Raw genomic sequence first — 288,358 nt, 5'->3', positions numbered from 1 at the left:
GCACCCCCCCCAATAATTCCACAAGAATATAAAAGATTTTTCTCATCCTGTTAAGATGTGAGCCCATTTAACCTGTGCAGTCTCACTTCTGGGTGGATTTTCTTTTGTTAATTAGCATAAATGAGAATTTCTCCGCTCAAATGTAATGACAGGAAGTAAATGAGCAGCAGGCAGAAACAGTGAGTGACTTCAGAGCTCCGGAGCAGCTGCTGCACGATGGGGAATTACCTCCACGACCTCTGACCTTCTCCCAAATATGGCTGCGGTCTGTTAGACATTTCTACACGGTGTCTGGTATCTGAGTGATAATCACACACACACACACGTCTGTATTGCATGGCATGAGGGTACAGTTGGATGACCTTCAGACCCATAATGCTTTGCCCTCATTGTTCTGTGTGTGTGTATGATATTATCATTATAAGATGACCCCACACACACTGCTCAGTAAAAGCTTTTTATTCTGGTAGCTGATTCTTGCTCCTGTTTATATATTTATATTTTTTTTCCCTTAGAGGTTAATTTTTAGGGAAAATAATGCAGAGGTCTGTAGATGAGACAAAACATTGTGTATGTGCTACTTTGGGAAACTGTGATGTGGCTTCTCACTCTATAAACTTACGTGTCAGAGACAAAAACATCTATAAAGAGACACAGAAGGTCCACAGACAGACCCAAACAACCACAGACACATATAAATACATGAAGAGGTGTTTTCCCCAAACATCAGCCTGTAACATGGAGCCTGCAGTTCCTCTAAAGTTCGCTCCAAAGGTGAGTCGATCCCATCAGACCCCAGGAATAAACATGTTTACAGCCTGCTGCAAACACTGCTTTGGTCTCTGTTCCCCCTTCACATCAACAGAATGTTCTTTTAACTCACCTGTTTAAATAAAGTTTTCATTATTAGGGGCGTGGCCTCTCTGACTGACAGGTGGATGGTGACACAGGTGGCTGTAGCTGCTAGCTGTCTGCTAGGTTTTGCCTCAGTAACTGGACCTCTGCAGACGTCCTGGGTGCTTTTAAAAGAAGTAAAATAAAGTCATTGTTACAAATGAACCCTGAAGAGTTTCCAGAGAATCACGTCGGGATATTTCACCTGGGATTTATTTTCTTTCTTTGTAACTCGTCTGTATGTAACAGTTTGTGAAGGAGATTCACCAGTAATGAATGTAACTTGGGTTTGATAAAATCTTAACTGGAGCTGTTTGTTGCTTTCAGCTGTTGGTAGAAGTCTTTTCGGAGTTTATTAAAGCAAAAGGATTGAAAGAGAGACAAAAAGATAATTGAGAAACACAAAATCCACACAAAGAGAAATACTATGGTGTTTGAAAGGAGAAACAAGATGAGTTACAAGCACATGCTCATTTCCAGCTTCATATTTTTACTCACATAGAGCAGCTTTGTGTGATTCACAGTCCAAAATCATCCTTCTTTGGCTGCACCAAGGAGCAGATTATCAGTTTTAGCTCCTCCCCCTTTAAGCCACCTTTATTTTGATTGCCTGCCCCTCATTAAAAAGAAGTTTTGAAAGGAAGTTGGGCGGGGCTTCTATGCCTGAGATGACCATATTAAGGACATTCCCTCTCTAGAGTAGAAAGCTGTGATGAACTGAGTATTTCAGCGGCCTGAGGTTGCAGGGATTACCTCTACATGCACCAACGTCAACATTAATCATGTTTGATACGAACATCGACCAGTGGCAGAGAAGTTATATGAAATCAGGAAAAGCAGTGCAGCGTTTAACGTCAGAACTTTTAGTTTGACACATTTCTGACGCTCCTCTTTGAGCTGATTTAATTGAAAAAAGGCTTCAGGTCGTTTTTCTTCTGCAAAGATGATGCAGGGCAGCTTACAGAGCTCTGATCTGATGATTCATCCGAGTGGGAGGTTTATTAAGACGAGGTCTGCCAGGACAGAGAGCCTGAGGTCTGTTTCTGCTGTCTGCTGGACAGAGAGGGAGGATGTGATGGTTATGATGAAGATGAGATCAGGGTCGCACACAGATGAGCCCAAAGGGAGGTTCAGAGAGTTTCTGACTGTATGTTTTATATTTTTACACATTTATTCTGCTCGCTGATGTTGCATCTCCAACTTTTTGTATTTTGGCATCACTCAGTCTCTGCAGACTCTGCCCGTCTCTCTCCTCTTCCTCCTCCCTGCCTGATTCTCCGCCCCTCACTCTTACTTTGGGAGAGAGGGGCGCTTCTTTTAAAGCACACAGCAGCACAGACTCGCGGCGACGTCTGCTGGCGTGGCACAGAGCCTAAAAATGCACTGTCACTTTGAGTTTCATGTATTCAGTCAGACTGGTGGGTGATCAGGATAGTCATGTTTCTTATTGATTATTTTACATCATAACAGTTTTATTATTAAGGTCATTTTCATTTTGTTTTAGTGTAATTAGGATTTAAATGTGCTGAATCATAACCCACACGAGTGCCGCTGTAATATGAGACAAACAGGCCTGAATGGAAGAAATTCACTAATTAATTGTCTTAGAAACTGGAATAGTTACATAGTGACTGATCTGTAACATAAGATGTGCATCTGAGTCCAGTTCACTCTTAGAAGGCTATACTCTAAATTCTCATTTAAGACCATTATGGACCCGTTTTAGAAACTTCTAATAAAATGTTCTACGACAACACGAGGCGCACAGCTTCCATCAAAAACAATAATTACATTTAAATTATGGCATTAAATTTCTGACAATTTGATGAGGATGATTCAATTTTAGTTTCTGAAAATAGAAACTGTTTCAAAAGCCAGAAAATCATTAAAAACATTTTTCCCAAAGATGCTAAAACTCGTCTAACCACAGAGACAAAAGAAGATCTTAATGATGGGACAGATTTATGACTGAGTTTAAAGATTATGGCTCGTTTTCCACATCTGAAAATGTTAGCGGCACACAAATAAATATTTTATTAGTTATCTCAGGCAAAATGTTTTTGTGTTGAAAAAGTTGAGAGCAGGAGTGTTAGCTGGATGTTTATTGTTGGTTACTTTTAGAAAAATGACCGTTAGCTTTGTGACTGAGATTTATTAATAGGGGATTGTTCATTAAATTGGATAAGATATTGGGTTTTTATAATTGTATTTAATATCTTTTAATGTTTGAATCCATCAATCGCCCATCCACCCTCCTCTGCTTATCCAATATCTCAAATAGAAATAGAATCAAAATAGAAAGTAGAATGGGATGTATAATAATTAAACTATGAGGTGATAAATATCTTACTTAAAATAAATGGCAAAAACGTAAAAATATAATTATGTAATTGACCAAAGCAGAATGAAGAGCTTAGTAAATACAGGTGGCGGACATCTTTAAGTTGGTTACTGCAGTAATATTTCTTAAACTGTTGCAGACGAGGTCACTAACGCATCATAATCATGTACAATCAGCTGTGTAAGTTGGGTCGGCGCAGCGCGGGCGGTGCCTCCGGGTGTGAGAACCGAGCGCACCGGGCGCTGCAGTCCGGGCCGGGCTGGAGCAGAGCGGAGCGCAGGGCGGGGGGAGGAAGAGGAGGAGGAGGATTGGTGGATTTCAGGACTCTCGGCTCCTGCGTTGTTTTCGCTCCGAGCTCTCAGCGGTCCGTCCGTCCGTCCGTCCTTCACTCCGAGCGGGACTCCACTGCGCTTCTGTCGGCCTCCAGGTGAGTGTGCGCCCGCTCCGCGCTCTTTGGTGTCTGCACGGATTTCCTTCGCTGTATGCGTGACGGCCGCGGCGGGGATGTGTGCGCCTTCTCTCCCGGGCTTCAGGCTGAATTTCTCGGGTTAATTGTTCCAGCCTTCATTTAGAGCAGCTGTGTGACGGCCGCGGGTTGTTGGTGCAAAAACAAGTCCTCTCCCGCTGCGCCCCCCCAATCGTGTTGAACTTGTGTTTGATGCGCCAGAGCTGCTGCTGCTGCTGGTGGTGGTTGTTGTTGTTGTGGTGAAAGTCTGCAGCTCTCACTGTTTAATCTGAACTGATGGAGGGTTTGTTTTCCTCCCTGTCCCCCCTCTCCTGATGGATGGAGGTGGTGGTGGTGGTTCAGGCGTGGTCGACCTCAGAGCAAATCCCAGAATATTCCCAGAATGTCAGGAGTGACCTTCTCTGTACTTTACTCCGTATTTGAGCTCACTGTATATCACGCCAGCCCCCCTGCTCTCGTCTCAGAGCTCATTTTTGCTTCTTAATAATTCATTTCTGCAGATATTTGTGGTTTTAGAATCTTAAATTAATCTAGAACGAGTGTGGACTCTTTCTGTGGATGTGAACGTGGATAACTGGGATCTGTGTCCTTGCAGGAGTTGGTTTTTAATGTTCCTGTGATGATCTCGCAGGTTTTTAATGAACTTCAGGGTGACTGAATGTGTTCTGTGGCTAAAAAATCAGAAGAATCGCTCCTGTGCTGCTGCGTTTTTTCCTGTATGCGGTCTGAAATCCTGTGAAGCAATTATGTAATCAGATACAGCCTGGACTGCTGCTTTCTCTCCTCCTTTTCTTAATCTTTTCTCTCCCTGATCGGCCATCACTGCTTCCTCTTTTCTCCTCCTCCTCAGCTTCTCTTCTCCCCCATCACTTATCTTGTTCCTCCCCCACCCTTCTCCTCATTTCTCTGATGCAGCAATTGGGAAACATTTGGCAACTTGTTGACTGGAGCCTTTAAAATATCACAGTAAGGTGTGGAGTTGTTCTCAGGCTCCTGCTGCTTTAACAGCAGGCTGCAGTAAAACCAAAGATCCCAGCGTGAAGGTGATCCTGCTCCGTGTAAATCTGCTTTTTCAGGGATAAAATTTGTTGGGTTTTATACTTTGTTCCCACCTGAAGGCTCAAGGGCACTGTGGTGATGGCAGTAAAAAAAATTAATCCTCCAACACTAAAATTTTTCTAAAAGATGGAAGCTTGAATTAAAAAAAAAAAAAAAAAAAAAACTAAATCATGCAGTGAAAGCTCAAAAATCATGTAAATAAGATTGAACTCTCACAGTTAACTGACACACAGGGAAACATGATTTCCAGTTCCAGTTAATTCTAGTTCCAACATTTTCCAGATCCCTTCCTCAGCTGGAAAACCTTCCTCTGGAACGCCCTGCGTAGCCTGTGACCCGGCTCTGGATAAGCAAAGAAAACTGACAGATGTTTGGATGACTTCCACTGAGGATGACTGGTTTACTTTACTTCCTTTAAAAGAGCATACACATACTGTGTTCAGTATTTAAACTTTAAACCACTTAAAATAACTTGAAATCTGACATTTTAATAATAAATTTTATTCCCTGACCTATAAGAAGTCATATTCACCCACTTACTATATATATATTCTTTTCTTAATAGTGTGAATTATTATATCTTTATTTATATTTATAATAACTGCGGCTGCTGTTACACCCAAATTTCCCCTCTGTGGGACAATAAAGGCTGTTTCTTCTTCTTCTTCTTCTTCTTCTTCTTTTGTCTGCTGTACTGAAGCATTTCTACCCAAGTACAGTACCAGTCCAAGGTTTGGACACACTCACCCATTCATAGGAGGAAGCATTTTTAGCACCCTTACTTTTCCCTTTAAGCAGACTCTCCTCTGATTGGCTGCCTCTTGATTTGAAAAGCAGGTGGGTGGGGTTTCTGTATGTCAAAGAACCATATTAGGGAGATCCTCTCTTTATGACATCACACAGATCCATGAGAAGAAAAAAAACTGCAACTGAGCGTTCAGAGCTGTAAATACACTGAGCTCATTATTAGAAACTCTAATATGAGCAGGAGATGACAGTAGGTACACCTTTGAATTATAAATTCTTGCTTGATGAGATGAGAACAATTCAATTTTATTTATATAGCGCCAAATAACAACAAACAGTCACCTCAGGGTGCTTTGTATTGTGGGTAAAGACCCTACAATAATACAGAGAAAACCCAACAGTCAGAACGACCCCCTATGAGCAGCACTTGGTGACAGTGGAAAGGAAAAACTCCCTTTTAACAGGAAGAAACCTCCAGCAGAACCAGGCTGAGGGAGGGGGGGGGGGGGTCATCTGCTGAGGGGGGAGAGACAGAGATTAATAATAATTAATGATTAAATACAGAGTGGAGTATAAACAAAGTAAATAAGGGGAATGAAAAGAAACAGTGCATTATGGGAACCCCCCAGCAGCCTAGGCCTATAGCAGCATAACTAAGGGAGGGTTCAGGGTCACCTGATCCAGCCCTAACTATAAGCTTGATCATAAAGGAAAGTTTTAAGCCTAATCTTAAAAATAGAGAGGGTGTCTGTCTCCTGAATCCAAGCTGGGAGCTGGTTCCACAGAAGAGGGGCCTGAAAGCTGAAGGCTCTGCCTCCCATTCTACTCTTAAGTATCCGAGGAACCACAAGTAAGCCAGCAGTCTGAGAGCGAAGTGCTCTGTTGGGGTGATATGGGACTATAAGGGTCCAGTTAAATATTGCAAACATCATCTTTTGGCTGGATTTCTCGTGGTGACGCTGACATCAGTGGTTCCGGCTTTGGGCTGGAAGCAGCTCAGTGTCTCATTGTGATGGTGGAAAAGTGCTGCTCGAGGTCTTAAAGGGCTGACGTGTTCAGGCATCGAGGATGGTTTGACAAACAAATGTGATGGAAGTAAAGAAAGTGGTCATGAAGGCAGGTTCTGACTCCTCCTTGTGCTCAGGTGGCTGTTTGTGCTTTATAGGAACTTTTAAGATTAAATGAAGCCAGTGAGGAATGAGGGGAAGGACCAGGAAGGAGTTGTGTTTATGAGAAACAGCATGTGCAGCATCTTTTAAAAGGTTTCTGTCAAGGTGTTTTCTTGGACTCCTGATGAGCTTTATTTCTTGCTTTGGTCTGTTTCCATCAGCAGGTTTGGATGTTTTGCTCGTAAACGCTCTCCAGGGACATTTTCAGTGGGTTGCTGCTCCTGCTGGAGACGGGGAACGGTGCTTCTGGGCGCATTTTGGCTCAAAGTGAGTTCCTCCTCTGAGGCGGCGTAGGCGGCGGTGATGATGCAGGTTTGGCTCGGCCCACTTGGCGTCATGCAGGGGGGGGGGGGGTCTGAGCTGTAAATCATCATCTCTGCTGCAGCATCTGAGCCTCCAGCTTCATCACTGTAATAGCAGGCTAATATTAAACAGGGCGCCTGTGTTGTGTGTCTCTTGCTCCCTGCATTACAGGAGGATGATTACATAACGAGTGAAGTGAAAACGCTACAAGATGCAGTCAGAAAACTTCCTTAAAATGTTTCGTTCAGTCCTGTCAGTGGTTTGAAGGGAACAGTGCTGAGTTCAGGTGGTGGGGGTGAAATCTGATGATATCTGAAGTGACACCTTCAGGATTGTGTTGCTCAGTCTTGGAACATCAGTTCCTGCTTGTTTTTGGCGTTGTATGGGACGCACACACAGACCGACATACAGGTATGGAAGCATCACTGGTCCACATATAGTTATGGCAGCAAGCCTGTGTGACCTCACCTAACAGGTCAGTGCATCTTCCTCTTATTTCTGACCATTAAACAAAATCCTGTTTTCATGGCTGAGGAAACTCGGTTGGAGGAAAAAACAGTAAAGTTAGAAATATTTTTATTACAGTCCTGCAGATTTTAGTTGGATAACCGATGCTCAAATTTTTTGTATTTAGGGAAAAACTTTTTTTTTTTTTTTTTTGCATCCTCAATGTGCTGACTTTTCATCATCTTAGTTTTTTTTAAACCTGTACATGAAGACCAAGGACAGCTGAAATTAATTATACACATTTATGTCATTTAAATTTAAACTTTATAAACATTAATCGTCAGATTAAGTTTTGTGTTTCGTGCTGCTGTGAGACTAAAGAGCCCGTCTGTTAGTTTCTTTCAACACTAATTTTGATCAAAGTTTACAAAGTAAACATCGTGTTGGCTTCACTGAGACCGGAAACTAAAGATTGAGGCCATAAACTCAGGAAGCCGTTTATGGAGCTCACAGATCAGGTGAGCAGCACGCTCATTTTCTCAGACCCCTGCTGGACATCAGAGAGAATGCAGCTTTAAGATGCATTAGCTTCACTTTTCTTAGACTCTTACGGCTGTTTGCAGTGTGGATTTAGCGCATGATGCCTGACCTTTGACCCCGTCGTGCTGCTTTAACCGGCAGAGCTCGTTTGTGTTTGTTTTTGACTGTAGTTCTTTTTAACTTTGCACATTTCTTCTTTGCTCAGCAGCAGCTAATCTTAGCGACCGCTTCATGAAACAGTTTATCTGCCTGCCGTCTGATCAGCTGTGTTGTTCAGTTTTAGTTGTGTAACTGTGGCTGGTAAACAGTTTGTAGCCCTCGAGGTGACTGTTGTTGTGATTTGGTGACATATAAATGAAACTGAATTGGATCGGATATTACTGCCACCTTCTGGGACCAGTAAAAACTTTTTCTTTTTTTTTTTTTAAGAAGAGGAATAATTGCATGAAGTATTTTTTTAATTGACTTTTGAATGCTGGAAAATTGTGCCCGTCCTTTCTCCAAGTTTAGTGAAGATTGTTTTGATTAAATGTGGAGTCCATGAGTTGAAAAACAGTTTTAATATTTGCTGTTTTTGTTTCCACAAAATGATTTCTCTGTGATCTGCTGCTGAATCCGTCCTCGTTGGCGTGTTTTGTCTCTTCACTCTTTCTTCATCTTGTTTTCTTTCCTCTCAGGCTTTCTGTTCCTTCTCTGCCCTCCGAGCTCGTTCCTCTGCTCCCGTAAACAGATCCGAGTGTGTTTCTGTCTTAATTAGTACTGCACAGCGTTGACAGAGTGTCTCAGACGTCGGGTTGTTTGCAGAGCGAGGACGGGGGGGACGGTGATCTGATTTCATTGTTGGGACATGGAGGAGGAGGAGGAGGAGGAGGAGGAGGTTATGTGACCTGAAAATGAAGAATACATGCAGGAGAATGAGATCTTGGATCCACCACTTTGAGATTTATGTTCACAAGCAGCAACATGTTTCAGTCCTGAGGAGCATTTTATTTTATTACAGACTTATTATCAGTGATTAATCAAGAATATTGATATTTGAATATTTGTTTCCTCCCAGAGAAATTTGACTTGCGTGTCCTGAAAGTCCGACTGATTGGATTCTGGATGTAGTCCTTTCTGAGAGCAGTGTGGGGGACAAATGAAATCTGGGTGATTGGGAACAGGAAAAAACAAAATCTGCCTCCTGATTCATCCTCCATGTTTACACGAAGATTTTGACTGAAGTCAAACATTTGAATCTCGCAGCCTTTTGAAATGAAGCATCACAGTCTGTGTCATTTCAAAGACAGTAAAATCATCAGGTGGGAGCTGCGTTTATGGGACCTGTGGAAACGCAGCATCTTTTAAAAGGCTTCTGTCAGTGTTTCCTTGGGCTCCTCGTTAGCTTTATTTCTCTTTGGTCCGTTTCCATCAGCGTGTTTCAATGATTCGATGTGTGTTAGTCAGGATAATGACACTAATGCTAACCTGCTGATGCCTCCAGTAACAGGTGCATACAAAGAAATCAGTACATAAGCTGAACCAGGACAACCTCCTATATCAGCAGTGAAAGTGTTTAAGCTTTCTGCGCCGGTTTCTGGTTAGTGTGGCTAATAGCATCAGAAGCTTTAACTAACAGGTGATCCGTTGGACGTTCGGTGCAGCGGGCAGGATGAGATGTATCGATGAAACTCGGATATGATTAATTGTCCCTTTAAGAGCTTTATTTTTGGAAACGAGGCCAGCCATCCTTCCTCTCCTCTTCCTCTCACACCTTCACCACACACATTACCTGTATTCATTACAAGCTGCACCTTTCCACGTTAAGTGAACCAACGCAGTGTTTGAGATGAATGAGTCTGACTCCAGGGGTTACACTTGAAGCTGTAAGGATTTTAAATAGGTGCAGAGAGAACTTAAGGAGCAACGTGAACACTTGGAGGGAGGAGGTCCTGAGGGAGGAGAAAAGTGGGTGGAAACAGGGGAAAACAGGAGGTGGTGAAGAGAGAGGTCTAAAACACTACTGACCACGTTTCTGCTCCTAATTAAGAAGAAGAAGAAACAGCCTTTATTGTCCCACAGAGGGGAAATTTGGGTGTAACAGCAGCCGCAGTTATTATAAATATAAATAAAGATATAATAATTCACACTATTAAGAAAAGAATATATATAAAATCAACAAACAATATTAACCTTAATACTACTAATAATAATAACACTATATACAATGTGCATGATGTGCCGGACTATTTACAGTATATTATATATTATCCTACATTGTGTAGGTTATTGTGGTTTTTGTTGGGAGCAGTGATGGTTATAAAGTCTTACAGCTGCTGGGAGGAAGGATCTACGATAACGCTCCTTTGTGCATTTAGGATGCAGCAGTCTGTCACTGAAGGAGCTCTCCAGCTCAGCAACAGTTTCATGCATGGGATGGGAGACCTTGTCCATCAGTGATGTTATTTTGGTCAGAGTCCTTCTGTCTCCCACCACCTGCACTGAGTCGAGAGGACATCCTAGGACAGAGCTGGCTTTCCTGATGAGCTTGTCTATCTTAAAGATATTGCTGTATGACCGTCGCAGGATAAAAGACAAAAATAAGTAATCGGATTACTAAAATAAACTGGACTAAGTTAAAATTAAGGGTCCTGATTAGCAGTGGGGAAAGGAGGATGGGAGCAGGTATGATGGATGAAGGGAGGAGGTTTAGGAGGTGAAGGTGAACAGAGAAAGAGGAGCGAGGAGGACAGGAATTAAACATACCAGCTGTAAAAACTAAAAGGAGGAGATGGAGGAATGTTCTGGAAAATGTCCAGCAGATAGGAAGTGGAACAGAGAGAGGAGGAGGACGAGGGTTTGTTTCCCAGCGGTGAAGCTTCAACTAAATATAGAGAAGTCTATAAGAGCAGTCCTCACCTTCACCAAAACTGCAGATTTTAAAGCTTCAGCTCGTTAAGTCGGGTTTAATTTAGTTTGGTTGGTTTTGTTGAGTTTTAACTGTGTTCAGCAGTCTTTCTGCTGCAGATGGACATAGTTGGACATACTCTGCAGAGTTTCCCATGGATTTAGTTTATGGTTGTGCAGAAGGTGGAGGTGTATGTATGTGTGTGTGCACATGTACAAGTGCTGCAAAACAGAAGTGAAATAAAGTGTACAAATTATTGTAAAGTGAAGCTGTCTGCACAAAAACTTTTTTTTAAAGGTTTAATTACAGCTTTTAAAGTAAAGACTAAGCGGATAAAAAATTTTTTAAGGTAAAGTCTCAGTAATGCAAACTTGGTGCTCATGTGAGGCCTTTAGTATTAGAAAGCTTTTATTCAATGTAAAATTCAGAACATAAAGACTTTAAATATGCTATTAAAAACTTTGAGTTGCTGTAAAGTACGGCTTGTAAAGACTGGAAAATTAGTTTTTAAAACAAATTTCTGTAAGATTGAGTATTAAAGTTTTTATAAGTATTTTAAATGTCTTTAAAAACTTTTCTTGGGTACAAGCTGTGTGGAGTGTAACCATTTTGAAATAAAAGCTTTGGCATAAAGCATTGAAAACAAAATGTTTGTGTAAAGATTTTGAAGTATTTAAAATCTTTCAGTCAATGTAAAGTACAGCTTTCAAAATAAAACCCAAGTGTAGTTAAGGTTATAAAATTAAATCCATACTGTGTGAGGTAAAACTTCTTAAAATGCAGATTTTTTTTTTTATAATTTTCAACAAAGTATTGTGAAAGGTTTTAAAGTTTAAAGTTTTTTTTTTTACTGAATGCAAAGTATAATTTAAAAAAATTTAAAGATTTTATGTAAAGTTGTACTTGAAAGCTTTTTAGTGAACATTAAGTATGGCTAAAAAATAGTCTGTAAAGTTTTAGAATTTACGTAACGCTTTAAAAGCCAAGAATTGTAAAAGATTTACTCAACATAAAGTTTAGTTTTTAAAGGTTATGTGTAGATAAAAGTTTTAAAAAAAACTACTGAATTTAAAATGCAACTTAAAAATAAAATCTCATTAAACTAAGCTTGAAGCATTTATGTAAAACTTTTACTGAGTTGCAAAAGTTTTTTTTTTTTAAAGTATAGAGTAAATTTAAAGCTCTGGAAATTATGTTTATGTAAAACTTTAAAATCTGGAACCCTTCAGTGAAGTAAAGATTGTAAATAAAGACTTTTTAAAATAAAATCTTTTATAAAGTGCATTGTTAGCATTCATGTAAGCATTGAGAATAATTTTTAAATAGTATGTGTAGATAAAATTTTCAAAGTCAAAGCTCTTATGTAAAGTAAATCTTTTAAAGTATTTCATAGCTTTTAGTTGTAAAGTACATCTTTTTAAAGTGTGCATTTTGAAAGTGAAGTATTTTGAATTTGAAGTACAGTAAAATCTGCGTAGAGAAGTTTTTAAAGTAAACAGTCAGCGTTTATGTGACTCCTCTGAAAGCAGCATGAACAGGAAGTCCTCACAATAACCAGATTCTCATCACGCAGGACGAGCTGCAAACAGACACACCCCTCTGGGTACTGGATCTAAAAACATTTCTAAAAGACAGATTTAGAGTTTAACTGCAAGGTTGTGTACGGATTCTAATCTCATGCATTAAAGCTGCATTTCTGTATTTATACATATTTTAATCGTTGTCTGAATGTCATATTTTTTCCTGTGTGGGATCCCAAACCACAGAAAGCTGCACAGATTTATCAGTGAGGTGTGTGTGTGTCTGTGTGTGTGTTTACATAGCTGGGTTATATCGAGGTGAGCAGTCTGACCCGAGCAGGGGTCGAACTCACATGCAGCCACTTCATTTTTCACATGTTGGAGAGCTCGTATATGAAACTCGGTGTGTTGAACGTTGTCCATGTTTGGACTGAACATCCTGAACACTTTTTCCTTCTCTTAATCCGAGATGCCGATGCTAATTTACTTCCTCCCTGAGGCTCGGGGATTTAATGGGATCTTTAATGAAGTTTTAAAAAGGTGACAAGAAGCCAAACTGATCACGAAAGCTGCTCGGCTCATAAGTGTTGATGTAAATTTTCATCCAAGATTAAAAAAGAAAAATATCTAAGCTGCAGTAACGTTGTGATATCTCATGAATAAAATATGTGAAGGGAGCATTTATGAAGACTGTGCTGATGTGCAGGAGGAAGCGTTTTCCATTTGTATTTCCAAAAAAGGCTCCGATTTGTTGGTTTATTTCCCGATAGACGAGGTGATGGAAAAATAAATATGTGTAAATGCAAAACATCTGATTTTTGAAGGATGCAGTGTTTGACTTTCTCCTGATCTCTCAATGATTCCTTCAGTCCAATCTGAACATGCTGCCTGATTAGTTTCACAGACGTCTGACGAGGCAGCAAAAGCTCTTAGGCAGAGATGGAGAGTTAGCAGCAGTTTGAGGTTGGAGGACTGATGATAGCTGCACTTTGCAGAGAGTAATGAAGAAGAAAGTGTCAATAGAGTCTTCATCCTCCTTCGTAGACTTGCACAGCTTGACAGGTGAGCTGGAGGGGGAACTTAAAAAGCAATGAAATTGAGACTTCCTCATTACTGCTGGAATATTTATTGTCATCCAATCAGAGCACTACTGAGATTAGTCTCATCAGTAATCTTTACCATATCTGTATCAGCAGTTAACATTTTTCTTTCTTTTTTTTTTTTTTGCCCTGGCTCAAAATGGGTATTCGGGGTGACTGCAGACTAAGGTGCTCGTAAACTGAGCAGCTTTGGGACGAACTCTAACCGATCAGGTTTTAACGGTAACCTAACCAAAGGGTTTGAATCTCTCATGTGAGGGATTCAAACTCTGACCTCTCATGAGCTAAAAACCCATCCCTCCAAATGTGGATTTTTCTTTTCCCCCAAGTGGAAAATGTAAATTTTGTGTAAATGGAAAATATAAAATGGTGTTCAGGGAAATAAAAATGAGGGAAATCGTCTCCAAGAACAGAAAAAACTGAGACTTGTAACCAGAAACGTGAATTAATTGATTAAATGCTGTGAGATGATGATGGTGGCCTCAGCATCAGTGGAGCTGCAGCTGTTTTGTCCCTATAGTCTCAGTCTGGAGACCTTTTGCTGTTAGAGGCTGCTAGCAAAGTTTAGCCTTTCTTGGGCATTTTGTTAGTTGTTAGTTCTTATTCCTCTGCTGTCTTTGAAATTAAATGGAGGATCTTCCAGTTTATTCCCCTTAAATGTACCTCAGAGACAAAGAGGAGCAGCTCAGTGTGGAGAAACACAACCCTCATCTTCTTCTCTCAGGAGCTAAAACGTGAGGAAGAGCTGCACGAAGAAAAGAAGGTTGGGTTTCTGTGTGGAGCTCTGACACATCTGCCCATTTTTAAAGATTAGGACACTTCTGATAGTTTCCATATCAAACCCTGAAATGTGTTTGCGGTGTTCTGAACCTTCAGGGCCACCGTACCAGACATCATAGATTCAGCTCTTTAAAGCTCAGTGTACAATAAGTCAGTCTGTAAGAGGCTGTGATTAACATCACGTCCATTCACTTAACACACTGCAGCGTGTTTGTGTGTGTCTGTGTGTGTGTGAGGGTAATGTGACGTATTTCCTTTAAACTGTCACATGGAAAACACACACACACACACACACACACACACACACACACACACACACACTGCGCTGACCTTCAGCAGGACTCCATTTAATTTGATTTCCATGTAGCCAAAGGCGTTCCTCTTTGTAACACACACACACACACACACACACACACACACACACACACACACACACACACACACACACACACATTCCTGTTAAATGAAATGTTCACTCTAAGGCCTCCAGATGTTTTCAGGCTGCACACTAACCTAACATCTGTAGAGTGCGTGTCTCTTTCAGATTTGGTGAGCTTGTGTTGAAGTTGCTGGTTCAAATCCCAGTAAGAGTTTAGGAGCGGGTTGAGTCAGACTTGCTCTGCATCATGGGAAATCAGTGTGGGTGGTGTGTAAATCCATTTCATTGTGTGTGTATAAATATAAATGCTGTAAATGTATCGTGTGCACACCCAGAGGCATCGCAGCGGGGGCGGGGTCAGCCTGCAGACGCCAACGGGAAATGAGTGATTAGCCGAAAGTGGAACGCCGCCTGCCTCTGGGCCGGAGAGCCGCGAGGCTGCGTTCACACTGCACAATAAAACTTTCTCTCACTTTGTCCTTTATTTCCACCCTGAGACCAAACAGCACAACCAGATTTCGGTGTGCAGTTTGTGGGAATTCATCTCGAACTGGGGATCTTTCTCGTGCTAGGCGAACACCATGGAGCCACCCCAGCACTAATAACATGAATTATTTAGTTAAAACATCTATTAAACTGCAGTTGGTTAATTTACTCATAAGTGGAAGAAGATGGAGGGATGGATGGATGTTGGCTTCTTCCTTGTGTCTGCACAGGGCTAAAATAAAGCAGCACTTTGTACCTTCCTGTTTCTCGTAGTTGGGCATTGGTTTCTGTATTATCGTCCCGGAGGAGCTTTCTGTAGCCTCAGTTATTGTGATAGCACGAGATGCTCCACAATCCTTAAAGGCTGGGTTAATTTACCCATTTAAAACATTTTAAAATGGTCTCGGCCTTGCCGAGCGGCTTCATTAATGCCTCCTCACACCCTTTTCAAAATAAAAGCTCATCTCACAGATAAGAAAATGTTTCTATAATTCAAATTCCACCTCTTTCATCCTAATTATTAACCATAAAAGCTATTTTTGTACATCAAGTAATGTGTAGCTATTACAGACACACATTCATGCGCGTGCGTGCGTGCATAATGTAATACATGATATCATCAGGACTTGTGTTACAGCTCCACCCTGGAGATGAGAGGGGTGGAGGTCAGAGATGTAAGCCTTTTTAGTGTCATAGCAACATCGGAGGGGGAGAAGAGGCGAGCGAGTAGATTTGATCTCAGTTTCCAGGAACTGTCCCTGCTGATGAATTGTCCTGCTCCCTGCAGTGTGTGAGGTACCCTCCCAGAGTCTGGAGAAACTAACGACAATGACGACATCTGTGTGACTTCGGGCCACGCCAAGGCCAGAACATGTGACGACATTCATTCTGTGGAAAAACCACAGGCACCTCCACGCGTCACGCTTCAGGAACGATGAAACTCAGACAAAAACAAACTAAACATAAACTGAAACAAAATGGCCGGGCAACAGCAGCCTGTTATAGACACAGCTGCACAGCTGGTGCTCCAAATTTTTATAGTTTTTTACAGGAATCGACTCATTGATGATGATGAGAGTTGTGCTGAATATATGTATGTTTGATAAGCTTTGATTTTTATTGTGAATTCTTGGTAACTATTACAGTTACAAAGCTACAGTTTTCAGATGTTTCAGTAATCTAAATATTTTGTGTTTCTGGACAAACTATTTAAAATATTACATCTACAAATGATGTTTACATTTTGTTCTAATGCTATTATGTCACCATCCACCTGTCAGTCAAAGAGGCCACGCCCCTAATAATGCAAACTTTAAGCCTTCATCCAATTTAGCAGCAGTTATGAAGGAGGAAATTAGCACCACAGAACAAAGCAGTTTCTGTGCCAGGCTGTAAAGTTTTAACACGGGAGTCTATGAGGACTGACTCACTGCTGCCTCTGCTGGACGACAGAGCATCTGCAGCTTTTCAGGCTTATGGTACTTCAATTTTTCAGCCCTTGAGGGTTTATTTTTAAAAATTTATTTATTTTTAAAATTTTATTTTATAATCAATATTAACAGGAAAATGGTTTTGAATTGTAAGCAGTGTGTTTTTAGTTTTGAGCTGTCCTCAGTGAGCTCTCTGCTTCAACACACAGCTGCTGGTTGGGCCCGCTCAGATATTAAGGAGCTTTACACCAGCGTATTCCTCACCCGCAAATACCAGCTGACACACTTGGCATCATGGGAAATGATCTTGATGACATCAGACAGCGAGGGGGGAGGGTTTAAGGGTCGTTGACTGAATGCGCATTCTTGAGGATCTTCATGCAAATGGTGCAGCTCTCATTATTTCCTTTGAATAATGACTGCATTTCTCTCTTTGCTTCCTCCGTGTTGTTGCATGGAGCTTTCTTCGAGGTACGCAGTCAGGCAGACAGGTGAGTCACAGCGACAGGTGGGCGGTCAGTGCTGACCTGCAGTGTTGAGGAATGTGTTTGATCCCGCTTCGAACAGTCAGATCATCAGGATGCGCACACACAGTCATGATTTCATCCCTTCAGAGGACTTTCTTACATTTATTTCCTTAAACTAACCTTCCCCTTAAACCAGGGCTTCACCCTGGAGTTTAATGACTTATGTCATCAGGACTGGCGTTTTGTTTACAAAAGGAAGTCGAGTCCCCACATTGTACCTCTGGAAATTCGTGTCCCCACAACATGAGTAATACAAGTGTGCGCACACACACACACACACACACACATCATCCTGTGGAGTAAGATTAGGTCTGACATCCCACAATGCACTGCAACATGTGCTGGGCAGGACTGTGGGTTGGAACACGAGAGAGAAGAGAGAGAAAGCGTCTGGCAGCCGGCCAGGGTGATATGATGGGATGGATCGCCATGACGACACAGCCGACCCTCCAATCTGGGCCGCGAAGAGCCGAGTGTTTGCGTGCAGTGTTGGCGTTCGTGTGTGTTTCTGTGCGAAGGTTTCTGCAGTCGGTGATATTTTTGGACTGAAGCTGCTGAAGTGTTGATGCAGAAATTATTTTCTGGGTGTTCAGTTTTTGGCCACAAAAGCAGCTTTTTCCCAGCCTGCATTGCTCCAGGACAGTAACTGCTGAAGCTGCTGACCCTCTGGCTTTGTCTTAGTGTTTGAAGGTGTAATTATTAGCTGTGGGCTTAGTGATGGAGCTTTAAATGTACCTTGATGACATGTGCTTTTTAGGATTCTGGTAGTTTGAGTCTATATTTGAGACATATTTGCCTTTTTATCTTTGATAAATTAGATTAAATTCTGCCAGGTTTGATTTAATTAAACATTTTTGCAGCTGTTTTTTAAAATAAAGTCAACATCTGGCTCTGGCTGGCCACAAATGAGTCTGTTAGGGTAAAAAACACATTTTCTTTGCCTCACCTGTCTCTGTGTGGGTGGAGCTCCCGGTGAAAGTCCCAATCAGTCTCATTGTTTAAAAGCAGGAATTAAACTCTTGGCTAATGGCCTGTCAATCATGAGCATTATCCAATGAGCATATCCTGGACAATCTTCCTTTTCTGACTTTTAGAATGACCCAGATTTTAAAAATGGGCCTAATGTTTTATTCAGTGTGACCTGAAATGAGCAGCCGAGTCTCTAAACTCATCAGGAAACTGTGTACAGAGCCAAGGGCAGCTTTCCCATAGACTTCTATATGCCCCCCCCCCCCCCCCCCCCCCCCCCGTAGCTGTTTGAATCTCTATCCATGGATTTCAGAGTGACGTTTGATAAGATGAAAACAATCCTGCAAGGCAGAAAATCAGTTCTGTCTGCCTGCAGTTTGAGCTAACATCTGCAGACAGTCATCTGAAGGGTGTGTGAGTGTTTGGAGCGTGTAAAACACATCTGGATGTGTGGGTCATGTGGTTTGCAGAGTGGGTGTGAGCTCTGGGCGTCACTGCAAATGATGTCTGAAGACTGCAGGGTGGAGAGAAGGGGGGGGTTCAGGCTTTCTTCTCCACAGTTCGGTCTTTTTCCTGCACTTCGCCCTTGTTCTCGTCTTTCTCCCCTCCCTGGCGCTCTCCCAGAGGCTCCGCCCTCCTCCTCTGTGATCCGTCTTGCTTCTATCAGGGAGTTTGGGAACAAGCAGTTCTCCATAGATCCAGTCTCCACAGACTAACCCCCCCCAACCAGCACATTTTACTCCTCTGTAGAGCAGCAGTGGCCTCCGTCTGCTTTTCTCACTGCTGAACGTGAGCCCGACCGATCGGATCAAAGAGCTTTAATGGAGAAAATATGCTTTAAGTCCTGTTTTATTTCTGACTATTTTTAGAGCGCCAGGGATTTTTCAGTAAGGATCAAGTTTATTTTCCCCATTCCAGAAAGTTTTAAAGTGATGGCATGAAGAATTTTCTTGGACATACTGTCAAGGTCCTTAAGTAGACTAATTTTAGGGTTATTTATTTTATTTTTCATCCTTTTGAGAGAACACCACCATCCGCAGTCAGTCCCTGCTAACAAGCTCCTCCCCTCCCGTCCTGGGGCCTCTCATGTGGGGATGTACCAATCCGATATTTAGCTTGGACATCTGTCCAGTCCCGACTTTAAAAAGATAACTCAGATATCGGCGTCAGCAGGCTGATCTGTTAAATTCAGTTCCACAATGTTCTGTGTTTTAAATGGCAAAAAAGGGTTTTTTTCCTGTCTGAAATCTACCTCCCTAAAAATGCACCTACACATCACACTGATGCAGACCCAAAGGCCGCCGATGGTGCCGACTTTTCCTTCTTTGGCTTCAGTTTTTCAAATGGACTGAGCCATTCACACCCAGTCAGTGGAAGGAGAAATCCCAGCATCAGCGTTTTGGAGTTGCTCCCAGCCACACGTTTATGCTATATCACTTAAAAGCAGAGGTATGAATTATAGAGTTTACAGCAGAGTCCAGGATTACATTAAAACCATTTTTCCTAATTAAAACTTTCTTGAATTTAAAGTATAGTATGTGGTGTTAATTTTGGGAGAAAAAAAAGCTTAAAATTTTATGCATATTTAATTTTGAAGTAAACATAATGTACAGAGGCACTATAAGAAATGCATAAGAAAATGATTCCTTTAATAGTGGCTGCAGTCAAACGTGCAGGAAGCGTGCACAGTTCTGCACACAGAACAAACCAGGTCTCCGAGCTTCAGACTTTACTGCATTTAGCGTAGCATGGAGGAAGCTAACAGCTCCAGCAGTTTGGAGCCATTTCAAACTGCTTTGCTAATCAACTTAGGGGTCCTGAGGGGGGCGGGAACATACCCCACCCGTCACTGGTCGAGAGGCGGGGTCACAAAAACTGATTTCAGACGTCGTATTTAAAGTCAGCTGATTTCTCAGTCACGACCTGCTGCAGCTTTCAGGAGACGTATTAAAATCATTTTCATGTTGCAGTTTTCACTCAGGTGGAGATGGTTGAGTTTCTTTGAGGTTCAGTTGGTGTGTTACCTGCAGCAGGTGGCAGCAGGCCACGCCCTCAAGTGGACACAGACTAAAGCCATGTACTGCTGAGAGAGTCAGTGTGGGTTTAAGGGGATGGTGTGTGTAGAAAGTGAAGCCAGCCTCCATTGACAGAAACCAGGATTTGGTCATTACCTTACAGTATAAAGCACCTCGAGGTGACTGTTTGTTGTGATTTGGCGCTTTATAAATAAAACTGAATTAAATTGATTTGACTTCACAGAACTCAGGAGCTAATAAACAGAGAGGCTCTGCAGTTTATTTTTGTAAACTGTAAACCTGACCCCCTCAGGACCAGGATGAAAGTGTCTTTAATGAGATAAAATCCTCTTTCTGCAGCAGAAATCACAGCAGTAAATGCTCCTCCTCTTCCTCAAAGATGGACAGAACTGAAGGACTTCTGAAGACTCCTCTTAACCCCGGCTGTTTATCTCGAGTGCTTCATTCCTCCCCTCTGATCCCTCCTTTCTTTCCTTCCTCCTGACATTCCTTCCCTCATGTGTTCCCTCTCTAACATGCTTCATGTTCTTCCTCCTGAGGTTCCATCTTATTTTCTGTCCTTGAAATCATTTTATTCAACTTTTGGTGCTTAATGTGAGGCGTCCTGGTTGATTCGTGGACATTAGAGGGGCAAACTGGTGTGAAGCTGTCTGAAAACGACCTGCACTGGTCACGGCTGGACTCTCGATGTCCTGATTTGCGCTGCTCAGCGTCACTTCGCTGTGACACTCAGATAGTGTTCTCCCCCCGATGATAACCTCCTTTTCACTCTGCTTATCTGCTCCCAGTGGAGCTACCATTAAACCCACCCTCCATCCTCTTCATCCCCCTCTTCCTCCTCGCTGTTTCCCTGCAACAAAATGTCCATCTCCTCGTGTATTTGTGGAGATGTGTTCAGAGCCGCCGCCCACAAACACCCACTGACTGATTCTTCTGACTGGTTTCCAGCAGATATTAACGAGCAGAAATCCTGCTGGGATGATAATTCCTGACTTCATCTGTTACTATGAGCATGTTTCCTCATATCCTGATTTCCTCACCCGTATTTCTCCATGTGAATCGAGTTATTTATATTCAGAATCAGTGGATAAAATTGGCTATTATGATTTTTATTATAAATATTTTTATTATCGCTCAAACTCTTCTGCCTAAAACTCTGTTGTTCTGTCACAAGTCTGTTAATCCTTTAACTCCGGGTGATCGCCGCTGAAGCGCCGGTTAGCTGCCTGTATTAGCCACAAACAGCTGGTGAAGACGTAGGTATCAGCGCAGAGTCAGCTGACCAAAGGAACAAGGGGAAAATGTGAGATATATATTTTTTTGTAATAAGCTCGAGCCTAACGTTAGCTGGCATAATGTTAGCTTATAATCAGCTCCTCTTGGTTAGCCGGCTCTTGTCAGCCGTCTGTAAACGGGAGGTCTGATCTGCTGAAAATCAGTCACAATATCAGGAATAAATAAGCATGAATTGTTAATACGCTCATCTTTAGTTGCTGGATAATTTTGTTCTCATGAATCTTATGAGAAGATGATTGTTTGATCAGCTTTATTTCTGAGGAATATTGTGTTGCATTGAGTTTTAGCAGTGAAACAGTAACAGAGCTACAGGTGATATGTAGGAGATGCTGATCAATTGATGTTATTTTTTTAACTCAATTTTCATTTTTTTTTTTTTGTTTTTTTTGTCACATAAATCATTTGATCCAGAAATATCTATTTCATATATGCAAATGAACCGAACTGTGGCTTCTGTCCTGCAATATGAACCGAACCGTGAGGTTTTGTACCGTTACACCCCCACTGTGAAAAAGACTGATGTTATGTAGTGAAGTGAAACTGGGCGTTAAACAGTGAAAACTGTCCACTGCAGTGTGTCGGTGTCTTGTTGCTATTTGATTAATTTTTTTTGTGTTTCTTCCTCTTCGGGGTGAACTCTCTGGTGCTCTCCTGCTCGAGGAAACTTTTCAACTAGTCAGGATTCTTCCTGCACACAGCATCAGGACCACTGAGTCAAACACTGTTGGCTTTTTGGAGAGCTGCATGCAAACATCTCAGTGTCCATCTTTCTATCCCGAGATCCTTGATGTCGTCCATCAAGGATCAGCAACTTATTTCCAGCCCGGAGTGGGCAATCCACCGTTTTCCACCTGAGAACCATGGCCTCAGACTTTGAGTCCAGAAACTACAATATGGATCCAAAAACTGGGAACTGCATATCCAAATATTGGAACATTTGGATATAGTTCTTGCTTTTGTCTCAAAATGGACGCGTAGAGATTTTATTGACAGAATATTGTCCTTTTACTGTGAGTTATTGTCAGTTTCCTCTAAATTATTTCAAGTTTTACTTTTCAGTGTTGCCAATTTGGCAACAATGTCACCAGATTTGGCGACTTTTCTGACCCAAATAGGTCCCCAATGCATCTCTTTGCACGCTTCGGCATCGAGTGACGACGGCCAACAGTGAGTTTTCTTACAGAAAAGTTGGCAACTGTCAGAACAGCGAGAATACCAGAACTGTGACCTGTATCCTGGATTTTCCTGGTCCATCTGGTTCGTGGAAAGTTCAGGTCTTCCCGTTAATTTGTCCCTTTCTGTCTGAAGGTCATAGATCCACAGTGGAAAAATCACAATAATGAGAGAGAGAACAAGCCTCTTTCTTCCTTCCTCCTCTGTCTGGTACTCTGCTCGGCCAAATTAGAGCTCAACTTCATTAAAATGACTCAGTGCCATTGCATGAGAGCCCGACCCTTACTCCCTCAATGTGTTGCTGTCACCATCCCATGTTCCCAGGCGTCTGGATCGACAATCGGGCCGTCTGTCTGCCCCCACAGACACAGCGCTCATTCAGAAATGGATATGAGGGAATAATTGTGCTGTTTATCTGAGGATATCACATTTATCCTGGAGCCATTTGGCTGCTCGAGCGTCGGTCTTTACAGTATGTGTGGAAGGGTCTGTTTGACAAAGCTCACGTCCTCACTTTCTGTCTCTGAAACTCTGAAAAAATATTAAACTGCACTCTGAATTTAGGGTTTAGGGTGAACATTTATCCGCCTCCCATCTGTGATTTCAAAGGTTTGACGTGTGCATTTGCCGGCGTTTCTGCTGCCTAACGACACAAAAGCTCTGCAGACTGTTTATGTCACCAGTTAGCCATCTAGCTAGCAGGACCATGCAGTTAAATTTGGCTTCCATCAGTGAATAAAATGACTAATAACTAATAATCATTGTGTCACATTTTGCCTTCCAGCCACACATTTTCTTTCCAAATTCTCTCCCTGCCAGGCTGTGGCACGTTTAGTTCATATATATTTATTTTCCCATTGAATTCTAGTTTTAAGTACACAGTTCTGTTAAAAGGACTTTTTTTAGTTCAGTTAATCCAGTCTTCCAAAGTCATTTCAATATTCACCAGAATAACTGAGTTCAATGGAAGGGTTCCCAAAATTGAGACGCTCCTGCAACAGTTAGAAAAAAGCACTATTTTATTTTCCGTGTTGTCTGGTAGATGTGACACCCGAACTCCTGTGATTTCATAACGGAAGCTCTGATTCATCCCAAGTTGGGCATGGTAGTGGCAGAAGGTTCCTCCACATGCCTGAAAACACAGAATATGAATATCTTGATGCCATGAGGAGATGCAGCTCTACTAACACGACAGTACAAGAGGTGGAACTTTCAAAATGAGAGTATGTGATGAATGGATTTGTATACTTTTCACCAGTGTTTGCTGGTCCCAGAAACACCAGTGTGGAGTCGCAGCACTTTGTGCTAATTGTGCTAGCTAACTTTCTTATAGTTTCTGCATCTGCGAGCATGCTGACTGAAGCATGGGACTGTGAGGGCTCCATCGAATTGGTAGGAATCCCTTTTCAAATCAGCTGATCCTCTCTCGATTTGAATGATGCGGTTCAGCCAAGTGTTTCCATAATGAACGTTCAGCCAAGTAAAGCGAGGATCTCTGCGCTGTTTTCACCTGCTGTTCAAATCGAGGGGCGAGCGATCAGACAAAAGATGGCTTAAAGGGGGGAGGAGGTGTTTTTCCCAAAGCTGGCACACACTTCCAGACTTGGTAAAGACATTAATATCTTTGTTTAGGTCTTATATTTTATTTTTAAAGTGTACATTAACCCTAATCCATTAACTTTAAAGCTAACAGCTCACACAGTAATTGATAAAAGAGCTGCAGCTGGACTGCAGTGAGTTTGTGCATCAGTGTCAAAATGAGTTCAGAGAAATCTATTTTTTCCACTTCATGCAAGTACCATTAGTGTAATAACCAGTCAGAAAGCTTTACACTGAAAAACATTAGCTTATATTAAAGTTTGATTCCTGCTTAATAAATAAATCATACTAAAATCCATTATTGTAAATAAGCAGTCATGCATTAGAAGCCGTACAGGAGGAGATCCATTCACTGATGCTGATCACAATTAATGAATAAATATGGCTGCGTTTCACCGCCCTCACATGCTCTTACAACCCAAACACGCTGAACCCTGCACGACCTTTTGTCCTTTCAAAACTACGATTCTTCCTAGACGTGTGTGTGTGTGTGTGTGTGTGTGTGTGTGTGTGTGTGTGTGTGTGTGTGTGTGTGTGTGTGTGTGTGTGTGTGTGTGCGCGCGCACAGACTTTGTTAAAACAAACAGAATGTTTCTAAATTCTGATCTCCTGGATCCACGTAAAACCTTCAGAGTTTGTTCATCTGCATTTCCTGCACATGTAACGCCCAGCGGGACCCTGACAGCGACGACAGGGTCTCTCTCTCTCATTCGTCTGCGTCCTCCACCCGTCTGCCGGAGCAGAGGGAGGATGAGAGGCTGTTTGTTTGAGCAGGAGCAGGAGGAGGAGGGCGGCTGGGCGGGGAGGCTGTTTTTGGCTGCAGGCTTCAGTTGCATAATGGCAGGAAAGCGGTGGGAGAGTTTGGACTGGGAACCAGAGGGGTGGAGAGGAGGAGGAGGAGGAGGAGGCCAGTTTTTAAGTTAAAACTCTGTGATGTGTATGGACAGTTTTTCCTGTCACGTCTGGATTTGATCCAGGATTTGGGACAATAAATCCCTGATGATTCGGGAACATTAACATGGAGTTCAGTCTGAAGGCATCATTAGCTGCTCCTGTTTCTGGTCTAATACGTCTCTGTGTTATCAGCCGTCTTATCAGTGCATTTAGATTGAAACCAAATACTCTGGATTCTTTCCCACAGATTTTCAGTAGATGCATTGAAGTGAAACGGCAGCTTTATTTACATGAAAGTTAACGTTTACACTGAACTCTTATTTCCTGCATTCAGCAGCTGGAGCTGTGAGGTTCAGCAGCACACGCTCGTGAGAGGTGAAGATGAGGAGGTCAGGTTTTAAAGGGTTAATGATGCTTAATTACACTGTGCTCTAAAAAAAGCAGAGTGTAAATAAAGATGATTCTTTATTCGTTAAGCCCATAAACATGAGCAAGAGCTGCATATTCGGGCTGCAGAAGGTAGGCAGGTAAAAAAAATGTTAAGAAAAAGGAGGAAAAAAATCAATTCTGGGGCTTAAAGTTGCAAATGTAAGAAAAAAATATGCAAATATATGATAGAAAAATGGGCAGATGTGACAAAAAGAAATGGGAAATATACAAAGGGGAAGAATGGAAATGTACAAGGGAAAAAAGAAATGTATGGGGGAAAAAACCTCAACAATTTAAAATAAGGGTAAATTATGAGAAATTGGTGGCACAACAAAACAAAATAAAATGATCTAACTATATACGCGGTTATCGATATTCAAACAGCTCGTACATCTTTACTGTTGGATCAAAGCAGAGTTAAAGGGTCCCCAAACATTTTTTTTTTTCTTTCAGTGCATCTATGAAATGTAGATTAAAATTTTTATTTATTAACTCAGAACTGGAACGATCTGCTGATCAGGTCACGCGTGCGCCCTTCTGTGCTGATTTTTGACCCTGTGTCCTCCGTTTGTGGGCAGCAGCCTGACGTCAGAGCGAAGGATTGTCTGTAAAATGTCAGAAACATGAAATAATCAGCTGTTGTTTCACATCGATGGACCCTCGCACTCCCTCGCCTCCTCACACCGTCCGTCTCCAGGGTCGTTCTCAGTCACAGACGCCTCCTCTCTGTGTTGATGTTGATATGCGAGGCTTTAAACACTCACACACTCTTCACTGACAGCCATGCAGCAGACTTGCATCAGCCTGCGCTGCTTTGCTCCTTCATACTATAAAGATTTTCCAGTTAAAGGTCCTCAGAATTGTTTCCATCTTCAGTGGGAAGACGTTTCGCGTATATTTTGCAAAGTATTTCACTTTGCTGGACGTCTGATTGTAGTCAGATTACTTCCACGGTGCTCAAACAGCTCCCTTCGGAGGCACCATGTTAGAGGCTGATGCTGCTCTCGCTCTCAGACATGCCTGGCTTTGTGTCATTGTTGTGCAACGTAAATTCATGTCCTTGTGATATCACCGGCATTAATGACATAAACTTATAGTGATGTTATTGTGGATGGTGTGATGGGGCACAGCTGTTGTGTAAAACTGATTTGTTGGCAGTTTTTCAGCCCTGAAAGTTTCATGTGAAACTCTCCTGTACTAAATTATTAAAGTTTAAAAACGCTGGAGAAATAATGCAGATGAAAAGTTTGGACCTGCTCCTCTGCCTGTAACTCAGACAATATTCATAGTGTGAAGGTAAAATTATTCATGGCTTCATTAAACATACTAACGGTGTACAGGAAGCTATGAGAGAGCTGCTGCTGCAAAACTAAATCTGTTACACAACATTTGCCACTTTCTCTCATCCCTTATCCTTTTTCTGCCGCCCGTCTCCCCGTCCTCAATCCCTCCTGTCTCTCTCTCTGTCTGTCTCTCTCTCTCTCGTGTTACTACAGACCCGTCTGTCTCTGTGTCTGTGGCCTTGTTTCTCATCAAAAGGCTGCAGTGTTGTGAGTGGAGTGAAAGTCATCACTGGATTTTATGAGCTGCCATAAGCTAACACACTGTGTGTGTGTGTGTGTGTGTGTGTATGTGTGTGTGTGTGTGTGTGTGTGTGTGTGTGTGTGTGTGTGTGTGAGAATCTATCTCTGTGAGGAACAAACTGAGTTTTAACCTTGGCAGTGAGGACCTGTGTGGAGGGATTTTGGGTCTGTGGTGTCACATACTGTATTTTGAAGCCTCTCAGTCAGAGTTTTAGCTGCGGCTGTATGGGTGCATCACAGAGGCCACACCCCTAATGATGTAAACTTCAAGCCTTAAAACAGTTTAATCAGCTGAGTTATAAAGAAATTCTCCCCCCGTGCAGCTGTTATGAAGGGGAAAATGACGTTTATTTCTTTCTCTGTTAAAATTTATTTTGGGAGCATTTTTGCTGTTGACAGAGCAGCAGTGAAAACCCAAAACGCTTATTTCTGCTCTAACACAGGAGTCTATGGGGACTGACTCACTGCTGGAGCCTCTGGTGGACGTTAGAAGAACTGCAGGTTCTGAAACCTCATATTTTGCCCCTGGAGGTCGATGCTCAGTATTACCACAACCTTCTAGCAGTACGGCTGCATTACATATTGCCACAAACATGGGGGAATTATCCACTATAATTAATTTAATGAGTATTTAAAAAACATGACTGTACTCAGGTTGGTGCATTAAGTCAGTGCGTGATAGAAATATCACCATCTCCACGTCCTGGTTGAACAGAGGATGCAGTGTGTCCTCAGGTGTTATTGATGGACACTCACACAGCACTCAGGATGCTCATTGATAATTAATAGATGCTCTGGTAGCTGCATAGTTAAGAGCACATGGTGTGTGTGTTCATAAGTGCTAACTAAATGCCTCCTGACTGCTGGATCGGATATTGACCGTGTGTGTAAAGCAGTAAATGGCGGACTTAGATAATAGGACGCTCTGTGTGTGTGTGTGTGGATGCAGCGCACACACACACATGAGCAGATGACTAATTCATTGTGAAGTTATCAAATATAGATTTGAAACATACTGCGTGCAGCCCTGCACAGCTCTCCTGTTATCAGCAGTAAAGAACTCAAATCCAGCTCCTTTTACAAACCTGCACATGTGCAGTGAGAACATCTCCTCCTTGACTGATGAGGAAACATGAAAGCTTAGTCAATTTTAATTATTTACAAAACGTGGAAAAAACCACGGCATCTTCACGTTCCATCGTGTGATGGAAAGGAAAACCATCAGCCCACAGAGGCTGAATCAAAGACCCTGAAAATCAAAGTGAAAAATGATGGAACATTTTTATGAAATTTCACTGCAGCAACTCAAAGTGATATTCAGTAGTCTGCATGCCTGACAGCGTCGGGGCTCCTAATGAGACGATGGATGGTGACCTGGAGGATCTCCTTCCCGCTCTGGATCGGGGCATTCATTGAGCTCCTGGACAGTCTGAGGTGTAACCTGTTGGTGTCAGATGGACCAAAACACAGTGTCCCAGAGGTGTCCTATTGGATTTAGGGCAGGTGAGCGTGGGGGCCAGCCAGTGGTATCAGTTCCTTCATCCTCCAGGAACTGCCTGCATATCTCACCACAGGAGGCTGAGTATTGTTGTGCACCAGGAGGAACCCAGGACCCACTGCAGCAGTGTAGGGTCTGACAGGTCCAAGGGTTTCATCCTGATACCTGATGGCAGTCAGGGTGCTGTAGCCCAGCCTGTAGAGGTCTGTGTGTCCCTCCATGGATATGCCTCCCAGACCATCACTGACCCACCAAACCGGTCACACTGAACAATGTTACAGGCAGCATCACGTTCTCCACGGCTTCTCCAGACCCTTTCAGGTCTGTCACATGATCAGGGTGAACCTGCTGTCATCTGTGGAAAGGCACCAGTGGATTGGCTAATTCTGGTATTCTATGGCAAATACTCCAGGCTCCACAGTGCCGGGCAGTGAGCACAGGGCCCACTAGAGGATGTCGGGCCCTCAGGCCACCCTCATCAAATCTGTTTCTGATTGTTTGGTCTGAGACGTTCACACCAGTGGCTGCTGGAGGTCATGTTGTAGCTCTGCAGTGCTCATCCTGTTCCTCCTTACACAAAGGAGCAGATCCCGGTCCTGCTGATGGGTTAAGGACCTTCTCCAGCCCTGTCCAGCTCTCCTAGAGTTCCTGTCTGTCTCCTGGAGTCTCCTCCATGCTCTGAGACTGTGCTGGGAGACACAGCAAACCTTCTGCCAATGGCACGTATTGATGTGCCATCCTGGAGGAGTTGGACTACCTGTGCAGCCTCTGTAGGGTCCAGGTATGACCTCATGCTGCCAGCAGTGACTCTGACCCTAGCCAAAAGCAGAACTAGTGAAAACCAGTCAGAAAAGATGAGGAGGGAAAACTGTGAGTGTCCTCCACCTGTAAATCATTCCTGTTTGGGGGGTGTCTCATTGTTGCCCCTCTAGTGCACCTGTTGGTAATTTGATGAACACCAAAGCAGCTGAAACGGATTAACACCCCCCCCCCCCCCTCTCTGATACTTACTGACCACATCAATATCACAGAGGTTTACTGACTGATGCTGAACTGATTTTAAAAAGGCTGCTTTCATTTTTGGGCCGTGTAAACTGGGGACTGTAGTTGGATAAAAGATGAACGGGTCTCGGATGGGATGTTGAGCCGGGTCAGAGTGTGTGACGGAGTGTGTGGTGAACTGGGCGGGTCGTTGGCTGTGCAGAGTCCAGAGTGTGGAGAACTAATGTGAGCAAATAAAGAGGGAAATCCAGAGCAGAGCAGCTGAATCAGACGGGTTTCCGGCTGGAGGAGCAGAGCTGAGGAGGCAGGGGGCTGCAGACTGAGGCAGACAGGCGTGGGTGGTGGATGAGGAGCTGGAGGTCCAGTGAAGATGAGCAGATGTGGAAGGTGCTTTATTGTTAGTTTTTATGTTTAAGAAAACGAGTCTTTAGAAGCCTGTTTACTTCAGTACTGAGCACTTTCCTGACCCTAGGGTGACGCCTAGTGTTAGCTTTGGGTACTGCACGTCATCCACGTTTCTCTGAAGCCGTTCAGTTCGTCGGTCTGAGTGCAGCGCGGTGGCTTCTCTCTGAGCCTTGGGGCACACACGTCTGTAAGTGCTGTAGCAACAGTTTGTCATATGATACAACGTATGTGAGCTGTTTCCTTTGATTTAATGAGCCGAGTTAAGTTTTACTGAAGCACCTCTGTGTTAGCTTTTCGCGACTAGCATGTGGTGCTAGCAGGGATGTCTGTGGTTGATCATCGCTTTAATGTGAAAATACATATTTTGATCAGAAACGTTTAAACACATGTCAGAGTGTCACTTAGTGACATGTTGTGTTTATGGTAGTTTTGTGACCCGAGCATGAGGTGAGTGAAGCATGTACAGCAGTTAAAGCTTCATGAAGCAAAGCCGCCTCATTTTACTCTGTTAGCTATCTGTCGGTGCTTTGTATGGACACAATACAATAATTAATGTATTATTATTATATATGTATAATTATCGTAAAATCTACGTCTAGAAGTGATTCTTTTCTATAGTGATCTTCTCCTGCAATAATTCAGTGATTCGGATGCGCTGTTTATTATGTATATTTTGACTATATGACCTATAATGAAATAATCAATATCATCTGTACAACAAAAAAAAAAAAACCCTGAATCTTAGCTACCTATGTAGTCAAATATTAGTTATAATTAGAAAAATTAGCGGGAAATTAGCCGTTTAATGACGTCTTTGCTGTTGCTGAAGGATGGGGTCAAAATGGCTCCCCCTGGTGGTTCTGCTGAGAACAGAGGGGACAAATCTTTTTTACTAATCAGAGTTAATGATTTTTTTTAGATTGCACAGTACTGATGTGATGCTCATCCTCAGTCACAGTTCCAGTTTCTTTTAGCCTTTTTCATGTTTTGTCTGTCAGGAGCTGCTAAAAAAGTGATTTTTATTATTATTACTTTAATTAAACTCTATCAGTGTGGCTCTTCTCTGCGCTCTCCTTTCAGGATTGTACTGAAGTCGGACTGATTTTCTTAAATTCCTGCTCTCTTTGTCTCACTTGAATCTCTGCTCTGAACAAAACAACTCGCCCGAGTGAGCAAATGTGACCACATGACTTATTGATGGCGAGCGGCCGCTGTCGTCTGGCTGGCTGCTGAGAGGAGCTCGGTTTGGTTTGGTTTTTACCGCTCGGGGTTCTGATCAGACGTTGTGTTTAGCCGAGGTCGGTGCGAAGCTGCAAACAAGTCGTTCTCACGGAGAACAAACGGGCGGAGACGACTGAAAAGCTTCCAGGGAAAATCAAAGTGACAGAAACACAAAGGAGTAACACAAACAGCATCAGCTGGGAGGAAGCCGGCGTGGCTCACACACACACACACAAATGTTCCAGCCTGCTCATCCGAGTGACTGAGAGCTAACCTGCAATCTGATCATCACTTAATCTGCTGCTCCTCAGCTCAAAGATTAGAGACACTGAAGACAGCACGAAGTCAGTCAGTGGTTATCAAACATGAAGCATGAGGGGAAAAAGTTAAAATGGCTGTACTCTGTGCTTGGTGCTGATTGGTCACACGTCAGGAGTAAAAGCCTATCGGATGAGAGGAAAAATAACGATGCCGAACATCGGAAAAATGCTGAATGTCGGTGCCGAGCTCAGCTCAAAGGGTTGCTTTCGTAGCGTGGTTCACAAACGACCTGCTGCTAACACATGATCTGTACCTGGTAATGTGGGTGATTGTATTTACAGCTGGTATAAATTAGCTTAAATTCTGCACATATTATGATCTCAGGAGTGTATCCAGCTGCTCCGATGACTTTTCCTGATGCAGATAAAGATCCAGATGCAGATCGGGATCTTAAAAACAGGTGGAAAAGGGTCCGCGGCTCAGTTTTTTCTTTTCTTTATCTCTCTCTCTCTCTCTGCTCCATTCACTCATGTGCTCGCTCGCCCCCTCTTGTTCTCCCACCCAGCTCTGGGAGCGTGATCTCATCCCCTCTGACTGCTGACACATTCCTGTGCTTTCAGCCCTTTATTCCCTTTTGTCACTGTGTGTGTGTGTGTGTGTGTGTGTGTGTGTGTGTGTGTTCGTTCTCACATGATGGAGCAGAGAGGCCCCTGAAACTGACTGAAGGGTTTTCAGGTCGGTGTACAGTCAGGCTGTTTTGCTGCTTCAGTTTTTATTCGTCTCACCAGTTTCAAAGACTTTCATTTTCCAACAAAGAGACAAACGTATGCAAAGAGTCGATATTCCCAGTGTTCACCCTTCTTCATGTATCCTGCCGGGGGGGGGTCATTCCTGCCTTATCAGAGCTCAGTTTGTGGGTTTCTGCTTTTGAGGCCCGGGGGCTCCAAAACACAGAAAACTAAATGATGATTAAAGTTGTTGAAAATCGACTTTAAAAAGACCCATTTTAAATGCACAGTTCATTAACTTAACAAACAAGTTTACGTTTCCCAACCAAAATAATCCTCATCGGGATTTTTGAACCTGGAGTCCACCTGAAGGATGCCTGCAGAGATGGTTCTGGAGGGCACAGGAAGTTTGTGTCTCACATTTGATGTTGTTGCATCATCATTTTGTTAAAGCTTTTATTTTGAAAGAGGAGCTTCTAGTTTTGTAAGCCTCAGTGTGATTCTGGGGCAAACTTTAGTGTCCGAGTCATTATCGAACCCTGCTGATTGATTTGTGTGTGTGTGTGTGTGTGTGTGTGTGTGTGTGTGTGTGTGTGATGAGACAGCTGCTGTGGATTGTGTTTCCAGGCTCTGCATTGGTGTTTGTCCTCTGATGGGAGGACGGAGCTTAGTCACCGTTGCTGCTTGGAGGACTGCAGGGCTTCAGCCTGCTGCAGATACCTGAAACACGCAGCTGCACTGCTTTAGAATTAAATCAGGTGTCAAAGGTGAAATGAGATGAGGAGGGGGCTCAGTTAGGAAGTGTTTTTTGTAGCTCTTGCCCTCTGCCGACCTCCTTAAAGGTGCCCTATTCTGCTCATTTGCAGCTTCATGTTTTCATTCCTGCAGTAGTTTTCAGGATTCACGGTTCAACATGATCCTCCTTTATCAATACTTAAGCTAGTGATCGAGATCCTCCCTAAATCCACTGCTCAGACTTATTTGATGCTGAAATGTTGCTGCAGGGTTCAGGCTAAAATCTCACTCTGATTGGTCCTGCAGGATCATCAACTGTTGGCCAGTCAGAATGTTCTGGATAATCTACAGAAGAGGACCTAATGTTTAAGTCAGTGTCTATGAGTCCATAAAATCTTTAAGAATATGAGTGCAGAGGTCGGGGCAGAGGGTCATTTTCTCATAGACTGCTATAGGACCAGAAGGCTTTTTGCAACCTCAAGTGTCACCCCCTGGTGGCCATTTAAAAGAATGCAGGTTTCAGGCACTTGGATATTTTGGGAGATGCTGCAGTTCATTTTGAAGTTAACTTTGAGATGTTGGATTGATATAAGGTCCTGAGATCTGGAGCAGTTATGATGAAAAATGTTTAGAAATAACTGCATGCTGTTCTCAGAGATAAAATCAGAGCTGGACAGAGAAGCTGCAGGTGGATCTCTCTAACACGCTCTGCAGCCCTGATGAGTCGGCCTGCACGAATCAGCTCGTTGTGGACGTTGGTTTTAATGTCCAACCAGAACCCTGACCAACCACGAAAAGCAGATGGGCGGTGTTTTCTCTGTCACGTCGACACTGGACTGCTGTGGTGCACTGTATACTGGAGCGAGTCAGTCGTCTCCTGCCTGTTTACAGTTAGTTTGAAATGCTGCAGCCAGATTACTGAGTGGGTCAAAACTGCTCCAGAGTTTGCAGTGTCTCTGGAGCTTCACCTGAAGCGCTGCTGCAGTTATCAGAGGTTTATCACAGAGTCGGCTCATTTAGAGAACATATGAGGGGTAAATCCAAATACTTCTTTACAGCAGTTCAAATAAAACACACGTTCCCTGGTTTTTGAGTCAGTCGTTGTGAAAAGTTGATCAGGGCTTTGTGTGCCTGTTTTTGGCCCGTTGATTGATCATCGTAACCATGGGAAGCACTAACTGCATTAGCAGGTAACCTTCTGAGACAACCTGATGAAAGGAGATGCTGACTGTCCTGCAGACTCAGAGATCCTCTGTGGTGAACAGCTGTGCGGTGGAGCGTTCGCGGGCGGACTCGGGCGGGAATCCGCCGCTCCGTGTCGGGTCACAGTGACACAGGAAGAGCCGGGACTCTGCGGCCTCGCTGCTGTCTTTGTGTTTCGCCCACAGACGCTGTTCATGTGTCAGTTTGCTTTCCTCGTAACGAAGCTGACGCAGGAAGATAATCACACGTTAGTCTGCGCCCGGCCTTTCCAACAATCCCTGTCGGAGCGCAGAGGGTACCTGCCACTCCAGCAGAGGTCCGAATGCTCGGATCAAAGGTCAAAAGGTCAAAAAGCTGTCGGCATTCCAGATTTAAGGGTGCTATTCACTCTTCTGAGAGCCTCTCTGCATTAAAGCAATAAAATAAAATAATCCTAAGAAGATGGAGCCGACTCGCTCCCTTTAACCTTTCCTGTGACCTTCAGTGCAGCAGGCTCCATTTAAACCCTTACAGCCTCAGTTATGTGTGATCTCAGCCTCACTTAACTGAGGGGTCGACTCCTGTACAAAGACGTGTGACTGTATGGAAGTCTATGAGAAAATTCACTTTCTCCCTTGACCTCTGACCTCAGTAAACACTTGGTGAGTTTATGGTCACAGTTGTTAGTTTCTTTTCTTTTTAAATAAAACACAGTGTTCATTTAATGAATTATGGTCCCTAAAATGGAGCAGATGTAACAAATGCATAAAAATTCTGGCTGTTTTTTAAGTTTTCCCAAAGCAGGGATGATCCAATCGAACGAGTGCTTATGTATCAATAACAGAAAAAATAAGCTTGTAATAGAGCTTTGTTCTGGCTGGAATTTAGAAAAGATTGGGATTAATGTGACTGTAACTATTTATGCTTTCTGTGCAGTCCTAGTGTGGACAGAGTTGATCCGACTCTGTAATCAAGTCATTCTGTGGGACGGGTTGACGAAGGTCTGGTGGCTGCAGAACGTAATCATTTCGGGTACTTTTTAAACTCTGAGCTGGAGCCAAAATGTCCGTCGCTGAACCAGAGCTTCCTGTGTGTCCTGCAGCCCCCCCGCTCAGACCCGTGCTGAGACTGCCGGTGGCGGCGGCGTTCGGAGCTCCGGCCCGCTGACGCTGAGCCTCTGCGCCTGATGGTGTCGGGTCAGATAGCTGCTGCCGCCGCCCTACATGGCTCCGTGTGGCCTACATAAGACTGCAGAGCGGAGAGTTGATGGATGACTTCCTCATGCATGTCCTAGATAGACTCACACACCTGTCGCTGTGTGCGTGTTCACTGCAGTGAAGGCTGACCTTGTCCACAACTGTGCGGGTTTGAGTTTGTAAGTGAGCTACATGATGATAAACTCGGGGGCACGTCATTGTTTTTGCTTTGCACTCGGATCTTTTTGAGTTTCCTTGTTCTCAGTTTGATTTGAATCTTTTCTGGTGGCTCTGAAAATCTCTGGTGTTACGAAATATTTTCATTGTTGCATATTTATTCCTGAATTTGTGACAGAAGCACTGACTGAAAAGGGGCCGGCAGGTGCAGCGAGCGTAGGTGTGCGTCTGTTAATGGAGACCTCGGGCCGCAGAGCGCCGCGGCTGCAGAGCGCCGTGCAGGCAGCTTGTCCTGCGTGGGAGTTTGAACGCCGCGTGAGATTCTGCCCGTTTGGGTTGCCATGGTGAACAATTGATACTTGAATTATAAAATTGTCAGAGCTGCTAAAAATACAGAGATATGAGATCCGTCTGTTTTTCCATCTGACAGAAGAAAATGTGCTGCAGAGCTCCTCATTTCATCTTCTTCTCCACACTGTAGAGAGCGGCGTAAGCAGGGTCATAGGTCGCACAGCAGGTTCATGAACTACAAGTGCTCAACAAGAACCTGGAACAAGCAGACATTTGACCTTTATTTACCTGAAAGGATTCATTGATAATCAAATCAGCTGATGAGTTTTCTTTGTAGTGATGGAGGAGGGGTTTCTGTAAAACGATTTCTTTGTAACGATGCTTCTCGCTAATAAATCCGATCCTGCTGGAAAGCCTGTTTATTTCCCCTTTAATGGTTTTCTGCACACGATCAGCCCCGGGACAGTGAGGGCAGTGACTGTATGTTACCATACTTACAGAAACTGTTTGATTCTTGACTAAATAAAACCCTAATTTAAAAATAAATTTAAAAAATGATCAAAAAAGTTTAACTGAAAGTAAAGTTGTGTTAGAATACCAGTTATGGGGCTGAATGTGACCTGCTGATTGGGTCTCAGCAGCATCCAATAAAATCCCAGAAGTTCACTCAGCAAACTGCAGACAGCTGGGCCTGTCAGAGAGGCCACGCCCCTAATAATGCAATATATAAAAAGGTGAGTTATAGAAGCATCCTCCCCCCATACAGCTGTTATGAAGGGGGAGATTATCCACAGAGACCAAAGCAGTTTCTGTATCAGCTGTTTATTTCTGCTGGAAGGTTTTAACACAGGGTCTATGGGGACTGGCTCACTGTGGCGCCCCTGCTGGACACCAGAGGAACTGCAGCTTTATTGCAGCTCTCAGGGCCTGGAGCTCAGAGCTGGAAAGTGGAGCAGTTTGGTCCTTTGGCAAAAGTCAGCACACATCTGTCTCTCCAAAAACATCAGCACGGATTTTTATCTGATTTCTCTTTGTGTCCACTCCAGATTTTGGTTTCCCTGGAGCAAAGAAAGCAGCAGGAGAAACCAAAGAACCTTTGACCTCTGTAGGCCTTCAGTCAGTTTCATTGCTTCTCTTTGACTCTCTGGTCTTCCTTCATCGACGCCGTCTCTGCAGCTCTGCAGTGGAAGCTGTCGCTGTGATTTAGTTCCACTCTCAGTAAAGTTTGTGAAGCTCCAGCCGAGAGTCTTTGTGCCGCCGTCGCCAGCTTGACGAGTGGGCTCGCGCACAATGCGTGCTGGGACGGCGGTAACCATGGCAACGTGTGCTTTTAACTTGATAATGCCCGTCTTTGAGCGCAGCCTCGGAGAGGAAGGAAAGAAAAGATGCAGCATTATCTGCTGCAGATGAAGGCGATCGTCCTCGGGCGCCCGCAGGACTGTTTTTATGGAGGAGTTCAAGTTTGATGAGGTTACGCTTTTATTTTGAAAGAAAATGATGTGGTTTGAACACCAGCTTTAATCAGCCATGTGGGCTTTTAATCTGACAGTCTAAACACTTGGAGTGCAAATTCGTAATGAGCTGAACGTGGTTTGAAAGCAGCTCTGAAGTCAGTTTTCATCTGCAGGTGGAATCCCTCAGTGCAGATCAGGGTTACTGTGGGTCAGTCTGAAAATCAAGGACATTAAGGTCATGTTTCCTGGAAGTTTGCTGCCCTTATTAAATCTGCAGGTGGTGTTTTATTTGAACAGGAGCACGATGGGCCGCTCCTCCTCCTCCCTCCACACAGACTCGTTATCATTGTGGTCCAGCAGCAGCTTCACGGCAGCATCCAGCAGTCCCGAGCGCCGGCTCAGACTCCAGGATGTTTGTAAGGAGTTTCTTTCTCACTTCCAGCACGAAGCAGCAGATTCAGCAACAGTAGATGTTTGATCTTAACTTGGCTTCAGGTTCACGTTTTATGCTGGTTTCTGAGTCAGCTCCACGCTGCCTGTATGGGCTCTGACTGCAGATACGTGCTTTTGAGTGTTATTTATCAGCAGTTTAATATCATGCATCCAACTCTACGTTTATCACAAAATTAAGAAAACATTATTATAATGAGGAGTTGTTTAATGATGAGTTAAAGCTGCTCGTCTGAGGCCATGCTCCTCAGCTGGATAAGGATGGCGTGCTCGCTGCGTGAGGGAGGAGCTGCTGCCCGAAGTCGAGGAGTTTAAGTTTCCTCAGGGTCTTGTTCTTGAGTGAGGGGAGGGTGGGGTGGCGTTGGCTGTAATATGGTTGCTGTGGTGAACAGAGCTGAGTATCTATGTTCCCACCCTCACCTGTGACCTCTAGGTAGTGAGCAAAAGAATGAGATCATGGATGCAAGCGGCGGGGATGAGCTTCGTCCAAAGGGTGTCTGGGTTCAACCGTAGAGAGCGGGTGAGGAGCTCGAGTGTTCAGAGTAGAGCTGCTGCGCCTCCACATCAAAAGGAGCAGTTTGAGGTGGTTTGGGCATCTCACCAGGATGCCTCCTGGATGAGGTGTTTCAGGCGTGCCCAAATGGGAGGAGGCCCGGCGGTAGAACCATAACACGGTGGAAAGATTTCTGGGTTTTAAAGTGTTCGTTTTGATTGTTTTAAGTCCTGCACATGTTTCCTCCTCTTTGTGAGTCCCTGTAAGGACATTTTGTCCTGAAAGTTTTGTTGACTGTGTTGCATTTTTTTTTCCTGTGTGTGTGTTCAGAAGATGCTGGTTCAGGCTCTTCCACTCAGAGTTAGAACTAGTTTCAAGATTTTCTTGTTGGTTTTTAATTTAAGGCGAACTTTTTCCTTAAACCAGGTAAAACAGACCTCTCCCGTACAGACATACATGCAGATCTGTGGCAGTGTGACGGAAGCAGAGAGGAAAACGAAGTGGCTGCTCCTGACAGCTTTCATCAGAAAGAAAGCCGGGGGAGAGCGAGCGTTAACAGGCGGTAATTGTAGTGGAGGATGCTGGGAGGTGAGAGAGGTGGGAGGAGGATGTGGGCGAGAGATGGAGAGGAGAGAGAAAAGGAAAGATTCATCTGATGGTGGAAAGATGCTCAGAAATGAAAATGAAGCAAAACCAAATGTGCTGTGAAGCTGAAACCAGATCAGTTCTGAGCTCCAGCATTCACGTGAAGCTCAGGTGCATCGTGGGAAATGGAGGCTCCAGTAGGGGTTTAAGTGTTGACCTGAGCTCAGTTATTTCTTTAAACAAACACCTCAGAGGGCTGCACTAATGACTGTTTTCACATTATGAGTAAGGAAGTGTTTTAAGTAACACTTTAAAATCAGTTAATAATCATATTTAATGAAGAAAAGCTTCACATTGTTTTTTTTCTAAAATATAAAATTGTCTCCAATAGCCGGGGATCTGTCCGCCAGGGCCTCTGCTCATCACCAGCAGGTGGTGGGCCTACAGGAGGGAAGGCCCATGTCGTCTCTTCGGGCTGCGCCTGGCCGGGCACCGCAGGCTAATTCCCGGCCGCCAGATGCTCTCCCTTGAGCTCCCTCCCCAGGCCTGGCTCCATGGTGGTGCCCCGGTAACCCTATCCCAGGCAGGGTAAACGGTTCCCTTGTTGGCATTTTCATGGGAGTCTTCTGAACCGCTTCTTGTCTGGCCCCTCACCCAGGACCAATTTGCCTTGGGAGAACCTACCAGGGGGACAAGCCCCTGGAAAACATAGCTCCTGGGATCACTGGGGCACACAAACCCCTCCACCACGATAACGTGGCGATTCACGGAGGAGTGCGGCCATTCGGGAAGGGCTCAGAGTAGAGCCGCTGCTCCTCCACATTGACAGGAGCCAGTTGGGGTGGTTCGGGCATTTGACTAGGATGCCTCCTGGGCCCCACCTGGGTGAGGTGTTCCAGGCATGTCCTACCCCAGGGGAGACCCAGGACACGCTAGAGAGATTATCTCTCTGCTGGCCTGGGAATGCCTCGGTGTTCCCCCGGATGAGCTGGTGGAGGTGGCTGTGGAGAGGGAGGTGTGGGCTTCAGTGCTTAGGCTGCTTGCCCCCATGACCCGGCCCCGGATAAGAGGAAGAAAATGGATGGATGGATGAATAAAATTGTCTCTGCTCTTAAAGCATTCTTTTACAAGTGTAAAAAGTCCTGAATTTTTCCTCTTTGATTGTCCGTCTATCATCCCATTATCTCTATTTCTGGACTTCCTGTTCCCAGCCAGTGTCATTACTCTCATCGCTGCTCTCCCTGCTATAAATATCCTCCTGGGAAGGTTCAGCTCCTCCTCTCAGTGCTTTCTTTCTCCTCCTTGCAGTCATGGTAGCAGGTTTCAGCAGACTGGTTCATGGCTTCAGTTTACCTTCAGTGGCCTGATTCCCGGCACACATCCTCACCTTTTCTTAGCTCTGCTCTGGATTTTTATCTGCAGCTCGTTAGCCCTTATTTCTGATTTCCTAAAATTCTGGTGATGCCTCCAGGACTGACTCGGACCTTCGGTTCAGCATCCATGGCACACTTCCAGGTTATCACTAAAGACACACATCTCTGTCTTATCCTCCTGCTCAGAGTAAAGCAGGAGGATGTTGGTGTGTCTGTCTGTGAGGTTTTTACCTTTCCGGTCTATAGAGCCCAAAACCAGAAGGAGTGCAGCCATGAAATATGAGATATTCATGTCTCCATCCGTCTGTCCTTAGCCTAATCATGTGATCATACTGTGCTGTATGATTGGCTATACCTACTTGAGCATTATTAACTGAAACGGAGAAAGTGGGGATTCCCCATATCTATCAGCTGACATCGGTCCCTGAACAGCAGGCAGTACCTGACAAACTTCAGGTAAAGAGCCAGTCTGTTTATAGGAACATCAGTTTTAGGCTGCAGCCTGATTGGTTAGCCTGTGATACCAACTTCTGATTGGCTGAGCATCGTCTAACACAGGGGTGGGCAAACTTTTTGGCTCTGGGGCCACATTGGCAGACGGGCTGGGCCAGCACCAGATGCATACATATCAGACATAAACATAAAAAAGGCATTACAGTGTTGATACTTACATTTAGTTTTAGTGGGAACAGTGTTGCTTTTGCTTTTGTTGTAGCAGTTCTCAGAATCCTCTATATCAGTCGTAATTATGATATGGTTTGATTTGGGCAATTCTGTACCAATCTTTGGTGGGCCAGATTAAAAAGACCAATGGGCCAGGTGAGGCCCACGGTCCGTAGTTTGCCCACCCCTGCTCTAACATGTTGGTCAGGGATGACTCAGGGTCATAAGTATTACAGACTATGACTCATCATTGAGCGATATTAAAGCCATACCTACTGCTCAGCTGTGTTGCTCAAATGGAAACAACATGGTTGCCTTATGATTATAGTGATGTCATACATAATGCTTTGATACCAGCAGGTTATGTAGTAATATTCCTGTACACACGAGTATAATGTGAATATTTTGGAAGTATGCATTATATCTGGGTTAGTGTTATAGATTTTATAAACAGACGTTATGTAGTACACACCTGTGTACAGAGTGCAGTACTTTCTCTGATGTGTTTACATGGCAGTGTTTGTGTCTGTTCTGGGACGGTTACTAAAAGGTATTTATAGAAATGTTAAAGATAATCACAGGATATCTCTGACGGTGTGATTACAGTCGCTTTGATTTAATGAGTTTTGTTAATATTAAAAAACATATTTTGCTGGAATCTGTATGAAATCTTTACTAGGCTGAAATTTTTCACAGTTCTTCAGATTTAATGATCATAGAATTACTGCTGGTGATAATTGATACCAGATTATGAAACCAGCAGAAAACTGTAATCCTGCAGTTACTGAACGTCTCACCTTCCCGCTCAGTTTGCTGTCCTGCAGTGACACACTTTCTAAAAACTCTGTCATGACTCCATGGCTGCTGTGTGTGTGTGTGTGTGTGTGTGTGTGTGTGTGTGTGTGTGTGTAGGTGTGTAGGTGTGTGTGTGTGTGTGTGTGTGTGTGAGAGAGAGAGTGAAGCTAACACAATGTGCACTCAGGCAGAAGCAATACACACACACACACACACACACACACACACACACACACACAGGGTCCCAGTGGCAGCATATTTTTAGCTTAGCAACACAAGCAGCTCCAGCCTGACTGGTTTGTGAGCTGCAAGTGGGTGGTAGTACACACACACACAGTATCAGTGTGTATCTGTGTAGGGAAACAGATTTTGCTTAGCAGACTCTACTCAGAATAATTTCATTGGTCGAGTTGGCCGCCAGTGGGCGGAGCCTGAGAGAACCCTGTGGTATGATGCAGAATGGAGACGGTTTGAATTCACCGCAGTGTGAGGAGGACGGGACGGACGGGAGAGCGGCCAATCAGAATGTGAGGCTGCGTCAAACTAGACGTTTTTACTTAAACTCACCAATAACTAATTTTAATTCAGATGTGGAAAAAATAAAACTAAAATTGTAAAACTTAAAAATATAAATATATTAAGTTTGTGTTCAGAAAACCTGCAAAGTCATTTAAACGTCATTTTTATCACTAGTTTCGTGTTCATATTATTCTGAACTATCTGCTGCTCCACACCTAAACGGACCCCCCGACAGGCTCAAGATTTCTAATGCTGTAAATCAGCATCCGGTGTGACATTGTTACCCGGGGCAGTAGATGGTTTATTCTGGTGCTCTGTGCTCAGAGCGTGTCTGAAGCGTTCAGTGCGCGGCAGGCTGGTCAGAGACTGCACCTCTGGATGCAGACTGCAGCTGGATGAGCTGCTTTGAGGCCAGATTTGAAGAATTCAGATCATTGCGTGTATTTGAATGTTGGTGCCAGCTGAGGTTTGAAGAGCACAGACGGTCTGAGGCCGTTTTCCTCAGCGTGTTAAACGCTGTGTCTGAGCTGCTGTGGGGTTTTTGTCGAGTCATGCTGCTGACTACAGGATCCAAATCGACTTGTCATGCTGAGTCGCTCCTCTCCTCTCAAATAGTTCACATACTGCATTAAAACACACACTTCTAAAGCTTTCCATCCTGAGCTCGCAGTGCAGATTTTTTCCCCATTTTCTTACATTTTACTGACTAAAGAAGTCACCTGTTTTTTTTTTAATATCATTTCCAGATATACTGCAGCCCTAAAACTAAAATCTACTATAAACATAATAATTGCTCTGAACTGAGCATCTAAGTTTTGATTAGGTCCTTAAACGCCTCACAGCCCTGATGCATTCAGTGTGTATCCTGAAAAAAGTGTTTCTCTCATATGTTGTAGTAGCATTTTGTGGCCAGAAGGAGGCACCGCTCCCTTAGTTTAGAGATAAAACCTGGCAACTCAAAGAGAGCCTAGATGGTCTGCATCCAATCACAGAGCAGAAGTCAGTCACATGACAGCCTCCCCTCAGTGGCTCAGAAGAGCAGAGTGGTGTTTGCACTGCTGCAGCATATTTAAACAGATTCCATCAGACTTTAATGAAATGTGCTGTGTAAATAAAGTTTAATGCAGTTTGAAATGTGTCACTGATGTGAAGGTTGTAGATATGAATTTGCAGACTAATGCACAGCAACGTACAATTAAAACACCAAAGTTCATTAAAGATGAATCGGCATCATTTTTGTAAATGCACAGTGCAAACTGACACTTTGATTATGAAGGTGAAAGTTTAGAGACAGGTGGAGGAGGTTCAGGTGTGTGTGTGTGTGTGTGTGTGTTGAAGGTGGTGCTGCTTTATGTTTTTGCACAGCTTAGTCAGACCCTGCCTGCAGGCGATTAGTTTAAGTCTGCCTGACTCTTCTTCACCTTCTAAAGCTGAGAAGTAGCTCGTTCTGTATTCATGTTCTGGGCATGCACATCGGTACTGGAGATCTTTTAGGGGTGGATGTCCCACCTGAACCCACTGCAGTCTGAGCAGTTAATGAGAGGAAACCACAGAAAGTCTGTAAACATGTTTGTTTCTGCTGTAAAGCTGGAACATGAGAGTCTGTGGGGACGGGCTCACTGTGGAGCCTCTGCAGGATGCTCTGCTCAGAGTATCTGTAACTAAGAAATTCAGTAATACAAGTATTTGTTAGCCGAGCTCGCACAGACTTCATGAATCTTGTGTTTCTTGGAGAGTTTATCCTCGATGCTGCCAAAAGGTTTCATTTTCTCCTCTTTTCGTCTCTCTGTCTTCGTTTTAACTCCTGCAGGTTTTGTAAAGCGTTCTCGGCCTGCCAGCCAGAGCCGGTCTGAGAGTGTGAGCGTCCCGCGGCGATCAGCGGCAGGCAGCAGGCGAACGGACTCGAAGGCAGCAGGGGAGGTGGAGGTGGAGTCACGGCGAGGTCAAGATGACGTCGGTAGCGGCGGAGTACGACCACATGGAGATCCAGCAGCAGTACAACGATGGCGTCAACAACCGCTGGGACGCCGACGACTGGGACAACGAGAACAGCTCGGCGCGCCTGTTCGAGCGCTCGAGAATCAAAGCCCTCGCAGGTAAGACGAGCTCAGTGACGCTGAGTTTGAGCTAAAACGTATTAAACAGGGTGTTATCCTGGCTTCAGGTTAACATGATCCGGTTACTGATGATGATTTCACACACACCACGTCTTTAAAGCCAGGAGCAGGAAAACGGTAACAGCAAACTCGGGAAAGGTCAGAGGCGTTTCTCGCGCTGATGGTTTCATATGTCAGCGCAGTATTTCTAGACAGTATCAAAACCTTCTCCCACTTTTCCACTTCCTGTTAATCCTGGTGAACCTGCTGCAGCTCAGCTGGAGGCGCAGCAGAGGTGGAGATGACTAAAATCAGTTTTTTAATCTGCACATATCTCTATGAATGCTAACAAACAGCCTTTATTTAACCCGGATCACCTTATCCAGCTAACTTGATATAATTCTGGATTAGCTGAACCTCGTTTGGAGAACTCGACCCAGAACCTGCTGCGATCTGTGAGACTTTGTGTGTTCTTGTGCGTTCGCTCTGAGAGTCCGAGCGGTTGCGTCAGCTCAGAGAACGGTGCAGCCGCTCGAAACATCGAGTTTCAGCATGAAAATCAGCGTTTTCCCCCTCGGGGCAGGATCAGCCACCTGATGGAGAACAGAGATGGAAACCCTGCTTTGGATTTTCCTGATGCTCCATGTTTGTGGCTCGTGCTCTCTGGGGTGGAGCAGTTTATAATCCTAGTTTCCTGCTTTGAGTCATATCAGCGACTTCGTGTTTGCGCCAAATCCGGTTCAGATAATAAACTCGCTCAGTGAACGCCGGCCGTCCGGGCGGAGCGGGAGTCGTAGGTCATGGACGTCATGGTAACCAAATATCACAGCAAACACGTTTTTGTTTTTTTCTTTTTTTCAGAAATCAGAGCTGAAAGATTCACGAGTAATTCTCTGAAAAATGTGACGTTTATGGGAAACAATAAAAGCATATGAAGCTGAACCGAGGCAGCGCCGTCCCTGCAGTGTTTCCTTTAGTTTGTTCTTTGTCAAATGTGATGTGATATTTGGATGCAAACTATAATGTGAAACTTGGAGTTCCCACATACCATCGTTAACATGACCTCTGACCTCTGACCTACAAAGTTTTATCAGATTCTTTCCAAACTTCAGACACGCACACGCTTCCAAACACGAGCTGCTCGGTGGAGAAGCTGAAGGACCGACACTGTGTGGCTCTCAGCTTTCTTTGTCCACGTTTGACCCGCGGTGAGTCTGGTTACCTCAGCTCAGCCGCGGCTCCGCCTTCAAAACTCCAAATACACAAAACAGTTTCCAAAGGGATCCAGAAGTGTGATGAGAAGTTTCTGATTCAGCCCATTAAAACTGTCAGCCTGGTTTTCAGTGACTCAGTATTAATGCCGCTGTCTTCAGGGGGAGATGCAATAATCTAATTTTAGAGTCCGCATGACTGATTCAGAATTTTTAAGACAAATATATAATTTTATTTTAAACTTTCAGACACACAAAACAAACACATCTCTAACATTTAATCATTCATTTATTTGTTTCCAGTCTGCCCGCCTCTGCTCGGATCAGCTGCCTGTCGGCTGGTTTGGATGGTGCGCATAAATAAGAAGTTGAAGTCGTATTTTCTGAGTCCTCTGAGATTAAATGTGCGTTTCGTGGCATCGGGTGTGGTTAAAGCGGTGTGTGTGGGTGTGTGTGTGTGTGTGTGTGTGGTCACAGATGGCGGTGGCTGACTGTAAACGTGCTTTACAGTAACTGAATCTGTCGCTGCTGTTTTACTCTGATGGCCGACTGCTGCAGGAGTGTCCGCTTCACTAAATAATGCACAGCGGTGTTAAATATCCATGAGAGGGTGTGTGTGTGTGTGTGTGTGTGTGTGTGTGTGTGTGTGTGTGTGTGTGTGTGTTAAAGGTACGGGGGTGGAACTTGTGTGTCTTTGGCTCCAGCGAAAGAAACGAGGGTTTAAATAGTCAAAAAAATATCCACCATGTTTATGCCTTAAAGTGGGAGGAGCTAAAACTGCTTTTTTTGGGGGGGCTGTGTATCCACACTGTAGTGAACTCTGCAGACTTATTTAAACATTTTTTGTCTTTTAACATTCGGTTAAGTTTTGCTGGCAGCCAGACTCTGTTTGAAACCTCTGAGTGATGAAGATGATCTCGTGTGATCTGTTGGCAGAGGAAGATGATGGTCTGTCACATGCACTCAGCTTCGTCCAGTGTACTCGATTCTTCTTCCTCTGCAGCCTCTTCCTGTTCACGCTGAGCTCAGCAGGCTGCTGGATGTCGGGGGTGGTGACACCGAGTGGTATTTGAGTGTGTGTGTGTGTGTGTGTGTGTGTTGTTAAGGAGCTGAATGTGTGATTAGCTGGCAGCAGCTGTAGTTTCAGTAACTTAAAGCGAGAGTTTCAGCAGTTATGCTGGAGTATCTTATAATAACAGCACTGAGAGACGACAGCAGTTCAGATCTGCACTCATGTTCATGCTGCTCTGAATTATCATTAATAAAGGAAGGACAGACGGAAAGGAAGGATTATAGAGAAAGGAACGATGTGAAGAAGGAAGAGTGAGGGAAAGAGAAGGAAGACGGCGAAGGAAGGAAGCTGAAGGAATCAAGGAAGGAAGGAAGGAAAGAAAGTAAAGAATGAGGAGTGAAGGGAAGGAGGAAATTAAGGGCAGGAAAGTGATGAAGAGACAATGTAAAGAAAAGGCATGAATGAACAAATAAAAGTGAAGCAGGGAAAGAAGTAAAGGATTGTGGGAAGGAATAACATTCGTCACAGATACTGGAAAGTGTGTTACTGCAGCACGACGTTAAAATGTGAACAAACTCAGATTCAGAATGACCACATCTTATCTCCAACCTTAAACTCTGCTAACATTAGCCTGCTTCTTAAACCAGGCAAAGACCCCACACTCCCATCCAGCTACAGGCCAATCTCTCTCATTAATGTAGATCTTAAAATAATTTGCAAAGCCCTTGCCAAAAGATTAGAAAGTATTACTCCATTTATTGTACATCCAGATCAAACAGGCTTTATCAAGGGTCGGCACTCAGCCAATAATACACGTCGACTGATAAATATAATAGACTATTGTTCTATTAACAAATTAGAGACGACAATCGTGTCTTTAGATGCAGAGAAAGCATTTGATCGGGTAAATTGGAAATTCTTACTAGCAGTTCTGCAAAAATTTGGATTCGGTTCATCCTTTATAAACTGGATCAGAACACTACACAGCTCTCCGAATGCGCGAGTTAGGACAAATGATCTCATTTCACAAAGTTTCAGTCTGCAGAGGGGCACTAGGCAGGGCTGCCCACTCTCTCCCTCTCTTTTTGTAATTTTCATTGAGCCGCTAGCAGCAGCAATCCGTCAAAATGCAAATATTAAAGGGATTCAAACTGAAAATATGGACCATAAACTTAGCCTTTATGCTGATGATGTATTACTTTTCCTTGGGAATTCACAAGGCTCTCTTTTGAAGACTATCACACTGATAGATAAGTTCTCATCTATATCTGATTACTCTATCAATTGGAGTAAATCAACAGTTTTGCCTCTGAATTGTAATTTCCAGAGAACCTCTAGGACCCCACTAAAGTCAGGAAATATTAGATATTTAGGCATAAATTTTTCCGCCAGGCTCTCAGACTTGGTACGATTAAATCATATCCCCTTATTAAAAACAATAGAGGATGATCTCACACGTTGGAACAGTTTACCTATATCACTTATGGGGAGAGTTGCTGCCATTAAAATGATGGTTTTACCAAAAATTAATTATCTATTTTCATTGATCCCTAATAAACCTTCTATTCCTTGGTTCAAGTCACTAGATTCAAACATCTCAAAATTTTTATGGAAAAACAAACCGTCAAGAATAAGCTTAAAAACTTTACAAAAGCCAAAACACAGTGGAGGTCTAGAATTACCAAACTTTTATTACTATTTCTTAAGCAGTAGATTGCAGTATATTTCAAAGTGGATCAAATCCAACTCATTAGACAACCCATGGCTGGATCTAGAACAGGCGTTTTGTGGAAAAATAAAAATCTCAGATTTACCTTTCATTAGTTCCAGTATTAAACATCATAACTGCTATAAAGTCCTTAGTATAAATACCTCTCTGACAGCCTGGTGGGAATTTTTAAAAATAACTAAGTCTTCACTCATCCCCTGTAAACTAACACCCATTTGGAACAATCCAGATATTTGTCAGAAAAAGAAAATGCTGAATTTTCCGTTATGGCGTGATAAGGGTATAAATAACTTAGAACATATTATCCAAGATGGAAATTTTATCACGTTCCAAGAACTTATATCAAAATATAGAATTGACAACGGTAGATTTCTGGAATATCAACAAGTTAAGTCCGTCCTACAGGGAAGATTTAACCTTAATCAATTGAATCTAGAAATGCCTACTTGGGTAACAGAATTTCTTAACCTCTGTACCCCAAAATTGTTATCAAAATTATATAAATTATTAATAAAAACTGATGATTCAGTTTCCCTCCCAATTACAAAATGGGAGCGTGATCTTTCTGTCAACCTGGATCAAAATTTATGGACAGAAATATGTTTAAATATCTTCAAAATGACTAAAAGACCCCAAATACAACTTGTACAATATAAGATTCTCCATAGAACATACTACACTGGACAAAGGATGTTCCAAATGGGCCTTACACACTCAAACATATGCACCCACTGTACAAGCAATTCAGAGGATAATCATCTACACGCTCTGTGGTCTTGTGTACCAGTTCAGAGATTTTGGCAGAGGATTTGTGAAGATCTATCCACATGGTTTAGCTGTCATATCCCAACTTCCCCCAGACTATGCATCTTAGGTGATGTCAGTGAATTAATTATGGAGTTAAATATATCACACATAGTTCTTACTGCCTTGTGCATCGCTAAGAAGATGATCCTCATGAACTGGAAGACAAAAAATAAACTATGTATTACTCAGTACAGAAATTTATTAGTAGATCATGTTAGTTTAGAGAGAATGTCTGCTTCTTCTAAAAACAAATTGGAGGAATTTGACTCTCTTTGGTTCCCACTGCTCAGCTCCATTACTTAGTGGGGGTGGTGGGCTGCGGGCTCTGCTCCTGATGTGCTTTGTGGGGGGGTGGGGGGGGACTCCGGGGGCCTGGGTAGCTGGTAGCCTCCTGGGGCTGGGGTCCTGGGGCGACCTTCTGGTGATGTCTGTGTGCCTGTCCTGGTTGATGGTGGTGGGGGCTTGGATGGTGCTGCCTTCAGTCCTGGGGTGTGGGCGGGGTGCTTGGGGGGGTGGTGCCGGCCCTCGGTCGGTTGGCTGGTCTTCCCTGTATGGCTTGGGGGCTGGGGTCTGGGGCCCCGGCACTGGGGCCGCGCCGGCTCCCGGTGGGCCCCCCCTGGCGCGGGGGGGGCCTCTGCTGTCCCGGCCGCGCCGCCGGGTGGGGTGGGTTGGCCTGACGTCGGGATGTCCGGTCTACGCTTTTGGGGCCCTGGGGTGCCTGCATTGCGGGGGGGTGGGGTGGGGGATGGGGCCGCGGTGGGGTGGTTGGGGGGGACTGGGCACTGCATTTCCATGCCCAGGCCAGTATGTCCTGTCGCCTGTTTGTGTCTATTGTTGAGTGAATGGGCATCTAGGAGGAGCGGGCCGCCCTCTGCGGTGGGGGCGAGGGCGCCAACCTCGGGTGCTGCAGTGCTCCGGGATGCTGTCACCGCGGCCCCGGGCTCACCTCCCCCTGCCCTGTGCTGGGGTGTGGGAGGTCGGGGTGCCTATTGAGCCAGCGGCCAGCTGGCTCTCTTCTTCCAGGATTTTTCCTGGTCATATGCCCCCCCCCCCCTCCCCCTCCCCATACACAAACACACACACACACACACACAGAATACACATCACTCACAGATGTAGGATGGAGAGGCCACGTGGAGAGCTGCACCACCACTTGCCTCTCCGTTTTAATTGCACTTTAGTCATTATAACTCACAACACATACACACTTACACCCTGATACACATAGGACCTTTGGGGCAGGCATGTTACTCAGAGGTTGATGAGATGGGCCGCTGAGGTGGCCCCACTCGGATCCTCGTCACTGTCTGTCTCCAAATTTTATTTGCACTTTAGACATGGAGGGTTTTGGGGGGGCAGTGTGGGCAAGCGCTGACGACCAACAGTTGGCGCTTGTGGCATAACTGTCCCCTCAATTTTAACTGCACCCTATACACCTCATTCACTCACAAACATTAACACATAGACCTACAAGTTGGGGAGGAGGAGGGGTGGATGGGCCATCTTACACCCCGATTTCTTGCGTCTCGCCCGGGGTAGGGGTCGGGTGGTTCCTTGGGGACCGGGCTGGTGGCGTCCTGGGGTCGCTGTTGGCCCTGGGGTGGTTTCCACTTGCCCCGCCTTCAGAGGGTGGGTAGCTATGGATGAATGTGTGTCTTTGTGTATTTGTCACCGTCTCCGTGAGTATGGGTGGGTGAGTGAATGTGTATGTATGGCATATCTGTGTGTGGGTAAGTATGTATGGGCATGTATGAGTATCTGTGTATAAATGTGTACACGGGTGTCTGGGTGTGTTTGTATGTATGGCTGGACCTGGGTCTGGGCCTTGTGCCTTGCCTCCTGGCCGCTCCTTGCTGGTTGCCTCCTCCCCCCTACCCCCCTGGGATGGGGGTGCCTCGGGGTTCCTGGGTGGGGCTGGGTGTTCTGGCGTGGGTACTGGCCTGCCCCCCTTGGGGGTGCGGTGCGGGGCTGCGTTGGCTTCTTCGGCGTGGGGGGGGGCTCTGTGGAGGGTCGGGCGGTCCTTGGGTGCCGTGGGCCCGGGAGCCCTGCCGCCGGCCAGTGCAGGGGGCTGGCCGCTGGGGGGGGGCTGGCTTCTCATCGCCTTGGGTTCCCTGGAGCCCTCGCTCCTCGACTGGGGGGGCTCCGTCTGAGACCACCCTCTCCCGTCTGCTGGGGTAGGTGTGCGGTTGTCTTTGGACTGAGTGGCCGGGGGTCTTCCTGGCCCTTGGTGGGCTGCTGGTGGCCTGGGGTTCTGGGGGCTTTCCGTACCTGCCTCTGGCTTCTGATGGGTGGAGCTGCAGCGTTTTGCCCTCATTGGTAAGTACGTTCCATGACACAGACACAAACATGACACAGACACAAACGCCCACTCAATCACAACTCAACAAAATTGTTGGTGTGCGTAACATGCTTTGTTAGTTTTGTTTTTCACACACAAATTTATTTTTGCAAGTATTGATAGTATTTTTTTTTTATATGTTAAAGTGATGAAGTATCTGATTAATAGACTTGTGCTCTTTCCCCTTTTTTTTTTTTTTTGCTCCCTTTCTCTCTCCCTTTTTCTTCTCTTTATTTTCCTCTTCTTCAGCCTGTCAGCTCTGGCTGTTACATAGTATGTGGAAAAATAACTCAGATAAATAAAATAAAGGGTTAAAACAACAACAAGAAGAGCCTATTGAGAACCTATAGAGCTCATCTTGAAATAGCAAATATGTTTGGCACAACAACGCATTCAGATCACAGTTCTGCTTGCAAGATCTACCAGACATGACAGGCTAAAAAAAAAAAAAAAAAAAAAAAAAAAAAAAAAAATGTGAACAAAGGAAATAAAATGACTCAAACGCAGCAGAAGCTCAATTAAATGAGCTGAAACAACAAAATCAAATGACATAAAATAGCTCTCTGTGTGTGTGTGTGTGTGTGTGTGTGTGTGTGTGTGTGTGTGTGTGTGTGTGTGTGTGTGTGTGTGTGTGTGTGAAGCCAAGTGTGTTACAGCTCCGTATGATATCCTGGGAAACACAAAACCGGCAGTCACCATGGAAACGCAGGCAGATCTACTTACAGTGAAGGCAGAAACAAGTGTGTGTGTGTGTGTGTTCAGTGTGTGCAGCTTTCTTGGTCACAGAGAGTGTTTTGGGCTTTTTCTCAGCGGTGAAGCTGCAGCAGACCATCGATGGCGTCTGCACGTGCTCAGTCTTTAGGCTCAGCTGCATCAGTTTAGCAGGAAGAGGACGGTGTTGATAATCTTATGATTTCTGAATATCCTGATTTACCATGTCATCATCATGTTTGGCTGAGTGGATGCTGATGAAGTCCCTCGATCTATAGTCCAGCAAAGACACTGACTGCTTACTTCCTAACAGCCCCCCTGTAAAAAATTAAAAGCTACACGTTCCCCGTGTGAGCTGTGACCTTTAAGGTTCTGATGGCTGAGACACGTGGATCGACATTTTCCTGCATCCAGCAACCGATTCAGCAGCTCTCCTGCAGTCACTAGGATACTAGCTAGGATACAAACTCATCCATCCATCCTCTTCCACTTACCCTGTTCAGGGTCGCATGGGGTGGAGCCTATCCCAGCTGTCACAGGGCGAGAAGTGGGGTACACAGGGCCACCACACTCACTAACCCCAGTAAGTGCATGTCTTTGGACTGTGGGAGGAAACCCACACAGATACGAGGAGAACATGCAAACTCCACACAGAGAGGCCCGGGCCAAGGTGGAATCGAACCCACGCCTTCTAGCTGTGAGGCAGCAGTGCTAACCACCACACCACCGTGCTGCCTAGAATACAAACTTTAAGCCTTAATGCAGTTTAAACAGGGGAGTCATATTTAAAAGAAAAAGATAACCCCCCGTACAGTTGTTATGAAGGGGACCTTCTTCTTTCAGCTGCTCCCTTAGGGGGCGCCACTGCGGATCATCAGCCTCCATCTCACCCAGTCCCAGCATCCTCCTCCGTCACACCAACCCTCTCTACATCCATGAACCCGTTACACAAACCTACCTGTTGCTCACCTCTGATTTAAAGCCTGTGCAGGTTTATATGAGGGATTAATAGCCACAGAAATTAACCGATAATTGTGAACAACTCGTTCTTGGATAGAAACAGAGGAGCTGTTTTAAAGTGAGGCCTGAAGCTTTGAAGGCTCGGAGACTCACTCAGCCGCTCAATAATTAGAACCAGGAGCAGTCCGGGTTCCCCACAGAGACGCACACTGTGGGTCTGTGTGTGTCACTTCCTGTTTGGAGGGCCAGATGGAGGAATGCTGGGAATGTTGGTGTGCCTGTTGTTTTAAATGTGTGTGGTTTTAAAGTGAAAGTAAAGTTCTCTTCTCGTTTCTTTGTGTTCTTTATTCTTTAAGATGATCTGTGTCATTCTGCAGGAATCATCCTAAACTCACCTGAAATTAAACCAAAATGTTTCTTTTCTTTGTTTAAAATGAGCAAATCAAACAGGAGTTCCTGGCTTTGGGCCACATCTGGCACTGACTCAGTGAGTGTCCTCACCTCAGCCAAAGGTCCACCTTTATGGAAGCCGAGCTTCAGACTTTGGGCCACGTCTGGCTTCCAGACTTTAGCCAGAGCTGTAATCAGGCCATAAGGGCCATACTGTAAGTACCCCGGATTGGGCCCAGATGTGTCTAAATGAGAGAACTGGTGTGTTTGGGTCATTCAAACATGGGGGAAAAAAACTGTTGGCATTGTTTTCAGTGACTGAACACACAATTCAAGTGAGCCTGAAGCTGTTTTCTCACGTTTGCTCTCACCGTTAATAATTTACTGTAACTCTCGTTAAATATTGTAAAAATCTTCTTTCTTCGTGGTAATAGTTGTAATCAAAGAGGAGCCATGGCTCATGTGCTTCAGGGTCTCCATCAGCTGTAACACAGAGCACAGCGAGTCTTTTTGGGCTTACATGGACCATGACAGCAGACGTGTGACACGTCTTTCACTCTAATGCAGGCGTCTTCAAATCCAGGCCTCGAGGGCCGGTGTCCTGCAGGTTTTAGATGTGTCCCTGATCCAACACACCTGAATCAAATGGCTGAATGACCTCCTCAGTATGCAGTCAAGTTCTCCAGAGTCCTGCTAATGACTTCTATATTTGACTCAGGTGTGTTGAAGCAGAGACACATCTAAAACCTGCAGGACACCGGCCCTCGAGGCCTGGAGTTTGAATAGTCCTGGTTTAGATTAAGAAAATGTGAGTAAAATCTCTGAATCCAAAGACGTTTGCAGCAGAGGTTTGAGGGTGATTCAGTCAGAGGGCATGTTTTCATTTCATACTTTCAGATCTGAAAGTATGAAATGTTGCTGCTGCTGATGTTCTGACCTCACAGGAATGTCTTTGTGCGGTCAGGAGGCTGAGGCGGCGTGCCGGTGTGAAATTTGCCGTGACAGCGACACGAGTTTAAACTATGAACCAGCGTTCAGTCTGTGGAGGCAGCTCATCGCTGAAGAGCAGGGAGACATTTCAGCGGCAGCTCTTCCTCAGTAAAAAATTCCCGGCGTGACCCTGCATGAATGGGGCGTTTGGTTCGACGGCCGGGTCGCCCCGAGGGCCCCGGCCACGAGGAAGCCGGATGACTGAGCGAAACGCAGCGTGACGCTCGGCTTGCGGGAAGGACAGAGCGCGCTGTTATCTACAGATTATCAACAGAACATAAAGAGCAGCTCGCTCTCCTGCTGTCAGCTGCAGAAATGTTTGGTCCAACTGTTGTCTGTTTGCTCCAACCTGACCTCTGACCTCCGCACTGACGGCTGCTTTGTGAGAGCCGAAACGGTTTCTAGTTTGTTTTAAATAAATCAGGGTGTGTGATGGTAGATGGGGACTGATGGTGAAGCCTCACACCATCGCTGGACAAAAGTGTGAATCTGTTTTAAGACGTTTGGTGTCCGTTATACACGAGAAGTCAGCAGTTTGATGCAATTTAATCTTCATTTGGTCTGCACTGAAAAAAACTGCCGCTCGGCCTCTCAAACTAAAGCCCGTTAAAGATGGGCGGAGCCACCGAGACACTTTTAAAGCCTCAGCATTAGTGTTTGTGCTGCTGCCATGTTGCTTTTTTTTGGAGGTGACCATATTTGGGCATGAGGATGGAGTGCTAAGTTATCAGCTAATGCTAATTATTACTCAGTAACTAAAATCCCAGAATTTCACCCAAGCTGGAGCTCCGCCTTCTTGGATGGTCTGTTAGTCCAAAGAAGCCACAGCAGCCATATTATTGTTCCAACAGCACAAACACGGTCCAGAGGTCCAGTCCAGGGACTCCAGTTAGCTAAAGGGAAGCCTAGCAGACAGCTAGCAGCTACAGCCGCCTGTGTCCCCATCCACCTGTCAGAGAGGCCACGCCCCCAATAATGCAAACTTTATTTAACCAGGGGAGTTCTAGAAACATCCCCCCCGTACAGCTGTTATGAAGGAGGAGATTAGCTCCAGAGACCAAAGCAGTTTCTGTATCAGGCTGTAAACATGTTGACTCACTGTGGCGCCCCTGCTGGACTGCAGAGGAACTGCAGGGTTTGGAACATTAGTGCTGGCTTCATTGTTTTCTCCCTGAAGTTTAGTATCAGTATGTATGAGTTTAATATTTATACCACAGTGCAAACACAGGGTGACTTTTAGCTCCTTCAATAAACGTTCCAGGTACTTTTTTATTTAAAAGCTGCTGCTGAGATTTCCTCCTTTCAGCCGCTGTCACGCAGCTGTGGACTCTCAGGAACTCGCCTTTCTTTTGTGTTGTGTCACTGGATCCTTCCTGTCCTCCAGGTCCCAGTGCCCTTTGATGGTAAAGGAAACTGTACAGACACCTCAGGTTTCCCTGCAGTTTCTTTAACCCTCTGAGGTCTGGATCCTCATCACGGATCGGTAAAACTAGGCTATCAGAATTTATGATTTCCAGCTTTTCCTACCTTCAGAACATGTAGACTTCAGGGCTGTTTTCTAGCATCTGTAAGGACTTGGACCCGCGCATTAAGATTGTGATTGTCTGTCCAGCCAGGCTTCGAAATGAGCCGGTTACAGTAAAGGTGGCAGCAGTGCAAACACCCCCTCTTTTGCACATGTACTGAACAAGCTGCGCATAAACTATCCAGCCTCTGTAACGTGAGCTGCTTGTAAAGGTTTACTGTGTGAATGCCAGAGAAGGATGTGGTGATTTTTATCTGATGGAATCTGTTTTCTCGTCCGCCTCATTAGTAAACATCAGCCAGCAGCTTCTCCGACCTCAGGTGAATTCAGTCGTTGATGGTTCAGGTCCTGTTGTGCTCGTTTTGGAGCTTTTTTTTTGGTCACAGTCAGTGCTGAGAGCAGCAGAGCATGGGCGAAGCTGTTATGTGGTATTCGTCTAAGTGTTGGGTCGATTCTCCTGAGATTGTTTGTGAGGTTAAAGAAGCATCAGTGTGTAACTGTAACTGATCAGCATCACCGACGTGTGAATGTGAGAGTGAGATCAGACTCTGAGGGCTGTTCAGTTGTGTCTAAAATCTATTCATTTGTCAATAATCTCAACTTTTTGGTAACTTCACTTGGATCTGTTGTGCTCATTTTCAGCTCCTAGAGCAGCTTTGCATGATTCACAGTTCAAAATAATCCTCCTTTGTCTTGTACGGGGCCAGCCCCTCAGCCAAACCAGCAGTTTTAACTTCTCCTTAAAGATAACTTTCTTCTGATTGGCTACCCCTTGATTTGAACAGCATGTGGGTGGAGCTTCTGTGTCTGTGATGACCATATTAGGGACATCCCCTCTCTAAGACGTCACAAACATCCAAGTGGGGGAAAAAACTTTGATAAACTGAGTGTTTGGAGGAGTGGATTACCGAACATACGCCAAGCTCGTTATTAGAAACGTTGCTCACTGCGGTGTCTAATATGAACATCATAATTCAAAGAAAACAAATACATCAATAAATGAAGGAGAGCGAGGTGGAGTTGATGGGTGTTTTGAACTATAACGGCCTTGTGAGACAGAGGACCAGTTACTGATCCTTCCACAGCTTCAGCTACAGAAACTTTGGGTTTCTCCTTCCTCCACACTGACCAAAGGCTCTGTGAGTTTTAAACCATGAGGCAGTTTCAGTTTTAGGGAGAAAACGCTCCTCCTGTAAAGTAAAGAGGCGCCCGTGGTTAATAAGACCTTTTGTACTAAGAAGTTTAAGTCCAAAATCTGATTAATCGCCCGGCCCTGATGTAATATAATTATAGTCCTCAGTACTGAGATATGAATGTGCTCATTTTGAAAATGTTGATAGTGTTTATAGGGTGTATAAAATGGGGTTGGGCGATCTTCCCTAAAGTCTGATTGGACTGTTGTCACCTTGTTAGATCACCTGTGCGTGATACCTGCTGGGGTGGAGACAGCTGATTAAATGTTTACTGGAAAACAGGTTCATGCTGCCTTTCCTGGCCATCCCTGAGGTCACGACCCCGCTGCAACAGAGTCATTCACAGCATCCTTTTTCTTAAATGCTCGTTTTATTTGTGTTTAATTCTCTTACCAACTTTTCCTGCTGCTTTCAGCTGGAACTCGTGGCCTTCTTCACGGACAGACCGTGCAGGCTGCAAGAGGAGCTTACTGACGAAATCATCACCCCAAATAATCAATATTCTGTCACAATAAAGTATAATAAAGAAAATCAGTAAATCATTTTGAAACTGAGATCAAATAACGATCAACAAGATCTGAGCAGAAATCTGAGCAATCGAGTCCTCGCAGAGGGCGTCGGCTTAAAGCTGAACTTTGTGACCCCTGCTGTGGCTTAATCTGTGATGAAGGTGTGTGCATATACCTGTCCGTGGGTGCGGCTTTAATCAGAGGCCAAAGGCCGGGCTTGCAGAGACAGCTGGCTGCAGTCCAGCTGCAAATTTTGCCGCTGTGTCATTGTTAATAGATGTCGTTAAATTTGAGTTCAGGCTCGTTTTCTTCCTTCTGATCGAGGCGTCCTGGCAGCAGCTCTGACCTGCTTTCTGGTCTCTGGAGCACTCGCAGTTATTTCAGGGTCACATGAATATTTGTTCCATGTATTGTCTCAGTGTGGTGACCTTTGACCTTTCATCTCCTTGTTGCTGTTGCTTGTGTGTCAGGTCAATAATGCAGGAAGTGAAGCTCTGCAAGGCGTCTCCACCTTTTTCCCAACTTGCAGTGTTTTCCTCCACTGTGTGTGTGTGTGTGTGTGTGTGTGTGTGTGCGTGCGTGTGCTGATGGACACTGCAGTCAAACAGGAAGTGCCGACTGGACTTGGACAGGAAGAACATCTCCACAACACTCTCTAATATTAGCGCTGAGATTTTCTCAGGATGTTTGAATGTCTGCTCGGACAGACACACACACTCTCCACCCCGTTTCCTTCTTCTCTGTGTGAATCTTCCCCTCCAAACACACACACACACACACACACACACACACACTTTTCAGCATGAAGAAGCTGCTGTGGCATTTTTGGGTCATTCGGATAAAAATATTTCACTTCTGAGCCGAGTGAAGTCTTTGAGAAAAGTCCTTCATTTGTTTAGAAACGTCTAGAAATTTGCTGAGATTAAAGCCTCAAATTTATGAGAGAAAATAACTTTAAGGACTTTTATTTTTTCTTTTTACGTCAAATTAAATGGTTCCAGGTGGGTTGTATAAGTCCAGATTATATTTTCTTGCAGACACACGTGTCTAATAGATGCTGTTGCACCTTTCAAAGTCCACCTGAAGGATGCGTGTGTGCTCGGCTCACTGTAACAAACTGCACCGAGCTGCTCGTTATCTGTCGATCTGCATCTAAGATAAGATAAGCTGTACTTTATTTAACGTTGGGAGATAAAGATGAAAGTTGAAATTCTTGCATTGCAGGCTGCAAAACATCAAACATGAACTGTAACAAAATGAAAGCAAAATAAAGTATTTATTTATTTAATGACGGTGATTTAATCAGGAAGTCCCGCTGAGATCAGGGCCGAGGCAGCAGCTGTGAAATGTATTTAAAATGCAACAAACAATAGAAGATCTGTGATATGCAAGAAGAAAACCTCAGAAATAAGTAAAAAAGTAGCCCAAAAAGTACAAATCAAACTAAAATACATTTATTTTTTTCTGTTTTGTGAACGTGAGGCTGCGGCTGAACATTAGGAAACGTAAACTCGGCACGTTTCTGTGGGATTTCTGACATTTTGTTACCAACAAAATGATCTGCAGCCACAGACGAAGCGAATCAGCAAACAAAACAGTTAAATCCACTGTTTTCCTCTCTGATTCTTATGTTATGATTTTATTCTTTAATTAGTGTTCAGGCCGATGCTGAAGAGTCGGTCACAGGAGAGAAAATTCAAAATTAAAATGTCTGAAAAACACAAATCTTGAGTTTTGTCAGAGCCACAGGGCGCGATCTGCAGATCACACAAAGATCTGCAGTTTCTCGACTCCACAAACGTGTGCACCTCTGAGTTACTCAGCATCACCATGGAAACACAGTTAATACGCTGCTAAATAACCGAGAAGCGCTCCTAAAGGAGGAACACGCTTAAGAAAAGGCGGGTTCATCCTGTGTGACGATGCAGAGTTCTGCAGAAACGGCTGTTTATTAAACATTAATACACCTGATCAGTTATAATGTTTGAACTTTCATGCAGTTTGCTGTGGGTAGATTACAGTGAGCAACATGGAGAATAACCTGCTCTCCTCCCTTCGTCCTCTCAGCTCCACACTTTCCTGCCACTGAAATATAAAACACGACTTTTCTGACTCTGTGAGATCCAGATGTCCCACATCGTCCATCAGCATCAGTCAGATTTTAGTCTTCCTGCTTCATTTCGCTCAGACAGCGTGTGACAGTTGATCTACTTTGAGGCAGGTGAAGATCTTCGTTCCCTCTAACGTGAACTCTGAACAGGATGTGATGTGCCGCCCTTTCCTAAACCGCCCTCTGTCGTCATCATCATCATCATGAATCCTGCTTTAAGGAAACTTCTCAGCTTCTCTTCACATTGGATTCAGAATCAGAGACTGATTCTGCAAACTGCTGGCTTTCACTTTGCTCATCATTCATCCCAAATTCACAAACCTGGAGTCTCCAAAATGCTCGATTTATTTGTGATGATTTAGAGAATAAAACTTGATCATTTGAGCAAAGGCTGATTGATCAGCTGGCAGGCTCTGAAGAAGCTAGTTTAACAGGTTTATCTGAAAGTCTGAGATGAAGCCTGAGCTTTCCTTTGCTTCTGTCAGGAGGACGTTTTTGCAGATCGCGACTGTTTTCAGGACCAAAGGTTTTAGTGCTGCATCTGCTCTTCCTGAGCTGAGAGCCGGTTACTCCACACCGGGCTGCAGTGAGACAGAGAGAGTGGTTCTTTTAAATATTTACTCCAATAACAAGTTTGAAACTTATCAGTTTTCCCTTTTTTGAATCTGCAGGAAACCCCAGCGATGCATTTAATATGAATGAATTAAGCTCAAAGGAAGGCAGAGGGGAATAGATGCCTTACTGCCTCTGAGAAAGCATTTTGTGCAGCACTGATCTGAGACTGATCCTTAAATCTCTTTTCTCTCATCATGTGATAGAAGTGGAAACGTTTCTGGTAGTGAAACTCAGAGGAAACGTAATCTGTTTCCTCCTTAATCTTCGGCACAGATCAGCCTTCAGCTCTCTGTTTGTCTTCCTCTCTCGTCCTCCTCCCGCTCTGCCTCTTATGCCAATGAGTGGATGACATCATCGCTAAGCTCGAGGGCCGTGATTGGCCGCTGGAAGGAGTAGCCGCTCCCTCTGGTGGCCCCTCCCCCCTGCACTCTCCTTGCCTTGTCTGCTGAAAGGTGTTTTCAGTGTCTGAGAGCTGCCGCTGCACACCGCAGGACAAACCGTTCATTCTCTGCCTCCCTCCACCCCTTCGTCACCTCCTCCTTTCTCTGGCTGCTCCACCTTTTCATCGAGCGGGGTCTGAGCGTGCGTTTGAACAGAGGATGGGTGGAACTGAGGGGATGGTGTGATTCCTGGGGGCTCTGGCAGATGGCTGGATGGATGGAGGGAAAACGAGCATGATGCTGTCAGTGCTGCAGCCGCCGTGCGTCTGCTGAGCCAGCGATCTGTGCTTCCACGCTGGTGAAACGCTCTGCAGTTCCTGTGTCCTCCTCCTGAAGAGAAGAACAGGGAATTTTCTCCTCTGTGTTGGAGCTGAAACTGGGATTACTTCTTTAAACTCAGGTTTATGTCATTTCAGACTATTGTATTCTCCTAAGGATTCATTTATTCACCTGGAAACTGCTGCAGGGAAGTTTGAGCCTCTGCTGCTGAAGTTTATCTTCTTGGAAACTCTTCAGGATTGTTTGATTCAGATTTCTCTGGAGTTTCTTCTTGATGCCTCTGTGGACTAGTTTCCTCTAAGTTTTCTGTGGAGTTGAATCATGGAGCTTCAGAGCGCCACCACTGGCCTCCCCGGCCCTCTCACGCCCAGTCCCCTGTCCCCAGCCTCAGACTATGGCGGTCCCCTGTCCCCGGGGTCCGGGATGCCCGGCCCGTCTCGCATCGCCAGCCCCGGACGAGGCCCGAGCCCCAACCTGAGCCCCGTCAGGGGGTCCAGCCCTGGCCCCGGATTCTCGGGCCAGGCTGCCTTCAACTATAACCAGCTGGAGGGGAGGTTCAAACAGCTTCAAGGTAAGAGAAACCTCAATTTATAGAAGAGGGAGCACACGAGTAGGGAAGGCTGTGTGAGCTTTGGTTTAGGGTTTCCTTTAATGTAGTGGCCGGCAGTTTGTTTGCATTTGCACACTTGGAAGGGGGTGAAACAGTAGAAGGAGCTTCAGGAGGTCCAGGGTGAGAGCCACGGCGACCTCAGTAAACAAACTTCCAGAGAAAGTAAAATGATCTCCGAGTAAATCTGCTCGTGCACGTAGGTGTGAGAGCAGCTGTGATAAACCTGAAGCCTTCAGGCTTCGTGTCATTGACTTTATTAATCATGTTATAATGAAATCAGAGCTCGGTGCAGATGAGTCAGCAGCTCTAACCTTATCTCTGCAAACTTATCAGAAATACGCCGTGCCTCACATTCACATGCTGATAATGAGTGATCGGGTGCACTGTGGCCTGCTGCCTGGCTGAAAAGCAGCAGGAGGGGAGGTAGGGGAGTCGCTCCCACACCCAAATTTTCTCAAGTAGCTGTGAACTAATGAGGCTGTTCAGCAGGGTGCTGGTCTGCAGACACGTCCTGTTAGTCTTGTTCCTGACTTATAAACTTATGGAGTAACGATGCTTCGCTGAGAACCATCTCAGTGTTTGTGTCCATGAACTAAACTCAGCTTAACTGCTAAATGAAAAGTTGCTCATTTCCAGCAGCTTTGCATGATTCACAGCTCAAAATAATCCTCCTTCATCTCATTCTGAGCACCTCAGCTCAGCCTCTGTCCTCATCTGTTAACCAGAAACCAAACGATATTTTCTGTGTCTCACTTTGATTGATTTTTACACTCGTGTGAGCCGTTTTACACATGAACAGTGCAGATTCTCTTCCCCGCAGTCTGTTTGCTCAGCAACCTTCAGCTTGGAGCAGAAACACATCTAACGTCTCATCGATGGGCGTTCGTATCGATACAAGGTGCTAAAAGCAAATCGTTCTTTCATGTAGAGACACTTTAGTCAGAAATTAGCAGCAGGCTGAATTTAGCTGAAGGCTAATGGAGCCGGTTTTCAGCCTAATCGACCCGCTGACGTCCAGAAACCTTCAGATGTCTGAAAGTAGCTTCCTGGCTGTTTCTTGTGGGGCTGTAATTGAAGAGCTTTGGTCACTTTGAGTCTTTGAGATGTTTTTGTTGTGTGAAAATAAATTTAGCTGCATGAAAACCTGTCACAGCTTTGTGAATGAATCTGAAAGTACAGCACTCTGCTTTGGAAAATAAAGCATCTGCTCCACAATCCCAAAGGTGTCTTAACAGTCCTTATTAATAGATTTTTGCCCCTAAAACAAGTAAAATATATTTTAATGGCAGCTCCTGAGCCATGTTCAGGAGGTTATGGTGCTGGCTCATGTTGGTACGTGATGCTGAGTGGGTCTGACTTTGGTTTATGACCTGTTTGTATATAAAATACCAAACTTTGTGCTGTTTTAATAAAAGAATAAATGCTTTATGACATTTTACTCCTGTCAATATGCTTAATGTGCTGTAACACAACAAGTCCCCCTTCTTTGACTCTGACCTGCTGTTTCAGTGATGGTCTGAATGGTTGCTTATGTGTCTTAAAGAAACATTTGAATCAAAGCAGCGAATCAGAAAGATTGTGTTAAATGACCTGATGGCTCAGAGGTGACTCTCAGTAACAGGTAACAGGTCGTGTGTCTGAACTGCAGCTGCACAAACCTGCAGAGTCGCACGTTGTCGTTCACGGTGTCGTTTTGATAAAGTTGGCGAACTTCACGTCTGCAGCTCTCAGTTTAAGTCAGACTTGCTAAATGTTGAAGATCTTGAAGACTTTGAGCTTCTAGATGAACTCTTTCATGAACGTATCAGATGTCTTTTACTTTTTAGGATCTGATTTTGCCACCTTCAGATTGTGAAGGTGGTCTGGGGGGGGGGGGGTCAAGACTTTGTAAACCATTTTCATCAAACAAGCATGACTATCAGACATGTCCATAAAGACGTAGAAGCCCTTGTTACTTATGCAGCCCTGAGACTGTTGAACAGGTCTGGACGTTGTGTTTATGAAGGTGTTTGTGGTGTGTTGAGAGGCTCTAAATTCTTGTGCTGCCCCATGTGTGGCTCAGGTGGTTCAGAGCAGACCCTCGCATCCTGACAGACCTTTGAATCAATTCCCGGCGGGGTTATGAATGTGGAAGCAGTCAGTGATCGTGTGCAAAGAGAAGAGACGTCCACAGTCAGAAATTAAGCAATTATGGAGGGAAACGAGCTGAACCGACTCATGGGAAATATTCATACAGAGGCCTATTAGATGCTGACTCGTTAAGACAAATGGCTCCAGAGGGCCGACGTGGAGGTTTTTAAGATTTCATTTAACAAAAGTGACCTATCATAATGAGGCTCTTCATCCAGGCCTGCAGATATGGAATAGCCTCTCTGTAATCCAGCAGGTGTCCTGACATTTAAAGATTAAATTTAGTGATCAGAGTCTGGACTCCATCTGCTCGATGGATCAATAAATACATGAATATATAACTACACTGAAGGCTGAATCAATAACTGAAGGTAGATGGACGGCAAAGACATGATGATGAGTAAACACGCGCTGGACAGATGGGATAAGAAGATGCAGATGTGAATGGATAAATAAATGCCTATGGTGAATGATTTTGTGTTTATAATACCAGTACTTTGGTCCTCTTTGACTAGAAGTCAAAGTCTGTTGGGACCCCCCCCCAGTAAGGTCCGCCATTCAGAGAAAAGAGGAAACTGTTCATGCCTCTGGTTTCATCTGTCAGGATCATTTGGCTAATGCTAATCATGGTGCAGAGGACACCAAACACCAATCTGACAGAACCAGTTTCAGAAGACCGCTGGGTCTGAAACACGGCCAGTAAGAGCACTGGGTGGAAGTGTCCGATGAGGTGATGGAGGTACAGGATGGTGGAGCACAGAAACAGTGGAGGCCATCTTCATCCATGTTAGAGCCGTCCAGGAGTGAAATTTCTGCTTACTCTTCGGCCCATTTAGAAACTGCTGGGTGGGAATAACACGGACACATGGATGAATGCGTGGATCTGCTAGTCAGAGATGTTTCCAGGTCTGGATGAGTTTCTCTGTTGGGAACTGAAGGAGAATTTTGACCAGGAAATGAATAGGAATGGTTGAATTGAGTGATCTGTGTGTAGATGAATAAATGGGTAGAGCAAAGAGACTGAAGCTTTAGTCCAACATTAAATAAAGAACACTGTATTGTTAATAGAAGCCTCCAGTCTTTTGTTCTGAAATCCAAGGTGGGTGGAGCCACACACTTTGGTTTACATTGTTTCCTTAATATGAATTCATGTAACCATAAAAAGACGCATACATGATTACTGTAATGGCTGTAAAAACCATCCCAGCCTCCTGAAACATCGAGTCCTCGGACACGCTCCGCTCCCAAAAACAAAACCATCATCCCTCTGTGCTCCCATCACCCCCCTCCCCTCCTCTGTGGGCCTGAGCCAGCCAATCAGCAGATGTCTTGGTGGTTTGGGATTCCTTGAGCTCCGTGTGGTGGTGGTGGGGATTAGCGGAGGGAGGGGGCTGTGTCTAACGTGATCTGCAGAAATATCCGAACCACACTGTCATCCCTGCCTCTGTGTGTGTCTGCGTCTTTAAAAAGAAAGAAAACACCTCGGCCGCCTCATCAATGTTTCATGAGCTTCTGCAGGGCGTCTGTGGTTGCCCCCGCCCCCCTCCCACCTTCACCCTCTTAGTGAAATTAAAGGAAGCTTCGGTCGTCTCGTTCTGATCGAATTCACACAAAGACGGGATGAGAAGCCGCCTCGCTCATCCTCATCTTCATCCTCATCCTCCATCGCCTATATTGATTTCTCTTCAGGGGGGACTCTGAGCATAAACACAAAAACACATACAAAAACCCACATGTGTGTGTGTGTGTGTGTGTGTGTGTGTGTGTGTGTGTGTGTGTGTGTGTGTGTGTGTGTGTGTGTGTGTGTGTTTATCCTTTCTAACAGCAGTTTATCACTTTCAAACCCACCTCATTATGTCATAAACACTTATGAAGGTTTTAACAGCCTTTTCCGGCTCAGGGGGCCTTTGGGGGCCTTTCCTGTGTTTGATGAACAAAAATGTGTTTTTATAGTTGAGGAAATAAAACCGATCGATTGGTTAGAAATCATTTTTGTGGTAATTTTCCTTTTTGTTGGGCAGCAACATTTTAATAGGAACAAATCTGATGAAGCTCTGACTGACTGAACCAGACATTTGTGTGTGTGTGTGTGCTGTTAAATATGCTTACATATAAATCTGTCAGTCTGCTTCCCTACAGCCTTTGGTAGTTGTGTGTTGAGGAAAATGGAAAGTTGTGTGAATTATACAGTATACATGTTTGTTTGTTTTATTATAGGGTTCGTTTGTGCTGATATTTTCCTCCTGTAGTCGCTGTGTTGCTGCAGTGAGCCGCGGCTAACAGAGCTGCAGGTACTTCAGTAAAATGAAACATGTCTGAGTTCATGGAGGAGTTGAACGTCTTTTTAACACTGATTTAAGATTTAATCCAGTGCCTGTGTGACTGATAAGTCGTGTCAGACTGAACTGACTCAAAGTCCTCATAAAGCAGCTGAAGGAGCATCAAATGAAGCCCTTCCTTTAATTCTATGAAGCTGGAAACTAAATGAAAAGATTCATAAAAACCACTGTGGACTCATCATGCTACCACCTCTAAGGATCCCATAGAGACAGACAGACACACACACACACACACACACACACACACACACACTGTACTGGTCGCTGCTGGATAAATGTTAGTGTTAGGCCTCTGATAGGCTGGCGACCTGTCCAGGTGTGCTCCACCTTCTGCTGGGATAAGCTCCACCCCTAAACTAGATGAGAAAATGAATGGATGGCCACCTATCAGGAAACTGTTGCACTGATCAGGAGCTTCAGTTACCCGGCTGTAACACTGTTAAAGTGTCCCAGCAGAGCCCCATGAGTTACATCCCTTCACCATTAAATTATTGATTTGGAGCGGATAGTGTGAAGATTTTTTTCCTCTTATTTAGAAGAAAATATTTTCTTCTGTCTCATATTGTCTTGATTTTGATAACTGGAACCATTTCTGGATTTATTGCCAGTGTGGAAGCGAGCGAGGAGCCTTTGGCTGACCTGGAGTCAGCCGTATGAGTGGCAGGAGTTACTGTCGGGTGTCTGAAGGTGACCTGAGGAAGTGTCTGAGGACAGAGCTGCGAACGGGAGAACATACTCGGAGTGCGTACCACGCACAGATCTGCAGGATGAAAGGGCCCTTTGATAGAAGCGCTACACTGAGCATGCTCACAGTGGCGGAGAGGGGGCGGGGCCTATCTGAGTCCAGAGAGAGTGAGAGAAACATAAAAAGCTAAAAATAAACAGATGAAGTGTTTGTTTGTGTCTGCAGCTGCACACAGCTGTTAAAATAAAGCCACTGAGATCACATCTCTGCATTACTGCAGCTCCGATGATGATAATCGGGTTCTGACGTCTTCACTGAACCACCAAAAAGTCACGTGACTGACACAACAACACTGCTGAGGACCTGAAGTGTTCTCGCTGCCTTCATGACTTTAAATTCAAAAATAATATACAAAAAGAATCACGTTAAAGGAGTGATATAAGGAACACAAATGGTCCAAAGTTTCTGTAATGAAATGGAGATTTTATAGATTTATTGACTCCTGCTCCCCCAGGTGTTCTCAGGACTCGGGGGGGCAGTAAGCAGACCTGTCTCAGACCACTTCAGAGGTCTGGACGGGTCATAACGGAGCAGCAGTGGAAATAAAACACTCGGTCCTTCATGAATCCCTCCTGACTAACAGGAAACCAGAGGCAGCTGATCTGGAAACTGCTCGTGGTGATGATTTAAGTGTAATGCTTTTTATAAATCACAGTATTATTCATTCATCGGAGCCAAACGGAGCAGCAGATCTGCACACACCACCGGCTAATTCTTTCTTTGTTGTTCACTGGTACAAATACCTTTTATAATCTCGGCTTTCTATGATAACATGAATAATCAGTCATTACAGCAGCGTCATGCTCACACCCCCCCTTCGAGTTTCTCTCTTTAGTTATGTGTTTTTGTCCGTGCAGCAGCATTTATAGCCAGTAAGTAAAACCTGCACAGGTACCAGTGGAGAACAGGCTTTAGTTGCTTAGTTGGTTTCTGCTGTAAAATTTAATGATGTGTTTTATGCTGTAGACGTTAATGTGAGAATTTCTAAGGCTCAGAGTTCATTTCGAGCATCTCACCAGAAAAACATGAAGTTTGAGACAGTTGAGTTCACAGAATGCTCATTTCTAGATTTTAGGTCTCATTCCTGAGGTTTTCCCGTCACGTGACCGCTAACCATGTGACATCAGATTGTTTGCCATTTTGGATGGGTCAAAGGAATAAGGCCCCGGTCACACAGGCCCAGAGACCAGTCTGTGACCACCTGGTAATCACTGGTCACTAAGGAAATTTGAGTATTGTATTGTAATTTGGTTGTTAGCGGGAAGGAAGATGCCAACTTGTCTGCAAATACTCGCCAACTACTCTCCCAGCGGTGGTGAAGCTGAAACCTGCAACTCAACCCGGAAACATACTGCTCTCCTTCAAAGTAAAAGCTGTACCCCATCGCTCTCAGCCAACATGTTTCAAAAGGCGCAGCTTTTACTTTGAAGGCGAGTGGTCTGTTTCCGGGTTGCGTTGCACGTTTCAGTTTCACTGCTGCTCAGCGGTTGGTTAGTGAGTGCAGACAAGTTAGTGTCTTCCACACAAACTGCATGACGTTACTGACCGAAGCAGACACACACAGGTTTCTCCTGCAGCCGCTGATTTCATCCAGCAACCAGTCAGGGAGTCCATGTTTCCCCACTGAGCGGAGGTTGCATCACGCTTAATAACTCTCGAGCAGCATGTGCGTGTTGTCACATGACCTCTGTAGAACAGATCCAACATTAAACTTAATTTAAATACAATCAGAAGCTCGTTTATTATTAATAATCAGTGATTGATCCTGACATGAAGCTCTGGATGATGAATAAAGTTGTGGGATAGTGATGTGCGCCTGTTTCATTAGTGTCACAGCGACACACACACACACCCAGAGCGTTGGTTTCCTCATCAGTGAGGAATTCGAGCCGGGACGCGGACGCTGCGGCGAAGTTAACACGGCCTCTGTAATGAAGTCAAAGTTGATTTATAGCGACGGCGTGGATTTCCTGGCCCGTGACAGCGGAGAGAAAAACGCTGAGCAGTTTTTGTCTCTGGCTGACACTGATGCTGAAAAGCTTCTGTGTCCTGATGTGTTTAGAAAAACGGGAAAGAAAGAGGAAGGAGGAAGGCATGGTGTCTTTATTCAGCTGTCAGAGTGTGACGGGAACAGCAGGCCAAGGACACACACACACACACACACACACAAACCATGAATCTTGCTTTTTTGGAGGGGGGGGTTACCCCTTAAATAATGATCAGATTCTGCCTAAGCAGGTGAGAGAATCAGATTTGTGTGATTTGTAAAGTATGTGTGTGTCAGTGAGCGATCTTATCTCTGGTGTTGTGTAACGACCTGCAGCAGGAATGTGAGTCTTAAAAGGGCTCGGCTGCTCTATCAGAGTCTGTGTGCTCTTGAAGGTCATATTAATGTGTAATGCATGAATGTGTCTTTACTCAAGGACTCTGTTATGTGGTGACCTCAGTGTGAGAAGCTACAAACTGACAGACTTTTATCAGACTTTGCACCTCTGTTAGGTCCATCCTGTCCTGGTTTGCTTCAGTTTATTGAACTTCATGCAGAGCTTAAAGCCTGAGTCGCAGCATTTCAGCCACAAGTTTGTGCGCTCTCAGTCAAATCTGAACACACACGGGGTTTTTGGATTTGGCGTGACTCAGACTTCCAGAGGATGTCATTGTGAAGCAATGGTCATCAATCTCCTCAGAAACAACAGGAAATGGCTGCAAGAAGGATCACATCCAGCAGTCATAAAAAATATACACACAAGCCAAAACAGGGCAAGCGCTCATGGCTTACTAACCAAATTTGTGGTACTGTACACACACACACACACACACACACACACACACGCACACACACACCCCTCAGGGCCTCAGACAGCCCTGAGAAGCAACACATGACAATAAAACTTAAAATGCAACATTTTACAAAACACGGCACCATCTCAGAACGCCCGGTATCTGACTCCATCCATCCACCCACCCATGAACCCACCCACGCACCAAAAATCAGCTCTTCAGAGAATCCTGCAGCATTTAGGAGACGTTTCAGAGAAAGCAAACATTTCCAGCCTCACATCCGCGGTGACCTGATGGTTGTTATAAGAAGTTAACCACAAACCTGGTGTCAGCAGAGTTTGAAGCATGACTGATCAGGTGTGTTGGTGAAATGTCAGCAGTGTTTCTTTTTTTAACCTTCTTATTTAAGCAGCAAAATGCAGAAGAATGAATGAATGAATGAACTGCCTTTTATAACGACCTTAAATTCAGTCTAAGGTTTGACTTTTGCTGATTGCTCACAGAGGGATTCACAGACGTCCTGTTTCCAGGTTCACTATGACCTTTAGGGGCAGATGGAGGAAATAAGTCTCAGGATTAAAGAGAATAACTTTCCAGACTTTATTGACTGATGTAAGTTAGACCGAGATTACCTTTGTCAATAAGAGAACAGGTGAAGGAGAGAGCAGAGCCTCCGACCCCAGCGTGTAGTGATGAGTGGGAGCTTCAGAGGTCTGTGAGGAGCCTCAGTGATCGGCGATCGACTGCAACACGTGTCCTCACCTCAAAGGAGGGGCAGTCTTCATCCAGTTTCAGCTTAAAATCAGAGGTGAATAATGTGCTGGTGAGAGAAAGAGGATGCAGGTGGTGATAAACCTGAGCTCAGAAACAAGCTGCAGCTTGTTGGAGTTCAGCGCAGTGACATGAAGCCATCTTCCCGCATGAGCACAGACTGAAAAACCAACTAACGGAATCCTCAAACATTAACATTCCTGGGAAAACCAAACAGGATCAATTAGAAGAAGCTGAAATAACATGAAGTCAACACAAAGTTTTCTGTGCGTCGCCTTTGCCGTCAGCCAGCTTGACTGGAGACGGACTCAACTGAGCATGCTCGGTAGGCTGCAGTGGGCCCGACAGCACCGTTCAGAAAAGACAAAGTGCGACATGTTTTGTTCTTTGGGAATGGGTAACAATGTTTCAGAAAAATCTACATTTGCAAAAATGTGACCTTTCAGTTTACAGCAGAGGAAGTGACAACATCTCTTGATTGTGATTGGACAGAACCTCATTTAATAGTCCATGTTTCCTGTTTCTAACAGCTGAATTTGAAGGAAAGTCATGGAGCTCATGGAGGGATACGTCAGCATCCCTACAGTGGGATTCTTCAACTTCTTTCAGTATAGGTTGACCTTAAAATGTTGCCTGAAGACTGAAGATTAATTGTGAAGCAACCAAAAACCTCAATAACAGCACGACATGTTTCCAAACTGCTTCCATGTGCAGGAACATGGTGGAGTTCAGGTTCCTGTAGTGCAGTGTGGGCCATGAAGTTACTGATGCTGGTCCTCACCATAAATGGATGCTTTTTAGCTTTGCAGCTAAATGTGAAACAGTCACTAAGAAGAAAGGAGTTCAGGTGGAGACGTAACTGAATGAGTGAAAGCGTCCGTGTCAGTCTGGTGTGTCGGTGGAAGCCGTGGTTAAAGGTTTGAGTGGGCCGCAGAAGACTTCTCAGATTTCAGAAGTCTGGGCAACTTTGATTGGAATAAACGGGTTGGAGTATTCCCGGTGCACAACCTGCAGGTTTGAGAGCTGACTCGGAGCACCGGAGCGGACCGGGCATAGCTGTGAGCCCTCCTGGCTGGAGGCAGCGCTGAGTCAGCAGCACATATGGCTTCAGTCAGTTTAACAGTCTGATAATCAGCCTGTGTCCTCGCCTCTCAATGCTCCTCTGTCCCCGAATCTGGCTCCCTTTCTCCTCCTCATGGGAGGACACTGCCGCTCTGTGTGTCACATCCATTCATTTAGACTCTCACATTTCAGGCGGAAGCAGAGGTCGCTGTGATTGGATGACAGAGCCCAGCATTGTGCCCTGTGATTGGCTGCCGGTCTCCTGCTGTCTTGAGTTTCTGTGAGCGCAGCACCAACGTGAGAGGGTTCAGGCTTTATCTGTGGATGTTTCCTCAGGTGCACTCCGACACCCCGTCTCTCCACACGTTACACAAAATGGGATTAAACACCTGAAGATTTTATTCTCAGGAAGCATCAAAGCAAACATGCAGGCTATATTTTTATGAAGTGACTTCATCCTATCACTCAGACGTGGTTCACTTTCACCTGAACGTCCCTCACAGCTGCAGTCAGACATTAATGCACCTGTCAGGTACCTGCACGCAGACCAGTGAATCAGATTTTAATTTCAGGTCATTCAGTTTGACTTAAAAAGCACCAAACAGCCGCCTCACGGTGCTTTATACCTGTAACATCAAGTAACTACGCTGACCCAGGATCAGGTTTGGGGGGGTGAGAGGACAGAGGAGATCCAGGCCCAATCATAAGCTTCATCAGACAGGAAGGTAGAGGGGTGTGTTTCCAAACTGGGAGCCGGTTCACTGAGAATCCCTGAGAGGGTTGCATCACGGAGGGCGTCCGCCATAAAAATCTGCAGAATCACACATGCAGATCCGTCTGCTGAGGCGACCCTTCGAGAGTTAGAGAGCGGCTGAGAGGAGCTTCGTTTAACAGTTTCTAAAATCAGTCAAATAAGCTGCAGTCAGCTGCTGCAGAAAGCCGTGAAATCTCAGACTAAAGCCAATGATGGCGGCTGGTTTTCAGCTGGTTTTTGCTGCTGCGCGAGTGTTTCAGCCCGCAGACTCGCTCGTGGTGATCCTCTGCGGCCTCCTTCCTGTGGGAGATCAGGAATGCTGGAATCCTGGAATTGCTGAACTGGAAGTGTGTGTTTTGACAGGGTTATACGATCGTGTGTGTTTGGGAATGTCATGCGATCCATCAGGAATGGCCCAGAACTGGAAGCATAGACACGAACGGAGGCCTGTGTGTGTGTCGGAGAGCCTCTCTGTCTCTCTCTGTTAGTGGAAACAGATGTGTGATGTGTTCGGCCTCAGCACACACCCCCTCCTCCACCACCTCCACCTCCTCCTCCTCCCCCTCACCTCCTCCACCTCCTCCTCCTCCTCCCCCTCACCTCCTCCACCTCCTCCTCCACCTCCTCCTCCTCCTCCCCCTCACCTCCTCCTCTGTGGTAGACGGGACATTTCCATGTTAAAGGCTGGGATCCATTCTGGCTCCTTGTTGGTGAAACGTGTGACGCTGATGAATCTCTTCCGTAATTTTCTATTCTTAATATTTTTAATTAACCAGAGAGAAAACTCATCACTGGATTTGAGCTTCAGTGCGTCTGTCAGCAGCCAGAAAATAAGATTTAAGAAGCTGAGTTAAAGATTCCTGTGAAATAAGTCATCAGGCCTCAGACTAAAAAATCCCCTCCACCTCGCCCACATGATGACAAAAGATTCATTCCTGCCTTAAATCACATGGACACACACTCTGTGTGGACTGTGTGTGTGTGTGTGTGTGTGTGTGTGTGTGTGTGTGTGTGTGTGTGTGTGTGTGTGTGTGTGTGTGTGTGAGCACAGCTGTGGCTGGTGCATTTGATAAAATGTCTTTTCTTTTTTTTTCCTGGTTGTTTCTCCGTCAGAAAATAAAAAGATGTTCCAGCCAAATGTGACCATAGCTGCAGTTTTATTGTGAAAATCCAGAGATTGAGACCTTTGTTCAGCTTTGGTGTGACGGTGACCTTCGGTCCTCGTTGTTCGGGTTGAACCTTTCCGCCGATGGCCGAACTGATTCCTGGAATAATCTGATTGGAGCAGGTCGGGTGTCTGAAGCTTCGGTTCAGGGAGTGTTTGTGAAAGAGCTCCTCGTCTCACTTAAGTTCCCTTCCTCTTTCCTCGTCTGCATCCTTTCTTTTCCTTTTCTTCTGCTCTTCCCGTCTTTTCCATAGGTTTTATTTTTCCTTGCTTGTTTCCTTTCTCCTCTGACTTTTCTCTTCCTCTCTTCATTCCTTTCCTCCCTTTCTCCCTTGCTTTAGGTTTGACTTCCCTTTCTCTCCTTACTCCCTCACCTTTTACTCCTTTCCTCTCATCTCTTGGCTTTCAGTTTTTATTTCTTTTAATTCTGAATGTTTTTTACCTTTTAATTTCGTTTTCTCTTCACTTTTCTTTTAGTTCCTCATTTTCATTCCTCAGCTGACCTTTCTTTCCTTTCCTTGCCTTGCTTCCTCTTTGCTCTGATCCTTTCCTTCCTTGCAGCCTTTGCTCTTCATGCTTTTTCTCCATATTCCCTCTATTTACTTATGTCCTTTCCTTCCTTTTCTTCCTGCCACCTTCCCTATTTTCCTTCCTGTCCTTTCCTACATTGTTCCCTTCCCTCTCCTGTTCGTTCCCTTTCTCTCCCCCTCCGTCCCTTTTCTGGAAACAGAGATGTTTGTTTGTTTTGGATAAAACATTTTAAAATCTATAACGAGCTCCACAAACTCCTTCATGAATTTTTGTTGATCTCGACTTCCTGACTTCGTGATGCATCGTGATCATGTTTATGAGAGTGCCGCATTCACACGATGATACGAGCAGTGATGCGCCTCACATGATGCTCATGCTCTACATTCCTCCCTGTGTGTGTGTGTGTGTGTGTGTGTGTGTGTGTGTGTGTGTGTGTGTGTGTGTGTGTGTACACCACACCCCTGTCTGGTTTGTGTGTACTTCCTCAGGCTCAGGTTAAGGTCATCCTCTAATTGTGTGTGTGTGTGTTATTGACCCACACAGACGCCCCATCAATACATCACTGTCTCGTGTGGCTCTAATGAAACACACACAGCTGCTTTTGTGCGTTCAGCAGTATCTGTGAGGTAACTGAAGCCTCTGACATTGGTTTCTGCTTCGCTGTGAGTGCCTGTCAGGGTGAGCTCGTGTAGTTTTGCATTAGCAGATCAAACCACTATATTTACCTCAGGGCCACCGCTCACCTGAAATCACTTCACCTAAAAAAAGAATCGCAGACAGAAAAATGAGTGAAACTTTTTTCCTGAAGCTAACATAAAACTATACCTGCTACAAACTGATCCAATCTTAAAATTACAAGTAAAAATAACAATAATTACAAAACGGCCCCCTATGAGCAGCACTTGGTGACAGTGGGAAGGAAAAAAACTCCCTTTAACAGGAAGAAACCTCCATCAGAACCAGGCTCAGGGAGGGGGGGTCATCTGCTGCAAAAAAATGAAAAAATTCATGATGCAGCACAACACCCAAAATCTCTGAGCTGCCTCACAGCAAGCTTCCTGAAGCTAGCCAATCAGAGGAGAGAGAGCCTTAAAGGGACGGGAGGTAAAATGGTTTGTTTCAGAAAGAACAGAGAGGTAAAGATTTGAACTATGATGCATGCAAAGCTGCTCCAGCAGGAACCAAGGAGTGCAAATATGAAGCTGCAGAATGGCTCTCTGAAGAATTTTTGGCTAGTTAGGTGCTGTTTCCTGGTAAGAAAACGCTGCAGGCAGGCCCTGCTGGTTTCACCAGACAGATGAGCTCAGAGATTAGACAGAAAACCAGACGTTTACAGGAACTCAGCGCCGCTCTCTGCTGTTGGTCTTGGCAACAATGTTCAAGTATTTCTCATAACTGGAGGTGAGATGTATTAAAGACAAACATGAGAAATAACACAAGGAGAAACTAAAAGTGTGTGTGTGTGTGTGTGTGTGTATGTATGTTGGGGCTTCCCCTTCCTGTGCTGAAAAAGCAGCAGATGCTCATCCCAGCAGGAAAATGTGTTCTCACACACACACACACGCTCTGCTGCGTGTAGGAAGCATGAAGATGGAGATTAGATGCTCTGCTTATCGCAGCAGCTCCTGAATCCACTCAGGAATCGGTCCGTCTCAACGAGCTGCCGTCAGTAACGTTCAGCACATCTGCGGATCGTTTACATTTTAATGATTCTCACTATAAAAACCAGCGACTCGTGCAGCAAACAAATGTTACTGAGGCCAAAAAATGTAAAGCATTCGCTCCTCTGAGGTGGAGGGAAAGCCGTGCAGGCAGCGTGGGACTTCACTCACCTTCCCCTGCAAACACTCGAGACCTCTGAATACGGTCAAATTAATGAGATTTTATTAATGATCACAGATTTTCTGAAGCCTGCACCATCTGTCTTTATTTTACTTTATTTTTTTTATCGGGTTTATTATTGAACTGTTTCTTGAGTTATAAATATTTTAGTTTTAACAGTCTGTCAGGATCCAAATGTGGATCCAACATTTGTGAAAAGAGGCTGGAAGTTTCTCATCTGGACCTCACAAATGCTCATCAGTCTGAAATGAGACTGGGAGGCGGCGTCTGAATGTTCTCCTGAATAATCGGAGCGAGTGGAGGGAATTTCCAGCCCTTCAACTGCTCGTGCTGATACACTTCCAGGAGTTTGTGTCTCGTAGCTTTCAGCAGAAGCCTGTTTGGTATTTTCGGTGCTGATGTTCTCCTGGCGAGGACGGTGTTGAAGCCTTCAGCAGCATCATCACTCCAGCTGTTTCCATTTAAAGGGAGTTATTTTCTGGGCAAACAAATGTTTTTATAGGATGAAATCTTTCATATCTGATTGTTAAAGCTAGAAAGCGTCACGTTGCATTGGTTTATGACCGTTCGTGCCTTTACTCATTCAGACCTCCTCACAGTCGTCCTCGCTGCTTCTTCCTGCTGATATCTGAGCAGTTGTAGACCTCGTGGCGTCTTCCAGCAGCTCCGGTTTGATATCACAATGTCTCCACGGTGTGTTTGTGCTGCTGAAGGCCATTCAACACTGAAGCCATTGTCCTGCTGCAGAATAGCACACACACACACGCACACACACACACACACACACTGTGAAGGTCGTGGATTTGTATCAATGTTTGTTTGCATGCATAAATCTTATCGGTCCAGTTTCCCTCCAGAGGTCACGCAGAGTTTATTCCAGTCTGACTTTCTGCACCAAGATCACCATCTGTCTGACTTTTAATGTGAAAGAAGAGCTTCCTGTTGTTAGTTTAAGTGGCGAGAGCAGAGAGGACTTTGCTGGAAGCGTCCTCTGTGAGGACACTGATGCCGACACCAGGAACACTGAATCATTTCAGAATCAGATTTTTGTTTTGTTTCCAGTAGAGACCATATTTGGGTCAGAGGGTGGAGTGCTAGGCTATTAGCTAATGCTAGCTAGCTTGGTTATCAGTCTGCATCCACATACCAATACCTGCAGATCACATCCAATTAAAATCCTCAAATTTCACTCAGCAAACTGGAGCTCCGCCTTCTTCTTGTTAGTCCAATGAAGCCAAAGCAGCCATATGATTGGTCAGATAATGTCATTAACATGCTCCAACAGTACAAACACGCTCCAGAGGTCCAGTTCAGGGACTCCTGTCAGCTGAGGGGAAGCCTAGCAGACAGCTCCACCTGTCAGTCAGAGAGGCCACGCCCCTAGTAATGCAAACTTTATTTAAACAGGTGAAATTAAACAGGAAATTATCCATAGAGACCAGAAATGTTGAAGTCTGCTGCAGTTGAAATCTGACAGGTTGGAGTATCAGCCCACCACGACCTTTGACCTCTGTCTTCACTGCCGGCTGCTTGAAATCCTCACAGAAGTGAGAGTTCAGAAATCAGTGGAGTGTGAAAGCACACCCTGAGCAGCTGTGGGTGTGGGTGTGGTGCCAGGTTGCGAAACTTCCTCCCGTGACCTGAAGTTCACTCGGTGTTCTGCACTGCAGCCACACTTGTTCGAGGGACGTAAATCTTTGGGGAACACCGTGTGGGAAGGATTGAATATCTAGAGTGAAGACTTTAGAGCAAACACAGCATCTGTGGACTCTTAAAAGTCCTCAGTGTCTTTGCTGGGCTGACAGTAACCTTCAAATGTTCTTCAGAAAGGTCTTAAAGCTGCTGCAACATCCAGATTCCTCTGTTTCTAGAAAGTGTTTCTCATGAAGCTTTTCCAGGCAGCACGCCCAAACTGCAGCCATCAGAGCTTTTTTATTTTTAGTGTTCACAACACATCAGTGACTCCAGCAGGATAACATCAGGTAGCTGCTGGGAGCAGACAGGATGGACTGAGGGGCTGCACCAAGGCCCAGGATAACAGAGGGGATTATTTTGAACTGTGAATCACCCAAAACTACTCTGGGACAGTCTGAGAATAAAAATCAGGAGGTGTAAATGAGCAGAATAGAGCCGCCTTAAGGATTGTGGGTGTTTTTATTGGATGGCTTTCAGTGTAAATGTGTTTTCTGTTTCTGTGAATGTGAGGCTTTAAATTTCATTAAGGTAATCTAACAGAGGTCTATAAAAGTCTGCAGAGACCTGAAAGCTGCAGATGCCCCGATGAAGGTAAGGCTGGGGTCTGACTTCAGGTTCTTGTGCAGGTGGAGCTGTTTCTTCATGTCATCCCAGTTTGATGCTGTCAGAATAGTTTCAGTCTGTCTTGGTTTGATTTACGGGCTCCCTTAACCTCGACCACAGATCTCTGTGGTTTCTTTACGCTTGCTTCCAGTCATCTTAAAGACCGATTTCAGGCTTTCTGTTTCTGACCCCTCCTTTGGTTTAACTGTGATAAATAAATCTGTACAAACGGTCATCAGTTCTAAATGATATAAATATGAACTTTGACCGACTCCAGCGAATGGAAACAGAGGTCTGGCTGCAGATATCAGATCAGCAGAGCAGCCAATGGATGCTCATCGAGGTTGACCCTCTAGCAAATGAATGTGGGTCAGTATTGGGTAATATCCTCGGCAGTGATAGAAACGCGTGTGTGTGTGTGTGTGTGTGTGTGTGTGTGTGTGTGTGTGTGTGTGTGTGTGTGTGTGTGTGTGTGTGTGTGAGATAACAATAACCATCAGGCTCGTGGGAAATAAACGGAGTTGCAGGTGTCAGCCATCAGGCGACACCTCCTCTGCTGCGTGATTGTGTGAATATTTTCAGCCGTGATTTAGGTTTAGTCTGCTTTGTCAGACACAGGAAACCTCACACACACACACACACACACACACACAAACTCCGCCCATCCAGGAACAATGCGGGATGCTGAAAACACGTCCACATCCACACACACCTGCAGAGGCCAGCAGGACGCTCAGAAACTGTCCCGACTCAGCGTCAGCCTCTCGCTGTTGCTGCCTCAGTTCTGATGGGGATCATGGCGACTCTAACGCTGTCTCTCTCTCTCTGTCTCTGTCTCCCATCCAGATGAGCGTGAAGCAGTACAGAAGAAGACCTTCACTAAGTGGGTGAACTCCCACCTGTCCAGAGTTTCCTGTCGAATCACCGACCTCTACATGGACCTAAGGGACGGACGCATGCTCATCAAGCTGCTGGAGGTCCTGTCAGGAGAGAGACTGGTGCGTTACATCACTGTCACGGCTTTTATTTTGAAAGAACCCTGATATCTGGGTTTTGGTTATGGCTGCTTTCTGGTTTTGCAGCCATTGTTCTGCTGACCGATCACAGATCATCAAGTATCACTGTAACTTTTTGTGCACTTAAAAACAAAAAGTCTTAGATTTGTAAACAGGAAGCTGCAGATGGAAAAATAAAATTCCTCAGTGTTCATTAATGAAAAGCTCAGCGCTCTTCACCCTCAGCTGCACCCCAGCAGCTGCCGGGCGTCTCCGCTCCCCCACTCGGTCTTATCTAAACTGTTCGTTCTCTGGAGATGAAATGAGGCATTTATGGCTCCAGCAATCATTAACCTCATAACACAATCCTTGGTCTGCCTCGCCTCACTGAGAAAAGATCCACTATAAACCAGATCAGCTTCTGATTCGGTCGTTTTCCTCCTGGGTGAGCTTAATTAAATACAGACGTGCGTAACCCAGGAGTCTGTTTACGCTTTACACATCCAAAAAATATAAGAACAGCAGTTCAACAACTGACTTTAAATCATCAGAGCAACAGGAAATCTGTAGGGAAAGACTCTCAGTCATTAATCGGTCGGCTTCATTGCTGCTGTCTGTAAATTTATGTCAGGCAGGGGGCCAATAATCAATGATGAGGTGGTCAATGATGATCAGCAGCTGAGTGCAGCCCGTGAAGAGAGGACACCATAAAACAGGAAACATGTTTCACCACTTTAAACAACTTTAAACCAAACAAACTGAAACCAGCATCAGTAATTAATAACTTATAATTAATGGACACGTGTCTGAGGAGACGTTAACCGTGTTTTAAATTTAAATTTTAGGGACACTGTAAAAAATAAATAAAATGAGGCTTAGCATGGCTGATTGGCTTTATTTTAATGTGATGAACTCAAATATTTTCAGTATTAAAGTATTTTGATTGCTTGTCGTGCTACACGTCGATACATTAATCAGATTTTATTTATTTACCTTTTTGTGCACCTGTTACAGCAGCTTGTTTTTATTCTTTGACTCGCCTACAGCAGCTTTGCATAATTCACAGTTCAAAATAATCCTCCTTTATCTCATACTGGGCCTCAGTTCATCCTCTGTCTGAAATTAGCTGTTTTAGGTCCTCCCCCTTTAAGACAGCTTTTTTCTAATTGGCTGCAGCAGGTGGGTGGGGCCTCTGTGTGTGAGATGACCATACAAGGAAATCCACTCTTACTGACATCACACAGACCAAGTGTAGAAAAAAGCCAATAAAGTGAGTGTTTAGAGCAGCAGGGATTACTGAGCTCATTATGAGAAACGCTGGTTTCATATGAAAATCTGGAACAGGAGATTTCAAAGGTCCATTTTAACAAGCTTAAAAGAGTATTAGCAATAAAAAAATAAATATATGGAGGTGGAAAATCTGTTTGATTTCTACAGTAACTTTAGTATTTGTAATTAAGCCATACAAACTTTGGATATCTTTAGAGGCATTTGAAGTACGCAGGGGTATTTCCAAATGTTTCCACATGAAACTTTCAGGGCTAAATTTCTACTGTTAGACCCGTTCACCTCAGGGAGGATGCACCGCAGCCTGAACGACCTGCAGCATCTCTCAGAGCAGCAGGAACCAGCCTGGATGTTTGATCTGTTTCTGATCGTTCACTGCAGGAAAAAGTGCATTCTGGGTAAACTTCCAGGGCTCGTGTGTGGGATATGAAAGGTTTATTTTTACCTACTTTTTAAATGTATTTTTTCAGATTTCTCTGCTGTTATATTGAATCACTGATATGTTGAACTCGGTAAACATGATTTAAGTCTGAAAATATAAAGGTGTATAAACTTCCTGCTTTAAAATGAAGGCATTTCTGATGGTTTGGTGCTGCTTTCTAAACTAAATCCAAACAGTCTGGTGCTTCAGCTGTGAGATTCTTGCTTATTTAACAGCTTTTTTTCTAGTTTTTGGATTTTAAATTCGGAGTAGAGAGTTCGTTGGTGTCCGTCTGTCTTCCTGCTGTATTTTCCTTACGCTCACATGATGCTAATTCACTCAGTTTTCTAGATTCCCCCCTCAGACTGTGACTTCCGAAGCTCCAAGCCAAACTCTCCTCCGCCTCTTCTTCCTCTTCTTCTTCTCTTTTCTTTTTCTTCTTCTTCTGTCTGTTGAACCTCCTCGACTCTGGCCTCCTCTCTCTGCTATGCTGTCATCCGGCTTTTTCTCAGCCTGTCAAACACGCGCAGAGAGAGAAAACGCAGCCTGCCGGGAATCCGGCTTTCCTCGGTTTTCTCCTGACTTTCTGTCCGTGTTTCACCTTTTGTTTGGACAGCGTTGGAGGAGGATGTTAAAAACAGAGTGATAGTGAAGTGTGAAGCAGGCTGGATGGAGGGGAAATGGTGGTAGATGGAGTGTGTGGGGGGGTGTTTGAGTTGTGAAAGGAGTCATTGAGTAACTTTGAGGGTTTACATGGCGCCGAACGCCTCCAGAAGCAGCAGAAGAATCTGAGAGCGAGCGGCTGTTTCCACCCTGCAGGGGCGCATTTAAAGGACGAGTCCAACCAACACAGCGAGGACAGACTGCTGAATCTTTAAATAGCTTCAAAACTTCAGCATAAACTCAGCTACAGTTTCAGATTATTACAGCCCACTGTAACGGTACAGTTGTACACGCAGTGTTTCGTGGTTTCAGTTGGTCAAACCATCTCATCTGTAGCTGAAGCAGGACATGGAAGCATGTTTCCCCAGGCATTAGATGTTAAATGGAAGCTGGGACACAGTTCAGGCCTCACAGCAACAGTTTTTCCTCATGAAGAAAAGCAAACATGGATCTGAGATTCAGTGACATAAGTCTGATGACCTCTGGTGACCCTTGCAGTGATGGGGAGTCTCTAAACTTTAAAAACTGCTCTTTGCAGATGAACTGAGGTCGGTGAGTCGAGCCCGTCACCAACAGTAACAGTGTAACTCGTGTTTACTGAGTAGTTTTTAGTGCATACGCCTAACCAGGTATCCAGGTATGTAACAGGGAGATGCAGTCGGCATCTGGTGTTGGGATATCCTATTAGGCGCATCGCCACCCACCTGCTGGTCAAACCTTCAGATTATTGGGGTCAACCAATCAGAAAAAGGTTGCTTTAAAGGGGGAGGAGCTAAAACAGCTTGTTTCAGAGAGATGATGACCTGAGGCGCAGCACCAGGACCCAGTATAAGGCAAAGAAGGATTGTTTTGAACTGTGAATCATGCAGAGCTGGGAGTGGGTCAGCTTCAATCTAATCTAATCTGCTGCAGGGCGACGTGGCCTCAAAGGAAGATGTATCAGAGAAATCTGAAGTCTTCTGGTCAGATAAAATCTCAGAAATGATTTAAATTTGGTAGCATTTGTTAAAGAAGTGACTCAGAGGGCTTAAATGGCAGTTTTTAAATGGAAGGAATTTGTTGGGAGCTGTTTCCTGCAGCCGAGGGTGCATGTGGGACTGAGCTGAAAAAAACAACCAGATAATGAATGATAATGAGGGAACATGTCAGCAAGTCCCACAGTGTGGATTTCTGATGCTTTCTGGCCAATAGTGAAACACAGCATTTGTTAGTACGATGCATTTTTGTTGGAGTATTGTATTATAAAACCATATCCATCACTGTCCTCCCCGATCCAGGATTTATCCTAAGGGGCTGTTTAGGTCGATCCAAAAACCAAGCCTGGAGGTTTGGATGAGGTCCCGTTCGGGTAAAGGTTTCAAATAAATCTCACCACAATCACTCACAACACAAACAGGCCACCCCTGTTTCATGACACAGCATGATGTTTGAGTCTAAAAGTAGCTCCAACCTTCTGCTGGTGGAAATTCCCTCTCCGGATCAGCCGGGTGCTGATCCGAAATGAGAGCCGCTGCTGATGGAGGTGAAACGAATAGTTTCAGTGTCTGAAGGTGCTGATGGGTGTATGAAGCAACCCACACTGAGCCTCTGTGCGGTTTGTTGGATTTGTGCCACCAGCACACAAACTGGTCCGAGTCCTGAATCACAGCTGGGCGGTGTTTGTGTCCATGTGAAGAAAGGTCTGCGTGTTATTGTTGGACTCCATCCTGGTTGTAGTTTTCTGGATGAAAGGTGTGTGTGTGTGTGTGTGTGTGTGTGTGTGTGTGTGTGTGTGTGTGTGTGTGTGTGTTTGCTGCTCTGCAGGCTCAGACTTTTATTTTATTGCTGTTATTTATTCGTTCTGTGTTTAGTTTATATTTCAGGAGTTCTTCCAGATTTAATCTTCCTGCACATGTCAGAGCGATCGGAGGGACTTTCAGCACGTCATTAAACATACAACAACATGCGAGTTTAAACGTGTGAAAACAGGAAGCTGCAGTAGAAATACAGACGGGCCTGCAGCCTCACCTGAGTCCATTAGTTCTCTGCCGTTTACCTGGAGCTCCTCCAGGGGCCTCCCGACCTCCATGATGTCACCTGGTTTGGGGAGGTTTAGCGTTAGCCTCGGTATTAGCGCTTTGATGACTGCAGTGTTTTTCTGAAGTTCTCGTATTTGGGCGAGAGCATTGTTAGATAGTGCTTCGTCCATACCTCGTGTTTTTTTTTTTTTTTACACTTTATTATTTTTTATTTTTTTAATTTCTATTTTTATATATTTTGTTTTAAGCTTTCACCTTTTTATTTTTATTTTTTTACTAGCTACATAAATATTTTAATTTAATTTATTCATTTACAGTTTTACCCTTTTTGTCTTTTAATTTACTGCTATTATATATTTTATTATTTTACACTTTAATCTTTTAGTTTTTACTTTTATCACAAAAATTTAATTTTTTAAATTTTATTCGTTTTTCCTGGTTTTTACTTTTTGTTACTGTTATTTGGAATTTTTACCTTATTTTTTTCAGTCTTCACTGCTGTTGTAATTATTTTATTTTCTGTCTGGCCTCTGCACGTGTTGTTTTCTGTGAGCCGTTTGTGCTGTTTCAGCTTTGACCTGTTGCACCTTTTGTCCCTTTGGCTCCACCTTTAAGTGAAATATGATCGATATAAAGGTGTAACACAGCCGTCTTTAATCATGGCAGTTGTCCCTGAGAGCAGCCCACTGTCCTGCTCGTTTCTGGCTGTGTGTCACATTCAGCTCCAGCTGAGTTGCGGCCGTTTGTTGTGCAACACAAAGCTGAGCTGTCACACATCTGGCTGATGGTTCAGGGCTGGATTGTTACAGTAAAGTAGGTTATCGCAGCGTTAAATCATCCCGTAAATCCCTCGGCCATAATCGCAGCCGGGTCCTCTCCATTCATCATGTTCTGCTCACCGACGCTCAGAGGGTCACGACGCCTTCTCCGGGACAGCAATGAGCTCACCTGCACGGCCTGATTTTATTTGTTGCAAAGGGAGGAAGTTTTTACACGTTTCATCATCACAGCTGAAAAGCTTCAGTCCTCAGATTTAATCGTTTCTCTCATCGTTTTCTCATCGTTGCAGCTTTGCACCAAAGTGTGAATAAAAATGGACACAGTTGCACAAAAGTGACTAAAATATTTAGGAGTAAGGGGAGGTGGCCTTGTTCTCTGGCTGAACCCACCTTGCAGCGCCCCCTGGTGTGTGATGTGATGTTTCATGTGACGTGAAACAAGCTGATCATCAACCAAAACTAAAGCAAATTAATACCAATTTATTAGGTAGAAATATTTAGAATGATGAAGTTAAAAGTGCTGCTGCTGTTTTGTTCCTGAGTGCAGCATGTGTATATTTAAACCTTTTTTAATGCTTTATTTAATGTCCTGAATTTTTATGCAGTTAAATAGATTAGTGTATATAGCACCTAATTACCACTTTAAGGGTCACAGACATTTGAAGCCACAAATGGCAGATCTGTGATGTTTCCATGAGGAACAAATGCAGGGATCTGAAATCAGGAGACCCAAAGCAGCTGCAGCAAGAAGAAGTAAATAAATGATCGAACTCTTGACTCAGTCGATAATACAGAACGTTTGAGAGCGTTCAGCTGTGTCTGCAGCTGTTTGCTGCTGCTTCGTGTTTACGCGTGGACGCTTGAAGCGCTTCACGGTTTCTGATTTCTGAAAAAATAAAAACACTTCTGTGTTTGTCATTTCAGCCGAAACCCACGAAGGGTCGTATGAGGATCCACTGCTTGGAAAATGTGGACAAGGCTCTGCAGTTCCTGAAGGAACAGAGGGTTCACCTGGAGAACATGGGCTCCCACGACATCGTCGACGGAAACCACCGCCTCACTTTAGGCCTCATCTGGACCATCATCCTGCGCTTCCAGGTAACGGGCAACCGAGCAAGGTTGCATCCCATGATGAGAGGATATCATGTCAGGTGGAGGGCAGCACGATGGCGCCGTGGTTAGCACCGTTGCTTCACAGCAAGAATGTCCTGAGTTTGAATCCCCCATCTGTGGTCTCTCTGTGTGGAGTTTGCATGCTCTCCCCGTGTCTGCGTGGGTTCTCTCCCGGTTCTCCGGTTTCCTCCCACAGTCCAAAGACATGCAGTCAGTGGGGTTAGGTTAATTGGTGATTCTAAATTGCCCATAGGTGTGAATGGTTGTCTGTTTCTGTGTGTTGGCTCTGCAACAGACTGGTGACCTGTCCAGGTGTACCCCGCCTCTCGCCCTATGACAGCTGGGATAGGCTCCACCCCCCCAGAATGAGAGGCGTGAGTGTGGTGGGTGGTGGTCGTTCAGGCACCTCACCCTCACGCTGCTGCCTAAGGATGGGAATGATCGTCGGGGTTTTTGAGGCGCGCAGCGGCTAAGGAAGGCTGTACACGCCCGGGGGCTCGATCAGCTGCTTTCCTCACACAGATGCTGGACGGCATCCTTCTGACCTCCTGTTGGTCAGATGGTAATGTCAGCTGATCTGTGTCGCTCCTTGTGTTCGCTCTGCCGGGGAGGGGTTACCGTTTACGGGCACGCTGACCGTCCTGTTGTGGTCACTGATGGTCTGTACCCCTTCACACACACTGTGGGGGTTAGTGTTTGGCTCTAATGCCCTGCTTCAGGTTACCCTGGCTACACTGTAAGCTGCAGTCGCCACGCCTAAAAGCAGTGTCTCACATTTTTAATAAGCGCTGGAGCAGCAGCTGGTTTCTGGTTGGGGAAAAACTGAAATACTTTGGCTGCAGAAACTAATATATTTTTAACTCCAGAGATCCCATAAACAGCACAGACAGCATTATTTCCATCCCTGATTCTGCAGCCCCAAAACTGACGTTCTTGGGATTACCATGTTCCCTTTGTATTAAGGTGTCCTGGTGCCATTCTGCATCCCTAAAATAATACAGCATATATTAAAATTGACATTTGAGCTGGAAACCTTGATACTGTTTTCATCCCAAAGGATTACATGTACCGTTTAAATACTCATACCTACTTTATTCAGAGTTCACAGTGAGCTTTTTGTGAGCAGGGCTCATCTGAGCGTCCACGCTGTGCACGTACTTTGAGTCAGTTATTCACACGGGATGCGAAACGGTTATCTGCAGCCCTTTTATTAAATTATATAGTTGAAATTAAAACACTGAGTGGCAGAATTTTAATAAATGAGAAACTAAATTATATGTATTATTTTTCAATTAGAAGTCATTTAAAGGTATGTAGCTATGAAAACATTGTTGTACTAATAAATGGTAAATTGTGAGCTTCCTGCTCATGGATTCAATGATGAAATCAAATGAGAGGAATCGCAGTCAGAAACCCGACTCGTCCTGTGACGTGGGTTTTACTGTATGTCGACAAGGTCGATGTCATCAGTGGGACAGTGAACAGTTGGGGGGGAAATGGGTGAAAAGGATTTAGCTTTTATAAGCTGTGAGGATTAAAAACTCTGATGGTTCAGACCCTGCAGGAACGAGGGTGAAATAGAGCCGAGTGCGGACCGATAGCAGGACCGTTTGTTTCGTGTGTGTGTGTCAAGTTTGATTCAAGCTGTCGGACTCAAACTGATGGACGTGCATCAATGAAGGTGAGACGTTTATATCTATGTGTTTGTGGATCTTTGGAAGGACCTGCTGGAGTTGGAGACAGGAGTTTTTTTTTTTTTAGGAAATTTAGAGATGTTTTGGGGAATAAGGCTGTTTTCTGTTTGGATGCAGAAATATTGTGAAGACATTTTGTGTTCTTAGTGTGGTCGTCTTCAGCCACGCTGAGGTTTAGGGAATCACAGTAATGAATGTACTCTGATGTACAGAGGTAAAATACACTGTACTGCTAAAAGTATTCACTCGTCTGCCTTCACACACACATGAACCTGAGTAACATCCATTCATAATCCAGAGGCTTTAATATGCTGTGGGCCCACCCTTTGTGTCAACTCAATAACCACATCACTGACGATAGGGTACACTCTTTATTCGTTGCCATCAACAAAACCTACAAAACTCCCAGCACCCCCTGCGCACTCCTCACTCCACCCTCCGACACATGCGCAGTAGGATAATACAACTTAACAATCTCCCCTCTTTCTTTAAAGAATACAGAACAAATTAAAACAACATTTTAACTTTACTTATTTGAACTTAATCTTTAAATTGCCACTCCCCCTCACTAAGGGCTCTCAGCAGTCCAAGTGCAGATGCTCCCACTTTTGTTAAGCAGTTAGCAAGCTGCTCTTTGGTAGATGTCCATATGATTTTTTGAATTGTCCCTGATTCCATAAGTTCTTTGATGCCGCTGATCTCAAGTCGAAGTCTCTTTTCAGTTACAGATTTTGTAGACTTTACAGCATCAAGAAGGGAATGGTTGTCTGTTACACAGATAATGGGCAGAATGTTGTGTGTGCCATCACCAACCATGAGCTCTGAATAGAGTGTAGCTAGAAAGACAGCACTATCAATTCCATCTGCAAGTGCTAAAGTCTCTCCAGCTAACGTGCTTCGTACCACTCTCTTGATCCGTTTTGACTGCCAGCATATAGGTGAAAATTTTCCATCTTCTCCCATCAGCATGATGAAGTGTCCACCTTGTGTTCCTCCATCCGCGAGGTTTCCCATAGAGGAATCACTGAACACCAGTAACTTGTGGTTTTTGTTGTCTCCCAGATATTGGAACTTCAGGGTAACTTCTTCGGATTTAAGTTTTCTGACCAGTTTGTTTGCACAGTGCAATGTCTGGATGGTAGCATGTTTTGTATTTGACGCCAAGATGGATATGTCACACATGATGTCAGGTCTGCTCTGTCTTGCTACCCACAGAATCTGTCCAATCTTGGATTTTAACATATCCATCTCTGTGTTTGTTAAAGGAGCCTCCCGCTGTGGTGCTCTGGTGGGATTTATAAGAACGGGCTGTAGGTTTTTTATTTATGCACGCTGTTGTACTTTTATTTCATTCTGCAGAGAATGAACCTCCATCCCAATGTAGTTGAAGCTGTTATGTTCTTCTCGTCCAACTTGAAAAGCAGCTTTCAGTTTGGGAATAACAGCTGAAGAGAACATGTCTGACCCACCCCATACAAAGTCATCCACATGGCATGCAAGGACTCCTGTCACCTTACAGAAGTCATCTTGCCAGTAGAAGACAGCTGGATCGACTTTTGACACAGTGCCTCCCAGTTTCTGCATGGTTTCTCTCACCTTGTTGTACCAGAACAAGGAAGCATATGCCAAGCCATACACACATTTGTTTAGCTTCCATACAAATCCTTCACTTTCTGCCTCTTGAGGTGGACGGATATACACATCCCGGGTTAAATCTTTACCTTGCAAGAAGGCTGCTTTGATGTCCATGGAGTTCATTTTCCATTTATTCTGACATATGACGGCTATGACCATCTTCAGGGATTCGGAGGAACAAGTGGGTGAATCTTTAGGAAGTTCTTGAGTGCTTATTTCTTCAAAGCCTCTTGCAACCAGTCTAGCTTTGGGTACAATGCCCACTTGTGTTTTCTTGAGTGTGCACACCCATCTCGTTGATATGCATTTCTGACCTTCATCTTTTTCCTCTGTAAATACATTGTTCGTTTTCCAGTTGTCAAGTTCAGTTTGTTTGGCATGTGAGAAAATATCCTCATTCACCATTAATATTTCATCTCTGTTGCTGTCGGTGTTTGACTTGACATTTTCAACTATTTCAAGGTTGTTTACCTGTCCCATATCAACTGATCCTGTGGATCCAGCTTTTTCCTCTGGCTCACTGTATTCCAAATTGTACCAGTTTCTGTGTTTCCCACTGGCCTTTCCTGCCCGGCTGGTTATTCTTCCAGAATATTTTTGTCCTGTTTCTTTGTCTGTATATTTAACTACTTGTCCAGCTTTCAGTTTCAGTTCTTCACTGACGGTTGTTGAGTGTGCCAGTGGGAGATCACCCTCTCCAGGCTGTACTGATTCACAGGAGGATTCGTTGTTTTCTGTAGTGCGATGTGGTCCATCCCTTGTCGATGTCACCTCTTCATGTTCGCTTTCAAAATCAAGTCCTGCTGCTGGTGTTTCAAAAGTTTTTTCTTCCGTTTTGGTCAGATTTTCCTTCTTAGTTTCTTCCTGTTTTTCTTGTGTTGCATTCACTTTTCTTAGCTTAGACTGGTGTACTCTGACATATGTTCCACCATGCCTGACAAATATTACTACGCCATCTTGGCCAATAACCACGCCTGGACCTTTCCACTCTTGACAGTCTGTACGTTTATAATAGACTTTGTCTCTTGTTTCATATTTTTCATCCGTGGGCCGCAGCTGTTTTCGAAGGGCTCTTCGTATCCTCTCAGAACATTCAGCCTCAGCAAAAGCCTTTCTCATGCAATGCAGTGTTGCAGTCTGATGACCCATCCATGTGTTGACATTAGTTTCCAATGCTGGAGGTCTATCAGTTAGGACTGAAAGTAGGTTTGGGTTTTGTCCAAAGACAAGTTGATAGGGGCTGTAGCCGTGTACATTGTGCATGCAGTTTTTTGCCATCAAAGCCCAGTCCAGAGCCATTTTCCAGTCACATTTGTTGTCTCTCTTTACCTTAAGTAACATTTCAGTGAGGATCTGATTGTGTCTTTCCAGGAGGCCGTTGCTCCATGGACTGTATCCTGCTGTGGTTTTAACTTCAATGTTAAAATGTTCAGCCATGTCTCTTATTTCTTCGTTGTTAAATTCACCTCCATTGTCACTGAATAGTCTGCGTGGTGGACCATGAATGCTTATCCAGCAGTGAATAAAGTGCTTCACTATCTCTTTGGGTCTTTTCGTGGTGATAATACTTCCTGCACTGAACCTTGTAAAATGATCAATGGCATGTAGATACCACAGTCCTGGCTCAAGCTCATGCAGGTCCACAGCTACGGTTTCATTATATGTTGCAGCCATGGGTAAACCCACTGCAGGTTTGTGTTTTGGTTTACTGTATCGAATGCATATTTCACAGTTTTCTACAATTTCCTTCAGGATTGTAATGCTTTCCTCATCAATGTTGCCTGAGCAGGACAGGAGTTTTTGCAATCTGTCAACTGAGGCATGTCCAAATTGTTTATGCAGCTTTAGCAGTACTGCTTTTTTTTCCTTTGTTGTCATGTTTTCTGTCACGATGAGAATTTCATCTTCATCATTTGATGTCTCGTTTTTTTCAATCTGACTTTCATTGTTGTTCCTTTCCTTTCTTAAGTTTACACAATAATGTCCAGAAGATGTCAGTTCGAGTTTTACAGGTTGGTCAAACATTGTTGCCTTGTCTTGAGCAATGTCCAAAACGGCACTTGCTCTCTTCAATGATGTTTTGCTCAAAAGCATCGGTATATCTGCTGGAACCACTTCTGTCTCTATTTTGCATCTAGTTTCTCCAATTTTTGCTGGAATGGTCACTTTTCTTATGGATTGCACAATTTTTCCATCCCCAAACCGGAAGGGTTTTGTACTCTTTTCATCTTTAATTTTTAATAATTCTCTCTGGGGTAGTCCACTTACATAATCTGCAAGCCATTTTTCACCACACACAGTTCTTGTACAGGCAGTGTCAATCACAGCAGATCCTAAAGCTTCTACCATGAAAATGTGTGCATCAGAAAAGGATTCGTTTGAAAACAGAGTAATGTTACATTCTTCCACATCATCTTTTGATCCCTCAACATTTGTTAGTTTTACATGTTCTCTTTTGTTGGGGCAGTCTTTTGCCCAGTGGTAAGTGCTTTGGCATATTGCACATTTAGTTCTTCTCCCGTATTTGTCAAGTGGATTAGTTCCTGCAGCTATTCTTGGGCTTTGCTCTGAGTTAGAACTCCGTTCACGTTTGCCTGTGTATTTGGTGAAGAAGGCGGCGTCGCCCTCTAGTGGCGAACAGCCGTTATCGCCAAAAATTCTTTTCAAGGCCGACTTCATGTTTGTAAAAGTAATGGTGGAACAGGCGGTTAGAGCTAGCTGTTTGTCTTTAACGTTTAGCCCTGCGGTGTCTAGGAGCTTGAATGCTAACACTGCATCTGGCAGTTCCATTTTGAACTTACGTAACTTGTTGTATCGTCGTTCAAATTCGATAATGTAATCCATCATGGATGTGTCGCCCTGTCTGTTGATCCGATCAAACTCGGTGTAAGCCTCGTACTGTCGATCCTTTTCTTCTTTTAAAAACACTGAGTCCAGCTTGGTCAAAAGAACAGTCATTCCCGTATCGGCGTTAAGGTCTTGCGCCGCGATTTCCAGCGCGCTTTCCCTCGCTCTTCCTGATAGCGACAGGGTAACCGCTAGAGCCTGCTTCTTTTTCTCCAAGTCTGTAACGAGTCTCCAGATTTCAATCTCATTTTTCCAACTTTCGTAAGACGTCTTCTCATCGAACGATGGAGGAACTTTGTAATTCCCAGCAGCAACCATCCTCTGCTACCAATGTCAACTCAATAACCACATCACTGACGATAGGGTACACTCTTTATTCGTTGCCATCAACAAAACCTACAAAACTCCCAGCACCCCCTGCGCACTCCTCACTCCACCCTCCGACACATGCGCAGTAGGATAATACAACTTAACACTTTGCAGCTATAACAGCTTCAGCTCTTCTGGGAAGTCTTTCCACAGGTTTAGGAGTGTTTGTGGGAATTTCTGACCATTCTTCCAGAAGCACATCTGTGAGGTCAGACACTGATGTTGGAGAGAAGGCCTGGCTCAGTCTCCACTCTAATCCATCCCAAAGGTGTTCTATCAGGCTGAGGTCAGGACTCTGTGCAGGCCAGTCAAGTTCTTCCACACCAAACTGGCTCATCCATGTCTTTATGGAGCTGCTTTGTGCACTGGTGTGCAGTCATGTTGGAACAGGAAGGGGCCATCCCCAAACTGTTCCCACAAAGTTGGGAGCATCAAATTGTCCCAAATGTCTTGGTCTGCTGAAGCATTAAGAGTTCCTTTGACTGGAACTAAGGGGCCGAGCAGGACCTAGGCAAGCAGTCTGCATGCCTGGGTGCTTGGTTTATACACCTGTGTCCATCAAAGTGACTGGAACACCTGAATTCAGTGATCTGGATGGGTGAATACTTTGGGCAGTATATGTCGTCCTTTGCTGTATGTTGATGTTTGTGAAGTCCAGGAGTAAAGATGAGATTATTCACGTTTGGCCGAAGATCGCGCTAAGTTGGACGTCCCTGGTGGATTTGATTGTCTTGAACAGAAGTATTTCTCCACGTTCACTCAGACCTACATTAAAAACTTTTATCCATGTAGAAAAACAGAAAACATTACGAGTTCAGGAAGTTTGCTTCTATTTCAGTTTATTCCAGCTCCTGTTCACAACAGCAGTCACAAAGGCCTCACAATGTCAGAGAGAACCACAGCAATTAGAGGGTCTCCTGTGAGCAGCACAGAGACCTCCAGCAGGTCCAGGATCAGGGAGGAGCAGCTATCTGCTGTGAGGGGAAAGAGAGAGAACAGAGACAACAAATGGGACAAAACACAAACTTATTGAGAGGAACACTCAGTGCACCATGGGAACCCCTCAGCAACCTGAGCCTATAGCAGCGTAGGTAAGGGAGGGTTTTAGGACAGCCTGATAGTAATGAGTTAGAATAGTTCAGTCGTTTCACACTTTTCATTTGTTAAAGGATGTTTGAAGGACGTATTCTCTACTCTTTATAAGTGGGTCACTCCACACTAAAGTGTACACAATTATAACCACACTCATTAAAAACTAGACACATTAGGAACAGTTAGAAAATGAGTTAGAACAGACTTCAGTATATTGGCTGCTCTATAAAATGTCAGCTGGAGCAGCTGGATGTAATTTTGGGGATGCCAAATAGCAGTGCGTGCACACCTGAGCTGCCTGATTCAGACGTTCGATGATGTAAAATACGTTGAGAATAATTCTGGGAATTCCCGAAACAATGTTTCTACCATTCTGGACAAACTGGTCCAGGATGCTCTTTGTGAAGTTTCTCAAACTCGTACTAAGCTCAGTCCTAAAATGAATGAAGACTTCCACTGAAGAAAGTACGTGACGTAGAGCTAGTCTGGGAAACTGGGATGGATCCAGCATTTCCTGTTGTGTTTTCATTTTGTACATCATGTCGATTATATCCCTGCATCCTTACATATCCCTACACTGTGTCTTGTGGTTTTCTAACCTGTTGTGTGGGTGTGTTAAATATCATTTGAAGCCTTAAAGTTCACCGTGTCTGTAACCTGTGTGTCTCAGATCCAGGACATCAGCGTGGAGACTGAGGACAACAAGGAGAAGAAGTCGGCCAAAGATGCTCTGCTGCTCTGGTGTCAGATGAAGACCGCAGGGTGAGTTCACCTGCTGAGAAATCCTCATACCATTTCCTGTCTGTCGCTTCATCTTCCTCGCCCTGAAGCGGGTGAACATGCAGGACTTTTTCAGTGCAGGCTGTTTAAATCCTTCATGTTTCATGCTCAGCGCTTATAAACCTCTACGTGCACTATGATTGGCTTCAGGTCCAGGGAGGAGGAGCTAAACATAACTTTATCTTCACATCCCTGTGGTGGTCACAGCTTCCTGGATCCCACCCAACAAACTGATTTCATTACACTGACATTGTTGGATGAATGTGTTGTGATTTCCTCATTCCAGATATCCAAATGTCAACATCCACAACTTCACCACCAGCTGGAGAGACGGGATGGCCTTCAACGCCCTCATCCACAAACACAGGTAGGAGCTCAGCCTGCGTGTTACCAGCCGAAGGGCAGAAAGCACTGCAAAGCTGCAGAGTTGGATAGAGAAAGATGTTCGCTTTAAGACGAGGGAAGAAGGGAAATGAGCCGAACTGCCTCGGACTGTGAAAGTGGAGAGCAGGTGTGAAACCTGCAGCCAGGCGCAGTGACGGGAAGCGTGCAGGAGACCGGGCGAGACGAAGGCGCTGACAGAGAAGCTCTGCACACACTTTCTCCAACATTTAACTCGACATCAACAACCTGAGTGCAGAATCTCACGTGTTTGGATGCAAAACCGGCTTCTGGTTAATAATATAAGGAACTCATCACGGCCGGAGCGCTCGTGGGTGTTTTCACCGCGGCTGCCGTCAAACCTCATTAAGATTTAAAGCTTTATGGTTTTTATTAGGTGTGATGTACGCAGGCGTCTATAAAACTTTCTGTTCTCAGCCAAATTTAATCCATTCTTAGATGGAGTTTTAAAAACGGATCTTACTTTTATCGTGATGTGGGAAGGAGGAAAAAATAAACGTTAATGTTAAATTAGTCACAATACAGAAGGAAAAAGAGAGGAGGAAAACATCCTAATAAAAAGAAAGCAGCGTCTTTTTTTTAAAGGTCCGACTAGATTCAAAAATACGTCCATGTGTGTCTGAAGTTCAGAGCAGCTAAAAAAACGTAGAAATAAATTTACACTGAGGAAATCTGAGAGACTCGATGGAGCCGCAGTCCCACCGCAACAGTCTTTGAGTCACAAACCTTCATTCCTGATTACAGCAGTTCATTAGTTTACCGTGAAAACACAACTTTAATCGTTCTGTTCGTGGTTCTTCAGGCCGGACCTGATCGACTTCGATAAGCTGAAGAAATCAAACGCTCACTACAACCTGCAGAACGCCTTCAACCTGGCCGAGCAGCACCTGGGCCTCACCAAGCTGCTGGACCCTGAGGGTGAGCCACCGCATGCACACACACGCACACACACACACACACACACCCCTACCTGAGTTAATCTGTGCTCTGTATGTGTGCAGACATTAGTGTGGACCACCCTGATGAGAAGTCCATCATCACCTACGTGGTCACCTACTACCACTATTTCTCCAAGATGAAGGCCCTGAAGGTGGAGGGCAAGAGAATCGGAAAGGTGACGACTGATTCAGAACAAAAACCTCCCAGCCGGAGTTTCTCCTTTCCAAAAATAACTCCTTTCATATTAACCCCCCCCCAGGTTCTGGATAACGCCATTGAGACGGAGAAGATGATCGAGAAGTACGAGTCTCTGGCGTCCGACCTGCTGGAGTGGATTGAACAGACCATCATCATCCTCAACAACAGGAAGTTCGCCAACTCTCTGGTGGGAGTCCAGCAGCAGCTGCAGGCCTTCAACACCTACCGCACCGTGGAGAAGCCTCCGAAGTCAGTAAACGCCTCACTCGGGTTTTAAAACGATATGAAAGCATTGGGTTCACGCTGGTCTTCACACAGTGGGACGTGAACAAACTGTTCTGTTGGGATGTTAGATGTTAGATTCACCTCATTGTCATTGTGCGCACAAGGCACACAACGAAATGATCGTTCCAGATCACTCATCCAGAGATGAGCATCTGCGGTCATGCAGCCAGAGACCGGCGCTACCAGGGACAGGAGCTCAACCCTGCAACCTTCCAGCTGCAAGGCGAGCGCCTACCCACTGCGCCACTGCCACGATAGGGAAGGTCTTAATGTATGACATCACCACAGAGGGAAATAAGAAATGAACAAAAATCCCAAAAAGGCCACAGCGAAACAGGAAGTAGTACCACAACAAGAGCGAGCAGTGTTTTAATTCAGTCACCTGAGGCGTCGCATCTTTGACTTGTTCAGCCTCTGATCGCACAAAACACCAGCACAGCACACACACCTGGAAAAGGTCTGCAGTGGGAAACACTGGTCCCGTCCAAGGTGGCGACCGCTGAGGGGGAGACGTCTGCAGGATGGATGGATGGATGGGTGGGTGGGTGGGTGGTTGGTTGGATGGATGGATGGATGGATGGATGGGTGGGAGGGTGGATGGATGGATGGATGGATGGATGGATGGATGGATGGATGGATGGATGGATGGATGGATGGATGGATGGATGGATGGGTGGTTGGTTGGTTGGTTAGTTGGACGGATGGGTGGTTGGATGGATGGATGGATGGATGGATGGATGGATGGATGGATGGATGGGTGGATGGGTGGTTGGTTGGATGGATGGGTGGATGGATGGATGGATGGATGGATGGGTGGATGGATGGATGGATGGGAGACATTCATAGATGGAGAGAGATGGAGATGCATTGAAAGACTGAGAGAGATGGATGGATCAGAGAGATGAAGCGAGAGTAATGATGTGATTAGAAAACCAGACCTGGAGATGGACACATTTAGTGCAGCGCAGACATTTGCACAGGTTCAGCGGCTCCGGGCTGTGCATCCATGATAAATAACAAACAGGAGCTGATTTAAACAGAGCCAAAATAAATGTGCTTCCAATAAATGAACATAGGAATAACGAAGAAGCCTCTTAAATGAGGTTTATCCGGTGTGAGCGCTCTCACAGACACGTGTTGGTGAACAGACTTCAGTTCCAGCCTTTCTAACCTGCTCTCAGTCTTAATGCTCAGCTGGGACGACCTCATCCTGACTCAGCCTGAAGTCTTTGAAATTACACATTAATATCGTGACCCTCCCGGGCGGCTCTCACTGTAAAGCAGATATTTCACGGTTTGTTAGTCGTGGTCGTGGATCAGCGTGTTCCTTCCACACAGTTTTCAGGGAGTTTGAGACCTTTTTTAGTTCAGTGTGCTTCATTACCTGAAGATTTACCATCGCAATAAAAAGAGTTTTAAAAGGTAGTGAACCAAACGATGTGCTGGGCTCAAAATGAGCCGACTGCTCACGCTGCGGGTCTGCGGTTACAGTTGTGTTTTGGTTTGTGTGTGCAGGTTCACAGAGAAGGGAAACCTGGAGGTTCTTCTCTTCACCATCCAGAGTAAGATGAGGGCAAACAACCAGAAGGTTTACACCCCCCGAGAGGGCAAGCTCATCTCTGACATCAACAAGGTAACAGCACCGCTTTTCCTCCACCTCATTCTTTGCTGCAGCTTCAAACTTTTCCTGAGTGCGTTTATTTTTGCATTGATCATCTCTGAGATTTCTTGGTCACACTCAGAGGTGAAGTGAACTGAGTTTAGAGAGACGCACACCTGATGTCACAAACCACACACACACACACCTGTCGGGTCACAGAACAGCCATTTTGGTGAGAGCATTAAAGGACTCCCACAGGGACATCCTGATGGACGTTTTGGGACCTTCAGACTGCATTTTTTTTGTTTGCAAATACTCCAAACTTGACAATGATCTGGAGCACGAGCCTCCGACTGTGGCCGAGTCCAGACTTACAGCACCACAGAAAATCTGTGCAGAGAGCCGAGGGGTTCACTGTGAAGTGAGATTAATGGGTTAGTGAGATACGTGGTATCATAATGATGGTTTTTTTTAATGCTCTTTGTTGCTGTTTGTCACCTGCTCCTCTGTTAATGTCTCTGAGTGGAGCAGGCGGCACTCAGTGGATCCATTCTGTGCAGAGAGAGTCAGATGGTGCACCAGCGCCCCCTTTTTCTATCTCTCACTGGGGTTTTAGGTTTTGTTGAGCCAGTTAAAGCAGAGAAAACCTGGTTGTGTTGAACTTTGTAGAAAAACCTTCTAAAGATGGAAGCTCAGATCTGCAGGGAGAGAGAGAGAAACTGAAAACCAGATGTTCAGAGCCTGTAGAGATGCTCTCAGATCTGCAATCATAGCATCACAATGGCTAAGGTTGTCTGTTGTGTGCGTTTGTTTTAGGCGTGGGAGCGTTTGGAGAAGGCGGAGCACGAACGGGAGCTGGCTCTGAGGACGGAGCTGATTCGTCAGGAGAAACTGGAGCAACTCGCCCGACGCTTCGACCGCAAGGCCGCCATGAGGGAGACGTGGCTGAGCGAGAACCAGAGGCTGGTCTCACAGGTTCGTTTGGCTCCATCATCGTCAGCTTCTTTAATAAACTCTGTTTTTTATATAAATAACTGATCATCACAGTCCCCTCGCTTCTCCCTGGTTTCATCGCCTCCTTGTTTCCTTCCCTCCTCTCCTTCTGTCCTGCCTTCTCTCCTCTTTCCTCTCCTCTTATTTCTTCTATCCTCCTTGTTTCCTTCCCTCCTCTCCCTCAGGATAACTTTGGATTCGACCTCCAGGCCGTGGAAGCAGCTACTAAGAAACATGAAGCCATAGAAACGGACATCGCTGCCTACGAGGAGCGAGTTCAGGTGAGCCTGCTCGTCTCTTCTGTTCAATGATTCAGTCATCTTATTGATTACATTTAGGCACAGATCAAACAGCATCGAACCCTGATTAGGATTCGCTCACTGAACCTTAACAAACCCTCAGCTTAGAAACTTCTAGAAAGTCCTTCTTCTCTTCCCTCTCACCGGCGCAGGCGGTGGTTGCCGTGGCAAAGGAGCTGGAGGCAGAGAGTTACCATGACATCAAACGCATCACGGCCAGGAAGGACAACGTGATCCGGCTGTGGGAGTATCTGCTGGAGCTGCTGAAGGCCCGCAGGCAGAGGCTGGAGATGAACCTGGGCCTGCAGAGAGTCTTCCAGGAGATGCTCTACATCATGGACTGGATGGACGAGATGAAGGTACGGGCACACGGCAGCCAATCAGGAGGGGGCGCGACCTCAGAATCAACTGCAAACTCTAGTCAGTAGCTTTGTCTTACTTATTGATCCTTATTAGAAAGAAATTATTTTAGGTTATGCTCACCTGTTACCTGAATCAGCCCTTCTGTGCTTGGTCTGTTATAGATTTAAAAAAGCTGAGGTCATTTTGGAGGTAAAGGTGGAGCAGACATCTTAAACTCTAGCTCAGTGTCTGGATAAGCTGTCCCCTCTAAAGCTGAGAAAGCCTCTTTAAATAATGAAGCTTTATTGGTGTCTGCTGCACCTTGATTCCCATCTTCTCTGCCTACAGATGCTGCTGCTGTCTCAGGATTATGGGAAACACCTGCTGGGCGTGGAGGACCTGCTGCAGAAACACGCCCTGGTGGAGGCAGACATCAGCATCCAGGCCGACCGAGTGCGAAACGTCAACAGCAACGCTCAGAAGTTTGCCAGCGACACCGAGGGTGGGACACGGACTTTACTGGTTTGGTTCCAGCTGTCCATCCAATAAAACCTCCCCCTGACTCCCGCGTTCCTCTCCTCCTCCTCCTCAGGTTATAAACCGTGTGACCCTCAGATCATCAAGGACCGCATCGCTCACCTCGAGTTCTGCTACCAGGAACTGAATCAGCTGGCAGCTGAGCGGCGAGATCGCCTCGAGGAGTCCCGCCGCCTCTGGAAGTTCTTCTGGGAAATGGCTGAAGAGGTGAGCACTTTTTATTCAGCCCTTTTTGGAGCCAGTGGGAATGAGGGGAGCTTCAGCTTTTGGCTTCAGCTGCCAACTGATGCTCGGGTGTGTTTGTGGTTTGTGCTTGCGTCCGTAGGAGGGCTGGATCAGGGAGAAGGAGCAGATCCTGTCCTCCGAGGATTACGGGAAGGATCTCACAGGCTCGCTGCGACTGCTGAGTCAGCACAAGGCCTTCGAAGACGAGATGAGCGGGCGAGCCGGCCACCTGCAGCAGACCATCAAACAGGGCGAGGACCTGGTGGCCGACAACCACTTCGGAGCCGACAAGATTAAAGAGCGAATCCAGGACAGCCAGGTACGCCGCACCTGCCCCACGGTCATAAACGAAGCAAATGAATCCTGTATGTTCATAACGCCTTCCCTCCATCCTCCTGCAGGAGCAGTGGGCGGCTCTGGAGCGTCTTTCCGCCGTCCGTAAGGCCCGACTGCAGGAGGCCTGCAACCAGCATCAGTTCCAGGTGAGAACAGTCGCCCAGAAACCGTTGATTGAAATCAAGTTACAGCACTGAACTGCCTGAAGAGGAAGCTAAACGTCTGTGCTGTGTTTAATTGAATGAGATTAATTCTGTTGTTCTGTCTGCAGGCTGACGCAGACGACATCGACACGTGGATGCTGGACGTGCTGCGGATCGTCTCCAGCGTCGACGTCGGCCACGATGAGTTCTCCACTCAGGCTCTGGTGAAGAAGCACAAGGACGTGGCCGAGGAGATCGGCAGCTACCGGCCCGTCATTGAGGCTCTGCACGAACAATCGCGGACGCTGCCGCCCGAGAAGGCCAACTCCGAGGAGGTGACGGGCGCAACAAACGCCGTCCCAAACTAGATTTAAGCATCAAAATGATGGATGAGATTCTCCTGACGGCTGTTTGTGCGCTCGCAGGTTCAGAGCCGGCTGGCGGGCATCGAGGAGCGCTACAAGGAGGTGGCTGAGCTGACGCGGCTTAGGAAGCAGGCGCTGCAGGACGCCCTGGCGCTCTACAAGATGATGAGCGAAGCCGACGCCTGCGAGCTGTGGATCGACGAGAAGGAGCAGTGGCTCAACAGCATGGAGATCCCCGAGAAACTGGAGGACCTGGAGGTGGTCCAGCACCGGTAAGGACCGGGCCGCGCTCGGATCTGTGGAAGAATGACGTAAAATAACAGGTTTTTCATGGCATGCATGCAAACAACCCTCACTGCTTTACAAGACATCTACAGTCATCAAACATCTCATTAATGGCAGAATTACAGGGTGTTTTACAGCACGAGTGAAATATTCTGACTTTCCTCCAAACAGGCCAATTAAGATCTTCAAAAAACGAAATAATGTTCCAGCAGTGAGACTTTAAACCCAGCTGGTGCTGCTTGTTCCTGTGAAACTGTGGGAACCAGAGCAGTAAACTGCTGTTTACACCAGACGCAGGTTCTTCTGTTTAAGACTGTGTGTGTGTGTGTGTGTGTGTGTGTGTGTGTGTGTGTGTGTGTGTGTGTGTGTGTGTGTGTGTGGGTGGTTACACGGTTTGTTCACAGCAGCCTTTAACTCTGGTTTTCAGCTGCTTGTCTCCATATTGTTTGACCACAAAACATCTCATGGATCTTTTCCCAGATGCTGTTAACGTTGTGTGTGTGTGTGTGTGTGTGTGTGTGTGTGTGTGTGTGTGTGTGTGTGTGTGTGTGTGTGTGTGTGTGTGTGTGTGTGTGTGTGTGTGTGTGTGTGTGTGGGCGGATGCTGCTCCGTATTTGTGAGGAAACCAGAAGCATCTCACTCTGTAAACACTCTCAGACTCCGACCGAGAGGCTCCCTGCAGCCTGAAATGTCGGTCGACTCTGTTGGTGTTGAAGGATTTGATTTTAAGTTTTATTCATTAATTCAGGGTCATCAGGGTCATTGGGGTCATCGGGGTGGAGCGGGGGCCCTTATTAGTTATTCAGTTATTTGGTCAACTTGTTGGTTAAATCACAGCAGGCCTCCCGCTCACACCTGATCCCTTCGATTTAGAAAACACAAACATCCTAATTCCTAAAGGTTGTCATGCTTTTGTCCGTCACATGTGTGATATTGGATCATTTCTCTCAATAATTAAATTGCGGTATTTTATATTACTAATATTTTTGCTTCCTTTTGCATCATCTCATCTGGGTTTTCCTGATCTTCTTTTAGGACCAAATAAGATGGTTTTGAGTTTGTTTCAGCAGGAATGCAAAGAAAAGATGATCCTCCAGAGTGTGAACTGCAGAAATATGGAGACAGAAATTTCACAGGGTTTAGGCTCTTGTTTTTTTTTTGTTTTTTTTTTTTGAACCATCACCATCATGCTGATGCTCTTCGTGATGCCCGACTCGCCGTCTCTGTTCAGGTTCGAGAGTTTGGAGCCGGAGATGAACAGCCAGGCGTCCCGGGTCGCCGTGGTAAACCAGGTTGCCAGGCAGCTGATCCACAGCGGACATCCCGGCGAGAAGGAGATCAAAGCCCAGCAGGACAAACTCAACACCAGGTAATCAAACTGGGATTATCATCAAACCGGGATTAAGGAGGAACTCTGTTTCAGACTGAGTTCTTCTAGCTGAGATTAAACTGATGGTTTAGGATCTGAAGTTTATTAGCAGCTCATTGGAGACAAAGCAGGAAATATCTGAGAGTGAAGTTTGAATTTAAAGTCTTAATGTCGATGTCCGACTTTGCTCCATCTCACTGGTTTAAAAAAAAAAAAATCCTTCCAAAACTAAAAAATTACTTAATTTTATTTTATTTTTTTATTTTATTATCTGATTATTTTCTTAGTGTTGTTAAAATTGTTGATCTACTCTTACTGTATTTATAGGCTGGTTACAATTTAATTTATTTATGTGATGTGTCTTTTTAATTTATTTGAAGTTGCTTAGTGCTGATTGGTTGGTTGATGAGTTGTGCTAAGCCCCGCCTCCCGTAGAACTGAATCTGGTGAGCAGGTGAAGTGTTAACATCCAGACATTTAAAAAAATGCTCTGAACTGGAAACTCAAATACCCACCTCACAAATATCCTGATAGTTGAATATTTGGGTTCAGTACCAAACATGGATCTGATGATGTTAAAAACTGAGACTAAATATAATAAAACTTTAAATTACATGTAGATAAAATTGATAAGCACCCTGCAGGTTTGATCGGGTCACTGAACGTTGATCATTATTGCTCCTGAATAAACACCTTGAACAGTTCCTGAGCCGGTACATCATGTGTGCAGTAAATGTGCCCAGACTGTGGGGAGCTCACAGTGCTTCTGTCTGTCCAGGTGGAGTCAGTTCAGAGATCTGGTGGACCAGAAGAAGGAAAGCCTGAACTCAGCTCTGGGAGTGCAGAACTACCACCTGGAGTGCAACGAGACCAAGTCCTGGATCAAGGAGAAGACCAAGGTACCGGCAGACCCTCGGGGTGCAGACTCGTGACAAAAATCAACAAATGATAAGAGATTTTGGAAGGAACCACTTTGTGGCGCCTCATCAATATTTTTACCCCCCTTATGTGCAGGTGATCGAGTCCACCCAGGAGCTGGGGAACGACCTGGCCGGCGTCATGGCTCTGCAGAGGAAGCTGACGGGGATGGAGCGCGACCTCGTGGCCATCAAGGACAAGCTGGGCGACCTGGGAAAGGAGGCGGAGCGTTTGGGCTCCGAACACCCGGAGCAGTCCGAGGCCATCAAAGGTCGTCTGGCTGAGATCACAGGCGTCTGGGACGAGATGAAAGTAGGATTTTGTCCTCATATCAGAACGTAATTGCCAAACTGAGAAACAGATGCCACTAACTGTCAACTGGCTGTTTTCAGGACACCCTGAAGAACCGGGAGGAGTCTCTGGGCGAAGCCAGCAAGCTGCAGCAGTTCCTGCGCGACCTGGACGACTTCCAGTCGTGGCTGTCGCGGACGCAGACGGTCATCGCCTCCGAGGACATGCCCAACACATTGGCCGAGGCCGAGAAGCTGCTGGCCCAGCACGAGGGTATCAAAAACGAGATCCGCAACTACGAGGAGGACTACCAGAAGATGCGGGACATGGGCGAGATGGTGACGCAGGGCCAGACGGACGCGCAGTACATGTTCCTGCGACAGCGGCTGCAGGCGCTCGACACCGGCTGGAACGAGCTGCACAAGATGTGGGAGAACCGGCAGAACCTGCTGTCCCAGTCCCACGCTTACCAGCTGTTCCTCAGGGACACCAAGCAGGCCGAGGCCTTCCTCAACAACCAGGTAAGCCCACGATGGCGTCTCACCTGCACCTGGTTCAGATTAAAGTGCAGGTACAGCGGAAACATCCCGTGTTTGTTCTACAACCGTAAAGCCTCAGATCCCATGGATGCAGATAGATGAGACTGATCTTCTCTGACCCTGACAGGAAATACGTTTTATTACTGATGAAAGCGGCTGCAGCAGGTCTCAGAGCGCAGTCATGTGACCACAGAGTGAACCTGATGTGCAGATAAATCCCTGACCTGGCATTGGTCCAGGCCATTGTCACATGATTTTTGCCTAAATCCCTCACTCTCAGTACTCCACAGTGTTTATGACCTTTCCCCAAGTGCATGCTGGGAAAGAATCCAACTTCTCCTGACCTTTTTTTTTCTCTCTCTTTCTGTACGTCTTTGCATCATTTTTACCCAATAAAAAACTCGGTGGCTCGGTGGCTCGGTGGCTCGGTGCTGGGCGCGTCCCCGTTTCTGAAGAGAGAGCAGGAAGCCTTCAGAGCACAGCAAAAGCTGCAAGACTCATTAAAACAGCAACAGTCGTTTAAAGGTTTGCAGAGTCCCCGAAAGCTGAAACGTCTGCAGATATCGGAGCTGCTCAGTGAAGCTGTGTGAGGTGGTTCAGAAGCTTTAATAGCAGAGCTTCATTAAAGAATATCAGATAAACAGTGATGAGTGTGAGGGACCTCATGATGCAGTGTGATGAAAGGCTTCAGAAGGTGAAGCAGTAAAAACAGCGTTGTGTATTAAATAATCATCAGAGGTGGTCTCTGCTACGATGGGGTAGAGTCTGAGTAACCAGGATCTCACAGGATGAGGCTCGTGGTTGCCTTTTTCATCAGATGCTGCCACCAGCTGGTGGAACGCCATCATTACAGCAACAGGTTTGCTCTCCTTGTGTCCTTTAGTTATTCAGACCCACAGTAACTCATTCCTCTCCACTTAAAAGCAGCTCATGCACACAACACCGACACCTGAATGCTTCACTGTGTTGATGAGTCGGTCTCTGACTTTGCTGCTGAGCAGATTCAGGCTGGCTCAGGAATATTAAAGTGTCTTGAAAGTTATAATGCCAGCATGTAGCTCATACAGTGGAGCGTCATTGCTGAGGCTGAGCTTTATGGCTTTCAGGCTCGTTACCTGTGATCAGATCCATCAGCTAACTTAATGGTGGGAGCTTCTGCCAACAACAACAACAAAAAAAAACCATGTTACAAATACAACAAACTGCAGCTGTTTGGAAATCCTGATGATGATGAAGGCCGGGCTGAGCCAGTTAGTCTGTGTGAGGATTAATGTCAGAGGGCTTAAGTTTAACAAGTAAGACTTGGTGGTTAAAGCTGGAGCCTGGAAATCCTGACCGATGAAACCCACAAACACCGGGGGGGTGGGCTGGGGGGGTCATGAGGGTCATGTGTTGCATGATTCACAGTTCAAAATGATCCTCCTTTCTCCTCTGCTGGGCCACGGTGCAGTCTCAGTTCATCCTCTGTCTGAAACAAGCTCCCCTTTTAAGACAGCTTTGTTTTGATTGGCTGCCCCTCATACAGCAGGTTTAAAAAGCCCCACCCCTCTCTATGACATCATCCAGATTCAAGAGAAGCCCAAACTGTGTGAACCTGAGCATTGAGAGCTTTTGACTCATTATAACTAAATATGTTAAATATTATCACATGCACCACCTAGTGGTTAACCTTTGGCACTGCGACCAGCTGGTGTTGAGGCCTCCTCTGTGTTTCTCCGGCAGGAGTACGTCCTGGCTCACACCGAGATGCCCACCACTCTGGAGGGTGCCGAGGCTGCCATCAAGAAGCAGGAGGACTTCATGACCACGATGGACGCCAACGAGGAGAAAATCGGCACCGTGGTTGACACTGGACGCCGCCTGGTCACCGATGGCAACATCAACGCCGAGCGCATCCAGGAGAAGGTGGACTCCATCGACCAGAGGTGACCGAGAGGCTGTTAGTTTGTGATAAATTATCAATGGGGGTATATTTAATCCTTTTGTCACTGCTTTTATTTTGTAAAAGATGACTTCCTTTAATAGTTTTGGTAATGATCTAAACGTGATCACGTTCAGGGGTAAAACGAGCTTCAGAAAGGAGGCAGAAACCGGTCTGAGTCACAGTTTTCCAAACCTGCAGGTAAAACTGGGCACAAAAACTGAAAACTGAACAAATGATTTTTGTTCTGCAGACACAAGAAGAACCGAGCAGCTGCCAGCGACCTGCTGACGAGGCTGAAGGACAACAGAGACCTGCAGAAGTTCCTGCAGGACTGCCAGGAGGTAAACCACCCTGATTCAAACTTGAGAGTTTAGCCTTTGAGTGCTGCTGAGTGTGTCTGTGGCCGCGAGCTGAGGTCGTTTGCTTGGTGTGTGTCCTCAGCTGTCCCTGTGGATCAACGAGAAGATGCTGACTGCTCAGGACATGTCGTACGACGAGGCCAGGAACCTCCACAGCAAGTGGCTCAAACACCAGGCCTTCATGGCTGAACTGCAGTCCAACAAGGAGTGGCTGGACAAGATCAACAAGGTGGGCAGGAAGGAAAAGGTTCAGCCGTCTATAAAGAGAGACGTAAACTGTTCTCTGCTGAGACATTTCACTAAAACATGAACTTTATGTAGCAGATATGTCCATAAATGAGCCGGAACATTATTGCTTCTAGCAGATAAAAGGCAGAGCATGAACTTCCTTATTTACTTCCTCCATCACTCACTTCTCATTGCTTGGGATGAATTGTCACATTGTTTCCAGTTAAAGGCACAAACTTCATGTATCCACATATATCAGCACTAACCTCTCTCCTAATTAAGACAGTTTTCCCAAACGGTGTAGTACTCATAGACTGTACGTAAAAGATGGCACCAGCTGCTGTGACATCACCCTGACGTTGTGTTGTGATGAATTGTTGATCCAGGACGGGCAGACGCTGATGGCGGAGAAACCGGACACGGAGGCCATGGTTAAAGAGAAGCTGGCGTCTCTGAAGACGATGTGGGACGACCTGGAGTCGACCACGCAGACCAAAGCCAAGTGTCTGTTCGACGCCAACAAGGCCGAGCTGTTCACGCAGAGCTGCGCCGACCTCGACAAGTGGCTGGGCGGGCTGGATGCGCAGCTGCAGTCGGACGACTACGGCAAAGACCTCACTTCGGTCAACATCCTGCTGAAGAAGCAGCAGGTGAGGAGGAAGCGTTTCTGAGCTGCCTTTGCAGACCGAAACGAACTTCCTGTAAAAACCACGACTGCAGAGTTTCCACTAAAGGTCAGAGTGGAGCTGAGAACCAAACATCTGTAAATTTACATAATAATATAGGTAAAAACATAACTGCTTTTAACAGTTTATTCATTTCTGAGGTCAGCAGAGTCAAAAGAAGTCCAGGGAGGTTCCCTTCAGATTAATATTTATACCCACAGTGATGCATTAAGGAGGACGGCACTGCTTTTCCCATGAAATGGGGGATTCGGACCTTCCTCTCCTCACCCCATAATTTCCATGATTTCATGATAAAGCAGCTCGTTTAAAACTCAGAGGGGTGGGTTGGTGTCACCTCGGGCTCTTTCTTAATCACAGGATGTTAGGATGTGATTGAAATCACACACAGATAAACTGCACATGTCCATGTTGGCGTGTCTGGAGTTAAATTCTCCCTAAACTGAATGACTCTGCAGTGAAGCAGGACGGCACGGTTAATAATGCAGATAATTGTAACGTGTCCTGGCTGATCTGAAGCTCGTCATTACTGTAATTCCTCCATTTTTACGGTCACGCTTTCTAAGCAGCTTTTACGTAATTCGGCCTCTCTCACACAGCAGTTACGTAATCGTTCATTCAGTGAGTTTCGAGCCCACACCGAGTGGGTGGAGAGGCGTCGCTGTGAGGACCGCGTTCAGTTTCAGACCTTCATCTGAGGATGGTTTCAAAGCTGCGCCGGCGCTGATCATGGGTCAGGATCCGGGTCAGGGTTTATTAGTGATGGTTAATTTCAGAGTCACAGACCTGCTGAACATCACTGAGGGTCCTCACAGAGACACAAACAGGAGTGTGCAGCAGATCTGCATCGTGTGTGTGTGTGTGTGTGTGTTGGAGGGAGATCATTAGCAGTGTTTGATCTGTTAAACAGAGAGAGAGGAAAAACTAATCCCCTCCTCCTCGTCTTCCTCGCTGCTCTAATTTTAGTTCACTCTCGGGTTTCTGCTGCAGCTCATCAGCGTTTTTATTGCTGCTAAATTTTTATTTTTTCAGTCACTTCTTGGACATCAGAGCAGATTTTTACCGGACCGAAGAGAAACTAAGACGAGGCCTCAGAAGGAATTTTTTTAAATATATATTTTTATTTATCTTATTTATTTATTTATTTTTGATGACCGTATATTTGGTTCTTCAGTTAATTACACCTGACTTTTATTATTTTATATCTTTATATTTAGTAGTTTTATGTTATATTTTCTAACATAAATGCATTTTTTTGATCGGGTTGCTCTTAATTTTAAAGTGTTTCTCTTCTTTTTGTTTATTTTATTCATTTACCAAAGAAAAAAAAACTCTCCCCTTGCAAATCTTTCTCAGAGCTTTCAGCTGCATATTTTTCTAAGTTCCTCTCATTAATTTTTTTTATTTTATTTTTTTGTTTACCGGCTGCTTTTTTGATTTTATTTAATTTATTGTTACTGTAAATTTTTTTACATTCATTTTAACATTCATTTATTTTGTACTTTTGAATTAAAAAAATTTATTAATTTTCTTTATTACTGCATTTTTCCCCTGAGGATATTTTGCACTTTGCACTCATAAAAAAATTTCTGACGGTATTTTCTTAAATTATTTAAAAATATTATTTTATTTTCCTTATTAAAGCAATAAGATGTAAATAAAGCAACATTAATTTTAAACGAGCAGCTTTAAAAAAAAAAAAAAACTAAAAACTCTTTCAACTCTCTTCAGACTTTTCTTTTTAGACTTTTTCAAACTTTTTAAAAAAATATATATTCATGTTTTCATTTTGATTTTAGTGCCATTGATTAGTTTTTGTAGCATTTATTTTCTGTTCGTAGCAGGTTGTTGAGTCCCTGTTTCTGTGTCATCCTCCTGCAGATCCTGGAGAGCCAGGTGGAGGTGCGTCAGAAGGAGGTGGAGGAGCTGCAGAAACAGTCACAGGCCCTCAGCCAGGAGGGGAAGGGCTCCGAGGAGGTGGATGGCCAGAGGGTCACCGTGGAGAGGAAATTCCAGACCCTCCAGGAACCACTGAAGAAGAGAAGAGACCACCTCATGGCCTCCCGAGAGATCCACCAGTTCAACAGAGACGTGGAGGACGAGATTGTAAGTGAGAGAGACCTCCTGCTGAGCTGGGAACACGAATACGACGAGGGCGGAGACACCGAATTAAAAAAAAAAAAAACATGAAATATTTTTGTCAAATTAAATGGTGCAAAATTAAAAGTAAATCATTTAGAAACAAATACAGATTAAAAAATTAATACATTTAAAAAACTAAAAAATACAGTTATTAATCATTTTAAATATTTATATAATATATTTATATAATTATATTTATATAATTAATATAATATAAAAATAACTTGAAAATCTAATTAATTAAAATGAGGGACAGAAAAAGAATCAGGAATAGAAAAAAACAACAATTAATTAAATCAGGTTAAAAATGCAAAAGAAAAGTTGAAACAAACAAATAAATAAAAACATGAAACGGAAAATTAAAGAAAATCCAGAAATACTTTTTAAATACTACAGAAAATGTACAAAAAATTTACAATTAATAAAAAAATTAGAAGAAGAAATACAAAAAAAATGGGGAAATGCTGAATTTCAAAAAACAGCAAAACTAAAATACAAATATCAGTTTGTAACAAATTAAATAATTAAATATAAATTGTGAACAGTAACTAATATTAATTTTAATAAAGTCAGGAAGTATGTGAGTCACAATCAGCTGTTTGGAACATTTTTTTATGGGTGACGCCCACGAACTCGACCCTCGAGTTCCTTAGTTTATAATTCTGGTTCAACTTTTTGTGTGTGTAAAATATAAAGATGTGGATGTGCGTTTCTCAGAAATGACTCTTAAAGAACGAGACTGAAAAGGAACCAAAAGTGAAAGTGTTGGTGGGGAAGTACCGGCACTGCTGACAGTACTGTGTGTGTGTGTGTGTGTGTGTGTGTGTGTGTGTGTGTGTGTGTGTGTGTTCAGCTGTGGGTGGAGGAGAGGATGCCTCTGGCCACTTCGACCGACCATGGACACAACCTGCAGACCGTCCAGCTGCTGATCAAGAAGAACCAGGTACGCGACCTTCACCTGCAAACACTTCTTTGCTTTCCTGACGTTCACATGTACCCACGCTTGTTATTGTTCTTTAGTTCTTTAATATTTCAGCAAACATGAAAGTGAATAAGTGTGATAATCCCGCTCTGCGGCCTTTGACCTCCACAGACTCTGCAGAAGGAGGTCCAGGGCCACCAGCCTCGCTACGACGACATCTTCGAGCGCAGCCAGCACGTCCTGCGCGAGGACAGCCCGACGACCGAGCTGATCCGCCAGCGGCTCGTCGACCTCCAGTCGCTGTGGGAGCAAATCAAGAAGGAGACGGAGAAGCGTCACGCCCGCCTGAGCGAGGCCCACGAGGCGCAGCAGTACTACTTCGACGCCGCCGAGGCCGAGGCCTGGATGAGCGAGCAGGAGCTGTACATGATGTCAGAGGAGAAGGCCAAGGTGAGGGGAGGATCTGTGGACGCGAATCATCTTACGTGCTGCCTCCTCGCAGTTGTTGCTTGTTCAGGCAGAAGTGGAGGATGGAGAGAGACGGAGTAGTTTCCTAAATTTCTCTCTGACAGATGAGTCTCACCTTGTTGCAGTCAGGGTTTTTGCAGTTATAAATTTTTAGTATTACTCAGAGCTGTGGCTTGGTCCTCTTTACAGAGGGCCATTGGATGCCTTTGAGCAGGAAGAGCTGAGTCCTGTGTTTATGGAAGCACACACAGAGCCTTAATGAAGAGCTTGTAGCGCTGCTGTCACTGACTGAGGGTGCAGTTTGTTGACCTGGATAAAGCAGAGAAAGCCTGGATATGTTAAACTCTCTGAGGGTGCAGGGTGCCCTTTGTGTTTCAGCTGTTGTGAAGTGACCAGATTTGAATGTGAGGGTGCAGCGCAGAGTTAGGGCTGCTTCCACAGACTGTGGGAGCATCACAGTGTTCACCTTTGGTAAAATGCAGTTTATTTATGCAGCTTATTGCTGAACAGCATTCAGCCTCCTGCATGACTGAAATGAATAAGCTGTAAACAAGTCCCGGAGGATGGAGTCGGTGGCTGTTTCTGCCCTCCTGGTTTAAAACGGCCTCTTTCTCGGTTTTGGTTCAGCCTCCACTTCCTCTCTTTGGTTTAGTGTTGGTTCGTGTTGCGTCGGCCTGTTTGCTGTTTCTGCTGCACTTTAAATCCTCTGAGAACTCTCTGGATGCAGATGATGGTTTCACTTTTTTAAACTTGGTAGCAGGTCTGGTTTTTCTGTGGTGTGCCGCTCGGTTAGTCTCAGGTTTATTAAAGTCGGCTCAGTTCAGTCTGTAGCTGAGTCTTTAATTTAGTTTCTCTTTAACTCGTGTTGGAAAGTCCACAAAGATCAGAGCTTTTGCTTCCCTAAAGCATCAAAAATCAGACGATGTGTGTGTGTGTGTGTGTGTGTGTGTCTCTGTCAGGATGAGCAGAGTTCGGTGGCGATGCTGAAGAAGCACCAGATCCTGGAGCAGGCGGTGGAGGACTACGCCGACACCGTCCACCAGCTGTCCAGCACCAGCCGGGGCCTGGTGGCTGCCGGGCACCCCGACAGGTGAGGCCGGGGGCCGTTCTCTCTGCTCTGTCACAGAGAGGAGCGGAGCAAATAATGAGTTTTAAATGTCTCCCGCAGCGAGCGCATCGGCATGCGTCAGTCTCAGGTGGATAAGCTGTACGCCGGGCTGAAGGATTTGGCGGAGGAGCGCCGCGCGAAGCTGGACGAGCGTTTCCGCCTCTTCCAGCTCAACAGGGAGGTTGACGACCTGGAGCAGTGGATCGCCGAGAGGGAGGTGGTGGCCGGATCGCACGAGCTGGGACAGGATTACGAGCACGTCACCGTGAGTGCAGCACACGATTAATTTCATGTCCAGCATGTTGACGCTGTGCAGGCGCCGCCATGTTCTGAGTTTTAGTTGTTCAGGCATCTGTGCGCCTTTCACAAACAAAGGCAGTAAAAAAGTGAGTGAAAACTTCATTAGCTGATGCTTTTCAGTGTTCTCCTTGTAGCTGGATTTGCTGATCCTGAATCAGTTTTAAACTCACAGGAAATGCTCAGATTTCCTGTTTCAGATAACCCGGCTGCTCTCCTCTTTCAGATGCTGCAGGAGCGTTTCAGAGAATTCGCCCGTGACACCGGAAACATCGGCCAGGAGCGCGTGGACGGCGTCAACAAGCTAGCGGACGACCTGATCAACGCCAGCCACGGCGACGCCGCCACCATCGCCGAGTGGAAGGACGGCCTGAACGAGGCCTGGGCCGACCTGCTGGAGCTCATCGACACCCGCACGCAGATCCTCGCCGCCTCCTTCGAGCTCCACAAGTTCTACCACGACGCCAAGGAGATCCTCAACCGCATTCTGGACAAACACAAGAAGCTGCCGGAGGAGCTGGGCCGAGACCAGAACACGGTGGAGACCCTGCAGAGGATGCACACCACCTTCGAACACGACATTCAGGCTCTGGGGACACAGGTGGAGTATTTGTGCTCGGTCTCTCAGTGCTCCTCCTCTTCCTCCTCACCCACCAACCAGTCGAGGCAGACGGCTGCTCCTCCCTGAGCCCCGATCTGCCTGAGGGCGCTTCCTGTTAAAAGGGAGGCCTTCCTGATTATTCAAGCCAGTGCTGTGTCTGACAGTTACAGAGAATTATTATTACCTGATTCTGTAGCTTCAAATTCAGTTTTTTCTCTCATACCTTAAGTTATCACTTATCTTCAAACATCTCCAAACATTTGAAACCACCTGATGGTTTCTGTGCTGCTTCCCTCGCAGGTGCGGCAGCTTCAGGAGGACGCCGTCCGCCTGCAGTCGGCGTACGCCGGAGACAAAGCCGACGACATTCAGAAGAGAGAAGGAGAGGTGAGCTTCGGGCAGCAGCGACACAGAAACCACATCAGGACTGAGCTCAGATCACTTTGAGCTTTAATTTGAATCTCCTCACGTTCTGTCAGAGTAGACCCCCCCCACATCCTCTGACAGTCTGATCGGACCTTTAAAGGCCTTAAAAGGCTTCACGCATGCTGCGCTGCTGCTGCACTAACACTGCACTGTTCCTCTGCACCTCAGAGCCTCGCTTAGGAAGGTGACACACTTTGATTAAGAGTCAGTAATAAGTCTGCGCCCTCTGCAGATACAAATGAACACAAAGTCCAGAGGAAGCTAAACAGACACGTCTGTAAATATGAATTATAAAGAGATCTTACAGGGCATGGTCAAAATACTGCAAACACACTGTAAATGTTCCAGCTTCATTCGTTTCACAAGCATAAAACTTTCTCATTTGGGGGAAAAACTGAGTAAGTGGATAAAATATTAGATTTAAGCATCAGAGGAGCGTGCACGGGAGCGTGCACGGGAGCGTGCACGGGAGTGTGCACGTCGCCGCCTGTGTGCAGTGTGCAGGCAGGAATCCATGACTCACTGCTTTAATCACTTTCTATGACTGAAAATCACAGAAATGTGCAGGATTTCAATGATTAAAACGCTTGGAAGTGTTCACAGTGAAGTCGAAATATATATATATATATATATATATATATATATATATATATATATATATATATATATATATATATATATATATATATATATATATGTAACATCTTTATGTGTTTACCACCTTTGTTTGAGGCATTTTAATACAGTAATAGCTGCGTGTGCCTCAGTCGAGCATAAAAAGTCACGTTTTTTATGAGAGTTTATTTTCTTTCTACTTTGGTTAATGAGACCCATGAAAACTCGAGCAGCTGGCTGCAGTCGTCGCAGCCCTGCGTGGTGTTTGCATCAGAGCTGCAGCCCCAAACTTCAGCTTTATCTTTATCAGCGGCGATGCCTCCTCGGAGCTCGTGGCTGCAGGAGAAAGGCTGGAACTGTAAATCCAGCTTTTCCTGTCAGCTGTCGTTCGGAGCGGCGATTGCAGCTCGAGAAACTCGCAAACATCTTAGGTCTGTGGTTTCATACGTTCACCTCAGCATCATAATTCTGTAAACTCTGGACTGAAAAACTGAAACTGATATTTTTAGAAAGTACAAGTGAATAAATTAGGATTTTACTTCAGCGTACAGAGAAAATGTGGGGCGAGGTGCTGAGCCCAGAAGAAGCTGAGCAGCTCGCACACAGCGTGGCTCCGGTTAACTTTTCTTTCTTTATTATTGCAGCGTTTCATATTTAATGTGACATTTCGGGCACCTCTTCATCAGATCTGAGGCCTGTGTTACTTCGGCTTTAACCCCGTCTGTCTGGCTTTTCAGTGTTCTGAACCTTTTACGGCGGCACGGCACCAGTTATGTTGGAGATGTGCAACACCACCGCCCGCTGACCAATCAGATCGCTCTGCCCCGCTGACCAATCAGCTCGCTAGAAAAGTAGCTCTCTAGCACGTAATTTTCTGGGAGTTTGTGATGATCGTCTTGGTGATAGAGCTGCAATAGTCACAAGTCTGTTAACTCTGTAGTTCGTTTACAGGGTTTGCCTGTCTCTGCTGCAGCACACCTGTCCATGTTTGATCGGTCACATGCTGCTAACACCTCCACCTTTATGTGAGCGTAGCTAGACTGATAAACTCTGGGCTGACTCGTTGGGTTGATGACCACCTTGGGGGTAAGTGAAGCCAGATAAGCAGAAGATATCCTGGATTTGTTGGCCTGGCTTTGCAGTTCAGATCACGGTTTCTGCTCTGATGAAGAGAAACGTTGCTCGAAATGTCACGTTTCTTTGTGGTGCAGTAAACGGGTAAAAGCGGAGCTGTGCGAGCTGTCGAGTTTCATGTGCATTTCACTTCAGCCCCGCCGTGCTGCAGCTGTGTGTCAGAGAGGTCTGTTGATACTGAGCACTGTTTTGATGGCGTTGTGTTTTGACCATTCCCTGTATGTCCCGTTTCCCTGCATATCCTCCCTGTCCACCCAGAAGAGAAAGGGAGAGGTGAGACTCTGTTTACAGAGACATCGGCTTTGCATCAGTCTTCATTTTGGCTGCAGTTTTAGGCTTTTTCCTCCAGTATTTGACTAAAATGTTGATAAATCATAGTAACATTTTAGTCTTTCCCGTGCAGCTCTGGCTTAGTGTTACCTGCTGACCTGGTGATTTGCAAACACTCGTAACATTTGTTTTTTATAATCTGATTTTTGGGTGGCTGTAAACTCCACCCACCTGGGCCGCAGAGGGGATTAAAACAAGTGCTACTCGTAGTTTGCAAACATAGTTGGGGTCTGCCGACGCAGTGAAGGTGACAAACTGACAGTTTTGGCCTCCAGAGCAGCTTCTTCAAACCAGTTTAAGATGCACTGAGTAATTTTAGGCTTCCTGCTTGTTAGCTGGCAGTGTTGTTGCTTGCATTTACCTAAGTGTGTTTTAATAAGTAAAAATACAATAAAATAAAATATATAATATCAATTCATGGAGTTCATTTAAAAACAAGCTTTAAAAATTAAGCAGAGAAGTTCAGTAAAAGTTAAAGTGGTGGGAGAAGCGTGTTTGTCTGCAGAGGAAGCTTCTCGTGGACCTTCGGCTCATTTCCAGCTCCACATTTTTATTCTTGGACTCTCCTACAGCAGCTTTGATGATTCAGACTTCAAAATAATCCTTCTTTATCTGATACTGGGCCTCGGACCCTCAGCCGATCCTCTGTCTGAAGCAGTCTGCTTTAGCTCCTCCCACTTTAAGCGTTCTTCTGATTGACTGCACGTCGATGTCCTCTCTGTGACATCATCAGTATCCAAGAGCAGGACAAAGTGAGCGTTCAGACAGCGTGCAGCCTGAGCTTTAGGCTCACAGGGATTACTGTACACAGCTCATTATTAGAACTTTGATCATGTTTAATATGAACGTCCAGCACTGGAACTGAGATTTATGACAGGAATTAAGAAGCAGGATAAATCCGTCTCAAAGAGGGGAAAAAATGATCCCGTTCACTGAGTTACATCATCTTCTAAAATACCAACAGAGCCAGAAATAAATGGATAATAATTATTGTTATCAGTCGTCTGTGCTGCTGTGTTGCCCTCCAGCTTTCGCCTCTGCAGTCTGCACGTATGAATGTGTTTTTATTTGCTGCTCTTCCTTTTTATTTGTCTCCCCGGGCTGTTACGCTGCTCTGCGGTACAGCTGGACCCCCACAAGTCTAGATTCAGTCTGCTTCAGTAGAAGAATACCCCCCCCCCCCCCCCCCCCCCCCCCCCCCCCCCCCCCCCCCCGTGATGATTTGAAGCTGGGTGTTACTACTTCCTGCCACCGCTCTGATTCTCAGAGGCTCAGCCAGCTCATACGATGTCACAAATGAAACCAGGCCTTCCTTTTCTTAGAGGAGCCGAGCCTCTCATCTCTTAGGTCTGATCTTGGCTCTTTGTCGTCTCGCTCCCTTCAGGTCCTGGAGGCCTGGAAGAACCTGCTGGAGGCGGTGGAGGGCCGGCGGGTGAAGCTGGTCGACACCGGAGACAAGTTCCGCTTCTTCAGCATGGTGCGCGACCTGATGCTGTGGATGGAAGATGTCATCCGCCTCATCGAGGCTCAGGAGAAGCCCAGGTAGGAAGGGGCGGAGCTTCCTGTAATCGCCTCATCCTTTTACAGGTTTATTCTATAAGTTTATCATAAATGTTTCTGAATTTGAGGTTCTGGGGGTTCAGAGATCCCTCATCTGTGAGACCTCCGGGTCGGCTCAGGCTCACGTTTGAACGCTGCTGATGTGTCGTTTGTTTTCAGGGACGTGTCGTCCGTGGAGCTGCTGATGAACAACCACCAGGGCATCAAGGCGGAGATCGACGCCCGCAACGACAGCTTCACCGCCTGCATCGAGCTGGGCAAAGCCCTGCTGGCCAGGAAGCACTACGCTTCAGAGGAGGTGGAGAGTTCACACATTTTCAAACCCCTCAGAGCCAAACATGAAACAGCAGATGGATGCAGGGTCAAAGTGTGACAGTAGCAGTGAAATCATTAATTGCTCCGTTCCTGGTGATGCCATCTGCGCTGTACAGTCTACATGTGTTTGAATCATAAAGATGTAAAATTATTTTCTTTAGTTCCAAAAACAGTTTCTGTGAATGTGGAAAAACTGAAATTACACGAGTTTATTGAAGACGTCTCCTCATCGTTCTTATGAACGCAGCGCTCAGTAAACGAAGGCGTGTCCTTCACTTCCGCTTTATTAAAAGCGTCACTCCTTTACACTTAAAGGGAAGATTCGTACCTGCCGGCATTTAGGATTCAAAGTCAGGCTGTGTTATCGGGTTACTCGGATGGGTGAAATTAGACAAATTTCAGTTATTCAGAATGAGGTTTTTCTGGGGGAGATATGAGAGGCTGCTGGGAGATGGTGTAACCCCGGGAAAAACAGGAGTGTTGTATGACTCCTTATCGAAGCAGGCTGCAGGTGGCTCAGGAGCTGAAACCAGTTCCACAATGATCTAAAACTTCTCTGATTGGTTGGTGCTGCGCCTGTTTTTGCCAGTCTGATTGGACAGAAACACGTTAACACATGCAGGCAGGCCTCAGAGAAGACAGCTTCACGCTAATGTGGTTTTCTTTGGTTACCATCAGTCTGTGTCGTTGATTCAAAGTTACCGAACGTCTTACACAGCATGACTTGCATCAGTTCTTTGCCACATGAAGACATGTTGAAACTTTTCTCCTCGCAGATTAAAGAAAAGTTGCTTCAGTTGACGGACAAAAGGAAAGACATGATTGATAAGTGGGAGGACAGATGGGAGTGGCTTAGACTGGGTAAGATCTTCCATCTGATTAGTTTATACTTGGAGGTGAGTCTAAACGTGGTCTAACGTGTGGATTTGACTCCAGTCCTGGAGGTGCACCAGTTCTCCCGGGACGCAGGTGTGGCCGAGGCGTGGCTGCTGGGACAGGAGCCCTACCTGTCCAGCAGGGAGATGGGGCAGAGCGTGGACGAGGTGGAGAAACTCATCAAACGCCACGAGGCCTTCGAGAAGTCGGCCGCCACCTGGGAGGAGCGCTTCGCCGCGCTGGAGAGGCTGACCACGGTGAGAGCGCGCCGGGAGACGTCTCAGTCGCCGGCGTAAATCTCAGGACTGAAAAAAACAAGACGTTGAGTTTGTTTTTCTGTTTCCAGATGGAGTTACTGGAAGTGAGAAGAAGGCAAGAGGAAGAAGAGAAGAGGAGACAGCCCGCGGCCGCTGAGGCCCAGCCCGGCGACGCTGCAGCTCAAAGGTGAGCGCCTCGTCAGGCATCTGCCCCGTGGCCTTTATGAACTCAGACTTTGCATCCTACGAGTCTTCGATCAGATTCAAAGAATAAGATTTGACATCATAAAACTTCTTGTTTTGATTATATTGGTGTTAGATGAGGCCTCAGCTCCTCGGGAATCGCACCGACCAACACGTTTCGACCAGCATCTAGTTTTCCTGTTTTTTTTTCCCGGCCTGATCTGATTCTGAAATAAGTGCTGTGTGTTCAGCGTAGTTTGAGAATCTGAAACCTTTCTGTTCATTAGACCGGGCAGTGATCCCTTTAGAAATAAAGGAAAGCTTTAATAAAGAAGTTTTTGTTTCATGTTTCAAGTAACTCATGATGAGTCTTCCTTATAGTTCCAGTTTATTTCTGTGCATTCGACCAAAATTACTCCCCAGCTAAGAAAACATATTGAATTATAATTCCTGATAATTCTTTCTGGCTCTGTCTAAAACCTGTCTGGGAAGTGCCAAAATTTCCTTAGGCGGGAAAAACCCGGATACTGTGACATTTAGATTTTTTTGTCTTATTTCCTCTTTAACATCAACAGTAAATGCTTTGAGTTGCATTATTATCAGAGTACCTCCTCTACCATCTTCACAAATATACAGTTGGCAATAATATTAATATGACAAATATTTGTGGCAATCTCTGGTCCGTATTGAAAAACGTGAATCCCCCCAGCTGATTGGCTGGAGGTTGCTTTGGTCACCACCAGATTGCATGGAAGACTCTGATTTGTCCGCAAACACAAACAGAAGGTGGAGGACGTTCACTTCAACTGCAGCCAGCTCATTTCAAAGGGTGCAGCTTTTATTCTGAAGGCAAACTGTCTGCATTTCCAGTTTGTTGCATGTTTCATATTTTTCACTGCCGCTCGGTGAGCAGTTAATGAGCTCTGCAGACAAGTTGCCAACTTCAGTGCTAATTACAGGCAACTGTGGCAATCTACTGTCAACCAAAGCAATCACATGAGGGTTTTTGGTGCAGCCTCGTATACTTTGTGACCAATTTGAGCCAGCAGCTATCTGCCAGCCGGTGACCTGGGGTTCCCGGTCACTGACCGGTCTCTAGTCCTGTGTGACTGAGGCCTAGAATGATTTACAGGTTAGTTGTTTGGGTGCAGGAAAAAAGCAAACACGAGCAAACAAAAAGTGAAAAGATGACTTTATCAGGCTGAGCAGGAATCATGTTTTCAGGGTTTCACAGAACAGGAAGATGAAATGTGTCTAACTCTCTGCGTCTGTGCGTTTGCAGGGTGGGCGAGCCGGCGTCTCAGAACGGGCTGCCGTCCGACCAGGAGTCTCCCAGGGTTAGTTACCGCTCACTTGCCTACCAGAAATACAGCGGCACCCTGCAGAGCCGCAGGGCCACCGCTGCACCCTGACGCGCACACACAAACACCCTCAGCATAAATATAACCCCATATCACAGAAATAACCTCTTACTGAATTATCTTTAAATGGCTGTGTTTTATCACACCTCCTCACACACATCTTCAGCATTTATGGTTTGCTGTTCCTTACTGATTATTAATGTTGTATTTTAAAAGTGTAACAAGTTTAGCTTTCGAGGTGGCACATGTGTAACTTAGTCTTGAGATATTTGTTTCCTTACTCCTAACGTGAGGCCTCAGAGTCCCTGCTGATGATTTGGAAACCTGCAGCAACAGAGAGGACTGTTGGAAAGCTAAGTTAGAAAACCTGCAGATGATGCCTTTGCACCTTTTAGTTTATTGCTACATCTTTTCTGAAAATATGAACCAAACTTAACTGACAGTCCAGTCTGTTCACTGGCAGAAGTTAGAAAAAGGAAAATGGTGCAGATCTGGAGTGAGTGCGACTGTATAAATGAAGCCTGGGACCACAAACACACCCCCACATTCACAACAGCAGTGTCTTTATCCATTCCTCCCCTCATTTCCCTTTTCTTTCCTTCTTCCCTGTTTCTCCCAGTTCGACACTCCTGTCATGCTCTCCCCTCAGCTCTTAATGTTCCTGCTAGTTTACGTCATCATTTATAAACTCACCTTGTGGAATATGAACACCTGAGGAGGACAGGATAAACCCAGAATGAGCTTTAAAACGACAAACTGCCAGCGTTATTCTGAGATGTAGATCATGGTGTCATCAGCATATCGTGACATGCCATAAAACAAAAACTGGGCAAAAGACACCATAAATCAAATTATCAATCATTAAAGCATTGAAACATCTTCTGAAACTGATTTATATTGAAGTTTAGATAAATCATGTCTTACTTGTTTTGTCTTAAAATAAAAGATTTTAAGTTTAGTTTGATCAATAACACTTTACATTTTCAGTCTGTATGTTAATTCCAAATGCATTTTAACATAAGTTAGTTATACTTTATTTATTTTAAAGCAGATGCATTTCATAGTTATAGGAGATTTTTAAAAAATGAGTTAATCAGAACAAATATACAAATACCTTAAATTACTCAGAAGGTTAATAGTTTAATACAAGGGGATGCAGCAGATATGAGCAGATGTCTTAATGTGGTAAAAGCTAAAAACAAGAAAGTATCATAAAGATATAATTATATAAATTTATAGCAAAGTAAATGCAGAATTTCAAATACTCACTAAATGCAGTAAAAACACAGAAACAAAGATCAGATGATGTTAAATTTAATGTTTTTATAGGAAGTTATATTAAGTTATATTTCAAAGTAGGTGTTATTGTTTAAAGGGAATGTTATTGGAGTCTATCTAAAAGTGTAACTACCTGCCCAGGTACATCCACAGACCACACTCATCATCCCCATCACTCATAAGACACACTGTGTGTCCTTTCCATTTAACCACATATTAAACATCATTTTATGTCCTTTAATGTTCTCAAACAAATTATGAAAAACTGTTTATAATTTGGAAAAACACCAAAAACATCTTTGTGCATTCTGTAAATGATACACAATTAAAATCTTTAAAAGGCTGAATTCATCTTTTAAAGTGGAAACTAGAGGAAATTAAATGTAATTTAACTGCAGCGTTGGACTCTGAGCTCTCGTTTCCTGCTGGTGCGTTCCCTCCTTACGTTTCTCTCCACCTTTAAGTAAAAGCAGAGGCTTAACTTCCATTTTCACTTCCACGTTTCATTCATGTTTTTACTCACACTGTTTAAGGTATGATTCATGTGTCAGAAACACGGTCCACATAAGGAAAGTTAACAGTGTAATGTACACTCAGTGGCCACTTTATTAGGAACACCTTATCAAGTCTTATAAAACGATCAGACTTTTGAAACTTACCTGTCCATTTAAATTACACCTGAGGTCACAGAGTAGTTCAGAAGCACCGCTCTAATTCTCTGCTCCTTATAGGCGTGTAAATGGGGAGCAAACACAGCATTATAGCTTATTTTCATAATAAACATATTTCATTATTATTTCTGACTGTGTCGCCAAAACCTGAGCTCGTTCAGACTTCATTTAGGGTGGACCGTCGCTTGTGCCCTGATGGCCCGAGATCAGTACAAAAAAAAGGTAGCATATGGCGCCACCTGCTGGCCTGTTTGTTTCTGCCGACTGGGCCGGTAAAAGTCTGATCTGCTGATCGGTGGGGAAATAATGTCGTGTTAAACACTGACTTGCAGCAAAGCTCTTGTGTTGAATTAGTACCTAATAAAATGGCCCCTGAGTGGATGTTCAGAAGCAATCATTGCACATAAAATCCATATTTAAAATCATTCCTCAGCCTCATGTAAAGCCATGTATTTATAATCATTCAGACCCACGTGTCTCAGTGTGTTTTACTCCCCCCTCATTGTATTTATTGCTGTTGTATCACTGTGACGCTGTTTCCTGTCAGTTTTCATGGTTTACTGATGTCATTTCCTTGTTTCTGTTCACGGTTTCTTTTTGCATGTCGATCCAGTTCCTTCAGTCGCTCCCTGACTAACACACATTCCCCAATAAACCCGTCAGAACCAAGCAGTCCGTGTGTTATCCATGCGTACCTTTCACCTTTCATTTACAGTGTTTTTTGTTGCATGCTGTCACCATCATTAGCATTTCAGTTAGATGCTCTGTTATGTTTCCTCATCTAATGTTTTTCACCAGTTTTCATCCTGGGGGGCTTTTCTTTAATGAAGTAATATCACAAAGTCAAGAAACTAAACTACTATAAACTAGATGTTTTCTTTTCTGGAATAGAAAACCTGTTTCCTGCCAAAGCGACCTGCAGTTTCTCACCTGCAGTTAAGGTTTCATAGTTGTTGGTGGTCGTTTAAATTCTTTGGCTTTAAAAGTACTTAAAGTACTTTTAAGTATACTTGGAGCTTATACAAACAGCAGTCAGATTAGGTATAAAATTGGACAGACCATGCCTTTTTATTAATGTTACTGCCAGAAACCATTACCCTTCCATTACATGGTCAGCATCTACCCAGGTTAACTGAGTTTATCCTTTTGAGTTGCTGAAAATGAGCTTTTACAGTATGTACAGATGTTTATAGTGCACCAAGAAAGATCATTTCTGATGAGGGCTAGCATGGTAACGGGGTTATGCTCAGATACAATTTTCTAAATTAAGTTTTATTCTAGCTAAAAACATGAATTTTGGGAGACAAGCTTTAGGTAGCCTCAACAAAATTCAGATTCAAACAGGCGGTCTTTAAGGGATAAAATGGCCATTGGCATTGGTTGAGCTCTTCAGTCATTAAGTGAGTGTTCTCAGGAAAGACTGCTAACCTAAATACAGATCAAACCAGTACACACTGGTTAAGTTGGACCTGCTCCTTCTGATCCAAACATTGATTGTTCTTCAGGAATAGTGCATTGGATTGAAGTTGTCCTGTATTTGATGGACAAAACACTGAAACTGTACAGGAACACTCAGAGCTGGTCTGGCCTTTATCAAGATTAAAGTATAAGCTCTTAGGAAAGACTAAATAAAGTTAACAGTGGTAAAAACTGGACTAAAGGTTACACGTCATATACTTTTGTTAGAGTTCCTAGGATTGATCCAAGCCCCAACAAATATCTCTAAGAACTGTAACCTGAAGCGCTGAAGCCAAAGGAAACAAATCGTAAGTAAAAGCTCTGAGGAGTTCTCGAGCCCAGTAAAATCCTCCAGGATCAGTTTAGAGCTTCCTGAGTTCCAAATGAAAGCTCCCAGGATTGGTCCAGCTCTTGCAGCCCTTCAGTTAAAGCTCCCAGGATCGGTCCGGCCTCCGAACTGTCCATTCGTCCATCCTTTGAAGAGCTCAGTAACAGGGTAATAAGCATCCAGTTGGAGTGGGTGTGGTGTGGACAAAGTCAAATCTGTTTTTGATACTAGGCCAATCGCATTCTCCCCTCACCAACAATGACACCCAATAATGACATCCAAGCAATTTTGTCAATAATTGTTTGAGATTTTTTTTTTGTTTGTTTTTGTGTGTTTTTGGTTCTTCCCTTTGCTGGCTTCTCCTGCTCCTGGTCTTTCTTCACACTCGCCTTCATGTTGTGCGTTTCTGAGTGGTGTTGGGTCTGTGCATGTTGTAAAGTGTGTAATCAGAGCATGTTTGCAATCTGTGCCGTTAATATGTAATGCAAATGTTCTAATCACTGCTGGACTCCAGCTCGGCTCACACACCGAATAACAGTGCTAAAAAAAATGCTGCTCTGAAAGGCTGATGTAGCTGATGTCAATGGCTCCACGGACCAATCAGAAGACTCCAGTAGTTGTGTTGGTTTGGTTGGTTAAAGAGGACCTGCTCATGCTCAGCTCTGTAGATCAGAGTAGCTTTGCATGATCAATACTTCAGAGTCTGTCTGAAATCCGCCATCTCTCTCTTTAAGGCCACTGTCCTGTTAAGCCACCTTTCTTCTCTTTATGAGGGGCAGCCATTCAGATGATTGGATCAGACAGTGGGTGGGGCATCCCCTCTCTCTGACATCATTCAGATCCAAGTGTAGAAAAAATAGCATGAAACTGTGTTTACAGCAGTCTTCAGCCTGTTTTGGTTCCCCAGTTTGACTGCTATGTCCACTGACCTCATTATTAGAAACTTTGGTCATGTTAACCATCGACCCCCTGGGACAGCAGATGTGTAACAGCAGCTAAGGAAAAGCACAATAGATTCCCTTTACTAACCAGGTGACCAAAGTGCTGAGTACCCTGGAACCTTGAAGACCGCAGGATTGGCCCAGTACACCACCAGTTTTCCCAGATTAACTTGTTTTTAATTAAATTCTTCCCGACAGACACACCGGGGGCATGTAGTGTTCCTACGTGGGGGCAGATAATGATGCAGTCACGTGCAGTCTGATGTGAACTTAATCAGTTTAAAGGCAACAGAAGCTGGATAACGGGCTCCTCACAGCTTCACTTGAACTTGTTTTAGAACTTGAGGAACCTGACGGTTTCCCTCAGCTGGTTTGGTTAAGTCTCGTTTAATCTACTTCTATCTTCCTGGGGTTAGTGTAGATTCAGGAGGAGCCTACAAAGCAGCACATTTAATCATTGTGGTGCAAAGTTTTAAGTGAGTTTATAACATTTTAAAGTGTCTACTCAGCCTGTAAGTCTCTGCTCTGCATGCTGCAGCTCTGATAACTCTGATTCACAGCTTCCGTTTGCCTGAGAGACATTTTAATGTCTTTTGGAAACTTTCTCCTCTGACTCTTCACTTTTCTGATTCCAGGAGAACGTTGAAGGCGCCGAGGTGGTGAACGGAGTGTCGGAGCCCAGCCCCGGTGGGTCTCCGGGGGCATCTCGTAAGGGCAAGCCCAGCCAGGCGGCGACCCTGCCGGCCAAAACCCAGCAGGACGCCCCCACGTCTCAGCGGGAGGGCTTCCTGCACCGCAAACATGAGTGGGAGGGGCAGAACAAGAAGGCTTCAAACAGGTGGGGCTCACCTGGGGATTCACTACTGTTATTATAAGAAAACGATCATATGGATGATGCAAAACAGTGAAATCAGTGAAAAAAACTGAAAATTAAGCCAAATGAAGGTTAGATAACGCTGCACTCTGTCCCTGCAGGTCGTGGCACAATGTCTACTGTGTGATCAACCTCCAGGAGATGGGTTTCTATAAGGATCAGAAAAGCGCCAGTCAGGGCATTCCCTACCACAGCGAGATTCCCATCAGCCTGAAGGACGCTGTCTGTGAGGTGGCGCTGGACTACAAGAAGAAGAAGCACGTCTTCAAGCTGAAGTAAGGCTCAAGTTTGGCTGCAGACCTGATAAAGCCTTATTCATACTGGAAACGTCAAACATAGAAGCAGTTAAAGAGAATAAAATATGAATTTGCTAATAAAATACATCAGATAAAGTAAAACACTGATGTTCTTTCTCAGCTTGTGAACAAAAATAATTTTTTCCATTTAAAGTTTCTTTTTTTTTTCCAGCCCCTTTTTGTAAAATAAGCTGAAACCACAGAAACTAAGAGGAGACGGCGAACCTCACGGGCGCCCAGCGTCTGCACACTCTGAACTTCCTGTAAATATATTCATTCATATGTGTTCGCCTCCACAGGGTCACTGACGGGAACGAGTATCTCTTCCAAGCCAAAGATGATGTAAGTATTCAAAAAATATTCTCGCCTACAAAATTTTTTTCCTCAATATTTTGGTGCATCGTTCTGTTTTAGTAAGTACTATGGAGAGAAAACTGACTCAAAATATCTGTGTCTCTAATGCTGGATTTGTAATTTTTTGTAATTTGTAAATAACATTTTGTGCGTAACTTCAGGTACTTGTAAATGTGTGTTCAAATACAAATATTAACAATTTACAAATACAAAAAAAAAGTACACACACAAATCTGATAATTACGAATTCAAAAAGGTTCCTACGCATACAAACCGTTAAATACAATTACACGAATCACCTGATACACACGGACAAAACGACACATTTCACGCCTCCGGAGAGCTCCCAGATTCATGCGTACATGGTGCGTTTAAATGCTGGTGGAAAGCTGGGTCTTTTCAATTTCCAACTCAGTATGCACACTTCTTTTTTTTGGCCGGCAGATAGGACAGTATCCTCCCACAGGATATAAAGTAGGAGGATGCTGTCATCATATCATCCACCTTTTTTTTACCTTTCCAGTCCACAGACTCCAAAACCACACACAGCTGAGCCATGAAATCCTACATATGAGTTCTTTACTCTTCATGTGCAGCATGATATTCATATTCCTGGATGTTTAGCACCTTTGTGCTCTTTGGCTGTATTTTTCTGAAGTGGGGAGTAAACAACATGGAGGATTTCAGGCTGCTAATGCTATGATAACACATTAAAGCCATACCTACTGCTCAGTAATATTGCTCACATGGAAACAACGTGGTTGCCTTATGATTATAGTGATGTTATACATAATGCTTTGATACCAGCAGGTTATGTAGTAATATTCCTGTACACACACGAGTATAATATGATGTGAATACCTTGGAAGTATGCATTATATCTGTCTTATTGTTATAGGTTATATAAATAGACATTATGTAGTACACACCCGTGTACCGAGTGCAGTACTTTCTCTGGTTTGTTTCCATGAAAATGTTTGAGTTTGTTCTGGGATGGTTACCAAACAGTATTTGTAGAAATGTTAAAGAGAATAACAGAATATCTCTGACAGCATGATTACAGTCGTTTGGATTGAATGAGTTTTGTTAATATTGAAAACATATTTTGCCGGAATCTGTATGATAGCTTTATTAACCTGAAATTATTTGGGCGTGGCCTCCAAATTAGGGCAGAACCGATTAGATTAGATTCAACTTTATTATCATTGTACACAAGTATACAATGAAAAGTACGTTCCAGAACACCATCCAAGAGGAGATAAGTGTTTCGTGGTCTTGCTGCCGTCACAGGCGCTGCCATTAGCCATTAGCAGGAGGTAATCGGATGTCTGCTGAAGGGTTTCTGTTACTAAATGGGGCTGTAATGTTATCCTGACCTCTACATTTATATTTTCATTAAATGTGGGATCCCCGTCAGTGATGATCCTGTTTTCTGTCTTATAAAAAGAAGTAGCTGCTTTGAAAGTACACCTGTATCTGGTGATGAATTTCCTGGTATAAACGTGTAACGTTGCATTATTTTTATGGAAAAATTGTAATTACAGAGATATTATAAGTGCTGCGCCCTTAAAGGCAGACCTTCTAACTCCTTCCTATCTCCTTATCTCCTTCTTTTCATCCTCCAGGAGGAGATGAACGCATGGATCTCAACCATCACCACCGCCGTGTCGGGCGAAAAGTCTGAGGTCACGCCCAGCAGCCACAGCACGCCCGCCCCCGCCGCACGCGCTCAGACGCTGCCGGCCTCCGTCGCCACGGCAGCTGCGGAGTCGAGCCCGGGCAAACGAGAGAAAGACAAAGAGAAACGCTTCAGTCTGTTCAGCAAGAAGAAATAGACGCTCTTCTTCCTCCCCCTCCTCCTCCTCCTCCCCCCTTTGGTGCTGTTTGGGGCGCTCCTCATTATCGAACGAACTTTGGTCAAATATTTGTTGAAAATGTCCAACTTTTCTGCTCATAGCAACTGTCATAACTAAGAGCTGATAGATGAAAATGTAATTACACTCATATAACCCAAAGCATTGCCACATAATGTAATTAGAGAATAACAGTTTTAACATTTGCAGCAGTTGCTATGTCAGATCACATCCCAAACAGCCTCTTTCTCTTCTTTCTTCCTCCTCCTCCTCCTCCTCCTGTCCAGCATGCAAGCTCCGAGCCAAAACTCTCCACTCTGTGCCTATCAACCGTCCGGTCTGGCTCAGAGCTCCAGTACAGCTACAAACTCTCACCGCCTGCATCCTCTGTCAGTTTTTCTAAGATAAGGAGCAGGAAACGAAACAAATCTGACTGAAATCGTTTAAAAGCGGGCGGGGCAGGGGGGTCTGCTTCAGGCAGCTGCTGTCGTTAAAAATGAAACCACGAGTTTGCCGCTGAACAACACCACGACGTTAGAGGAGTTCCCCACTTTCTTACTGTTTTTGCTGTTTTCTGTATCTCCCACCCCCCCCCCCCCCCGGCTTTCTCGTGTTTGCCCTCCGCAGTTTGTCTCAGCTTTTATTTTCTCTTTAGTTTTTGGGAAGTACTTCCTGTTAGGGTCCATCCTCAGCTTCCTATTTTTTTGCGAGGCCTTGTCTTTGCAAGATGACGTGTATCCCTCTGTGGCGGGGAAAACTGAGACCACGGCGGGGTAATCCTCTGAGCTTACAGCGGAGTCGTGGCGGTGCTGAGGCGCCCGTGAGCGCGTGCACCGAGTCACTCCGAGCTTTTCCGACGGTTCGGTTTGAGCAATAAAACCGAGAAAGGCGAGCGGTCATCGTGATGTCCGGTTCCTGCGGTAGTTCGGAGCGTTACCCCGCGGTGCTTTTGAACTGTATGTATAACTTGTGTATAACAAACTGTTAAAAATAAACCTGTGTTTAATTTCACCTATTATTATTATTATTATTATTACTACTAAGATCTACCGACCGTAATAAGCTTGTTTGAGGATAACTTTCGTAACAACACTTAACAAACCCGAATGAAGGAGCCGTCGAGTCTCGATGGCAGAATAAATCCGAATGTTTAACTCGATCTTTAACGCGTTCACTAAGGTTTCTTTTCTACTTTCTTTACATTTCTGGAACATGTTTGTTTGCGTTTTCCTCCTGTTTTTCTGTCCCACCGTTAAGCTAAGTCTAAGGTTTCTTTAGTCCGGCGAGTGCGGAGCCGTAGATGTAAAATAAAACACAGAAGTTACTTTTTGCTGTTATAAGTGGATGAGCTGGTTTTAAAAAGCATTTACTGGAAGTGAGTAACGTTGGTGGCTTGCTTGTTGGCTTCAGCATGTTTTTGTTTTTTTTTAGATTTCAGATTTTTGTTGCCAATGACGAGTCACGCTGTTTCTACGGAAGTCCTTTCATGACAAAATTCACACAGAATCCTTTTTCTGTTTTTGGCTTCTTTTTTGCTGCAGTTTAAGAACTTATAGTTAATATCTTTATAATTTTACAGTTCTCTGAAATAAACAGGCACAGCTTGATTTGAGCTGAGCTCGATGAGTTATGAGTCTTTAGCCATCAGTGCATGTTTAGGATCAAATTTACACATTTGTTTAAAAAACATTTTGCTCACATTTCCCAAGTAAATCAACAACCAGACAGCAGAGATGTTGCCAAATCCAAAAACTACTTATTTTTATTGGAGATGGTTTTCCAGGAAATGTGAAGCAGGGAATTTTCCGCTCATCAGAAATAAGTGGGGGGGGAGAAGTGGGGAAGATGGACAAACCGGCTCAGATGGCTTATGACTCATTAAATGAACTTTTTAATTAACTTTTGAGTAAATAAACACTAATTTAGCACCACCTCCTGAATTGGGCCAAATGTATTTTCCGGTGAAGGATGGGATGAATTTCAGGAATTATAGATTGAAATGGCTGTGGAAGCAGCTGCCAGAAAAAGGTGAGTTTAGATTTAAAGCTCATTTTTTCCCATAGATCCAAACTTCCTGTTTATGGAACACTTTAATATTTTTTTTTCTTCTTAACAAATGTTGTCATTAATGGACTTCTGTAGATCCAGAAACAGTGAACAAAAACACTGAAATGAGCCCTAAAGTATAAAAGATGGGTGTGTTTGTTTGTCCACAGCTGGTGGTGTGGTTAGAGGGGTGGGGCTTGAAACTTCTTCACTCTGTGATTGGTCCTGAAACGCTTCCTGTTCTGTTCATTTTTTTTTTTTTTTTTTTTTCATGGTGCTTAATTTTCTGGCGATTTGATAAATATGATGTGCATTCCTGTCACTGTAACCATAGTAAAAATGAGATGTTTCCTCATACTGCACAATCAGTAATGCCACGATGGGAGGGTGGGCGGGGCTGGGGTTTGTAGGTCATGTAGTTGGTATGATGTGGACCGGGGGTCACTGCTAGTTGGATCTGCACCCGTAGACTTCTCCCCATCTCTGTTACATATGTGCAAAAGCCATTAAATGCTTTTAAAGGAAACCACATGACTGATTTTTATTTTTTTAATGAATGTGGAGCTTATATACTTTTGTCTAAACCACGTAACGTAACTGATCTATGAATCTTTCTTAATAAAGACTCCAGACTTTTGTACAGTACTGAAAATACAGATAAAGTACAGCTTAGTCATTAGTAATTAGTAACAGGATTCATACATTAGTACTATACAGTTCAGTTTTATTTAGATAGCTCCTGTTCACAACAGTTATCTAAGGTAAAAATACTCCCCTATGAGCAGCAGCTGGTGACAGTGGGAAGGAAGAAACCAACAGGACCAGGGAGGGAGGGGCAGTCACCTGCCCCGAGCAGCTGGAGTCTCTGAGGTTTCAAACTGATGTGACACTAATCCACAAATAACACAGTATTAGTTTAATGTTATTTTGCCATTAACAAACTTCCGTAGTGACATAAAAAAGTGTACAAAGAGAAACAGGAAGGAGCCCCACGCTGTGTAACACACCGGCTCATTTCACATGTTAGCGCCACCATTGTGTTTTAATGTGTCATTTTACCCCAACAACGATGCCCCGACTCTGACTTCTCCTCATTTTTGTTAAAAAGTGTAAATTAGTAAAAGTGCACACACGTCTGAAATGGAGACCTGCAGGTGATCGTGCTGAATTTGTGCGTTTTCTTTTACACTATTCCAATGGGATGAACAGGAGCTGCACCAGTATAAGATAAAGGATTATTTTAAGCTGTGAAACATGCAGACCTGCTTTAGTGGAGTCCAAGAATACAAATATTCAGCTGTAAATCAGCGCCTGCTTTTGTGCCTGAACTCTGCCACACACTTTAATCCATCCTTTTTCTTCAGTTTATCCAATTCAGGGTGGTGGGGGTTGGGGGGGCTGGCACCGATCCCAGCTGTCAGGGTGAGGGAGGGAAACACCACGGACAGGCCACCAGTCCATCACAGGGCTAACACAGACCACCATTCATGCGCACATTCATACCTATGACCAGTATCCAGGAAGATCCTGCCAACTCCACACAGAGTATCCAGCCAGCCAGAGGATCAAACCCAGGACCTTCTCACTGTGAGGCGACAGTGCTAACCACTGCATCACCGCGCTGCCCGCTCACTTTTTCTTTGTTTCTTTATTGTTGTTGTGTAACCAGCAGTCAGGTTGCAAACACAGAACTGTTCATAATTTTAACTTTAAAACATTATTTTGGATATTAATCAGTTACAAAGAGTTCTGTGTGGTCTGTGGGTTAAAAGGGAAAAGATGAAAACTTTTACGCTGAGACAGTAAATTTAGAGCATTCCCTGCTCTAAATGAACTCCCAGGAGCTCCAGAACAGCTACATTTGTCCTGGGAGTAAAAGGAAGTGAAGATTTGTGGCAGCATGGACTAAATAATGAGACACCTCTTCAGAGACTGAGGCGTCCAAACTGTGTAATCAGACCTGTATGAGACAAACTGCCAACAGAGCGATTTTAAACTCAATCCGATGTCATCAAGCAGCCAATATGACAGAAAAACGACATAAATGACTGTTTTGTTTGGTGTTTATCGTCAGTAATCATATGAAGACTGATTTTGTTTTTATAATGTATTGCAACCACAAGATGGTGCCAGCTGGACAGCAGGCGGCTGGGCTGCAGTTTGTGGACCAAATGGGAAACCAGCATAAAAGAAAAACATGAATGGGCTGCAATAAATTCTCTGACTTATACAGAGCCATTCACACCAAGGCGCTTCATACAGCACATTGAAGACCCTCCAGTATCAGATAAAACCCTGTGAGCGGCACCAGGAGAGAAATAACTCCCTTTCAACAGGACCGGGCTCAGGGAGTGGCAGCTATGTGGGGAAAGAGAAGAGAAAACTGGTTCAGTCACATGATCCAGTCCTAACTCTAAGCTTTATCAAACAGGACAGGAGTCTAATCTTAAAAGTAGGAAGGCTCCCAAACTGGGAGCTGGTTCCACAGCAGGGGGCTGAAAGCTGAAGGCTCTGCTTCCCAGGAACCACGAGTAAGCCATAAGTCTGAGGGTGAAGAGCTCTGTTAGTAAGATATGGTCCTCCGCTGTGCACAAAAGTCCATCAAACACTCAGCTCCTCTCCAAGACATCGTAACATTACTGGATTCTTTGCAGGTGGATGGTGACACAGGCGGCTGTAGCTGCTAGCTGTCTGCTAGGCTTCACCTCAGCTAACTGGAGTCCCTGAACTGGACCTCTGGACCGTGTTTGTCCTGTTGGAGACTTGTGGATAATTTTTAGTGCAATTATCTGACCAATAGTATGTCTGCTGTGTACTTGGACTAACAGACCGTCCAAGAAGGCGGAGCTCCAGTTTTGGTGCACGGTAAAATTCTAGGATGTTGCTGATTAGCAGGCTCTGTGTCCGTGTGATGCTCCCGTACAGTCCATGGATGCAGATCATTGACCAACTTTAATTCAACACTGTCCAAATATGTCCTCTTCTGGAAGGAAGGGAGGAGTGCAGAGGCTGTGTCCATCTTTTATATACAGTCTGTGATTTAAATGTGCTGTTTTTTTTTTTTACTCCAGCTTAAACCTGTTAGTGCTTAAACCGCCTCTGGTCACATTTAGACCGCTGCACCGCCCTTCCTGCTGTTCAGCCATTAAATCTCTTAGAAATGAATCGTTTTGTTTGGAGCTTTCAGGTCCCTTAGTCTCACATTCTGGAGGTTTAGAGTTTTTTAGCAAGAACATTTGTGATGAATGCCATCTTACTTGGTCAGGTCTTCACACTGTGGCAGTGAGTCCCTGTGTGCTGTCACTCTTCAGCAGGCTGGAGTTCAGCAGAGGTTTCCCAACATCTGAAACAAATGTGATGAGGCTGCGCCTGAAAGCGCTCCGCTGGTGTCAACACTGTGCTGCTTAAAATAGGAAGAGAAGCTCCTTTAAAAAGTTAATCAAATACACAAGAGAGCAAAGGTAGGTGTGTTTTATCCTTTTAAAGGATCTTTTCTACGAGGGAATGCAGAACGGAGCATGAATTCATTCTTTGAGGAATAAATTGGTTTCCTCATGATTTCGTATTTAAAGGCCTCTTTAATGACTCACTGCTGAAGTTTGAGCTCGTTCCGCTGATCCCGTCAGCTCTTTATTCCTGACCAGGAGGAGTTTCTCATGTTTGAGTGAAATTTTTTCCCCTCGCAGTGAATATTTCTCGTATTTATTCACCTTTTTTGTCCTGATCCTGAAACACGTGGAACCTGTTACTGAATTCATTTCAGTAAACGTCACTTCTCTCTGTTTCTGCTCTCTGGCTCAGCACCGCGGACAGCGCCTCCCTCTCTGCTGCTGCTGGGTTTTGTAGTTTTTTGTTCTTTTCCTCCAATAAAACAACAGTGACGCGCGGAACCCAAAGAACACAAAGCCCATAGTGCTTTGCGGTCGCGCGTCCTCTCCAGCGGAGCCGGGGTCTTTCTCTCCGCGCGTCCTGGAGGTTTCCTCCCGAGTCCGAGCCGCGCCACGCGCGCGACACATCACTGCAGGAAGAGCTCAGACCTTCAAAATAAACCCTGGATTTGAGTTTGTTTGAGTTTGATTCATTAGAAAATCTTCCCGTGTGTCGGAGAGGACCAGACTGTTGATGAGTGATAATATAAAGAATATTCCTCATAAAAGAGTAACAAGCTTTTGGAGCTTCTCACGTGGCTGCAGTGACAGCAGGTACAGTGGGTCAGAATACCTCATTTTTCATTTAAAAAAATAGTCAGCGCTCCTGCAGGTGTACGAGGCACAAAACCAGGACAAACACTGAGATCTCAGCGCCTTAACGCACAATTTATACATACTGAGTACTGCAAAAGATATCAGGGCCACTCAGTGATACTTTGAGTTATAATACAATTTGCTAAATTAAATTTGTATAAAGTGTGTTTAATTTCAAATTAACAGGCCTGTACACGTCAGTATGTTGTCCTTACATGACTTTAAGAAATTAGTAATCTGGACACAAATTTTTTTGTGTGTGTGTTTTCCTGGACATGAACCCCCCCCCCCCACTCTTCTAATAACTGTTTTACATCCATGTAACAAAGTGAAGATGAGAGGATTTCCCTCCTTTAAACTGGGGAAAGTCTGTATTTGTCAGCTGGAGGAGCTGTAATGTTGAATGAATCAGTAAATCACCAGCTTCTTCTTCCTGCTCTGCTCTCTCTTCACCACAGCAGGCTGGTGCAGTATCTGTCCATCAGTCTTCCATGCAAACCCCCCCACTGCAACCTGGAGGTCATTGCTGGATGAAGCCAAGAGAACTACATCATCTGCAAAGAGCAGAGACGACTCCCACCGTGGCTGCACCCATGGAGATTCAGATGTGGAGACAGAGGGCAGCCCTTAACTGTGCAATTAACTGTATGTTCAGTAATAATTATGGCTAATTATGACATTATAATCATCTTCAAGTAAAGACAGCTTATCAGATTTACAGTGTATGTTCCTTGTTTGTTCTACTGTATACTAGACATGTTATACTAGAGTTTATTTGTTGTAATCTTAAAGCTGTGCTTTCATGAACATTTCCAGGGGCATTTCCTGCAGAAGAGTTTAGTTTTACTCCGGACTCTCCTGGAGGGACTGACGTTGAGCTACAGGACCTTTCTGGTGCTCTTATTTTTTAGAACGCTGCACCGGAAGCTGGATGCAGTGCTCTGCTGTGGGCCCGTTGATGCTCCTGCCTGTCACGTCGGAAAAACGAACGAGCGAACATCACAGTGCTGAGACTCCGGGCTCTGGGAGGGTCTCCGCTGGACGAGTCCGCTTCTCGAAGCAGAAGCTCCGGCTGCGCTTCTGTCTGACTGCCCGCCCGCGTGTCCGTCCGCGGGTGGAGGATGCTCTCCTCCCCCTGTGGGGAATCAGGACTTTCCTCTCCCGTCATCCGGCCGGGATGCTGCGCTGTGAGCCCGGGGCTGCTCCCTTCCTCTGCCCGCTGAAGTTGGATCATCTGCGGGGATTAAACACTTGTTTTTCTCGCTCTCTCTCTTCCTCTCTCTCCCTCCCTCTTCCTCCTCTCCGGAACTGCGCGCTCCTTTCTGTTATTCCGTGGCTCTGGATCATTTGACATCCTGTCCTCCTGACTCTGCTGGATTTTACTCACGCGCAGATTTGTGAATGAGCCGCGGCTCCTCCTGGTGAGGATGATGCTGCTGCTGCTGTGAGCGCACAGGGGGGCACGCAGGATGGAAACAGCCGGGCTGTAGTAACCACGGCCGGGGCCGAGGTGGAGGATTAGTGCGCGGAGGGATTATATTTTCCAGGGGCTGAATCCTCCATCAGCTGTGGACTCGTGGCTGCTTTTCGTGGGGTTTTGGACTCGGAGAGAAGTTTCCAGACGCGCTGGAACATTTCCTCCATTTCTGCTGCTTCTTGATTTTTGAGGAGGAGTTAAAAAAAAAAAAGTGAGTAGGTGGAGAGAAGTGAGACAGAAATTATTAAGTAACAGCTTCATAAATCCAAAGAAAGTTGCTCTCATGTGGTAATTAAAGCTGGAAAAGCTCTCCGCGGGGCGCACTTACACACTGCAGGTCTCTTTGGGGACATAAACGGAAATTACGTTTAAACTTCCGATGATAAAACACAATAAAAGAGCATCAAGTGGAGTTATTTCTAACTGTGGAGCAGCTCTCAGGTGAAGATGATGATGATGATGACAGACATCTGATTCACCTGCAGAAGAGATGAAGAGAGTCCAGACTGCAGAAGCTCTCCGGAGAGCCGCGGCTGCTGAAATAAAACCGAAGCATACAGGCTGAATTTGCTGCACTGAGGATTACATCCGAATTAGAATGCCATTACATGAGTGGAGGAATTATGAAGCATCAGATTTACTACAAATCTCCAAGTTTGCATCCCACACTGCAGACTGGGAGACTGTCCGCGGTCTGAAATGATGATAATCCATCTATATGCTCGTTCCATGTGCATGTCTCTCTGCAGGTCCTCATAAAAAATAAAAATAAAATCAAAGCGTGAAGGTGATGATGAAGAATCGGAGGAAATCTGATTCCTGAAACTGTGAATATTGATTATTTCTTCAGACTAATCACGCACAAGAGAATCTGAACCCGCTGAGGTCGGTTCAGGCAGGTGAATCAGCTCGAAGTTCCGGTCTCTGGATCCGGGGGGAGGAGCAGCAGGAGCCGGCCGGGAGGTACCGGACTCCCGTCAGATGAGTGAATATGTCGGACCGGAGCGCCCCGGGCTGCCGCCTCAGACTGGACTGGGTCTACGGGTACCGGGGTCACCAGTGCCGGAATAACCTGTACTACACGGCGGGGAAGGAGGTGGTGTACTTCGTGGCCGGAGTTGGAGTCGTTTACAACACCAGAGAGCACAGCCAAAGGTTCTACCTGGGACACAATGACGACATCATCAGGTGAGACCCGCACCTGCACAGGTCACGTGATGGGTTTTAATTAAGACTTCCAGGTTTCCTCTTTGCAAAATGAAATCATACTGAATTAGCTGTTAGAAGCTCTTTTTCATTTTAACATCTCTCACTGAGTTACTTAAATACCTAAAATCCTAAAAACCTTCAGATTCTCAGGTGAGTCCTGAGGCGGCTTTTCCCTCAGATCTCTGAGCAGGTTTCAGTGATGCAGCTCTGATGAACATCAGAGCTGATCAGAATGAGTGATTCACGCTGGATTTATAAATATGTGTTTGGTGTTTGATTAAAATGAGCATTTGGTGGAAACCAAAGTTTCACAGTCCCTGCTGCGAGTTTTCCACGCAGGAAACAGGAGCAGAAAATCAGATGGTCCTCCGGTCCCTTCAGTCTGTTTCACATGATCTCATTAGTGGCCTTTTAAACCTGAGCATCATGATTATGAGATAGGCCTACAAGTCATAATCCAAGATATCTCTCGCTGTATCTTTGCAGTCTGCTTCAGTAAGGCTAAAGCTATTAGCAGGGTGGGGGTTAAACCAGAGAAAATCAATTCCACTAAAGGTGCTGTTTGTAAATCCTCTCAGTGTCTCTGAACTGCCTTAAAAGGTAGAAGAAAACAACTTAAAATTTCATAAATCTGTTTTGTTTTGTGCTGAAGTAAATACATATTTACAGTTCAACTACAAATGAATCCATATACATTTAAACTGAGACGTTTTACTATTTCATGTTTAAAATTTGATGGAGCAACATGTTTAAAACAAACTGCTGGAGGAACATTTAACAGCTAATCGGGTTGATTAGCAGCAGGTCAGTGACATGATTGGGGATAAAAAGAAACTGCATCTGGAAATGTAAAATTGCAAACACTTTAAATATCTCATCATCCACAGTAATAATATCATCAGCAGATTCAGAGAATCTGGAGAAATCTCTGTGCGCAGGAACGAGGCTGTAAACTGTGATCTGCAGCCCCTCAGGCAGCGCTGCAGAGAGACGGGCCTGATCCTGTGATGGAGGTCAGTGCATGGGCTCAGGAACGCTTGCAGAAATCAGCGTCTGAGAGCACAGCTCAGCGTGCCATCAACACACGCAGGTCACAGCAGCAGGGATGCTGCACAGCAGGAAACACGGCTTGTAACAACCTTTAGAGTCGTGCTGCTGCCCGAGGGCAGAGAGCGGGGGGGTGGGGTGGATGGATGGGCCAAAAATACATGAAAATTGTAGCCTGACTACTTGTGGTACAACATGATAAACTATCACTGCATGATAGGAATATGGTGATGTTTGTAATGCAGAAAAATGACATTATTATTAAGTTAAAAGTGGAGCAATGAAATATGTGGAAAAAAGATGTGTTGCTTTGAGAGCCTCATACGACTCATAACTCTTATACTGGTGAGCCCTCTGCATATCACATCAGATAGACTGACGATGACATTTTATAACACATAAACTTATGTTGGCATTTTCCTGACATGTGACCTCCCGTTGTCATGGAAATGACTGCTTTTGTTTGTCACCTGACAGCAGTTCCTCTGCCGTCCAGCAGAGGCAGCAGTGAGTCAGTCCCCATAGACTCCCATGTTAAAGCTTTGCAGCAGAAACAAACATGTTTACAGCTGAAACTGCTTTGGTGTCCGTGGATAATTTCTCCCTTCATAACAGCTGTTTATAACTCACCTGTTTCAATAAAGTTTGTATTACTAGGGGCGTGGCCGCTCTGACTGACAGGTGGATGGCGACACAGGCGGCTGTAGCTGCTAGCTGTCTGCTAGGCTTCCCCTCAGCTAACTGGAGTCCCTGAACTGGACCTCTGGACCTCGGTTGGAGCCTTTTGGAGCATTTTAATGCAATTATGTGACCAGTGAAGTGTATGTTTTATATATTTTTTGATGTTGCACAGCGTACACAGTGCTTGTGGACTCGTCTCACAGGTGGCTCGCACAGAGATCACTGCCTTGGTTGGAAACAGGTTTTCTTGGAGTTCTTGTAATGTTAAACTTTTTCATCCTGGGATTTCAAATATGGGATTTTTTCCAATTAAACAAAAAAAAAAAATTAAGCCGTATAGAGTCTCTTGGGGAAATATTTTAATTTAGTTTGTAAATGTAATGTATTTCCGCACCCCTTTACCTCGCCCCTTATTTATTATTATTATTATGTATTTATTTTACCAGCTCTAGCACATCATCATATATCAACAGAAAACTGTGGTCAACAAAAAAACAGCCACGTGTCCAAAAAAAATCCCTCCAAATCCTGGAAAACCACTTTAACACCCTCACAGCTCGTGGATGTGCTCGGACTAATTAAAACCAGTTCACAAACAGCCAGAAGCTTTAATCTGGGATAATCTGACACTTATATAACCAGAGTCTGTTTCCCTGTCAGGACTTTTTGGCTATTTTTCATCCCTTTGAGGGCAATTTATGCCACTTTGTTGGGGGTTTGTTGCGGTATGAGATTTTCACAGTGATAACTGTGGAGCTAAAGGATCAGCGTGGCGCTCCATATCACACAGTCACTGTTTTCATGGAGCCTTAAAGAGATGAAAACAATGTGCTGGGCTGAGCAAAAGCTTCGTTACGAGCTCTGAGGCATGAGAAGGACCTGAAACGACCCTCTGAAGATCCTCGCTGTGCACAAACGCACCATTGCAGCATGTTCACACCTGCGTGTCAGGTGTGCAGCAAACACCTCCACACGTGGCCTAAATGAATGAATCATTAAATGAACTTTAATTCAGCTTAAACAAATTCATTTTTGAAGAAACGCTGCTTTGATTCTTCAGATATGATCTCTTCACTTTTAATTATAACTTATCAAACCTCCTACGTGCAGTTTCTCCTGGAGCGTTCTGGGTCTCGCCTCCAGTTCCTCCTCAGTAAAGGTTCCTTCGGGAAGCTCCTGGATTTCCAGCCGCTGAGAATAAACTGACTTCTATCTGAAATCATTTTAGGAGGCAGAGCTGCTCGTGGGGTGTTTTTGCCCGTCGGCTCGGCCGTGTTTTTCTCTCTCTGAACATTTTCCACATTTTGAATGAAAGACTGGAAAAAAATGTGAGCCGAGGAAAGAAGCAGCAGAAGGGATTTTCTCTGAGAGCAAACTGGAGCGAGTGGAGGAGGGAGATGATTCAGCGAGCTCGCTCATTCATCGAAACGCACATACACACACACACACACACACACACACACACACACACCTGGTGTATTCACCAACACTGAGAGGCTGTGAGTCATCGCAGCAGCAGGCGTGTTTGGACAGTTTATACAGCAGGGCAGTCAGCTGCAGTGTGTGTGTGTGTGTGTGTGTGTGTGTGTGTGTGTGTGTGTGTGTGTGTGTGTGTGTGTGTGTGTGTGTGTGTGTGTGTGTGTGAGAGGCACTAATTGAAAAGCTGGATGCTGTCTCTGCATAATCTCTGTTCGGTTTGTAAAATGTGTTTGTGCCAAATCACCCTCACAGCTGACTGCAGGTTTGTGAAGCTGAGCAAAGTTATAAACACGTATCAGTCAGAGGTCACAAAAAAACATGTTTTAAAACAATAAGACAAGAAAATAAAATGTATGATAATCACAAAAAACTAAGACTTAAATGTACTTAAAAAAAACTTCAATGTAATGTGAAAAAATGTCCAAAAACATCAGAAAAATACTCAGAAAAAATCTGAAAATATTAGTGAAATATATTTAAATAAAAAATATAACAAATTTAAAAAGTACTATAAAATACACTTAAAACTGATTAAGAAATTACATTAAAATATCCTAAAATGACTTTAATATATCTGAAAAATAAACAAAAAATATTAATAAACTGCCCAGAAAAACACAGGTAAAATGTCCTGAGAAAAAAATATGAATAAAATACATCAAAAGTAATTTTTGCTAAAAAAAAGAAAATGTTCAAAAATGGCAGAAAACAGAAAACACGATGCTACTAAAATGTCTTAAATAAAATTAATATAACAAGTCTGAAACAAACTATTAATAAAATGCTGCAGAAATATCTAACAAAGGATAAATGTTATTAAAAGATGCGGAAAAATAGATAAAATGATCAATAACCAAAAAAAAAAAATTCAGAGGAACATTTAAAAAAATTCTAATAATATTCATAAAATGCATCTTAAAGATCTAATAAATCTAAAATAATTATGTATCCACGGCTTGATATTAATGAGACATTGTTTTTTAAGAATCAAATAATAATTAAAAAATAAAAGACAGTTAAACGAGATATTTTGGCATAAATGAATCAGTCCCGATTAAATATTCAGCATGAATTAATGAGGTCCCGTTCTCACAGTTACAAACACATCAGCTGCTGCATTAAGAGTGTGCGTTCCTCACTTTAATGAGAGGACCTACAGCCTGCTGACACAAACAGTGAAACATGTCCCACTCGGGCCACCGTCTGAACCTGCGTCTGTTTCTCGGTAATAGAGACGAACGGCATTGTTCGCACAGCCTGCAGGAAATGTCAGTGATGTCGCCGGTCCAGGCTGATGTATGGGCCTCTTCATCACTGCTGGCACCACAGTGGAGGTCAGCGCTGGTCTCAGAGCAGCGCGGAGAAGCTTAGAAATCTCCTTAGTAACTCCACTCAGCAGCTGCTGTTTGCACCTGATTTTACAGTCCTCTGTTTAACAGGTTTCTGTTGTTTTTAGGGCTGAACTATTCACAGGAACCAAAACATTAGATTCAAGGTAAAGCGAGAACGCTGCTGCAGCACAGGAGGTAAAAGTGCTTGGTTGCCTCTGACAGGCTCAGATCATCACTGTGTGTGTTGGACATTAGTATGGAAAGGATCCCTGCAGAGACAAACATGCTCAACACAGAAGCTTCAGTCTGAAATCAGAGTGGGAGGTGAGCTGCTGCAGCAAGATGATGGCATAAAAATGAGTGAGAGTTCAGCAGAGTTACAGACGTGTGCACAGATGAATTATTTGCAGCCAGAAAGAGCAAAATATAAAATCTCTTCTCATGTACATGAAATTCATGTAGCACATCAGTGCTTAATGACTCCAACTGGAGAAACATGAAGTAAACAGACTTTAAAAAAAAAAAAAGGAAGTGTTTTCCTGTCAAACATCTCCCGTTCCAGCGGTCGATGTTCATCTCAAACATGAGCAAAGGTTCAAATAATCAGCTCAGTGTCAGCACAGTAATCCTGGTGAAAGTGCAGTTTTTTCTGCTTCTGGAGCTTTGTGATGTCATAGAGAGGAGATGCAAAGAGCAAAGAAGCCCCACCCACCTGACGTTCAAATCAAGAGGCAGCCAGTCAGAGGACAGGTATCCTAAAGGGGAGGAGCTAAGGCCTTCCGGTGCAGCACTGTACAGCTCTTTGAGACCAGTTTTACCTAGCAACAGGAAGCAACCTCCCACAGCCACCTGCAACCAGTTGGAGAATTCTTATTTTTCCTTAGCAACCAGTGGTTGGCAGGCAGTGTGACTGAGGCTTTAGTTTCAGACAGGACGAATTGATGAGCGGCACCGAGTCAGGGTGAGAGGCGGAGTCAGGATGAGCGGCACCGAGTCAGGGTGAGAGGCGGAGTCAGGGTGAGAGGCGGAGTCAGGGTGAGAGGCGGAGTCTGGGTGAGAGGCGGAGTCTGGGTGAGGCACAGAAGGATGAGTTTGAACTGCGAGTCATTCGAAGCGGCTCTAGTGGAGCCCATGAATGAAAATACAGAGCTGGACGAGCAGAAGAGGCTTATTTAATGTCTTAGAGTCATTCTTTAAATCACTGCTGCTGTCACCATGATGCGCTTAGTTTAAACAAATCTGAGAGCGGCTCGTCACATGTTCAGTTTAGCAGCAGATGATTATTTTCATCAGTAATTCATCTGCACATTATTTTCATTCTGTCCGTAAAATGTAACAAAAACGTGTCCATGATAAATACTCATCAGTCAGCAGCCCTAAAATCTTCAGTTTGCAGTTTGTTACAACAAAAATCCTCAGAGGCTGTCAAAGATTTGAGAAATCAAACTACAAATCAAACTACTGCTCTACACAAACAATAAGAAAGCATTTACATTTGCATTTGAGTCACTTTGCCAGCGCTGACTGACAGTGACGGAAACAGCAGAATAAAATCATCAGTCACCAGATCAGCAGTTTGAAGCAGCCTGAAGGGAGGAGCTTCCAGTCCAGATATGAATGTATGTGACACAAAAGTACATCACAAGCAAACGGTGAGCTTCCCTGACACATTTGGATTAGCAAACATTTCATCTTCTTTGAGCGGGCGCCTTCACATATGGTGATTATAAATCACTCTATCAGTAGGAAAGGCTGGAAAAACTATCAAAATAAAAGTATAACATTTATGCCCTCCTTCACATGTTCTAAAACTGTCCAGTGGGCTGGATTGGAGTCTTTACTGACCCGAATCTGACCCCCAGACCTTATGTTTGGCACCCCTGCTCTGGTGTGACTGAGCTGGAAAAGTCTCATTTTTAAGTTGCATTACAATCTGTACAGATTTTGGCAATAAAAAGTATTTAATACCCGAACAAGTTGCTTACTTTACCGTAATCCCTCCGATGAAGAAGAAATCCACAAACTTTCCTCAGGGAGGTTCTGCTGGTTCAGATATTTGCTCCGTATTTTCTTGTTATGACACAGAAAGTCCTGATTGATGCCATTTGTGTCGTCTTCCCTGTATTTTACACAGTAAACTTGGGATGTGCCTGAATGCTGACTTTTTTAAATGAGCTGAAATAAACGAGCCTGTCAGAGATGTGATGCAGTCTGACATTCAAAATAATTGTGATTTTTAGTGCTGACTTTTCTTTCATGCCACTTTGGTGCAGTCACTCTGAATCATAACTGCGCCCGCCTGCCTGATGGATCGCTTCAGTAATTGCAGACTCCATGTTGACGCATTAAATCCATGTTGAGTATTTGTGAAAGCGAGAGGGGGGGGCGTCTTTTCCTTTCAATGGCTCTTTCATGGCCGAGGCCTCCCGCGGGGCGATGGGCCTTTATGTTCCTCTGCAGAGAAGCACCAGGCTGCTGCTGAATGGCAGCAATTATCGGGGGCTGGATGCTGCTGCTTCACAGAGCTCACATTTCCAGCACTCTTCAGTTCACTCCAGTTTCACGCTCTTCATCTTTCCTTTGTTTCCACGAGTCCGAATCCGTCTTTAAGGATTTCCCAGCATGCTCTGGCTCCCTGACCTGGTTCAGCATTCAAATTAAAGGTCTGATGTTATTCTTTTCTCCCCAAATTACCTCACACATCACTGAGGGCTCATTAATTCATGAGTCCTACCGATTCATTGAGGACTGCCGAGGTGGTCAGTGAGGCTGTGTTGGTTCTCGGTCACCCAGGTCATGGCAGTCTGAAGGCCAGTGGACTTCTCTTAGGTCCAGCTGAGAGGTGAAACATCTTCAAGACCTAAAAGAAGTCACCTTGGACTCGAGTGCTTGAGATAGTCCTCACTGAATAGAAGAGATCTGTCCCAGCCACCTCCTCCAGCTCTTCTGGGGGGACGCCAAAGCTTTCCCGAGACAGCTATAAGATGAAGGTGATCTTTGGGTTCTTCTCAAAACACCTCAGCTCAGAGGTGTCCGGGAGGCATCCGAGGAAGACGATCCATCTCAACTGCCTCCTTTCCATGTGGAGGAGAAGCAGCTCTGCTCTGAGCTCCTCCTGAATGACTGAGGAAACATGATTTCCACCACTTTTATCTGTGATCGTATTTTTTCAGACCCTCAGACTGTGGCTGGAGGAACATGGAGTGATCTGGAAATAGCCGGGTTCACACCTGACCTCAGGAGTTCTGCTCTCAGAGGCAGTTTTCCCTGATTAGGGTCTCTCGGGGTAGACCGGCTCCGGGTGAGGGCACGGGGGTGCTGTGCTGGGTTCTGCTGTAGAGTTGTGACATCACAACGTTACCGAAGCTGTGACTGTTTGTTTAACTGCAAATCTGAGTGCAGGCAGCACGTTTCTCACCCTGGACTCACCTCGAGCTCTCAGGCTGGCTTTACCATTAAAGACACGAAACACCTACCGCTGTCTACAGCACACAACTTTACATCATCGAATCTGAATTGTTCTGTTATTTATTTATTTTGCACCATTCTGCTGAAGAATGGAGGACCTGATTTTTTTTGGCTCACTTCATGCAGCCTCTCTGTTTCTGCCGTCCTCTGCTTTCTCCTTCCTTTCCTCTCTTGTCCCACTTCCTGTTGGTTGCCTGCAGGCAGAACCTGACCGAACAACTGACACACACACACACACACACACACACACACACACACACACACACACACACACACACACACACACACACACACACACACACAGAGGAAGGACTAAACCAAACCAAAGGACATCATTATGTTTGCTGTGCAGTTTTGATGGTATTTCTGCTTGACTGAGTAAAACAAACTGGTCTTCTGGAGGCAGAGAGGGAGTCCTGTCTCTCTGAAGAATAAACCAGTCCTCATATTTACATCATTAATCAACATGTTTTATTTCCACAGTTTTGCAGCACTTCTGTCTGATGATTTGATACCTGCATCAGATTCATTTCTTATATTGCTTTGACTTCAGAGGCTGTGGCCAGTTACAGCCTGCTGTCTTTCACCATGTGTGATGTCATATGTGTTTGAGGGGAGTATTTTTGTATGCAGGGCCAAGTTTACTTGTATGGTGGTGGCACAGAAACGCATCATTTTCCCTAAATGAGCTGCTTTCAGCTGCTCCCTCTTCACAAGGGGTCCCACATCAGGTTTTACTCTTCCTGATGCAACCTGAAGGGGATTTGTGTCTCCAACCGGAACTGAACCAGCAACCTTTTGCTTACATACCTGATTAATGTAACCCTCTAATGATTAAATAAATCTGGTGTGGTTCCTGATGTTACTCTTTTGCAGTTAACTTTTTAGATGAAGCTCGTGAATAATTAGGTGATTTAACTCGTTAAGCGTCCATGTGGCAGCGGCCTCACAGAGTTCTCCAAGCTAAAGAGGAGCTAGTGGATGCAAACTGAGTTTCTATGCTTATGTAGCCATTAGCTTCCTAAAAGGGTGTCTAACAAGGGTGGCCAGGCTTTAGTCTGATTCCCACCCTTGGATAAAGACTTCCGTTCCTGAAACAAGAATGACTGCTCTCGATTTATCTGAAAAGGAAAGTACCATCATACCACACATCCTTCACTGCCATCTAAAACTGTACAGTTCAGGCAGCATTTAGTACAGTTATAACTCTTGGATAAAAACTGCTTTTGAATCTGTTTGTTTGGGTCTTTGTGGTCCTGAAACATCACAGTTCAGAAGGTGTCCAGAGTGTATATACCTCACAGGTCTGCTTTTTTAAAGATCTATAATGCAAACTTTAACTTTAATCCAGTTTAAACAGGTGAGTTATAGAAACATCCTCCCCCCGTACAGCTGTGATGAAGGCCAGAACAGTTTCTGTATCAGCTGTAAACATGTTTATTTCTGCTGCAAAGGTTTAACATGGGAGTCTATGGGGACCGACTCACTGCTGCCTCTGCTGGACAACAGAGAAACTGCAGGTTCAACACTTCAGTGTTACAGGTGTAACCTGTCAAAATGCTTCTTACCCACACACACACACACACACACACACACACACACACACACACACACACACACACACACGTGTATCCATGTACTTTAACCCCAGCATAACCTGTAAACATGTCTTCACCTTCAGACTGAATGGGTTACAGTACTTATTGTGACAGGTGTGCAGATTTATGTATACACACACACACACACACACACACGGGGATTGTGTTGCTGTTTGTTTTTCCAGGTGAGCATCAGTTTAGTGTCCACAGATGACACAATGTGATGGAAATAGAGATGCACACACACATTAGACACACACAGGGAGCACACACTGTTGTATAAAACCAGCTCTCATGTGTACACACCTGCTAATAAATACATTCAATATATTAATAAATGCCAATGATTTCTCTTAATGTTAGTCATTTATCATGCCCCCAGGAAGATGCTGCCTTCAGTATTAGTGCATCTATAATGATCACAGTGTGTGTATGTATATATATCTGTATGTATACCACCTCCTCCCTAATGGGTGGGCCAGTCTGAACCAAACTCTGCATGAATATCGTCACACATACGGCGATTATTAACAGATATATGTTTAAAAATAAATCCCAGTTGTTTTGATATCTTACATCCATTTCATCATGCCCCTGCGAATGTGACGTTACGTCCATCTTTTATTTACAGTCTGTTCCCAGCCGATGAAACAGATGAGGCTCTGAAAGCTTTCACTCTCCTAGGAGCATGTATTGCTTTAAAAGGAGCAGCCTTACAGTTTTTCTGCAGTGTTTTTGAGATCTTTTCGGGTCTGGTGTCAGACTCTTTAAATTCCCTCTGTGGTGCTGCCACACAGGAGCAACACGGCATCGTGCTGCAGCCCCGTGAAGGGCCCAGTCTGTGTTTGTCCTCTGACCCACAGACAGACGCTTCGCTTCAAACTTTTAGTTTCTCTGTTTCTCTGAGAGTTTCTCAGGGAGTCCTTACAGCAAAGAAAATAAAAACTGTTTCATGCTCTAAGTTAGCTTCTAGATGCCTCTGCTGGCTGAAGGAGTGCAGGATGTCATGCATGTGTTAGCAGAGAGGCAGTCAGTGTGACCCTGCAGGCTCATCATCATCATCATCAACCACTAAACCAACCAGTTGAGCAGCCAGAGCCGCTCATGTAGAGCTGAGGCTAACCAGCAGGGACACCGCAGGCACTAAGAGTGTGTGTGTGTGTGTGTGTGTGTGTGTGTGTGTGTGTGTGTGTGTGTGTGTGTGTGTGTGTGTGTGTGTGTGTGTGTGAGGCAAAGATTAGCTCATTTCCTTCTCAACAAGAAGCACGCTATGCTAAGTGGCAGAGCAGACAGGATGAAGATGAGAGTCTGTGTTGTTGTTAGCAGCTGATTGGTCAGAGAGGCGCTGCTGGCTGTTGTGTGAAGTTCAGATTGCAGCATCTTTGGAGTCTTTTTGTGTCGTTTCTATTTGGGGACTTTTTTGCAGATGTTTTGTATGTTTTGTGGTTGTGTTGGAGTCTTGATTCTCTCTGTTTTGTCTCTTATTTGTTAGCATCGGGGGGGTTTTTGGCTGCTTTGGCTCTCTCTGGATTCTTTGCACAGGCATATATCTGTGTGTCTGTTTGGGTCTTTGAATTGTTTAGTTTATTTGTTGCATATTTCTGTTTCTGTTTTGTGTTTCTTTTTGTCCCTTTTTGCACCTCCTTCTAATGTTTTGGTCATTTTTGGTCTCTTTGTGCTTTTAGCTTTTGTTCCTTTAAGACTTTTGTTTATTTTTGTGCTCATTTTTTTTGTCTTGTTTGGCAGCTTCTGGCATAATTTGCACATTTCTTGTTTTGGGGTTGAATCCCATTGCAACCTTTGTCATCATTTATCCCTCTGTGCTTGTTTTGTGTTTCTTTGTGATGTCTGAAGGAGGCATTTTTGTTTCTCTTTGGGCCTTTAGGTGTCGATTCTTTGAGACTTTTGTGTCTTTTGGTCGTATTTTGCCTGTATTTGAAGTTGTTCCTGGGCTGCACGGTGGAGTTTATATGTTCTCTCTCTGTCGATCAGTCCAAAGACAGCCATGTTGGGTCTCTGTGTGTCAGTGAACAGGTAGCTGAGGTGAAGCCGCAGACAGCTAGCAGCTACAGCCACCTGTGTCACCATCCACCTGTCAGTCAAAGAGGCCACGCCCCCAATAATGCAAACTTTATTATACAGGTGAGTTATAGAAACACCCTCCCCCGTACAGCTGTTATGAAGGGAGAAATTATCCACAGAGACTGAAGCAGTTTCTGTATCAGCTGTAAATGTCGTGTCCAGGATCTCGGACCCGTGTTTTTGAGTTTGTGGACTTTCTGAGGTTTTGTTTTGTTGTTCTGTTTCCTTTAAGTATTATTTATCACGTTTCTGGTTATTTCCTCCCTTTATGTGCTCTCATGTGCTTGCCTCCCTGTGTTGTCAAGTTTGTGTTTGTTTCCCTGGTGATTCACTTCCTGTTTTATTTTGACAGTCTCCTGCTCCGTGTGTTTCGTCTTGTCTCCGTTCCTGTAATTACTTTCAGCTTCCTTTCCACCTGTCCCCTGTTTCCTCGTTACCTTGTGTGTATTCATTCTTCACTTTTCCCTCTGTTCTTTGTCGCGCGCTCCCTCGTGGCTGAGCCTCCTCGTGGTTTTTGGTTGACCTTCTGTAACTGCTTTAATTTACGGTGTTCTGCGAGATCTCACCAATAAAGCTGTTTTTCAGTTTATCTCCTCGTCCTGCATTGTGGGTCCGTTCTCTACATCCCACACAGCCGTACATGATTGATTTCTGCTGGAAAGTTTTCACATGGACGTCTATGGGAACTGACTCACTGTGGCGCCTCTGCTGGACGGCAGAGGAACTGCAGCTCGTTACAGTTGAGCTCTCAGGTGATGCTGTTGGTTGAAAACCTGCAGCTGAACATTTAGGTCACAGAGCTGATGAAGAGAGGCGGGCTGACCGCTGACACATTAAACACTACAGCACATTATGTAAAATATGCCCCCACGGGTCGTTCAGTAATCCATCCGCGATCGGCACGCATGCACCGATAATTAAAGCTAATTCTGAGTTCTCGATAAATGAATGGTGGCATTCGCCTTCTGATCGAGTAAGAAGCAACTGGGTTGAGCTCGGCTGCTTTTACTGTCCAGATCGCTGCTCAATGACTCATGAAAAGAAGAGGGAATAATTCCTCGAAGGCTCTTTTATTTCGTGCTTTTGTGCATTTGACAGACTGTTAATGGCAGCAGCAGCAGCACAGACCTGGTGGCTCTGTGGATTCACAGCTCACTGGTCTTCATTAAAATGATGACTAAGAAATTATCTGTCCAGCATCCCACCGCCGATCTGCCCCGCAGCCGCCAATGTTCCCACGATCTGTTGGCACTTGCACACACTGAAACACACACAGATTTACTCAAAGCTCTCAGGGTGTTATGTCACTCTGCAGCTCTGCAAGGTCTGGAAACTGAATTTAAGCTTCTTATTGTGAGGAGAGGAAAAGAAGCTGAACTCCTTACGTGACAGCAGGTTTTCTTTCCTCCCTCAGTTCCTCTGTTTTTAACCCAACAGCAGCTTTTTGGGCAACGGGACCCTCAGCAGGCTCCCTCAGTCTGGGAGCCTGCTGAGGGTTTTCCACCAGAAAGCACATCGTCATTTCTTGTTGAATAGATTTGTTTCAAGCAGCACTTCACTTCTCGATTACACGACCGAACAGCTCGCTGAAAAATTTCCCCCAAAGCGCCGATCGGATGCTGTGCTGCTCAAACCGAAACTTTCTCTCCGATTTTCCAGCTGAGCTCAGCGAGTAAATCGTCTGTTTTCATCACAACAACAAACCTCAGTGCTGAGAGCGAGAGGGCGGCAGGTTGTTAGTCGGTGGCTTTGTGTTTATCAGTTGCCACCAGCGTGTCCCGGGTTTGAAGACTGGTTTGGGTTTGGACTCGGTGATGTTTGGTCTCAGTGTGTAATAAATATCACGGCAGCCAACTCGCGTGCTTCAAATATGTTAAAGTTTACCTGCTCTGCTTGTTTCCAGCTCAGTGTTTTGATTATTGGCCTCTCCCAAAGCAGCTTAGCATGACTCACAGTTCAAAGTAGGCCTTCTTTTTCGTATCTTCTCGGCTTCGGTGTCTGAAACAAGCTGCTTAAGCTCCTCTCTCTGAAATCTAGCTTTCTTCTGATTGGCTGCACCTGCCAAACAGCAGGTCATTGGGGCGTCTGTGCTCTCTGTGACATCATACAGACCCTCCTTCTTCTTCTTTTTCCTAAACTGAGTGTTTAGAGCGGTCTGCAGCCGGAGTTTTTGGAATTACACTGACCTCATTATTTGAACCTTTGTCCATGTTTCATATGAACATCCACCGCTGGAACGGTGACAGGAAACCAAGGAAAGCAGCACAGATCCAGTTTAATGCGCTTCCTCTGTCTTATTTGCTCCTGATCAGGCTCACCTGTGTTTCCCAGGTGTTTTCCATGTTCCCTGATCATCCCAGTGTGTATATATTGTCTGAAGTTTTCCCGTCTCCTTTGTCGCGTCCTTGTTGTCGCTGCTTCCCGCCCGCTGTGTGCGCGCCATCTGTGTTTATTTCTGATCCAGTGAGTTTTGTAATTTGTTCTGCCGGCCCGTCCAGCTCTGTCCCGAGTTTCCAGCAAATAAAGCTGATAAGTTCCTGCGCTGGGGTCCTCACCTGCCGGCCACAGCGTAGTTCATGGCAGATGGGGTCTTTCTTTAACTGATAATTAGCTGTTTGTTATTTACTGACAGGCCCCGAAGTCATAAAATCTTTTATTTTCACCGTAGATGATATTAGGTAGAGTTTCCAGTTTCCTTCAGTTGTCCAGGCTTCATTTTCTGGGCTGAAGACCAAGAATTACAAAGCAAAAGCAAAACTTACACAGAACCAAATATGGTCATTATTTTATAACCACTCTGCAACCAACAATTAATAATAACATACAGCTCCACCCATTTTCTTCTGCTTATCCTTTTTGGGGTTGTGGGTGTGGGGGTGGGGGTGGAGCCTATCCCAGCTATCACAGGGCGAGAGGCAGGGTACACCTGGACAGGTCGCCAACTTATAGCAGGGCTAACACACAGAGACAGGCAACCATTCACACTCACACCTATGGCCAATTTAGACTCACCAGGTAACCTGCCCCCACTAACTGCATGTGTTTGGACTGTGGGAGGAACCCGGAGAACCCACACAGACACGAGGAGAACATGCGAACTCCACAGAGAGGTTTGAAATGACCTGACTGTGACTCAGCTGGGTTCTCGGCCGTATCTCAGATGCTTCGAGTTGGATTGTTTTAAAGAGGTCAGATCAGAATGGAGGCTGTCACGTGTTACTGGGAGGGGCTTTCATTTCCACTGGATTTGGTCTTGAATGGTTTCAAATCTGGACTCATTTGTTGGATTAAAACATTTTGTCTGGAGGCTGTTTAACCATAAACATGCAGTTATTTAAATGTAAGAATCTGTAGGTAGCAGCTGGAGAGGAGTCCAGATGGTTTATGAAAACATTATTATAGCGACTCCTCAGAGTTATCCATGCAAGGTCGAGTGGGGGAAACAAGCTTTTGTTGCTTGATGCATAAACACACACACGCGTTCTGGGAGGAGGAGTTCCTCTGGGCTATTTATAGAAGCTGGCCTGATTTCACCACCTGCTATAAATAAACTCACCTACACTCATTTTACTCTGAGCTGCGTGTCTGGCTGTTTACCAGAATTAAAAGCAGCACGTACTGTAGTCGTGAGGAGGTCAAAGGTGAGGGCTCCTCCGAGCCTGAGCTGATGATGGAGGACGGGGAGAGGAATCAGACACAGGAGGATGGGGATGGAGAGGATTGTTTCAGTAGCAGCGTTGTGAACACAAACAGGAGAAACATGGATGATTTCTTTGACTGAGTGGCCGCTCGCTGCTGCTGTGAGGCTGTTTTTGTGTCTGTTTTCTGCTCTTTTAGGGGTTTCTGATTGGTTTAATCAGAAGGTTATGAACAGATTTGCACAAATATCTTACCAGAGGTTGGCTCGGCCACAGACGGTTTTTAATAGATGGTTGCAGCCACTGTGCTGTCGCTCATCGGTTAACGGAGTCCTGTTTTTGATGGGTTGATCTGAGCGTTTCGTGGCCACCGCCTTAGTTTTTTAAAACCAGGTGTTAGGAGCTCCGGGAGCTGCGTGCTCGTACCTGCTTCCCCGTCCTTTCTGACTCAGGACCATGATTTCCAAAACAAACATCATGTTTTATTCAGTGTGACCTGAAACTAGTGACTGAGACCATAAACTCATCAGGACAGTGTTCACAGACGTCACAGATTAAATGAGCAGATGGCTCATTCTTCCATAGACTTCTGTTCAGGTTTCTCACATGACTTCCTGTGAACACTGCTCGAACGCTGTCTGCCATGTTGGCCATCATACAACCGCCAGTTGCTAGGGAAAAATGTGGATTCCCTGAGTGGTTGGTGAGCGGTTCCTGGAGGTTTCAGACTCACTGGATGAAATCTGTTGCAAAGAAAATGCTGCACCAAAAGCCTCCCAGTGATCTCTTTGGTTGACTGTAATTTTTCACGTTGTTCTGCAAATACTGCCCAATCATTTGCCCAGTGGTTGTAAAACTTGAAAAAACACACTGCAAACTGGAAACGGAGAACATTCGCCTTCAAAGTAAAAGTTGGGCCTTTTGAAACATGTTGGTTGCAGCACTGAGGGCACAACTTTTACTTTGAAGGCGAACGTTCTCCATTATGCGTCGCACTTTTCATGCTTGGAGACGAGCTGCACGCTGTTTGTAGACAGTTTCATCACTTCCATTCAAACTACGACCTCTGGTTGCCAGATGGTTGCAGACCGGTCTCTCAGCCTGTGTGACTCGGGCCTTATTCACTTGATCGTCACTGTGATTTTCATATGTCCAAAATGGCTTACAAGTTAAGGTCACAGGGTCAGTGGTCACATGTCTGCCAAACCTCAATACAATCTACACTATTTTCCAAACACAGGAGTCGCCCCCTGCTGGTAGTTACACAGAATGCAGTCTTAGGCACCTCAGCAGTGGCTTCACTTTGTTATAACAGCATTTTAAGGCTAAATAAGGTAATAAAGTAATTTAAGACTTGTTGTGGGTTTGTGGGTATTTTTCTTACAAGTTTGTGTGCAGTGATTCCATCAAAGATAATAAAGCAGTTCATGGGAAACATCAGCTGACTGCAGCAGCTACAGTAAACTGCATGAATGCACAGGTACCTTCTGTGGTTATTATTAACAACAGCTCATCTAAACTATGAAGATGCTGTTGGACATGCTCAGCTGATATGTGCACACTTATTTCCACTAGTTAAGGCAGACTAAATCATTCACTGCTGAATGCAAACAGGGTTAAAAAGCCTTTGGTGATCTCCAGCTCATTACCTTCTCATCATGCTGGAAGTGGGAAATAAATAAATCTCCTGTTTCTCTCTCTGCAGAGCCGCTCTTACCTCACACATATTCATCCCCTAATCATAAATCGACCCTGTGCTGTAATATGTGAGAAGCATCATCATCATCATCATCATCATCATGTCCTTTGATGGATGGATGAACATTTGGCCACACAAATATACGGTAGAAAGGATGCCAATTAAATTGGAATGAGCACACATCCTCCAATGAATAGTGTAAATGCCATATGAATAATAAATTAACTGGCTCTGTGTGTGTGTGTGTGTGTGTGTGTGTGTGTGTGTGTGTGTGTGTGTGTGTGTGTGTGTGTGTGTGTGTGTGTGTGTGTGTGTGTGTGTGTGTGTGTTCAGTTCCAATTAATTCCTATGATGAACGTTTCCCAGATTGCCTCTTTTCAGTCAGATTTCCCCGCTGGCAGCAGCAGCCGCTTCGCTTTTCTCTGACATCTCTTTGATCTGCAGGAAACAGACGATGATGCTCTTTTACACTTTAAATTAAAATAATCTGTCACTTATTCCACCATCAGGCTGGATATTTAGGAAACATAATTGAATTTTAGGGAAATATGTAGCACCACCTTCAGGTGAAACATCTTGAAGGACGGCAGCGTTGTTCATTTCTGTTTAAAATATGTCGTAATTCACTGCAGGTCCCTCTAGTGGCCATACCAGTGACTGCCATCATTCAGCACCATTATATTAGTGATGCAAAATGTCAAATGTATTCATAGACAACACACGTATGAAGTCCACTTGATAAAACTTAAAGGTGCAGTGTGCAACTTTTTCTATGCTTTCTATCAAATTGGTCCTGGGTGAGGGGCCAGACAAAGAACAAGGAACAGTTTAGGCTTGCTGGGGCCCCACCCTGGAGCCAGGCCTGGGGAGAGAGCTCGAGGGAAAGCGTCTGGTGGCCGGGCATTAGCAGCCAAAGAGGAGACATGGGCCCGCCCTCCTGTAGGCCCACCACCTGCAGGAGAAATCGTAGGGTTTGGGTGCAGAGTGTGTCCTCCACACAAAGAGGATGTTAGTTGAACCTCAGATCCAAGAGGAACAACGCTGGACCAGCTCTTCATCTTCTCGAGGATATTGGAGTGTATGCGGGAGTTTGCCCATCCAGTCTACATGTGTCCCTCGGGGTATCTTGTGGGAGGTCCTGTGGGAGTATGGGGTGTCTGGCGCCCGTTGCTGTGGCCCATTCAGTCCCTGTACAGCCGCAGTGAGAGCTTGGTCCGTATTGCCGGCAATCAGTCGGACTCGTTTCCTGTGGGTGTTGGACTCCATCGGGGCTGCCCTTTGTCACCGATTCTGTTCATAATTTTTATGGACAGAATTTCTAGGCGTAGCCATGTGGCGGAAGGAGGCCTCAGAGTCTCATCTCTGCTCTTTGCAGATGATGTGGTCCTGTTGGCTTCATCAGGGGGGGCCTCCAGCTCGCAGGGGAACGGTTCACAGCTGAGTGTGAAGCAGTCGGCATGAGAATCAGCACCTCTAAGTCTGAGGCCATGGTCCTCAGCCGGAAAAGGGTGGAGTGCCCTCTCCGGCTCAGGGACGAGTTGCTGCCCCAGGTGGAGGAGTTCAAGTATCTCGGGGTCTTGTTCACGAGTGACGGGAGAAAGGAGCGGGAGATTGACAGATGGATCTGTAACGTGCTTTAACTGTGAGTGATGCAGACCCTTTTTCCACCGACTGAGTGCCGTTGCCCATATTTGAACCGTTCAGCGTTTTTTCCACTGTGAACGCACTCAGTGCTCGGCTGAAAAATGGGTTCAACTCTGGCACCGCAAGCTAGCTGGTCTGGAACCAAGACCCTGTGACAAAACCGGCAGAAGGGCGTGACTCTGCCATCTCAACATAGAGATTTCTACCACTGTTTCACTGCATGGTGTGTATTACAGGAGAAAAGTGAAGCGATTTTCACGGCTGTGAATTAGGTTGGGCTCTAAGGCTGAACTTGCTGCTTTGTATCAGTTCATATCACAGATAAAAGGACACAAAGTGCGTACTTGTCGTCTTGCTCTAATCGCTGTCTGTGTTTCCCTCTGTGCTGCACACAGATGCTGCAGTACTTTGGTTTGGACCCTAAAACGTATTTGCAGCACAGAAAGGAGAGCGTGTTCTCCCACGTTTGTGCGCTTCAGCTTTGTGTCCAGACGAGGACCCGCCCACACTCATACGTAAAGGAGCAGTTCACAGAAACGCGGACTCGTTCTTAAGCGTTTCGCCAGTTCACTGGAACCGACACCAGCACTGGCACGAGCACCGGCACCTCGGCGGTGGAAAAGTAGCAACTGTGCATGACAGAATAACAGGTTAGAATCAGAGTCAGAACTACATTACACCAAGTTTGTACACAAACAAGGATAATATAATATAATATAATATAATATAATATAATATAATATAATATAATATAATATAATATAATATAGGGTTAGCCCTGTGTATCCTACCTCTCGCCCTATGACAGCTGGGATAGACTTTTATCCAGTTTTGAATTTGAATTGTTACAGATATCTGCTGCACGCTTGTAATTTTCTCTGAAGTGTTTGGAAAACCTAAAATCATTGTAAAAATGTTGCTAAATGTTGCTTTAAAGAGTAAATCTACTAATTAAAAGCATAATATATATGTGCAGAAATAATATACCAATCATTCACTCATGGCTTTGTCCTCTGCCAAATGTTTGGACACACACACACACACACACGCACACACACCCCTCTGCAGGTGAATCATTTAATAATCACATCATCGGTGCTGCACACTCTGCTGCCAAACTCACAGCAGTTTATTATTAGCAGCTCATAAAATCAGTGCAGTTTCTATAAATAACCACACAACACTTCAGTGTGTGTGGGCTTGTGTTACTCATGATGTGAGGCCATAAATCTGTTAATGGAGTCACACTGAGGGGACCGAGCCTGAGTCCTCTGAGTCACTCAGCTGAGACGGACACTGAAAGCGTGAGAATGGAGATGAAAGAGGAACTCTGAAGATACAAAGACAGAAACAACACAAAAACATCATGTTTTGCTCCTCCCCCTTCAGCTCATTAAGCCCATTTTTGACGAGTTTTGAAGGTCGACGTGTCAATCATAAAGCAGCCTCGCTCTGAATCACAGCTGGTTTTATTCAGTAAGACCTTAAACCAGCAGCTGAGACCAGAAACTCATCAGGAAGGAGTTCCCGGAGCTCAGAGATCAGCTGAGCAGGATGCTCGTTTCTGTCCAATCAGACTGTTTGGTTATTGTAACGGCATGAGAACCACCGGACTGAAATACTGCTACTAATAACCATAATTAAGTAGAACTAATAATTAAATTTAGTGTAACTGCTCACTCACAGAGTCTATGGACAAACCCAAAGAGGTTCCTGTGAGCTCAGCTGGACTTCATCCCTCTGATGAATTAGCTCTGAATTAGTGAATGTGCTCATAGGATTATGATTGTGTGTGTGTGTGTGTGTGTGTGTGTGGTGTGTGTGTGTGTGTGTGTGTGTGTGTGTGTGTGTGTGTGTGTGTGTGCGTCTGTCTCTGTGTGGGAGAGTTTTAGACCTTCATGGGCTGTTTGGGTGGTTTTAGTTTGCAGGTCAGAGGTCAGAGGTCAGAGGTTGGGCCCAAACATACACATAGGGTAACGCTTTGAATCCTGGTGTTTTGAAAACAGGTGTGACATGTGAGGCGTGGATCTGACTGCAGCCCCACCCTCTGTGGTGAAAGATGTGACTGACAGACTGTCAGTGACATGTCAGTACCTTAAGATGGCAATGCTTCACTCACTAGGACCCAAAATGAGCTGCAGAGTCCATAAAGTCATCAGGAAAGTGTTGAGTTCAGCTTTTAAAAGGAATTCAGGTTTAAGGAACTTCATCGCTCCGTCTGTGCTTATGCTGTCTGTGGTGCTGCTGTCTGTGGTGCTGCTGCTAGCACTGCTAACAGCAGCCACATTCAAATGACTCTTAGAGACACAAACCTTTGTGAGGACAGTGAAGAATATTTACCCCCCTCTGTCAGAGCGGGGGTCCTCTGAGGTTCAGCAGGTTCCTGATGAAGATCTGAGCAGGCTGTTTGTCTTCAGACTCCTGTGAGATGGTTAACTTCTACTGAGCCAGAGTGAAACTCTGTAACTGTGCACACACTGTAACACGGTCCCCTTTAAAAATGAAATCATTAAACACTTTCAGTCATTTTGAAATTGCACGCTCATGCACACTAGGACTGAGATAAAATCCTGAGTGAAGAAGACTTGAGGTCGTCAGGTATCATCCAGCAGAGGCGTGTGTTCAGGTGTGTGTGTGTTTTGTGATGTTTGACCTTGGCTCTGTAGTTGTCATGCTCAGTCCTCAGCTCCTGTGCCCTTGGGAATGCAGTCGTCATGGCAACCGCGGCAGCTTGCAGGCTCATTGGCTGGCGGGCTGAGAAGGAAATTCTTAGAGTGTGTGTGTGTGTGTGTGTGTGTGTGTGTGTGTGTAGATACAGTCAGTGGGGCTCCGGGGCTGACACACCTGTTTTATTTCTGCTTCTATTATTTCATACACAGTTGCTGCATGTGTCAGACACCTCTACAAGCACTGACCTTTCCTGACTACACACACACACACACACACACACACACACACACACACACACACACACACACACACACACACCACAGTGAAAGTGAATGTCTTGGTTTTGCTGAAGATCAGCTCCCCTGAGCGAACAATTACAATAAATTTGTTCTTGTTGTTAGTGTTGGGCTCCACCTCCGACATTACAAGGAGACACAATAACCTGCTGGTTTTATAAAGATGTAAAACAGCTGGTGTATTTTTAACCATCATGAACCTCTAGAGTCGAAAAACCTGCAGTTCCTCTAATGTCCACTTGAAGCTGACTCCAAAGTGAGTCAGTCCCTGTAAAAACTTCTACAGCTGAAATAAATATTCTGCTCATTTTCAGCTCCATCTTTTTTTTTCTTCCACTCTCCTAAAGTAGCTTTGCATGAGTGAACGTTCAAAACAATCCTTCTTTATCTCAGACTGGGACCTGCTGTCTGAAACAAGCTGCCGCACCCAGAAATCCGGCTTTCTTCTTTCCGGTGACAGCAGGCTAAGCAGAGGATTGCAGGCAGTGCTCTTTGTTTCCGCTCCTTTTCTCGGCCATGTTTTCCTGCTCCTCCTGTGGGATCCAGGTGCTGATCCAGGTGCTGATCCAGGTCCATCCCTGCTGCCTAAAACTCCCCAGCCTGCCCCATTGTGTGCTGAAGGGCAAGTTCTGATAAGCAGGTCGCCAACAAAAGCATGTGTTGGAAATTTGAATTTCCCAAAATGTATCCTGTCCATTCATGTCACAAACACGATCCGAGACCAGGGCCGACCCTGCCGGAGTCCAACACGTGACAGAGAATAAGGAAAAGTGGGACAGGTCAGCTTTAAATAAATGAATTTGTTCAGTCGGGCCGCAGTTTAAGCTGTGATGGATCAGGGTTATTGTTGTTGTTTTAGTACACGAGTGTGTTTTAATGGTAACAGAGGATTTTGTGTTAAGGCCACAGATACCTGAGTAAAGTTTCTGAGTACTTCATCTCCTCTCATAAACTACATAACGTGATAGTGATGCGTCCTCTGATTGGTCGTCACGGTTATCAGTCTCCTCCTGCTCGCCCTTTAACATCTCCCTCTCTTCCCTCAGCCTGGCGCTGCACCCGGAGCGCTCCCTGGTGGCGACGGGTCAGGTGGGGAAGGAGCCGTATGTGTGTGTGTGGGACGCCTTCACCATCCAGACTGTCTCACTGCTGCGAGACGGACACACACACGGCATCGCCTGCCTTGCATTCAGTGCTGATGGACAGGTGACACACACACACACTCTGTATCACCTGGATTTACGTGTAGATTTGCTGGGAATGTAAATGAATGAGACAGCCACATTAATGTCACCCTGTTATTAATTAATAATTGACCTTAAATGTACTGCATGCAGCATAAAGTTACTTAAATAATGAGGCTGTCCCTGATTCTCCTGATATGTGAACGACTTGTGTTGAGTTTTCCATGAACGCTCACTCACACTAACTAATGTTAGCTCAGGAATGGAGTCCACTGATCACCAACATCCCAGCACAACACGGACCCCAATACAAGCTCCACGTAGGGACAAAACACTGGCCAGCTGTCCCCTGGTATGAGGAAGTATGAAAGATGGCCGGCGCTTCTACAGGAGGGCCTGAATCCTGCATTATTTTTGATGGGCACCAGGTCACAGTTCGGGCCACAGTGAATCAAACATCGAGTCCATTTTGTAAATTTTGGTCATTCTGTGTGTCAAAAAGGTGGATTTTGCAGGCTGTGTTTGTTTCTAATGAGTGTGCAGTTTCACAGTCAGATCCTACGGTGGCCCTGAGAGATCAAATTTAAAAAAAAGAAAAAAAAACAGCAAATAGAAAAATGCTGCAAAAGCACATAAAACACAAGAGAAGTGTTTTTGGGGAGACGATAATGTGAAGGGAAGTGACAGGACGTCAGGTTACCGTCTCCCTAAAAACACTTGTGTTGTGTTTTGTGTGCTTTTGCAGCATTTTTCTCCTTACTGCTGATTTCTTATGTTGCAGTGTGTTTGACCTCTCAGGGCCACCATACAATCTGGGTTAGATGCATCTTTGTCCGTGGGACCCCTCACACAGTTTGTGATGTGGGATCTGATTCAATAAGCAGACCTCTGAGTCTGAGCGTGGATGTGTCCTAGAGGGGATGGTTTTTAGGATTTCTGCTTTAAAAATGTGGTGTGAACATTCAGTCATCCATCAGGACTGTGGGCAGTTAATTTTTCTGCAACGATAATGAAGCAAAAATGTTCATCAGGGTCGGTCAGAGCCCGATAATGAATCTTTGCTCCTGGAGCCTGTCCAGAGGTCAGTGAAATATGATCTGATGGGGGAGCAAACCTTTGTGTGTGTGTGTGTGTGTGTGTGTGTGTTCAGCAGAGGGTTTCAGTCATTGAAGGACACTCCTGCATCAACCTAAAGGTCAGAGAAGAATAACACAGTGAGAGGAGGAAGGAGGGGGAGGAAAGGGAGAGGAAGAGTGATGGAAAAGGGCAGAGTAAGCTGAGAGCTGCGTGAGTTGTAGGAGGAGGACGATAATAAGGATAATGATCGTCATCCATCACTTTGCTTCGGTAATTTAAGGTCAAAGGTGGAAAATGAGGGCGGTGCAACCCACCTTATGTCCAAAAACCACACACGGCACCAACGTTGGAGCCTTTTCTGTACAAGCTGAACACCACCACACACCACGCTGTCAGAGCCTAATCCAGCACAGCTCCCAATGCTTTTCTTCGTCTGGCACAATCCAACTCAGTGGAGTTATGGTTGCAATAACACACAGTTTTAAATAAGCAGAGTAGTTAAACTGTCATTGTTTTAAATTCTGGAGATAGTTTCCCTCATTTCAGCTGATTCGATCTGCTTTGAAACCTTAAACTGGGGTAACATTAAGTCGAGGGTCGGGATTTTTGGCTGTTTGTGTGATAAATTTGACTATTAAGATGTGTTAATTGTTAATATTTGAACGGTGATCATGTGTAGACTTTTTCCCACGGGTTGTCCATGTAATGACGTTGGCATCCACCTGACTCTGCCTCGAGCTTCCCGGACTTTTTGGGCCTTTTTTTAGTCTAATCAAATTCCCCGGAGCTGTAATCCAGGATGCAGACGCTCCACTTTTTCCTCTCATTGATTGTCTCATTGTGCTGCTGACCTAAATGTAGCACGGGACATGCATACACATCTCTCTGCATGTTTGATTTCACTCATCTGTGTGTGTGTGTGTGTGTGTGTGTGTGTGTGTGTGTGTGTGTGTGTGTGTGTGTGTGTGTGTGTGTGTGTGAGTGTGAATAGTTTCCTCTTGCAGCCACCTGCAGTGCTGGAGTTCATTTATACGCCTTCTTTTTCCATCCCGCTGACTCTACTGTGACTCACTCCACCAAACAAACACACTCGGAGTCGCGCTGAGTTTACTGGCAGCATCGTGTTTGACAGCAGTGTGACAGACACCAAACCCGGTGTCATGTTAACGCATTCCAATGACTTCAGGCGGCCCCCCCCATCTCTTCGGTTCCCTCCCGACATGTCAGTCATCCCGCGGCTGGTAAAATGAAAGCCAGCACAGCCTGTCGTCACAAACCGACAGATAAAATAACCCTGGCTGTGAGTGGGCGGCACGCTCAGTAAATAAACAGTTTTTCAGCAACTGAAATCAATAAGAAAATCAATAGAGTCAGAATGAGAACACGCTGATTGATAAGTAAAATGATTGTTTAGACTTCACACCCAATATGATATGAGAACATGTTACAGAGACCTCCTGAGCAAGCGAAAAGGTGGTGTATCAATAAAGCATTGTCTGTATAATATATATAGACAGTGTGTATTGTTTGTGGATAAACAGTTACAGGAAGTGGTTGGGTGGAGGTGGCGGTGCTTTATTGATTTTCACTAAAGAATAAAAAAATGATAGTGTTGGGGCTCAGGCAGTTCCTTCTTTTTGGTATAACTTCCCCAGCCTTAGAAAACACTCTTACAGAGGACTGAAGAAGCAGGTGCGCTGAAACTAAAGCTCTAAAGTGTACAGGTGAGGATCCACGTGCTTCTGATTATACCGCTATAACAGTGGATCGGACCACCCACAACACTTCCTCTATTTCCCACGTCTTCTTCACCAACTCAGCGACTCGAATCGCAGAATGAGGCAGTCACGTGAGTTCAGAACCGGGGCCTCGCTTGGCTTTTGTCACGTGATATTCTGGGAAAAAAAAACGGGGGGCCGACACCATAGCTTCATTTGGACACGCCCCTTTCACTATTGGCTCTCACTGCGGTATCGTATCACTTCCTGTTCAGGAGGACCGTGGTGTTTTGCTGTATGAACTGTGTAGGTTGATTTATCTGGGTGACGACATATTTCAGTGTAATCTGCACGTTCTTTATCCAAAGCGCACTCTCTGCTGAATCACCTGTATTCACATTATTCACTTTATTTGTTTTTAGAAATTCGCTAGCTTAGCTCAACTAGTAGCTTAGCTCTTAGCCGACTCACTACCAGCATGGCTTCTTCTCCTGTCTCTCCTGCACTTTCCTGCTCTGGGTGTCACATGTTTAGTTACTCCTCGGCCTCGTTTAGCAGTAACGGTACTTGTAATAAATGTAGTCTGTTTGTAGCTCTGGAGGCCAGGCTTTCTGAATTGGAGACTGGGCTCCGCACCCTGGAAAATCCTGTATCTAGCCAGGCCCCTGTAGTGGATGCAGACCATGGTAGCTTAGCCGCCGTTAGCTCCCCCCCAGCAGATCCCGAGCAGCAGGGAAAACAGGCCGGCTGGGTGACGGTGAGGAAGCCTGAAGCTTCTCTCCTCCTGCCATCCCCCCAAAACCCCATCCCCACAGAGTCGGTGCCTGCTCCCAGACCACCAAAAAACAAAGCTAAAATCAGCAAAAAAACTAAGCATAAAAATTCAAAAACGATAAATAATACAGCTTCCTCAACTGCACCAAAGAATAAAACAATTAAATGTGGATTATTAAACATTAGTCCCTGTTGGTAAATGATTTATTAATTGATCAGCATATTGATTTATTCTGCCTTACAGAAACCTGGTTACAGCAGGATGAATATGTTAGTTTAAATCAGGGGTGCCCAATATGTCGTTTGCGATCTACTGGTCGATCGCAAGAGGAGTGCAGGTAGATCGCATGGAACTCCCAGTGAAGTTGGGGAAAAAATGTAGATCGCATGGCACCCTACGCATGTGCATTTAACCACGCTAGATTTGCTTTGACCACTTTAACAAGCTGCCGTGTTGCAAAGCTAGCCTCCAGTTTGTTTTAAACAAAACTGAAGAAAGGAAAGGCTATAAAAATGAGTTCTGTAGCCGGTCCAACTAAGAAACCCAAAACTTACCACTTCCATACGGAATGGGAGGAGGATTTTTTTTTTTTTTCTCACGATGTCATATTTGAAGTGCGTTTGCCTCATCTGTCAGAGCACCATTGCTATTCCGAAGAAGGGAAACGTAGAGCGGCATTTTCGGACGGTCCACAAAAACTATGACATTGACTTTCCTCATTGGACTAAGGTAACAAAAATGAATGTACACAGTTGAATTGTGAAATGTGGGTTAATGCAGTTATGCAAGACAAACTAATATGTGTTATAGATGAAATTTAAATTCAATTAAAATATACTTTATCCTAAAAGCACAAAATATGCAATAATAATAATTTAAATAATATAAAATAAATATGCGTTTTGCATTTTTATTGTAGGTAGATCCTTTTGGCTTGGTCATCTTTCAAGTAGCTCGCAAGCTGAAAAAGTGTGGGCACCACTGGTTTAAATGAATCAACACCCCCGAGTCACAGTAACTGTCAGAATGCTCGGAGCACAGGTCGAGGAGGAGGAGTAGCTGCAATCTTCAATTCCAGCTTATTAATTAATCAAAGACCCAGACAAAGTTTTAAATCTTTTAAAAGCCTGACGCTTAGTCTTGTCCACCCAAATTGAGAAATTGAAATTATTATCTTGTCCTGGCATATAGCATAGAAACTGAAGACTTAACAGTATTCTGTGAAAGCCCCCTCCTGTCTGATCATTTCTTAGTAACATTTACATTTACTTTAATGGATTACACAGCAATGGGGAATAAGTTTTATTACAGTAGAAGTCTTTCTGAAAGTGCTGTAACTAAGTTTAACCTCCTGAGACCCTGCGTCCACATATGGAGACATTACATTTTGGCTTTGCTGCACCTTATACTTCATTCTGCTCAATAGTGTTTTATACATGCTGTTTTTGTTGTGTCGTGCTATAAAATAATCCCATTGTCCACATCTGAGGACATTTTTTTTCTATAAAAGTATGTAACAACCATGTAACAAAATACAACTTCCTGTTCAAAGAGAAAGCTTAGTTTATATACATATCAGGTCCATCTAATCACAAATATCTAGGAGAAATTAAAAATCCTTCGCAAACAGGAGCTCGGGTCTCAGGAGGTTAAGGATCTAATTCCTTCATTGTTATGCTCTTCAGTGCCAACACAGTGCAGAGCAGCTACCTAAACTCTGCTCCCAGTGAGGTCGATTATCTTGTCGATATTCATTGTAGGGTCTTTACCTTACAATACAAAGTACCTTGAGGCGACTGTTTGTTGTGATTTGGTGCCATATAAATAACATTGAATTGAATAGAGACGCTCTACAGGCTAATTAAAAAGGGAAAAGAAAACCTGACATGAGTCTGAGACAGCCTATCCCAACTACCCCACACCTGCATGACAGCCGCTCCCTCACCTGAACACTTGTCTAACAAGCTTGATTTGATCCACTCTGAAATGTACTGCAATAGGCTGTAGGTAAAAAGACGCAGTGATAAAAATTTGGAAGTTCTGGACCTCCATAGTGTTTTTGCTTTTGCAGAGTTTTTAAACTTATATGTGATGGTTTGATTTTCCATAAAAAATTTGAGGTGTTTGTGTCTGATGACTTAAACCAGAGGGTTTGTGAGTGAGAACAGATGGTTGATTTTAGGCAGGATCATCATTTTAATGGTGGCAACTCTCTCCATAAGTAGGTACATATTCTAATGTGTGAGCTTGGTGGAAAAATTTCAACCTAAATATCTAAGGTTACCTGAGTGGAGTGGAGTGGTGGAGGCAGAACTGCTGATTTACTCCAGCTGATGGAGTAATCTGATGAGAACTTGCCTGTAAGTGTGATCACCTTCAGATGAGAGGCCTGTGAGTTTGATGGGAAGCAGCTTTTTCATGCATGCTTGGATGTTGCACCATTTTTAACTCTGGAAACTGAAGAAGGATTTGGACCTGGGAATAGTTACTGGTGTCAGACTGAACAAAGCGACAGGCTTTGCATAATGAAATTCAGTTTTACAGGAACTCAGTGAAGAGAAACTAATGAGGGAGGAAAGATGTCACTGCTGTCAGAACTCCAGCTTGAGCCCTTTTTACTTTCATTTGGACTTCCTGATGATAATGTACAATACTCCAGCCTAAAAGAAAGAGGAGGTTATCATTCAGATTTTCAGCATTGCTCTGAGTGCTGGAAGGTCTGACTGTGAAAAGACTTCAAACATTAGCAGGTAAACCAGATTCGAAAGTATCGTTGAGGTCAAAAGGAGCTGAAAAGGCCAAAAGGTGCATTGATTTTTGGTTTCTTTGGACATTTAGTGATATAAAATGTGCGTACTGTCCTGCTGCTGCTCAGCTCTAAAAAATGAATGCAACAAATTCATGCTGAGCTGTGAAGTGACTGTAAATGCTGTGTCATCAGTTTCTGCTTCTGGCAGCGACTTTACACCCGATGACTTAACATCTGAGTCTAAATCAAAATAAACACAGAATCAATAAAATAATCATAACTCCAGCTTAATAATAAATCAAGTGTGCTGGCTTTGGGTGTAGCTGATTTATTATTAAGCTGGACTGCTGTGAACCTGGAATACTTTATGATCCGCTGCACTGTTTGAGTCTTTGATCAGAAATGAACTTCAGAAAAGACGCGCAGATGTTAAAGCAAAGCCAGCTGTTTGCAGACATCATAAGAAAACCTTTAGAAGTAACAGGAGCCTCCAGCCCGGAGAGTCCGTCCAAGGAGGATTCATCACACCTTTAAAGTGATCTTTGAGTCCTGATCATTAGAAACGCTGAAAAACCTCAACTGAAATGCACACGCTCACACAGAGCCTCACACAGAGCCTCACACAGAGCCTCACACAGAGCCTCACACAGAGCCGTCAGGTTTCTCTGTCAGTATCTGTACGTGAAGTGTCACAGGTTAAGGATTAAAGATGATTACAGTCATTTCCTGCCAGTTATTCAGAGCAAACACTGATATTGGTGTCAGTGTAATTGTTCTGTTGTATACCGTGTGTGTGTGTGTGTGTCCCTGTGTTATCTGCTGAATGCACGTGTTCCTGTAACTGAACAGGAAAATTAGCTCTTTTTTTAAAATCATGTTCTAGAAATTTTACCCCCCCCCCGTCTCTCCTCTGCAGCGGCTGGCCTCGGTCGGCCTGGATGCCAAGAACACGGTGTGTATCTGGGAGTGGAAGCGAGGGAAGATCCTGGCCACAGCCACTGGACACTCCGACAGGGTGAGAGCGTGCGCCGTTCAGCTTCTTCTGTAATCAGGTCTCGCCACTCGGCAGCCATCTTGGCAAAGCCTCTGGGCAGTCCTGTCCAAGTGGGGGGGGGCAGCAGCGCATAGCTATAATTTCTGTGCTCACCGGGACATGAAATCTGCATGAATCATCAGCCAAATCGGATAAAAAGTGCTTAAAACTTTTAGAAACTGCCATAAAATTAGTTTGAAAGTTTTTTCCCTGCAGATTATATTTCCAGTTTTCACAGCATCACAGCTTCATTCAGTTATGAACATCTCTTCTCTTCTCCAGATCTTTGATATCTGCTGGGATCCATTTCAGCAAAGCCGTCTGGTGAGCTGCGGAGTGAAACACATCAAGGTAACAACACAGGGACCGTTTTTGACTCGTTTCCAGCAACGTGGAAGTAAATCGTCTCCCGACTGCTTAAATTTCTTTATTCTACCCAAATTTACTGCCTCCTCTCTCACGCCGCTTCATTTCACACTGAGGTAATAAACCATTAAAGATATCTGATTCTTTGATAAAGATCCAAGAAGTAAGCAGATATAAAAACTGAAGAAGTCAACTCCCAAAATCCATCTCACCCTCTCACATCCAATCAGTAGCTTCTGGTTTGAGTCCCAACACATGTACTTGCTTTTTTTTTTTTTTTTTCTCGTAGTTTTTAACACACACACTTCCACCTCTGGAGTCTCCACCAACTAACCAAGGCTTGATGAAGGTCATTGTTCACCAGGTTCCCCCTGCAGCCTTAATCTTTTCCTCACGGCTCTCCTGACTGTCCCTCTCTTTGGGTTATCATCACTCTCTGTTTGGGTTTGTTGTTCCTTAAACAGGTTCTGGTCATCATCATTTCTGGTTTCTTCTCAGGATCACATTCTTGTTCTTCCTCTTCAGAAGCTGAAGGTCTCAGATCCAGCCTCTTTAAAGGTCACCTTTCTTTTCTTAGGACAAACTGCTTGCTTTGTTTCTTCAGATGATGCTGCAGGTTTCTGAGCCGGGAAAGTTTGTTCTCTCAGCGTTTCAGGCTTGTCATTGAATTTGCTGTGACGTCCACTCCTGAGAATACTGTAACACACCTGAATGCTCCAGACCAGCAACCGGCCCAAACCTCTGTGTTTATAGAGGTCATCACACTGCTGATGATCAGTTAATCAATGCACTGTGGGTGCGCTTTCATGTGTCACACTGTCATAATTTCCAACACGTGGCAACTGTGCAATTTTATTTATTTATTTTTTGGAGTAAATGAGTGCAGACAAAGTACCGAGACTATAAATGAATAATGAATAATCCATTTATGGATTTATTGATATTTTTGAATTCCAATATTGTATAGATGTCACAAAATCACCTGGATTTGCGCCACAGAACATAATGTGGGAACCGCTGCTACTAAGAGGTGACGCCAATATGTCTGACATGTAATGGCAATAAATTGATTCCGATTGTGATTGAACCTGCATTCTTTCCAGTGGCCAGTAGGGGGCGTCTCATCTGGTTACAAGAAAAAAAACAGATTGTATCAACGTCAGTGAGAAAAATGAGCCCAAACATGAATAAAACTGTAAATTACAGTCAGAACAACAATGGAGGGTATGCTTTAGGGTGGGCCTGCTGTGGGACTGACACTGTGGCCGTGATACTTTAGAAACACCAGTGACCTTTGCATCTTTAAATAAACAGTAAAAAGGTATTTCCCGGTCGCGACTGCTTCCATTCCCGTTTTTGTGTCTGCAGTTCTGGTCGCTGTGTGGAAACGCTCTCACGCCAAAGCGGGGGATTTTCGGGAAGACGGGCGACCTGCAGACCATCTTGTGTGTGGCCTCCGCTAAAGATGACATCACATATTCTGGGGCGCTTAACGGAGACATTTACGTCTGGAAGGGACTCAACCTGATACGAACGGTTCAGTCTGCCCACAGCGTGAGTCTCATCTCTGCAGAAACCCCTCTGCACTGGGGTTAACAGCAGGAGGACGGACTTTATTTAAATAGCTCCATTTCACAACAAGTCATCTCAAGGTGGTTATAGTATAGTTTATAGAGAGAACCCAACAATCCTAAGTACTCTGAAATATATGAAAAGTACTTCCATGTGTTCATTGCAACATAAAGATGTTCCTATTAATCCTATTGTTCCCAAAATGAACACAACTGACCCAGAGGATGCTCCTGAATGTCCACACACCAGCTTCTAGACAACAAAAGCCCAACATTTATTTGAGTTTTCTCAGATACAGACTGTAGAAAAGAAGCACTGAAGTCTCTTAAGTGCATTTAGATTTAGCACGTATTTGCAGATTGGTTGTTAAAGGTGGTTTGTGCAAAAAGCTTTCACTGTGTAGCGTCTCAGTCCAACCAGCATGACATTTCTCTGTATGTTAGGCGTGCTCTTTAGCTGAGGAGCATCCTAACTGCGACCAAACTATAGAAGTATTGGTTTCATCCACTGAAGCACCAAAGCTGGTGAAAACCTTGTTGATCATTGTGTTCATATTGTGTGTGTGTTCAGGCTGGTATCTTCAGCATGTATTCCTGTGAGGAGGGTTTTGCCACAGGTGGCAGAGACGGCTGCATCCGACTGTGGGACGTCGACTTCAAACCCATCACCAAGATCGACCTGCGAGAGGCCGAGCAAGGATACAAAGGTAGGATCGCAGGCGGGGTCACCGCGGGTCATTAAAGCCACGTAAAGGTGGGAGCCTTCTGCTTAAGGTTGTTGTCCTTTTGTTATGACATGTGCAAACAGGGAAGGGGTCAGAGGTGTTTCTCAAGTGACCGTAAATAACTTCAAACCAATGACATTTACTTTGGAAGGTTCCCCTGTGTCCTCCTGACCTCTGAACCAACCGGATTAACGGATCCGGACGCGTTCGTAGGTTCACTCTTAAGTGGAGATCGGATCAATTTCAGTATCTTCAGAATCAGTTGATTCTGAAGATACTGAAAGATGAAAGGTTGGGTCAGTAAGGTGTAAGTTTAAGTAAAGATGATTAAACGTGTTAATGAGAGCTTTTCTGTCCACAAACACGTTGCAGCTGGAGGTTTCGTCTTTCCTGCAGCTTCCATATAAACCGGCCCATCATCGTTCCATATGAAGTCTGAGAGGAGTCAAACTATAACTATTTTCAGAGTATTTTTTTTATCTGTTTTCTGATCATTTGCTGGAGGAAACTTTAAAAAGTGCATTCTGGGTAAACTTTCAGGGCTCATTTCACCACGTAGGACAGGCGGCTGCTCAGAGCAAATGAAATGTCTCCTTTTTACCTGCATTTGATTTCTCGCTGTGATTCCTGCTGCGTTAAATGATCAATTTGGTGTCTATAAGTTCTTATTCTGTGTATATTTCTAATACAGTCACATTTTAACAAAAACTGATAGAAAAAAATTAAAAAGCACCAAATCTGGATGCAACCCTGTGAACTTTGAGGGAATATTCACAGTACGAAGGCAGAATTTTCATGGCTTCACTGAATGAAGTTATTTTTACAGAAATAATCAGGTGACTCTGAAGGGGTCGGGTGGGAGGCAGGACCCTTCGTCTCTTTCCTAAAGTCGCGTCTCCGTCTGTCTGCTGGAGAAAAGAATAAAGGTCAGCTGGAGGCTTTGGCGCCGTGGCGTCTTTAAAATGACCCGATTTCATTTTCTTTGAGGAGAAGTCTTCAGTAATGAGGAGAGCTGTGGTGTAAAGGCGTCTCGTCTTTTATCGGGGAACGACTGAATAACTGACCTGATTTATTCTCATCCAGAGGTGGTGGCTGTTTGAACCTCTCTCCTCCTCCTCCCTCCTAAATGCCATTGCCCAGCAGGAGGTACCGACATGCGGTATTTCTTCAGGAGAAGCTCGAGGCTGAACCATTAATCCCACGGCCTCCTTTTAAAATCTCCTCTCTGAAGATTTTCGAGGAGAAAGAAAAAAAAGATGAAAGGAGGGAGATAAAGGTTTCGTCATCTCCTGAGTTGGAAACGGGCTCATTCTGCTGAAGTTCAGAGCTCTCAGGAGAAGACAGCTTCATCTTTAACACATTTCTGCTGCAGACCCGAGTTTATTTATACATGAAATCAGCTGCTAATCAACCGAAACCTGCAGACTGTCACAAACAAACCCTTTAACCTCATTTCCTTAAAAACAATTTTAAACCAGTCAGTGAAAAATCTACAAAGCATTTAATTCATCCAATTCAATTCATTATTATTTATAAAGCACCAAATCACAACAAACAGTCGCCTCAAGGCGCTTTGTATTGTGGGTAAAGACCCTACAATAGTACAGAGAAAACCCAACAGTCTAAACGACCCCCTATGAGCAGCACTTGGTGACAGTGGGAAGGAAAAACTCCCTTTAACAGGAAGAAACCTCCATCAGAACCAGGCTCAGGGAGGGGGGGTCATCTGCTGAGGGGGGAGAGAGAGATTAATAATAACTAATGATTAAATGCAGAGTGGAGTATAAACAAAGTAAATAAGGTGAAAGAAAGAAACAGTGCATTATGGGAACCCCCCAGCAGCCTAGGCCTATAGCAGCATAACTAAGGGAGGGTTCAGGGTCACCTGATCCAGCCCTAACTATAAGCTTGATCATAAAGGAAAGTTTTAAGCCTAATCTTAAAAATAGAGAGGGTGTCTGTCTCCAGAATCCAAGCTGGGAGCTGGTTCCACAGAAGAGGCGCCTGAAAGCTGAAGGCTCTGCCTCCCATTCTACTCTTAAGTATCCTAGGAACCACAAGTAAGCCAGCAGTCTGAGGGAGAAGTGCTCTGTTGGGGTGATATGGTACTATGAGGTCTTTGAGATAAGATGGGGCCTGATTATTATTATTATCATTCCAATCAGACCTCAGTCTGGTTTAAAAGCCTCCATGTGGAGGTTCTCCCTGTGCCTGCATGGGTTCTCTCCTGGTTCTCTGGCTTCCTCCCACAGTCCAAAGACATGGTTGGTGATCCCAAACTGGCTGTAGGTGTAAACTGAATGTGAGCATGAATGGTTATCTCTCGGTGTGAGACCTGTGGCAGACTAATGACTTGTCCACACTGTACTACTCAGCCTATGACAGCTGGGGCAGACTCCCAGGAAACTAGGAAAACTGAAACAAAAAAAAATTTTAATAAATATAATAAAACTATGACATGAACATAACATGACTTCTGCTGCTGAATGATATAAAAATCACAACAGCATCCAGACCTGCACAAGGAGACGACCTTGAAATATAATTTATAAAAAACAAAATTTTTTAATTAAGCAATTAAAATTTAGCCAGTTAAAATTGCTTATTACAGGCAGTTATTTTCAGCTACGCGAAGAAGCCGGACAAAGATCATATGAAGAAATGCAGAATAACATAAAAACAATGTGGTGACACTTTTTAGTTTCTGTTATTTAGTCACCATTTGTGCCATATCCATCCATCCATCCATCCATCCATCCATCCATCCATCCATCCATCCATCCATCCTCGTCTGCTTATCCTGTTCAGGGTCACCGCATTTGTGCCATAATTTATAATTTAAAATAACTGTTTTAAACTCTTCCATTGAATTATTTAACCAGTGCAAACCTGAAATCTGTAAATACATCTTATCTGTAATCAGTCTAAACAGCTGATGATATATTGGTGCATCCCTTAAAAATGTTTGAGTAACACATACCATCAGTTAATGCTTATCCTCTCTGCTCAGCATGTGGACCCAGATTACAGGAAGTCAGTCTGGAGGTTCAGGTTTCTGTTTTTCCTTTGGAAGGTAAAGGTTTCCTCTCAGAAATCCTTCCTTCTCCACTCCTGCACTGCACCATGCTCTTCCCGTGTTGGAAGCTAAGGTAAAAATAATCTTTCCCAATTATTTCCCATGCGCCTCACAAACTCCTCTGCTATCGGGCTGTTCTGGCTCATGAACCTCCGGAGAGCAGTTTCTAACAACGTTACAGGAAAACATCGCATGCTGAGTGGTGCCATCAGCCACAGCAGATGCTCTTAATTGGCGAGCGCTGAGCTGCTGAGCAGCTCTGCTAATTACATCTTCTGTGGTGGAGTTTTAACAGTGAAGCAGCAAAATCTCACACATTTCTGACAAAGTGTCTGAGCTGAACTCTCACTGCTGCATTGAGTCAGTCTCAGAGTCAGCAGGTCCACGATTGTTCTTTCCAAAACCTTATGAATTAAATTGAACTGTTTTCTACCACTTACCCATCATGGGGGTCTCAGCAGAGATGCCCAGACCTCCCTCGCATTAGCTACTTGGTCCACTCCTCTGGGGGGGGGCGACACAGAGGTGTTCCCAAACATAATCTTTCCAGCGTGTCCTGGATCTGCTCCGGGAGCTCCTCCCACTTAGACGTGCCTGAATTGCCTCAGCAAAGACGACTCAGGGAGGCATTCTGGTCAGGTGCTGAACCACCTGAACTGACTCCTTTAGATATGGAGGAGTACCAGCCCAGAGAAACTCATCCCCAACCCGGCATTGGCAATCCAGCCTTTTCAGCCACATTGGAGGGTTTTCCAGCATGAACGGCCTGTTTAAGGTCAAAGCATCTCAGTTGGATTTAAGTCCAGACTTTGACTCGGTCACTCCAAAACCTTCATTTTGTTTTTTTGAGTTATGCAACACTTGCTGGTGTTTCAGATCATTGTCCTGCTGCATAACCTGAGTGTGCTTGAACTGATGGGCGGACGTCCTCCTTCAGGATTTTCTGGTAGAGAGCAGAATTCATGGTTCCATCAAAGACAGCAGGTCATCCTGAAACAGCAATGCAGCCCCAGACCATCACACCACCACCACCATGTCTGGCTGTTGGTCTGATGTTCTTTAATGAAACCCTGTGGGAGTTTCTGCAGATGTAACGAGACTCAAACCTTCCAGAAAGTTCAGCTTCTGTCTCGTCAGTCCACGGAATATTTTCCCAGAAGTCTCTGGGATCATCCAGATGTTTGTTGGCAGATGTGAGACGAGCCTTTGTGTTCCTGTTGGTCAGCAGTGGTTTTCTCCTTGTAGCTCTCCCACGGAGGCCATCTTTGCCCAGTCTCTTTCTGATTGTTGAATCATGAACTCTGACCTTAGTTTAGCCAAGTGAGGCCTGCAGGTCTTTAGATGTTGTTCTGGGTTCTTCTGTGACCTCCTGGATGAGTCGTCAATGCTTTTGGAATAATTTTGGTAGCCGGCCGATCCTGGGAAGGTTCCCACTGTTCCAGGTTTTTCTCCATGTGTGGATAACGGCTCTCACCGTGGTTCTCTGGAGTCCCAAAGCCTTAGAAATGTCTCTGTGACCCTTTCAGACCAGAGCTCTTTCAGCCTGCTTCACTTTGTCAGCTTCTATTTAAGGGATTTCTGATTCAGGCGGTCGGGTGTGGCAGTGAACCTGAACTCATAGTTAATTCATGATTTAACGAGGTAGGTTTGGAGAGCTTTTTTTCTCTTAATAAGTGAAATCATCATTCAAAGACTGTATTTTGTATTTACTTGAATGAACTTTGTCTAATATTGAAAGTGTGACAAATATGTGGCAAAAAGCGAACCAGCTCATCAGTACAGCCGTGCTGTCTCTGCTACCTGTGGCTGGTTGGTTTCACCTGTTTCCTTCGATCACCTTTAAATCAAACATGTATTTGACAGCTGAATGCTGCTCCAGTTAAACTGAAAACACAGAGTGGAGCACCTAAAGCTCCCTGTCAGCCTCTCTAAAGTGCTTCTAGTGAAGGTCCAGGATGATCTTCCCGAGCTGTTACGTAATGCTGATTTGTAAAAGCCATGCGTAATGTGCGGCGTTGTGGAATTAGCTGCTCCCAACCTGCCATTTGTCAGTGAGCGAGGTCACTGTGTTAGTCGAACTAAATCCAACCGAATTGTTTTTAGTGCTTTAAATTCTCTAAAGCTCAAGCAAAAGTAACAAACTGAGTGAAAACAAACAGTCCAAAGATTCATGGAACATCATCCACAGTCACCCGGCTGCCATCCGTACACCACCACCACCCCTCCAGCCTCTTAATGCAGACTTAGTAAAGAAGTGAACTCAGCTCCAACTATTTAGCACTTTTAAGACTAAGTTTACAAAGTGCTTTGGCAGACAAACTCCAGGGAGTTGCAGGTCCAATCACAGACCCTTCCTCTGCTCAGATCCTTCCTGTCTCTGTCCTATTTTTATCTTTTAGTTTTATTTTGTTCTTTTCTTTCCTTCTTCTGTTTGCTTCTTTCCCTCTCGACTGGTTCTATTTTTGTCTTCCTCCACACATTTCTGACGTTTTCTGACACTTTTCCTGCCTTCCTAATCTTCTTCTTCCTCCTTTTTTTTCTCTTCTTCCTCCATCAGGTCTGTCTATTCGCAGCGTCTGCTGGCGGGCCGACCGGATCCTAGCAGGGACGCAGGACAGCGAGATCTTTGAGGTGAGGATGAAGACGAATGACGGGAAACAAAAAGTCACGCTGCTCCTTCCCTGCAGCGATGCTTTTTAAAGAAACTTATTTTGGTTCTCTGAAGACCTCCTGCAGAAACACATGCAACAAAATGTTCTCATTAATCAAGACTGTGAAGAGTTATTAATGTGAAACAGAAATTAAAGCAGTTTTAGGAGCTTAGAGGAAATCCAGGAGAAGACCTGCTGATAGTCAGCATGTAAAAATACACCAGTAATTCACCTTAAACTGCTGAAAACTTAACAAACTTAACTTAAATGACTCCACATGTGCACCTGTTTGTACCTGTGCAGGTGATGGTGAGGGACCGGGACAAACCGCTGCTCATCATGCAGGGACACAGCGAGGGCGAGCTCTGGGCGCTCGACGTTCACCCCAAAAAACCTCTGGCTGTCACCGGCAGTGATGACCGCTCAGTCAGGTCAGTGCTTTGAACTGTGAATCATGCAAAGCTACTGTGGCTGAGTCTGAAAATGAAAATACAGAGCTGGAAATAGAGAGTCGGTTGGGTGTAGGGCTTTTCAGCACCCTGACGTAGGCCTTACCGAGGAGGCTGAGGAACGTGATCCCCCGATAGTTGGTGCACACCCTCTGGTGTCCCTTCTTGAAGATGGGGGCCACCACCCCAGTCTGCCAATCCAGTGGCACCGCCACAGATTTCCATGCAATGTTGCCAAGGCATGGCAACCAAGACAGCCCTACAACATCCAGAGCCTTCAGGAACGATAGCAGAGGAGTTTGTGATGGGCGATTCATCCCCCTCATCCAGAGCCTCTGCTTCCTCCACTGAAGGCATGTCAGTGTCAGAAACACTTCAAGGCCATCCGTAAGTCTTTCTCCATGGCCTCACCGAACTCCTCCCATACCCGAGTTTTTGCTTCGGCCACCGCCCGAGCCGTGTTCCGCTTGGCCTGCCGATACCCATCAGCTGCCTCCAGATTCCCACTGGGTAACCAAGCCCAATAGGTTCTGGTTCTGGGATTACCGCCACGACAGGCACCAACCACATTGCAGCCACAGCTCTGAGCAGCGGCCTCAACAATGGAGGTGCAGAACATGGTCCATTTGGACTCGGTGTCCTCAGCCTGCCAGAGGTGGGAGTTTAAGATCTCGTGATACGTTTAGGCGCGCCAGGTCTGTCCAGCCTCCTCCCCCGCCACCTGATCCAACTCACCACCAGATGGCGATCAGTTCACAGCTCAGCTCCTTTATTACAGAATTGATCATTGACCTGCAGCTTATGGTGTCCTGGTGCCACGTGCTCTTATGGAAATCCTTATGTTGGAACTTGGTGTTTGTTATGGACAAACTGTGGTTCGCACAGAAGTTCAATAAAAAAACCCATCATTCAGGTTCAGATCGGGCAGGCCGTTCCTCCCCATCACGCCCAATCCCGGCTCCAGGGTGGGGCCCTGGCGACCCTATCCCAGGCAGGTTGTTCCCTTGATCTTCCTCTCACATGGGTTGTTTTTTTTTTTTAATTCAAATGTTTTATTTGAGTAAACCATTTGTGTAGACTCCCTGCATTTGCCTGCAGTTTCCTTTATTTTTTTAATTAATTAACTCTTTTCTTTCTTTGCATGTCAGCAGACTGCAAAGCTGACAAGTCTCAGTCTGAAGATACTTTTACTCAAATAACTTTAAATCTGAGATAATTCAACTGCAGTTAGAAATCTGAAAGGTATTTAAATTGCAGTGATGTCAGAACTCCTTCATGCTTTTTGCCATTTGGGGCATGACATGGATCTGATACTGCATTTATAACTCTGTGTGTGTGTGTGTGTGTGTGTCAGGTTGTGGAGTCTGGTGGATCACGCCCTCATCGCTCGCTGTAACATGGAGGAGGCAGTGCGGAGTGTGGCGTTCAGCGTGGACGGATCTCAGCTGGCTCTGGGCATGAAGGATGGATCCTTCACTGTGCTGAGAGTCAGGTGACACACACACACACACACACACACACACACACACACACACACACACACACACACAGTTTTCTTCTCTTTTTATGTAACACATCAGCATATTTGTCTCCCTCCCTCTCAGAGACATGACCGAGGTCGTTCACATCAAAGACAGGAAGGAGGTGATCCATGAGTTGAAGTTCTCACCAGATGGAGCGTACCTCGCTGTCGGCTCCAACGATGGGCTGGTGGACATCTACGCTGTTGCCCAGAGATACAAGAAGGTTGTGTTGGAGGGACAGTGGCACGTTAGAGAAGGTGCAGATGTTAAAAGTGAAGCTAAATCCCTCTGTGACTGTCTGCAGGTTGGAGAATGCAGTCAGTCCTCTAGTTTTATCACTCACCTGGACTGGACTCTGGACAGCAAGATCCTGCAGACCAATGACGGCGCTGGAGAACGCTTCTTCTACCGAATGCCCCGTGAGTCCAACCTAACCCTCCCCAGGTCCCAGATGTTTGTGCTTCATCTCTGCACTCATATCTTTTTGAATGTGCTGTCAGGCTGTTTTTGCAAACTGCTGAATATAAAAAACAAAGTTGGAGCCATGTCAGCATCCTTTGTTTGGAACAAGCTGTTTTAGCTCCTCCCCCTGTAAGGTAACTTTCTTCTAATTGGTTACACTTACAAACAGAAATGAGTGGAGCTTCTGTGCCAGAGATGATTACCCCTCTCTGTGACATCATCCAGGTCCAGAACAAGCCTGAGCGTTTGGCTCACAGGGATTACTTATTACTCTGACCTCATTATTAGAGACTTTGAGCATGTTTAGTATGAACATCCACCAGTGGAACAGGGGAAGCAGAATAGATCCACTTTAGGTAATCTATCAGTCTGCAGCCATTTTTATGAATTACAGGATAATTACATTTTTATTGGATTATATAAAAATGTAAACATCAAAATCACCGACACGTATTCACGCATAAGAAATGAAAAATCAAATTGTCAGAATAAATTCAATTTTTTATATTTAAGAAATTAAATGAAATAAATTTTTTAATAATCCATCCTCAGAATGATCTGTATGAATGATTCAGCATCTAAAGTTTTAGGATGCTCGATTTAACATATAAAAATAACAAAGAAGAAGGTCCGAACACCAAGACGAGCTTCGGCACATCACCGCGACTGCAAACAGGAAGAAGTCACACCTCTGAGGACTGAAAAGCAGTCTTTAAATACATTTGCTGCTGATGTCTGAGAAAAACTGCATCATTTTGAGAGGCGGTTATAAAAAGCGCTGCACAGCCCTGTGAAGCCTTCAAACAGCCTCAGTGTTTAATGAGCTGCTGTATAAATAAACTGGCTTCACTCTGATGCGTCTCTGTGGGTCTTACTAACTTTGGACTCTCCATCTTCATCATCGAGATCTGACCATCAGAAACACTTGCCATCCTCTTTTTCCTGACAGTTTACAGGAGAAATGTTTAAGCTTCACTGGCGGACGTCCTGGTAAAGGGGCCAAAGTACACTGATGGCAGTTTTATTACTCGCAGTGTAGTCATTACTCACGGCTCAGTGCAGGGCTGGGTCTTATGGGAGGGCCTGAGGTGGCACTGCCGCCTCAAATTGATTCTATTTCATTCGTCCTCACTGGCAGAGACGGTATGAAGTACCTGGATACCCATCGTCTGCATGTGCAGAGGTCCATGCACGAAAACAAAGTCACACCTGCCCTCGGTGATGTCAGCAAGTGTTTCTTGTTCTGTCCTTTCACTGGCCTCACAGCTTTGGCTCGATGGTTCAGTGTTTCCTGACCTGTGATCACTTCGCTGGCCTGTTGGTGTTTTTCAGCGCTGCTACTTTTGCCTGTCGGCTCAGTGTTTCTCGCTCTGCCACTTCGCTGGTCTTTTAAAGGGCGGCTAATTCTGAACGAGTGCTTGAGTGCTTCTCACTCTGCTTCCACAGTCTGGCAGCGTTACACCTGCTGCTGTTGCTGGATTAAGCTGAAGGGTGCCTGTGCTCAGCTCCCCTTCAGGTACTAAATGCCACCGGCACACCCCAGGGGCTGCCCCTCAGAGCAGGAGGGGGGACTAAACGTAGACACGCTGGCCTCAGAGTTAGCTCAGATTCAGGCCCTTCTCCTCCACCTGCAGCCCAGCAGTCCTCCTGCTGCCTCTGTCACCTGACAGCGGTGACTTGTCCGCTGGTTTTACACGATGGATCAAAATCTGATCTCCAACACCACTGACTGAACTGCAGCCATGACAGAGCCTCCACCATGTTTCACAGATGACTGTAGACACTCACCGTTGGACCTCTCCTGGCCTGCTGCTCCACACATGCTGAAAACATGTTGAACTAAAAACATCAAGTTTTCACTGATTTCAGTGCAGTTCTTGTGTCATGTGGCAGACCCCAGCCTTTCCCCCCCTGTCTCCCTTCCTTAAGGAGCCTCCCGACAGCCGCCCTTCCCCTGAGACCACTTCTGACGAGGCTTCAGTGAACAGCAGATGATCAGCTGAAGGTCCAGATGCTCCTCTGAAAAAGCCTCAAATCAGAAGGGCCTGACTCTGTGATATAACTCACAAACGCTCAGCTTAAAGCAGATTTTTAAATCATTAAATATGGATGTCGGTCTCAAAAATCCCACATCGATCTGGCTCTAATTAGAGGTGCTTTTTTTTGCCAACGTTTGAACAGATTATAGAGTAAAATGAGACGCTAACCTCTGCACACTAACAGTGCAGGTGTTAGCCACGTAGCTAACACTGGTGTCTCAGCACTGCACAAAACATTTTTAATGATTCTTTCAAAAGTAAAAATGCTTCTTAGAGATCTGCAGGCAGCTTCTGCGTTTCTGTCCCAATGTTTGTGATTCACATGCTGTCCTCATGTCACCCTCTGCTCCTTTAGCCTGATGTCCAGCAGTGGGCTTTAAGCCTGTCTGCTGCATATATTCATGAAGAACCTGTGAAGTGTCAGAGAAAAGAGGACAAGGCTTCAACACTAAAATTCAAAACAGGCATAAACTCGTCCACCGTCAGCATCGGCTCCGAATCCAGAGATGAAAATCTGCAGCATGAACACGTTTCTGTATCTGCTTCTGTCTGAGCCGAGGCGTCGGTATCGATAAGAATCTGTGGAGCTGCTGTTTATCGTTTCCATCAGCAGAGAGATAAACCGGGGCGTGTTAATATATGGAAATTAACTTTATTGTTTACTTTTCACTTCTTTCTTCTCTTTCCTCCTGCAGTGGGGAAGCCAGTCAGTAAGGAGGAGGTCAAAGGTCAGCGCTGGGCCTCCTGGAGCGGCGTCCTGGGCTCAGAGGTCAGCGGCATCTGGCCTAAATACGCCGGTCAAACTGAGATCAATGCCGTGGACGCCAACCCCTCCGCCGCCGTGCTCGTCACCGGCGATGACCTCGGTCTCGTGAAGCTCTTCCGCTTCCCCTGCCCGAGGAAAGGTCTCCGTTACCTTCATCCCTCTGCCCGAGTTTTCCTTCCTTCAGTTGTTCTGTTATATAATTGTGTGTCATGCGTTTCCTCCAAGGAGCCAAATTTAAGAAGTACATCGGCCACTCGGCCCACGTCACCAACGTACGCTGGTCACATGACCTGCAGTGGGTGCTGACCACAGGTGGGGCCGACCACGCCCTCTTCCAGTGGAGGTTTCTACCCGAGTCGGTGATGAACGGAGGCCTGGATGCCAACGTCCAAGGTACATATGAGAGGAGTCTCACCCTCTGATCAGCATGGATCCCTCAGGGCTTTTATATGTAAAGGGACGTCTTTTATAATCAATATTCAGTGACAGGAAAAAAAGTATTTTCAAGTTAATCTCTAAAATCCTGATGTGTGGAAAAGTTCTTTTCAATGAGCTGTGGCTGGGTGGGATGTGATTCTGTTTTCATGGCTATATTAGGATTATAATGGGTCTCAATAGGCCTTCTTTTGGGAGCTAAATTTGATGTATTAGATGGACTATTGTGGAGCTAAATAATGGCCATGCCTGTCTGAGTAGATTTAGCCCATAAAAATGAAATCATCTGGGTCTCGGTCGGGTCATTCAGGTCGCAGTGAAGAGGAGCACTGATGTGGGGCTTCCTTCAGAGCTTTAGTGGTCTTTGAGTGCTGCCATTTTTCTTAAGTATGCTTCAGAGCTGCAATCGTCCCACGTCTGTAGTTCTGGTAACGACAGGCTGCTAAGGTGAAGCTATGGAGTCTGCTTTTAAAGTGAAATTGGGGCGTGTTGTAGGAGAGTTCCTGATCCTGCAAAGACCTGATCTCCTCGGTGGTTACTCAGGACAGCTGGGAGCGTCTGCTCAGCAGAGCTCAGTAATCAGTAATCAGGTTATCGTGGTTCCAAAGCTGCTGATTGTAACGCTGCCGCAGGTCCTAATCCAGACCCTGGGGTACTCCGTATATAACCTGTGATTATCTCTCATATATTTGTCGTCTCCTCTTCAGACGGCCACGGGGACTCCAACAGCGAGGAGTCGGACAGCGACGTGTCTGACGTCCCGGAGCTCGACTCCGACATCGAGCAGGAGACTCAGATCCACTACGACAGACAGGTATGACCTGCGCGTCGGCGGCCTCGGGCGCTCCACGCCGGCTCCGCCGAGCAGCTGTGAGTGCTTTCGCTGCAGAGTGCGCATCAGTGCATCCTCCTCGTTCTCATTCCCATCAGCCTGCAGGGCTCTGTGTAGTTTCCATGGTGATCGTGAAACGCCTTATCTCCTCTGCCAGCCGCTGCCTGGCACGCGTCCCCGCCGCTACCGTTCACAGGGCGCCGCCAGCGTCGCAGCAATATGCTGTTTGTAGATAGAGCTCAGAGTGCTGAGAGGAGAGTGTGTGTGTGTGTGTGTGTGTGTGTGTGTGTGTGTGTGTGTGTGTGTGTGTGTGTGTTTAGACTTAGTCTCTGGCTCCAAAGTTTAATTAGATGGAGCTAGAAAACGTGGATTATTAATATTACTGTATTCCCTCACCGCAGCCTCGCCTGCCTGTCTTCCTTTCCTGTTCCCTTCCCTCCTCTTTCTCACATAATCCTTGCTTCCTTCTTTCCTCCCTTTTCCTTTTCCTAAATATCTCCACACTTGGTTTTATCCTTGATTTTTTTTCCTCCTGCTTCTTATCTCTGTTTCTTCATTCTTGTTGTCCTCCTTCCTTCACTCGGTTGCTGTTTTTCGCCCTGTTGGAGGCAGCATGGCTCCAGGGTCCACCACTTTGGGCGGGGGTGGGGGGGCTAATTGTTCTGCTTCACATTAAAGTGGTGTGATCAGCCTGCCTGACAACATGACAGTTTACTGAAGGCTGTCGTCTTTTCTAAGCCTTCTTTTCATAATCTGGGACCCCCTCCAAGGTGCTGCATTAGAGGTTAGATACCCTGGACTCCCCGTCAGCCTTCAGACCTGAAGGACCATTTTGGATGAGCGGTGAAACAACACCTGTAATCTCTTCAGTGTGTCCTCCTGGTAGGATGTGCCTGAAATGGCTCAGCTGGGATGCAGGATGCATCCAAACCACCTCAACTGGCTCCTTTTGATGTGGAGAAGTAGGAGCTCTACTCTGAGCTCCAGCTGAGCTCCTCTCCTCTAAGGGAGAGTCCAGACACCCTTTGGAGGGAGCTCGTTTCCACTGCTTGTATCTGTGATCTCATTCTTTTAGGCATCACTCAGAGCCACAGGTGAGGGTGAGGACGTAGATCTGTTTAACAGACAGCTTCCCTTTCACGCTCAGCTCTGTCTCCACCGCAGCAGACGGGTACAGCGTCCACATCACTGCTGATGCTCCCCTCACTCATGAACAAGACCCTGAGATACTGAAACTCCTCCGCTTGGAGCAGCAGCTCATTCCTGACCTGGAGTGGGCGCTCCACCCTCATTCCCACCGCTTCACACTCAGCTTCAAACCGCCCCAGTGTGCCCAATGAAGCTAAAAGACCAACATCATCAGACCACCAAAGTGGAGACCCTGCACCGCTTGGATCTGCCCATAAATTTGAACTGAATTGTTGACAGAAAGCAGGTCTGGGAGAGTCCAACTCCCACTGGGAACGAGTGTGACTCCCAAAGCACCCTTCACAGGATACTCCGAGGAGCGCGGGAGGTTACCCACCCAGTCCGTGTGGGTAACCTCCCACACACACTCGAATACCTTTGACAGGATAAAAAGTGTCAACTGCATTGTTCCCCATAGATCCTAATACCTGCTAATAGATATTTTGTTGCCAATGAAAATATTATAAATTATATATATTTATGCCTCTTATTAAGAGTGCCGGGCTGATGTACAGCGAACACCTGTGGCTCTTAACGTTTATTTTAAGGCTCAGAGATATGTTGGTTCTTTTGAGGTTGTGACCTGTGGCTGAGACCAGCTAACGAGCACCTCTGACTGCAGGAGACGAGTGAGGAGAAGCTGCTGGCACCGTGAACGAAAGGCTCTTCATTTAAACTAACAGTAATAACCAGTGAAAATGGATTTCCCATAATAAATGCAGTACTGCAAAAATCAGTTATAATAGGCTTCATCGGTTCGTGAAGCTGCTGCTTGATAACTGGCAGGAATGTTTCATAGCTGCCGAGTGGGAAAAGTCTCCCAGTTCTTCCAGTCATAAATTAATTTTCCTTTCTGTTAAATGTCTGCTCCTTTTATTTAATTAGGAAGTAAAAATATTGAATAATCAAATAATCAAATTAAAGGAGCTGTTGGGTTTGATGTTGCAGGAAGAAGAACAGGAAATGTATTTTAATGTTATATTTCAGTGATTTTCACTGTGGGAGTGGAGTCAAAGCGAGGATCGGGATTCCAGTCACAGTTAAACGGGCTGGAACCTGCAGCTCGGATCCACACAGTCTGTAAATGAAAGCAGAGGGAAAGTGGAGCGCCGCCAGTGCTGAACCTCCAGGGAGCAAATCTGTCCCCGTGAAAGTCTCAAAGGCGCCGACTCATCCTCAGCAGGATGATTTACATGAAGAGCGAGCGGGCGTGGTCTCCGCGCTGAGGGTGGAGGCGCTGCAGACGGTGGGGTAATGCTTCTGTCACGATGAAGCCACGACTTCATTTTCTCAGTATAAATCATTTTAAAATGAAAATAATCAGTGAACAAGTCCAAGGAACCCCCCCACACACACACACACACGTATGTCATTATATTATCTATGTAAACAATAGCCCTGGTACTTTTTACTGTGTTTGCTATGCCAGAATTTTATTTAGTTAAATCGATTCCTCTGTTTGCTGTTACTGAACGACACTTTTTATATCATTTATGAGCTCTTCTTGGAGCCAACGATGAATGATGGGTGCTTCCTTCAAGCTGGTCTCACTGATAAAAACGACTGAAAACCACATTTGAAACTAACAAAACAACCAAAGTTGGACAAAATGGCCAAAATCAGATCCTGGGTGAATGCAAACAGATTCTAGAAGGTGCTAAATGACTATAAATGCAGAGTGACCAGGAAAGGTCGCAACATGACACAAAACATCTGCAAGATACACAATCAGAGTGTTTTTTCGGTTTCTCCTTTCCCTCATTCATGTCTCCTCGTCTCCTCTGTCCCCCTGACCGTAACCTGGAAATCGGTCTGCAGACATCATGTTGAAGAACACGATCTGCAGGAGGAGCTGTGATCGAGGATGCACAAGTGTATTTATAACCCTCCTCGTGGCCACAGCTGGAGGATCCACACTGTGGTGGGAGGAGGACTCTTTAAGAAGCTCGTCCTTTTATTCAGGAGCTGTTTCAGTTCTTTATGATCAGCATCATAAATTCTGTATCTCAGCAGGCTGAGATGTGCCTCCAAAGTGGGAGGTCATAAGTTAGTCCCCTCACTGTGTGGGTTATTGTCTTCTTCTCTCGATTTAAAATATTTTCTTAACTTGGTTCTTATCTAAGCGAAGCTCTTGATTTACCTGTCAGTCTACGTTCCTACCTTCACCTGTGGTCGTGAGCTTTGGGGAGCGACTGAAAGAATAAGATCACGAACACAAATGGCAGAAATTAGCTTCCTCTGAAGGGTGGCCGGCCTCTCTCTTAGAGAGAGGGTGAGGAGTGCAGCCATCCGGGAGGGGCTCAGAGTAGAGCCGCTGCTCCTCCACATCGAGAGGAGCCAGTTGAAGTGGTTCAGGTATCTGACTAGGATGCCTCCCTCTTGGGTGAGCTGTTCCCGGCATGTCCTACCAGGAGGAGGCCCTGGGGCAGACCCCGGATTATGCTGGAGAGATTATATCTCTCGGCTGGCCTGGGAACGCCTTGGGTTCCCCCCAGATGAGCTGGTGGAGGTGGCTGGGGAGAGGGAGGTCTGGGCTTTTCTGCTTAGGCTGCTGCCCCGTGACCCAGCCCTGGATAAGAGGAAGAGGATGGATGGATGGATGGATGGATGGTTCTTAATGATATGAAGATGAGCTAAAACAGTTCTTGGATGCAGACTTTCTCTTGTTAGAAAGTCTAACAATGACTTCCAGATGATGTTAGAGAAGTTTGCAGAGCCGACGTCGAGGTCACACCTCGACATCAGAACAACTTTCATTTTGGAAATTTTTTTTCCAACCACGACTAGACATTGAGAAAAGGGCGCCAGCTGAGAGTTATCAAATGTTGAAATGCATGCTGGGAAAATCATGACCGTTCCTGTCGACACAGACCAGCTTCTGAGATCAGCTGTTTGTTCCCACCTGTGTCACCTCTGCGTCCCGTCTGTGTCCCGTCGTCTCTGTGTGCTTCCCGTGCTTTCCATCCCTGTGTGTTTCGCTGCTGTTTCCCGACACAAAGACGCAGCTGTGTAATCGTGTTGTGGTTCATTCATTATGGAGGTTTAGTTCCTCTCTGTGAGACACAGATTGTTCCATAATCCCTCCTCCCATGGCTCTCTGTGTTACACCTCTTATACAGCAACTGGTGATAAACTGAGGCTGAAGCTGGATTTTTATTTTGGAAGTGAGTCGTGTTGCTGCCAGTCTCATATCAGTGCTGGATTATGGTGATGTTATTTATATGTATGCAGCTTTGCAACACTAACACATGCTGCATACTGTCATCCCAAGCCTTAAAGCCTTTATCACTACTGCAGGTTAGATGCTCAGGTTGAATTATATCCTTATTTATGAGGCTATTCTCGGCCTGCTCCCATCTCACTGACCTACATCTATCAGGAAAGTGTGGGATGTCTTTGTTCCCAACACTGATTCCTTCTCTATCCCCTACAGCTTGCACTGAATTAGAGAGAAAAAAAAGGTGTTCAGCTTTGCAGCTTTTTTACATTTGCTGTCTTGTTTTGTCTCTCTTGCTGTTATCAGTCTGTAATTCAGCAGATTGAACAGATTTCAGCCAGAACAGGAGGTTTACACAGGAGGACTTTAGTCCTCAGAGTCACATTTTCCTGGTTAAATAAAGTTTAGATTCAAACAATAAGTCGGTGATGTTTGCATGTTCACGTTTTTTTAACATCTGCAGCAGCATATTTCCTGTGGATGTTGATGCTCTCCAGAGGATCTCCCTTACCTACTGTGCTACAGCCACCCATAAAGGGTGGCTGTAGCACACCCTTTATGGGTAGAGCAGGTCACCTACTGATCGGAAGGTCAGCGGTTCGATTCCTGGCTACTCCAGGCTACATGCCAATGTATCCTTGGGCAAGATACTTAACCCCAAGTTGCTCTCCGACCGTCCTGTCGGAGTATGAATGTGTGTGAATGTTAGTTAATTAAAAAGCACTTAGCTTAGTAGAAACATGCTTGTATGAATGTGAGTGCATGGGTAAATGTAAAACGTGTTGTGTAAGCGCTTTGAGTGCTCTGACTGAGTAGAAAAGTGCTATATAAGAGCTAGTCCATTTACCATTTACCTTACGTTTCCCCCCGCAGCCTCAGCTCACCGGCAGCACCGTGACTCACTGAGCGTTCGCTGTCTCTGCAGGTGTATAAGGAGGACCTGCCTCAGCTGCGACAGCAGAGCAGGGAGAAGAAGCAGCAGGTCGGCTCTCTGAAGAGGCAGAGAGGACCAGACCAAGGCCTCCGACTGCAGTTTGTTCACGGGTAACTCGGTCAGCTTGTTGGTGTCTGAGCACGAGTCCGAGTCAGCTTTGAGCAGGTCGCACCACCACACACTGCTGAAAGTAACCATCATTTATCTCAATGAAACTTTAAGAAGTAAGAAGCCAAACAGACGCATTTCTGCACCGCTGTGTCTGAATTTAGGCACTGACACAGTGAGACAACACTGCCACCATCAGGTCAAACTGCAAATCACAGCAGCATCCTCCACAATGTTAAAAACGTGTCAGATTACCTGTGTGATACAAACGATGCCATATATTACTGCGCAATGTTAAAAAAATACAATAAAAAATAAAACAATCAAAATATTTGTGTGCGCAGTTACCGTGGATACGACTGCAGGAACAACCTGTTTTACACGCAGGGCGGGGAGGTGCTGTACCACGTGGCTGCGGTGGGCGTGGTCTACAACCGTCAGCTGCACAGCCAGCGCTTCTACCTGGGCCACGATGACGACATCCTGAGCCTCAGCATCCACCCGCTGAAGGACTACGCCGCCACCGGGCAGGTGATGCAAACACACACGTGACCTTTGAACGGGATGGTCACGTGACCATCCCGTTCAAAGCTGCGTTTCATTTGGAATAAGTCTCCGTACCTGAGAGGTGTTTGTACCATTTTTCATGGTGATTCCTTCATTGTTTTTAAATGTTCTTTTTATGGTATTTAAAATGATTTGGAGAGTTTGTTTATGAGTTACTTTAATTAAGCACCTTTTTCATTTTTTGTTCTTTTTTCTTATAGAAAACCTTTTAAAGTTTTTCTGTTCTTATTCTTTTAAAGTGAAGATCGAGTAAGTTGTACTTCATCATCCAGGTTTTCTACTGGACACTCCCAGTTGTCATGCCTGTTATTGAGCAGCTTTGAACCACATGACCTCCTGGAAGGTGCCTCATTGGTGGATATTTTTCTCCTGTGTACCTGTGCAGTGGTCTTAATGTTGTGGCTGGTGGGTTTATGCTGTGTGCAGGTGGGGAGGGACCCGGCCGTCCACGTGTGGGACATCCAGACTCTGAAGTGTCTCTCGTTGCTGAAAGGGTTTCATCAGAGAGGAGTGTGCACGCTGGACTTCTCAGGTGATGTTTGTGCGTAAATGAGCACAGACAGAAAATGCACAAGTCTCCAAAGTTTGGTCTGATTCTGACTCAGGTCCCTGAATGCCACATCAGAAACAAACTGTATGTAAAAGATGGATGCTGCTAACATGACGATCAGTGAGGTCCTGTTTTGAATCCTCACCCTGAGCATTTCCACCATCTTGGTGTCTTGAAACCAGGCGTGATGAGTGAGGGGCCAAAGGAGTCGCCCCCTGCTGGGCATTAGAAAGAAGGCAGCGCTAAAGCTCCTCAGTCCCCCTTTTATAGGCACGGCGGGAATTTACTGTATATATCAGCAGAGGTGGCAAAAGTACAGATAATCTGTACTGAAGTACAAGTGCAGGTACCTGTGTTAAAAAATACTCTGGTAAAAGTTAAAGTACTGATTCAACTTCTTTACTCAAGTAAAAGTGTAAAAGTACAGGCTCTGCAATGTACTCAAAGTAAGAAAGTAAAAGTAGCTCTTTGGAGGACGTTTCTTTCTATTTCTGTGCAAAACTAACTGAACCTCCTGCTACATTAATATGATAATAAAATAATATCATTACACTAGAATACAAATTGTTCCAATCTAAATTCTAATGAGTGCACTCAGCTTGAATCTGTTTCATTGGACACGAGCAGTGAAAGCGAATTTAAAAAAGCTCTTTTTGCTGTCGCCTCTGCACCTGAACACAAAGATGAGAATAATCGGGGGTTACAGTGGATTCAATGTGGGGAAAAACCATTTATACTGTCTTTATAGTGACAGCATGCAGTTGGTATAAAGGTGGAATCCAGTGAATGAATCTCAGCAGTACTGCAAACTGAGCTGTTTATCCTGCACTAAACTGCAGCATTTTCATGCAGCCACTGAATAACACAAAGTTAGTGTACCTCAGGTTGTTTTGCAGTCCTTACCTTTAAATCTAACCCCTCTGCTTCCTCTTTCTTCCATCTTTCTCCATCTCTGGGTGAACTTCTCTCTCTGGACCTTCAGCTCAGACACACTGTGTGACAAACTGCACACAAACAGTTTGTGTGTTTGCTGATATTTATATGCCAGCTCCTCTTCATTAGCACTAACTAGATGCTGAAGTACCTTATGGGCATCTGCACTGGTTCTGACCCACTTTGACCCCTGAGTGCTATAAATGATACATAAATTAAATGGTTTTGGCTCCTTCACCTCTTTGTATCCTGTAAGCCCCGATGATGGAGGATCCTCTGATACGCCTGCCTTTTGTCTGTTATTGTTCCTCCATTTATGCTCAGATCGGTTTGATGAAGTATTTGTACTCTTGTTACTTCCCACCTCTGTGTATCACTACTCTGAGAGCTTTAAAGAGCCACAGCAAAGATATTCCCGTCTCAAAAACATAGAAATGGATTAAAACATTTTAATGGAGATAAACGAAACAGAAAGAACTGTAATAAAAATGTAAACGTGCTTCACAGACAATAAGACAGAATTTAAAGCAAACAGAGGAGTTTCTGCTGCTTTGGACTGAGCTGCAACCTGCAGCCGTGATGATGAACGTGCTCGTCCCGCCTGCGTCCCTCTTTATGTCGGCTTTAACGCTTGCTGTGAAGCTTTCATCGCCCTCATGGTAGCGTAACATCATCGGCTCGATGATTGCACTTTCTGTGTTTTATGTCAATGCAACAAGGAGGAGCTGAACATGATGTATTGAGTAATAAACTATTTGGCAATTAAATGCAGCTACAGAGCAGAGTGGAGGGTAGTAGGAAGTAGGACACCACCCCCCAGAGTCTAGGTGCTGGTGGGGTCAGAGGTGGAGGCCAGGATGAGGTGGTAATGGGGAGGTCACACTAATGAGCCTGACAGCCAGAATGACAGCACTGAGGCTGATTGGCTTCCAGAAGGCAGAGTGATGCCATCAGAATTAAGTTTGACAGTGTGGGAAACAGGAAGTGATGTAAAGGAGAGACGAGGAATGCAGGCAGATGAGTGAATACAGATGTTCCTTATTGAACTTACACATACGCTTCCCACAGAGCTCTTCAGTAAGAACTAGTTTGCTTTGAGATTTGTTCATGTCTTTAATGTGAGGAAGCTGATGATCTGTTCTTCCTCTCACAGCTGATGGAAAGAGTCTGGTGTCGGTGGGAGTCGATGATGGACATTCAATCGTCGTCTGGGACTGGAAGAGAGGAGAGAAGCTCGCCGCTGCCCGGTACCACAGCAGCTCATGTCCTGTCCTTAATGTTAAAGTGGGAGAGAGCAGCAGCCCACAGTTACTGACTTCATGGGGTGTGTGTGTGTGTGTGTGTGTGTGTGTGTGTGTGTGTGTGTGTGTGTGTGTCTTCTCTCAGGGGTCATAAGGAGAAGATATTTGTGGTGAAGTGCAACCCCATGCTCATGGACAAACTGGTCACTGTGGGAATCAAACACATCAAGTTCTGGCAGCTTGCAGGTAAAGTTGCAGGATCTCAGTCCGTCTCTTATATGTAATTTACTGTTTATTCCCAGCTGCTCGCCATAGCATCATTCCTGCTCTGTTGTTCTTTGCTGTTATTAACCTCAGACGAGCACAGAAACTGCACCTCAGTCAGAGTCATGTCTGAAAAGCAACACCAGGCTCGCTAGAATCTGTTTTTTAGTAGCTGATCTTTTAAAACTTAACATAGTCTGCGATTCTCAGATGGTCAGTAATACAGCAGCCATATGATTGGTCAGATAATTGCATTAAAAAAGGCTTTAACAGCACAAACACGGTCCAGAGGTCCAGTTCAGGGAGCCTAGCAGACAGCTAGCAGCTACAGCTGCCTGTGTCGCCATCCACCTGTCAGAGAGGCCACGCCCCTAACAATGCAAACTTTATTTAAACAGGTGAGTTACAGAAACACCCCCCCCCCATACAGCTGTTATGAAGGGGGAGATTATCCACAGAGACCAAAGCAGTTTCTGTATCAGACTGTAAACATGTTGATTTCTGCTGGAAAGTTTTAACATGGGAGTCTATGGGACTGACTCACTGTGGCGCTCCTGCTGGAGGGCAGAGGAACTGCAGCTTTGGTGCTTCTCTGGAAATTGCCGCTCGGTTGAAGCGTGAAGGAGTACTTCTCCCTCTGTCCTGCAGGTGGCGGTTTGACCGCCAAGCGTGGCGCGTTCAGGAGCCTCGGCCGGCCGGAGACCATGATGTCGGTGTGTTACGGCCGCAGCGAGGCGCTGGTGTTCTCCGGTGCCGCCACGGGAGACGTTTACATCTGGAAGGAGCCGCTGCTGCTGAAGACAGTGAAGGCCCACGACGGGCCGGTGTTCGCCATGTTCTCCCTGGACAAGGTGAGGAGGGCAGGATGAACCCCGACCCATCGCATCTGTCTGCATATGTACACGGGCATGCTTTAAAGTAACATTTCGAGGTATCTGTACTCCTTGTGTTATAAGGCGAATCACCACAGAGTCTTTTTTTTTTTTTTTTTTTTTTTTTTTTTTTTAGCCTGTCATGTCTGGTAGATCTTGCAAGCAGAACTGTGATCTGAATGCGTTGTTGTGCCAAACATATTTGCTATTTCAAGATGAGCTCTATAGGTTCTCAATAGGCTCTTCTTGTTGTTGTTTTAACCCTTTATTTTATTTATCTGAGTTATTTTTCCACATACTATGTAACAGCCAGAGCTGACAGGCTGAAGAAGAGGAAAATAAAGAGAAGAAAAAGGGAGAGAGAAAGGGAGCAAAAAAAAAAAAGGGGAAAGAGCACAAGTCTATTAATCAGATAGTTCATCACTTTAACATATAAAAAAAAATACTATCAATACTTGCAAAAATAAATTTGTGTGTGAAAAACAAAACTAACAAAGCATGTTACGCACACCAACAATTTTGTTGAGTTGTGATTGAGTGGGCGTTTGTGTCTGTGTCATGTTTGTGTCTGTGTCATGGAACGTACTTACCAATGAGGGCAAAACGCTGCAGCTCCACCCATCAGAAGCCAGAGGCAGGTACGGAAAGCCCCCAGAACCCCAGGCCACCAGCAGCCCACCAAGGGCCAGGAAGACCCCCGGCCACTCAGTCCAAAGACAACCGCACACCTACCCCAGCAGACGGGAGAGGGTGGTCTCAGACGGAGCCCCCCCAGTCGAGGAGCGAGGGCTCCAGGGAACCCAAGGCGATGAGAAGCCAGCCCCCCCCCAGCGGCCAGCCCCCTGCACTGGCCGGCGGCAGGGCTCCCGGGCCCACGGCACCCAAGGACCGCCCGACCCTCCACAGAGCCCCCCCCCACGCCGAAGAAGCCAACGCAGCCCCGCACCGCACCCCCAAGGGGGGCAGGCCAGTACCCACGCCAGAACACCCAGCCCCACCCAGGAACCCCGAGGCACCCCCATCCCAGGGGGGTAGGGGGGAGGAGGCAACCAGCAAGGAGCGGCCAGGAGGCAAGGCACAAGGCCCAAGACCACAGAGTCTTTAAGGAAAACAGAGAAGCATGAAACAGCGTGAATATTTCAGGTTGGGAGGATAAAAACAGACGATTCGACTGTCAGACTGAAGGATGAGAAGACCCCAAAGGAGGAGAAGGGTGGATGGGGTGGAGGGAAATCTTATCTGAAGTCCTGTTTCCTGAATCAGTGTTTCACATGCTTCACCCTGTAGCACAAAAATAGATTGTACTCTGAATGTAATGTCTTCTACCCTCATCTGTTTCTTTGCAGGGCTTCGTGACGGGTGGGAAGGACGGCGTGGTGGAGCTGTGGGCCGACATGTTTGACCGCTGCTTGAAAACCTACGCCATCAAGAGAGCAGCACTGTCCCCGGGCTCGAAAGGTGCTTGGACACAGTCGCACATGAACTCATGAAACGATGTGGAGTTCAGATGAGGCTGCTGCAAACAGCACAGCCGATTCTGTGCTGGGAGTCACTGCACGGGCTCAGGAGCACGTCTGAAGACCGTCGGCAGTGAACGCAGCGCGTCGCTGCACCCACACAGGAAGGTCAAACCTGTGGAAGCTTGTTGCTGCTGTGATGGATGCTATTCCTTCTGGTAGTCTAACTTTACCGAGAGGCGCTAAAAACCAGCTTGTGTGTCTTCCTTTGACCTCACATTAACATCAGAGGGTCATGTATGTTTCTCTGTCACATCCAAAAATAACCATAATATTAGATAATTATTTCAAAAAGATATCACCACCACCCGCTGGGGTACGACACTGGTCTGCTCCTCTTAGTGATCTGAATTGGAGCATGTGTGGAAGCGCCCATAAAGACCCCTGCTGATACCTGTGTCACCTGTTCGTGGCCTCGGCAGGTGAAACCTTTCCGCTGTGGTCTCAGAGCTGAGGCTTTTCTCCACTCTGATGGTGATGATTCAGATCCCCTCACTGTGTTTTCAGTTCTTCTCCTACTAACAGAGATGTTCTCTAACGGTGGTCGAATTTTCTATGTTTTCATATTTAAATAATGTCATAATTTCTGTCTCTGTTTATGATCAGGAGGAAATGATTGTCCTGTAGAGCAGAGGCTCTTCTGTCCAACACTGCCCTCATGTGGACATGCAGCGTCACACCTGTAACTAGTTTAGGAACAGTTACTGAAAAGATCTTCAGTCCAGGCTTGTTAACAGACAACAGAGACGATGACAAAGCAGCTACAAAGAGACAAAAATGGTTTTAGTCAACCCCAGCTCCCATCAGGCAGCCGGGGAGATCCGGACCTCCGTATCCGTGTGGCCGGATCAGGATGACTGCAGTCATTTTTCTTCAGGCAGTCTTTAGCTTATTCTGTGCAACTGTGAACTAGTTTTGAACATATATCATTCCAAATAAATGCTGCTTTATCTGTCTGAAAAGAAAAAAAGCCAAATTACTGAGAGAAACAGAAGCACAGAAACCTAGAGAGACAAAAATGTTATTACAGGAGTGACTCAAAGAGACTTCAGAGCAGCCACAAAGATGATGAAGAGGTTTAAGCTTGCTCCTCTGCATCAGAGCGGAGGTCCTCATCATGTCTGACAAGTCTTAATACTGTCTGTGTGTGTGTGTGTGTGTGTGTGTAGGTCTGCTGCTGGAGGACAACCCGTCCATCAGGGCCATCACCCTGGGTCATGGTCACATCCTGGTGGGAACAAAAAATGGAGAAGTTCTGGAGATTGACAAGACCGGACCCATGACCCTGCTGGTGCAGGTGGGAATACTGTGTGTGTGTGTTCCAGTGCTGGATGTTCATATTAAACACAAAGGCTCTAATAATGAGCTCAGCATGTGTGCAGTGATTTCTGTGAGCTGCTCTGAACACTCAGTTTATCACAGCTTTTTCTACTCTTGGATCTGTGTGACATCATAGAGAGGGGATATCCCTAATATGGCCATCTCTGATACAGAAGCCCCACCCATCTGCTCTTCATAACTTCTGGTTAAGGTGGAGGAGCCAATCAGAAGAAAATTGTCTTAAAGGGGGAGGAGCAAAATCCGCTTGTTTCAACCAGATGTTGATCTGAGGGCTGCACTGAGGCCCAGTGTGGGATAAAGAACCTTAACTGAACTGTTAATATATATGCAAAGTATGATTTCATGTAATATGCTGTGCTTTATGGTAGATAACAGCCTTTATTTATTATCTCTATATAAGAGCACCGGCATTGACTGCCTTAGGCCTGAATTATGCATTTCTGCAGGTCTTTGCAGACCCACAAAGATGCATAATTCAGGCCTTTGTGCAGCCACAGTGAGGCTCAGTTTTTTTCAATGTAATGAGCTGTTATTTCACTGCAAATTACCATATATTTCCAAAAAAAGATCTCTTTTCTGGTAATTCTTTGATCTTACTGCCACAGCGTCCTCCAGGAATGAGGCAGAGCAGCCTAAAGTTACCTGACAGGTGAAATGCAGGGAAACGTGTGCAGGCTGCTCCTGGTTTTATTCATAATCCTGTTTACTGCTTAGTTTTGCAGCATAACTGAAGGTAGCATTTTCATAAGCCCCCCCCCCCCATCGCCTCAGTTTTTGCATGTGTGTCTGTGTGTGTGTGCGTGTGTGTAGGGTCACATGGAGGGCGAGGTTTGGGGTCTGGCCCCCCACCCCCTCCTCCCCGTCTGCGCCACCGTCAGTGATGACAGAACCCTGCGACTGTGGGAGACGTCAGCCAATCACCGCATGGTGGCCGTCCGCAAGCTGAAGAGAGGTCAGATCCAAGGATCAGCTTTTACATGTTAATGCCCCCCCCAAGCACATCCATCATTTCACTTAAATGAAAATCTACCAGCAGACACAGAGATGATCAGGTCTGCATTTTAATAATTCACGATGCATTCAGGGACACTATCTTATTTTTACAAGCTCACAGGTGAGGAGAAATGCAGCAGTGAAATGGACTCACGATAACAGACTGAAGTCCCCAGTGACACAAATTAGACCATTTATCAAGAAACAAGTGGCGTAATGAGGGCATGTGGTACTCTGACTATGAAGATACTCAGTGAGACAAATTTAATGGCTTCTTGCATCAGCCTTCAGGGCTGAAAGTCCCAAAGCTGCAGTTCCTCTGCTCTCCAGCAGAGGCAGCAGTGAGTCAGGCCCCATAGACTCCCATGTTATACTTGACAGCTGATACAGAAACTGCTTTGGTCTCTGTGGATAATTCCCCCCGTCATAACAGCTGTACAGGGGAGGATGTTTCTGTAACTCACCTGTTTAAATAAGTTTTGCATTATTAGGGGCGTGGCCTCTAAGACTAAGAGACCATCAAAGAAGGCGGAGCTCCAGTTTGCAGGGTGTCGTCTCTTCTAGCTCAGCATGGCTGTAACCAAAGCTCTAAAGTTGAGGATTCAAAATGTGGACAGGAGAAACTTTTCCACCAAGCATAAAAATTCAGCTCAGTATTTTTGTATAATCAGACATCTGGACTCATGGACGGCTACAAAGATGGAGGGGTGGGGGGACTCACTGTGTTATGGAGGGTCTGCTGGATGCTGAAACAGATGTCTCACATTTGGAGATTTGACATCCAGCGTCTAAGAAGTCTTTGAGTGATCGAATTAGCAGTGATCTCATCCTCTGTCCCAGGCGGTCGCTGCTGCGCCTTCTCTCCTGATGGGAAAGCGTTGGCAGTCGGTCTGAGCGATGGAGGCGTGCTTGTGGTGAACGCAGACACACTGGAGGATCTGCTGAGCTTCCACCATCGGCGTGACGCCATTTCTGACATTCGCTTCGCCCCAGGTACACACACACACACACACACACACACACACACACAGAGTACTTTAAGGGTCTGTATCCACGGGTGCAGGAAGGGTTCATCCCACCCTACAGTCGGCTTCAATGTAAAAAACTTTCTTCTCTGCCATTGTTGACAGTGTTGACATCGTAAGCCCCGCCCCTTCCTGATCTCAGTTGTTCCATGAGTGAGCAGGTACACCTACAAGGGCAGCGCTTGGACCATTTTTAGCTGAGTGTGATGTTAGTGGAGCAGCATGTCCCTATGAGCAGACGCCAGATCACCTGCAGGGAACCTGGAGAAGACAGAAAGGCCCAGAGACCAGGCGGGGTGCTATCCTCTGCACCGCCGACCTGTTTCCTCCCTTCTTTGTACCAGCTGTCAGCGCTGCATTTGAACCATTTGCATTGTAGAAAGATTAGATTTGGACAACCCTCAGCAGTCCAGCCGAGAAGTGATTAAAAACACGTCCTGAGGCAATAAAACCAGCTGTCATTTAGCGAGGTGTTACCATGTGAGGCGGGTAGATAATCCTCAGCGATGGACAGAGAAAATAAAACAGGTTTAATGGAAGCAGCTGATCAAGAACAGTCTTGCAAATTAGAGGAAAACCAATTTCAAAATAAAACTTCATCCAGCACAGATGGAGGAACGTCATGAAGAAATGGAGGATTGTGTCCCAATCACCAAGTACTCAAACCAGAGCAGAACCACATGTTCTAAGGAAGGACCCCGTGCTTTTTATAAATGAATGTTCATAAATGTGAGCGTCACGCTGCACATGGATCATTGTTAAACGTAAACACAGTGAATACTTTGATTAAAGCCGGAGGAAACACGATGTTTAGAGGATTTTCACGAGTGTATGTGGCCATCAACATGATCTGATAGTTCTGATAAGTTGTTGGTCACATGACAAACTGTGTTCCTGGTCCACATTCTCTCAGACTCAGGTAAATACCTGGCGGTGGCGTCACATGACAGCTTCGTGGACATCTACAACGTGCTGAGCAGCAAGAGAGTCGGCATCTGTAAAGGAGCGTCCAGTTACATCACGCACATCGACTGGGACGCCCGAGGTAGGATGCGGCTCGCTCTCCTCACCTGCTGACCCCACCCTCTCTGAGTCTGCGCTCACACCTGGACACACCTGACATTCTTTTTCTTTACTACAAAACAACAGCAGTTCCCACAAAACTGTAATTTCACACTTTTCCAGGATGATGGTTAAAATAATTTTGACAGCTGCATTTGTGTGATGGAAATCATCCGCACATGCTGCCATCCACACAGCAGGGGGCGCTGCAGGGAGCATTAAATTGTGAAGTAGAAACGGAGCGTTTGGAACCCTCAAAATAAAAGTCGGGCCTCTTGAAACATGTTGGCTGCAGCAGGAAGGCCCACATTTTATTCTGAAGGTGAACATCCTCCGTTTGCAGTTCTTATAGTTTCACTAACACTCGGTGAGCAGTTGGTGAGTGTTTGCAGGTAAACTTGTGTTAAATGTTGTCATGTTGTTGATTTCTGTCTTTGTGGCTGCGTGTTGCAGGTAAACTGCTGCAGGTGAACACAGGAGCCAAAGAGCAGCTTTTCTTCGAAGCCCCGCGAGGAAAAAGACAAACCATCAGAAACTCGGAGGTCCGTGTGTATGCTCATATAGAAAAAGAACTGTGAGGCATATATATGCCTTAAGACTAGTGAGTTATTGGTCACATCATTGCATTAAACAGCACAAACACCATCCAGAGGTCCAGTTCGGGGACTCCAGTTAACTGAGGTGAAGCCCAGCAGCCCAGATTTGATACTCTGATGGACTCGGTCAGCTCAGCTCAGAGTCAGAGGAGCTGAAATGGTTGGACATGTGCAGAGGAGGGAGGGTGGAGATACTGGAGCTGCAGGCAGGATGAAAAGAGGAAGACCTCAGAGGAGGTTCATGCAGTGAAGGAGGACATGCAGAGGGTTGGTGTGACAGAGGAGGATGCTGGGATAGGGGGAGATGGAGGCAGGTGATCTGCTGTGGCGCCCCCTAAAGGGAGCAGGAGAAAGAAGAAGATTAAATGTGCTGATGCTAACAGACTGAAGAGCATAAATGTGTCCAAACACATGTAGCCCAGGTACTGATTAGTGCGTGTCGTGTGCTTCCTCGTGCACACTCTGCTCAGGTAGCTCCCTCGCCTCAAGCGGATTTCCAGTAATGGGAACGAGCTCATGACAGTTGTGTTTTTCTGTGTGTCTGTGTGTAGCTGGAGCGAATCGAGTGGGCTACCTGGACGTTGGTTCTGGGCTCCACCTGTGAGGGAATCTGGCCGACGCACAGCGGCATCACCGACATCAACGCCACGTCGCTCACCAGGGACCAAACGCTGCTCGCCACCGGGGATGATTTCGGCTTCCTCAAACTGTTCAGCTACCCCGTCAGAGTACGACACACACCAGAACTTCAACCCTGTCCCGCAGGCTGTGTAGAAAAGTCTCCCATTCTTTCTCATGCATTCTTCCTAATGGCCAGCAGGGGGCGACTCCTCTGGTTTCAGAGACATCCAGCTAGCAGTCCCTGAGAAAATGAGCTTACTGCTCATGTTTTTCCTGTAAATTATGGTTCCATTAGAGTCAGAGGATGATTAAAAAAAAGGTTTGATTTACTAAACTGCAACTGCAGGAGTGTGCAGTTTGGATTACTGAGGTGACCGCCTGTGAAATTAGGACCAATCAGAGTGTTTGAATCTGTCCCAGTCAAAGCATGCACCTTCCTTTCCTCCCTGCAGGGGCAGTACGCTCGTTTTAAGCGTTACGTGGGCCACAGCGCACAGGTGACCAATGTCCGCTGGGCTCAGGATGACGCCACGCTGCTGACGGTGGGCGGGGCCGATACCGCCCTGATGATCTGGGTGAGGGAGCGAGGAGGCGGGGTCAGCATGGAGGGGGACGGGCCTTTGTTTCGTGACAACCGGCCACTCGTAGACAGCGAGGAGTCAGATGATGACATCGAGGAGGACGGAGGTTTGTCTGAACATTAATAATCAAAATAAATTCAGAAAAATATTCTTTAAATTTTCAATAAAGATAAAAGTAAACAGCAGCTTTTTCAGGTGCACATCAAACCAAGTTATCCACTAAGCCAGGAGACCATCATTAACTGGAGTCTTTAAAGTCGAGGTCTGGGTCGAGTCCAGATGTTGCTGCTCCTCTGCTCCATCCTGCTAACAGCAACCAGACCAATCACAAGACTTTATTAGACCCTCCAGTAATTCACAGACATAAAACCAGAAGCTGTCCATCAGATCTGGACTCAGCAGGTTAAACAAAGGCGGACAAACCAAGTTCAAATGGTAGCTGATGTCTGTGTGTGTGTGTGTGTGTGTGTGTGTGTGTGTGTGTTTACAGGCTACGACAGCGATGTCGCCCGGGAGAAGACGGTAGACTACATCACTAAGATGTACGCCGTCAGCATCAGAGAGATGAGAGGAACCAAACCTCACCAACAGCTGAAGGAGCTCTCTGCTGAGGAGAGGTATACACACACACACACACACACACACACACACACACACACACACTACCTTATTAGAGAGTTTAAAGCTGCACCAAACAAATCTGACGTTGGTCGGATCGACCTGCTTGCTGACTGACCCCGCCCACTATTTACCCTAATCATATCCACCATAATCCTAATTTGATTAGGATTACTCTCATAGAGTCCAAGAATAAAACAGAGCAGAATAGAACCTCTTTATTAATGAATCATTAACCTGATTAGCTGGGAAAGATTTCCTGAGATATCATGAGTTTGAGGCACTCCTAATCATCAAAGCATTTTCTCTCACCTGGAACATGAAATATTATCAATAAACAAAATGTAAACTGGGGGGTGATGGACAGGAAGTAGAAACAGAAGGAAATGAATCTTCAAAATAAAACTGGAAACAGGAGACAAATGGACTGAAACTCAAAATCTAACATTGAGCAAGATGCCAGATTAAAGGCACTAAAACAGGAACATGAGGCAGAAACAGGAAATAATAGACTTAAAATACAAACTGAAGCTTAATATTCAAAACTAACAGCAGAAGAGTGAAGAAATATAAACAGGAACTATCATCCATCCATCCTGGGGGTCCCTCTGGATGAGCCGGAGCCTGGGGAGAGGGAGGTCTGGGCTCCTCTGCTTAGGCTGCTGCTCCCACGACCCGGCCCTGGATAAGAGGAAGAGGATGGATGGATGGATGGAATAAAAAACCTCAACCCAACAATGAAAGAATACCAGTGAATGGACTCAGCTTTAAACTCTGCAGACTTCAGTTTCATCTGTAAACGTGTGCGGTGCCGTCTTCGTGTTCTCTGTGATTTCCTTTTAAAAGTTTTTTTTTTTTTTTTTATCTGTGCTGTTTGTTGTCAGTGACGGTGACGTTCCCAGTGTGTGTGTGTGTGTGTGCTTGTGTGTTAATGTGTGCATCTGTGCGCTGATGTGGTCACGCATGCACAGGCTTCTGCATGATGAGTGGATCGTGGGCTGTCTGGCTGTGTGTTTGTGCATTACACACTTATATCATCAGTGTTCACAACCTTCACAGTTCACTCAACAACAAAGGGCACCTTAAAGGTACAAATGTATTAAAATCTACAAAGTAATGATTTATCTTTAAAAAGCAAATAGGATGAAATAAAGGATAAAACGCTCTCAGTCGTATTTTGGCACAAACATGAGGAAGCCCTGATCCTTGTGGGTATTCTTCAGAAAATGGGATTCTTTTGTCATATCAGAAGCAGCTGAGCCTGGTCTCACATGCAGATTAATAAAGGTACCCTTCAAATACTCGAGCTTGTTCTGAGCAGCCACGGATCCTGCGTGCTGAGATCTGGGCTTTACAGTTTGAGCCTTGGAGTGGCTGTAAAACTGATCTGGTTGCAGTTTTTAACAAAGCTGAAACGTGTGATGTCTCCTGAACTTATGAGGGCTCATAAATGCTGTAAAGATGAGTAAAAAGGGCCAAACTTCAGCCCACCATGATGGACCTGCAGTATGGAGAGCCGTTTCATTCAAAATTAAATAAATAAATAAATACTGCTATTGATAAATTATTAATAAATATCCCTGTGAATAAATAAATATCCCCATAAAATAAAACAAAATATTTTTAAAATAAATTTTTATCTTATTTTATTTTATTTACTTCACAATTTCGTTCTTTCTTCCTTTCCTAATGGAGTTTTATTTTGTGACACTTTTATTTTGTAAAGCTACCTTACGTATCTGTGGGGCGGCGCTGGTCAGGAGTGGCGGACTTGGACCCGGTCTGCTGCGCTACCATTCTCTCAAGACGGTCAGCTTCTCTCAATAAGTCTGAGATGCTTCTGTTTTCAGACATTGTAAATCAGTTGAATAAATTTAGAAAGATCAGAAACATTCTGCAAAAGGCCGCCAAAAAATTGGCATCAATTCTTTTCTTCTTCTACTGTTCGATATTTTGCAAGCTAGTTCCTGTTTTTCTCCTCTGGGTCGCTGACGTCTGACCAGCGCCGCCCCACAGATAAAACTCTGCCCCCTCATTTGAACATGAAATAAAAAGAGCTTCAAATGAAAAACGGGATTAAAAAAATAAAAGTCAGTGAAATACGTAAAGTAGCTTTACAAAATAAAAGTGCCACAAAATAAAACTCCATTATGAAAGAAAGAAATCGTGAAGTAAATAAATACATCTTGAAATAAATTTAAGTAAAATGAGATTAAAATTTCTTTTAAAAACATTTTATTTTATTTCATGGAATATTTATTAATAATTTATCAATAGCAGTGTTTATTTAATCATTTATTTAATTTTGAATGAAACGGCTCTCCATACCACAGGCCCGTGACTGAAGCTGTTGTAGAAAAATAAATCAGCTGGTTCTGGGGGGGGTCGGGTGGGAACACATTTGACTGAGGATTTCACAGACTGTAGAAGTTGGATGTGGAGTTAATAGCGTCGAGGCTGCAGAGCACAGGAAGCTGCTGGTCTGCGTGTCTTCTGTTAGACACAATCAGACAGCGTTTCCTTCTCAGGGACAGGAAGTCTGACCGAAGTGTTCATCGAGCAGAAAACAAACCTAAAATCTAGAACGTAAGGATACCTGGAAGTGCAGGTCATGGGCGGCTCCGTGTTTTTTGGATTCTGAAGAATCTTTAATAACAAAGGCCCAAAGCTGTCCACCAAGTGCCTCCATGTACTGACTGATAACCCCTGTTTTTGTCCCTCTGTGGTACCCTTAGTTCCTGAGTGTTGCTGCTGCTCTCTGGCCCTGTAGAAACTCTTAATATCTTTGTTGTGTTTTAACCTGCATTCCCCTGGAGGCAGGGCATTGTCAAGTAAGTATGAGCCAAAGCTTACTGTGTAGATGTTAACCCTCAGAGTCCTCCTCTTTGTTGGGCAGTACGAATGCATTCAAACTCGTTAGCGTGGCACTAAACTGTGTCATATTTGCTTAAATATCTTTGAGATGTGTCTAGAGCCTGACTGCAAATAAACTGAGCTGACTGGACAAAGTTGTGTGCTTAAGATTACACAATTCACAATGTGTGTCAAGACAAAAAAACAGCCGCTATGTCCAAGGAATGTCTCTGCAGGCCTTTGTGAGGTCAGCATACCCAGGGTATCTTTATCCCTGACCCTGACACGGTCACACGAAGCTGGGCACCAACTCGCTAAGTTAACCCAGTGTTTCCTGATCTAGGTACGAGCGTGTTCACGTGAAGGGGGGCGTTGGCAGCACCTGACCAATCACACTGATTCATTTACCTGCAGCTGAGCGGCCGATTTTACAAAGGAAGAGTGAACTATAATATTAGGAAAATACGAAGCAGTTACACACAATACAGACTGAACGTAACACAGCTGCGGTGTGAGTGCTTTGAACATTTTGCTCAGTAAAACTAGGAAAGAGCTGCTATATTAATGAAGTTTAGCCTGAAGGCAGGAAAAGCTGGTAAAAACGCCAACAGTTAACTGGCTCATCAGTATCACAGTGTTCTCACTGAGACACGGGACAGTTTCAGTTTTTATTCTTGCAGCCCTGATGGTGTTTAATGGTCTGAGAGCAAGTACAAAAACAGAAAATAATATATCTATAAAGCTGCATCAAAGAATCTGTATTTATTACTCATTCAGGAATCATTCAGACACGATTTAAAGGTTTATATCCTCCTGCTCTCTGCACACACAGGTGTGAGAGATGTTCCAGGAATGGTGGTGGTGGTCCTATTTTCCAGAGGCTTGATTGGTCAGTAGGCGGTGAGGTCATACCTGCAGATCTCTAACCCGCTCCGCAGCAGGTTAGGTTTGCAGCATAAGTTACCATGGTGATTAACCCCGGTAAAAAGTGAGCCACCTTCACAGTACAGAAACTCCAGGGTTACACCTGAAGTTACCTGGATGAGCTTAAGTCCTGCTCCGTAGTTCAGGCCTCTGATGGTAAAGGCAGGATGTCACTTCCTGTTTCTGTGGTAATTTTATCGTCTCTGTCTTTATTAAATGTTGCCAGTTGCATTTATAAACTGTTACAATCCAGAGGATACGATTATCTCAAGTTTATCGCCTTCACGAGAGAAAGACGTTCTATATGTACCAAACAGAAACAAGACAAAGGAAATGAGCAAGACCAAAACTTTACAAAAATACTCCAACAGCCAAATCCAGTTAAATCCGGTTTCTGCAGGGTTTTCAACAGGATCAAAGTTCCCTGCAGCAGGTGTGTCAGCTTCCTGCTGCACCTGCTGCACCTGTTGCTGGGAGGCCGCAGGTTGCCCGTGCATGTTAGCCTGTTGACGCAATTAGCTACACTAGCATGTTAGCCTGAAGATTAAACCAAGCTGCAGCATGGTAGCATTTTATTAGCATGTAGCTTTAGCCACAGGTGGTCACATTACAGTTTCTCTGAGGAGGAAGGCCTTTATGTGTGCATGTGTGTGTCTAAGTGTAGATGAGAGTGTGTGATGGTGTGTGACTCTGTGTGAGAGTGTGTGTTTCTAAAGCTCTGTACCTTGGTTCTATCCCTCTGCTGTCCAGGGGATCCAGGTAACACCTGCCCACCTGTCTGCTGCTGCTGTCTGTCTGTACACTTCCTCTTCATCGTGCTCGTATCTCACCCCAGTGGGATTTTGTCTGAAAATGTTCCGATGCATTTTCGTCCTGTTTTGTCACCTACATTTCTCCATTGTGCACGAGTTATCTTACGGTTTCGGTGCCTTGACGAACCGTCCACAGCGCCGTTGGACACCGAGCGATAACGTCCTGGTTCAGGTGCTAAAAAATAAGTTGTCACTCTCTAAGGATCTGTCTGCCCAGACCTTCACTGACCCACTTCCAAACTGCTCGTGCTGAGTGATGCAGGCAGCGTGACGTTCCTCATGTTGCCTCCAGACTCTTTTACGTCTGCCACACATGCTCAGTGTGAACCTGTGAAGAGGGCGGGGCACCTATGGTGGACCTGCCAGTTTCTCTGACAAATGTGATTGGCGTTGCACGGTGATTGGCTGTGAGCACAGGTCTAAAGGAGGTCGAAGCCTCATGGCGCCCTCATGGACTCTGTGTCTGCCTGTGCTCATGTGCACACTGTCCTGCACACCAGCAAAAAGCAGAACTGGAGAAGAATCAGTGGGTATTTTGTCCTCAAAGCAGGAAAAATGAGCGAGTTTAAGGCCAAATCGTGATGGTTAGACGACTGGGTCAGACCATCTCCAAAGCTGTGGCTCCTGTGGGCTGTTCCTGGTCTGCAGTGTCAGTATCTATCAGATGTGGTCCAAGGAAGGAGCAGCCGTGACCCTGTGAACCATCAACAGGGTCACGGGGGGCAGAGGGTCACTGACGCATGTGGGGAGCGGCCCGTGTGGTCCGATGCTACTGTAGCTCAAACTGCTGATAAAGTTCATGCTGGTGATAGAAAGCTGTGAGAACACACAGAACATCGCAGTATGTTGTGTTTGGGGCTGCTGACCTGTCAGGGTGCCCATGCTGACCCGTCACCCACTGAAGGCACCAACAATGGACACACGAGCGTCAGAACCAACACAATATATTGGCAGAGGTCATAATGTTATGCTTGATCGGTTTATGTTCTAAGATTGTATTTTATTATTATAGATACTATTAGAACCTGTTACCTGGCACTGAAAAGTACGTTGGTAGGTTGATGCAGTTGGTTAAAGATTAGCTTTAAAGTGGCCCTTTCACTTTAGCAGCCCTTCATGATGGTAAATCCCAGGCGACCACCAAAGGACACCGCGTACCTAACAGAGACGCGCTGTCGCTAAATCTGAGCTGTTAATCTCTGTGAGAATGAACTGCTTTAATCGTCACTGCTGATCTCTTCCTGTGTTTGATGTAAAAAGGCGGAGCACCGGCACCCCTGATATAGAATAATGAAAACAGCTGGATCAGCTGTTTAAACCACATGATGTGTAACGTGTAGTCAGGAATTCACACAGCAGCAGCATCACAGCCTGCTGTAAAAGAAACATCTGCCTCACATCTGTCTCACTGTCTGCCCTCCACCTGTCTGTCTCTGATCTCAGTCCTTTAGAATATAAATGATGTGTGTCTTTGGCTCCTCAACCAATAAACTGATTAACAAACTAATCGATCCTCCAGGCCGCCAGTGAGCCGAGCAGCGCCGCAGCCTGAGAAACTGCAGAAGAACAACGTGTCCAAGAAGAAGAGGCTGGTCGAAGTGAGTCTGTCAGCCTGTCTGTCTGTCTCTCTGTCTGTCCACCCTCGTATTGATCGTCTGCCTCCTCCCTCACCAGGACCTGATTCTGGATCACGTGTTTGGTTTTCGCGGCTTCGATTGTCGTAACAACCTGCATTACCTCAACGACGGCGCCGAGATCGTATATCACACTGCCGCCACCGCCATCGTCCACAGTCTGAGCACCGGTAACAGAAACCACACATCTGAGCGACTCGCTGGTTTTATGTGGAAGCTGTATGAGTCTGGTTATTGTGAGTTATTACAGATCCTTGGATGAACGGTGCAGGCAGGTGTTGGTGTCTGACAGATATTAAAGCTGCTTCTCTGTATTCAGAAATGTAGGAGGAGCAGTTACTCTTCATATTTACCTTCAGGGGCGTCTCCTTCTGCACCTCTGGACCTCTTCAAGTTAAGGCTCGGCTGAATTTGCCACTTATATCTCGATGTTTTCTACAAAGAAACAAGATGTCAGTTATTAAAACAGGCTGAATGGAAAAATTACATTTTATATGTCATATTTAATATTTAATATGCACGTTTCTGAAAACTGTTTCACTGGATAAACAGTATCCACACCACTGGGAGTAGTTCACATTCATGCACTGCTGTGGATCAGGTTTTATACACTTCGAAGGGTTCAAGTGGAAGATATATTTATTTACCTGCTGTCAGACAGGAAGTGACACCAGACCTTCCATCAGACCATATCTACAAAAACACAACTTTACCTCACAGAGCTGCTCAGCCTCAGTTGGAGAACGGTGGATGGAGACAAGTTGGTACTCATCAGCACAGACTGACTCAGACTGTTTGCAGCATGGCTGTCTGAGAGTGGTTGCAGTCAGCCTCAGTTGTTTGGAGACAGGTTGCCTCCCAGCAGATCTCCTGTGCAGTCGCTTTGGGATTGCAAGTGGTCACCCACTAAAGTGTTGCACACTTTACCAGCTGGTTGCTGCAACTACTTGCACTCGGTTTACAACAACAATAGAAATTCAGTTCAGTCACTGGGCAACCACCAGGATGCTGCTGTCCTATTTGTACTTCTGTGTGACTTTGGTGTTTGAACACCTTAGTTTGGATTTAAAAAAAAAAGCTATTTAAAAATCAGCAGCCTCACAGAGTCGACCAGCAACTCCTGTTTTCTGTCAGGAAACTTGTTGCGTGTTGTCTGTGAACTCTGTTGTCACACGTGTGGCAGCAGATTGCTGAGATCTGGTTTGCGGTGCTGTGGGGCAGCGTGGGCGAAGCTGAGCAGGTTGGGGAGTTGCAGACACAGCTTCAGACTGCATGAGCTCAAACAGCACTGGCTAATTGTTGCTTTTGATTTTTACTGGTTAATCAGCAGCTTTTAATGTGGAATGTTTTCTTGCATATTACTCAGTGCAATGCTTTAAATATCAGCGTGATAACTCGCACCATCAGTTTGTCTTTGAGTCATTTTGAATGAAATACACTTTAGTGATGACTGAATTTCAACCAGAATACGGTTTTATTTCCTCCCTTGCAGCTAAAAAAATGTCTGAGGGCTGTTCAGGTGTTCAGGTGCGCTCCACACCTTTGCTCACGTGTCTTTGCTCTGCAGGAACTCAGAGCTTCTACCTGGAACACACAGATGACATCCTCTGTCTGACCGTCAACCAGCACCCGAAATTCAAAAACATCATCGCCACCGGGCAGATCGGTACGCTCAGCGTTTGTGTGTCGCTGTTCGTGCATGGCCGTGTTTCTCCACTAACTGTACTAAAAGAAGTCCTGCTTTCTCTCCTCTGCTTCCTGTTTAACCCGCCTGCTTTCCTTTATTTCTACTGACAGTAGAAGCAGACCGAGCTCACTGACAGGGAGGAAACTCATGTTAACTGTAACATCAGTTCAGCATAAAGCACAGGAAGTGGGGGTTAATTCAGCACAAGCAGAGCTTCAGAATTCAAGTTTTTCCCTTATTTTCTGGATGCATATCAAACATCTGCTAATGCAACACAACAGCAGCAGCTGAGCCAATCCAAAGTTAGGAAAAGGGGCACAGAGTAGAGCGGGAACTCCTCACAGGTGCAGGATCAATGAGTTTTCAGGTGAATCTGAACCCGTTTCTGTCTGTCATGTGTCTTCTGACTCACTGCAGGTTTTCATGTGTCTTTATGTTGTTGTTTTTTATGTGTGTGTGTTTTTGGCTGGCCTCATTTGTCACCACCGCTCTCACAACACCTCAGGTGACGGCAGTGAACTCCCAGGTAAACTAAAACCGACCCGCACGCCTCCCCCATCACAGCAAAGCCCCTGAAACCCAGAAAGCTTTTTTTTTTTAACCTGCGCTTCATTTCCTGGAAAATTTCCTCAAAATCTTCTGAAAATTTAGCGACTCTTCAGCTGCAAAATATTTGGATTTGTTTGCATTTTTATTGTAATTATTAAGGTTCATTATCTAAAATATATAAACAGAACTTTTTAAATAAATTCTGATCTCTTATTAATATTTTTCAAACAATTTTAAACCATTTTAATAACACCAAACAAAATAGATTTTTTAAAATAATGTTCAGTTTATTTATTACATATTTTATTTAAAAATTCCAGATTTTTCTTTTTTGATATTTTTAATAAATATTCTTCAGATGGTGCTGCACCAGTTTACCAACTGTTATTTTATAATCATTTTTGGGTGGACTTTTCCACCTTGTTGTTAGCTTATTTATTCATGTTTGCAAAAAAAAAAAATCTTTTAATGAATATTTTCCAGTGGTTCATTCACATTAACACTTTCTTAAATATAAAATTAAAATTTTCACATATTTTTGGAGCTTCTAATTCATATTTTTACATGCATCACACATTTTCTTTAGTATTTTTGAATCTTTTTATATTTTTAATCAGTGATTTTTCTGCTTTATTAATGAATGCTGAGCCCACAGGCTCAGCTGCCACATTCAGGTACAAAGTCCAAAAGAAAAGAAAATGAATTAAAATAAACTGTTTTGGAGAACTTTTGTCATTTATCACATTATTAAAGTATATAATAATTCTAATAATTGCTGATAAACTCTGTTGGATTTCCCTGGAAAGACAAACGTGGATTCTTGTCGAGCTCCGGACGTTATTGATCTGCTCGATGATCGATAAATATTAATGTCACTGCTGGTGTTTCTACTGCATGTTTGATGCTCGTCTGTTTGTCTTTGTGAGGGACTCTAACGGCGGTTTGTCAGCGATTATTCTGCTCAGCATCGTTTGTATCGAGCAGCTTCGTGTTTGTGATTTTCTGCTCGAAGCTGTCCTGCAGTTTAAAACTAACCACAGCTGATTTTAACATTATTTGGAAAGTTTCCAGATTCAGGATCTGTAGAATAAACCAAACTACACCATAAATTACTAACAGTGTCTGAACCCTTAAATAAAGTAAGCCTGACTGGATGAGCCCCCGTGCAGAGTCTGGTTTTCAGGGTGTTTGTCGGCTGCACTGACCCCTCTATCTGCTGTTGCTGTCGTCGTTTTTCCCCTCTAACTGTGGTCCTGCTAACTCTGCCTGTGACCGCATTAACGCCGATGAAACTGTGACTTCGTCTTCACGTAGGCACGACCCCTTCGATCCACGTGTGGGACGCGATGGGCAAACAGACTCTGTCCATTCTGCGCTGTCCGCACACCAAAGGCGTCGGCTACGTGAACTTCAGCGCCACGGGAAAGCTGCTGCTGTCTGTGGGAGTGGAACCCGAACACACCATCACCGTGTGGCGCTGGCAGGAAGGTCAGAACCACAAATCAGGAAGAAGAACGCTGCTGCAATCACACAAAGTGGTTTGATTTACGTCCCTGAAATTCATTGCAGACTGTCAAAGATGGCTCAAACTCTGAGCCTGAATGCTGTTCGGAGGTTTTTGGTTGTGATTTGCGGAGTGACAGATTAACAGGGGCGTGTCTCCACTGCAGGGGCCCGAGTGTGCAGCAAAGCCGGACATCCCGACCGGATCTTCGTGGTGGAGTTTCGGCCCGACTCGGACTCTCAGTTTGTGTCGGTGGGAATCAAACACGTGAAGTTCTGGACGCTGGCCGGCGGCGCGCTGATGTACAAGAAGGGCGTGGTGGGGACGCTGGAGGACGGCAGGATGCAGACGATGCTGTCTGTCGCCTTCGGTGCTGTGAGTTCGCTGCTTAATGACGCTCAGCTCTCACCAGGGATCAGGAGGAGCCCGCTTTGCCTCAGGGCCCCCCAGGAAGTTCATTCAATCCACAAACTGAGCTCAGAGAGATGTGCAAATGTAAACTGATGATTTCTTCATTAATGTTTGCAGAATAACTTGACGTTCACGGGAGCCATTAACGGGGACGTGTACGTGTGGCGAGATCACTACCTGCTGAGGGTGGTGGCGAAGGCTCACACGGGGCCGGTCTTCACCATGTACACCACGCTGAGAGACGGGCTCATCGTCACCGGCGGAAAGGAGAGACCGTGAGTCACACGCCAACGAACGGCCGCCGTACCAACAGCAGCTTCAGAACATCAATAACGATTTATTATATCCCGATAAACCCACAACAAAAATGTACCAAACGAGTTACAGCCTGAGACCGAGTCGACCTGAAAACCAGTCAGTGAGGAGAGAAAATAAGAGAGCAGTGACGGCGTTATTAGAAACTGAAGCAATCATCTCTGAGGTGACGACAGCTGATCAGACATTTAAAAGCTGATCAGAGGGAAAACATGAAGGTTTTCATTATGACTGTAAAAGAGGAGCTTCAGCTTCAGAGCTCCTGAGTTAAAAATCAAACTGGTACCAGTGGAACTGGTGCTGGTTTTTGAGAATGTCTGGATTCAGAAAACTGGCATCAAATTTGACTTTTTAAAGATATTATCAGTGTGAGGTTTAAAGAGTAAAGTAGAATAAACCCACAAAAATGTTTTCTACTTTGTGAAGACCTGCGTGATCACAGGTTAGACCTGATTTCATTTTATCTCCAAATCTGGCTGGAAATGATTTATCTGATGTTTCTGAGCAGGATCACAGCTCAAACACTCTTTTATGGAATTAATAATAATAATAATAATGCATTAGTCTTATATAGTGCTTTTCTAGACACTCAAAGACGCTTCACAATGTCACGCACTGTTCATTCACACCTCAATCACACTTGGTGGTGGTAAACTCCTAATGTAGCCACAGCTGCCCTGGGGCAGTCTGACAGAGGCGTGGCTGCCAGTTCACGCCTACGGCCCCTCCGACCACCACCACACACCAACCGCAGTCACACGTAGGCAATGTGGGTTAAGTGTCTTGCCCAGGGACACAACGACAGCATGGGCACCTACCCACTGCGCCACTGCCGCCCATGATGACATGATCTGAAACACATTTTTTCAGTTTACTTTTTCTGGCATAACTCGACATCGAGAAACGACCCGCGTCACAGAAATGTTAGCAGGGCTCCAGCTGATCTCAGTGTGAGATCATACTTTAGTCTGCCCATAGCTGCTACATGTCTGCAAACCTCTTTGCAGCCCAGCTCCTCCCTTTCATGCTGTTTATGACCATGTTGTTCACGGTTGTTCAGAAACTCTCAGCTTATATTTCCTCCTTTATGGAAAAACTGGAGTCTAAAAAATTGAAATCTGTTTGTGCATCAGGACGAAGGAGGGCGGTGCGGTGAAGCTCTGGGATCAGGAGATGAAACGATGGCGAGCCTTCCAGCTGGAGACCGGGCAGCAGGTGGAGTGCGTCCGGTCCGTCTGCAGAGGCAAGGTGAGAGCTGAAGAACCTTCTTCAGGCTTCGCTCGTCCTCCACCATCATCCGTCTGTCTTCCTAATTACATCGAGCCTCTCGTCTTCCTCAGGGCAAGATCCTGGTGGGGACGAAAGACGGCGAGATCATCGAGGTCGGGGAGAAGAACGCGGCGTCCAACCTGCTGCTGGACAGTCACGCTCGGGGGGGAATCTGGGGTCTGAGCGCTCATCCTGCCAAAGAGCTCTGCATCACGGCCAGCGACGACACCACCATCCGGCTGTGGGACCTCGCCGACAAGGTAACGCACCGCAGCATTCGCTGAGGTGTTTGCCGAGGTGTCTGCACACAAACATCACACCTGGACACAAAAGGTGTTTCATGAGCTTAAATAAGGAAATCTTTCCTCCAAACAGTCCTGAGTGAGATTCCAGTAAAAATGTGAAACTTTTCATTCCCTCTGATTAGAAACTGTTGAACAAAGTGTGCGTCGGCCACCCTGCCCGCTGCGTGAGCTACAGCGCCGACGGAGAGATGCTGGCAGTGGGGATGAAGAATGGCGAGTTCCTCGTCCTCCTCTCAAACGCGCTGAAGATGTGGGCGAAGAAAAGAGACCGCAGCGCCGCCATCCAGGACATCCGGTGAGAGAAAGACGAGGAACTGGGAAATCAAACCGCTGCACGCGTTCATTTAACCGGATTCTTGTTTGTGCGTGTTTGCGTGCAGCTTCAGTCCGGACCGGCGGTTGTTGGCGGTCGGCTCCGTGGAGAACACGGTGGACGTTTACGACATGAGCGGAGGACCGACTCTGAACCGGCTGGTTTACTGCAGCGACATCCCAGCTTTCATCCTGCAGCTCGACTTCTCTGCTGACAGCTGCTACATACAGGTACACACACACACACACACGCACACACACACACACAGCCATATACATACAGTTATAATCAGTTCTGCTGCTGTTATATTGTTGGATCTTTACATCAATTCAAAACAGTCGCCTCGAGGTGCTTTATATTGTAGCCTGAGCCTGGTTCTGCTGCAGGTTTCTTCCTGTTAAAGGTGCTGCTCACAGGGGCTCGTTTTACTGTTCCTCTGTATTATTGTAGGGTCTTTACCCACAATACAAAGCGCCTTGAGGCGACTGTTTGTTGTGATTTGGCGCTATAAATAAAATTGAATTGACTAATATAAATGAAGATATACACACATACATGCATCCAGGCTGGGGACCAGCACGCGGTGTGTGTGTTTTATAATGTTCCACAGCGTAAGCACAGGTACATTCTGCTAACGTGTGTGCTGCACACACACCTGCAGGTCTCCACAGGAGCTTATAGGCGGCAGGTGTTTGAGGTTCCTTCAGGGAAGCTGGTGAGCGATCCGATCGCCATCGACAGAATCACCTGGGCAACATGGACCAGGTAACTAACACACGCGCACACATATACGTGGTGTTCTTCATATATTGCTCACACATGGCAGAACAGGCTCAGGTTCAATTCCAACCTGCATTTGGCCTGGCAGCGTGCGCTCACCCGCTCAGCCAAACCGGCGGCTGCGTTTCTGTAGTTTTTGCCTGAGAGCAGCAGCAGCTGAGATCTCTGAGCAGGAAGCTGCAGCCGTGACTCGCTCTGTCCGTCTCTCCTTCAGCATCCTGGGAGACGAAGTTTTGGGGATTTGGCCTCGAAATGCCGACAAAGCTGACGTGAACTGTGCGTGTGTGTCTCACGGCGGCCTGAACATCGTCACCGGCGACGACTTCGGATTGGTCAAACTGTTCGACTTCCCCTGCACAGAGAAGTTTGTGAGTTTGTCGAAGAGGCAAAAAGAGCGAGAATGGGAAAGATTAATAGTTCATGTTTGGGGTGTTTAAATGTGATTCCATCAATAAATAATGTGTAATTTGCAGCTTCAGGGGATGTAAATGTAAATATGTATAACTCGTTTATTTTAATTATCGAATGAAGTTGGACGTTTGCTTCGTTTCTGCCTGCAGGCCAAACACAAGCGCTACCTCGGCCACTCGCCTCATGTGACCAACATCCGCTTCTCCCACGACGACAAATACGTGATCAGCACAGGAGGAGACGACTGCAGGTAACCCGATCACCTGATCACCTGATCACCCGTCACACACAGCAGGCTCTCTAAGAGGAGAGAAATGAAACACAAGCAGGAAATTTAAAAGCAGGAACAAAATGATTTAAAAGCATAAAACTATGTTTGGTATATTTGGATTCTCTTCTTATCGTAAAGACAAAATGCTGCAAACAGCCCAGAAGGTGAATTTCCATCACTGTAATGAGGTGAAACCAGGCAGAGAAAGAAAACGATCACAATCCAGTCAGAGTCCTTTATCGAAGCAGCTGATCAATGAGCTTAAAGGCAAAGAAAAGAGTCCTCCACCTGCTGCTGCATCCACCACCGCTGCTGCATCCACCACCGCTGCTGCATCCACCACTGCTGCTGCATGTTTCTCAGGGACAGAAACTAGAAAGACAACAAGCTGAAACTAAAGCTGTCTGCATGCAAACTGCAGCTTTTGTCAGATTTCTGTCAGCAGAGATCCTGCAGAGACGAGTCTGCAGGCTAATTATTCTGCTGCTTACTAACATAAAAAATAACTCCACTAATAAATGATGGTATATGAGTATGGATTAAGTTACCCTGCAATAATGAAGTAAAATGAGCCGCTTTTATGCAGACCAGTAGAAAAAATACCAGCAGGTGCTGAACTCTGAACTCTGAACCTGCAGGATGCAGAACTGAACAGTTAAAGGATGAATGTGAAGGCAGTCTGAGAACATCGGACTTTGTTTAGCAGTCTTCAGTCAGTGATGTATGGAAGCTGTTTCTGCCACTAAAAAAAAAACTTTTTTTTTGCTCTCTATAACTCAAAATTTCGAGTTAGCTCTGCGAATCCCGAAGCTCCGTGACAGAGGTCATTTCCTCGTTACTCGGAAGCAGATGACGCCAACGCATACAGCTGATGCCTTCCAGGTAACAAGGAGGTGATGTACCTTCATGGAGCTTCCTGATTGGCAGAGCTAACTTCTGTAGTGTTGGAATGCTGCCCCTGGTGGACAAAGTTTTGCTTACAGTCATACAGAAGGCGAAAAAGTTCCTTCAGTGAATTTAAGCTGTTGTCTGTTTGTGTGTTTCAGCGTGTTTGTGTGGAAATGTCTGTAACCACTCGGATCCAAAGCGCCTTAAACGACCACAAGTGGATCCAGAGGGAGTCGAACCCACAACCCCGAACCTCCCGTGCCACAGTGAATCAGACGGCGACTCCGTGGCGGATGGACGTATGAACACCAACACGAAGCCTCGGGAGGACCTGAGGATTCTTTCAGCTGTTTACATGTTTGCTGTTTTTTGGTCACGTGGTGAAAAATAAGTTTAAATTTGTAGGAACAGATCAATAAAGTGAGGGAGCCGCACTGGAAGATTCACGGCCGTAAACCAATCAGACGCCGCCGACAGTAAAACCCCGTGAAGCTCAGATCCTCCCTCACTTTGTTTGACCAATCACTCAGATTTGCGTGGCAGTGTGACCCCTGCAGGGCTCAGTAGGAACTGCAGCCGAGCATCCTGATGGATCACATGACCCCAAACAAACCCTGAAGTGACCCAGAAGATTCATCAGCTGGTATCTGACCAAAATCCACAAGCAGACTTTTCTGAAAACAAAACCGTCACGCCGCCGGGACGGCCGCCGCTGCCCATAAGGCCTCGCGTTGGGCCGTCGCTGCGGTGGAGACGCGTTAGGCTGCTTCCTGTTTGAACATCTGTGACATTCCAGTCAAATTAAAGCTGCTATTTCCACAAAACTGAGCAGAAATCAGAATTTAAGGCTCCTCCAAATCACCTGCCAGTAAAAATAATTCAAATGGCTTCAAGTGAATTTTAACCTGCAGGAAATAAACCAAAGATACGGAGGCTCACAGGTGCCACGAGGCGATTGGTTTTTTTAATCTTCTGCACACAGGAATAACAGTGTGGTGAGAAGGAGCAATAATCTCGTTCTTTAATGCCTTCAGATAATCAGGTTTTATTTTGTCAATAAAGCTTTCAATTACAAATTCATATGCAGCTCCACAAACTTCCCAAAAAATATAAAAAGAGGCATTAAAGTCAAATTAGGTCAAACTAAACCAAATAAATAAAATCCACTGCAAAGCACCTGCTGATGGACTGAAACATGAACCAAAATGAGACATCCCAACAAAACACACAAATACTGAACTCTTAGTATTTGCTGTTTTTCTCAAATTCAGAAATAAAAATACAATTAAAAAAAATATGAATTAAAAGAGATGAATTACATTGTGGAATACACTGAATGTTTTTCCTCGTGTTACGACTTCGTTACTTTATCAGGTTTTGGATTCTTTTCTTTTTTAAATGTAACAAAAGAAAAAAATTAATTTGCACACAATTTTTTTTCATACGGAAAGAAAAAAAATTACATGTGAATTATATCATGCAAGGAGGCACCTCTGATATTTGGCTATGCAAAATAAACAAAATAATGACCATATTCTATTTATAAACTTTAATATTTTTAAATGTATAACTATTTTTTCTTTATTTTGCATGTTCATTATCAGATTTTTATTTTTTATATTTGTGTTTGAGAGAAAAGACAATCTAAAAAAGTCAATAAAATCCAAAAACTACATCAAATAAAACACAAATATTCAAATATTTGACTGAAATTGTGCAAATAAAGAAATCAGAGGTGTAACAGGTGGTAAATAATTCAGTTCATTACCTGCAGGGGGCGTCTGGAGCAAACGAAACGCCTGAAAACAGAGGGGTCAAAGGTCATCCTGGTGACTCTGGTTTCTGTTTGTTTTTGATGAAATCAGCATGTAATTATGTGTTATTAAAATGAGCCGTTAACGAGGCTGTGTTGAAAAAAAAAAAAAAGATGCAGTTTCATATTTACAGAAACTTTGTGAAGTTTGAAGAAAAAAAAAAACAAACTTTGGGTCACGTTTGATTTCAGAGCCTTCACTGCATCTGTCGGTGGACATCATCACACTTAAGTGCCTTTCTGGATCTTTCTACCTGTGTTTGTTTCTGTTGGGGGGGGTTCATATGCTGTATTTATTTATTTTTAATCCATAATTGAACTTCTGTTTTATTTTTTTGTACTCTGTCTGGTGCTACACTGAGAATGTTCATCCAAAATGGACGTTTAAAAAAAAAAAAAAGCGTTTTGCTTTGCTGCTGCTTTTTGTTTTAAAGATGTGAAACATCCAAAGCATCGTGATCGTACCGCCGCGCAGGAAAAACGAAGAGTCGTGGAGACCGAGCTGAGGAGGGGACGCGTCTCTGTGGCCCATTATTAACTTTAACTGTTGTGAAAAGTGTCAAAGAGTCTGTGTGTGTGTAACGATGAATAGAAGAAAAACCGTGTGAGAAGCCGACCGACTGCTGACTCGTTTATCCCGACACACCTTTACCTATAACTGTTATTAATCCTGTCTCATCAATAATTTATTCATTAACTCGTTCGCTCATTTCTTATCAAACATTTATATATTACTTACACTTATTCTTATGAATCACTGATCTTCACTGCCGTCTAATTTAGGTTTATGGGGGTGGAGCCTATCCCAGCTGTCACAGGGCAAGAGTACACCTGGACAGGTCTCCAGTTTATTGCAGGGCTAAACACAGCCAAGCCAGCTGCGGGATTCAAACCCAGAACCTTCTTACTGTGAGGCGACAGTGCGAACCACTGCACCACTGTGTCACCCTAAAGTTAGCCCTGCGGTGACCTTGCCTCTGCCCTGCGACAGCTCAGATAACTCCATCAGTTTGTGTTGTCGCCCACTGAGAGGCAGCGAGACGCTCGGGGATCATTATTCCATCATCCGTTTGTCTGTCACCTTTCAGCATCTCAGTAACCGTGCAGGAGACCCCACTGTGCATTACTTTTATGACTTATGAATCATTGATCGGTTATCTAAACCTCTTATTAATCCATCACTTTTCTCTCATCTGTACTTTACAGTTACAGCCGGATCAAAGTCTCACAGATGAGACCACATGTAGGAAATCATAGACTGTATATAAAAAATGGACGTGACATCGGCCTTTGTTAGCATTTTAGCCATGTTGGGTTTTTTGGGGGGTCACATGCTAAGTTATCAGCTAATGTTAGCGAGCTACATCCACAGAGTGTGCAGGAGCAACAAGCAACCTCTGAAACTACAGCTGCAGTTCCTCTGCAGAGACTGACACGTGGATGGTGACACAGGCGGCTGTAGCTGCTAGCTGTCTGCTAGGCTTCCCCTCAGCTAACTGGAGTCCCTGAACTGGACCTCTGGACCGTGTTTGTGCTGTTGGAGCCTTTTGGAGCATTTTTAATGCAATTATCTGACCAATCACATGGCTGCTGTGGCTTCATTGGACTAACAGACTGTAAAAGAAGGCGGAGCTCCAGTTTGGGTGCATAGTGAAATATTTTATATTTTGAATTTTTTGTATTTTACGGATAATGTCCTGCCAGTTTTTAACAAAAAAAGCAAAACAAACAAATTAAGTAAAGCTGTGAGCCGCGTTAATTTCGTTGAACTATTTTTGTCATAGTTTTTGTCAACGACCCTTTTTTTCATGACAATAACGAGACGATAACTAAATAAAAACTACCTAAAATGATAAAAACGATGAAATTAACTGACACTTTTGTCAACGAATGAAAACGAGACGAAAATGCTTGGTGGGGATGACATCCAATCAGAACTGATTTAATTTTGTGACAGGGCGGGACAAGTAAGTAAAACATCCAATCAAATGCACAGTTGCACAAATTTGCTCTAAACCCGGGAAGACCAAACTAGCCTGTGATTGGTCGTTCCTTCCGATAGAACTAAGTTATGTAACAAATGTCAGCAGGGAGAAAGAGAAGAGCCGATGTATGGACACATTTGTCCTTTGATGCTGTGACAAACAAAACGATGTGTAAACCATGTGGGGCGACTATCTCGGGTAAAACACGACAAATCTTAAACGACATCTGCAAACCAGTCACCCAGATCTCCATGCAAAGGTCAGTGTTTTTCCCAGTTTGTGTTTAGAGAAAATCTCCACACTGCGGTGGATTAGCCTTTATAATCTTAGTCCTGAACACTGCCCTGTACCTTTCAGAGCGTCCTGCTACTGTTCAATATCATCAACTTGTTAAAATAATGGCCTGAGTCATTTTTTGGCAAAACTGATTTTTGCCTAAATCATTTCCTCTGGTAAAATCGTCTGCCTCCTCAGCTGAACACATCCTGCAGAGTGTGACTTCAATACTTCTGTTACCAAGCAGCAGCTGCTTCAATACTGATGTTATTTCCATGATTCTGGTCTCATCGCCTATTGTTAAGTGATGAGATTTACCATAATATAGACTAGGTTATGAATATTGCATAGTCATGAACCTTTTTATCCTGGGATTTTAGTCAGCAAAATAGTGAACTCCATGAAGACTCCAGAATATGTGACTGTAAATCTTTTCTGCCTTTTCTAACAATATTTCATTTACAGGTTTTGCCTCACTTTTTTTTTATGTTACATGATCTGATTAAGAAAATTTTGAAAACTATCTGATACAGTTTTATCTGATAACTAGAAATTGTGTATAACAAAAAATTACATTAACTTTTGTGTTTATATTTGATGAATATCTCACAATATTGAACACAATATTATGAACAAAGTATTAGTAATTATAACATAATTTGACTAGTATTGTTCTACACCTGTTGTGCAGTGTCTAGAGGCATGCACATTACTTTGGGCATTCCTGATGTAGCTTAATACAAGTGACCAGAATGATCCCATGTGTGACACCTCAAAGGGCTGAAAGAGGAGTAAGAGAAGCATCACTGTGAACAACCATCACTGAACAGAGGAGGTGGATCACGTCACCAACTTTCCCACGCTTACAGTCTGATCGTGATCATCTTACAGTCTCCTCAACCCACATTCACACCATTCACGCCTTCTAGAGTTTAAATACCTGGGTCTCTCCACCTTTTGGTTTGAGAACTGAAGAAGCCTTTGGGATGAGAGGTGAGATGATTGGAAGAAACAAAAAGAAGTCCAGTCGCCCCATTTTCAAGCTCCAGAGACTATTATGACCTGGATGACTGAGAACCTGCACAGACAAGGGTTGAAATGCTTTTGGTAGGCAATGCACTTGACAATTCTTTGGCCAATCAGGGCTCATCGTGTGAAAATCATAATGAGACAGTCATTGAGGAGAGGAGGCAGGTTGTACCAGGCCAAGAGTCTGTTTCAGATGGAGCAGACGATACCTTAAACACTCCTGTTTATGGGATTCAAGATGCTACGCAGACACAACCACATCATGAAGAGGGCAAATCTGATGATGATGATGATGATGATGTCATCTGCAAACCAGATTATACCCCATCCTGTGATGAGTCCTCTGATCCATAAAATGGTAAATGGACTAGTTCTTATGTAGAGCTTTTCTACTCTAGCTGAGCACTCAAAGTGTTTTATACAAGGTGTTTGCATTTACCCATTCATACAAGCACTTCCTTCTACAGCTAAGTGCTTACTAGCTAACATTCACACACATTCATACTCCAACAGTTGCACTGTTCAGTAATTTGCCCAAGGATACTTTGGCATACAGACTGGAGCAGCTGGGAATCGAACCACCAGCCTTGTAATTAGTAGATGACCTCTTCGACCTCCTGAGTCACAGCCGCCACCATGAAGACAAAATGAAAGCAGCCTAATCATAGCAATAAATCCATATGAAAGTGCTAAAGCATGATGAGTTCCTGAAACTGAATGCAGCTCACCTCATTAGCATCAGACCAGGCAAAAAAGTTGGAGATCCGATTTTCAGGCTCTTCAGTTTAGCAGTGAAGGCAAAATCCATTTGGAGCTGTCCTTCATGGAGGACTCTGCAGGAAGCACTGCCACAGAGGTGCCACAGGAGCCAACAGCATGGATAAGAATGCCCCCAAGTGCTCTGCCCATCAAGGAGAGAAAGCTCCAGGATCTCCAGTCAGTGAAACATCATGTATGTTCAGTGCCGTCACTTCTTTAACAATTTGCCACATCAAAAGGCGTCAGTCTAAAACCCAGCAAAGAAGAACTGGAGATGCACACCCTCCTCATAATTATGTTTAGTTTGTTATTTATTCCTCTTATGTTACATAACTGACAGACATTGTAATTAGTATGTCAAAAGTCATCTATTGTCATAACCTTTTTGAGTGAAATTATTAATAAATATATTTTCAATATTTAGTTCAGTTTTTTGAAAAACTTGAAAAATTGACTCAGTGTCAGGACTCGAGGAGGAAGAGGACACACAAGCGGTGGCTGATGAAAGCAAGGTGCAAGTTTATTTACAGTGATTGATAGAGGTGCAAAGACAAGGGGGTCCAGGAAGGCGAGGGGGGAGGCGGCTGAAGCGGGTCGAGAGGCTGAAGGAATTCCCAGGTGGTGAGGGGCCAGCTGTGGTACGGCGTGGAGCGGCGGGTTGACGAAAAGCCGGGGTTTCCGAAAGGACGAGCAGGAACTGACACGGGGATCTGAAAAAGGAGCGAACACGAAGAGCAGGTAAGTAATATACATCCACGAAAGCGAGAGTCACACCAGAGAGCCGGTACTAACTGAGAAGTAGTCAATGATCCAGCGAAGAGTGATGGTCTGCTGGCAGCTTAAAAAGACCCTGCCTGATGGCTTGATCCGTAGCAGGTGTGGTGATCTCCGCCCTAGGGAGGCGGAGACACCGGAACCTCCGCTGTGGCCCGCAGGACAAACACACATGTATACAGACACACACACACGCAGACCCTCCCCCTAGGTTATGACAGTACCCCCTCCTCAACGGGAGCCTCCTGGCGACCGAAACTTCTCGGGATGGCGCCGCCGGAACTCCCGCACCATGGCCGCATCCAGAATGTTAGCTCGGGACACCCAGGATCGCTCTTCGGGACCGTAGCCCTCCCAGTCCACCAAGAACTGATAACCCCGCCCCCGACGGCGGGCGTCCATAATGCGACGGACGGTGTAGATCCGCTGGCCATCGAGAAAACGGGCAGGAGGAGGTGAGGCAGCTGGAGGGCACAAAGGACTGGTGGCAACAGGCTTAAGTTGGGAGACATGGAAGACGTTATGGATGCGCATGGTACGAGGGAGTTTGAGGCGGACAGACACAGGGTTAACGATGGAGTCGATCTCGAAGGGCCCCAGGAAGGTGGGGGCCAGTTTCCTAGACTCGGCACGGACTGGAACATTTTTCGTGGAGAGCCATACCTTTTGGCCTGGTTGGTAGTCCGGCGCAGGGGTCCGATGGCGATCAGCGACGCGTTTGTTTTGCTCCTTCGTCCGAAGCAGAGCTGCGCGGGTGGACCTCCATAGCCGGCGACAGCGGCGAAGGTGATGCTGGACGGAGGGAATGGTGAGATCCTCCTCGATGGCAGGGAGGAGTGGCGGTTGGAAACCCAAGGAGGCCTCGAAGGGGGACACCCCTGTGGCGGAGGAGGAGAGAGAGTTATGTGCATACTCAACCCACGCCAAGTGGGAACTCCAGGTGGCCTGATTGGTGGACGCCACGCATCGTAATGCTGCCTCCAACTCCTGGTTGGCCCGTTCCGTCTGCCCATTTGTCTGGGGATGATAACCAGAGGAGAGGCTCACCTTGGCTCCGAGAGATGTACAGAACTCCTTCCAGACCTGAGATGTGAACTGGGGCCCCCGATCCGACACGATGTCTTCAGGAATCCCATGGAGCCGAAAAACGTGGGTGGTGAGAAGCCGGGCCGTCTCCAAGGCGGAGGGGAGCTTGGGTAGCGCAACGAAGTGGGTGGCCTTGGAAAACCGGTCGATAATGGTCAGGACCACGGTGTTTCCTTCAGAGGGAGGAAGTCCTGTGACGAAGTCCAGAGCTATGTGAGACCATGGTCGCTTAGGGGTGGGTAAGGGCCGGAGGAGACCTGATGGAGGTGACAGAGAAGGTTTATTTTGTGCACAAATGCTGCATGCTGCCACGTACTCACGGGTATCCTTAATCAATGTAGGCCACCAGAAATAACGCTGGAGGAAGGCCACAGTGCGATTGGCCCCGGGATGGCACGTGAATTTGGCTGCGTGTCCCCATTGCAGTACGCGGCTTCGCACTCGAGAGGGAACATAAAGGCGGTTGGGGGGTCCCGTCCCAGGATCTGGTTCAGTCCGTAGAGCTGCCTGAATGGCGGATTCGATCTCCCAGGTGATGGCTCCAATGACGCAAGAGGGAGGCAAGACAAACTCTGGCTGCGAGGAGGAGTCCGTGGAGCTGAACTGTCGGGACAGAGCGTCGGGCTTGACATTCCGTGACCCAGGTCTATAAGAGATAGTAAAGTTAAATCGGGTAAAAAACAAGGCCCACCTGGCCTGCCGGGGTTTCAAACGTCTGGCGGTTCGCAGATAGGCCAGGTTCTTGTGATCAGTCCAGACCAAGAAGGGATGCGTCGCGCCCTCCAGCCAGTGCCGCCATTCCTCCAAGGCTAGTTTGATGGCCAGCAGCTCCCGGTCCCCTACGTCGTAATTCCGTTCTGCCGGGGAGAGGCGGCGAGAGAAGAAGGCGCAGGGTCGGAGGCTACCCATGGACTGTTGGGACAACACTGCCCCTACCCCCACGTCGGACGCGTCCACCTCCACGACGAATGAGTTGGATAGGTCAGGTTGGATGAGGATGGGTGCGGAGGCAAACCGACCCTTCAGGAGCGCGAAAGCCTCTGCAGCGGCGGGGGTCCATCTGAAAGGAACCTTGGGAGAGGTGAGAGAGGTCAGAGCATGGGTGATGGAGCTGTAATCTTTAATGAAGCGGCGGTAGAAATTGGCGAAGCCCAGAAAACGCTGCAGCTGTTTCCGATCCGCTGGCTCGGGCCAATCCAGGACCGCTTGTACCTTAACTGGGTCCGCCTTGATCTGCCCTTTACCAATAATGAATCCCAAGAACGCCGTGGACTCCACATGAAACTCGCACTTCTCCCCCTTCACGAACAGACGATTCTCCAGTAACCGCTGCAACACCTGCCGCACATGTCCCTGATGCTCCTGTAATGAGGATGAGAAGATCAAAATATCATCGAGATAGACAAACACAAAATGATTGATGAAGTCCCGGAGTATGTCGTTTACGAGGGCCTGGAACACAGCTGGCGCGTTGGTTAGGCCGAAGGGCATGACAAGATACTCGAAGTGGCCGAGGTGAGTGTTGAAGGCAGTCTTCCACTCGTCTCCCTGCCGGATCCGGACGAGATGGTAAGCGTTTCGGAGATCCAGTTTGGTGAAGATGGCTGCCCCCTGCAGGAGCTCAAAGGCAGAGGTGAGAAGTGGCAAAGGATATTTGTTGCGCACAGTGATTTCGTTCAGACCGCGGTAGTCAATACAGGGCCGGAGGGTCTTGTCCTTCTTGGCCACGAAGAAAAACCCCGCGCCCATGGGAGAGGTGGAGGGTCGAATCAGACCGGACGCCCGAGCTTCGGTGATATATTTTTCCATGGCATCCCGTTCCTGCGGAGAGATGCTGTAGAGGCGGCTGGAGGGGTAGGGCGCCCCCGGGATGAGGTCGATGGCGCAGTCGTAAGGCCGGTGGGGAGGCAGGGAAACAGCCCGGTCCTTATTGAATACTTCAGCGAGGTCGTGATAGATCGAGGGGACGCCGGACAGGTCAGGTGGGGTCCCCTCCCCCAAATCGGTGGACCGAGGGAGAGAGGGAGTTGCGGATCTGAGGCAGCGCTGGTGGCACCGCTCACTCCAACCCGAGATGCTGCGATTCGCCCAGTTAATCTGTGGATTGTGCAGTTGCAACCAGGGAAAGCCGAGGACGATGGGCGTCTGTGCAGAGTCAAACAGGTAAAAGGAGAGCCGTTCAGAGTGATTACCCGACAGAGTCACAGAAAGCGGTTGGGTCTTGTGAGTGATTTCAGAAAGCTTGGCGCCGTCCAGAGCGGAGACCAGGAGAGGCGTGGGTAGCGCTGTGGATGGAACACCCCACTGCTGGGCGAGGGCACGGTCCATGAGATTTTTCTCAGCTCCGGAATCGAGGAGTGCCAAGACTGTGTGACTGCCTGATGGAAGATTTATCCTTGTCTGAAGCGTGAATCTGGGCAGGGAGGAGCATGCGTTAGCTTGACCCGCCAGTATCCCCACCATTACTGACGGGCGCGGTCTTTTGGGCAAACAGGGCATGACGCGATGTAGTGGCCCTTTTTGCCACAGTAGATGCACTCCCCCGCCTCCCATCTCCGTCGTCGCTCAGAGAGAGACAGCCGTGCGCGGCCGAGTTGCATGGGTTGCTCCTCCGCGCCGCAAGGGGGCGCCGTAGCCGAGCTGTCGTCCGCTAGGAGGCTCCTCCGGTCCGCGGAAACCGCCCGGCGAGGGGCATGCTGGGAGTTGTAGTTCCTCGGAGTCCGTCGTGCTCTCAGGCGGTCATCTACATGGATACACAATGAAATCACGGCCTCCAAGGACTGAGGCAAATCCCTAGTGGCAAGTTCATACTTGAGATCATCATTAATATTGTTCAGGAATACTCCCCTGAGCGCCTTTTCCTCCCAGCCGGCCTCCTCCGCGAGGATCCGGAAATCCACGGAGAAATCCGCCATGCTCTGTTGTCCCTGCCGCAGGCTGAGCAACTTCTGGGATGCGGATTCAGGGCTGGTGCCTTTATCAAACACCTCCTTAAATCGAGACAAGAACGCAGGGAAAGACAGATCGGGGTTTCCCCGTAACACAGCGTGCCCCCACTCTAATGCTCTACCGCGGAACAGATTGACCATAAAACCAATCTTTGCACAATCAGAAGCGTAGGCATTTCTCTGTTGCCGGAAAACGAGGGAACATTGGGTGAGGAAACCTCCACATTTCCCTAACTCACCGCGAAACACCTCCGGGATGGGCAGGGCTTTCTCCAACGCTACGGCGGGCTCGGTCGCGGAAGCCAAACCAGCCGGCGGAACTGTCGGCGGAGGGGATAAATCCTGGTGACGGGGCGTAGCGGATGACATGGTGGATTCCAACATACCTCGGAGATCGGCGAGCTGTTGGGTGGCTGCGCCCAGCTGACTGGAAACCAGACGGAGCATATGGTCGTGACGCTGGAGGGTTTCCTCTTGAATAGCCAGGGCCCGATGAACCGGATCAGCGTCCGCGGTGTCCGGTTTTGGCTGGATCATTCTGTCAGGACTCGAGGAGGAAGAGGACACACAAGCGGTGGCTGATGAAAGCAAGGTGCAAGTTTATTTACAGTGATTGATAGAGGTGCAAAGACAAGGGGGTCCAGGAAGGCGAGGGGGGAGGCGGCTGAAGCGGGTCGAGAGGCTGAAGGAATTCCCAGGTGGTGAGGGGCCAGCTGTGGTACGGCGTGGAGCGGCGGGTTGACGAAAAGCCGGGGTTTCCGAAAGGACGAGCAGGAACTGACACGGGGATCTGAAAAAGGAGCGAACACGAAGAGCAGGTAAGTAATATACATCCACGAAAGCGAGAGTCACACCAGAGAGCCGGTACTAACTGAGAAGTAGTCAATGATCCAGCGAAGAGTGATGGTCTGCTGGCAGCTTAAAAAGACCCTGCCTGATGGCTTGATCCGTAGCAGGTGTGGTGATCTCCGCCCTAGGGAGGCGGAGACACCGGAACCTCCGCTGTGGCCCGCAGGACAAACACACATGTATACAGACACACACACACGCAGACCCTCCCCCTAGGTTATGACACTCAGGCCATTATTTTAGCAAGCTGACGAGTTTGTGTGTGTGTTGGTCTTTCAAGCATTGATATTCCATAACTTTTAATAAATGCGCGCATTTTGGTAACGGAAGTGCTGCTCCATTCAAATCAATGAGAACGAGGAGACCGCGCAGCGTTTAAACGGGATTTAAAAGCGACATCAGCATCAAAGTATCTGCTGCTGCGTGTTTGGCTGTCAGAATTTCTCCTCTACCAAAGTGATCCCACGGGATCAGCTGTTTGAGAGAAAACGGAGGCGTCTGTGGTTGCAAGCCATCAAATGTATTGATAAAAACTGGACTGAGGACGCGATCAGAAATGCATTTGAAGCGTCCATTTTATATCAGGTAAAGTTATTTATGTTCCGGGGTTTATTCCGGGATGTCAGGTATCTGTAAACAGCATTAGCTGGTAGGCTGTTTGGCTTTTAAACTGTAGTGTTGCTGTTTACAGGTGAGGCACCGCTGGACTCAGAGAGGCCTGATTTTTAAATTAATATTTAATCGCACTATAGATTATAAAATGCAGTATAAAAGCAGTTTGAAGAAGTACTCAGGCTGCCCTGCAGGTACAGTCCGCTGTGAGGACGTAGCTCTCGGACTTGTTCACAGTGACCCGAGCCTCATACACAGCCTCCTGTTTCCTCGTCTTTGACTTGAAGAACTTCTGCCTTCAAGACACAAAACTCTGAGTCTGTGTCCTGATATTTGATGTTCGGTACACGCTGCAAACATAACTGTAAGCATCCAGTGACTTATATGCGCTGCAACTTCTCCCGGTGTGTACGCTGGGTTTCTCTACGTGTATTTACATGTATATATCCGCCCACGGATCCTGGGCCACTTGCTAACATACCACAGGGATCGGAGTCAGTTGCTGGTGGTCAAAATTAATTATTGCAGGTAGTTTTCACGATCTTTCGTTGATAATCTCTTCTCGTACATTGAAACACTTTTGAACTCCGCCGTACTTCCGTTTCCAAAATGCGCGCGCATCGCTACCTACGTCATCATTGTTTACAAACAGTAAAAGGGTCTAAAATGACTAATTGAAGGGAACTGAAGAAAGAACATTTACATTTTACACCCTATTCAGATGACTAAATTATGACTGAAACTAAATCAAAATTTGCTGTCAAAATGCAGCCTGGCAGTGAGACGGGATCCAGCACACACACCTGCTTCACTGCTGCAGACTCGGCATCAAACTGTCCCTGCTGTTAAACTTGGCTCTGCGGTCAGAGGGACAGAGGTGTTTTTTCTGTTTCCAGGGGGTCACAGGGAAAATGCAAATCTGAATCTGGTGCTAGCTTACCTTTTCATGTAGGCTGGTTTGTGCTCAATGATGAAGAGCTGCACTGATGTGAAATGCAAGTTTAAACTCTTGAGAACTGAACTCAGATCTGCTCGTCCGGCATCTGTCGTAGAAACTGAGACTTCCTGCAGGTTTACATCCAAACTCCAGAATCGTGTCAGGAATCATTTTTCCACATCACTCAAAGGCCGCTGACAGGAAGCATCCACGACATGATTTCATGTGACAGAGCTGGAAACGTGTTTTTAAACAAATCAATAGTTTTTTCAGCCAACCTGAGAACTTCCCTGAGCTGCAGCAGCAGACTGAAGCCGGCTTCTGAAGCTCAATTCTTTTATATATTATTTTTATTTTAATTAAAAATAAAAATGAGGCCAGGTTCAAATATCGAATCACTTCAGTGTGTTGAAGTTTTAATAAACAGAAAGGTCAAGCTTTTATTTACATCCTTAGCATTAATTATATTCCTGGAGGAAAATCAAAGCTTAGAAACCAGCTTCAGCCGTACGGAAGCCCATCTCTGCCAAAACAATACAAGAAATGCACATGGGAAGAACGACCAGAAACATAAGCAGTGGCATTTTTGACTTGGTACAAACTTTGATTTTGAAAAGTTCACTTTAGTATTTGTGATTTTAAGTCAGACTTTTTAGAATTAAATTCTGTCAACCATTTTATAATCATGGTCAAATTTAAATTTCACACATCAGTCTTAATTACTTTTATTTTGCATTTTAATAACTTAATTTTTACTAAACCTGAACATTAAATTTGAATTAAAATGCAATGCAATCACTAACAACTCTGAAAGTCAAACATCTGTATTTTTAGCATTTACATAATTTTGATATGGAATATTTTGATATTGGTATTTTAAAAAATACCAATTACATTTGTAATTTGATCTAATATTTATATAAAATGCATTAACTTATAATTTTTGAAATATAAAAACGTAGTTCATAAGTTATATCTGTTTCCAATTACGATTTAAAAATTTCTAAAGTCTAATTTGATCAGCTGATCATTACAACTGGGTCATAACGTGACAGCCATCCTCCCGTTTGACTAATTGATATTAAATAAGGCTCTATTTGTACACAATTGCTTTTTCTTCACAATGTCAAAATTTTGACTTATTCATGTAAATGTGACCCAGTATTTTCATTAGATTTGTGTTATAACACCATTTCATTTCTATTGCTGCTGTTGCAGAAACAATGAAAACTGTTTAGCAGCTTTATCAGTTGGCAGCATAAATCAAAAATATATAATATAAACATGCATACACACAATATAATACAAAGTAAGGGCGGTGGTGTTGGTACTGAGCTGCTCCAGCACAGTTTAAAGTGGATAACGGATCATCAGCTGTTCAACAGGTGATATTAAAATATTTATTTAAAATTTGTGTTCCTGTACGTTGGCATTTGTAGTTTAGAAGAGGACATCTGTCAACTGCTCAAAATGTTTTTATTATTTTGCTATAACTAGACAACAATCATTGCTTTATTATGACCCAGCAGTCTCCCCATGTACATATGAGTCTGTACTTTTCCCGTGTTGTTTTGGCACAAATGGACTCCTGTATTAGCCACTTGCCGCTAACAGAAGCTAATGGAGATGACGGACAGATGAGGAGGCGGGACTTTCATCTAGAAGCTTTATTGATAATTGTTTACATCTCACAATGCATTCCACAAACACGGCTCCCAGCTGGGAGCTTTTTATCGTCACAATTGAAGTATGAAGTTTATCATTCACAATTATACTTGCATAACAAACAGATGCTTGAAGGTTTCCCAAAAGTCACAGCAGGTTGCAACTTTATTAAGATATCGGCTCCACAGACAGAATGATTATCTATTTTCTTTAAATCCCATGAAGGTTTTTTTTTATACTTTTTAAATATTTTCTGATGTGGATGAATGTAAACGTTCCTTCCAGAGTTTTTCACTACGAGACGGCTGCAATGACATGGAAATAACGACTTTGATGTAATTCATGTGTTTTAATCATCTGGCGAAGTTTTCTAGATGTTTCTAACTAGAGTTACTCAGAAGCGATGAAGATTTTAAAAGGTAGTACAACCCCCACCCCCCACCCCACCCCCCGCTGCCTCATCAGGAGTCAAAGACGTCGTTCGTCACATCGAGGCGAAACCAGCATACTGAGGAACGGGCTCCGAGCTTCAGGGACACGACAGGAAATCACAAAAATACGCCTAAAATCAGCGAGAATATCAGAGCAAAAAAAACAAAAAAAACAAGAGGCGCCGCCGGCTGCTCGTGCTCATCGCCCGCAGCGGCCGCCAAAAAGACAGAAAAGAAGCCTTTCAGCTCAAAAAAAATCTAAATCACAACGACAGGAGAAAAAAAATACAAAAATCCCCCGAACCCGGCTGGAGGAGCTCCCACAATGCACCGGGTGGAGGGAGCGAGGGTTCGTCCGAGATTCAAATGTGTTTGAGAAAAACGTTTCAAAGACTGATTTTATAACAGGAGGAAAAAACAAAAAGGAGGGAAGTGAAAACTCATCGAGCGACCTCGGAGTGGCTGAAACTTTCCCAGGAAACAAAAATAATAAAAGGAATTCTGAACTGGAAAAAATGTTTTATTATTTTGACAAATGCAGTTAGAAGGGCTGCGTCCACGCCAAACCCCTCCTCCTCCAGCCTTCCTTCATATCCACCCCCGCCTCCCTCACCCACCCACACACCCCCATCCTTCAATCAAACCATCCGGCTCAGGACTTCCTCAATCCAAACTCCCACTTCCTGTTACTTCACTCTGTCTTGCGTTTCATCCCGGGCACCTTCGCCTGGATCCTGCAAACAGATGAGAAAACAGACGAGGGGTCAGCCGCAGCACCAAACCAGTGAAACCAGTGAAACCAGTGAAACCAGTGAAACCAGTGAAACCCCACCGAGCCAGAGTGGGCTCGTCTCTGACTCTTTAAAAGCTCCAGTCTGTGCACAAACATCTAAGTAGGAAATAATTAACTAATGATGAACTACAATCAAAAGCCTCATTTCCACTTTATTGTCCATGTTTGTGTGAGGTCAGAAAAGACTGAAGACAATCGGTTTTTTTTGGTGACCCAAAATCTGCAAACGAGGGATGATGATGGCGATCTGCTCAGAGCAGACAGATCTTTACATGAGCAGCACACAGGAAGCTCGCAGCAAAGCTGAAACGCCGCCGGAGCCTCAGTGAGTGGACACGACTGAAAAGCTTCGAGGACGTTTTCCTGCACTCGCTCTGAGAAACTTTAAGCTGGGAGGACTGGTTCCTGTAACACTTGGTCAGCTTTAATTCCACCTCACACTCGAGTGTGAGGACGCGCACTCGCAGTGAGACTGAGAGCAGGAGAGACTCTCACACTCAGCTGCAATCAGACGAGTGCTGTTAACGTTTTAATATTTTGGTGCATTTCCACCCTGACAGCAGCTGCAGCCGCCTGCTCAGCAGCTTCTTCTGTGTTAGACTCGTGACGGACATCTGGCACGTGGGAAACTTTTACTGTGTTTAATATAACCCACTGTGGGGTCACGACCTCTCTGCAGTGGGTGGAGCAGACAATGCATCTAAAAACTTATTAATAAAGTTTTGATGAGAGCAGAAATATTAACTGTCCACTTACTTTCCAACCACGTCTTTGATCTGATTGTTGACCAGAGCCAGGTAATGGTCGATCTGAGTCTGAAAACACACACACACACACACACACACACACACACACACACACACACACACACACACACACACACACACACACAGAGTGAGGGCTTCTACACAAACTGAACACTGAGAAACATATTCTGCTCTGTGCATTTAACAAAGTAAAATAAACAAGTAGAAACTGCAGTAAATCTTTTTCAGAGTTTAGCTGCACATTCGTGTCTTTGTGAGAACTAGAAACTGATGTGTTTACTGGTTCCAGTTTCCTTTTCCTGCTGCATTACAGAATGGTGCATTGTGGGTAAAAATGAGCCTTACCTGGTGCTTCTCGTAGACGATCGGGCAGCTGAACACTGCAATCAGACCTGCAGAAGAAGAAGAGAAATGTTTAACTGCTGCTTCTCTATCTTATGACTGAAAAGCACAGATTACAGTCTGAGTTACTGTGAGACTCATGTGGCTTATTTTTATTTAAATGATCCTGAATCTGCTTCTCTGCACCCACAAAATACATGAAAACAATTTGATCTTAATGTAACTGTTTAACTCATCAGCAAATTCAGGTTCTCAGGACAAGTTCTTAAAATCGCCACCAGATGGAGCCAAAGGGAGATGATTCCCCCCAAGCACCAATGACATCATCGTTCACGCTTCGACTCACCCAGAATAAGGAGAGTGAGCCCGGTGAACAAGGCGCCGACGTAGGTCAGGATCCACATCAACACAGCAAACTGCACAGAAGAAGAAAGGAGAGGCGGCTTCAGTCAGGAGCAGTTTGGCTTCTTTCTGTGACGCTCATATTTAACGTTTCACTCTGGACATTTAAATAAACACCAAAATAAATACGCAGAGCCTGAAGCAGCAGGAGGGAAGCCTGCAGGTGAGGAGGCACAACACAGAAGGACAAACGCTTTCAGGTCTGCACAGCTCTGGAGCTGCAACTGCTGACATCATTTTTATTAATCATCCATCCATCCATCCTCTTCCACTTATCCTTTTCAGGGTCGCGGGGAGGCTGGAGCCTAACCCAGCTGACACAGGGCGAGAGGCAGGGTACACCTGTACAGGTCACCAGCCTGTCGCAGAGCCAACCATTCACATTCACACCTATGGGCAATTTAGAGTGACCAATTAACCTAACCCCTGTAACTGCATGTCTTTGGACTGTGGGAGGAAACCCACGCAGACACGGGGAGAACATGCAAAGTCCAGGCCAAGGTGGAACTGATGTCATTCTAGCTGTGAGGCAGCGGTGCTAACCACCACGCCACCGTGCTGCCCCGTGAAACGTCATTTATTCAAGTTTAAATAAAATTCTAATGAAAACAAATAAATGGAAAAAATGGTGATGGAGGTTCTGAGCAGACCTGAAATATCAGCTTCTGGGCCAAATCCTGACCTGACGGAGGCTGATCCCAGTCTGCTCGTTTTTAAGGACTGACCAGACTTCCTCCACCAGATTACGGTGGGGGGTGTCAATGAAAGAAGCTGGTCTTTGAGGATATTTTCAGTCCTTAAAAACCCACAAACTGAGATCAGCTTGGACCAAGCAGGATAAAAATATACACCTGTACAAAGCAGATGGCTGAAAAGGTGAGCGAGAAGAACTCCTTTAAAATGAGGTGGAGCGCTGTGAGGAAGAGCTCGCAGTCCAGCGAATCCTGATGAAATGCTGCTTTTTATTCAAACATCAGTAACAAACTGCCTGACAAACGTCACCACGCCTCCCACTGGATAGTTACTGCAGTGATGATACGCTGGCCTGCATCAGGAAAACGAAGAAGTTTAAACGACTAAAACTGGGCTGAGGACGGATCAGTGCATCATTAAAACCTGGAAGGATGGAGGTGAACCATCATCTTCGAGGAAGAGATGTGGTCAGCGATCAGAGGGTTAAAACAGGAGCAGTCACAGCTGTGCAAACACAGCTGGAGGGGTTGGAATTAAACAGCTGTGTGAGGCTAATCACAGGAAAAAAGAAGCTCTGTGCCCACCATACATCCCTGTGGGGGCAGCGTTATGATCTGAGTACAGTCTCTCGCTGTATCGTGGTTCACTTATTGTGGCTTCACTGTATCATGTTCTTTAAAAATATATATATACTGAATTCTGTATCGCAGAGTTGTCACTATATCCCAGGATTTTGTGGTATATCAAAGAAATCGTTTTTGACTGTTGGGTTTTCTCTGTATTATTGTAGGGTCTTTACCCACAATACAAAGCGCCTTGAGGCGACAGTTTGTTGTGATTTGGCGCTATATGAATAAAATTGAATTGAATTGAATTGAATTGAAATAACATCAGTGGATGAATCCCGTACAGCACACAATGGAAACACTGTACGCCACTACCACACGTGCAAGTTTGCACACGTATATAAATAATAAAACAATAAAACAGAACACTGCTGCTTCGTGGATTCTGTATCCTGAGTCCGAGTGGATTTCCTCTGCAGCCTCCGGCTGTGGAGGAGCAGCTCCGGCAGCGTGACATCATTTTGGAGCCCAGACCTGAACCCCACCCCCTGAGATATGATGGAGAAGAAATAACGAATGCAGTCTGGGCAGAAATACGCTGTGACCTCACACAAGCTTATGGAAACGAAGCCACGGCGACCGCATGCCGTCATCAGAGCTACAGGTGGTCTAATCAAACACTGCAGTGACTGTTTTTGGCCGGGCAGCGTCCAACTATTATGGTCTGTAGCTTTCTGCCACAATCATTTCTGAAAGAATGAACTACAAATACTGAGACAAATTATAAGCAGAAATCCAAGAAGAGCCATTCACACACTTCAGGTCTGAGATCAGCTGATGCTGAGTTTACAGCCCTGGAGCGTCTGCAGAGCTCTGATCGGATCTGACAGCTAAAGCACGAGATTTCTGACTGCAGGCACTTTAAACATGTGTGACATTTAATGACCTGCTGCTGTGGTTGGAAATATTCAGGACAACAGCAGGAAGTGGGAGCAGATGCAGAAGAATAGCGGGGATATCCCAGAATGCACCCTGCTTGTGGGAATCTGAGACATTCCTGAGGCTCAAAGCGGCTCCCGATGGGATTAAAACAATCACTTTTTTTACCCTCTAAGGGAATCTCGGCGGCGTTTCTGCCCGCTGAGCTGCAGATCTGTATTTGGACTGCAGGCCGGAGGGTGGGAGGGCTCAGCGAGGCGACGACAGGCCTCTGACAGCTGCAGAGCCCGACTGAACACTGATCTACACTCATATTAAATCGGTGCAGGTGCTGCTCATTAACACAGCCTCAAAAAGCACGAGGCTGTGTGTGCACATGTAAGCGGCTCTCGGGTCAGGTGAGGGGAGCCGTGAGGTGGTCTCGGGTCTCCCAGACTTCCCCCAAATATTTACAGGTCACCGTCACTCAGATAAACGTGACGCTTCAAACTCACCTTGATGGAGTCGACCAGGTCCTCGACCAGGAACAGACGTCTCAGTTCACCGATGGTCTTGTTGAGCTTGGCCAGAACCAAGTCGCTGTACTTGTGGACCATGTCCTCGGACAGCGCCACCTCCTGGTCCAGGTACTGCCTGCGAGGGACAGCAGAGGAGCAGGTTAATACTGTAGAAAGCGTCGACATCCAGAAGCTGCAGTTCCTCTGCAGTCCAGCAGAGGCAGCAGAGAGTCAGTCCCGTAGACTCCCATGTGAAAACTTTGCAGCAGAAATCAACATGTTTACAGCTGATACAGAAACTGCTACACTAACTGTATAAAGATTTAAAAACAAAAATTGAAGGTAAAAAAAAGAAGACATTGAAACCGTTCCTGTTGTGAATTTTCTTTAAATAAAACTTTTTTAAAAGCCTTGATGCATGTTTGAGTGGATTACAGTACGCTCGTATCATTTTATCAGAGGAAGTGTTGACTGTAATACTTTGATCAAGTACAGTTAGGCTGCTTTCATTTATACCTCTGTGTTACATTTCAGGGAGGTGAACGTCAGGTTCCAGCATCAGCTCTGCTGCAGGCTTTTACAAACGCTCAGCGTTCGCAGGTATGACGTACCTGCAGCCCACTTCAGTCAGAAATATGATCACTGCACCTTAAAACTGGAAGCATTTATTTTGAAAATCTAACAAACCTACATGTGAGGTGCATGCAGATTGTTAAAAATACAGAGACGCAGACCAACATTAAAAAGCGCACAAATGTCGAGTTTACGTTGAGTCTCGACGTGCACCGAAGCTGCTGCTGAATATTCAATAAAGCCCATTAAAGGCAGACGGAGGGGAAACGACTTCACCGCTCAGGGAAAACTGTGCAGAAATCAGCCGGTCATGGGACTCATGCTAATCGGCGTTAAACAGCCTGAGGCTTGCTGTGAGGGCGAGAGGAGGTGAAAACACGGTAAGAAGGTTTTTGTCCGGCGTCCAGAAAACAAGGCTGAACGAACAAACAGCCGAACAAACGAGGCCGGCTCAGAGTGAAGGAAAATCCACTTTATCCAATGTGCATCTGTAGGACACTGTGACCTCTGACCTCTTCACTGCTGTGCCGGTAAACCCGGAAAAAAGGATAATATCTAATGTGAGGCCTGCTATAACAGGATAACCCGAGCAGCAGCAGAGTACCCGCAGCTCCAGCTGATGATTAGGATAAATCAGGTCATTGATTTCTCTAATGGGATTGGCCGGGTTAAATTCCTGATGAACACGGACTCACACGGCTTCAAGACCCAAACTATGAGAATGCTTTCAATGTTTTACAGGCTTTTATCTGATGTCTTTCCCACTCTGCACTTTCTGCATCATTAAACTTGAATATATAAACGTATGTTGAGAGCCTTCGTCTTCCTCATGGGGAAGATTTACAGCTGAGACGACTTCCTGTTTCTGCCCCGTTGGTTAAATCCTGTCGGGGAGGAATTGTTTTTTTATTTGTTTCTTTCAGCGTGAGGATGAAATGATGGAAAGAAGTTAAAAAGCTCTCAGAAGGATTTGATCTGCTTAAATACTACAGACTTTCCCCTCTAACAGCCTGCTCATGGACACTGAGGACCAGCCCAGGACTGACACACTCCTGCTTTTCTACACCGGCTCCCACCACGCTTTTATTGATTACTTTTAAGGCCGGTCCTAAAACTGAACAGGACATCTGTCAACATCTGGAATGAGGAAATCAGGTCAGCTGACTCGCACGGGTATGTGGATGAGCCCCTTTCCACCATATTTGTCCTTCACACCCCAAATTCTGCAGGATTTTATGATTTGTGTTTTATTTTGGTGCAGCTGCGAGGAACTTTATTATTATTATTATTATGTAAAGGTGTTTTAGTGTGAGCTACAGGCAGGTGCTGCAAACCCATCAGCAGCTCTTGTGGATATACAGACAACTTTCAGCACATTTATGAGAGAAAATATGTCCTAAAAGACATAAGTGATCTCCACAACATTCAACCCTCATTAACTCTGCAGATCTTTACATTTCTCTCTCCAGCTGCCACTCACTTGAATGGGTGTCCCTCATCTGACTTCTGGATGGCCTGCAGGATGCCTTTGTATATCCTGAAGCAGATTGTGACTGAGAGCAGGGCCAGGCAGATGTAGGAGCACACGCTCACGATGCTGCACACCGTCAGGGAGAGCAGCAGCAGCAGGGCGGCGCCGAACACCACGCCCGTGGTCTTCACATCGCGCCAGTACAGGAGATCCACCACTGCAGCAGGAAGAGCCGGAAAAACACAGTCAGTCACCAACAGACAGGAAATATTTCTGCAGCATTTAAATTATTTTACATTTGTGGATCAAATGTCTACTGTGTGGTGATTAGAGGCCACGAGTCCATTAAAGTGATTCTTCCTTCTCAATCTGTCCCAAAGGTGAATGTTCACATTAAATATGGACAAAGTATTTCATCTGATCTTTTACAGGTTATTAGATAAAGGTTCAGCTGCTCCATATCAAACTGAGCTGATCGTGCAGAGCGCTCCAAAGAGCACGTGTCGCCTGCTCAGAGGCTCGTCACAAAGCATGTTCATGTCCATGAAGCCATGAACACTGCATACAACTATCTATATTTAATACATGAAGTTCATTTTATTCAATATTGATAACGATACCCGAGCTGAGAGACGAAAGAATGATGGAAAGATTGATGACGGTGATTAAACCAGAATCAGAGGGGGCGGGGTTCTGCTTCCTGTCCTCGTCCCTGTCCTCAAAGGTTGAAGTCCACACGCTGCACAGTTAGAGACACTGACAGACCCCCGCTCAGCAGGCGACACAACAACACCGACAAAAAGATTTTAATCCCAGAGAAACTCCAGCCAATCGGTTTGTGTGCTTCAGACACTCGTTTATTTCCTCCTCTCTGTCGATGATTTGCATCATTTTCTTGTTTTTGTCAGAAGGAGCACGAAGAGATCGGAGATGATGAGAACGCCCTGAGAGGAAAGCTGGATTTTAAAGTGCTGAGCACCCACGGGGAGAAACTGTTTCCAAAACCAGTCAAATCTTCTGCTCCGTCCTCACGTGGGCGCTGCATGTGATTATCTCGACGTGGAGCGTCTTTAAATCAATGCAGGGGTCAGAGGTCACACTCAGTCAGAGTTTAAAACCCCGCAGGAGGAGACTCACTGCGGCAGCTGACTCAGACTTCCTCTTTTCTGCGCCTCTGGGACTTTGATTCACTTTTCACCTCCAACCAACAGCAGCGACGACAGGACGGAGACGCGGCATCAACTCCCAGCACCCCCGAGCAGCTTCCAGCTCAGCGCTGACGTTCAGGCCTGTAAATAATCACTGCAAACCAACTCTGCAGCTTCTACTGCGCTCCAGGAGCACCTGAGGTCGACACTACCCCCACCTGAAGCATGAAAATACATGATTTTCATTATAAAGTTAGACAACATGATTGTATGGATATGATTTGATGCTGAGCTGCATAAAGCATTTCTTTAGTAATGTCAGAGCGCCGCCCCTGCGCTCCCTCTGAAGCCCCGCCTCCTGCACCTAAACATGGCTCTGGAATCTTTCCTGCAGCCCGTGGGGAGAACCCACCGATCCAGTAACTACAGGTGCGAAGGTGCTCGTTAACTTCAGGTCTAAACGACGTGTTCTTTGATTTGTGACAGCCGCTCTGTGAAGGCAGCAGACTGCACAGAGGAACCCTCACAGAAACGTTGGTGTTTATTCTGTGTGACTTTTATACTTGAACATTCAGACACATCCACACACTGACCGCCGCAGACGGAGGTGAACGGGTCGGCTCTGAGAGGTAAACTTCCTGTTTGTTTTAAATGGGGTCTGCTGGAGTGTCACAGCTTCACTTTCTAAGCAGCACATGGCTTTTGTTTGTGTCTGCTTGGGGGCGTGGCCTACCGACACCTAATGCAGGTAACACACTGACTGTAGAAGGAGAAAATCCTTCACATATTTATAATCTGACTTTGCAAAGTTATTAAAATCCTAAAATAATTAAACAATAATAATATCCATCTGATCCCCTAAACCGTCTCTGCTGAGCTCCACTTTAGGCTCCCACAGGTCTCATTATCACCGCTCAACACCATCAGCAGCATCCTTAAACTAAAACCCCCCAAAAATCTGCAGGATCCCGACTTATAGGAGATCCTTCCCTCTCTGACGGGTGCTGGGGGGCGAGCGGGGAGGTCAGTCCCTCCTGAGCGACAGCTGAGCTCATGACCTGCAATGAGCATGCTCATATTTCACCACAGAATTCCTGGCAGGTCAGTGGACAATATTAGAAGTGAAAGAGTCGTGGGTTTCCTGCAGCTCGCAGACGTTTAACTGCTGGTAGGCCGGGCAGAGTTCAGCTACACCACAAAGCAATGAAGAATGAACGGTTCCATTCAAAGGGCTGCCAGATAATGCTCCGTGATAAGTAAAGCAGCTTTAAAATGCAAACGGATGCTTCAGAGCGAGACAGCGGCAGGTGCAGCGGGCGCCGGAGACACCGCCGGACCACGGCACGTTTGGACTTCAACCAAAACATTCCAGAAAATAAATTTACATCATCAAACGTTCAAAAGCAAAGCCTGAAAATGTACATTTAATCAGACTAAAAGCAAATCCATTTAAAAATCTGCCAATTCTCTTTTGATCAGTCAATTAAAACTGAAAACATCCCCATCAGCTTAAAACATGCTGGTCCATCCAACATCCCAAAATCCCAAAGCATCCTGTTTACTTTGTCAGCAGTAAAATCTTCAGTCGAGTCACAGCCTTCCAAAAGTGTGAAAAGGAGCCACGTCATAAATATTAGATATTAGTCATTACTGTTTGTGATTAAATGTTGTAAAAAGGCAGCCAAAGATTTTCAGCTTGCTGTCAGCAGACGTTTCCTCGAGTTTAAGAGCATTTAAAGTTCCTAACAGAGCCTCACTGAGTGGACGATCTCCCGAAATACCCAACAGAGCAAAAATTGATGATAAATATAAGTCACCCTCAGACGGAGCCGCAGGAAGCTTAAATTCAGCTCCGTGCAAACGTGGGCGCTCTCAGCTTTTATCGAGCTGATCGCAGTTCAATAATCAATAATTCAGTCTTCATCAGAGGCTGGAGCAGGTACCTTTAGCACTCAATGCTATCTCACATCTAATGTCATGCGTGATTTTTCAGTGTCATGGAGCTGGCTCATTTACCCATCATATCACCATGGTAACAGATGCTGAATCCGTGGTCAGGGTTTCCATTTAACGTCACGTTTCCGTCGTCTCCTCTGAGTGAGCCGGAAAACGTTTTAAACATGAAGTCCGCTCCACCGAAGGAGCCGAACGCCTCCGGAGCGTCAGCTCATTCGCTGAGGCAGATGAAGCATGAATGTGTTTTCACACTTTGTGCTGCCGGGTCTGTTTCACACAGCTGGGAATGCAGCGAACACAACAACACAGATCCAACCTGCGCCTGCGACCATGCTGCAAACAGCAGGAAGCTGCCGTCTCCGTGCACGGAAAGATCGCATACGCTGAGCGTAGTTACTGGATCCCTGCACCACATTAAGGCTGGTTAGCAGAGAGCTAAGAGTGGATGGTTTTAGTGCACGTTTCACTTCTTTTTTTTATGAAATTAAAATGTTTTATGGTCTACGTGCTCCTGATAGAAAAAACACGTCTGTGTGAAGACACATAGGGACAGACTCCAGTAAACAACAATAATAAACAGCCTGAATCTTACATTTTTACTCATATCACAAAACCCTACAATCCATCTGCCTCATTTTTCTGACATGTTGATCTGCTGTGTGAATTAAATGTCAAATAAAACTGTGAAAAATGACTAAACAGCCCCAAACGGTCAGTTTTTTCAGATGTGATGTCCTTGTGTTCAGCTTCATCTTTGTTTTATATTTCATGTCTAAGTTTGGGCCTGATTATTTTAAAGTTAATTTACATGTAAAAAAACAAACAAACCTTTAGCTCAGAAATGATCCAAAATACTGAAACATGAGCGTTTAGGAAAATAAGCCCCTTTTACTGCTTATTCAAATTAAATGCATATTTAAAAACGCTGATCAGGGGCTCAAATTGTTAGTATTTGCTGCTTTATATAAGACAATTTTTAAAAAGTCAATTATTTTTGGTGATTTGATAGTCAAAGATATTTTAACCTTGAATAAATTAAACGGTGATTTTCCTTTTAAAACGAGCAAAGCTGAAAATGTTCCGGTTCGTGAAGCTGAGCCCAGCATTCACCTGTGACTGAGCCTGAAGGCGCTGCAGGGGGATCACTGCAGGACCCCCTGCACTCTGGGTATTTTAATATTGGCTCACATGGTGCGTTCACTGACTCGCATCAGAGGGGCTTTCGGTACACAAACGCCTTTTCCGGCCCCCATTATTTGGGCTTATTTGGGCAGAAACACCGGCGGGCTCTGTCGGGGAGTGCGCTCGTGTACCGGGCTCCATGTGTCTGCTGACAGATGCTACGTTAGCCCACAGCTAGCTCTCCTCCGTTATCTCAGCGCGCTAACGCGGCGCTAGCTCCGTTAGCCACCGGGTAATGGTCGGCAGTCCGGTTACTGTGTGGTTGTAAAGACGCGGATGGAGCGATAACATGAGAAGAGAGAGACGGGGAGGTGGAGGAGGGTCTGGCATCCAAATGTGGCCGCTTGGCTACATATGGTAGCAGGCGTGCTCGAGGCGATGGAGGCTGGCTAAAAATAGACCCGCATCACAGCGAGCAAAACCCGACCGCTGCCTTTCAGTCCTCCCCCTCGACATGGATACGGTCCCCCCTAAATGCTTCATTTTCCTCCCCGGGATGCTGTCCGCCTGTCCCCACCGGCTGCTCGCCTCTCACGGCGGGGACGAAACGCCAAACGTCCGGCATGACCTCCTGCAGGCGGCCCGGTCCGCCTCCAGCCCTTCCCGGCTCAAAGTCAGCCTTACCCGGCTTGAAGGGAGTCGCGCTCACGGTGCTCATGCAAATGCAAACCGGCCATAAACGCGACACTACCGGGCATGTAAAAAAGGAGAGACGCTCGGTAAACAAAAGATTAAAGCCACACTAACCACATTTGGCGTCCATCTTGAACCTCCGCCGAGCAGCAGCAGCTCCGCCTGAGAGCTGAGACAGAGGAGGGAGGCCGGGCATGCGCAGCTCGGCCTCTCTGTCGCACCCACGCACCCATGATGGGCCCGGTTCGGCCCGCCCGGGTCCACTTTAACACCCGGGAAACCCACCTGCTCTCTACACCGGCGAGACCAGCGGACAAACAGCAACAAGGGCCAGGAAAAAACTATAATTAAAAAAAAATGTAATATCAAAGTTGTAAATTTATGAGTAATTTTTGAACTCAAAGATGTAAATTTAAAAGATTAGAATGTCAAATCTACGAGGAAAAACACGCAAAATCAGAAGAAAAAATCTAAAATTTATGAAACAAAAACGGGCAGATTTACCAAGAAGAAGAGGCAACTTTATCAGGGAAAAAGTCACCAAGAAAAAGGGTAAATTTATGATGGAAGAGAGCAAAACTGGCAACTTTATGAGGAAAGAAAAACTGGGAACAAAGGGCAGTCCTGTCTTAGTCCAACAGGCATCGACAGCTGGCTAATTTTGTAGCTGCACACAGATCAGTGAGGAGCACCCCCCACTTCACACTGCAGGTAAGTGCGGGTAACTGCTCACCCCCCCCCCCCCATCAACACGATGAAAACACCACGACTCAGACAGACTGACACCGCAGGGTTCAGCCGAGGCAGACGGAGGCCTGCACGCGAGTGTGTGAAGGGGTGACTGTTATGAAGAAATGAGGATTTCTAATGAGGATGATTACAGCAGGAGGAAGAGGAGGAGGCAGCGTGTTGTGTAACCAGGCTGTAAAAGGGTAAAAGTAGCTGCAGAAGAGATAAAAGTGAGGAATTTAAGCCCAACCTGCAGGAAAGGAAGTAACAGATGGTACATCAGAGCTGCTCAAGTTCAGAAGCCATAAAAGGGATGCAGTCTCTGAACAGGTGCATGCTGGGAGAGCTGCAACAGGCACAGACCTACAAAGGTTTAACCATGAAACGCCTTTTCATAGGTTACAAAACGTGGTGCGAATGTGCTGAAGGAGAGCAGCTGCTTTAACCGATGGACTGAAGGCTCCAGAGTCGGAAAATCAAACATCCTCCAGATTTAAAGCTCAGAAACTGATTCACTACTGTTTTATTAATGTTCAGCATCTGAAACGTGTTAATCTTGTTCTTTGTTGCATTTTTCATGACTAATCAGAATCGACGGTTGTGCTGCAGGTCACTGCAGGGACAGCGACTTCGCTGCTTCGTCTGCAGACGCTCAAAAATCCGAGAAACTAGAAAAACTAGCCGCAGGCTGCACTGACCGTGACCACGATCAGACAGCACTGCAGGATCCAGTTCACCATGTTGTGATTAGACAGAGTTAGACGTATTTAGAGCTGACTAGAAAGAGAGAGCAGATTTCTCCCATATTGGCTTCTCTTCATTGGCTCCCTGTTAAATCTAGAATAGAATTTAAAATCCTTCTCCTCACCTACAAGGTCTTGAATAATCAGGCACCATCTTATCTCAAAGACCTCATAGTCCCATATCACCCCAACAGAGCACTTCGCTCTCAGACTGCTGGCTTACTTGTGGTTCCTAGGATACTTAAGAGTAGAATGGGAGGCAGAGCCTTCAGCTTTCAGGCCCCTCTTCTGTGGAACCAGCTCCCAGCTTGGAGACAGACACCCTCTCTATTTTTAAGATTAGGCTTAAAACTTTCCTTTATGATCAAGCTTATAGTTAGGGCTGGATCAGGTGACCCTGAACCCTCCCTTAGTTATGCTGCTATAGGCCTAGGCTGCTGGGGGGTTCACATAATGCACTGTTTCTTTTCATTCCCCTTATTTACTTTGTTTATACTCCACTCTGTATTTAATCATTAATTATTAATCTCTGGCTCTTTTTCACAGCATGTCTTTTGTCCTCTCTCTCCCCCCTCAGCAGATGACCCCCCCTCCCTGAGCCTGGTTCTGATGCAGGTTTCTTCCTGTTAAAAGGGAGTTTTTCCTTCCCACTGTCACCAAGTGCTGCTCATAGGGGTCGTTTGGACTGTTGGGTTTTCTCTGTATTATTGTAGGGTCTTTACCCACAATACAAAGCGCCTTGAGGCGACAGTTTGTTGTGATTTGGCGCTATATAAATAAAATTGAATAAAATTGAATTGAATTGAATTGAAATTTATTTTCTTCACTGCAATAATCTGATCGATGCTCCTCACTTTGTGAGAGAGGGCCATCATCATCAGGTTTTATCATCATACGACGACCAGACCTGGTTTGTTTCCACTGATTCGTTCACCTGTAAAGCAAACTGGTGGAAACACTCACTGATGCCACTATGGTTTCTTTCATGCAGTCTGTAGTTTCACATTAAGATACCAATAAAAGCTCCACAGCACAGCACCTGCAAGGGGGGTAAATATGAAGGAAAGCGACTTCAGCACAGCAGCAGAATAAAAACTGTTTCTATGCAGATTAACCATCCGTCCATCCGTCCTCTTATCCTGGGCTGGGTCACGGGGCAGCAGCCAGACCTCCCTCTCCCCAGCCACCTCCTCCAGCTCATCCAGAGGGACCCCAAGGTATTCCCAGGCCAGCCGAGAGATATAATCTCTCCAGCGTGTCCTGGGTCTGCCCCAGGGCCTCCTCCTGGTAGGACATGCCCAGAACACCTCACCCAAGAGGCGCCCAGGAGGCATCCTAATCAGATGCCCGAGCCACCTCAACTGGCTCCTTTCGATGTGGAGGAGCAGCGACTCTACTCTGAGCCCCTCCTGAATGGCTGCACTCCTCACCTTATCTCTGAGAGGCCAGCCACCCTTTGGAGGAAGCTCATTTCTGCCGCTTGTATTCATGATCTTATTCTTTGGGTCACTACCCAAAGCTCGTGACCATAGGGGAGGATTGGGACGTAGATTGACTGGTAAATCAAGAGCTTCGCTTTCACGCTCAGCTTCCTCTTCACCACGACAGACCGGTGCAGTGTCCGCATCCCTGCAGACGCAGCCCCGATCCGTCTGTCGATCTCCCGCTCCCTTCTCTCGTGAACAAGACCCCGAGATACTTGAACTCCTCCACCTGGGGCAGGAACTCATCCCTGAGCCGGAGAGGGCACGCCACCCTTTTCCGGTTGAGGACCATGGCCTGAGTCTGAGTCCATGCAGATGAACTGTTGGATCTTATGGCTGACAGCAGCAGTCCTCTGTGTTTTTATAGCAGAGGAACCTGCAGCCTGCAGGCGGGGCTAAAGAAAGGCTCAGCATTTGTTATACATTTATTATGTAGACGCTCATTTTTTCCCTTCTCATACAGATTTATAACCTACTATGATATTCTGCTATATTTTTATGGATTCAGCTGGCAGTATATAAAGTAATTAAACTGGCCGGGTGGGGGATAAATGCTGAACACAGTTCTGAGTCTGAAAACATGTCACTCCCTGTTTTACTCTGGGAAAAAATTTCCTCTGATCTTCAGATGTAAACTGACTAAATGTCAGCGTGCGTATTAAAATAAAAACATGCATAATGCGACATCGTACATGACAGCAGCGAGCCGTCAGTGGGAGAGCAGCCAGGAAAAGGAATCCTCTGGCCTGCAGCGGTTTAAACATCTGTTGTAGTTGGAGATATCTGCCTTCCCCTCAGCGTCATGAAAAGACAGCGGTCCAAGAAAAAGAGGATCTGAAACACTTAGAAATCTCTTTGCAGGAAAAAAGACCAAATAACTCAAACGCCATTTTTTCCCTCTAATCAGCACACGCCTGCTAAAAAATGCACGACGCTTACTAACGTTACAGCTCAGCTGTCCTCGGGTGTAGCTCGGTTTGATTTATATAAACTTCGGTCAGACTCGGAGGAACTGCTCTCCAGATTTTAGTCGCCGTGCAGGACTGAAGGCAGCAGAGGTCAGCAGAGGTCAGCAGAGGTCAGCACAGCTGCAGCTCACAGAGGTCTTTAGTCTGAGGATGAAGGTGAGTCACTGAGCTGTGATGAAGATGATGATGCTCCTCAGGCTGGCTTGCAACATAAAGCTCAGTTATTTCATTACAACTGTGCACGCACACACACACACACACACACACACACACACACCAAATAGTGCTTAGTCACAGTGCGACAGCCTCAGGGCAGCTTCTTCTTTCAGTTGTGCAGCGAGCATGTTCTATCACTTCATGACCATCGGTCATTAATCTCACACACACACACACACACACACACACACACACAGGAAATGAAAGCAGCGCTGTGACCTCTGACGGACACGTGATGGTCAGCAGAGAGAAGTGTGAGAGAACCTTTTTCAAAAGATTCAGCAAAGCAAATAAGATTTGTAGTAAAATCTTCATTACTAGAACATTTACTTTGAAAGGACTGCAAGAACTTCCTGAAAGAACATCTCATGCACACTGCATCATTTAAAAAGTAGAAGAGCACTCAGAGACCTGTGCTCTTTGTTGTGATATTGAAGTGGACCTACTCTGCTCCTGTTTTTATTCCTGGACTCTCGTAGAGCTGCTTTGCATGATTCACAGTTCACAACAATAAACCTTTGTCTTATTCTGGGCAGTCATGACTTTAGCTCCACCCCCTCAAGTCAATATTATTCTGATTGGCTGCCACCACAAAGAGCAGGTGGGTGGGGTTTCTGTGTATGAGATGACCATATTAGGGGTATCCCCTCTCTGTGACATCATGCAGATCCAACAGTGTAAAAAACAAAAGGTAACCTGAGTGTTGAGAGCAGCCTAAGCTTTTGGCTCACAGGGATTTCTGCACGTACGCTGAGCTCGTTATTAGAAACTGGTCATATTTGATATGGAAATCCTCCACTGAAACATGCAGGAAGGAAAACATTCAAACATGCCGGCTAAATCTTTAGTTTGTACTCACGACTCTGGAAGTTTCATGTGTGGGTCAAAACCAAACTTGAATTAATTAGAGGAAAATCTCCTCCAGAGTAACACTAACGAAGCCCACTTTGAGTCTGTGCTGAAACACTTTTAAAGCCGTGAACATGAAGAGGTTTTTCTATCTGATGAACACAAAGGCATTGAAACTGAAGCTCAAATCTTTATCAGTCTATCCACTGATCAGTTAATCAACACTACTGACTGCAGCTGATTTTCTCACAGTAACTCTGCAGTCAGCGGCTCCTGTGACCGATCACACTGCAGAAAAGCTTTAATCAAACCCCTGCTGATGAAATCAGGCCAACACAGGACGCGGCTGATGATCGATGACTGGACTGACCTGAACTCCATCAGGCCGCCGCGTGATTGGTTCAGTTTGTGAGCAGCATCTTTCTAAAGTTTCTGGACCAATCTGCCTGAAAAGGAAGTGCGAGGAACTACTCGACGAGACTCGCTTTCAAAACTCCAGTTTTCGGCTGTTAAAGCATCCAGAAGCAGAAAAATGGAGCTTTGGTTTCTCAGGCCGATGATGGGAAGAAAAGTTTCTCTAAAAAATGGAGCAATGAAGCATTTTCTAAAGTATTTGTTCTATAAAATATCTGAAAATAGGGAGCAGTTAGAGAACAACTTGTACTTTCAGAGGACTGGTCACCCTTTCTTGGGTCAGGTTCAAATGAACTGTTGAAAAATGAGAACGACCTTCACAGCGTGCCAGAGCACAAAGCTTCAGACTGCCAATGAAATCCAAACCACTGAACGGGCAGTTACTGTTTATGGGAAAAAGCTGAAAAGCAGCAAATCCTCAGATTATTTTTTTAATGCTTAATCCACACGGGGGTGGGGGGGTGGCCCGAGGGTCGCCCCGGGAGCGTCTCAGTCTCAGTCGACCATTACGATCAGAAATCTCAGTGTGAGTCTGCGCTCCAGCCCCATCAGTGGCTGCGTGAGGTTGATATCAGATAACTGGTGATATATAAGCTCATTTAAATGTCAGTTCAATCAGTAACCAGAAAAGCTGCAAACAAAAGATCTCAGGTGAGCCGAGAGCTTAGCAGTCATGCAAAGGTCAAACAGCCGCGACAGTAAAACCAACAGCAACAATAATAATAATAATAATAATAATAATAATAATAATAATAGTTTATCTGTTTGTTGTGTGTAAAGGTGAGAAACAGCAGGTGATGTCTGCAGACCGGTGCACAAAAACACTGATACGCGCTGCAGAGGCAGACACACACAGCACTGCACAGGCTATAAAATACAAAATATATCCAAGATACAAAATAAAATGTCTAATTTTGTTTGTTACAACTGAAAACTGTTTGGTTTATTGTCTCATACGACAGAGAAAAGCATCAGATCTGAGGAGGCCATAAATGTGCAGAGAACGTGACTAAAACCAGCAGCTGCTGATCGACGGCCCATCAGCCTCTGCAGCTCCAACATGAACCTGATGTAACACTGAACATGTTGCTGCTTCTCCTCAGAGCTCTGGCCCGACTCTCCTCCAGCTCATCAGCATATTCCTGGTATATTAGCCAATCATTAACCTGCCAGCTAACGTCACCCTGCTCTCAAATCCCTCCTCCTCCTCCCTGCTGTCCACCTTTGGTCACAGTGGCTGATTGGCTGACTGTCCAAAGGTCCCGGAGCTGCAGGAACGACACCCCGAGACAGGCCAGAAAAATCTGCAGTTTCCAGATGAGAAAGAACCTCACAAACCTGCTCAGAGATCAAACCGTTAACCTCCTGAGACGCTAAATGAGGCTTAAAGTGAGTAAGAGTCTCCAAAGCTGCACAGATCTGACTGAGTTTCAGCTTAATTTATTACAATATAAGCTTCTAATGAAAGCGAAGGAAAGTCAGAGCGGTAAAATGAGCAGGTCTGTGAGAGCAGAAAGGTGGAGGTTTACCCTGCTCCTTCCAGTGCTTTGCAGCAGCCTTGCTCTCCTTTTTGTCCACAGAGTTGTTATCCATGCCGTCCGATCAGCAAACACTCATTCCACTCGGAGAGGCAGGCAGGCACTGAGAGAGTGTGTGAGGAAAGGTGTGTGTGCGCGTGTCAGGCTGCAGGACGAGGCGGAGGAAGAGGAGGAGGGAGGGGAGAACCTGAGCAAGGCTTCCTCTGTGGGAGACGACTGCAGCGAGCGAATGAAGTCCCTCCCGCCACCCGTCAGCTGACTGTCTGCTGCCAGCGCTCTGACGCAGCAACTATAACAGGCTCAGCCTCACCCCTCCCTCCCCTCCCTGCCTGCTCTGGCTTCCTCCCCCTCCTCCTCCTCCTCCTCACCCCCAACCAAAGTGATCTTTTTTTTTTTGGGTGCTTTATCACTCCCCCAGTTTTCCTCTGTCATCCCGTCCCGCCCAAATCTGCTGACGAAGCAGGCGAATGACACAACACAACACAACAGCTCGGAAGACGGAGCATTTTTAAGATTTTTAATTTTCAGCAGCTGCTCCACTCATAACGAAACAGACTGTACCTAAAAGACAGACGCAGGCACGCCACCCACCGCTTTCTCTCTGAAACAATGCAGCCATGTTTGGTTTATGGAGCCAGAAAGGAGTGCCAACTTATGTATTTATGTACTGCATGAGTACACCACAAGGACAGCACTGCTAACAGCACTCCGTAATATCCAAATAAAGTCATAAAATCCTTCTTGGATGGGCTGTAATTAACTGCACAGCAAACCTTATTATGTGGCAGATAACCGCATCAAGCAGACATTAGAGGAAGTTTTGGTGCAATCACCAACTGTATATAAAAGATAGAAGTGTCTCAAACCTGCATTTTTTCTAATGCCCAGCAGGGGGCGACTCCTTATGTCTGAGATAATGAGTCAAAGAGCTTAGACAACAAAACTGCTCAGCATGAGTCTTCAAAAGCAGGACTTCATCTCCATCTTTTATAAGCAGGACCACTTTTAAAATAATGGATAAAATATCACAAAAAAAGGCTTTAAATGTTGTTTTTGTCTGACCAACACTCCCATGTCCAAAGATAATGAGTTTACCATGAGATTAAAAATCAGGATTATCTTTTTTACTGATTGTTTAATCACTGCTTTTGTTGGACTGAGTATCACATCCAGGATTTCTGATTTAAATCCACTAAAAACCTGAAACTCCTCCCACTTTTTTAAATTAACATTTTTGCAGGTATGTGTTTGCATTTCTTAGAGTTACACAACATGAAAATGATCATTTAGAACTTAAAATCTAAAATTAAAGTTAAAATGAAATGCCTTCAAATCACCGTCACTGTCACCAACAAGGAGCTCATGGCTGAGAAAACGAACCACAGCCTGATTTTTATACCAGTTTCCAGCTGCAGCAGGATTTCTGAGCAGAAATGCTTTAATGCAACAGCCAGAGCGAAGCACCGAGTAGCAGCATGAGGCTCTGCAGCTTTGAGCTGCACTGGTATCATCACCCACTAGAGGGCGCCCACCTGCTTCCATAAACCCTCCTGCTTCCTTCCTCTTCATCCTCTCAGCCGTTCAGGGGTGTCGAACTCAGTTTTAACCAGGCCCAAAAATCACCTCATCATTATCACTGCATGTCTCGCATAACCTCAACATAAAGCCTCACAAAGGCCTCACCAGGCTTTCACAGCCCTGAATGCAACAACCAAATACAGGACTGTGAAACAGATTTTAATTTCAGTTTTAATTTTGGCTCCAGTGATCATTAAAAACAGGAAATACTTTCTCTTCTGTCAGTGCATCCTTTTCCTTTTTTTTACCCTCATAAACATCCTGAAGCAGGGAGTGCAGTAACATGATCGATCAAGCTTTGTGTTAAATGATTCAGTTTGTGTGAAATTTAGGATTAGTTCCTGTAGATCACGTGAAGCACAGTGTCCAGCTCTCTGCAGACAAATATGAGAAATCACAAACTTCCTCAGCTGCTTCACTTTAACGTTTGCATTTTTTAAATGCATGTATGCGTGCTCGAATCAGAGCAGAAGCACCAGCTGCTTTAACTAAATGTGCATTTTATTCATGTCTAACATCAGTTAACTGTTGGCTTTAAGGCGCTCTGCAGCCTCCCACCACTGGGTGGGGGTGCACCTGACCTGCTGGTTTGGGTTTCATTTAGAGCAGTTTCTGACTCTGAGGCCTCTGTTTTCTGTGTCTCCATTTCTCTGCTCTATGTGACAAAGTGCATGAGATCATCTGATAGCAGGCAGACGGGCCTCTCTCCTTTTTGGGACAAACTTATTAAGATATTCTACTCGAAGAGTATCAAAAGCTACAAGTATTGAACTAAATATCCATAAAAAGTCGTCTAACTGTTAAAGAAATCTCTGCAGGTAAGAATTTGCTCTCCGGGAGTGGCTGAAGATTAAATGAGTCTCCAGCTGGAGGCCCACAGTTTGAGCTGCAGTGATTTCACTGTGCAAACAGCAGATTGCATAAAAAGAAGCGCACGTTTGCACACAGTGACCCTTCACCTTGATCTGCCTCTGAACGACTTTGCTCTGTGCTGTTGTAATCCAGCAGGGAGGTGACACGTTCCCAGAGTCAGAAACACTCCCTCAGCAGTGTGCTGGAGGCCTTCCAGCTTTTTTCCTCTCATTTCCAAAATAAAAGCACTTGGACAACAAACAGTGAGCAGCTTTGGCTTTAAAATGAGGACACAGTGACACTCTTATCTAGCATGTCATCAGGTCTGATCAGCAGACAGTCCTGGATTAGCTCAGCAGTGACATTAAAGGCCAAACACTTATTTATAAAAACAGAAAAACACATCGAACCGACGACTGAAGGTCCTCAAGACCGCAGCAGGTAGATTTATACCTGCTCAGCGTTCCTTTCCCTCATCGTTAAAACTGCTCTACAAATAACTATAAATCATTAAATTCATCATCATGAATACAGTCACACACCCTCAGCGTCCACCCCTACGCAGGCTGGTCACACTCCACAGTTTGAAACCTCAGTGTTACATTTTGGCTGCCACCATCTTGGGTTTTTGTTTCCACAAGTGGCCATATTTGGAGGCTAATGCTAACCAGCTAGGTTATCAGCCTGCATCCACAGACTGTACAGGTGTATCACACACACTCAGATACCTGCAGAGCAGTGCTCAGTCACATCCAATTAAAATCCTTGAATTTCAAACTGGAGCTCCGCCTTCTTGGACGATCTGTTAGTCCAATGAAGCCATAGCAGCCGTATGATTGGTCAGATAATTGCATTCAAAATGCTCCAAAATGCTCCAAGAGCACAAACATGGTCCAGAGGGCCAGTTAGCTGAGGTGAAGCCTAGCAGACAGCTAGCAGCTACAGCCACCTGTGTCAACATCCACCTGTCAGTCAGAGAGGCCACGCCCCTAATAATGTAATCAGGTGACTTATAGAAACATCCTCCCCCCATACAGCTGTTATGAAGGAGGAAATTATCCAGAGACCAAAGCAGTTTCTGTAACAGCTGTAAACATGTTTATTTCTGCTGGAACATCTTAACATGGGAGTCTATGGGGACTGACTGTGGCGCCCCTGCTGGACCGCAGATGAACTGCAGCACTTTTCAGCACCGACTTCATTATTTTTCATCTTAAAAGGTTAATGCTCAAGTCCATCCTGATGCTGCAATGTTTAAATGTGAGCGCAGACAGAAGGAAGCACGTCTGCAGGTTTTACAGGTATTAAAATAAGTTCAAAGGTTTGCTGATTTCCTCGTGTGTGACACAAAAGAAGATCTTAAAGTTGAATCCCAGACAAAATGAGACACCTGAAAGTGTTTGATGTAATCAGTGTGATCAGTGGTTGTGAGTACAAATCAGTCAGCTGATGTTTTCATCAGACGGCAGCGCTGCACCTCAGGTTGCATAATGAGAAACATTTGCTGAGTTTTCTGGGTCGGAGAACCCTTTGTGGGGCTGCCAGTGTCGCAATGCAGGGAGGAGGAGGAGAAGGAGGAGGCTTTAATTAACAGGAGATCCCTCCAACACACACACACACACACACACACACACGCGCACACACACACAAACACAAAGCCTCAGCAGCTCATCCAAAGACCAAAGTCCTTCTGCTCCACTTGCAGTCTGCTGTGAACTGATCGATATCAGTCGCCATTTAAACGAATTCGAGGCTGCGTCGTGTTCGGAGAGACGCCTCCTAAAAGCCCCGAAGGACACAGCTCTGCGTCTGTCTGATAAACTCTGACCAACCGGCCGCTCGGCGCACAGAAACTTCGTCACACTGCGGTGCTATCCTCCGATCATTACCTCAGGGCACCACAAACAGTCTAAAGAGGAGATGCTGAGTAACTGTAAGTGCATCTGTGCAGAAATCTGCGCTGCATATTGGAGGAGGTGCTGGAAGCCTCTCTAAGGCCACGCTGGGTGCTAAAGAGACGAAAGTTTCACACAGCAGCAGGAACAACATGACTAAGCTGGAATACCGTAATACCCCAGCAGAGTCATCACACTGCCCACTGAAGCCTTTATCCACGCTGAACAAATAAAAACATTAATAAAGTAAATAAAGCAGCAGATGAATCAGCCCGAAACCATGAAAATCCTAAAGGTGACCTATTCTGCCCATTTCCAGCTCCATACCTGTGCACTCTCCTGGAGCAGCTTCACATTCACTGAGATCATTATTAGAAAGTCTGGTCATGTTTAATATGAACATCCACCACTTATTTCCTGCAGAACCCAGAGAACTATTTAGAGCAGTTTACAGGTACAGAGTGCAACGCCCTCTTTAGTCATTCCAGCTCAGGTTATCAGTAAATGACACTGAAGCATTCAGCCTCAGGTGCATTAAATCTCACACAATGTTGTATGATGTGTGGGTGAGAGTAAAGCACGTAGTAAAACTCATTATCAGGGTGTGGTCTGTTCTCCTGTATGTGTGTGAACAGTGTGGGTTTCAGACCAACATCTGCAGTTATTTCCAGAGAGGAAAAAGCCAAAAATCAGAAAGTAAGGTGATCCAGCTCAACAGGAAAAATGCTCAGCAGGCAGGTATGCTCGGTGTACTAGTGTTTGCAGGTGATACTGATGACTTTCTTCTGCTCTATCGGCCGTTTCAGTGGGATAAAAAGGACACTAAACTGAAAATAAAATAAAAATCGCTCTACTTACCGTGTTTTTAAACAAAAAACATTAAAATAAAGTGATCAAATGCAAAGAAATGATGGTACTCAAATGAGACAAATGCACAAAATGCAACAAAAGGCCAAATGATGAGGGAACACAACCACAAAATGCAAATGTTAATATTCAAAGAAATGCAAAAAGACGATGCAACAAAAGGAAAGGTGACAGGATCTACAGTTAACACTGGCTGTTGATTGGTTGGTTGGATGGATGGAAGAAAATAATACAGGGGAAGTAAGAATGGAGATGGAAGGTACATAGATGGACATGGAAGTGCCACTGAAAAGTGAGGAGTATGTGTGTGGGGGGGGGGATGGTTTCCATGCCGGAACGGGTTATTTTACCTGCTCTTATGTTCAGGTTTGGCATCTTAAACCGTTTGCCCCCCTCGGCGCTCTTCTTAGCGGCCAGCTCCTCTGGTTTGTGAACGGGGGAATGAGTGATGGGAGCTTGGGATGGGGGCTGCTGAATGTCGAGCTTCTCCAGCTCGGCCTTGCTCTTCTGGGGGGACGCCTGGGTGAGGAGGCGGTAGGAGCTCTGACTTGGAGGCTCTTCTTCAACCTCTGGGGGTGGGGCTACTTCTGTGGCAGGATCCTTTTGCCCAAAGCTTAGATCGTCATCCAATGGGATCTCTGGGGGCTTGGAGGCAGCAAATTTGGAAGTATCCAGAGCTTCGAGAAACTCGTCAATAACACCTCTGGGTGGCCTTTCGATGAATTCAAACTCCTCAGAGGAGACTTCGTGCTCAGAGACCTCCTCAGCCACCTCCGGCTCCTCCAACTCCATCTTCAGGTCCTTCTTGTCAGTTTCTACCTGGAAGCTGGCGGGGTTCTTTGCCATCGCTTCCAGGACTGGAGAGAGGGAGTCTGCTGTTGGAGACTCAGAATCCGAATCCTCAGCAGGGGTCTTCTTGTTCTGGAAGTCGAGTGGCTCAAACCTTTCGATCATTTTGGGAGAATCGTGGCTCGAGAACCAGTCTTTCTGCTCAATCTTGACAGGTTCCTCTTCTTTAACTTTAGTCGGGGTCGTTTCCTCGGCCTCTTTGACAAGGTCAAATGCGCCAAAGGTTTTGTCATCTTCAACTTTTTCTTTCTCTGCAGATCTCCCCTCCATCTCCTCAGCCATCTCCTTCAGCAGGGAAACTTTAGCCTCAAAAGCAAAGGGGTTGTTAGCAGACAGGTTGATCGGAGGGTTGGGTGACTCCATCATCCTCCGTTCGAGGATGGGGCTCTGCTCCTCCGGACTTCCCTCAGAGGAGCCAGAGTCTAGTTTGTCAGGGTTGAGTGGGGAAGATTTCAGGATGTCTGGAAGTGATGGTGGCAGAGCAGAATCCTCCTCTTCCTCTTCATCATCATCTTTGAGACCAGAGGAGAATTGATTAATTGACTGCGTGAGTGAGTCAGCGGTCATCTTTCCGGTCTCAAATGTTTTTCCCTCATCTAAGAAAGATGATGGGTTGTCCTGGGATTCTCCAGTCTGCCCATACTGGACCAGATCCGGAGTGGGACTATCGGACATTTTAGATGCTCTGCTGTCCGACTTGGAGTCTCCAAAATGTGAGTAGCCACTGTCCGCAAGTGGGGAAAAGCCATCGAATGGGTTATTATTCTTCTTCACCTCATACATCAAGTCATCATCTTCATCAGACTGGTTGCCGTGCAGGTCTGGCTCATAACTGGAGGGGCTAATGGAGGCTGTGTCCTTGGGGAAGGAATCCATTGAGGCCTTGGTGTTGTCTTGAGAAGCTAGGTATGGTGAATCCCAGAGCTCTGTTGGGTTAGAGGAGGCAACGTGAGACTCAGGGACCATCATCTGGGGGTGCACGGGGGAGGGGCCAGTGGAAGACCTGTCTGAGCTAATCAGCTTCTCCTCGGGTGAAAAGGAAATGCCGCTGTCTTCGCACGGATTATGAGGCCCTGGGTCTTTCCCTAAACTCAGGTAAGGACCAGCTAATGGACCTAGAGGGTCTTCCTGATTCTTACTACTGCCCGGTCCAGAGTCACCCTCTTCACCCTTCCAATGCATGTCCTTGGAAAGAGCAGTGGGGGGTTCAGTGGAGAAGGAGCCCAGGGGCGCAGCATATCCTGAAGCAGGGGGCTGGTTGGGACTCTCGGTCAAAGAGCGCTCTTCCAGCGAGTCGGGGGAGTGGAGAGGGGAGATGGGAGAGATGGGAGCAGGGGAATCACCCTTCTGCCCAAGTGCTTGAGTAGAGAGGGAGGGGGGAGAATGCAATACAGCACATATCAAAGATATACTCCATTCCTTACAGTGCCCACCACACCTGGGTAGAACAGCTACTAACAACATTTTGAAAAAAGGTTCAGAGATTTATACCAGACAAGTGCTGATGAAAGGTTGGCTGTGGCTGGTAGACCAGTCCTGCACCCCCCCCCAAAAAAAACAAAACAACTATCAGCTGAAAGGACAAAGGGCCACAAAATGTTCGGATTTAAATTTTTTTAAACTACAATTTTGGCCTGACAGCCATTATCTTTTGGTGTTTAACTTTGATCAGACTTCACTGAATAAAATTTTAATTTTAGTTTGTAGAAGACGGGAGTTTCTAGTCTCAACTTTGGTGTTTGAACTTTGGATCCAACCTAATCCTTCAAAACACTAAAACGGAGCTATAAACTAAATTAAAAGATTTCTTTTAATTTAATTTTTATTTCATTTTAACTTCTATGACAATAGCAGAGCTTTTCATTCCAACTGGCACTGTGTGTCCTCTTCAAATGATCCAAAGTCAACTGGTTGATTTACTCTAATCCAGTTAGTGTTACTTTCATAAGAAGATATCCATAGCCTTTCAAATGACTGATGAGAGGAACAGGTGACCTATGAAAAACACCACACGCAAACCCAACAATGACTGCTAGCTTGGTTGATGTTTTTACTTGCTGAACTTTTCCTCAAAGTCACCTGCAAACTAAGTGAAATCAAGTTAAAGAAATCTTTGATATGCCTGTATATTGCATAAAAAGATGGCCAAAAAGTCAAGTGTACACTTTGCAGCAGGTTGCAGCTAACAAGGTGTAAGCTAACATATCTACGTTAGGAATGTCCACCAACTTTTGTCTTAAACACTTTGAGTATGAGGATTTCCAAAATGGTATATTTGAATATATGAAGGATTCTATCAAAATTAAGGAAAGGTGATCAGGAACTGATATGGGAGTTACATTTTTTTCGACTCTTTACCAATAGCCTTGGTTTTAGTTTGGAGCCAATTGCAAGTAAAGGTCCAATAAAGTTACAGTGTATATTCATGCTTTGCCTAAATGAGTCATAACTAGACCAAAAATAAACAGCTGTTTTTGCAGCATACTAACAGGTACTAACCATGTTATTTAATTAGTTATTTGATTTGGCGCTATATAAAATTGAATTGAATTGAATTGAATTGAATTAAAAATGAAATAATTCTCCATTAGAAAACTATAGTTAGACCAAATGGTTTACTAACAAGTTCACACTAAAAGACTAAAAGCATTTAACATGAAATTGGTCAAACATTTAACACATACAACTTACCTTTTTAGATAATAAACATCATGGTAGTTGACCTGAAATATGCAAACTGCTGCAGAGTTTACATTCAACTTTCTGGCACTTTGTCCTGTCGTCTGTTAGTTTGGCATCGACTTTTTTTGGGTATTTTTCACAGGTGGCCTCTTCCTGTCTCTGCCCAAAGTAATGATTCGGTCCCAAAAACCTACTGATGTTTTCTTGTTATAAAAGTGAAACTAGTGACTGCATTTAAATATATGAGAAAAACAAATTACCCTGGGATTATAGCTGCAGAAAAACCTGACATTATCACGGAGTGGAAGGTTATCTTTGAAGTAAAAAGAGATTACTTGCATTACGGTTTCATTATCTTTAGTTTGGATTAAGTTCCTGAGCTCTAATAAACTGAGTGTTGGAAATATTCATTTAAGCCCACCTAAAGTAGGGAAATGAACTGGACTGAAATGAGCAGACTACCATCCACAGTCAAGTTTCCCCACATTTATCTGGTGGTCTGTAAACCACCTTGGTTTGATGCTTGGTGGCACAGCAGAGGTTTCCCCAGGTCTGGCGCCAATAATCCATGCCCAGAGTGTCAAACACAAAGTGCTGAGTGCCTGCAGATAATGATTCCTCTCAATGAACTCTTTAAAAATATCATTTAGCAAGTGTACAAACCTGAGGAGAATCATTATTCATCTACAAACTACAAGTTCACATCAGTCTACTCTACAACAACAATCACACGTGAATCACAATGCAACACAAACACAAGCAAAGTCAAACATCGGATTTAATGTGACAAATCCACAGCAAGCATCCTGTTTAATGCTCCGTGTGACAGAAACCTACAGCTTCTTTCATGCAATGAGTTATTTTAAACCAAGAGAGTGGAGAACGAACGAACTGAAGAGGAAAATGAATGACCAAGACAGGGAAGCAGACGAGCAGAGAGGACTTGCCTGTAGGGAATTGCATCAGAGGATGAGGCTGAGCTTTAGAAGAAGAAGGTGCATCTGTGGGAGAAACGAGAGAAAGCAGCAGAAAGTGAGTTTATGCAAGTACAGAAGGAAAAGACTGGGGAAAGAGATAGACATCATCTCCAATACAAACGGAGCGGCAGATTTCTAAAGCCAAAAGTGGGTCTCTAAACTTCGAATGACTCGATAAAATCTTAATTACGGCTGTGTGCGTTAAAGAGAGACACAGATGGGTGCCCGCGGGGCTTCTTCACCCAATATCGTTTTTTTAAAAAAGGAGCATGAAAGACACGCTGCAGGTTCACAGTTTACTGTGATAAATAACCTCAATGCGGTCTGGCACGTCATCGATGGCTCGCCTCCATCGCCGTATCACACTCAAACACACAGACCTGCAGCTTCTTGTTCGGGAGTTTCCAGGAGCTTCTTCAGCTCACTTTGCAGCATGTTAGCAGTAGCCAACGTCTCCAGGTAAGCCGCAAGAAGCCTCCACGCCACAGCTTTCACCATTAACCACTTCCTGGTTCAAATGCTCCTTCAGATCCCAAAAATCAATCCCAAGAGTCAATAACAGTCCAAACGCTTTCAGCTCCAGTAAAATGATCCGTGTGGCTGTTCTCTCAGGCGTTACAATAAAGTTTAACATCCATGAAGAAGAGGAGCTACGAGGCGAAGGCGTGTTTGCACTCAGAAATGGTTAATGACTTCAGACTCAGATGGACTGCTTGCTCTACACAGATTTTATCATCGTATTTGTCATTAATTGCAACCTTTAATGCGTCACACTGTAATAATTCCCACCAAGCAGCAACTGCCTGAGCAGACTTGGGTTCCCCCTGACAAGATTTCTGGATGTCACTTTCAGGGTATAAAATTTACCTCAAACAAGCACTGCTAGAATAAATGAAACATCTGGTCATTACTTTTTGTGCAGCTGCATTTTGCAGTAATATATGGTTAACACCAAAGGTAGACCTGGATTTGGGAAGCAGCTGTTCTCTGAGGTACGTAAACACGTGTTAAAGGCTGGAGGTTTTATTTAACTGAGAGGAGACAAGAAAAAAAAAAGAAAAGGTCAGATGAGGGGTGACAGGAAGTAAAGAGTCAGACAGTTTGCAGGGAGGCAGAGAGGAAATGATTACTGTGAAGAGGTTCTCTCAGCTTTCATAGAAGAAGCAACACAAGGGCAACGCAGAGGTTTCAGCAGCATACGAACCAACTATTCAGGAAGAATCTAAAGAATGTAAAATATGCCAGATGCTTTCAAAGCCTGAGCAGTTACAAGAATCAAGAATCAAGAATCAAGAATGCCTTTATTAGTCCCACAAATGGGGAAATTGCAGTTAACAGAACATCCATCCAAAACAAGCATAAACATAACACAGACAGGGGGGACAGATGTCTGAGGTCATGCAACCGTTTCTCAACGGCACTACCTTTAGCAGAGAGACAGAAAGAGATACATTGGGATAGTTAGGTTCAAAAAAATCATCTCATACTGTGTTCATAAAGAACACAACATCAGTGATCCTGCATGGAGAGGAAACCTGACTGTTGTGCAAGTCAGAAAGCTCGAGCCAACGGCAGTCGGCCTATAAAGGCGAATGGAGCTGAATGAAATTAGGGACGGCATGCTGAAAACGTCGGCTTCTTTCTCCTAACGAGCTTAATGCTGTTTTGCCGCTAACAGACGATTAGCTCCATGTGACGGGACAAAACAAAGCCAAAAAAAAAAAAGCAGAGAAGAACAGACGAACTGTTCTGCTACTGTAGCCAAGCACCAGTTTCATTTGTTCACATCCTTTATAAGTCTCACTGAGATGAAAAAACTTTTTCCATCAGTGAGCCGTCTGAGAGGGCAGCAGACATTAATGCAACTGTCACATTAATGAGGGAACATGACATCCAGCTCGTATTGACGTTTTCTCAGCCTGTTAAAAACCACCAGCTGTGACAGTATCTGCTCTACTGCAGATTATTCCAGGAACATTTCTGCACATGTAGGTAAGAGGGAACCTTAAAAGCCACCCAGTGGACCAGTTTTAGGTGGATGTCACAGTTAGGTCACTGCATTCACAAAAACAGGTAAAACAGGTGAAGGAAAACTAGAAACATTCCTGCAATAAGACATGGGAAATTAGAGTTAAATGGGACTGAACAACACAAAAGGCAGACTGCAGGAATTCGAGGGTATGAAACTATGTCGTCTGCATAGAAGTGAACATCAGAAATTATGACAAGGTGACGACTTACAGTGAAATATTCACAATAATCCACCGACATGCACAGCCATCATACAAACACTCCTGGAGTCTGGGTTGGGAGATATGTGGAAATTTTACCAAGCATGAGTCCAATGAACAGCATACTGCTGATACAGTCACACACAGACTCACACACACACACACACACACACACAGAAATATAAAACATCACCTGTGCATTTTTGTTTTAAACAAACCTGCACTGGTGAGATGAGATGAGTGGGCTAAAAAACAAAGCCCTCAGACAGCAGATGTCTCGTAGCCTTTGAATGACCAGTCAGGAGAACATCTGCTGTTAATTAACCTGTAACCCTTCATGATAGCTTATGGCTCATGGGCTCCAGAGACTTTATAAAAGATGAATGTCTGAAAAGTGAAGCCAATGCTCAAGTGTCTTAAAACTGCTTTGTTTTGCCCCCTAATGACCAGCAGGGGGCAGCACCTCTGGCTCATTGTCTATGAGAAAATGAAACTTGTGCTCGCCTGATCTCAGAGCTCAGTACTTTTCTGATGAAGCCTTACTGATAAATGATGAAGTTCGTTCTGTTAATTATAGTCCCGTTAGAGTCACAGAGGTCCGTGACGTTTGACCGCCGCCCTGTAAGTATGCAGCATCTGCAACTGCCCCTCATTCTTTCCACCATCTTGGCTCAAACTGAACTGTGAGCTTTCAGGACGCAGCAAAAATGCATCAAAGGGGGCGCTCTTGATTTATAACACCAACAGCTTTTCAGTGAAACTGAATTTTAAAAACCCAGTCCTTATGATTTTATCCTGATCACCTTCCTTTCATAACTGTTGGAAGCCACATTCATAATTAAATTCACGTCAGATTAATTACCCAGCTCTCACTCCCACAGTCCTTCAGCTCTAACTCCAAAAGGTTCGATTCATAAAATTACATTATTAAAGGACAGAAGTCTGAATTATGTACAGGCTGGAGGCTCTTCAGGAGCCACACCATCAGCAGACCACAATCAGAGAAGTTTGATCAAGGACCTGATTGAAGGTCTCATGAACCGTCTCCTTTTTGTAACCTCCTCTGAACGGAGGGCGAAAGGCCGACTCCCCGAAATCATGAAGAAAACACAGACAGGAAACAGGACGAGGGTTTCAAGTAATAAAGGTTTCATTGTTTCCTGATTATTACAGATGAAAATCAAGCTTCAACGGTCAGGAAATGATCTGATTAAAATCACAAGCTGATTATCAGATTCAGTGACGCCGATCTGATTATCTACCTCAGTTTTATTAGGTTACCTCTGCTGTCGAGGTTCACCTTCCAGCGATGGAGAAGACGTGCGATGGAACCAAACACATTTAAACCAGAGATCAACGTCTACACCTGGCCCCACAGACCCCCTCTGATACTCCATAACTCACTGCTCCTACAGCTTTTCTCAGCTCTGGATTTTTATGGAACGATAACAAAAGCAGAAAATCAGGCTGTGTGTTAGACTTCACATCCTGAGCAGGTCTCAGACTCATTTGGATCCGCCGCTGCCACTCATTACATCTAACCCTGCTGACGCTCCACTGCTGCTCAGATCATAAATATCCTAACGTATTCTACATTTTCTGCCATTTTACAGCCACCTAAAAGCCTTTAAGCAGGGCCCTAAAGTATTACTATACATGCACATTAATAATCACAGAGCCCTAAGTGAATCACAAACATAAATCAGGAGCTGCAGGGCCCCAAAGCGGCAGCGACGTCTCCGCCTGCTGCAGGAATCAAACCTTTAACCCGATACGTTGCAACTGAGGAATGTGCTATATGTGTCTGTCTCACAGCCCGACACAGATGAATAACTTCAGGCCAACGACTCAGCTGCTGCTTCCTGAGCTAAACACAGCAGTCACTCCATCTCCCCAAACCTGTTTTGATGCAGTTTTCCAACCACAGCAGCACATTAAACTGAGTATCTGCACCTGAGACGCTGCTGCAGTCTGTCCACACACTGAACCAACACAGCTCGCCAACAAAAGCCAGAAGCCGAATGCACTGATCTGATCTGACCCCGTCCCCGGAGAGCGCACCCGGACTGAGAGGGAAACTGGCCTCCAGCAAAACCAGCCCAGACCCAGCCCGTGATATCTGCTGACCTCAGTCTGTCCGAGTCACCGGCGTCTGCTCGGCTGGGACAACCGACGAGGTTTCAGCCACAGACGGACGCCTCTTCGTGGATCTGTGCTTCTCGTTTCCAGCTCCATATTTTCACACTTCAGAATAATCAAATACTCAGTTCATCCTCCATCAGAGTATCTGACTGGGCTGAAAGTTAGAAACCAGTCCAAATTAAGCCCAGTCTGCTGGATCATGTTAAACACTGCCGCGTGGCCTCATAACATCAGAGAGCCAACAGTTAACATGTGCTTCTGGAACAGACTTCACCCGCCTGCTTTAACCTGAGAGGAAACAGACGAAGGGGCGTCCTGCTCCGCCCTAAAACCTGCTTCAGTGTGATGAATCAGCTCATCATGGGCAGGGATCACCTTTTACCGCCCAGCTCTGAAAATCTCTTATCACAGCGATAAGAGGCGGGATTAAAGCAGATTAACACGAGCTCGTCGCCACATTAGGACTCGGCGCTGATGACGGAGACCTGCTGCTGACCAGGTAAAACAAAAACACAGAAACCAGGTGCTGCTGAGAAGCTCTTAGCCACGCTTATGTCACCGTCACTGGGACACACACACACACACTCCTCTCTCTGTCTAATCCACCTGACCACACGGCCAGCTCCTCACAAACACACACTGACGGATGTAGGTGACCCAAAAATGAGATGTAGGCCGGCACCGAGCGGCGAGCCCAAGATGATTAAGCGACCTGTCAGTCACCCCGCCAGGTGGGGTCGACAGCGAGGACGAAAGCTCGCTGCAGACACTTTTCAAGGTGACTGTGGGAGGGTGAAGAGGAGGGCAGCAGGAGCACCTTCATCTCTTCCTCTTCTGATAATCAGCTGCTTCTGTTTTTATTTCATATGTGCTGCTTTGCTTCAAATTCCACTCCAGACTCTGATTTCTGCTCAAACAACCAGACAGATAATCAATTAAAAATGCATAATTCATTAAATATCGTCTGCTATAAGGCCAAAATATTGGTCAGGGGGAGCCAGGCCTCCTGCTGCTCGTACATCTCTGGAGGCTGATTTCTGCACACGACTACAAATCTGATGTTTTTAAATGATTTTCGAGCAGTTTGGTTAGAAACGCAGGAACAGCTTTTATGATCCTCGGACGCAGAAAATAAACGATCGTGTGTAAAGTACAGTGGCCCTGAGGTACAAAACCAAGATGAAACATCCCAGATGTTTCAGCCGTCAGCTGATCATCAAAGCTGCCGTTTCAGTTTGGTCATCGTGTCTCCTGAAAAGGTGTCAGCGGCATTTAAAATCTGATTTGACCAATAAAAATATCTGATTAACGGTTCAAATGGCTGCTGCACAGCCGAGTGAAGCAGCAGACTGGAGATCACGTGACCTGTGTGGCTTTATTCTGAGGCTCAGTCTGGTCACTTCTTTTACTAAAACATCAAAAAAACAAAGGCGGCGCTCTGTGTAGAAATGAATCGGAGCAGAAGCTGAGGAAGGAGGCCTCACGAGCCCGGGTCGCATCCAGAAGGGTTATATTTATATTTATGAGTCCAGCTGAAGGGAAACAAACACGTTTCTGTGAGCAGCTCCAACAGCAGCGAACAAACTGTTGGTTATTTGCTGGCCCTCCACCCTGTGGGGGGGTGAATACTCTCCTCAAGTCTGGAAGAGCATAGTTTAGCACAGGCAGCCAAAGGGAGGGGCGGGACTATTGTGATCGACATCTGACCCCACTGCGTTTGGACCCCCGGGCCTTTGCACAGAGCACCCACTGGATAATCCGACCCTAACTGAGAAAGGAGGAGCGAGGCGGGACTCGATTGCTCCACCCGTGCACATGTTCCTCTGTGTCGTGTCTGCTGGAAATTGTGCCTCTCAAGTTCTTAAAAATCTTCTTTTTTTTTTAAAATCTGCTTTGACGAACTGAAGCACTTCAGTTAGTATTGATCTCCCCAGATTAAAGGGGGATTTTTATCCAGCTGTTCGCGTGTGTGTGTGTGTGTGTGTGTGTGGTAACAAACACACAGAAACCTCAGGCAGAGGTGGATTACTCCAACACAGGTCCCTCCATCCCTAACACATCTGCCAGAGTAAAGTGGAAACAGCTCATCGCTGCGCTACAAATTCTGCTTTTTTTAGTCTTTTTAGACTGAAAACTGGTTTTTAACATGAGTCGCAGCTGCTGGAGGCAGAAAAAAAGACCTTCATGGGGTGAATTAATAACACCTCTTTATGTAATGCCTCCTTTGAGCGAGGTAATTAAATGAGGCCAGTCTGTTCATTACTTTATAATCATGGAATAAACACACAAGCATCAAGCAAGAGGGCACTGATACAGAAACAAAGAGGAAGGCCAGAACAGGAGAAATAACATTTATGCTTAACTTAATTACACTGTCACATTTCCCCTGGATCCTAATTTGGATGCACCTTTTTGTCTACACATCAGCTTCTGAGTGCGCAGAGGAAATGTGAAACATGTTTAATGGTGACATGTTTTCGCCTCGGGCCTCTGGGAGGTGAAGCAGGCCGAGGGTGTGTGCGATGAAGCCGGCAGTGATGGAATCGATGCGGACGCGGCTGAATTTCTTCCTCACTGTGTCTCTTTTGTTCAGGCTGGTGGCTGCTTGCTTTAACAGGCGGTTTATCCACCTCCATCTGTGGCCTCGCCAAGCAGCCCCACCCTGCCTGCCCGCTGCTGCTGCTGGAGGAGCCAGCTCGGGCCTGTTTACCTGCTAACTGCCACATCTCCTCCACCATGACAAACAAAATCAGCAGCATCTGAAGGAGCACTTCCTGAGAGTGCACTGAGTCCAAACATGACCAAAAATAAATAAATAAAAACGCCACCGGAGCAGGACCCAGCCCAGGCAGAAAGCCTGAGAGCAGCACCGGAGGCCTCAGGAGCTGCAGTTCTGTCGGATCTGGGTGTTGGTTTTTGGGTGGAGACTGTGGGGGGAGGGGGAGGTGGTGCGGTGGGAGTGTGCATGATCAAAGCCGGGACAGCAGAATAAATCATATAAGCGTGATTGGGGTTATTCTGGTAGCGGTGAGGAAGCCGACAGGGAGTGGACGCACAGCGGATTCCTTTGTTGTGACTAATCTCCTTGCTAACGGCGCCCACTTCCATTATCGGACACGACCATGTCTGCCCTCCTACCGCTTTAATCCGCGAAAATACAAATAAAGAAAACCCATATCATTGAGTTTTATGTTTGTTTTAATGCTGATGCCGATATTACAGGTTAATAAAGTGTGGCGTTATAACGTGAAAACGATTAAGTCAACCTGACACTACACAACGGAAAAAACACACAAATTAATTTGTCTGCCCCGATTCTGAAGTCATACCTAAAGGCAGTTTTACGACAAACATATCTGCCAGCATTTCTTGCCGTTTTAACTTTAATTTGTTGAGAAAAACGAGATGAAAGATGTGTCCGATAATGGAACCAGGGATGCAACTACCGTTAGCATGAGCGGACACGCAGCGAGCGGAGAGCAGATGCTCGGTGTGACAACAATAACGGCGCCTGTAACGGCGGAATAAACCGCGTTCACTCCGGAAAAAAGCTTTTAAAAACACTTCACTGCTGACAGGCTGAGGAAGCGGGCTGCCTCTAGAGGATAAATGGAGGATAAATGGTGCAATCCTGCCACCTCATCCGCTCTCAGCCTGCTTCCTGCAGCCTGTCGGTCCGAACAGGTGGGCCGCAGCACCACAACACAGCAAAAAAACCGGGCTAACCTACGAGCGGACATCAGCGCAAATATGTACAAAAAACGGCTCATTTTACACCCCAGTCCTGTGCTCCAGGAGTCTCTTCTCCTCTATTCACAATAAACCTGAAGAGTCAACCAGCAGCCGGGCTCAGCGATCAAGCACCTCCCGCTCCCCCCAGGGGTAGCATCGCTAACCGGCTAAGAGGCTAAGCTTTAAGCGAGCACCAAACCCAAAAACCCGCAGAAAAATTAGCGCAATTTAAAACGACACAACTGAGACTAGCGTTTAAACTTACTAATGCGGCCAAAGGGAGCCCTCTTCCCCGCTTATTTTTATCTGTAGGTCGGTGAACGGTTGCGATGCTAATCCCGTTCAGGTGCACAGAAAACCGGTAAAAATGGAAAATATTCGGCTGTATTTCACAGAGGTTTTACTGAAAAAGCTTTAAACAACAAGCCCTAAAGGTGTCTCTCAATTCTCTTATAAACCTCCCGTCCCACTAACCCGTTTATCCAGCAGTAATACTCACAAGACGTGGGAGCCGCTGGTTCCTCCGTCAGCGCAGACCGCTCTGCTACCTCTGCGGGGGATGGCGCTGCTTTCCGGGGTTCAGCCGCTGGGAGGGCGTCGCTCTCGGGGGCAGGTTCTGGCTCGGGGGCAGCCTGTGGCTCCGGTGCGATCTTTGTACTCACAGGTTTGGCTTTGGGAGCGATCGCTTCGGGCTCTTCGGGGTCAAAAGTTGGGCTGGTGGTGTCTGGGACCGCTGGTGCGGGGGCTGACTCCGGTAACGTTACCGTCTCCTCCGAATCAGAGAGGGAAGTTTGTGTGAAGTCGTCAGGAGCGCTGTCTTCAGCTTTGTGCCGCTCCAAGGCGTCCTTAGCCCCGCCAACAAGGTCCACAATGTCGTCATCCACGTTGTAGAGGTTCTGTCCGGGCTCGGGGTCCGGTTCGGCCTCGTAATGGTGCACCTCGTCATTAAACAGAGGAGTGGTGGAAGAGACGTGCTGCTCGCTGTCTGCCATTTTTTTGTACTTCTCCTCCAAACTGTCTCCAAAGGTGGAAAAAAGTTTCAGCTCCGCTAAATGTCCGCTCAGTCAGTCACCTCCTGTTGCACACGTCCACCAGGAAGAGCCGGGAAACCGCACCGGGAAGTCCCCGCCTGTAATCTGCCTCTGACTCCGAACAAAGTTGGAGCAGCTCTCCGGAGTACAGTCGCCACAGAGTCGGACCCGAGTCCCCAGATGGCCTCCGAGGAGCTGAGAGGGGGAAGAGGGCAACACCGCTGACCAATTACCTGCGGCTTAATCCCGGAGTGACACAAGCTGCGACCAATCAGACAGGACCAAAGGTGGGCGGGGCGTAATGGGACACCTCCCCCATATTCAGGGGAGCGGAAAGTTTCCCGCTGCTGTTCCGACAGACTGCCACATGTTTCTAACCCGAACCGTTCACGGGCTCAGCCCTGAGAGACAGCAGGTCAAACACAGCCTACGTACAAAAAGATTTAAATCACGTGATCCTGTTTGTAATGCTTTTTGTATTAATAATAATAATAATAATGAAGGCTAAAGACAGAGAGAAACTGATCTAAAGTCTCGTTAAAGTAGAGTTGGTTCTAAAATCGTATTTAAAGTGGGCCTAAAGTGGACTCATTTCCAGCTCAATTTCCTGTTCTTGGTCTCCACTAGAGTAGCTTTGCATTATTTAAAGTTCAAAATAATCCTTTCTCTGATGTTAGCTCCTTTGCAGTCCCCCCAGGCCATCCTCCCTCTGAAACAAGCTGGTTCAGCTCCTCCCACTTTAAGGCTGGGATTCATTAAGCACATCCCCCATCTGTGACATCATCCAGATCCAAGACTAGAAAAAACCATAAAGCAGCCTGAGCTTGGAGCTCTCAGGATTCACTGAAAATACACTGAGCTCATAAATAAAAAACTTTGGTGATGCTTAATATGAACATCCACTGCTGGAACAGGAGATAATGACAGGAAAGAGATCCTCTGTAGTCATACAAAGAACTATTCAAATACTGCATAAACAGGGGCACTAGCCTCAAATATTACATAAGTGAATGCACCAATACCACAGAGTAAAAATACTAAAAGATGAGTAGAAGTTAAAGACTGAGTATCAACAGAGGAAGAGAGCCAAGCTGTGATGATGCTTCATCTTCTGCAGATAAGTGCTGTCAAGAGAGGGTGCAGTGAGTTATCAGCTAACCAGTCTTTACACTAAGAGGCTGCACACTTTTACAGCTTAACCTTTCCATGCACTGGGAAAAGTCTTTTATTTATTTAAAATATATGTATTATATAGAGATAATGGCAAAGAAGTAATAAAATAAACTTATGTCTAGTTTACTTATGTTAATCTAAACCAGTGCCTCAGGTTTTACAGGTTTATATGTTGTATGATATTGAAGGTTGTATTACAGATTAGACGGTGGTGAGATGACACGGCAAAGATCAAAACCGGACACAGGGTGCTAAAAGGATTAACATGCAAAGTACTGAGTAATTTAATCTCTTACAGCACGTACAAGAGCAGCGTTTCCTTCTGTAATCCAGTGAAGCAGAAGTATGAAGAGGAAATGGGGTTGGTAACTTTCCACTCCAGAGCAGACTGCATTTTTTATTTAAAAAGGAGGCTGTAGATCAGAGATGAGTAATCAGAGGATTTCACAGTCAAAAGTCCTGCCTTCACTGCACCTGGGAAATATCATTTAGATATTCAGCTGTTCCTAACTGCAGGTGACAGTTAAAGTGGACCTGATGTGCTTATTTCCTGTCTCCTGTATTAACTGCGGTTGTTCATAAACAGTTTCATGCAGTTTTTTTCTGCTCTTGGATCTTTATGATGTTAATCGGCTTCGGGACTGAATCTGAAGCCAGAGCTGAAGCGTCTCAAAGCTGCACGCTTTGCAATGACCAGCAGGGGGCGACTCCTCTGGCTGTCCAGCTGTCTGACTGGATGAGAAAGTGGGCCTCCTGCTCATGTGATTTCTGAGCTCAGTAAACTCTTTTTTGATAAGTTCATAGTCTCCTTTTAATGAAATATGTTCCACCTTAGAGAGGACTTCTTATGGTGTGTTTAGATCGAACTCAAGGCCAAATTTCACCTTGAATTACTCGTGTGAAGATGGGAGATTGCAGGAAATGTAGACACCTGGCCAGTGGCTGTTTAGACCCCGCCTTCTGAGCCCAGTCTCTGCTCCACTGACGTGTCTATATCTGCACCTTCTCCACGCCGTGGCACCCTCGTTATTGTCTTAATTTAGCTTTTGCGCACACATCATGTGTCATACACTTTCCATGCACTGCTTTACACCACTGATACAGACGGCACACAACATGATTCTTATAATAAACCGCTGGTGATCCCTGTTCACTTGGTGGTTTGACTGCACTCTTTGTTGCAGCGGTTGTAGCACTACATAAAGACGAATTTCATCAATCAAATCTTTGAACACATGTTTGCTGCTTTTGGCATCCTGCAGCTCCAGTCAGCTGATTCAAATGTTATCAGTCCATTAAATGCACGTTATCAACGATTATCAGACCCATAGTTAAGGGCCAGTAGGGACTGTCTCCACCTCCTAGCCAGCAAAAATGTTGATATCATTGTTCTAATCGAGGATCACTGTTGGTGTGACGTGGACTGGAGTGGATGTCTGGAGTGGATCTGGATTAGTTAGTGATAATGTCCTACTGAGACGGCTAGCAGGTGCAGCAGGGCCAGTCTGAACTACACTTATGGGACTGATAACTGTTAATAAAGTGCATTTAAGGACTGATAACATTCAAATCGGCTGAATTAGAGCGGTAGCTGGCTGCTGGGAGGGACTACGATGAATCCAGATTCAGTCCAGACACCCACTCCAGTCCACGTCACATCGGAACAGTGTTCCTCAATTAGAACGATGATAACAACCTTTTTGACCGGCTAGGAGGTGGAGAAGGCCCCTCCTGGCCCTTAACTATGGGTCTGATAATCGTTGATAATGTGCATTTAATAGACTGATAACATTCGAAGCGGGTGCTCCAGTTTATGTCTTTGCATAAACTTTGTATGTCTGAATATTTCATTATTCTATTCTGTGTTCTCTGTTCTGATTGGCCATTTTCTGGAAGCCTACTGAGGGGTACCACCCAATGCTTCAAAAGCTGTGTCCACGCTGAAAGGCTTGTCATGCCTCGCTTTTGAAGCTGACAGCTGGTCACTTCCCGGGCTCCAGCTGCCTGATAACTCTATAGTGTATTTGGTCGTAGGTCAGCCACTGGTATCCTGTGCTCGTATTGGTACACAGTTGCTTAGAAGTTCAGAAAAGTTCATTCAGGTCTTGCTCACTTTTTATTTGGCCCACAGTCACCTGAAGTTACCAAATGTCATTCACCCTGTACGGTCTCCACGTGCATCCATCACTGCATCCATCACTTCCAGCGTGGATGCATATTAAGTCTGTGAAATGTTTCGTCTCAAGAGCTTGAAAAAAGGCGACTGGGCTTCACCTCCCATCCAAGAGGCTTCTTCAGTTCTACAACCAAAAGGTGGAGACTCTCAGGTATTTAAACTCCACTGAGGGTCGTCCCCCTTTGGACCTACCATTGACCATGTGTCACATGAGCCAAGGTGTGGGGGTTGCGGTGTCTGGGGAGGGAACTCAGGACTGCGTTTTAGACGGGGGAAAGTTGGTGATGTAATCCACGTCCTCTGTTCAGTGATCATCGCTCACAGTGGACAAAGATGCTTCTTTAACTCCTCTTTCAACTCATCTGTCTTACCTGTCCAAAGTGTGAACATTGGCATCCTCAGAGAGTGACCTTTGACCTCAGATGTACAGCTGAGTCCTGTCCTGTGGCTCTTCTATGACTCTGGTAGCTTGTGTTTGGCTCGGTCTGAACACCAAATCATGCGTTTCATTATTAAGAACTTTAGTCACATTTAATAGGAGGACACAGGAAAAGGAGAAGAAGAACATTTGGATTATTTAGAGGTGAGCAGTGACACAGGTGGACTTTAACAAGGATGGTTTTGGGGGGGGGGCAGAGCTGCTTAAAATATTAATATGCAAAATATTTAGAAAACTCTCAGAGTGGATGCAAAAATTCAAACTTTCCATTGTGAGATGCAGTGAAGCAGAAGTAGAAACACGTCGGCCGGCTCTGAAACTGCGCAGAAATGCTGCTTTCAGGGCACAGTGAGTAAAATCTGAACTGCCCACATGCAGAGGATCAGGGAGCTGAGCTGCAGCCCGACATCCAGAGTTACACAGCAATCTGATGACAGGACAGACTCTATATATAACATGTGAACATATACGTGAAAGTATTTATGGCTGCTTCACACACAAAGCATGTGATCACAGAGGAGCAGGGGAGGGTGGACATTTACAGAAATGTCACTTTAATAAAATCCTTCTTTTAAAAATACCTGAAGGCACAAATGTGTTCATTTTTAGTTCTGCTCTGAGACATTTTACTGAGACACACTCTGAATATTTGTAAAGAGAATAAACTGTTATCATAGCTTGTTATGAATATGAAACTGTTCCCTGGGAACCAAAGCTCAGAGAACTTGGAAATGAGGCTAACAGAGGAGAAGCCAGCGAGAACAAGAGTTAATCTGACCGCACTGCTGTGGACGTGAATGAACATGAGGTCGTAGAGATCTGAGTAACAAGGAGGGAAACCTTCACAGGTTTACCAAAACCATGAAGCACATCCGTGGAGGGGATTTTACACAGAATAACCGCCTCAGTCTGAACTGAGACTGAAAGCAGCTCAGAGCTCAGGTTTATGAGAAAGCTTTACAAACCAACTGAAACCCTGTATGTGTCATTAAAGGCGGGCCTGTGAGTTAGCACAGGTGCTCCTGGAAATGATCGTGAAGTTTGATTTTCAGATGAAACAAAAATGCTTTAGCTTCACCTGAGCTCAGGAAGTACAGTTCTACCTTTTCTGCCCATTTCCAGCTCCATGTTTTATTATCTTACTGCTAGAGCAGCTTTGCATGATTCACAGTTCAAAATCATCCTTCTTTATCTCACACTGAGCCCCTCAGTTCATCCTCAGTCTGAGAGAGTCCAATTTAGCTCCTTCCCCTTCAAACCCACTTTTTTCTAATTGGCAGCCCCATCAATTTAAACAGCAGGAGGGTGGAGCTTCTGTGCCTGAGATGACCATATTAGGGATATCCCATATTCGTCATCCATATCCAAGAGTAGAAAAACTGCAATAACCGGAATTTTTAGAGTACTTTGCTCAGAGAGATTAAAGTACAGACACTGAGCTCAGAATTATAAACTTTGGTAATATTTACTATGAAAAGTCACACAGCTGCAAAAAGAGGCAAAAAAGCCTGAAAGAAACACCTGAAGTGAAGGAAGTTTAAACCTGCAGAGAGATAATGCTGCTAAACCCAGATCATCATGGTGCATCATCAGTGGCAGAAATTCATAATCTGAGCTGAAACTATTAAACATTGTCCATAATTCTTAACCTTCAGATCATTTCCTCCATGAATTACTTAGTTGTTTTCCATATAAAATATCCAATAATAATAAAAGGCTTTTGGTTTCCCAGAGCCCAAAGCCATTCATACTGTTAGATCATAAAGAGAGGAGTTACGTTTACTTGAAAAATGATAATTAATCAAAATCAGCAGATAAATGAATCCGCTGATGGTCTCAGCTCTAATAATAAACAGATCAGCAGGTGGTGAATGAAGCCACCTCAGTGGCCTCCATGTTGGCTCCACATCACAGCCGACCGTCTCCAGACTTCGCTGTACTGGAAACAGCTGTCAGCTGACTGGGGGTTTACTGGGAGTCTGAGTCACCAGCAGCAGGTGAGTCACTGCACAGTGACCGGTCTGTGCTGGAGCTCTGTTTAATGTCCACACCCTACAGCACCATATCCATATCTATAACTATCTGTATCTATAACTATCCATATTGATCTATATCTGTAGGTATCTGGATTATTCCACATAAAGCAGATCCAATCTTTGAGCTGTGATCCAGTTTAAACAGGTGAGTTATCGCACAGAGCAGTTTCTGTATCAGCTGTAAACATGTTTACTTCTGCTGTAACATTTTAACATGGGAGTCTATGGGGACCGACTCACTGCTGCCTCTGCTGGACTGCAGAGGAACTGCAGCTTCGGGCTGCAGCACTTTGGTTTCATTTTCTTGCAGCTTGGTTAAAAACACTGAACAGTGAAGTAATGAAGCTGTAACTATGTTTCCGAGTGCTGTGAGTATGAAACAGGTCCTTTGTTCTGTGTCTATAAACGTATGAGCCATATATGAGTCTGTTTTTCAGAACTGTTTTGCATCTATAGTTTGCTCAGAAGCTTTTAGTGCATAATATCTTAGTTATATTTACAGTGATGCTTGGAGGAGGGAAGCACTGAAAACTGTGATCAGCCAATCAGGAACGTCTGTGAGACTGTTTTATAGGGATTATATTGTTCAGAGGGTAAACATGAACTAGATGGTGGATTGGTGTGAGTGTTGACCCAGTTGCTGCAGGCTGGTGGCTGCTGACACACACGGTTATCTTTAGTCGATGAGGATGACGAGGATGATGATGCAGCTGCTCTGATTAGCAGCCGTTGCCTGAGAACGGCGTGGACTGTTTACAGTGTGTTTCTGAGCGAGCACAGGGCACAGACAGCAGTGAGGACCTCAGTCAGGTGTGTCTGCTGAGGGCTGCACTGAGAGCCCACCTCTGTCTCTGCAGGTACAGGTTACAAACATGTACCCCCTGACCCCAATGACCGGACCCTGGGGTCATTATGAATGCGTTTACACTGACAAGGTGCTCAAGAACTAATTCCATTCCCACCAAACATATTCTGGCATCAGAGCTACAAACCTGACACCACAGTGCTGCTGATGTCAGCTTTGCAGCACAGAAGCACTACTGTGCAAAAATCTTGAGCCTCCCTCAGTTCTTTATATTTTGCCTCGGAGCAGCCAGACGTTAGGGTTCTCCTGCTTTCTGAAGCTCTTCAAAGTTCTTCTTTGGACATCGGCTGCTTTTTCACTCATCTTCAGTCCAGTCCTCGTATCTGACCAGTTTTTATTTAAGCCTCTGACCTCTGACCTGTGACTCATTGAAGCATCAAAAGGCTCCAAACTCAGAGGATGAACCAGTGCTGTGTGTGCACATCACAGACCGCCGAGCCAAGAACCAGTTTGAACTGGATCTTTGGGCTGTTTGTTCCCAGCAGCCTGTCACAGAAACATCATCTGTTTCTTTAGTTTCTCCTCCTTGATGTGGAAGAGCAGCAGCTCTGCTCTAAACTCCTCACCCCATTTGTAAGTGAGATCCTGGACACCTTTCAGAGGACGCTTTCAGTCACTACCCACAGCTCATGGCCACAGGTGAGGGCAGGAATGTAGATCAAAACTCAGTCCATGTGTGCAGATACCCCTGGTAGGGTCTCCCAGGGCGAACTGGTCCTCGGTAAGTGTGATTCTAACGACTTGTATGATGATTATTGTTTATTGTAGGGGCTTTACCTACAATGTAAAGCACCTTGAGGAGACTGTTTGTTGTGATTTGGTGCTATATAAATAAAATTGAATTGGTGCATAAAATAAAGGAGTGTGTTACCTCACCGAAGATAGAACGAGGCATATCTTTCCTGTGGGCCTGTCACCTGCAGAGTTTCATGCTTTTGGATCAGGCGGCATTCAGAAACCTCAGCGAAATCAGGTTCAACATTAATTTTAGTCAAAATAGTGCAGAGTGGTCTCTCACGTCGGGAGGTGACCAATATGAAGAGGAGGAATGATCACATGACCTGTGAACCTGTCCTTTATCATCTGGGAGAAAAGGTGATGGTTGCAAGAAGCTGATGGAAAGTCAAAGAAGCTGTGTCATGCTGGACCAGCATCTCTTTCTCTCTCTCTCTCACACACACACACACACACACACACACACACACACACACACACACACACACACACACACACACACACACTGCAGGAGATCAATATGCTGCGACAAGCCAGACTGTTGTGACTCAGCAGTGAATCTTTGGACCTTTTTCTCTCTTCATTCTGTTCAGAGGTGACACTAAAATCAGTCATCAGCTAACTTTAGCTAGCTTGGTTATCAGCCTGCCTCCACCGACGGGGAGCACAGACACAGACACATTCACAGGCACAGACACAGACACATTCACAGACACATTCACAGGCACAGACACAGGCACATTCACAGACACATTCACAGACACAGACACAGACACATTCACAGACACATTCACAGGCACAGACACAGGCACAGACACAGACACATTCACAGTCACAGACACATTCGCAGACACATTCACAGTCACAGACACAGACTCAGACACAGTCACAGACACAGACACAGACACAGGCACAGGCACAGACACATTCACAGACACAGACACAGACACAGACACAGACACATTCACAGTCACAGACACATTCGCAGACACATTCACAGTCACAGACACAGACTCAGACACAGTCACAGACACAGGCACAGGCACAGACACATTCACAGGCACAGACACAGGCACAGACACAGACACATTCACAGACACATTCACAGGCACAGACATAGGCACAGACACAGACACATTCACAGACACAGTCACAGACATATTCACAGACACAGTCCTAGCCTCACCTCCTGCAGGCTTTGTCTTCTCCAGACTGCAGCTTTAAATAAAGGTTGCAGCTCAGCCTCTCTGACTTCTGTTAATATCTCTTTAAACCGATACAGAGATGTTTGGAACATGATGCTGCTTCTTTACATCCTGTTCATAATTTTAGGTCATTTTTGAATATTTTAACTACTGTAAACAAAGATGTGCTTCAGTTGCTAACTGATGGGTGATGTCACAGCAGGATTGTTAAGTTACATTTCTAACAGGGACAGCTGATCCTAAACTAAGCTGGGGTTGATCAGCTGGGCTTCAGCCTGTCTGAGTGCTGAGTCATAACCAGGTGTGACCGTTGGCCTGACTGTGCTGCTGTGACTCAGTTAAAGGACCTCCTCAGTGACCAGGAGCTCCCAGGTTTGAGTCCCAGCACTGCCTCAGATGTGATTCTTTCCTGGATGAGATCCATTCACCCGACAAGCACGAGCTGAATAAAGCCCAGAACACGAGCTCTGTTTGACAGTTTCCTAGAGTAAAATCAAACTTCCCAGGCGAGCGTGAACAGAGAGGATGCTGGGTAAACAGTGTCTCGCTGTGGCTGCGCGCCCTGTTTATAGAGTGGTGGGAGTGTGTTTGTCCATTGTGTGTGAGTCTTCATTCACTGTGATGTGGCTCAGCATCGACACAAAGGCTCCTCTGTTTGACCTCCTCGGGGTGTGTGTGCTGTCAGGTTAGGCGGACTCGTGAGGACCTGCAGCGGCGCCGAGCCTTATGAGGACGCCGCGGAGGCCCCCGGACCACCTGCAGGGCTCAGATTAGGATTTATGCTTGGTAGAAAAAAAAGGACAGGTGCATGCATACACCTGTTCCTGATGTAACCTACATGACAGTGACTCTTAGCTCTTTGTTGCCAACTTTGTAAATTGTGCAAAGCATTTAGTCGGTTCAGATTTTTCTTATTTAGGGCTTTTAGTAATGATGGTTTCTAGTTTCAGCATTTCTTTTGTTCATTTACCTGCTATCACTTGGAAAACTTGGAGCACCCAGGTACTGCTGGGATTCAAACCCAGGAATTCCTGTTTAGGAGACAGGTGCTTTCACCACCTCAGCCACAGCGCCTCCTGCTGGCTCCCTGCTCACATGATGAATGCTCAGCCCTGCACGCTGCAACAGGCAAAACTGTTTGACTTGAGTGAGCCTGAAGCTGGTGCGTACAGGAGCATCGCTGAGCAGCCGAAACGCTCACCTCGTACCTCACTGTCGCTCAGGAGAGGAGATGTTTGTGGCTCAGAGAATCCAGCTGCATTTACACCAGGCTGCTTAAAACATGAGGCTGGATGTTTGCTGCGTCCAGGAGATAAGAATGCTCACTTCACCCAGTCCGGTCTTACTGTTGTCTCATTTAAACAAGAAGTAACCGCGGAAACAGTGTGTGTGTGTGTGTGTGTGTGTGTGTGCATGTGTGTGTGTGTGTGTGTGTGTGTGTGTGTGTGTGTGTGTGTGTGTGTGTGTGCATGTGTGTGTGTGTGTGTGTGTGTGTGTGTGTGTGTGTGTGTGTGTGGTAAAAAAAATAAATGAATGATAGTCATAGAGGGCATAGCTGTTATAATGAATACAAACTGATCTGTTAATGTATCAGTTAATAATAATAATACATATAATCTTAAAGAGCATATATATTTATGGTCTTCACTCAGGGCCACACCTTGATAACAGGCTGATTTTTATAACATATACACACTTATAATTTACATGATTTGTCGGTTTTGTTGATGTTGTGTTCATGTTGCTATGAATGAATGAATTGTGTGACGGTGTTGTTTACTTCCAGAAAGGACGCTCCAGCGTCTCCTCTGCTGAGGAGCTAATAAAGGAAGCACTGAAGCACCTTTTCCTAGCAGCTCCCATTACAGCTGCAGATACTGGAGGCTGACCTCAGCCCATCGGGAACCTTCCTAAATAAAACTGAACGATCGCCGCGGCGTCATTAAAGATCACCTCGGTTAGTGTGTTTGTTTGGAGGTTGTTCAGCATCCAGGATGAACCCCGGGGTCAAACGCGTCAGACTCAAATGAAATGAACTGTGTGTCCACACAGGAAGCAGCGAGGTCCTGACCTGAGACCAGAAGGTCAGTAATGCTCAATAACTTAAAGTGATGGCAGGTGAAAAAGCTACAAACAGTGAACTTCTTCACACATGGGCACAGTTCACCCATACATCCTGTTATGTATGATCTGCACTGGCTAACAGGTTTATGTGGGCACAGTCAGCTGAGGATGAAGTCTGATATTAAGGTCACTGCCTCCATCTTTCCAGTATCTGTACTAAAGTCCTGCAGGTGCAAGGCACTGCTGGGATTTGAACCCAGGATCTCCTGTTTACTAGACAGGTGCTTTCACCACCTCAGCCACAGTGCCTTCGGGCCCAGGCTGGGCTGAGCAGTCACAGTTACAGACAGGCTGAAGTCCAGCTGTTACAGCTGTCAGAGCTCACCTGATTAATCCCAGCTTAGTTTAGGATCAGCTGAGTCCTGCTGATGGAGTTTCACTGGTTCACTCTGTTACGTCACTAAACCTGCAGACAGACTAGAAACAATGTGACCTGCAGCTTTTGGTGCTTCAGGGTCAGCTTCAGTTTTCATTTTTAATGGTTGCAGCATTTTACACCACACGCTGTAGCTCCGAGGCACCGCTGGGATTCAAACCCTCCCAGGATCAGGTGATCCTGACCTCCCATCAGCAGAAGATCTTTTAGATTTCACTGACTGAAAGCACCTCACCATGACCTGCATTATAAATCTGAGAGCTTTCAGATGGGAGGTTATTACCAAATGTGACTGATACAGTTAGAGGACCTCTGTGCAGTACGGTTATTGTAAAGGTGGTTGGTTCAGATGACATACCTGTGCAGGTATGGAGATGTCTCGGGGGGAGGGGGCAGTGGAGTTTTTGACCAGACGGTTTAACACGAGTTTGGAGAGTGAGAGGATGCCTGAGGAATGGAGAAGAAGTGGACTGGTGCTGATGTGCAGAGCAGAGGGATGAAGCTGATGATCCACACCATGAAGTTATTGGAAAGAGCTGCTGAGGCTGGGTAAAGGACAGAGGTGATGATCAGGATGGCTTCATGCTGAGAAAGAGCTCTGCAGATGATGTTTGCTCTGAGAGTGTTGATGGAGAAGTTGGAGAAGGTCAGAAGGAGCTTCACTGAGTCTTTGTGGATCCAGAGAAAGCAGATGAGAGGCTGCTGAGAGAGGAACTGTGGGACTGCATGAGGGAGGCAGGAGAGGCAGAGAAGGATGTGAGGGTGGAGCAGGACATGGATGAGGACAGCGACAGTGGGGAGGTGTGTGGCATTAGTGACAGGTGGGTTAAAGGTGGGACTGACGACCCAGGGCTCCAGGGAGGGGTCCCAGCAAGCCTGGAATCAAGTTTGTTTTAGTGTGTAAGTATTTGGTGTCATAATTATATCACTGAGGATGCTCAGTACTTTCTGCTTTATCTGAGGGAGGTATCCGGTCACTGCACCTTCATCAGACCCATTTGAGCCCAAACAGCAGGAAATAAAGGCAGTGGTGTTAGTGTCACAGGGCTTATCGGATACAGAGAGGTGAAAGAGCCCAAACCATATCATCTGTGCTGAATAATATTAATAATAATTTGTGTACTCGAGGTTAAACTGGCTGAAACCTTTTTTTTGGTGCACACGCTGATCCCTTATTCTTCATGTGTGGCCACAGCAGGTAGCTCCACCTGTTTGAGCGTCCTGACCTGAACTCCAGAGGGATGTGTCTCCTCCCGGCATCAAACTGGGGACCTTTGCTTGCCAGGTGAATGTGTAAACCACTGCACTATATTCAAACTAAACGGGATTTTGTTTTTCTGGCAGACTTGGTCCCCACTAACACTGACTCCATCGCTGCAGCCTTGCAGGTAACAGGCTCCGGTGGGACATCTGCAAAGGAAAGAGTTCAGAGAAAAGTGCTGATGAAGTTTTTCAGACAGCACTGAACCAGCACGAGGATTTACTGAGCCAAAGAACTCTTAGACGTGATACACCTGACCCTCCTCTATTTCACTGATGGTAAAACTGCGCCCCCTGCTGTCCAGGGTCAGCACTGCTAACAGGACTGTTTCCGTCAGCGCTCCGCTTTCCTGTTGGTGCTGGAAGTAAATGACAGAGTCTGTGCAGCTGCAGCGATGCCTGCGTCAGACTGAGGCATCGCTTGGAGTGCTGTTGAGGTTCTGCCAGAAGATGAAGAACCTCCTGATCCAGAGCCTCAGTTGCTCCCAGTGGACCTTCACTACGTGTTTGGGAACATCAGGCCTGTCCGGCATGGAAGTCGGGACAGGGCCGTGTTTCCCTCTTCTTTTATAACATTTCCCGATGGGACAGAATCAGGCTTGTGTCTCAGTGCTGGGCTCTCTCAGGTCTTTTTATTCAACCCCCAAACCCGATCCTTGAAAATCTGTCTTCCAACATTAGGAATTCTGCTCGCAATCAGGGTGTGACCTTTGACCCTGAGCTTTGTTTTCACCACTGAGGTCATAAGGTCATGCTTTCTCCAGCTAAGAAACACTGCAAAGTTAAACTTTTTTGTAGAAGTTTGTAAAAGTCATCCGTGGGAACACATCATCATTACCTTTGGCCTGCTGGAATTCCCTCATAATTCCCTGATAATTCCCTGATAATTCCCTGTTCCTCACTCAGGACTAGAAAACTGATTTTGACCTTTGACACGCACGTCAGTCTTTTTGTAGTTTCCTCTCTGCACGCCGCCAAATTAAAGTGCAGCTTTAATTCAGCGTGTTTTACATTAACTGTTGATGAATTATGTTTTATACACAGGCTCAAAAGTAAATGGACAAACTAACATAATTTTACATATGAAGTTTGTTTCTCATACTTGGATGAGAAACTCCTGCTTTGCTTTTGCAGTTTCATCTCATGAGGAACCTTTGATAAAATGAGGTAAAGGTGTGTGGACAGATCACAGGTTCATGTCTGCAGTTTGGGGAAGTTTGGTGCAGAGCCTCAGCGGTTCTCTGAGCGGACCACATCATCAGCCAGTTGATCAGCCCCTTCACCACAGGGGGGCGATAGAGGGGACAAACTGTGCTGGCAGCTCTGCAGTCACAGATCATCACTGTTTCCATGCAGTAGCTATCCTTATTATAACTGTAATATAATAATTAGTGTTTGTGTATTTAGTTTAATTATTAGTAGCCTATCATTGTTTCCTTTTTATTTTCACTCAGACTGTTAAAAAGGGTCACATGTTTGAAGCTACAGACTAAAAATGTGAGGACATCAGGTATGATAACAGCAGCGCAGCATCACCGTGTGAGGTGGAAGTCGTGATGCTGAGAACCCCGAGTACCCTAACCCTAACCCTAACATGACCCAGGAAACAATAAACAATAAAGGTTTTCCAGAGTCAGATTAAGCCATAAACACTGCAGTCTTCTCAGTGTGGGCCCACAGTGGGCTAAAACGTAGGGAGTAAAAGGTAAAAAATTAAATACTTGAGTACAGGATACCTGGAACTTTTACTTAAGTACTTGTACTTCATTACTTCCCCCTCTGGGATTAATGAATCAAGTATTTAACATTTTTACAACAAAAAAACTCAAAGCCTGAAAACTTTCAATTTAAACACTAAACAACTCCAAGAGGTCAGATTCATATGCGTATTTGATCCATCCATCATCCATCCATCCATCATCCATCCTCTTCCACTTATCCCACAGATGATACAGGAACCAATGAGAAACAGGACAAAGCCCAGGAACATGACTTGATTATGACTTGAACATGATTATAGTGGACTTTAGGAAGCACACAGCCCCTCTACCCTCCATCATCCTGACTGACACCCCCATCACCACAGTGGACTCTTTTCGCTTCCTGGGAACTACCATCACCCAGGACCTCAAGTGGGAGCCCACCATCACCTCTGTCATCAAAAAGGCCCAGCAGAGGATGTACTTCCTGCGGCAGTTGAAGAAATTCAACTTGCCAGCAAGGACCATGGTGCAGTTCTATACTGCTATCATTGAGTCCATCCTTACCTCCTCCATCACTGTGTGGTACGCTGGAGCCACCACTAGGGACAAACAGAGACTACAGCGCGTTGTGCACTCTGCTGAGAAGGTGATTGGCTGTAACCTCCCATCTCTCCAGGACCTGTACACCTCCAGGACACTGGGGCGTGCAGGTCGGATCACAGCCGACCACTCTCACCCTGGGCACAGACTTTTTGACCCTCACCCCTCAGGCAGGAGGCTACGGTCCATACGGACCAGAACCTCCCGCCATAAGAACAGTTTCTTCCCCTCTGCTGTTGGACTCATGAACAATTACCCTAAGACTGTTACCACCACCCTCCACAAACGCTGATGACCCTATGTCTATGCACCTGTCTGACTGCACTGATGTACATATTATTGGAATATAGTCTACATTCTTCTATCTTTTAATTAGTCTCTGCACTGTATATTTTGTAATTTTGTAATATTGTGCTATAGTTATAGCTCTAATATCTCTGTATATTTGCAATTTGTATACCTGTATATTGTCTTATAGTTTTTATACTTATTTGTTTTTTTTTCTGTAAGCACGAAGTACCGCAGCAATTTCCTAATGCTGTGAACCTGTTCACCCATATGGCAATAAAAACCTTCTGATTCTGATTCTGATTCTGATTCTGACAGAAACACGGCCGGCTGAAGAGGAGCGAGGAGTGCAATGAAGAGGCTGATCCAGAGTCAGAGCTACAGCTCGACTGCTCAGTATGAGATAGAAAAATTAACATCTCATCGATAAAATAAAATCAGGGAACCAAAGAGTTTTAAACTGAATCCTTCAGTGCACGGGCGGCTCGTTTAACCGAGGCTGCAGTAATCATGAGAAGCTGGATCAGCTCCTCCTCCTCCTCAGGTCCTTCATCGAGTATAAAAACGTTCAGGAAACATGCGGGCTGCGTCTGATCTGTGTGGACGCAGACGGAGAAACTTCTCTTAAATGAGGAAACACTCCACCACCTCCACTCAGTATCACCGGATAATGAAAAACTCAGCGCAGCATTGAGTCATCTCCTTTATTACAAATATTGAGTAAACACAGCGTTACACAAACAGGTAAGCTCCTCCTACAGGTGTCACTGATGTTTGGGTTATGATGTGTGACGCATGCTGTTCTGATGGTGTCCTGTAATGATGGTGGGCGGATTAGATGTTCCTACAATTGAATCTGTGCTCGTTATGCTTCTTCATCAGCGCACGCGTGCGTGTGTGTGTGTGCGTGCGTGCGTGCGTGTGTGTGTTTCAGGGCTGTTTCTGCTTCATGTCCCTCCAGCTCTTCCACACCAGCACATCTCGACTTTTTCCCCAGGCGACGAGGAAGCGCGGCAGCCTGATCCCGCTGTACTGACCCACGCCGTCGTCTCGGCCCATCGCCAGCAGCATGGTGACGTTACCTAGCAACCAGGAGTAACGAGTCAGCCGGAGAACAGAGGCGAGTAACCAACAGCCCACGGAGGTGAACGTGTACCTGTGCCATACGACGCCAGCGCCTTCCCGCTCAAACTGTTGGCGATGTTGCTCACGGCGACAGCAGCGTGGAGGCCAGCGTGGTACGCCATCTTGGGCTCGTTGACGTTGGCGCAGTCGCCCACGGCGTAGACGTTGGAGAAACCTTCGACCTGCATGTGATCGTTGACCTTCAAGGCCCCATTTTCATCCATGCTTTCCTCTGTGAACAGAAACCGATCGCTGATCAATCACCGATCAATACAACGACCTTTGTCACGGTAACATTATCTTTCAGGTCAGAGTCGGGACTCGGTTTGATCTACTTCCTGTCACAGTGTAACTAACACCAGTGACCTCGTGTGGCCAGAAAGCTGAAAGAGGAAGTGACCTCAGCGAAGCTGTTTGCGGTTCTTACTGAAGGTGGCGCTGTAGGCTGCAGAGTTGACCCTGAGCCCGGTGCAGCAGACGATCAGGTCCGTGACCAGCGTGTCTCCTTTGTCCGTGACGACCTCCGTGTTCTTCTTCATCACGTTCAGCGGTAGCTCCGACAGGTTGCTCACTTTCTGACCTGAAACACACGGCGGCGGCAGGTGAGCGAAACCCCGACTTCGCCAGAGTCCTCACCCGAGTCCTCACCTGTCCTCAGGTACGAACTCACCCAGCACGAGCTCCACCCCCTTCTCCACCAGAACCTGCTGGGCCTCCCGTCTGACGCTGGGCAGGAGCTCCGGGTCGGCCAGCGCGAGTTTAGAGTGGATCAGAACCACCTGAACGAGTCGACGTGAGAGAGACGGAGACGTGAGTTCCTCTACAACAACAGCAGGGTCAGAGGTCAGGGGTCAGAGGACCTCACCTTCTTATCAGGATACTCTGTCTTAATCTCCGCAGCCATCTCCACACCAGTCGATCCGCCTCCGACCACCAACACCGAGTCTGCAGCCTGAACCTGCACACACACACACACACACACACACACACACACACACACACACAGACACACAAATTAATATCTTAATTAATTAATTAATTAACTAATAATTTGGTGCTCAATAAACCTGAACTGATTATTAAAACTGGAGAAAACATCTTAAAACTGATCAGAAATACAAAAACAATAATAATAATACAAACATGTCAAATTAAAACATTTGAATCAAAGAAGAAAAAATTTTAATATTTTTTATAAAACTAAATGAACATTTTTCACATAATTTCATGAATGATATTTGATTTATGTGAAAATACATTTTGTGGTTGTAGTTTTGTGTTACTGATGTTCTTCTTTAAACAAAGGTAAACGTTTTGGGGAAGTTTTATTACATTAAAATAATTGTAATTTTTTATGGTAGTATTTTGTTCAATAATAAAAAAAAGTATTTACTTAAAACTTTATTAGTACTCGAGCTTTGGCCGGGCCCGCCCCCGATCGTACCTGTTCAATGAAGTTCTCGTACTTCTGGACGGCCGTGTGATACGGCGCCACCACGTTGAACTTCCCGGGGAACGGCCCGTCGGTCCCGGTGCACAGGATGAGGTGGGAGTACCGGATCTCCTGCAGTACAAAGAAAGGAAACGGATTCATCTGCAGCTTCGCTTTGATGTGTGAGGCTGACTCAGCACAAAGACCCCCCCCAGCAGAGCTGCTGCCGTCCTCACCCTCCCTCCCTCCAGGATGACCATCTGTCTGTCGGTGTCGACGAGCTCCACTCGACCCTGAACGAAGCTCTCGCCAAACGTCGTGGCGTACGGGATGAAGGTCTTCTGAGCAAAGCCTGCACACGGGACAGGGCCAAAGGTAAGAGGTCACAAATCTACTGTTTATTACAACATCCGGACAAAGGTCACAACAACATTCAAATATAGCAGCAATAAAAGGAAACATTTCAACTGTAAAATAAGGGAAAATTAATTTCTGTACGTTAGAAAAATTTAAAACAGAAAACTGAAGAAATTTGAAAAAAGAGCTCCTCTCGTCACCCAGAACATACGGCCGCAGATCATTGACCTGCGACCCAGGGTGTCCTGGTGCCACCTGCACTCATGAACTTCCTCATGTTGGAATATGGTGTTCCTTATGAAAACTCCAACGTACGGACAGCAAGCCGGGGGGACACAAGAATACCCACCCCACCGAGGGCAACTCCAGACTGGAGCAGAGTCCAGGTGAGCCTGACTATATCTACCTGGTATCTCTCAACCTCCCGCACTAGCTCAGGCTCCTCCCCACCAGAGAAGTGGTGTTCCATAGCCGGGGATCGGTCCGCTAGGGCCTCTGCCCGACACACACTGCACCGACAGCTATGGCGCCTCCTGCAGGAGGTGGGCCTTCAGGAGGGCGGACCTCTTTGGGCTGCGCCTGCCTGCCCACGGGCTAAGGCCCAGCCACCAGGCGCTCTCCCTCGAGCTGCCTCCCCAGGCCTGGCTCCAGGGTGGGTCCCCGGTAACCTGATCCTGGGCAGGGCAAACAGTTCTCATAAGGGTCACTGAGGTCATATTAATAAAAACTTAAATTACAAACCTGGCTGTACGGAGGCTCGCAGAGCGCCCACGTTGTGATGGAACGCGTCTCTCATGTCGATCAGAGTGAAGCTGAATCCTCGATATTTCAGGTCCTGAGCCGCCGCGATGCCGCCAAATCCTCCGCCCACCACCACCACATGGACACCCTCGACAGACACCTGACCCCCCATCTCTGCAAACACACACACAAAGTTTGCAGATGGTCCAAAAATCACAGCTCTGTTCACACCTCATCATCATCATCATTGTTTTTATTTTACCCGTTCTTCCTTTAAATGACCAACGAGACGCTTTCTGTGTCACAAATATCAAAAAGTCATCTTTCAGACTCGGGAAGCTGCAAATATCTGATGTTTTATACGAGACTCCTTAAACCTGCACTCTGCCTACTGTCCAGCAGGGGGTGACTCCTGACCCGAGTCCTACTCAGCTGATCTGAGCTCAGTGAACACACTCCTGATGAGGTTCTGGTCTCAGTCGCTGCTTTTTGGGGTGGCTGTGGCTCACGAGATAGAGCAGGTCACCAACTAATTGGAAGGTTGGCAGTTCGATTCCTGGCTGCATGTCAAAGTATCCTTGGGCAGGATACTGAACCCCAAGTTGCTCTCTGACGCAACTGGAAAAACATCTGAAAACAGCCCGACTGATGACAGCAGGGAGCCGAAGCTGCTCCTGCTCACCTGGAGGGTTCTCGGGTAGGTGTGAGACGGTCAGGTGGGAGGAGCTGCTGATATCTTCTGGCATCTGTCTGTCAGCTGTGATGTCAGGTACAAGTGTGACAAACACTTGAGCAGAGATAGCATCAGGGTCCGTGTATTTTGCGGCCAACGGATTTTCGTTTAGGAATCAGAAAACGAAAAACGGGAAACGCCTCGGTTTCCCGTTTTTCGTTTTCTGATTCCTAAACGAAAATCCGTTGGCCGCAAAATACACGGACCACGGACCCATCAGCTGGAAGATTACTTCCGTTTTAGCGTTTAAATTTGATTCGTGACTGAATCCAAACCCTTTTTTTTTACTTCATGTATCACATTCTGCTCAGAGTACGGGGAGTACCGAGACTGTTGGGAGTACTGCTTTAAGTACTCCGGCTCACTGCAGGTTTCTGTGTTTGGGTCAAAACACCCCCCCCCCCCCCCCCCCCTCATCTTCATCAATTTGGGGGAGCCTCCTGCTCAGGCTTCAGGGCCGTGAACTGAGCCGTCCTCAGGTGAGCTACCTGCTGCTGTCTGCCCCTCTCTGATACCTGACCGAACAAAAAGGAGGTGAACTCACCTGCTGCAGGTACGAGTCTCCGTCACGTCGCCCTTCTTCTCTTCTTCTTCTCGGGTGTCCGAGTTCAAGCATTTCGTTTCCTGCCGAGCTCCTCCTTCTCCTGTGACGACACCAGCGTTTCACCAATCACAGCCCAGCGCTCGTGCTGCTTTCAGGTGCTGTAGGAAATGCTAACGGACTGGTTCTTATATTGCACTTTGTGGAGGACGACGGCTTCACAAAGTGCCTTCTGGGTAAAGTTTGAGGCTCTGATCAGCGCAGCTTTCACTGCAGCTCTCTGCGGATGTTTGCTCCTCAGGTGAAGGTTAAAAAAATCTTCTTTTAGGAAACTTTATGACTCCAGCTCTGACTCCTGCAGCTTGTCATAGAGCCACTGAAGGTAACAGCGGGAGCCCAGGAGGAAGAAGAGGAGGGCTGATGAAGGCGGGCCGACCCTTCGCCTTCTGCTGATTTCATGTGACTCAGCTGTTTTCACGTCGCTGTTATGAAAGTGTCACAAACCTGTGTGAAAGGTCACTGACAGCAGCTGATCTTCAGTTTTCCGCCTCTTTGTGAAGCTCGGGGGTGAAGGGCCAAAGATCTGGAAGTGGAATAAAAAGCTGCAGAGTGAGCCCCCCAAAGCCAGCACGTGTTAGCCAATCATATTCAGGATGGAAAGAGGAGATGCTAAAATAAAACAGGATGTGTCGTAATCAAGCGTGAGAACTGAGATTTTGGACCCGA

The 288,358-nt window shown here is 45.4% G+C and overlaps 4 protein-coding genes and 1 non-coding gene across 14 annotated transcripts; 2 read left to right on the top strand and 3 right to left on the bottom strand.

Annotated features, from left to right (window-relative positions):
• Positions 1-3,525: 3,525 nt before the first annotated feature.
• On the top strand, positions 3,526-130,013 carry LOC115793136 (spectrin beta chain, non-erythrocytic 1-like). 3 transcript variants are annotated; one of them, XM_030747953.1, is made up of 44 exons: positions 3,526-3,662; positions 43,893-44,178; positions 78,872-79,023; positions 85,113-85,286; positions 93,609-93,700; positions 94,005-94,085; positions 94,923-95,038; positions 95,122-95,234; positions 95,319-95,506; positions 97,058-97,175; positions 97,959-98,117; positions 98,321-98,416; positions 98,587-98,793; positions 99,125-99,278; positions 99,369-99,520; positions 99,639-99,857; positions 99,940-100,020; positions 100,146-100,352; positions 100,443-100,654; positions 101,899-102,036; positions 102,815-102,935; positions 103,051-103,266; positions 103,347-103,766; positions 105,507-105,709; positions 105,959-106,049; positions 106,150-106,296; positions 106,682-106,945; positions 108,860-109,084; positions 109,974-110,063; positions 110,214-110,492; positions 111,470-111,600; positions 111,679-111,883; positions 112,142-112,516; positions 112,817-112,903; positions 116,406-116,563; positions 116,741-116,879; positions 117,673-117,757; positions 117,833-118,029; positions 118,119-118,216; positions 119,495-119,549; positions 124,885-125,087; positions 125,225-125,398; positions 125,719-125,761; positions 127,399-130,013. In XM_030747953.1, the coding sequence occupies exons 2-44, from the start codon at positions 44,031-44,033 to the stop codon at positions 127,606-127,608; spliced, it is 7,023 nt and encodes a 2,340-aa protein (XP_030603813.1). In that variant the 5' UTR covers positions 3,526-3,662; positions 43,893-44,030; the 3' UTR covers positions 127,609-130,013. The 3 variants fall into 3 exon arrangements, with proteins under 3 accessions (XP_030603813.1, XP_030603814.1, XP_030603812.1); XM_030747954.1 differs by lacking the exon at positions 3,526-3,662 and adding an exon at positions 30,055-30,146; XM_030747952.1 differs by lacking the exons at positions 3,526-3,662; positions 43,893-44,178 and adding an exon at positions 60,758-61,568.
• A 6,371-nt stretch (positions 130,014-136,384) lies between these two features.
• Positions 136,385-217,237, top strand: LOC115793663 (echinoderm microtubule-associated protein-like 6). The gene is made up of 43 exons (XM_030748737.1): positions 136,385-136,581; positions 159,282-159,441; positions 166,655-166,753; positions 167,054-167,122; positions 168,506-168,691; positions 169,280-169,415; positions 175,067-175,140; positions 175,464-175,591; positions 176,964-177,101; positions 177,214-177,355; positions 177,437-177,551; positions 180,329-180,538; positions 180,625-180,792; positions 181,542-181,648; positions 186,997-187,115; positions 187,458-187,644; positions 188,107-188,212; positions 190,317-190,410; positions 190,550-190,650; positions 191,317-191,519; positions 192,887-192,998; positions 194,227-194,354; positions 195,209-195,350; positions 196,232-196,384; positions 197,330-197,461; positions 197,932-198,020; positions 198,626-198,802; positions 199,148-199,382; positions 199,767-199,893; positions 206,003-206,081; positions 206,158-206,287; positions 207,685-207,783; positions 209,668-209,841; positions 210,024-210,232; positions 210,386-210,543; positions 211,717-211,831; positions 211,924-212,112; positions 212,280-212,452; positions 212,538-212,700; positions 213,132-213,235; positions 213,465-213,618; positions 213,811-213,911; positions 214,979-217,237. Exons 1-43 carry the CDS (start codon positions 136,385-136,387, stop codon positions 215,001-215,003), a joined length of 5,907 nt encoding a protein of 1,968 aa, XP_030604597.1. The 3' UTR covers positions 215,004-217,237.
• A 12,303-nt stretch (positions 217,238-229,540) lies between these two features.
• Positions 229,541-267,932, bottom strand: rtn4b (reticulon 4b). 8 transcript variants are annotated; one of them, XM_030747470.1, is made up of 10 exons: positions 267,192-267,931; positions 258,558-258,611; positions 256,145-256,286; positions 254,430-255,766; positions 237,037-237,244; positions 234,981-235,119; positions 232,233-232,302; positions 231,890-231,936; positions 231,534-231,592; positions 229,541-230,718 (listed from the first exon to the last, which is right to left on the bottom strand). In XM_030747470.1, the coding sequence occupies exons 1-10, from the start codon at positions 267,682-267,684 to the stop codon at positions 230,676-230,678; spliced, it is 2,592 nt and encodes an 863-aa protein (XP_030603330.1). In that variant the 5' UTR covers positions 267,685-267,931; the 3' UTR covers positions 229,541-230,675. The 8 variants fall into 8 exon arrangements, with proteins under 8 accessions (XP_030603330.1, XP_030603328.1, XP_030603331.1 ...); XM_030747468.1 differs by having other exon boundaries at positions 254,430-256,286; positions 267,192-267,932; XM_030747471.1 differs by lacking the exon at positions 256,145-256,286 and having other exon boundaries at positions 254,430-255,854.
• Positions 267,933-278,651: 10,719 nt separating this feature from the next.
• Positions 278,652-278,725, bottom strand: trnat-agu (transfer RNA threonine (anticodon AGU)). The gene has a single exon. It is a non-coding gene; the product is annotated as a tRNA-Thr (tRNA).
• A 4,668-nt stretch (positions 278,726-283,393) lies between these two features.
• LOC115793240 (apoptosis-inducing factor 2-like) lies at positions 283,394-287,775 on the bottom strand. The gene is made up of 9 exons (XM_030748124.1): positions 287,636-287,775; positions 286,359-286,532; positions 285,497-285,612; positions 285,273-285,392; positions 284,694-284,786; positions 284,499-284,607; positions 284,256-284,408; positions 283,860-284,060; positions 283,394-283,785 (listed from the first exon to the last, which is right to left on the bottom strand). The coding sequence occupies exons 2-9, from the start codon at positions 286,528-286,530 to the stop codon at positions 283,634-283,636; spliced, it is 1,116 nt and encodes a 371-aa protein (XP_030603984.1). The 5' UTR covers positions 286,531-286,532; positions 287,636-287,775; the 3' UTR covers positions 283,394-283,633.
• Positions 287,776-288,358: the final 583 nt, after the last annotated feature.

Source organism: Archocentrus centrarchus, chromosome 15 (assembly GCF_007364275.1).
Source record: "Archocentrus centrarchus isolate MPI-CPG fArcCen1 chromosome 15, fArcCen1, whole genome shotgun sequence".
Classification (NCBI taxonomy): Eukaryota; Metazoa; Chordata; class Actinopteri; order Cichliformes; family Cichlidae; genus Archocentrus; species Archocentrus centrarchus.
The sequence above is the reverse complement of the archived record's forward strand: the minus strand, read 5'-3'. Positions and strand labels throughout refer to the sequence as shown.

What these genes read in the sequence shown, in the direction of transcription:
- LOC115793136 (XM_030747952.1), top strand. Translation starts at nt 61,319, where the DNA reads ATGGAGCTTCAGAGCGCCACCACTGGCCTCCCCGGCCCTCTCACGCCC. An exon ending in GAGACGTGGAGGACGAGATT is followed by an intron (nt 109,085 to 109,973) that starts GTAAGTGAGAGA and finishes GTGTGTGTTCAG; the next exon opens with CTGTGGGTGGAGGAGAGGAT. An exon ending in TCTTCCAAGCCAAAGATGAT is followed by an intron (nt 125,762 to 127,398) that starts GTAAGTATTCAA and finishes TTCATCCTCCAG; the next exon opens with GAGGAGATGAACGCATGGAT.
- LOC115793663 (XM_030748737.1), top strand. Translation starts at nt 136,385, where the DNA reads ATGTCGGACCGGAGCGCCCCGGGCTGCCGCCTCAGACTGGACTGGGTC. An exon ending in CCTGGATGCCAACGTCCAAG is followed by an intron (nt 180,793 to 181,541) that starts GTACATATGAGA and finishes TCTCCTCTTCAG; the next exon opens with ACGGCCACGGGGACTCCAAC. An exon ending in GAGCTCTCTGCTGAGGAGAG is followed by an intron (nt 199,894 to 206,002) that starts GTATACACACAC and finishes TCGATCCTCCAG; the next exon opens with GCCGCCAGTGAGCCGAGCAG.
- rtn4b (XM_030747468.1), bottom strand. Translation starts at nt 267,684, where the DNA reads ATGGCAGACAGCGAGCAGCACGTCTCTTCCACCACTCCTCTGTTTAAT. An exon ending in TCTGATGCAATTCCCTACAG is followed by an intron (nt 256,287 to 258,557) that starts GCAAGTCCTCTC and finishes TCTCTACTCAAG; the next exon opens with CACTTGGGCAGAAGGGTGAT. An exon ending in ATCAAAGACGTGGTTGGAAA is followed by an intron (nt 230,719 to 231,533) that starts GTAAGTGGACAG and finishes ATCTGTTTGCAG; the next exon opens with GATCCAGGCGAAGGTGCCCG.
- LOC115793240 (XM_030748124.1), bottom strand. Translation starts at nt 286,530, where the DNA reads ATGGGGGGTCAGGTGTCTGTCGAGGGTGTCCATGTGGTGGTGGTGGGC. An exon ending in GGGGGTGGAGCTCGTGCTGG is followed by an intron (nt 284,409 to 284,498) that starts GTGAGTTCGTAC and finishes CGTGTGTTTCAG; the next exon opens with GTCAGAAAGTGAGCAACCTG. An exon ending in GCTGGCGTCGTATGGCACAG is followed by an intron (nt 283,786 to 283,859) that starts GTACACGTTCAC and finishes CCTGGTTGCTAG; the next exon opens with GTAACGTCACCATGCTGCTG.